Here is a 288,358-nt window from a genome sequence, read left to right on the forward strand (position 1 = left end):
CTACAAAGCCCTTCATGGCCTAGGAACCATTTATCTAAAGGGCCACCTCCACCAATATGCCCCACTGAAACAGCTGTGCTCATCTGAGCACTTTGTTGAAGGTATGTTGAATGGCTTCCTGTACCCAAGCATTCTCTGTTGTGGGTCTAGGCTGGCAACCTCCCGCTTTGGCAGGCAACCTCCCGCCATTGATCTTCTTTCCCCTCTGCCACACAGTATGCAGCATACCATAATGCCGCTTCCAGCTGCATAACTGGAAGTTATAGCACCACATAGTGGAAAAATTCCGGATTCTAGATTTCTAGGATTCTTAATTTCAGGCTGACTCCTAGAATATCCCTCAACACAATGCCAACACTTTCAGTTTCACATCTAGAAGTATGTTCTGTGCCCAGTCTCCCAATCTCCCAGAACCCTACATGGTTCCCACTTTGTGAAATGGCCTGCCTGAGGAGGTTATGGAAGCCCCACCCTTCTATCATTCTGCAGAATGTATAAAACAGAAATGTTCAGGAAGATGTTTGTATAAGGAGAACAGGGCTGTAGTAAAATTGAATGGTTTAGAGGAATGCTTTTCTAAAAGGAAAAGGACTGCAGTTTATGGCACCGTTCCGTGTCTATATTATCTTGTTCTTACTGCATTCTTTTTGTTGCTGTCTAGTGTTTTCCATTTCTTATGATGTGGCATGGCTTATCCTTTTGCATTGTTTTTATATTTCTAGATTAATTTGTCTTGAGTTTCAGCAAGAAAGTTGGACTACAAATACAATAAATAAATAAATAAATAAATAAATAAATAAATAATAGAGAATGCACACTACCTGATTCACTTTCTACATTCTCTACATGTTTAATAGGCTTTGGAACAACTTTCTGCAGCTTTCCAAATTGCTCCCAAACCTACTTCTTTTTCTTTTGCATTTCTGGATCCTCCTGCCACCTTTTCTATAAGGCTTGCAAATGTAAAGCAGCTGTTCTCTGGCAGTATTTGTTATGTGAAATATTGAACTTTAACTGTGGAATGACAGAGAGTACATGTTCTGGCTTTGCATTGAAATGCTCCCCCCTTTCAATGCAAAGCCTTTAAATGTTCATGTCTTGGACAAAACTTTCCACATTATCTGCTCTAACATATTTTCCCCATTATATTAAAGCTATTTATGAGGTTACAAAAATGCACCTTGAACATACATCCTGACCTCTCTGGTTGCAATAATCCACACCAGGCTAACCAGGAATACATTTTAGTCTTTCCCGGCACTGCCACAGCATAGCAAAGCAGCCTGGAAAGGCCGTATCCATGGAAACATGCTCTTGCAAAAACAGACAGGATAGCAAATCAATCGTTGTACTTTGAAAGAGGACCATGCCAGTGTCTTACACTATCTGACACAGCCAACTGGCCCTGCATTTATTTTACTAGAACCAAAACATCTTTTAGCTAATTTAGTGATAATATTGTACATAGCAAAGATGAGTGGGGAAGTCAGGTGGTAACAGTACAGTGACACAAAGAGGAAAGGGTCAATGTTTAATGAAGTGTAAAATTGTTTAATTTAGCATCTCTTTTTCCTTTCTGGGCACATGGGAGATGACACTGAAAACATACTGACAGAGGCAATGGCCTTCCCTGGCTATAAATAGTATCTGACTTTTTTTAGCAGCAGGAGTGAAGTGGCTTAATTTCTTACTAATACTTTCTCTTGTGGGGCGGGAGTGCTCAGAGCAAAAGATACCACTTTGGCCATTTTCTCACTCATGCTCTGAATTGGCAGATATCAGCTTACTTTCATTACTGTCTAGCTATAAGTAGGTACACTGTATCAGAACTAAGCTTGCCATTCCCCCTTGGGGGTATGGGGAGAGAATCTCCCTGCCCCAGCCTCTGCCCCTTAAGGTTGCCAGGTCCCTATACTCTCCCAGCAATGAGCAGGCAACTAGGAAAACTATTTCCCTCCTGCTGCCTCTCACTTGGTCGGCAGGGGGAAGAAAAGTGTGGAAATGTGGTGCTGGGGGCAAAGCGCACTGTTGCTTGCTCCAAGGCACCCCCCGCACATACCTGTGTTGTGCCAGGAATGACATCGTTCCTGGTGTGATGCATGGCGGAGGGGGGATTGAGTAAAATCGGCTCCACATTTAGCATTTGGGGCCAATTTTCACTCAATCAGCCCCTGGCGCAACCAATTACTTCTGTGTCATGCCAGGAATGACATCATTCCTGGCACAACACAGGGCTTCCCAGTTTAGCCCCCGAGGGACTTGGCAACCGTAATCAGAACACTGGCCTAGACTGTCAAGAAACTGGCCTATTCTAATATGTTTCTTGACTTTTTCAGAACGTTGGTTCAAGTTTCTAGGCCTGGTTAGGCTACAAAAGGCTTAACTCTGGAAAAGTACAGTCACTATGAATGCAGTTTTCAGAGATAGGTACCAGATGAAACTGAAGCATGCAGGCATAGATGAGGTCAGAGCTTCCAGGTCAAAATTCAGGTGGAAGTTTTGCACTTCCATCTCATTGGCAAGGAACCCTGAGTGAGAGCTACTTGCACTGAATGTGAATGCATTCTAGCTAAGGTTCTCAGTTGCCTACCAGTGGTGGGCAATCTATCGGGAGTTTGCCCCGTTACCCACCAATCGCTGGTTATTGGTGGGAGGCGGCAAACTGCCGAGTGATTGTCCGCCACCAGCAGGCAACCTAGGCAACCTAGGCAAGTGTGCAGCAGGTGCACTCCCATCGAGGTGTCACTTTTTCAAGTGATGTCATCACACCAGTGGTGGGCATATTCCCGTGCTCTGCAGGGGCCAATTTTGTCCCCCAGTGGGATGGAATAGCCATGCACAAAGGATGAGAGCATGCCCACTTCTGGAAGTGACATCATCACATTGGCACTGGAAGCATGCACACTCAAAGGAGATCACCCCAGTGAGTACCAGGTTCCCACTCCCCACCCCCGACTGGGAGGATAGGGACCTGACAACCCTCGTTCCAGCTGCACATCAGGACGTGGTCACAAGACCTAGCAACACCACTGATTGGTCAGTCAGGATCAGGTCAAACTGAAGCAGCCTGGCATAAAGCACTGATCTTCATTCTAGTTTAGCTCCCGTTTTGTGTGGTTGCTGGTGGATACCTGCTGCTACCAGCCTTTTTGTGTTCTGGACCTGGTTACCAGGATAGGTGTTAGCCTAGGACTCTTGTCACTGGATTTTGGACTTTAAAGTTCTACTGAAACCTTTGTGCTACTAGTCTGACAAGGTAGCATCTGTGTCAGAGGACCAAAGCTTATATATAGTTTTAGAGTATTTATGTAGCTGTTATTTTCTTTCCTTTCTTTCTCAATTTATATATTTGGAATGTTTTACACTTTTCTAATAAACTCTATTAATTATATTTCTGTGATGTTATTTGGGTTTGGGGGCTTCAATCCCAATTCAGTGTCTTGGCCTGTTTTGGCTACAGCTACCGAAGTGGAACTCAACCTGTAAGTATCCTACCTTGAACAGCTGACTTCTGGTTTAATAGCCAATAGGGGTGGAGACTTGTCTCTCAGCCTCAAGGCTGAGGGTTAGTCAGAGAGACTGGTGGTGGCACCTGTTACCCTGGAAGGTGAGGACTCACTCCCCGCCCCCAGCTTTGAGTGCTTTGCTCTTGACTTCTACTCTTGTCTTCCTGTGGGACTGGGGGACCGTGACGTAGGCAACACAGGTACTGCATGCTAGGAGGAGGGCTATTTCATTGGGTCATGGGGCAGAGTGGTTTGCTTGCTTATGAGGAGATGTTGCTGAAGGGACAGAGGGATGCTTTGCTCATGAGGAGACCTTCTGAGGGCTGGATGGATGCCTGCAGGACATCCCTTTGATCTGCAGCTGTAAGCCATTTGGCTCCACCCTGCTTTCTCATCTCTCCACACAGGTACTGCATGCTAGGAGGAGGGCTATTTCACTGAGGCACGGGGCAGAGAGGCATGAGCCTCTTGTCGTGAGCACAAGGGCTCTTGGCCCAGGGCACGCAGCCCAGGAGCAGCCATCAGCTAAATGAGTTAAGGGACAAGAAAGGATAGGAAGAAACTGCTTCTGAGATGATTGCAACAACTGATCAACACTCTTTGTGCAAATACATGAAGATTGTAGCCCTAGACAGTTGTCTGAGTTGAGACCATCAGTATGTTTGATATTCCAATATGTGGTTGTAGGGTGCAATCCTGAGCTTCTTACTTACTACTTACTTGTTTGGTAGAAATGCCGGGCAAATTTACTATTCAAGTGCAGTTGGGAGCTGGTAGATATGGGAGCATGGCTTATGAAAGGTCCCCAGCATTGAGCAGTAATGCTCGCTGCTTATCCAGCCTCTCTAGTATTCCACCTGCTGACAATGGGGCTGCTCCCACCCCCCTGCTACACTAATCCTATGAAATACAAGATCTGTTAGGAACAAGGTTGCATGCATTGCTGGGATATTGCAGGAAGAGAAAATCAATGTGGCTTGCCTAACCGAGGCATGGCTGCAGGAAAATGACAAGGTGTGTCTGTCCCAACTAACTCCCCCTGGCTACATGGTCCTACACCAACCTTGCTATAGTAGCCAAGTAGGAGGGGTTGCTATTATTCTCCATGAGTCCTTCAACTTCTGTACATCTCCAGTACGCTATAGCTGGTATTGACTGCTTGTACTTGTCTCTGGGAATTAAAGACAGATTGGGTATCCTTCTTGTGTACAGACCTCCTAGCTCCCCCATAAGCACCCTTTCTGAGTTGGCGGAGTTGCTAGCAGACATGGTGTTAGAGACACCTAGACTTATTGTTCTGGGAGACTTCAACATCCATGCTGAGTGTTCAAAGTCAGGCCCAGCTCCAGAATTTATAGCTTCCCTGGCAACCCTGGGCCTCTCGCAAATTGTGACAGGCCCTACACATGAAAGAGGCCACTCCTTAGACTTAATATTTTGCACTGAGCCTTTAAGAGGAAACCTTGTTTCAACATTGGAGGTTCAGCCTGAACCATGGTCAGACCATCATCTGCTAAAGGCAAAAGTGAATATAGCCCCAACTCCCCACAAAATGGGGGATCCAGTTAAAATGATTTGCCCACAAAGGCTCATGGATCCATCTAGATTCCAAAATGCCTTGGGGGATTTTAGAATCCCAGACACATGCCCCATGCTGTAGGAGCGTGGAACGCAAAGCTCCTTGAAGCTATTGACACCATTGCTCCTTATCAATTGCTCCAGCCCTTGGGATGGATGCTAGCCCCATGGTTTGCCACGGAGCTGGCTGACTTAAAGAGGGTTGAAAGACATCTAGAAAGGCGCTGGCAAAAAACTCGCACGGAAGCAGATAGAACATGCTACAGAACCCACTGGAGGACCTATGAAGTGGAAATGAAAGAGGCAAAGAAACGTTATTTTTCAGCAACTATTGTGTCGGCTAGTTCATGAGCATCCCAATTGTTTAAGATATCCAGATGCCTCCTAACCCCTAAATCTGAACCGTTACAGTCCCAAGAACAGACAATTAGCTGCAAGGCCTTTGCTAAGTTTTTTGCAGATAAAATAGCACGAATACACTCTGATCTAGATGATAGCTAGCAAGTGAGACAGAAGAAATGATAAATGCACCATCCAGCTTACTTTTGGATTGCTTTGAACCAATCACAATGACAGATCTTAACAGGATCTTGATGTCTATGAAAACCACTACTTGTGCGCTTGATCCTTGCCCATTCTGGCTGTTAAAATCAACTAAGGACCACATAAGTGAACCACTGAGGTCTATTGTAAATCAAACTCAGGGCAACTTTCCCCAGCAGCTCAAACAGGCGGTTATCCATCTGCTACTTAAAAAACCATGCCTAGACAAAAATGATGTGGCCAATTATTGCCCAGTCTCTAATCTGCCCTTTCTGGGCAAAGTGATTGAGAGAGCAGCAGCTGACCAACTCCAGACCTTCTTGGATAATGCTAGCGCTCTGGACACTTTCCAGTCAGATTTCAGACCAGGGCATGGGACAGAGACAGCACTAGTAGCATTAGTGGATGATCTCCGTCTGAACATAGGCAAATGCCACGCCTCCTTATTGCTCCTCCTGGATCTGTCTGCAGCCTTTGATATGGTAGACCATGCCATCCTGTTGAGCCATTTAGAAACAGAAGTGGGCATCAAAGGATGTGTCCTGGACTGGTTTAAATCATTTCTCTTGCAGCAGACTCAAAGGGTGGCCGTTGGAGACCAACTATCTCCAGAATGTGAACTATCTTGTGGGGTTCCGCAGGGCACAATCTTATCTCCCATGTTATTCAACCTCTACTTAAAACCTTTATGAGAACTCATTTGCAGCTGTGGAGTTGGATGTCATCAATATGCAGATGACACCCAATTCTATATCTCGCTATCTAGGTCCCCACAGGATGCAGTAGAAATCTTAGATCACTGCCTGACAGCCATAGTGAAATGGTTGAAAAACAACAAATTGAAATTGAACCCAGACAAGATCAAAGCGATGCTTGTTGGGAAAGCAGAGATCTTGAAGGTCATTGTACTCCCCACTTTCGATGGAGTTCATCTGACCCTTGCAGACTCAGTTAAGAGCCTAGGGGTTACTCTGGATCCAGCATTATTACTAGAAAAACAAGTTAAGGCAGTGGCAAAAAATGCTTACTACAACCTCACTCTAGCCTGGGAGATGGATTCTTATCTTGACACGGCTGACCTGGCCACTTGGATTCATGCTTGTTTATTGTAATGCTCTATACATTGGTCTCCCATCTAAGTTAACTAGGAGGCTCCAATTAGTGCAAAATGCAGCAGCTCGACTGTTATCAGGAGCGAGCAGGAGCATGAACATCACTCCCATCCTACAGGTATCCATCATTGGCTACCCATCAGTTGCTGTGCTCAGTTCAAGGTATTAGTTATTACATACAAAGTTCTTCATGGCTTTGGTCTGGCATACCTATGGGACCGCCTCCCTCCCTATGTTCCTCCACGGCAGCTTCACTCATCTGAACAGGATCTCCTGCAGGTGCCAGGCTGCACACGGGTGAAGTCAGCAGCAGCCCGAACACGGGCTTTCTCTGTGATGGCCCCTATCCTGTGGAATGATCTGCCTGAGGAAGTCAGAAGAGCCCCCACTCTCCTGGCTTTTTGTAAACGATGCAAAACCGAACTATTCAAAAAGGTTTTTTACTCAAATAGGAGGGCTGTATTGTAGGGATGGGGTCTCAGATGCTTTGCTAATGAGTTAGGGACCCTAGACTTCATCACTATATTCCCTTACGTATTATCTGCTGCTTTAAATATGTATTCCTATGTACCTCCAGTGCTCCATATTGTCTAATGTTAGTCATAGAATCAGAATCATAGAATCATAGAGTTGGAAGGGGCCATATAGACCATCTAGTCCAACCCCCTGCCCAATGCAGGATTAGACTAAAGCATCTCTGACAAATATTAATCCAGCCTCTTCTTGAAAACTGTCAGTGAATAGAATTGATTATATTCTGCTTCAGTATTTTTTCTAGTCTGTATTGGATTCTTGCTAATACTATGACTTTTAAACTTGTATCTGTTTACCCTATGGTATTGTTTATTAAATGTCCTTGATACTGTATTGAAATGTACTTGATACTGATTGTACTAATCTCATACTGTGTAATCCGCCTTGAGTCTCCGTGAGAAAGGCGGACTATAAATGACATAAATAAATAAAGATAAACTAACTAAATAAATACCTTTTCCTTCAGATCCCATTTCAGAACAAACTAGTCTGTATTCCTGCAGCTTTGACAGCAGCTTATCTCCATGACAATGAAAGCTGTAGCTACTGCTGTCAGCAGACGACGCTGCTGGGAAAAGCACAGAAGCACCATCACACTGTCCCCGTCCCGTCCCCCCCGCTCCCCGCCCGGCCCAAGTCAATTGGCAACCCTTCATGTTACTTATATGTAAAATCCTAGGGATCACAAATTACATTTCAGAAGAAGAGGAATTGGTGGTCTTGGGGTAGCACGTGGAGAAGTAACATGGGTTTATGGGGAGATGCAGCTTTTAAATACTATCTAAATTATCTAAAATATCAGTCCTCTCTTTTTCTTTCTCTCTCACTCTCTTTCTCAGAGAGAGGGCCCTGTTCCACTGCACCCCATGCTAGAACTAGGATTTAGGCATGTAGTTTGATGAGGAAACCTAAATACCTGGACTGTGAATAAACTTTAGATTATAGGGGCTGTGAATATCTTTCCTGAGAACTTCATTTAGCAACAGAGCTCATCTACACCTTGGGCTTTTTTCTGTGCTATCAGTAGGAGTAGATTTTCAGCCTCACATTTCTCTGTGAGGTATGAGATTATGCTCTGCCTTCCTCCCACCTCCATTATGGTACAGACCTCCAGCATTTACTTTAAAAGAGAATGGAAATGCCAAGCACACCTTCCAGTTTTCTAACTATAGGTCTCAGCTTGAGAAATGCTGTCAGCTACAGCCATGCAGGGGACCAATCATGTACAGGAATCTGATACTGCCATCTCAACAACCTTTTCTTCTTCTGCTAACAGAATTAGAAAGATTGAATAAATAACTGCATTGGCAATCAGGCCATCCAAGCAGTGTTCTTTTCTGTTTTCCAAAAATGTCCTAAAACGGTGTATTTCAGCAAAATGGCTTTATAAACATACAAACCAGGATCTCTTCCTCTGTCACAGTAAGCAAACTCATACAGACAGGGCTGGTTCAAGTATTTGTTGTCTCAAACAAGATATGCTACTTGTTGTTAGCTGGGTCTGCTTGGCTTAGACCTGGCTGCTGCTGGTGGCACAGGTGTAGGTGGAAAGGCTCATTGCCTTTGAAGACGATGGCTGGGAATCATCCAAAATCCTGCAGCAGCACCTTCCTCATTGAGACACCCCAAGCAGTCACTTGGGTGGTTTGGCTAGAGGTCTGGCTCTGCATAGGAGTCATTTCAGATGCTATCTTGTCTACTATCCATGGCAATTTTCTCCAAGCAGCAACAAATGTATTTGATAACATGAAAAGCATCACACTTGTGTGTTCTGCAACAGGTAAATAGGACAGGGAGTCTGTGCATGAATCAACTCCATGATCTGTGAACATGTGGTAGAAAACACATTAACCTTCATACCTTATAAATCAATGTACTGGCTTTCAATTTAATCTCCACAATGGAAACAATACTACAGGAAGTGGCTCTGAACATATTTTAACATGCAAGCTGATGAGGATAAATTTCAGAACATAGCAAAGCAGTTCTAGGCATCAACATCCCGAGTTTCCTTCCCAAAAGACTTCTTACTTAGTCCATCTTTTTCGCTGACACTCAAAATGGGTCACAAAATTCATCAATACATTAAAAACAGTATTATACAGACAATAAACAATGCTTTAAAACTGGATTATAAAATTTTTAGTGAAATGTTAAAAAGTCCATCTGTACACACACTTTAAAAGTCATGGCTTTGGTGTCTGGTCAAGCAATAACTCAGTCTGCATCAGCCCCAAGTCTTTGACACATCCTTTACTGTATACTGTTAAATTCATGTTTAGAGCAATCTTCCCATTCTCTTCCCAGCCAGCAAAAAAATTGGGAATGTTCTTTGGAACATTGACAGTAGTGTAAAAACTGTGACATGTCTCACACTGAATAGGTATCTGCACTGACGGTTAGTGAAGTGCACACACAGTGAGGGATACAGTGTAATAGCAAATGGCCCAAGTCTAACTATGATGTCTGCAGAACATCTCACAAAGCACTACAATAGGATGCACTTTCACTTCTGACAGCTGCATCTGCTTTGTTTCTGCTTCCTGCACCCAGCAGAGTAACACACGGTCCAACTGTTCCCTGTCCCTGTTAATCAGTGACAGTTCTTATGTCCTGCTGCCTGTCCCTGAAAGATTATTTTATCTGTTTTGTCCCTATTTTGGCCTATTGAGGATCCCATCTTATATTAATAAAAGCAGTGAGTTGCTAGAGTTATCCTTCAGTGTTCAGCCCCCTTCCCCAGATCTCTAGATGAGAACTGAAATCTGTGTGCATCTTATCTCCAGTGCACAAGCATGTTGTAGATGCACTATGTGACTGCTAAGGCATTACCTCTTCAACTTAACCATTTCAGCTGCTAAAGAGTATTTCAAACTCTTGTATGACAATGGTTGTTGTGGGTTTTCCAGGCTGTATTGCCGTGGTCTTGGGATTGTAGTTCCTGACGTTTCGCCAGCAGCTGTGGCTGGCATCTTCAGAGGTGTAGCACCAAAAGACAGACATCTCCCAGTGTCACAGTGTGGAAAAGATGTTGGCAGGTCATTTGTATCTACTCAGGAGGGGTGGGGTTGAGCTGAGTCATCCTGTAAGAGTTTCCCAGGGTGTGGAATGCTAATGGCGGGAGACTTCACTGTATCCTGAGGAGGTTCTTTTGCATATGGATTGGGGCTTGATGTGCTAATCTTCTCTGCAGGGCTATTGTCGAGTATAGAGTGTTTTGTTAGCCTGGTGTTTTTCAGAACTGGAAACCATGCTCTGTTCATTCTTAAGGTTTCTTCTTTCCTGTTGAAGTTTTGCTTATGCTTGTGAATTTCAATGGCTTCCCTGTGTAGTCTGACAAAGTAGTTGGAAGTGTTGTCCAGTATTTTGGTGTCCTGGAATAAGATACTGTGCCCTGTTTGAGTTAGGCTATGTTCAGCCACTGCTGATTTTTCAGGTTGTCCAAGTCTGCAGTGTCTTTCATGTTCTTTTATTCTTGTCTGGATGCTACGCTTTGTGGTCCCGATGTAAACTTGTCCACAGCTGCAGGGTATACGGTATACTCCTGCAGAGGTGAGGGGGTCTCTACTGTCTTTTGCTGATCGTAGCATCTGTTGTATTTTTCGGGTGGATCTGAATACTGCTTGAAGGTTATGTTTTTTCATAAGCTTTCCCATCTGATCAGTAATTCCTTTGATATATGGCAAAAACACTTTTCCTGTAGGAGACTGTTTTTCCTTGGTTGTTTGATTCATCCTGGGTTTGATTGCTCTTCGGATTTCATTTCTGGAGTAGCCATTTGCCTGAAGCGCGTGGTTTAGATGATTAATTTCCTCATTGAGAAAGTGCGGCTCACATATCCATCTTGCACGATCCACTAATGTTTTCATTATGCTTCTTTTCTGTCGGGGGTGGTGATTGGAGTTGTTGTGTAAGTACCGATCAGTGTGAGTTGGTTTCCTGTAGACCTTGTGACCTAACAGTTGGGTCATATTTTTTGCAATATATCAAAGGAATTACTGAAAAACACCAGGCTAACAAAACACTCTATACTCGACAATAGCCCTGCAGAGAAGATTAGCACATCAAGCACCAATCCATATGCAAAAGAACCTCCTCAGGATACAGTGAAGTCTCCCGCCATTAGCATTCCACACCCTGGGAAACTCTTACAGGATGACTCAGCTCAACCCCACCCCTCCTAAGTAGATACAAATGACCTGCCAACATCTTTTCCACACTGTGACACTGGGAGATGTCTGTCTTTTGGTGCTACACCTCTGAAGATGCCAGCCACAGCTGCTGGCGAAACGTCAGGAACTACAATGCCAAGACCACGGCAATACAACCCGGAAAACCCACAACAACCATCGTTCTCCGGCCGTGAAAGCCTTCGACAATACATCTTGTATGACAGTTATGTTTTTCTAGTGTCTGTAACTAAAAGTACAACTTCTTAGCTTTTAAAATAGTAGAGGAGAGGCTGGTGCCAAGTAAAAGAACTCAGCATGAAACGGTAGGATTGGGAGTAATAGAGCCTTCAGCACTGTGAAGTGGGTGTGAGAGAGGCCTTGATATCTGAACTAGGTTTTCACCAGTGAAATGTTGGAGGATATGGAGTGAGTAATTCACAGCTAGAAAAGAGGTTTTCTGCTAGGTCCATATAGCTCAGTTTCTCATGGAGGCCAGCAGCAACACAATATCTATTCCTTGAACTGCCAAGTAGCAAGTGGCCAGGTTTGGGGCCTTGTCGCTTCACTCCAGAATTCGTCCTCTAAATAATAGGGACCAGAATTCCATCACCTCTCCAAAAGATGCATGACTGTTGCGTGGATGATACTGTATTATGAATCTCATAATAGCAAGAGAATTGAATACCTGTTCTGACTATTGAAATGTCTTCAGCCAAATTTTGTATTGCAGCTTAATTCACCTCTAGTTGGTGCATTTGCAGCAAGGTACCTAAACCTTTCCTGTCATGGATCTCACCACCACAGTTTCATAAATCTACCTAGAGGCCTGCATGCACACATTCTGTTGGCTTACTGTATTATTGTGCACAAACCACTATTTATTAGTAGCAACCAAATAGCTCCCCCCACCCCAAAGTTGAGCTATATCCTTACCCTTCAGACCTCAAACCACAATCCAATTGTTTAGCAAACAGGCCTAGATCTTGCCTTATTTGGAGAGCAAAAAGACCTTGAGTCGATGGGGGGGGGCGGAACAGTAAACACCATGCATCTGTGTTAGTTTTGTGGGAAGCGTAACTACACTAGAATATTATGGAGCTGAGTGGTGAGTGAGCAAGGAATTTCATCTGAAAAGAGAAGGAAAATGCAGAAGTGGTCATGGTAAAAGGAGTCTTTAGTGTGAGTGCAGGATGACATATATTTATCAGGCTTAAAACCAGGAGCCTTCTGTCTTGGCCTCCATAACCGAGCAAGCACTTCAAAAATTTTCACAGTTTCTGTAGCAGAAACCAGATATACTGCTCTTCAAATTTATCTAAGCAAATATTGCTCTTCCAGATGTAAGTACATGTGTCATATTGCCACAGACTTCTAAACTGCCAGTCAACTTAGTCACCCGAGGGCAAAAGGAATCTCTTTCAGCTAACCAGCCAAGGAAGTATTACAGATGGTCCCCCCCTCCCCCGGGTAGTCCAACAATGCTTAACATAGGAATGTGTGGGCAGTTGGCCTAGTAAAAATGTTTTTAAATGATTTACATTTGAAGACTTATTTACAAAACTGCATTACCAATGGTATTTCTATGTTTCTTTTTCATCAGAGGTGAATTAATTCTGTTCTTGATGAGAAAGTCCATTCTTTGCTTCTTCAAGGACAGGGAATAGAATTGTGAAAGACATGTAACTCCTAAATCAAACAATGAATAAGTGATTCTCCTGATCTTTTTCACTAGGTCAAAATTAGTAAAATATAGTTGTGTGTGTTGTTCATTCTTTTGTACAAAAGATGTTGCTATCATTCTAATTTTTTTTTAAATGCTCTGCTGTGTCAGAGTTAGGAAAGCTCCCACTCTCCCAGCCTTCGATAAATGATGCAAAACTTCACAGCCTTGGTCTGGCACAGGGCCGGATTGAGGGGGGCAGGGGGGGTAGCCTGCTCCCAGCGCCGCCAAAGAGGGGGCACCGGCTGCCAGCTGCCCGGGAGTGCGCCGTGGCTTGCGCCGTGGGAGGCTGAGCGCAGGGTTGGGATACCCTCGACAGCCACCAATGGGGCGGCTGGCTTGCCGTGCATGCAGGACCTCCCAGCCCTATGAGCCAGCTGCCTCAGCACACGCCCTCACTGCCACCACCGCCAGCTCCACGACTCACCATGCGCTGGGGCAGCTGGCTTGCCACACGGGTGGCACAGGGCAGCAGGGCACGTGAACCACATGGAAGGCCTCCTAGCCCTGTGCTCAGCCGGCCACCCCAGCGCACGCACGCGCCGCCACCAGCTCCACAGCTCACTAGGAGCTGGGGCGGCCAGCTTGCTGCATGGGCAGGCATGCCTCCCACCCTGCATGATGACATCATGAAAGTGACATCATCACACAGCACTGGGAGTGCGTGCACGCTGTGCGTGGAGAGCCCGGGCAAGGTTTGCACTGCGTGCCCACGCCCCTAGATCCGGCACTGGTCTGGCATGCCTATTGGACCGCCTTCCCCCTATGTTCCTCCACAGCAGCTTTACTCATCTGAACAGGGTCTCCTATAGGTGCCACCCTACACATGGGTGAAATCAACAGCTGCCCATACACATGCATTCTCTGTGGAGGCCCCTACCCTGTGGAATGGCCTGCCTGAGGAGGCCAAGAGAGACCCTACTCTCCTGGCTTTCTGCAAACGATGCAAAACAGAATTATTCAAAAGGGTTTTTTACTCAGATAAGAGGGCTGTTTTGCAGGGAGGGGGTCTCAGATACTTCACTAACAAGTTAGGGACCATAGACTTCACCACTATGTTGCCTTACGTCCTGTCTGTTGCTTGAAGTATGTGCTCCTATGTGCTACCTGTGCTTCAAGTATTTATTTATTTATTTATATTTATTTACTTCACTTATAGCCTATCTTTCTCACTGAGACTCAAGGCATATTACACAGTATGAGATTAATACAATCAGTATCAAGTGCATTTCCATACAGTATCAAGGGTATTTCCATAAACAATGCCAAAGGGTAAATAGATACAAGTTTTTAAAAGACATAGCATTAGCAAGAATCCAATACAAAGTAGAAGGAATACTGAAAGAGAACACAATCAGTTCCTACAGGATAGATATATGTTGTCTAATGTCAGCCTCAGAACTGCTAATGCTCTGTTTCAGCATTTCTTCAGCTCTGTATTGGATTCTTGCTAATGCTATGTCTTTGTAAACTTGTATTTATTTATTCTATGGCATTGTTTATGGAAATATCCTTGATATTGATCATACTAATCTCACACTATATAATCCACCTTGAGTCTTAACGAGAAAGGTGAGCTATAAATGACATACATACATACATACATACATACATACATACATACATACATACATACATACATACATACATACATACATACATAATTTGCCTTGAGTATCAATGAGAAAGGTGGACTATAAATGACATAAATAAATCTAAACAAGGGCTTTTGAAATACTTCCTAGCAAATGGGTAAGATCATATCCTCATAAATAGCCCCATAAATGTCCATAGACTAGTGTTCTCTGTTGTATCCCCCACTTGGTAGAATAACCCATCTAATGAGGCCCAGAAGGCTTCCCAGACTAGAATGGCTAAACTTGAACTTTTCGGGATGGTAGTTCTATGAAGGAGGTATTGTTGCAATTTTAGATGTTTGCTGAGTGTTTGTAAATGATATCTGTACATTTTTAATCTTTGTAAGCCTCCTTAAGTCATTGTGAGAAAGGTGGACTATAAATATATTCATAAAAACATATAAATAAATACAATTTCAGACTTCCTTCAAGAACTCACCATCTGACAGCAAGTTATTCATGATTCTTCTCATGTATGGCTTTTTCTTTGGTAGCATCCTCTGGAAGTAAAAGAGCAGCCACCTCTGGCAATACTTGACGTTGGAATTTGGAATAATCACATAAAGGTGAGCTGCTTGGTGTAACATCATCTTGGGAATGCTCCTTTATTGAATTGTTCCTTCTGTTCAAAGGTTGTGAAAAGCCACAAGAAGTATCCGAGCAAATGGAACTGAAGAGTGGTAAAAAGGTGGGTCTGAAAAGGTGGGTCATGGCATCCGAATTTGGAATGCTGCCGAGTTCAAGCCTGAAATCTTTGATGTAAGAGAGAGCTTGATTATTCAGCTGAGCATATTCAAAGGTTAGTTTGCTTTTTGCAGCTGCACCCATGCGGTCTAGGATACTTGAGTTTTTCTGATCTTCAGAATCAATTAGGACTTCTTTTTGATTCAGAGAATAAGAAGTGCTGGTACTGACATTTGTCTTAACTTTACCTTGACTTGGACAATAGCTAGGAGGATCTGTGGGGTTTGAAGCAATGCAGACGCATTCATTTTGCAACGGCAGCTGGTTTCTGAATTGAGCCTTCATACCGGCATTTTCACTCACTTCATTCCCAATGCACTTGTCTTCCAAGTGCTTATTTTCATAACTGATGTTTAGGGAAGCCACCTGAGTGACACAACGTTCCAAAATGTGCACAATACTACTACCATCACTGTCCTTTGGTGTCTGACTCATCACGTGGCTTTGGGAATGGCTTAAATTCAGAGGTTCAGTTGATTTATCACATGCAATAGACCAGGGTTGATCCTTTGTTTCACTCTCATCTCCTGTCTCTAGAGAATCTGGGGAGGTTGCAGCGGTCATGTAAGAAGAACATGATTCTGCATCATGGTTATCTACTATTAAAGGATTCTCCTCCATTTGCCCATCTGGATTCAGGATTTCTAGGGATACCACTTGAGTGCTGGGATCTGTACATTCTTCTGAGAAAGACAACTTCTCCATTTCTGACGAGCTCGTCAGTAAGTCATCCCAACTGTCCTCAGATTGATGCAGGTTGCATGATGCACTGTTATCTGTTATGAGCCCCGGACATTCTTGAGAAGTGCTACATGAAAGAGAATCACTTTGGTCATTTTCAGGACTGTCTATGGAATACATCTGGGCTCTATTTTTGCTGTCAGCTGCAGATGCCTCTGGATTGTATTTATTTTCCCTCAGAGCTGCTCCCTTCTTGTTCGGGCACATGTTGGCTCTAGAGGGTATTGGCTCATTATTTTTTTCCTGCTGGATCTGAGGGCTCTTGGGAGAATCTTGCAGGGAAACCAATCCTGGGTTTTTACGCAGCCAGTTAATAATTCCCATGGTCAGAGAAAGCTCCGTGTCACAGAGCTTAAGCAAGCATTCCTTCCCTTTCCATGTGCTGTGAAGAAACCCCTGACTAATGATGTCGACAGCTGTTTGGGAAGCCATGTTTTCTTCTGATCCTACATGAAAGCTGTAAATGGACAATGGTATTTCAGTGGCCTTTTCTGAAATGCTTTCAGACATGCATAAGTCATCATCTGGGACTGGGCTGATTTGAGCTTCATTAGGGTCATAGAATAGCTCATAAAGAGCATCCCCACTATAACTGTCTCTGGGAAATTTACCTGGTACCCCAGGGGATTGATCTTCTCTTATTTCATCATCTTGTCCAGGAGAAAATGAATCATAGTATCCTTCATCACTGGTGGACATAGATTCCTGGTTGTCACTCTTTGGTGTCCCTGTATCTATGGAACTATCTTTGGAAGAGTCAGGGGAAGAAAGCAGGTCAGTGACAGAGGTATCAGTCTCATTTGTTGCTTTTTCCAGCTTACTACTGGGTATTTTTAGTAGCTGCCTATCAAACAACAACTTCTGGTGCATTTGTACTGATTTGTTGATGTTGTCCCAAAGTTTTGCAAAGTCAGTTGCTTCAGTTTGGGCCGGGGATGCAAGCTGTTCCACTCCACCTTGAAAGGATCCTGTGGCAGGGTTCTCTTTCTGTTGAGATTGTCTTAGCAAGATTTCCTTGCTGACCTCCAGTTCCATAGGAGCAGAGTTCTCATCTGCAAAGATCTCGCCACATCCAGTGAGAGAATCAAAGCTCTTTAGGGAAGCAACGTCCTCACACAGAGCACTAGAGTACTCATAGGAGGACTCTGACAGCATCTCAACATCAGACAAGTCTTGTGCCATACAGTCAGCAGAAAAGCTTTCTCCGGCTTTGAAGAAATATTTAGTAAACCTCCCTGCCAATTCTGTCTTTCCCCCTGGAAATGGCAGCCTTTTTTGCTTCTCTGACAATAAGGCAAGACTCTCAGATTTATTTTTTTTAATGTGAAATATGTCCCGGAGACCTTTTTTGGATCGCTTCAGGGAAATCCTCTTCCTCGGGATGCTCTTTGCAACAGCTGGCACAAAGGGCACCTGAGGCACAAAGTTCCTGTAATCAATCATTTGCTGAGTGCCATTCAAGAAATGACTTGAGTTGACCACAGATTCTTTTTTGCCATTTGGACTCTGAGTGTTCCCTAACCCAGAAAAGCTGGCACTGTTGATAAGTCGCCCTTTATTTCTCCCAGGAGCATCAGTGCCCTCCTCAGAGGTTTTTTTGCTGTGGCTACCGTCCTCAGTTTTGTCCACCCCTAGAGCACAGTCATGGGTTTTGCTTTTCCGAACAGGTTTGTAGAAAGTTTCTGGGAGCAACAGGCTGCTCTCACTAGACCCCATCTTTGTGGGCCTGTGGGACATTCTATCTTTTTTATCTGCAGCAAAACTTGCTTTTTGTATTTCAAATTCAGAACGGTTCCCTTCCTTTCTGTCTGTTCCCACATTATCCTTTTCTCTAGGACTCAAGCCCACCAAAGGTAACCTGTCATGAGTCAGATGCATGCTGGATTTTATGAAGGTTTTTCCTCTTTTTAATTCCATGTTGTCTTGTCACATCAGGACCTACAAAACAGCAGAACACAACTTTGTGAGTACTTTCCTAAGGCCTGTAGAAAATTATTCTAGACCAAAAACTGAGTCTAAAACAGTTTTTCAAATTTTATCAGAGCATATCTCACTAACAAGAAGCTATTGGGTGAAACTTCTATGGTGTGACTAGAAAATACATCTTGGTTTTGATCCTGATCCCTGAAGATGATAACAAGTGGAGAGTTACACAGTGGCCCATGCTAATGCGGGAGGAGCTGGTCATATGCTGTTTGATGCTTAATGTCTGTCTTCAATTATCTACAGTAAGATGTTCGTTATGGGCTGGCAAGGTCAGTAAGGGTTTTAGATCTCTCCTAGCACCTGTGTATGAATATTTGCCTCTATTGGAACACTCACCACACAATTAGACAATCAGGATTCTAGAATTATAACACAGCATTGAGGAACTGGCATATATTTTTCCTTGGGAGAGCCGCTGTGGTATAATCAGTACAGTGTTGGACTAGGATCTAGGCTCAAACATCCCACTTTGCCTTGGAAGATTGCTGAGTGACCTTGGGACAGCCTCTCTCTCTCTTTCTCTCTCTCTCTCTCTCTCTCTCTCTCTGTCCACATAACTTACTTGACAGGCATGTCATTGTGAAGATAAGAGGAACAACGTATTCTGTTCCAAGCTCCTTGGAGAAAGTATGCGATAAAACGTACTAAATGAATGACTTTATTTTGAACTGGTACATACATAATTTAAGACTATGTACTAGGGTATTGGCCATCTACAAATTGATTCACACATAGGGCTGTGAGTCCCCCAGCAAGGTAAGTGCCAGGTCCCACCGCCTCCCACCAGGAGGATAAGAGACCTGGCAACCTATTCACACAACTATTATTGACATGATGAAGTCATTCCAAGTTGTTGTGGTTGTTTTAAAGATCTGTATTGGGCCAGAATATGGTAACAAATACTAATCGTTGTAATAATGTACAACACAATTATGTGAATATATCCAAGTCCTTGAAATCAAGGGCATTGAACTGGCTTAAATTCAAGTACCATGACTTGTGAAGCACGTGGATCAGGTTGTTTGTATCAGAATATAAATGAGCAAGTGTTACATTTTGTTTCATTCTGCAAAGAAGCAAAGAGGGCACAAGTGGCAGCAACATCTTTGCCAGGCATAACATCTTGCGGATCATTTACTTTCCTGTCCTTGTTCCAGGTACTGTAAAGCTTGGTTCTGCCTGGCCAGAGCTATCAGCCAAAGGACAAGAGTAAAGCCTACGGCTTGCCCTCAGATTAGCCAGCCATTGAATCCAGGACAGCTTCAAGACATGGTTTATTGTTTGCTTGTTTACTGGTTCAGTTATACCATGTTCTTAGTAGTGCATTCCCAGTCAGAATCACACCCTTCTAAGCTCTTTGACTTCAAAGGATTTAGAAGGGTGCAACTCTGTTTAGAATTGTACTGTTAATACTATAAACCCCTTGTCTCCCTTTGAGGAGAAAAGTGGGCTACAAATATTTAAATAAATACATACATAAGTTAAAAAAAGTTTGAACAATGGTTTCTTGTTGCATGCTATAAGCTACATTACTTTATCTAAATTAAATGACTCTTTTAAGAGCTGCTAAAGGTTGTTCATATTGGAATGCAGGAGACTGGCTACTCTTGTGTCTGAAACCTCACTGCACTATGCATGGCGTAAGGAAAAATTAGTCAACAGCAAGGGGAAGGATTTATAATCTTTTATCTGCCCTTTTTAAAGCCTCATCTCATATTTCAGTGACAGTTTAATAAAAACATTTAATCATTTTTCCGGTCTAAATTTTACTTATATTTTATTAAAGATTTGGTTTGCCTGTCACCTCCTTTCATCTCCTCTCCACATACACACAGAGAGGGGGAAGGGGGAGTGAGAGAGAGAGAGAGAGAGACTCCTAAAATTGCTGACTTTTGCTAAACAGGGGAAGGGGCCATCTTACTGATTATGTTTATGGTAGAAACACTATAAAATAGATTTGTGATATTAATTTGGAATTATTGGGGAATTGTTTAGATAAATATTTGATAATATTTCCCATCCCATCATTTATCACCATCTAGAATGTTTCATGGAATCACACTTTGTACTTTGCAGCTTTTTAGCTGTATTTACTGGAATTAAGGTTTATGGCTGATTTGATAACTTATTCCAGTTCTGTTTCTCTAGTATAGGATGCAGAGATGCTATTAAATAACTACTGATCTTCTCACTGTTCAAAATGAGAGCTCCAATAATAGTCCCTCTGTTCCCATTTTGAAAGGAAAAAAATAGGAAAAGACAACACAAAGGAGTCATACCAGAAAGGAGCATTTCTTTGGTTGTTTACAAAGTATATCCCTGTATCTCAGGGTCCCAGATTTAAAATATCCTTTTTGCTTAAAGCATCATTTCATTCTTTCATCATCCCTGTTTATCACTTGCTTGATTGAAATGGCACTCTAATTTGAATATAATGTTAAATCTGTTTCTGATTTTCTCAAGAACAGGCCCAAATGCAAATTTCTGTTACAATATTTTCAGGGTTAATATACACAGGAAAAATATTGGAAATTTAAGCTGGCTATATTTTTATGATATTGGACACCTCTGTGCCTAGACCTTTAATCTTTTTAGCAAAGAGAATTCTGAGTCTCAAATTAAGGAAAAATAAGAATTCAAAAAAAATAAATGTTGCTACACAGATTGAAAAGGCCTTCTTTGTCACACAGTTCTTTTTTCCAGTTCTGTCTGGAAAAAAGTACACATCAAGTAGACATTTCCCTATCTTTCTCATACATGACAGGTACACTGTAATGATGATCAGCACAACGGATAGCTCCTCATCTCATTCCTATAATGTCTAGAGTTAATTGCTCTAGCATAGCTATTGTGGCAGTGGAAGATTAGGAAAGGGTTGTACACAGGAATGTGGCAAGGATTAATTTGCTTCACAACAAGATTTCTTGCATACCAGAATTTGGCACCAATAGTTTACACAGCTCATCTCCTCACCCCTTCTCCTCATCCCAAGTCTGACCCTGAAAGGGTGTTATAGTTTGAATTCCTCCCCCCCCCCCCGATATATAATCTAAGAACTGCATGGCATTCGGCACAGAAAGCAACCCAGTCATTAGCTTACCTCCCAAAGGAAAAAAGCTCAGCAAAAATCTTTGCAATATACCTGAGCAAAATCAGCATTTCATTGCTGGCTACATTTGGCTGTCTGCTGTGCCTTCCCACAAAGCTTTCCATCCTGCCAGTCTTCCTCATCTTGCTATTCAAAGCTTATAGAAGGAATGAATAAGATTTAACATGAGAAAGGGGCTGCAACAAGCTATTAACCCAAAATACACAATGGTAATACCACACCCTTGCACCAAAACACAGTGACAAGCCAAGACAACAAAAGATTCTACTCACCCCATTTTACCATCTCAGTAGCAGAAATCCTTCATAACATTTTATTGTCACTGATACTGCAGAGGGACTTTACACAGAACCTCCTGTAATGCATTTGAGACTCTGAAGGACTGTATGATTCCTTCTCTTGGCTGCTTTGCTCCTCCTCCTCCCTCCCTCCCTCCCACATCCTCCTCCTTCCCTAGCCTTTCAGTCTTTTTCAGGTATTTGATACCCTGAATAGACTTTAGGTTTTCACAATTAACTATTTTTGGAACAAAGAGGTTTCTCCTAGCCATCTGCTTGGTAAATGGCTCCAGTGGGCAATCCAGCATTTACTGAACTTCTGGGCTAAAGCATCCCTGATTCTAGTGATTCTCTGCAAATAACAGGTTTTGAAACATATCCTGTGTGATTATACCACTGGTTTTCAAAGATAACAGCAACATGAACTGATACCTGCAGTTTCTTAACATACATTTTTATCCAAGGTAGCTAAGGAAACTAAGCAATGCCCCTTTTTGAAGGTGTGATTGAAGGGAGCACAGTGAAGCAACAAGACTGCCATGACCTTCCACTGCTGATCTTGGAGATAAATTTCACACAAGAAAGGAGGGGGGAGAGGGGGAGAAGAAGGCTTGCTCCACAAAGGGTGCGGGGTCGTTTCTGCCTCGGTGTTTTAGTTGCCCTTGAACATTCTTAGTTGTATGCAAATATTTCATTAACTAGATATTGTCAAAAGGTATCTGCAGACTGTTCCATATATCACAGCCTCCCCCAAGAGCAGGCACAGAAACTCTAATGAATACATGCACAATTCAAAACAGAGAACAGTGGAGAACAAGGCACTCCAGACCAATGTGCCCATACAGCAAGGTACCCAGAAAGTGAGCCAAGGAAAATTTAAACAATAAAAAAAACAACGTTACAACGCAAACTATTTTTTTTTAAAAGGTGATGTGCATTCTAAAGCCCCTAAAGCCCGCTACTGAACTGGGGCTTCGAAACAAGTGTGAAACAAACCTCAGGATGCCAATTCGATACTTCCACAGGCAGTGTGAAAGGCACAGGGGCCAAGCCGAAGCTGTTGTGATCGCAGCAACTACTCAGAAATGGTGTGTTAAACCATAAATGTGAAAGGGGCCTTTATCTAGGAGCTTGTGTTGGTTCTTGGCAGCACAGCAGAGCATTACAGCCACACCACTCCGCCCCATGACTCCACATTCCCATCTCAATGCCTCAATGCCACCTCGGGCATTAGTGAAACTGGCTGGTCTTATCAGCATGGAGAGAAAGGGGGTGGTAAGTAGCCAGACCCTATAACTACATCATAACATAGAAGCTTCAATGTGGTGACAGTTCCAGGTGAGGATTATAATGTAGCACCATCTACCACATGAGTCTCTGCATTACAGTTGTTGACCAGACTGTGTGGCATGGTAAGGAATTTATCTCTGTGATGTAAAGGATCCACACAGTAATTATTGCTATGTGCTATGGAGAGCGTGCAGTGCAAATGCTATTTACAGCAGTCTCTGTGAGTTGTGTAACCCATGGACAAAAGAGATGGATGTTTTCCATCTCCTTCATTTCCTGAGCAGCTTCACAAGACCTGCAAAGAGCTGACATTGGCACACTCCGAATAGACAAAATACCATAGAGCGCAGTGAGATACCAAATAATAACACACGCTGACATCTTTACTTTCATGCTGGTGGAGCCTCTTGCATCAATAGGCACTCCACTAGTGGAAAAGAGATGATGGGCATGGTCACTTGATTCCCCTCATCATTGAAGCCTCTGTGGCCTGTGACATTTTGTTGACAAGAATACGATCACTCCCAGCCTCTGCTTTTCAGCAGTCTCAGGGGAATTGGGAAGCAAGAGTGACCCATACATACTGCTATTTCCGGGGGTTTTTTTCTGGGAAAAGAGGTGATGGAACTCAGTGGGTTGCCCTCGGAGGAAATGGTCACATGGCTGGTGGCCCCGCCCCCTGATCTCCAGACAGAGGGGAGTTTAGATTGCCCTCTGCACCGCTCAGCAGTGCAGAGGTCAATCTAAACTCCCCTCTGTCTGGAGATCAGGGGGCGGGGCCACCAGCCATGTGACCATTTTCAAGAGGTTCCGGAACTCCGTTCCACTGCGTTCCTGCTGAAAAAAAGCCCTGCTGCTATGTTTGTAGTTCAGAGGATACAATCCATTCTGTAGCCACTAGAATGCATTCACAAGATCATTTTGAGGTGACGTGGTTAAGTCATCACAAAGGTTTGGTAACAAAAATTCTAAACATATGAAGAAATCAATGATACAAATGGACAAGTCAACATCCTTCTTCCTGGCTTAGTCCTCATTAATAAGATTTTCTGGAAGTTGATTTGTCATAATCATAACACACGGCTGAGATATTTTAGAGCATTTAAGACTCTGCCAAAAAAACCCATCTAATATCGATCATTCCACTTTAACACAGCTATATTCTTCAATTTTTTCCCCACCATATATGCAAGTGTCCTTTCCCTGAAGAGGAAAAAATGCAGACGAAAGCCTTTTCTTTGCAGAAAGACCTTCGGCTTTAAATAATACGTTATTTGATAAACTTAAAATATGCTTTCAATTCCTTATATAACAGCTTCGTTTTTTGAGACACAGCTGCAAAACTGGCTTCTTCTTGGAAGACCAGACCTTGAGTGATGCCAAGAGTCTTTAACGACATCAAGCAAGGTCAGGCAGGAGGTTTTCATCTTTTTTTTCAAGCAAGTGAAACATCCTTGGAATTTCAGCCCTTGTTTTGATCATCTTGAAAGAGGACTCAGGGCTAAACCAGATAAGAGGCTTAGAAAGCCATACAGAAGGCTCCCAAGCCTCTTTTTCTTTTAAACAGGCAGTGCTCGGGATTCCAATGAGGATCAGTACTATGGCATGGGGGGAGGAGCCTTCCCCTTTCCAACCTGAAACAGCTTCGCAGAGTTGTGACACATTCCATCAAGGCAAACATGCAGGTCCTGTATTACCACAAACAGCCCCAGTTAAGCCTCAGTAAAGTATAGGTCATTTTTGTATGGAATGTTTTCTTTGGTTTCCTCCTAAATCAGAAACGACCCAGAATTTACACTTTCTCCAAAAAAAATGTGCCCAGCAGTGAGCAGAGATCAATAATTCCCAGTGTGTCTGTTAAAACAGACTACTACTTTTTAAAAAAATAGACACACTGGGGATTATTGATCTCTGCTCACTGCTGAGCACAATTTGGGCCTGTTTCAATTTAATGTGATTAAAATAATCTCTTACGTGGGCTGCAATAGTTAGAACATGATTTATGTATTCCAAATATTACCCCAGCCCAGGACTGTTTCAAGTTGGGAAAATGGGGTAGGGGGCTTAAGACCCTTCTCCCTGCACACTGTCATCCCTAGCCAAACTAGGCCCCTGTGTGCCTGGCCACTGAGTTCCTATCAACTCCAAGTGCACAACTGATCCAAAAATCCTCACTGGGGCCACAACAGCATGGTGTGAATCACCATTCAGATTAATCAATCTGCAGACAAGTGGTGTGATCTTGTGTGTTCGTGATCATCATGTTGTACTTTCTAGATCCCCATTACAACTACTCATATGACTGTATAGATGTTTATGCAATTGTATTGCCCGCCTCTCTTCTGTATCATTCATTAATGTTTGGTAAAAGATTTGGCTGTGGAGCATCCTACCATACATGGTGTAGTCTCTTGGGCAAAGTCATCTGTTGTCTCTTCCAGCTTTTGGAATTTTATGGGTTTATGAAATCTATCCCTTTCTTTCATAACAGAAGAATTCACAGACAATATAATTTTTACTGTTGATTAAAAGGAAATAGCATCCTACTGTCAATCCTAGAGTGTCAGTCCCTGGCAGTTAGATCCCTAAGTCTCTCACTGCAAGCAAGCAGGTGCATTGGTTGAAGAAACTTTATTTAGAGATCTATTCAGTTCAGTTATGCACTCATAGGTAGAAGTTGGCAGAAGTAATTAGTCAAACAATAGGACTACTGATATAGGGGGATGTTCTCCCACCCCTTTGCATTCAGGCGTGAAAACCTAAAAAGTTACATGAGAACCAAGCAGTTTAGTCTAGACAATGTACAGAGTGGAATAATTCCCTCCTGTGACAAGATACATTACAGTACACAGCTGCAGCTCCAGTCCAAGGCCACTCAGAAGTGAAAGCACATATTTCTTAGAGATAACAAAGAAGCCACTTGCTCCTCTAGAAATTAGTATTAGCAGTCTGAACACCTTCGGGTAACTTATATAACATACATAAAATATAGTATTGAACTTTGCTTTGCTTTGAACTTTGGCATTATATCAGTATGAGTTTAAGATGTAGTGTAAGATGCACCACATAATGATGGCATGGATGCTTATAACACTCTCAGTATATAATGTAGAATACAACAATGGCATGGATGCTTGGATGCTTGCAGAACACAACACAATGGCATCTAACACAACGATGGCATCTAACACAACAATGGCATGGATGCAGAATACAACAATGGCATATAACAACAATGGCATGGATGCTGGCATACATGACACCTACCATTGTGCAGTCTTGGCTGTAAGCTTTAGTTAATTTTGGACCAGCAGTGCTGATGATCCATCCCACCCCCAGCTCACCTCTAGAGCGAAAGCAGCAGGAATGGATTTTGTTATCCTGTGAGGAATTGAGCTAAAAACTATTCATCTCTCTGTGGAATCCATTAATGAAACAGCATAGTGTAGACAAGATAGATGTGAGGTCACTGAGGATGGTAAACATGGAATTACTGTTTTTTTCCTACAATAAGGGCAAATTTATTAATTTTCCCTCAGAACTTACCAGTGACAGTTTAACCCTACTCCCTGAGCAAGTATTAAAGGTGCATAGCCATCCATCCACTAAAGATACACATCTGTCTGTCTAGATCTAGAAGAAAGTGGAGTGAAAATTGGTGGAAGGAACATTAACAATTTGAGATATGTTTATGTTTATGTTATGTTATTTATATTCCGCCTTTCTCACTGAGACTCCAAGCGGATTACATAATGTGAGATTAGTACAATTAGTGGCAAGGATAAGGGCAGGCATTTCCATACAGTGTCAAGAACATTTCCATAAACAATGTCATATGTTAAACGAATACAGTTTCAAGAACATTTCCATAAATGATGTTATGGGGTAAAAGAATATAAGTTTACAAAGATATAGTATTAGCAAGGATCCAGTATGGGGTTGAGGAATTGCTGAAACAGAACATAATCAATTCTAGGACTTACATTGAACAACATAAAGCACAGGTAGGATATAGGAGTACATATTTATAGCAACAGATAATATACAAGCCTGATAGAAAATAGTGAAGACTTGAAATGACTACTGATGAAGGTTAAAGGAACATGCCAAAGCAGGAATACAGCTGAACATCAAGAAGACAAAAGTAATGACTACTGAGGAATTACACAATTTGAAAGTTGACAAAGCTGAAATTCAAATTGTTCAAGATTTTCTATTCTTTGGCTCAATCATCAACCAAAACGGAGACTGCGATGAAGAAATCAGAAGAAGATTGAGAATTGGAAGAGCAGCTGTGAGGGAGCTAGATAAGATCCTTAAAGATAAAGATGTCTCTCTGGGAACCAAGATCAAGATAATCCAAACTATGGTATTCCCCATTGCCATGAATGGATGTGAAAGTTGGATGGTAAAGAAAGCTGACAGAAAGAAAATTGATTCATTTGAAATGAGGTGCTAGAGGAGAGTTTTGCGGATACCATGGACAGCCAAAAAGACAAGTAAGTGGGTACTAGATCAAATCAAGCCTGAATTCTCCCTAGAAGCTAAAATGACCAAACTAAGACTATCATGCTTTGGTCACATCATGAGAAGACAAGACTCTTTAGAAAAGCCAATAATGCTAGGAAAAGGCAGTAAGAAAAGAGGAAGACCTAAAATGAGACCGCTTGACTCGATAAAAGAAGCCACATCCTCCAGTTTACATGATCTGAGCAAGTCTGTTAATGATAGGAAGTTTTGGAGGTCTTTCATTCATAGGGTCACCATACGTCAGAGGCGACTTGACAGCACATAACACACAACACACTGTCTGTCCGTGTCTCTGTCATGACTTAGTACCACTGGAAAAGGAATGCCGGGAATATACAATCAACAAGGTCTTCAAAATTTATAACCAAATTTTTAGTGCAAAGCGTGCAAAAGTGCAATGTGCCAATCAAATAAATATAATTTATACATACAAGTAATAAATATGAACATTCATTAGTCCGTATTATTCATAAGCGAGCAAATATTTTATATTTTTATTTTTTATTAACTACATTAACTAACAATACAAGGGGAAGAAAGGGAACAAGGGGAGGAATGAAAAAAAAAACACAACAACTACAACATGTAACAACTATGCTACACAAAATGTTTTCCCTTCATACTGCCATTGTTCAAAAGTTAAATCTTTATGTTATATTGATGGAGTGGTTGACCTTACTAAATGCAAATTACAATTTAAATTCAAATTAAATTTTCCTTCCCCTCCTGGGTCCCGGACGCAGTTCTCTCTGAGCAACTGCAGCCGCAGTGCTCGTTTCCTCCCCCCCCCCCTCCTCAGACTTCTCCCTTTCTTCTTGCTTGGTGCACTGAAATTCCGGATTTTTATCCTCAAAATCCCTTAGTTGATCTTCTGATAATATCTTGAAAGCTTGATCTTTGTGACTGAACCAGATTCCTTCCGGAAATAACAATTTGTACTTTATTCCACGTTCTCTCAGAAGAGCTGCGAACTTTTTATACTTAAAACGTCTTTTCCGAACTAGAAATGGGACGTCTTTCAATATCTTAACTTTATTACCCAAAAAGTCCAAATCTGCATTGTATGAATTATATAGGATAGTGTCCCGGATCCTCTTAGATGAAAAATCAATGATGATCTCGCGAGGCAGCTGACGCTTCATTGCATATTTTGAAGTAGCCCGACGGACTTCCAAAATGGCGCTTTTTATTTCTTCTTTAGTTGCCCACGCGGGTGTCGCCAGTAGTTCCGACCAGACCCCGTAAATCCTCATTTTCCTCCTCTTTCACATTCTGGAGGCGCAAAATTGTCTGTGTTCGTTCCACTTGTAGCCCGATCAGCTGGTTCTCCACCAGCTTTAGCTCTTTATTCGTAGCCTTCACGAGTGACGCACTTTCCCGAGCAGACTTCTCTGCCCCCCCCGCTGCTTCCTTAATGGTTTTCACTTCGCTCTCAATTAAGCCCACCCTTTGATCTGTTTCGTTCAGCTTGTCAACAAAGGGTTTTATGGCTTCACCAACCGCCCTCCGCACTACTTCCTCCAACGACTCTCCCTTCAGGGCAGCCGAAACTGACTTGCCCAGAGCGGGACTTTGTTTTTTCGTTGCCATTTTAGGGGGGGGGGAACCGCCAACCAGATTCTGAAACTCAGCGAAGGGGAAGAACGAGCCTTCTTAGCTTCAGATCCCACCACTCCTTCGCATGCACTTGTAGTAACAGAAGGGATTCGCTTACTTGCAGGCTTTCGCCTAATTCTGCTCTTTGCCGTTTTCCATGGCCCGGCAGCACTCGAGGCGCCGCGCACGTCTGCCGGCCTCCGTAGGGACAAACGGGCAATTAACCCCCCGCATTGATTCCGGGGGGCTCTTCCCGCAGCATCCCGGACCCAGCCTCCCTCACTGGGAGTTTTGGGGGCTAATCTTCGCAGATCAGCCGCCCGGACAGGGTGCTCAGGCGCTTCCTCTCGGACCTGCAAAGAGGAGCATCCGACATGGCTGAGAAAACGAAACCGAATCCATAAGCGAGCAAATAGATGGGAGCTACAATAATGCTCCCGCTGCAGATAAGCGGAGAGTCTTCAAAGAGAGGGGAAAGTGATCACAGTCCAAGTCAAGATGAAAAACCGACGTGCCGACGGGATTATGCCTGCATATTATACCATTCCCGTTTCGTATTGACAACTTCCTCCTGGGCACAATTATTGGACTGAAATCGATATAAAGTCAGTTATTAGTTATTAATTACATTTTCTTTAAATCAGTAGTAAATGAACATTGCTTAGTAAAAAACTTACAGATCACCATCCTGATAGTCTCCAGCTTAAACAGCTCACCATAAAGTATTCACATTGCTGGCATAAATTACCCTTTATCATGGACATGTGTTACAAAGGGAGAGGGCTCTGGTCTATATACAAACGCTGGCATCATTAACTCATTAAGAACGTCATCCTTTCATTTAAAGAAACATGGACCAGTACATTGATACAAACTGCTTCACATAAAAATACATACACATACATTTACAAGCCTACGCATGCAACGAGAGGTCAAGTTAACCAAAGGAATGAAATATAACCACATGTGAGGAATACGGAAGGCAAACGGCGCTGCTCTAACTTATAGGCCCTACTACCCCCCAAAACACGAATAATCTATCTCATTATTCAGCCCATGCGGTGCCAAACTTCCCAAATGGAATATCCATTTTGTTTCTAGTTGGAGCAACCTCTTAGGGCTATCTAGAGTGTAGGGTTCCTGGATCATGTCCACTACTGTGACTTTAAATTCCTGAATCCTGTGGTGACGTTCCATGTAGTGTTGTACCAATGGTGCCTCAGTAATTCTATTCCTGATCCTTGAGAGATGTTGTTGGATTCTGGTTTTAGGGGGGCGTGTAGTGCTACCCACATATATAAGAGGACAACTACATTGGATTACATAAACCACATGTGATGTTTTACATGTAGAAAAACCATTTGGTCTACCTGGTCCATCCCTAACTATTTCTTCAAATTTTGCCATGAGGCTGCACACATTGCAGTCTCCACATTGGAAATGACCCCTAGGGACTGGTCTATTTGGTCCACTAGTATCACTCTCCTGTTTAAACTCAGATGTAGTCAACATCTCTTTAAGGCACCTCGTGCGGCGAAAGCCGATGGCTGGGCTGCCCTCACATCCCACAATATCATTAAGTAAATGCCAATGGCTGCGCACAATTTTGCAAATCGGAGTTGCTAGTGGTGTATAGACAATTGCCTACTTCATTTGCCTATTGCCCATATTGGTCTTGGGGGAGAGTAATTCCTCACGTGGGGTTCTGATTGCTCTTTCTCTAGCAGCAGATATTGCAGGGAGAGGATAGCCTCTGCTTGAGAGAGCATTTCCAAGTTGAGTACTGCTCTCACAAAAATCCCTAGGGTTAGAGGAGTTACGTTTAAGCCTTAGGAACTGGCTGACCGGAATATTAAATTTTAATCGTTTGGGATGGAACAATGAATAATGAAGGTAGGAACACCTATCCATGGTCTTTTTAAAGGGACGTACACCTAATTTACGCTAATTGATTCTGTATATTGTCACATCCAGGTAGTTGACATTTTCTGTACTCCCTTGCCAGGTGAACTTAATGTCCTCACTAATGGTATTAATCCACTGGCCAAAGTTCTTTGCCACATCTGAAGTTTCCACAATTGTGATAATATCGTCAATATAACGCCGATAATATACAATCTGGTCCCTATATGGATTAAAATCCCTATTTAGGATATAGTCCTTCTCCAACTGTGCCATATAGAGGTTGGCGATACTGGGCGCGGCAGCGCAGCCCATCGCCACCCCTTTAACTTGATAGTAATAGTCTCCATTGAATTTGAAATAGTTATATTCTAATATAGTATCTAAGATGTTAAGAAGAAAAGGGGTGGTAGGGCATTGAGATGTTTTAGATAATAAAGCTGACTGCACCACTGTCCTCGCCCCCTCATGGGGGATCGAGGTGTATAATGACGTTACATCAAGTGTCATCATAAAGACTGAGCGGGAGATGACCAGTGGTTCTAATGTAGAGATCAGATGCATGGTATCTCTTAGGTAAGCATCAGTTTGGACCACCAATGGCTGGAGAAAATAGTCTATGTAATTAGATAGGGGTTCCAGTATGGAATTGGAGCCCGAGATAATAGGCCTCCCAGGTGGTGGGAAACCGGTCTTATGAATTTTTGACAGCAGGTAAAATACTGGGGTCCGTGGGCTCCTATTCTGCAAAGCCTCATACGTTTTTTTATCTATTTCATGGCTCATTAAATCCTCATCCAGAACGATCTTAATTATTCGCTGGATATGGGATAAAGGATTGGCAGCAATTTTCTTATAGTCCGTGGTGACAGATAGCTGTCTGGTGGCCTCCTGAATATAATGAGCAGTATCCAGTATAACAATGCCCCCGCCCTTATCTGCCACTTTAATTACAATATTTTTATCTGTTCTAAGTGAATTCAATGCTTGCCATTCACATTTATTCAGATTATTGGTCCTAAACCTACCTACCCTTTCCAGATGACTTATATCTCGTAATACCACCCTTTCAAAACAATCAATCGAAGGGTCTACAATTGGGGGACAAAAGGTGGATTTGGATCTAATCCCAGCATGTGGTGGTGCCTCTGGTGTATTGCCAAAAAATCTTTTCAATTTTATGAGTCTTATAAGCTTATACACGTCCCCTCTAGTGCTAAATGGGTCATGTCTTGGCACAGGCACAAAGCCCAGCCCCTTATTCAACATGGCTTTTTCTGTGGAAGTAAGGGGTCGGGATGAAAGGTTAAAGACTAGGTCCTCAGTTTGAGTTGTTTCCTGGAGCGTGTATGCGTTCTCCCTAAAAAATTGCCCCTAAGGGGATAAGGTACACTCCGATTTCTCAGGCTCCTGGTACTAGTCCCCTCATCTCCTGAGGTATCGGTTTCTGAGGGCTCAATCATCTCGAACTCTGAACCCGGTGTAAGATTTTTCGCCCAGGTTACCCTCCCTCAGATGTTGACTACATCTGAGCTTAAACAGGAGAGTGATACTAGTGGACCAAATAGACCAGTCATTTCCAATGTGGAGACTGCAATGTGTGCAGCCTCATGGCAAAATTTGAAGAAATAGTTAGGAATGGACCAGGTAGACCAAATGGTTTTTCTACATGTAAAACATCACATGTGGTTTATGTAATCCAATGTAGTTGTCCTTTTATATATGTGGGTAGCACTACACGCCCCCCTAAAACCAGAATCCAAGAACACCTTTCAAGGATCAGGAATAGAATTACTGAGGCACCATTGGTACGACACTACATGGAACGTCACCACAGGATTCAGGAATTTAAAGTCACAGTAGTGGACATGATCCAGGAACCCTACACTCTAGATAGCCCTAAGAGGTTGCTCCAACTAGAAGCAAAATGGATATTCCAATTGGGAAGTTTGGCACCGCACGGGCTGAATAATGAGATAGATTATTCGTGTTTTGGGGGGGTAGTAGGGCATATGAGTTAGAGCAGCGCCGTTTGCCTTCCGTATTCCTCACATGTGGTTATACTTCATTCCTTTGGTTAACTTGACCTCTCGTTGTATGCGTAGGCTTGTAAATGTATGTGTATGTATTTTTATGTGAAGCAGTTTGTATCAATGTACTGGTCCATGTTTCTTTAAATGACAGGATGACGTTCTTAATGAGTTAATGATGCCAGTGTTTGTATATAGACCAGAGCCCTCTCCCTTTGTAACACATGTCCGTGATAAAGGGTAATTTATGCCAGCAATGTGAATACTTTATGGTGAGCTGTTTAAGCTGGAGACTATCAGGATGGTGATCTGTAAGTTTTTTACTAAGCAATGTTCATTTACTACTGATTTAAAGAAAATGTAATTAATAACTAATAACTGACTTTATATCAATTTCAGTCCAATAATTGTGCCCAGGAGGAAGTTGTCAATACGAAACGGGAATGGTATAATATGCAGGCATAATCCCGTCGGCACGTCGGTTTTTCATCTTGACTTGGACTGTGATCACTTTCCCCTCTCTTTGAAGACTCTCCGCTTATCTGCAGCGGGAGCATTATTGCAGCTCCCATCTATTTGCTCGCTTATGAATAATACGGACTAATGAATGTTCATATTTATTATTTGTATGTATAAATTATATTTATTTGATTGGCACATTGCACTTTTGCACGCTTTGCACTAAAAATTTGGTTATAAATTTTGAAGACCTTGTTGATTGTATATTCCCGGCATTCCTTTTCCAGTCTCTGACTACCCGGGGTTTCCCTGCTCTTGTTGTTATGACTTAGTACCACAGCAAGACTTGTACATAGTAGATGATAGATATATTTTGTCATTACATCCCACACCTGGGGATCTCCCATATTTGTTTCATTTTATACAGTTCAACTGGCTATAAGAGGAAGTGAGAGTTGACCTGTTATGTCTACACTGGTATGAAAGGAATATTGGGAGAGTCAACTGCTTAAGCCAGCTGTGCTTATTTATTCCTCAACATACAATCTTTTATCTAATTGGCCCAGGGAATGCAATATGCATGCTGCTTACCTATGTTGCTGTTTAGGTGATGAGGAAGATTAGAAAAACAAGGCTTGGCTAGTGTAGTCACACTTTTATGTATGGAGAGCATGAGGCTAATTTCCATCTGGTTATATCCCACAGGAAAGCAGGATCTGTGCTAAAAATTTCAGCCTGAAAAACTGGAATTTTCAAACTGGATAACAGTTCAAGGGGTAGTTGGATGTTTTCCTGAGGATTCAGGCCATGTCTGAGGAAATTTTACCATAGAAGCTCTGAAGACTAGGTATACACAGGGCTGGCCCACCCATTGAAGCCACCCTGGCAGCCGCCTCGGGTGCTAAGGAGCCAGAGGGGGCACTGGCTCAGGGGGGGGTGCGCCACAGAGCTCAGTTGCTCTGTGCTGCCGCTGCCAGCGCCACCAGCACACAGCTGCGGGACAGGCATGGCAGGCGGCCAGGGCGGCGCGCAGAGCATCTGAGCCGGAGGGCTGGGAGGATGCATGCTGCCGTGCACCACCACGCGCCACCTGCCACACCTGGCCCGCAGCTGCTGCGCCCGGCCAGGAGTGCGTGCTGGTGGCAGCACCGTGGGGCAGCTGAGCGGGCAGCCTCCCATTCAGTTGCTCTGCGGCCAGGGTGGCTGGCTGCGCCTGACCCGCAGAGCAACTGAACGGGAGGGCTGGAAGGCCCCCCATGCACGTGCCAGCCCTGCATGATGACGTCACATGCATGCACAGCAGCAGCCTTAAGCTGCCTCAGGTGCCAGCGATGCTGGAGCTGGCCCTGGGTATACCCTCAGCCTCTCAGATATACATATGTGTTTATTTTATATATATGAGTATTCCTTCCTTCCTTCCATGAGGCAGCTGCCTTTAAATTTCGAGGGCTGGAAAGGAGGAGTATTGCTGGTGGTAAAACCTCTCCCCCTGGTGGCAACAGTTTCTCCCCAGGCATGTGTACAAAACATTTCAAATGACCAAACAGAATTGCCATCATTTCTGGAGAATTGTGACTGTTTCTGTATATCCAAAGATTCTCAGAGGAAAGATGAAGCAACTTGAATGTAACCTACATTTACCTGAATACCATATACTATAAGCACTGCTATCAACTCATTTTAAAATTTAGAATAAAATAAGCAGAGGGCCTGTGTGAAACTCAGGAGGCAGATGAAATCCCACCTCTTATCTGACCCCTGCTTTCTCCGTCTTGTTAAATCTCCTCATACTGCTGCTGCCTTCTTTCTCCCGCCCAACCCTTCCATTGCCCCTGTTGATCCCGCCTTCCCTCACCCGCCCTCCCGCCCTTTTCTTCTTTACTCCTTCCCTCCTCCTGCCCACCTCCCAGCCGAGCCCTTTCTCCCTCATGCAGTGAGCCAACATGATGGCTGACTAGAACAACTGTAGTAACAACAATGTAACAAAATTTAATGCTATATATTATAAAGGACATGCAGACTGTGGATTTTTTCAAAGAATGTTTTTGGAATTTTTCCAGCTAAGACTTGAGCATGTGTATTCTCATTTTGTATTCATTTTTATGTAGAACTATATAGTGCTATATACTACGAGTATAATTTGTAATATATAGGTAATGTATATGCACATCGAAGAGACTTTATAGTATATAGCATTAAATTTTGTTACATTGTTGTTATTATTGTTGTTTTATTCCAATCTAAGAAGAAGAAAATCCACAAAGCACTTTAGGTTTGGGGACTCAAATTCACATTTTAATTCCCTTTGCAAGGCAAATGCACATTGCTGCTTCATATCTTACAACATCTGGGTTATTTTCACATGTACACAAGAGTTAATCTGGGTTAATAACAAATAGCTGCACGATGCTAAAAAACATCTATGAAAAGGATTATGATGCACTTGCATTGTAGGAGTTAAGAGCACCATTCCTATTGATTACACTGAATCAATACATTTCTTATTGCATTTAAACACTCAAAGATATCCTCTGGCTCCATTTATGACTTTATTGTATTGGCACACGTGGAATGTCCCTTTTTATCACATTGCATCTGTTTAATCAAGCTAATATTCCATCTGTTACTTTGCTGTGGTAATGCAATGAGAACAAACCTATGTTCTTAATGATAAGCAACCCATTCGCTTCCCTCCCAGCATGCTTGCTCTGTGGTTTGAAGCCCTATGTAGGCGTTTATCCTTGTGCACGGCATTACATTTTTCAGGAAGAAAATATATATTCCACCTTTTGTTAAACTATATATGGGGGTTTCAGAATTTACTAGTGCCTTATCAGCGGATATTGCTATAAAACTTTTCCATAAAATGTACTATCGCTTTCTGTTGGAAAAGCTCAGCATCAAAGAATTTGTTTTTTCTGTAGCTGCTGATTCTCAACATCTTTAGTAGAAATGAACTTCTCAATATGTTTATCATCAAGGATATTAAATACAACCTTCTCTCTTCATAGAGAATTGAACTTAAATGCCTCTTTCTCTTTGGATAAACCTTCTCTACAGAGCCTACAAGAATGGATCATCTATCCACCACACTCCAAGATGAAGATGTTCCTAATCCCACCAATAATTTTCCTTACTGCAGCCATCCTGATCATTCCTTTCATCTTGTTTGTGATTTTTTCCCAAGTGAACATCCGTCGGGAAACAAGGTACCTGCTGCTGGGAAATGGTTTGCTTTGTGATTTGATTTATCTGATATTCTACACTCTATCTGCAGTTCTCAATGTGTCCGACCTGAACCTCCCCCAAAGTGTCTGTGTAATCCTGTTGTTTTTGCTGGCAATGACTTACTCTGGAGGGTTGCTGACGGCTGCTGCAATGGTGCTGGACACATATATAGCCATTTTGTGGCCTTTACATTATATCTCCATTTTACCATCTTCACGAACAAAAAAGCTAATACTGTTACTATGGATCTCATCTGGAATTTTCCCTGGGATTGTCTTTGTAATACTTCAAATCACTCAGAAACCCAATCTGTGTCAAGTGGAAACCTGCTCTGTTCCAGTAATACTGGTAATGACTCTACATGGAAATGATGCTGTGAAATTCTGCTATGTACTTTCTGTCTCTGCCCTATTTCTCTGTCTGTCCCTTATACTCTGTTGCTATATGATCCTGTATTTTAAAACTAAACATTCAGGTATATGGAAGAGCATCTTCTCTAGAGCCAGCGTGACATTCTTGATGCATCACATTGTCTTATTCTTTCATTTTGCTCCTCTCTTGGCCCTTGTGGTAGAGTCTCTGCTTTACATTCATGGAGTCATTGGATTACAGACGGGAATATGGGTTTCTCTAATAATTTGTAATGTGCTGATGATTTTGCCCAAAGCTTTATCACCATATTTATGTGGGCTTCGATACAGGGAGATCACCTCATCCCTTAAAGTCTTCCTCAGACGGAAGCGTATGACCGTGATATCTCCTGTTTCTTCCACTTGAGCAAAGATATATACATAAAAAAGTGTGACCTTGAGCTGCATTTGACCTCTTCCAATAAGCTGGGAATTTTTTACATCCATTTGTGATGGTGATATGCTGGTTGAATTATTAGCAATTTGTTTTTCTAAACCAAAAGGTTATAAATGTAAAGATCATGCCATGCTGATGTTTTAGCTTAATGTATACATTGTGGAATGTGCAGGTAGAGTACAAGTGTAAGCAGAGGTAGAATGTATCCATTAATGGGTATTTGTTTATAGAAGGAACTAGAAAACCAAATGACCAGTGTAATAACATAGTGTAATAACCAGTATAACAGTCATTGCTATTTTAGGGTCACCAACTATGTTCTATTCTTCAAATGGATCCAGCATATATACTCTTCCTTTGGTCAACCTTTGATCATCATTACCTCCATTCCCTGATGGATCCTTAAAACATGAATAATATCTCCCTGTAAAGATAATAAGGTTAATTTTTAATATGTGGAGGAAAGCTCCATCCACAGATACTGGCTATAATGGACGAATGGACCTCCATGTTTAAAGGTGGAGTGCCTATGAACATAAAATGATTGGAGGCAGCAGCAATGGGAGATATTGGCTGCTGTGCGCCCAGTGAGGGCCTTCCAGAGCATCTGGTCAGAAATTGTGAAAACAGAATTCTGGATCATTGGTTTCATATGTACATTTAAGGGCACCTTCATTATAAAAGTGAGAAAACCAGATCCAAGGGTTATTGGACATGGTCAGTAAGGCCTATTTTTGAAACTGTTGTATATAGTTTGGTCCTCTGTAATGTCTCCCAATTACCATATTATCCATTTATAATTTGCTGCTGAGCAGAAAGACATGTTTATTAAGGCAGAAAAATTATGGAATGTCTGAGTTCTGTACATAAATAGTAGAGGAATAGTGAGTCAGCATGGAGGCATTTTCAATAGGAAACCATAATATTGTTTGTTACATTTTTAGCAGTCTTATCAAATACAAACCTATTTTCCATTTGAGATTCTGTTTTGATCATAGGGGAAATTACTTCTATAGCATTATCTAAGTAGGGCTTGATTTTCCACTCATAGTAGGCTGAATGAATGCAGAATGCAGCTAAGTGAGAACTGAATTCTACTGTGTGTTGCTATGTACTCATCCTACAGATCAACTGGAATCAGGACTTATGTATACTTAGTGAACAAATTATACTAGATGAATTTCTGAAACTAGATTGATAACTCAAGCTATTCACAAGGGTTGACAAACAGTGAACTGTATATGAACTTCAAGTAAAAGGTAACTCGTAGCAAAAAGCATTTAGTTTTCTTCTGTGTATTCTTTAGATATCTATTCAGCTGGAACTTCAGAAAAATTCTATAAAGCCAGTCTTCTGAAATCCAACTTATGAATTCTTTGTTCTGTTATTTATTACTCCAGCTTTCTGTTTTATTTTCTTCTTCAAGAAAAAGCACCTCTACCCATTTCTGTTCAGGAACTTTTGTAGATTTACCTTGGCTTGGAGACTAGCATAATAATCAGTAGGTTCCCAAAGATATCTGCATGGTTCAGAAGAAGAGAATACACCATTGCTAATTCAGAGCAAAGAAAATCAAGTTTTTGAAACTTGAAAAGAAAGAGTTGGTTCACCAAAGTGGATATCTGTTGAGTACTTAATATGAAGCTCTTACCACATTTTACCTTGGGTATACACCAAAAATTAGCTCTCCCTTGCCAAAATGTAACCATTATTCCCTTTTATCATATTTGGCTGGCTCAGTTAATATCTGGGATTTATTTACACAGAGGTTATTGTTTCACTGTTGTTATCCCAGCGTTGCAGTCCAGGAATACAAATCTTCTACTCAGACAAGGAATTCTAGAATGCTCCAAACATACATACTTCCAGAGTATCTTGTATTATTCAAAAGCCATTTGTGTTTCTGTATGGAATTGTAAACTCAATCCTCCAGCAACAGCTCTGCTGTTTCTTATATATTAGTACGTAAGAGAGAAGCCTGAAAAACTCATGGTCTTGATGCTGATTTCCTTTTGGCTCACTTCAGCCTTTGATTCACCCTTTGAACATGTACGTCAGAGGCTGAAATGAGATAAAGGGTTGTTATACTAGGTCCAAAGTTATTGTCAGCATTATGGAATTACTGGAAAAGAACAAATGCAGAAAGGAAATGCGACTGTAAGTCAAGAAGTATTATGTAGGCTGGTGTTTGCAGGTTTCTGGCTGAAGGTAAGAGTTCATGCTTAGATTTTTGACTCTGTCATCTCTGTGGACTTATAATCCCCATAATACCTGGCTGCCTCTGCTAGTCAAGGTTATGAGACGTTAACATAAGCTTTTCCGCCAGTAGATCAGATGGTGGTGAGCAAGAACAGAGGTTGATACAATGTCTGGTGCCTGGTAGAAGGAAGGTGAAAATCAGGCTGAGCCCACCCATTAGCTAGAAGCTGTTTGTGTTTTCTCATCATTATGCAAATGCAGAAAGCAAGCTGCTGGTGCATCTCTTTCAGACTAGAGTACCAGTGTACCTCTCCATGAGTCAACTGTACCGTAGTCTTTGCCCAACTCCATCACTGAAAGTGTACTATGGCAACTGGGTAATGGGCAACATTGAAGACTGACATCTCCCCAGCAAATATGCTGCATCTTCTTACACTAGAAAAGGAGCACTAAAATCTACACAAAATCTAGGTGTACAGAAAATAATGATTTCTCAAAGTATCCTTTTGACGAGTCTGTCAATAGCTTAAGTCAATAAAACAACTATGTGGTCAATGAAGTAAATATTCAGACTTTGTGGCATCACTTTGTTGCCTCAGCAACGTTCAGAATCAGACAGAAACAGATATAGAGAACCCTTCCAGAGAGAAATAAGTCAATAATATTCTGTTGACACAGAAGGGAGGGCTACAGACCAAATTTGCAAATGTAGGTAGGACATAAACCAGATCCAGGTGGGTGCTGCATCAGGAGAAGTCTCTTTCCCCATGAAAACATGTTTGTCACTCTGACAAGATGTTTTCAAGGCATTTGTGACACTGACAGATTGCACTTTTTAAAAGCCTGAAAGTGCTGAACAAACAGCTAAAGGACTGTTAAGGACTGTTAATCCCTCACAGACACAGAGAGCTGTGAGTGACAGGCTACTCCAAGGTCAGCCTATGCTTGGGATCTGACCCCCATGCATTGTCAATTAAATGTAATTTAATAAAGTTGTGGCCATTTTCACTGTGTGAGCATGTGTTTGCCGCTGTGCCCTCCTCCGCCCCTCCACCTTCAGCGCTGGGCTGCAAACTGCCTTTTGGAGACCTTAAGATTCAGTCAAAAACTGAATGAAAGCACTGGCAATTGAAGAGAAGAGGTTTGGGTCACTAGAAAGTGGGTACCAGCATTCTTAAACCCAAAAGAGACTGAGGGCCAAGCTACAAGTGACGAATGACGCTTGAACGGCAAGTGTATTTCTCCCTGTTCACTTGCCCTCCGCTCGATCCACTTGCCATTCAAGTGTCATTCGTCACATGTAGCTTGGCCCTCAGAACACTGAAAGAAAGTGTACTAGAGTGTTTGGGGAAAACATGGGAACAAAAGCCTCTAAACATAAGAATTTAAGTATAACTGTGAAGAGCAAAAGAACTAAAGACTGTACATGTTCTGATTTTACCTCCGAGTTATATATGTTGGATTACCTCAGAAATTTTCAGCCCCTACTTTCACCTGACCTTTCCCCTCTAAAATAAATAAAATATTTATGAATTTTAAAAATGCCTCTGGTGCTATTTCTGCTGTTTATGGACAAAGAAAGGGAAAGAGGAGGAGGGAATGTCATAGCATTATACATTGTGGGAAGGAGGTATCCCATTCCTGCTGCCTTTGTGTATTTCCCTCTCCCTCACCCTTCTCTGTCACTTGGATTCTTGATACTAGAATTCAATAACCAAGCTCAAGTATAGCCTGTGCTGCAGTTATATCACTTCTAAACACAAAATGCTTGTGGAAGGATAGGGCAGCTACTAGCTTATACACATATGCATATACCTCAACCTCACCACATACATCAGTTGCTGTAATGTTGACTTAGTGGAGCAAATTCATGCAATTCTTCTTCTTCAATAAAGGGAGAAGAAACGAGTGAATTATATACCCATAACCCATACCCATTACATGTGTATCCTTGGTGTGGCAAGTGCACCTACTCCTCCACTACATGCACTCAGTCTCCAAATGGTGAATTGCTGAAGTGGCCCTAAGGTATACTACCTATGAATATATTTACATTCATAAATTGAAACATCTAGTATCATGTTATGCGCGTATCCTGTTTCTGTATCAATTTATATCTTCATTTTAATCTAAGACTACTTTATAGTCTTATCCAATTAGATTTTTCTCTATAACAAATTATGGCAGTGTTGACTTGGAGACTGCTAGGAAAAATATTTCCTGGAAAGACTTAGAGGCTAATTGCCAGGAAATGAGAAAAAAGAACATTCATGCCAATAATTTGTTGACCTCACTCTGGGAAGGAAAATGTCAAAACAAAGCAAAGAGATCCAAAAGAGAGTGTTACTGTTTTTCACTGAGAATGCTGGAAACTTGGAACATAAGGATCTTGGTTCATTGTCAAACTTTGGAAGGCTTGGAAAATCTTCTATTAAGTTGGTTTGGGGCTCTACTTCTGGAGCCAATTTATATACAACAGGTAAGGAACTGAAGAAAATACAGTGAAAAGAGTAAGTTATGGTCCAGCTATGTAATGAACTGTGATGAAAGTTCAAAACCTCAAACAAACATTTAAGGTTAATGCACCAACTCTGTAAAGCCCTGTTTCCCTCAGCATAATATAACCAAGTATTGGCTTTCTATATGGTTCACCTGATGCTGCAGGTGAAATGGCATTCTGATGCTCCCATGATGATTCGGTGAGGCAGGCTCCCATACCCCAACCAAGCCTCACAGCCATTCTGATTAGAGATGGGCATTAACAGGAAAAAAAATGAACACCATGTTCATTGTTCGTTGCCATCCATGAACAGGGATTCACGAACATCAACAGACATGACATGTTCACGAACATGTTCGTAGTTGGAGGTTCGTGGGAGCAAGAATGGCCCCCTTGGGACTTAGCTGAACTTGAGCTGGGGAAAGGAGAGTCCATGGGTCTCCCCCTTTCGTGTCATTTTCTCTTCACAGTGGCAAAAACTGGACTGTCTGCTGGAAGCTAATTGAGGAGTTACAAACTGACCTACCCAATGTCCAATACCCACCAAATTTGCAGGGGAAATAGTCCTCACTGTCCTCTGAAGACCCCCCAAGTTTCAGAGAGATTGCACCCCAGGAAAGGCATGATCCATGGGTCTCCCCCTTTCATGTCATTTTCTCTTCACAGTGGCAAAAACTGGACTGTCTGCTGGAAGCTACTTTGAGGGGTTACAAGCCAGAAGGAAAGCCAGAAGGAGTTCAGACAGAGTTCAGACAGTCCATGCCTATGTTGCCAGGGGAATTAATTGAAAGGCACCAGACTGTCTGGCTTTACGAACGGCTGATGAACACCACGAAGAGGGCTTGGAACAAACACATGTTCGCCAGGAACGGGGCCTCACGAACAGCTTGCTCATGAACAGCAGATTGGGCTGTTCGTGGCTTTTTTTGGTTCGTATTGCTGTTCGTGCCCATCTCTAATTCTGATTTCCCCAGCTCAGGTTTCCTTTAGACCATCCCTCCACTGTACTTCCACTGTACTTCCACCAGGCTAACAGTTAAGTTAGCTGCTCAGGTAAGTGGGGGAGGGGTGTGGGGAGCGGGGGAGGGAGATCCCCCGCCCCCACCAGGGGTCTGGGATCCCTACTGCCATACCCTTTTTTTGCAGCTGCCCTGGAGTTACATCATGGTGGTGCCCGTGATTTAGGGTGACTTTGCAGTAGTCTGATTTGCTTGGTGGCACCTGGATTTTTATGCTACTTGGATTAATGTGGCAATAATGTTTTATTATATTTTAACAGTATATTTTGCTGGAAGCTGCCCTGAGCCTGCTTGCGGGAAGTGTGGGGCATAAGCTGAATAAAATAAATAAATAAATAAACCTAGTTTTCCAAATTAGAGTCCTGCTGCTCTTGACCACTACACCAAACTGGCTCTTACCTATACCAAGAGCATGCCATAGTTGGATACTATCTCAATGTTTCTAGAATACTGTTGGTTCCCAGAAGCACTTTCTGTTTCATTTTTTCTCCTTTTCCAGTTAAAATGCCCTCCCTGAGAACCAGAATGGTGTAGCGGTTAAAGTGTTGGACTAGGATCTGAGAGACCCAAGATCAAACCCCACTTCGCCATGGGAACTTTCTGGGTGACCATGGGCCAGTCATACGCTTGTGTGGATAAAATGGAGAAGGGCAGAATAATAGAAGCCACTCTGGGTCCCCACTGAAGAGAAAGGTGGGATATAAATGAAGTAAATAAATAAAATAATAGTATCACAATAGTCTCCATTTAGGTGAACTTTTCTACAACAACTACCCACGAAATGAGAAACCGTACCATTCTTCTGTCCCCAAACACTTCCTTATTTGATACATTAATGAAACTGCTTTTGTATCTTTGATCTCTTGCAAAGCGGTGATGGGGGTGGTAATGTATGTCTAGTTTAATAATTGCCTTTAACTAATAGATATTTCTTCTTTTTTCTGGTCCAACTACTTAAAATGGTTCTTTAAAATTTAACACACTCATCAGGGTGAGGAAAGAGGTGCATGTTAGGCTGGGAGACAACAGAAGCAAGCAACAATCATGGCAAAAATTGAGAGACAGGGGTGGGGGGAGCTGAAATGATGAAGGACCACATTCCCAAGGGAAATTAATAGGTGTCAAAGAGAAAATGATTGCTAAAAGGCATTCCAAGACAAAATTACTGTAATCTGAGCTACGCTAACAGTCTCCATCTCATTCCACTAAGTCATTTGTCAGCCCCTATATTGTGTTTCCTCGTCTGTTTTGTTTCTGTGTAATCCAGACCATAAGTCTTTGGTGTTCTGTACCACAGAATCCACTGGCACTAAACCAATGTTAAACTGCACTAGCAGCAATCCACAGAATACTGTGAGATCAGAAACAATGCTCTTTGCGTTCATCTTTGGTTGCTTCCCCATAGCAGATTTGTTTCACCTTGGATCTCAAACCTGGGGCAGGGCTTTTTGGAGCAACTACACAAAGTTATCCTCAACTGGGTTCCTTCTGCTGCCTTCCATGGTTTCCCAGGATTTGTTCTGATGTTTCCAGAATTTGGATTGTGCCAGTCTTTGTGGAAACATTGGAGTCAAGCCAGATTCCTTCTGCTCCCCATGTGGATGGGAAGGTCCAGATTTCTAAACATCCCTTCCCATACCTAGCACCATTTCCTCTCCCAATTGCTTGCACCCACCATTTTATCCATACAAAGCAGCAGACTTTTTTGCTGACTTTTAAAACATGGTAGTTGGTATACTGCTATTTAAGTTATTTTTATTAATTTAAAATATTTATACACCTGCCTTTCTCCTGAACATATCACTATAATATTTCAATTATATACCTATGTGTCCAAAGGGAGGGAGGGAGGTGCCTCCCTCCCTTTGGACTCCCTTGTGGAACTCTTGACAAGCCATATTGAAATTTAAGGGGGATAATCTATTACCAATGTTTTAAAAAGCCAGCAAAATGCCCTCTGGTGGGGTGGGGCAGGAGGCAGAACTACAACCACAAGGAGATTCAGAGGGAAGATTTTCAAATCACTTGGTGTGGATGCTCTGTTGCCAGTGCCACAGTAACTGTCTCTGGACAACACCAATGAGTCCACAGTGGGGGATTTCCCTAGTGGAAGCGGCCTTTAATGCAGACTAACAGTTCTACCCTACATCCTTCTCAGCCCATTGACTTAGAAGGGTGTATCTCTGCTTAGAATAACAGCAATGGACTATCAGTTTCATGACATGATGTTAGTTTGCCAAGTGTGGTAACAGTTCCAAACACAAAGCACTTCACAATGGGTGCCTTCTTCTCATTTGTGTGTGCATACCTTTGAGATGACTATGGGGGCAACTGAACTATTCCTGGCCATGGCAAGAACTGCACATTTCTCTTAACGTACCATTCCATGACAGCAGCCCAACATGACATTTTACTGTTCAGTGTTACTAGACACAAAGGCTTTAAAAATAGACTTCCATGCAGGAAACCTTGCTTGCCAAATCCCACAGATTTTACAAAAAAAGACAAGTCTCCACAATATTTTTTAAAAAAATTATTGAACAAATGACCCAATATCATTTGAGTATAGGAATCTTATTCTGAATTCATTCAAACTACATAAATCATGCATCAGCCCTATTTGTGCTGTTAGTGTTCCCTTGTGAAAGGTGGATCTCCATGTGTTTGTCCCATGTTTCTCAATAGCATGAATAATAGGCAATAAGAGTGCAACTAAATGAGACACTGAATGTAGATCTGGGGCATAGTAGGGGTGTTTTTACCTTGTGGAGCTAACAGCTGTTTGGGAGGGGGGTTAGATCAGGAGAACATTGCAGGGGGAAAGATTTTTGACTACCACTATCACCCCAGTGCTGTGGCCCAATCCAAATCTCCCCCCAGCTGATTTTTGAAGAAAATTGAAGACATTTGGAGACCTGAGAAGATTTCCAGCATCTTATCTATCTGTGTCCTCAGACCTAGAGTTGTAGATAGACAAATAGACTGTCAGATCATTCCTGCCTTTCCTGGAAATCATATTGCTACAGCAAATATTTCCCCCTTTTTCCAGGGATTGTTTTGTTCCTTTGTTCCCAGAATTTAAAGTTTAATCTAAAAACAGTATAACACCGCCATCTACTGGGCCAAGCAAAAAACACTAATATTCTTTGGAGGGTACCAAATTTATGCCTCCAAGGGGAGGGTCTTAAATCTAGAGGAATATATCCTTCTACCACGTAATGATGGAACATTGCCAGTCTGGTGGTACAGATCTTGAGCCACTACCTGACTGCTGTGTTCAGATGGCTAGAGTGAGTAAGTTGAAACCGAATCCCGACAAAACAGAGGGAATGCCAGCTGGGAAGGCTGAGGCCTTGGTAGGGTTGCCAGCCTCCAGGTGGTGGCTGGAGATCTCCTAGAATTACATTTAATCTTCAGACCATAGAGATCAGTTCCCCTGGAGAAACTAAAAGCAAAAAGCAAAAGGAAGCCCCCCCCCCCCGGACTGAAACTGCAAAAGAAGGAAGGCACCTGCCCCCCCGGAAGGTAACAACTATGAGCAATTATAACGCAATTCAGAATTATCAATCCACTTTTTTTTAAAAAAGTGCTAGAAGTGCTCTATTTTGTAAACAATGACTATAATAAATACAGTTTTATGCATACAATATAGAACAGTAGGATTTCAAGGAAGAGTACAAAAGCAGCTTAACACTGAACACCAATATTCAATAACCACACCATATATAGTATTATAAATCTAAACAGCTTGACACAATAAATACTAGTTCTTGTACATGAATAATCAAATACTAGACATAATTTTTGCAAGTAAGTAACACCTTTTTCAGTCCATGAATATGTTGTTATTGTTTCTTCTTTCTCTATGAGTCCATATAGGAAAAGCTGTGATGCCTGACTTCTTCTGGAAGAATTACTTGTACAGAGTCTTAAAGAAGAAACTGCCAAGATGGAGCCTAATGGGCATTTGCCAGCATTTTATTTTTCCCGTTTCATGATACCCACTTTCTCAAAGGCTCAGCGTTATCTAGACCATCAGAACATCATATTGCCAAACAATTTCAGTGACCAAATGGTGAGGTGCAGCCCTATAATTTCGGGATGATGCAAGGTATTTCTTACGGGATTATCCATCTAGAATACACACCATTTGGTCACTGAAATTGTTACTGGGTTCAATTCAAGGTTTTGACTGCCACATACAAAGCCCTGCATGGCCTTGGACGCCTCTCCTACTGTGCCCCAACATGTCATCTTCACTCATCTGAGCTGGGCCTTCTGCAGGTACTACAAATAGACAAGAACAATAATTGCTTGTACACATGCATTCTCTGTTGTGGCGCCCTCCTTGCCAAATGGCCTGCCTGAGCTGGCCAGGAAAGTTGCCATGTTTCTGTCTTTCTGCAAACCATGACTTGTTCAGGAGGGCATTTTTATTAAGGTAATATGTCTATAATGTAACACAGTGCTTCAGGAAGGCACTTGGATAAATATAGCAGGACTGTGAACTATACCACAGTGTGTGGTATGGTTATCTTTTTACTGTATGTATCATCCTACTCTCACGGCTTTGTTTTTATACTTACATAATACCATTTTCTGCATGGTTTAATCATATTGTGTTTTATATTATTGCATTTAATACTTTATCCCTTGTTCCAGATTGCTGTATTCCTATACTGATTGCATTTGACTCACACTGTGTAATCTGCCTTGAGTCTCAGTAAGAAACTGTATTTTGACTCAGCTAAGCAAGCTATATGTTAACTAAAACAATTTGTAGCTCATAAAGACCCTAACAAACAGTATTTTTTGGCTATGTGTTTACTATAAGCAATTCACAATAGCCTAACTGCTCTGAGAAGCTGTGTTTAGTTACACTAAAATGCTGACAGCATGAGATCATGGCTCTGTCTTAGAGATAACAGTACAAGCAAGCACTGTGTACACTGCACACAAGCAGAAGAATGCATGAGAGATAACAAGCTCAAACAATACCTGATTTTATAGAGTCAAACGTGCATGTTATATTAGAAGCTGATTCTGCACTTTAAAAGTTGCACATGCATGTTAAATTTCTCACTGTGACATAACTGCCAATTAATCATGTTATAATTAATTACACAGATGTTCAGATGTCATAAATGCTATAAAGGTTGTTCTACTCAGAGGAGGGGCAGAGGAAACCATTTTTTGGGCATCAACTTGCCTAGGGTTCGCCTCTCTTTTCATTGCAATAAAAGTTATTTTTAAAAACCTACTCTCTCTACTCCAGCCCTTTGTGTCTAATTGGATAGGACGCAGAGGGTGAGCTGTTTCAGCCATAACACTCTCCTCTGCTTGGGACCTCCAAGGCAGTTCCCCAGGTCCCCCCCATTTCTCCCACACTATAGCCGGGTTGCCCTTTCTCATGGTTGGGAGGGCTGGTCTCCTCTAGTGCTCTCTGCTGCCATCTTCCCATTACTTCCTCTAATGGCATGCCTGTTTGTAAAAATGACATAGTGGGGTTGGGGAAATCCCAACCTAACTCATGTCAGAGGCCATGTGTTTTGGACCTCAGTAACCAGCGGGGAAGCATTTCACCCTCCCTGCACATTCAGGTTGTCGTACTTCAGCAGAAAAGCTTCAAAAGGCAATTCCAGCTAGAAGCTGTTGAACTTCATATGCGTCTGATGAAAAGGGGTCCGTTTCAGGAAAGCTTCTGCCACAAAAATTCATTACTCTTCAAGATGTCACAAGACTTTTCATTATTTTGGCTTCAGCAGCATGACATGCCTCTCCCTGTAGAATTCAGCTTAAGAAGTAATTAATTTAATGATGGGTTGTTTTTCTTCTGAATGGGAGACAGGGTTTGGTAAATAAATTCAAGTTATATACTACTAATGTCAATATTAGATGAAAATATTAAAACTATTAGCAAAGCAGCAGAATGGAGTTTGGGTGTGTGTGTGGAAAGGCTAATGCTTACATGAAAAGGCAGCTAAAGGGAAGCACAGCATGGGAAGTAAAGCATGAACAAAGACACCAGAAGAGCACAGCTGCATCAAAGATATTTATTAATCACACCCTTTTTTCTTGGCAGATGGTTACTTCCTTTGTTTTGAGTGTTTTTGTAGTCATGAACTCTCCACAACAGGAAACAACAGGCATAATACTACAATGTAAGCCAGGTTATCCAATCCTCTTCACAGACAAGTGCACTGGCAAGAGCATTAGGTTAATCACATCATTAAGAAGGTAGAAATGCCTTGGTGGAAGGGAGATATCTTTACTACAATCACTGCTGAAACCAACAGGGTTCTCCTTGTATCACACTATTTGCTAGGGAGTGTAGAAAAAAGCAACAATGGATAGACTAATGAAGTGATTTCTTGATGCATCACAGTTCCAATTTATCTACTAACAGCAGAAGCTGGAAATAGGGGAGGGCAAACAGATGTCCCTAGATCCCTGCATGACTTTTCTTCAGACCTTTCTGTGACCACAGAGCAACTCAGCCAGGGGCTTGACTAGGGTGGGATGTGTGTGAACTGGCCCAACAGCTGGTTATGTGTCCAGCTACCACTCCTTGCCTCCTCATCTCCTTTCCATCCCCCCTTGCATTTCTTTCATTATCATCCTGTTTCTTCCATCTATGCTTCTCTTGTCTCCTGAGACTGTTGCTTCCTCTGTTTGCTATATCTCTTGCACTCTTGTTCCTTACGTCATTTTTTTAATGAAAAAGAATCTATTTATTTAGTCTTTGGTCTCAGTTAACATCATTTGAGGTAATAGATCTTTCTGCTGATGTAAAATGAAAAGGGTACTTTAAAAGACACATTTAATTATATCTAAATTGGCATCTATAACAAAAAAATGCAACTCATAGAGCTCAGTTTTACGGAGCCATTTCATACCTTTGAACTACACACTGAGTGACACTACAGGTCAATAAATACCCTGGTATATCCAGATATTAAGATAATTTAAGACCTGTGCTGTACAGTAGAACTAATATGCAAGTATTTATCTCAAGAAATACCATGCCCAGTGGTTTAATCCCAGTCAGCCTACTCAAAATGTCAGGAGGAACAAAGTGTTTCATTATTACTTTTTCTGTCTTTTTATTTCCTGAGTCTTCCTTCCAAGTCAGACTGAGACTGCCCCAGGTACTATCTTGTGGATGTATGTGTAGGACTTCCGGAGGGTGACGCTTCCATGATGAGAGACTCCACGGGGGAGGACACACTCCTCAGTTAACTTCTGAGTCTCTGCATCCCAACATAGCACCGTGGCAATGACTTCATTCTTCTCATCTCGGCCTCCTGTGATGAACAGCTTGTTGTTGCAAGGGGCAATCCCACAGCTTGCTCGTTCATGGTTCAACTGAGTCACCAGGCACCATGTGTCCATGAGTGGGCTGTAAGAGTACAGTGCCCTCATTGCCCCACCTGGAATGGAAAGAGACCAAATTATTTCTTCCAGATAGCTCCTAAACAAACACAAGGTTATTGTTATGACCAAAGAAGAACACTACATGACCAAAACACGACATGACACCATTATTCTGAACAGGACTGCCAAGACTAAGGTTTTATACTTCTAAACACTATAGCAGAACCTGTTAGTGTATAATGCTCACCACATAAAGTTCACAAGACACTAGGATTCTTGCATAGCATTTCAGCCTTCTACTGTATTGTGTGAGTCCTTTTCTCATGCTAGAGGAGTAGCACTCTTCAAAGGAGGCCAAGTCAGGACATAGAGGAAGCAGTAGTCCACAAGGCATCAGCCCAACCAGATCATAATTTCTGATAATAACAACGGGCCAGTGTTGTTAGCATCTCTGGGGGGTTATATATGTTACAGTCAATGCCTCAAATGTGATGGGTGCTGACATTATAATGTGAACGCTGTTCTTAGAAAAATTCTGTGAACGCTTGAAAATTAAATGCTTTTTTATTTAAAAGGAATTAAATGCTTTTTTATTTAAAAGGAAAATTGAGAGTGCATAGAACCTTATACAAAGTACTGTAAGGTACATCTAAAAGAGTATGTATAATATATAATAATAAATTAAATGATAATAAATTGAATTACATGCAAGATATAATAATCAAAATATATAATAAAAAAATATAAAATACTTTTACTCCTCTCCCTCACTTCCATTATGAGAAAAAGAAAGAAAAAGAGAAAAAATAAGCCAAAATACTACTAAATATATTTGATAACCTATTAGGGGGAACAGCATAAGTAGAACTTTGAACAATTTTGTATTTTATATTTAAGATTATATTCTATCACTATTTGGCATAAATTTCACCATTTAACTTAACTGTTCACCTTTTTAGTACCAATTGTTCATTCTAAAGTTGATAGGTTAACCTATTATATTTATACTAAATTGATCCAATCATACAAAGAGAGCACAAGAGTAATAAAAAATAATCAAAACATAATATGCAAAATTATTATTTAGAAAAAAGAGAAATTAACATTTCTTTAACCAGATATACGAGTCAAATTAATTATAAATAACAGAATATATGAGCCCCTAAACAAATTTTTCCCTCCATCATCAATGAGTTACATCTAAATAAAATAATGAAAAATCTTTTAAATTTAATATTTGTCAGGAGAGACTCCAAACATTTTGCTTTCAGCATTTTACTCAGCCTGATTAAGTTTAGTATCTTATATTACTAATTTAGTTATTTTATTTGCCTCTTGATCTAATTTTAATTTTAAACATATATATCAAATCTTATAAAATTGCCTGCTATGTAATTGAATGACTTATCTAACATACAAAAAGAAAAGAAATTAGGTAACAATTAACAAAGTAACTCAGAATATGCATGAATGGAACTTTAAACATTCTGTAGTCTATATGATATTCATTGTAGATTCTAAATTGATTAATTAGCCTATTGTGTGTATAATAGATTGATCCAATCTTGCAAAAAGAACAGAGAAATAATTAAATAATAAACACATAATAGAAACATATCCTATAACATAATTGTGATAGCGGGTTTCCAACAACTCACATTTATCCTGGTGCGCCTGCACGGGCACACCAGGATAAAAAGTGGGTGGTCAAAAACAGCCTCCAGGGGGCGCCGCTGGTGGCGGATGGCCCAGCGAGCCTGCCCATCCCTCTGCTGGAGCCAGGGCACGCCGCCCTCGGAGGAGCCGGGGTGACAGGGCCGGAGTGAGGTGCCCACAGCCCTGCAAGCCCCGCTGGCCGAGAGCAGCACACCCCGGCTCCAGTGGGGCTCCGAGCATGACGGTGGGTGCCTCACTCTGGCCCCATTGCCCCGGCTCTTCCGAGAGTGGTGCCTGCCACCCTTTGAGCCCAACAGGAGCCGGAGCACGCCATTCTCGGAGGAGCCAGGGTGAGCGGGCCACAGCAAGGTGCCCACCGTCGCTCTTGGATCCAGGGCAACAGAGCCAGAGTGATGCGCCCGCCCCTCTGCAAGCCCCGCTGGCCAAGAGCAGCATGCCCCAGCTCTGGCGGGGCTCCAAGAGTGACAGTGAGTGCGACGGCGGGCACCTCACTCTGGCCCCATCGCCCCAGCTCCCCCAAGAGCAGTGCCCACCACCCTTCGAGCCCAGCCGGAGCTGGGGTGCGCCACTCTCGGAGGAGCTGGGGATGCGGTGGGAAGAGCAAGCCTGCCTGCTTCACCCTCTCTGGCACCGATCCCTGCCCCCCACCTGCCAGCCCTCCCCAGATCCCTCCTGCCTCTCAGCCCTCCCCAAACCCCCTTGTCCCCACTACCTGCCAGCTCTCCCCAGACCCCTCCTGCCTCTCAGGCCTCCCCAAACCTCCCTTGTCCTCCCTACCTGCCAGCCCTCCCCAGATCCCTCCTGCCTCTCAGCCCTCCCCAAACCCCCTTGTCCCCTACCTGCCAGCCCTCCCCAGACCCTCTTGCCCCCTACCTAGCAGCTCTCCCCAGACCCCTCCTGCCTCTCAGCCCTCCCCAAACCCCCCTTGCACTCCCTACCTGCCAGCCCTCCCCAGACTCCTCCTTCCTGCCTGCCAGCCCTTCCCTGACCCCGTGCCTGCCTGCTAGCCCTTCCTGTACCCCTCTGCCTGCCAGCCAGCCCTTCCCAGACCCCCTACCTGCCTGCCAGCCCTTCCCAGACCCCTCCACCAGCCCTCCCAAGCCCCAGCTTTCTAGAGCCCGTTGTATTTATTTGCACCACGGGCTTTGTTTCTAGTAAGAATAATAATATATAAGAAAGAGGGTTGACAATTTCTGTGGGCTAATTATGTAAAAAGAAAAAAAAGGAAATTGAAAGAGAGAATTCCATAGCATATTTAACTGGATATATAAATAACAGAATATAGTTGTAAATAACAGAATAACATAGTTGTAAATAACAGAATATATGTCCTCAAAATATTCCTTTGCTTCTGTGATCCTTAAGATTTCAAAAGAGAATGCCTCCTGGGTCAAAGTCATGAATCTTCACATAGTCTCCATGGGAGCTCAAATTGTTGCTTCGGAATTTCATTTCCAAAATTTGTTTTCCTCCATCTGCCCTTGATAGAAGGTCTGCTTGTAATAGATGTAGTAGTTCTATTTCCTTTTCCAACTCCCTAGATTCCTTCAGCTGTTTTTTAAGTTCTTGAATGACTTGGCTGATTCCTTGAGTTCCCTGGTTTATTTTTTGCAGTCCAAAAGGTGATTCAAATCTGAGCTCCTGGCCATCAAAAAATCTATTCATGTTCTCGTCAGTTTGTTGTAAATAAACTGATGATTCCTTATCTTCCAGATCTGGTTCTTGAATCTCTTGGTCTACTTGGTGCATCTGGGTTAAAGTATTTCCATTCTCTTGCTTTACTTCTACAAACAAATTTGCAGTTTTGCTTGAGAGAAAAGAAATTATTTTTTGAGAAATTATATGTGTAATATCTTCCAGAACTGGTTCAATTTTAGCCTTTTTCATAGCTGCAATCATTTTTCTTCCATTTAGTTCTTCCTTGACCTAAGTACCTCAAAACGTTTGTCTTTTAAATAAGTGAGTTAAAAAACAAAAGTATTGGTCAATTCGTTCTTCAGGCCAGTAGGTGGTGATTGTGTAGCGTAAATGTTTTTCTTAATGAACGTACAAGACCCAAGTCCAATCTACATAGTTAGAAAGCAGTCAGTGTTCGGCCATGTTTTTCTTTCTCTCATAATAAAGTTATAACGCATCTAAGTTAAAAAATCCTTTAAGCCCTTACTTTTAGATAGTTTATAGTCCACGATTGACCCAATAATCAAAACTATTTGAAGTCAGTTGTCTTATTTCTTCTTAGAAGAAAAGTGAAATAAAGCTGCCAGGAAAATTTAAAAAAAGAAAGGAGGCAGAGATAACATTGGCTAGATTCCCAGATGCAATTTTAAAAGTTCCATAATTGTCTATAGCATGCCAAGATGAAACAAGGTCCCAGTTACTTTTTAAGTCTCAAAAACTTAGCGTAGATAAACACCTCTTATTTTGATACATCAGTGCTGAGTTTGTAGACGCGCATCTTTTGTCCTTCGAATGTCCATCATCCCATGCAAAGATATGGGAAAATTCACAATCTCTTTTTGAAGTGAGGGAGAAAAAATGGTCAAAGTAAAAAGAAGAAAATAGAAAGGTCCTAGCAAAATCCAAGAAAAATATTTACAGAAAGTCCCAGGGTTGGCTTATTTGGCATCCAGCCGCGTACAATCTTGCTCCAGTGAGAAATGTTAGTTGCGTCCATAGTCCATAGTTGAGGGGACTTTCAGCTCTTTAATTAAAAAGACCCCAAAACCCCCAGATCCGCCCAGCAGTGCATGCTAGGGTGTCTCTCTTAATCAAAGAGACAGGCTCAAATTGATTTTTTCAACTTTGCCTGGCTTGAAGCCCAGGGAGCAGATCAGCATGAAGGCACAGAGATAAGTCCCCTCAGTCAGCTGCTGTGTTGGGAAGTCCGCTTGAAAATTAAATGTTGACAGTCACCTAAATGTGTTAGTACTGTGTTATTGTCTTGTGTTTGGAAGTATCAGAACCTATGTTCTCTAGAATTCATAAAATTCATTCACAGATTTTGGATATTTATACTATAATGAATTCATAACTGGGCCTTAATTAGTGTCATACTACCAAATGGTTAATTAATAGCATTGGGTTAGATTTGGTGGTTCCCTTCCCCTAAGAGAGCAATCATGTGGTGGAGGGAAGACTTCCCTCCAATGGAAAGTATAGTGAAGAATTACAAGGATGATACAATTAAGAAAGAGTAAATGTTTGGAGAACAGGCCATCTGCCTCATGGTGGAGTCTGGGAAGAAGAAGCCATGTTGTTGTTAAGATGGCTGCTGGGGTTGTTGCAATTAGTCTCTAAGCCCAAGTTATATAATAAGTAAAAAAAACCTGTTGAATTCCTTCACAAGGATAGGATCAGTTCATGGGGGAATCAGGAGGTTCTTCCTAAGTTCCATGATAACAAACTTTCCTTCAATGAAAAATTCCTCACTTAACAGAAGAGAATCATTCAATCCAGCCCATTATATTTCCTACTTCTCTTGGAAAAGTCATCTATAACCACTATCTCTGATTATCATCACCAGTGGTATACTACCAGCAGTAAACATAATATTGTGAGCTAAGTGCAGTTATAACAATTGACCTCATTTAGGTCTCTAGAAGTGTATACTTCAAAATAACAACATTTAAAAATAATATCACCAGTGTTGTCCCCTTACTTCCAAATGAGTTTCATAATCTAGAGGGTTCAGAGGTTGAATATATTTCCTCATTGCCCTTCAATCAAAATCTTTAAAAGGATGTTCCAAGGCAATTAAAATGAACAAAATTCAGCTTTATGATAGGAACACTGATGCTTTACCTACCGACAACATAGATGTGGTCATGGAAACTTGCGGCATTGACACATTTTGCTTCAACAGGCATGGGAGATTTTAACGTCCAATTGTTTGTTGTTGGATCATAACACTGCGTTTTGTCAGTCGCAAGCTTCCCATTGGGTCCTCCACCAATCACATAGAGCTTCTTCTTATAGCTGGCTGCCCCAAATGAGCTCACATTGATCATGAGAGGAGCTGCCTACATTATCATTCCAACCAAAGCAAAATGATTCCAGAGATCACACTCTGATTCATGTATCATGTAGATAATTCTTTTTAAAATGGTAAATGGAGAGAAATGATAGCAAGCAAGAAATATGAGATACACAGCTGAGAGATTAGTACTGAGGTAACACTATGACTAGTTTCCATTGGTGGTATGTGGTATAAGAGGAACACTGACAGATGAAAAGAGCAGCAAGAGCAGAACAAAATCAGAGGTGAACATTATTAACATACAACTAGCATTGATGTCACAAGTGAACTTACATTAAAGAGGAACAAAAAGGAAAGGAAGAAGACTTAAATAGACATTTGGGAAGGAGTTTCTTAAGCAGATGAGAGACATTATCTTACTGAAAAAGAAAAGGAACAAATCCATTTTGCCCCCAAATGAAAAAAAAGTTTCTTGGGAAGTTAAGTAGGGTGCATGGATCTAGTTTGTAGCAGACACATAGTATGTTCTAGGTTTCTTTCAATAGTTTCAGTGTTTCAGTAGTGAAAACTGGCTAGCAGGAGAGGGTACAAGCACACTATGTTGTTTTCATGTTCTTTAGTAAGTTAGTGCTAAAGAGGAAACACATAAAGGAATAGCTTGCAGAGAGTACAATATGGCACTGAGTGATGTTGCCCCTGAACCATGCTTATTTTATTGTGTGTAGTCACTACCATCCAAGCCCATCCTAGGTTTCCTGCATCTGTTGTGGGGTAAGCCTGAAGAACTGTACAGACTATAAAAGGGTTGCCATGTGTATTACAGGGAATGACCATGCTCAACACGCTCAGTGCTAGAACCTGTCTATTTTGTGCCATTAGTACATCATGCTTCAGAGAAAGTGGATTGACTTAGTTGGTGCTGCAAGCTACAACAAGTAAATCTACCATAAGTGAAAAATAAATTACAAAATATTTTTTCATGTAATTTGAACCACACCCTTAAGCATCTATCAGTGCAATCCAATACAGAGGTGTTTTCCGCATAGTCAATTTACGGCAATTCAGATTTCATTCTGCTTCTCATGATCTCCAGAGTTCCACAGGAGAAAGGAAGCATGAGATACGGAATCAAACTTTCCCTGGCTTTCCCCCAACTTTTTTCCCTGCGCGCATAAGGCAAGGAAAACAGCTGCTGTTGAGTCACCACTGATGCATCTTATATGTGAGCAGAAATCTTAGTCCTGTACTGTATCCCTCCCCCAAACTTTCCTTTCCCTGGGCACTGATTGGTTGGCCATCTAATGGAAACCACTCTCTCCCTTCACAGCTCTCCATACACCCCCTCTTTATTATTATTATTTTTTAAAGATGGAAGGGTTGTAATGCTGCATGTCATTTCTCATACAGCTGTATTCTGAAATCAGGACTGCAAATTCATAACCTTGCAAACTGTGCCCACAAATTATATTTTTATCATCTGACTGACTCTTTGGTGTTAGGAGAAGCCTGAAACAAGCTCCAAGCAACTGAGCATATACCCTCTCCTTTTTAATTAGGGGAGAATCTCAACGCTGTGGCGTTTGTGCATTCTACCCCTTTAAGCACAATGTCCATCCCATTCCTGGATGGCAATTCACTTTCCTCACTAAGCAGTTCTTGGGTTTACTTTTTTATTTCCTTTCTTTCCAACCGGGCTTATATTCACAATGATTTGGAGACAGGGGTGGGGGATTCATCTCAATAACCCACCTTCCCCATCCCAGAACATGGTCACATGATTTGAGGAGGCCAATGAGAATGCTGTTTTGTTTGGGCAGCAGCATTTTAATATTTTGCTCTGGCAGAGAGGTGCTGTTTTGCGCCAAGCAGACAATTCAAACCACATCAGAGCAATCTGCTAGTGGAACAAGCGTGAAAAATACATTGTAGATTTGCCCCCAGAACTCCGCTGCCAATTTCTTCTCCAGAATTTTAAAGAAAAAAAAACAGTAGGCACAAGACTGCCCAATCAGCAGGGATTTTTTTCAGCAGGAACGCGGTGGAACGGAGTTCCAGAATCTCTTGAAAATGGTCACATTGCTGGTGGCCCTGCCCCCTGATCTCCAGACAGAGGGGAGTTTAGATTGCCCTCCGCGCCGCAGAGGGCAATCTAAACTCCCCTCTGTCTGGAGATCAGGAGGCGGGACCACCAGCAATGTGACCATTTTCTCCGAGGGCAACCCACTGAGTTCCACCACCTTTTTTCCCAGAAAAAAAGCCCTGCCAATCAGTAAATGCACTGCTAGACAGGGAGAAGGAGGGGAATGGTGGACACACTGGGTTTCAACATTGCAACATTTTGATAGATCCACTGAAATTTTTTTAAAAGGTGATAACAGCTCCAGCCCCCACAAAAGGAAGCTTCAAACACACACACATCAATATGTCTGGAATAAAACAGCAGACACCAAATTGTCTTGACATTGTGCAGTGCAGAATGCCAGGCACCCAAGCTGATTCAGCACTGATCAACATGAATAGTCAGAAATACCAGCTTAAAGTGTGCCAGGATTACTCAAGTCTGCATAGGATTGTACTGTATATTTACTACTTAATGCACATTACAAAGTATATTATATATTTATACGTTTTGTGTATTATATTGATGAGGGAGTTAAATATGTACCCTGCTTTAAGCATTATTTCAATGGGAAGGCTATTAATAAATGAACAAAACTAAATACCTAAACACATTTTTCACATGACACTAAAAGCACTTTTGAGTCTCTCATGTTCTATCTATAGCTATAGCTATATCATCTATATCTATTGCCAGACAGGATGAAAATGCCTTTTTAAAATATTGACTATATCATCTTGCTAATTTTGCATTTTATATTTGTATGATAGATACGGGAAAAGCAAAAGGCACTTTTAATGTCATGTATATAAATACCACATTTATTATCATACAGTGTCCTTATGTTAATCTGTTTCTTTGGCTCCATCATTGAAAGTATATCTGTACTTTACCTCTGACCAGCAGTTGTGAAAAGAATCATACGTTTCTACGTTGTTGATCCTTTGTATACCATCAAAGCCACCAATCACATACACTTTGCCACCCAGTACAGCCATTTTGTGTCTCCATCTTCCAACATTCAAATATTCAATTTGTATCCACTTGTTGATGGAAGAATTATACTTCCATACTTCATGCTGTGTTTCCTTCCCACCTGCAATTAATGCAATACATCAAACTGGAGCCAATCGTGTAGACTGTTTCTAAGGACTTTTCCTTAGAAACAAAATCATCACTTAGTATATGTCTCCTAGAGTGTTTGAGTATAACTAATGAGATCTCATTGAAATCATGAGAATTCTGTCAGTCATTTTTAATAAATACATTTGCTCTTTATTTCTGCCCAGATAAGGAACTAAGAGCTTATTTATGGGAAGCATTGAAGCAAATCAAAATAAGCCAAAATGTACAATCTCTAGAATATGCTCTATTTCTCCTCCCTCATTTATTTCTATAGATATTATCACAATCCTTACCTGATATATAGACTTCATTTTTTAATGTAATACAGGCAAACTCCACCCATTTTTTAATCTCAGTCTCTGTTTCTTGTTCCGTATTGGGCAGTTTTGCCACTTCCAAACGGCTGCGCCTCAAGGGATCAAGGCAAGTAACTTCAGCTACAAATTTTTCATCCTTTGTGCAGCCACCTATGATCATAAACACCTCTGACTGGAATTCGTGCATCCTGGGCTTTGTTCTTTCTGAAATGATCTAAATAAAAGCAAGAATTAAAGATAACCCTTATTCTTCAACATTATCAGTACAAAAAGCTAACTTTTCTCCCAGTACAGTAGCTCTAGTCTACTTCTCCTTCGAACTCTGCACACCTTCAAGCTTTTCAACTTTTTCTAAGGAAGTGTGTTTGCAAAGACATGTACCTAGTTCAACACAAATTTTGTTCCATAGGATGGAAATTCCTAGTTCTATAAACCTCATAGAACAGAAGGATAACCCATCCCCTAAAAACTTTCTGTTCTGGAGACTTCCATGCGTTTGCCTTATGCAAATCAAAGCATTGGTCCTTCTTGTCAGGGACCATGGAGGCTTGAAACCAGAACCTGAGGCCAGCAGCTCCAGAGCCTTACTCTGTATGCCAGCTCAGCTGCCTGCCTTTGGCAATAACTGCTGGTCCAGTCACTCCTGCATTATAACACCCTCAAGCTGAAAAAGTATGCTGGCACGGAGGAATCCAATGCTTTACTTTAGCTCTCTTTTAGAGTTCTTTTTGGTTCCAGGTTTCCACTGTAAGCGGTCGGCCCTGGCCTTCCCCATATTTGACACACCTTTAATACATGCCTGTGATATAAAAGGTCACAGGGCCCCTGGATTAATTAATTTATTTATTTATTCGACTTATAACCCACCCTCCCAGCGAATGGGCTCAGGGCAGGTTACAATAAAATGCTCAATAGGCATTAAAACATATAAATACAGTTAAAACCCCAAAAGGCCATAAATACAAACATTTTGGATGGCAGCCTCCCTCCAATTTCCATATCATTATATAAGACAACAGAACAGAAGGGGTGGGGTGGGGCCACAGTTTATAATAATCCAGTGACTGCACTTATAGTGGGGCAGATGATAATGTTGCCCCCTTGGCAGGAGACCAGTAGGGAGGCTCCTAAACAATCAAAGATTGGCCTCAACCATACGCTTGGCAGAACATCTCTGTCTTACAGGCCTGCCAAAAGGATATCAGATCTTGGCGGGCCCGGGTGTCCTCCAACAGAGAGTTCCACTAGGTTGGGACCAGGACTGAAAATGCCCTGGCCCTGGTCGAGGCCAGCCAGGCCTCCCTGGGGCCAGGGACCACCAGTAGTTTCTTATTTGCCGATCTTAATGCTCTCCAAGGCACATACATGGAGAGACAGTTCCACAGGTATGCTGGTCCCAGGCTGAATCCACATTATCTCCGTGTCCCGGTGTTGCACTAAATGTTCACTAAACACCCAGAAGTATAGCGTCTTTCAAGCGCGATTTCTGAATTGCGTTAGAAAGACGCTATACTTCCAGGTGTTTAGCGAACATTTAGTGCAACACCGGGACGTGAGGAGGTAATGTGGATTCAGCCCCAGTCTGTTTAGGGCTTTAAAGGTTAAAACCAAAACCTTAAACCTAATCCAGAATTCAACAGGGAGCCAGTGCAGCTGCTGCAAGATGGGAGTAATATGTGCCCTGTATGGTGTGCCCAACAGGACATGTGCAGCAGCGTTCTGGACCCTTGGTACACCAGACAGATAGCCAAACTCTCCTCAGTATCCCACATCAGGCCAACACAATCAATGCCAATAATCTTTGGTGCAGGGAGTGGCCTGAAGGAGAAAGACTCTCAAATGAGTATCGTCACACACACACACCCAACCATCTGTCTGGGACTGGTGAGGGACCAAGAACCCCAGGGGGGCAGTTCTTTCAAGGCAACTGTTTCGCCATCCCTCACCCAGGTCTCGGTCACGCATACCAGGTCCACATTCTTTGATGCAATGTAGTCTTGCAGTGTTTTGTAGCATGGTCTGCATCAGGGGAAATTCCAAGCTGGCTAGGCAGAATATTGCTGGACCCAGCCCAAGAGATTCAGGTATGCCTAGAATATGCATGCAAATACAAAGGACTAGGGTGATTGGATTTACTATCTCCTCAGAAACAGGCTTAAGACCACAATAGCGGGCTGTGCTGTGTCACCCCATTAGCACATTCCAATGCCCTCTTCCCATGATTACATTTCCTACCCCAAGCTTGGGAGCAATCAATCAACATCCATAAGTTAATTTCTATCTCAGGGAACTTATATTTTCTCATATCTAAATACATCAACTCAGCTCATTAACAAACTGCCCCTTTTTTGCAGTTCCAGGAGAGACTTTGCATTTCCTTTTATACACCCCAGCAGCAAGTAATCAAACCTTTGTAATTCCGAGACTAACCTTTACAGTCTTTGTCCCAATGGCTGAAGGAACTCCTACAAACTGATCTCCATATCAGAAGGAGCTGTTTGCATCTACTCCTCCCTCCCCTCCCCTCCCCTATATCTGACCAGTTTCTTCTTGCCCTCCATGTATCTGACGAAGAGAACTGTGATTCTCAAAAGCTTATGCTACAGTAAAGTTGGTTAGTCTTAAAGGTGCTACTGGACTCTTTTTGATTTTGCTACTACAGACTAACACGGCTAACTCCTCTGCATCTACAGCCCTAGGGCATGTTTTGCCCTATAAGAACCAGGGCTCTAGCCCTGTTCAAAGTGTGCACGCTGTGCCTCCGGATCTGATCATCGTACCCTTGAGGATACTTCCCTAAGCCTCTCTCTATCTCCCCCTGACTGAGAACGTAGCACATTTGAAGCTACTCTCTTCCTCCGTGGACCATGCTGCTCCTCTGATCAGTAAATATACTTTTTCCCCCTCATTCTATTCCACCTTCTACCTAGCTTCCTAGGATTCTGTGTGTGTGCAATCATTTTATTATTTACTCCTGTGTCTGCATGTGTTTTCCTCTTTTAATAAAAGATTGCTCTTTGAACCCAAAAGCATCAGTCTCATCTGCTATCTTGGAAAAGGGACCTCATAAACACTGGTGGAGATTTCCTGCCATTACCCCTCTTGTATAGCCTTACTCCTTGCCACTAATTCCCCCACAACTCACTTACTTGCAAGGAGACCAATTCAGATAATACCACAGGTCAAACTCTATTGCACTATTTATTGGATGTCCCATCCTGTTGATTGTATTGACTTATCCTGTATAATCCACCTTGAGTCCCAGTGAGAAAGGTGGAATAAAAATAAGGTAAATAGATAAACAAATAAATAAGAGCTGCAAGGATCAGTTGAGTGACTGGTACAACAAAACCTAGCCAGGGGTTATTATAAAGCAGCTGATTTCAGCTTGGGCTGTTCAGGTTGCATAATCCTGACTTTTGAGCTCTGCAATGATTTAACCTTGTTTCTTGCCCTGCCTTGGTCTGCCTTATAGATTCCTCATATGGTTGCCAATTCTGGCTTGGGAAATTCCTGGAGATTTGGGAGTGGTGCCTGAGGAGGGTAAAGTTTGGAGAAGGAGGGGAGATCAGTGGGGATGTGATACCGTTGAGTCTGAAGCTGCCATTTCCTTTAGGGCAACTAATTCCTGTAATGTGGGTATCAGTAGTGATTCCAGGTAAACTCCAGTCTTCACCTGGAGGTTGGCAACCATAATTCCTGGAATGATCTCCTCCACATTTGGACCTAGTCTTGGACTGTCCCCAGGGATCCTAATTTCTAGTCAAAGTGTGTGTAATTTCAATCATTGGGGTACCTGACCACCAGCTGAACTTACATTTTCTCTCCTACCCAACTGTGTTCTTCAGCCCAACAACTCTAACCCTGTATTATCTCCCTGATTAGCAGTGATTGTTCTTTTTTTGTTTTTGTTTTTGAAAAAAAATTTATTAGGTGAGAATATTAATACATACAACTTTCAAATAACATCTCAATATCATTTTCCCCCACCCTTTCCCTCCCCCCTTTTTCAGGACTTCCAACAGCTTTCCAACCCTATATCTTAATCTATTCCTAATCTATCCCCTTTTTCTATAACTCATTATATCGTGTTTACATTCTACTTTGTTAAACTAAGCTCTATCTGTTAGCTTCAGATCTATTATTATTAACTTAAAATCTGTTATCTATTACTATCTGTTAACTTCAGATATATTTACATTTAAGCTAACAATTAAATAAAATATCTACTTTATTAATTTTACCAATATCTATTAACTCCAAATCCACTTAAATTTAAGCTAACAATTAGCTAATACTTCACTCCATATGGTAAAGATTCCATCTCTTCCAATAAAAAGAAACCCATTCTAATAATTTTCGAATTGCCATAGTTCCCCTTTCACGTCCCACTTCTTTTCTAAATATGTTTTCAGTCTTCCCCAATCAGTAAAGAATTCTGCCAGATTCTGATCTCTCAGCTTTCTTGTCATTTTATCCATTTCTGCCATGTACAGCAATTTATATATCCAGTCTTCAATAACTGGTATTTCTTGCACCTTCCATTTCTGCGCATATAAAAGTCTTGCTGCCGTTGTCATGTAGAATAGTAATGTTCTGTATTGCATAGGAACATCTTCCATGCTTAAATTCAGTAGCAATAGCTCTGGGTTCTTCTTTATTTGGGTCTGCAAAATCTTGTTTATTACTTCTAAAATATCTCCCCAGTACTGTCTAGCTACATCACATGTCCACCACATATGATACAATGATCCTTCATGCTTTTTACATTTCCAGCATTTATCTGACATATTTGCATTTCCAAGAACAATTTTCTTAGGTTTTAAATACCATCTATAAATCATCTTATAGACATTTTCTTTAATACTGGTACAAGTTGAAATCTTCAATGTAGTTTTCCATAAATATTCCCATGACTCCATTGTTATTTCTTTCTGACAGTTAATTGCCCACTTCACCATCTGTACTTTGACTATCTCATCCTCTGTATACCACTTTAAAAGTATTTTATAAATTTTAGATATCTTCTTTTTACTTTCTTGTAGTATAGTCTCTTCCAACTCTGAGTTTTTCCATTTGATTCCTCCTTTTGAACAATCCGAGTTGTAAATGTCTCTAATCTGTCTATATTGGAACCATCCATAACAGGAGGATAACTCTTCCTCCGTTTTGATTCTTATCGTTTTTTGTTCCATAATCAATATCACTTTATATGGTAAACATTGTTCTTCATTATAGATAGCTCTCGGATCGATCACTTCAAACAGTACCACCCAAGAGGGGATACCTTCACCCAGATATTTTTTATATTTTTTCCAGACCGTGCAGAGTCTCCTTCTAATATAATGGTGCAAAAACATAGAGTCAGTTTTTATTTTATCCTGCCACAAATAGGCATGCCATCCAAACAACTTCTTATAACCTTCCAATGTTAAGAGTTTGCGATCTTTCAGTGACATCCACTCTTTTAGCCAAACCAAACATATTGCTTCATGATATAATCTAAGATTCGGCAATGCAGTCCACCTCTTTCTTTAGCGTCACACAGAACTTTCATTTTTACTCGAGGTTTCTTGCCTGCCCACACAAAGTCAGAGATCTTCCTCTGCCATTTTTCAAATTGTTTGATATCTCTAATAATTGGAATTGTTTGTAATAGGAACATAATCCATGGTAACACATTCATCTTAACTGCCGCTATTCTTCCCAGCCATGACAAATTTAATTTATTCCATTTAATCAAGTCTCTATCAATCTGTTGCCATAGCTTTTCATAGTTGTTCTTAAATAAATCAATATTTTTCGCAGTTATCTCAATTCCAAGATATTTAACTTCATGTGTTACTTCACAATCAATAAGTTCCATTAACTCTTGTTGCTTTTGTTTAGTCATATTCTTGCATAGTATCTTTGATTTCTTCTTATTAACATAAAATCCAGCCATATCTCCGAACTCTTTTATCTTATCAAGCAACTTCGGCATGTTTTGTATTGGATCTTCCACTATAACCATCACATCATCCGCAAAAGCTCTAACCTTGTAGGTAAATTCTTTAATCTTTATGCCTCTTATAGTATCATCTTCTCGTGTTTGAATCAATAGCAGTTCCAAAATCAAAATGAACAACAATGGAGATAATGGGCACCCCCGTCTTGTACCCTTTCTTATTTCCAATTTTTTTGTTAAATCGTCATTTACTACAATTGCCGCACATTGGTCTCTGTATATTGCTTTTACTGCTTGAATAAAATCTTTTCCCATTTGCAGCCTCTCCATTGTGGCAAACATAAAATTCCAGTTCAAATTGTCAAAAGCTTTTTCTGCATCCACAAAGAAGAAACCAACTTCCTTTTCACAATGTTTATCGTAGTATTCTATAGCATTTACTACAGTTCTCAAATTGTCTCTAATTTGCCTGTTTGGAAGGAACCCTGCCTGCTCTTCTGGAATAAACTCGACTAACCAGTCCTTTAATCTCTCCACCAAAATTTTTGCAAAAATTTTGTAATCATTATTTAACAATGAAATAGGATGATAGTTCTTGACATTGCTTAAATCTTGATTTTCTTTTGGTATCAATGATATGTTGGCCTCATTCCAAGACTCTGGTATCTTTTGTCCTTTTAAAATTTCATTCATTACCACTTTCAAAAAAGGTGCCAGTTCATTTTCCAATAATTTGTAAAACCTAGCCGTAATTCCATCTGGGCCTGGTGCCTTCCCTAACTTAGTTGTCCGAATAGCCTCTTTTATTTCCATCTCCGTTATTTCTGCATTCAGCTTTTCCTTCCATTTTCCTGATAATATTGGTAAATTGATCTCGTTCAAATATTGATCAATAGTGTCCAGATTCACTTCTTTTCTTTGATACAGTTTTGCATAATACTTAAAAAAGCTCTACTAATAGCCAATTGATCTGTTAACGTCTTACCATCTTCTTGAATCTTAGTTATTACTTTTTTCTCCCTTTTCTTTTTCAGCTGCCATGCTAAATATTTCCCAGGTTTATTTGCACCTTCAAATGACTTTTGATTCAGTTTTTTCAGTTCCCACTCTAATTCTTTATTATTCATTACTCTCAGCTGTTCTTGCAAAATTTTTATTTCTTGATACAGCTTCTTCTTCCCTGGTCTTTTCTTTAATTGTAACTCCTTGGCCTTTATCTTTTCCATAATTTCTTGCCTTTTTCTTTTCTCCTCTTGTCTCTTGCATTTAAATCCATTAAAGTTCCTCTAATCACTGCTTTGTAGGTGTCCCAAACTTTGTCAATTGAAACATCTTTATTTAGATTATATTGTATAAAGAATTTGGTCTCTCTTTGTAGTAGCACTATATTATCTTCTAACTGCAGCAAATCTTCATTTATCCTCCATCCTCGTCTTTTGGTGCCTTTCCCAAATTTCCACATTACTGGATTATGATCTGAGCCTACTTTAGGCATTATTTCCACATCTTTAGTCCATACCGCCAAATCTTTGGAGGCCCAGATCATATCAATTCTTGATAATGTCGAGTGTCTCGCAGAATAGAACGTGTATTGATTTGTTTTCGAATTACTTCTTCTCCATACATCTTCCAAATTTTCCTGATTTTTAATTTCAAAAAAGGATTTTGGCAAAAGTCCTCTTTTTTTGTGAGCATCCTTCATTTTTTTATCATCATCCAAATTTGTTACTCCATTAAAGTCACCTGCCAGAATTATTTGAGCATATGTTAGTCCATCCAGTTGGTTCTGTAAATCTTTTAAAAAATTCTCTTTAGCACCATTAGGTGCATAAATCCCAATCAAAAGTATTTTCTTTGTATTCCAAATTATTTCCACTGCTATATATCTAGCTTCCGCATCATTTAAAATCATTTTCGGTTGCAGCTCATCTTTAATATATAAAACAACTCCTCTTTTTTCTGATTTGACGCAGCTGCAAATTCTTTCCTCAGTTTAGCAAATTTTAAGTATTTCACATCTTGTTTCCTAATATGTATCTCCTGCAGACAAATTATATTACAATGTTGTTTAGATAGCCAGTGGAAAGTGGTTTTACGTTTAGAAGGAGAGTTTAGTCCATTTACATTCCAAGATATGATTTTACACTCCATAGTCAAATTTTAGATCTTTTGGGTAAGTCTTTTTCATTATGAACATTTCCATCTCATGTCCAGATCTGAGTGTTCTTTTAATCTCACGAAATTCAAAGCTCAATCCTTCTGGTATTTCCCATCTATATCTAATGTTCAATTCTTTCAACATTTGTACTAGTTCTCTGTATTTCTTCCTCTCCAACAAAACCCCCCTAGGCAGTTCCTTCATTATTCTCACTCTTTTTCCATCAATTTCCAGAGGGTTTTGAAATTGCTTACTCACAATCTCTTCTCTTATTCTCTTTGTTGTAAATTGGACTATTATATCTCTTGGTAAATTTTTTTGTGCTGCTTATTTTGAGTTGATTCCGTATGTCACATCTAGAAAGGCTGCCACCTCATCCACTTCTTTGTTCAAAAGTTCTGCTAGTATTTCTGAAATCTGCTCTTGGGTTGATTTCCCTTCCACTTCCAGGACTCCGTGAAATATAAGTTTTTTTCCGTATGTTTACATTCCACCATGGCCATTCTTCTTTTCAAACCCTTGGTTTCTATCTTGTGTGATACAGCCAATTTGTCAGTTTCATCTTCCACTGTTTTAACTTTCTGCTGTGTCGATTGTAATTCTTTCTTGACCTCATCAATATTTTTGACCAGCTCCACCATCTCTGATTTAAAAGTCTCTTTGAGCTCCTTAATGTCCTTCACAATCTCTTGCATCATATCTTTGATCTCCCTATTCTCCTCTGCAACTTTTTTATCAAGACTGTCCAGCGCCGTTTGCCATTCTTTCTTCAACATCGTGGGGCTTGCTTTGCCTCGCTCCCATGAGTCTGCTCTTTTCCTTAGCTCCGTGGCGTGGCTGAATTACTTTTCTCAATATAAATGTCAAGTTTTAACGAAATCTTTTAAAAATTAGCGATCTTAGCATCCAAAATGTCGGACATCTTTTCTCTATGGTTTTTACTTGAAGTTTATGCCCTTTCCCTTATCCAAAATGTCCTACTTCCGCCCAATTTGAGGTCAAGCCCTTTCCCTTCTCCAAAATGGCGTTCTTCCTCTTCCGGTTCTTCAAAGGCCACTTCCAGCCAGTCTCTCTTTTGCACTGACGCACTTCCGGTTCCTCTTCTCGGCTCAGCGTTTTTCGCGATTTTTCAGCTTTCTCACACTTCGCTATCTCTTTCAAGTCGCAGGTATGTAAACAATAATCTATTTTCTGCATTAGCTCTTCTCTACAAAGTTCTTTTCTCTCAATTACTTTGCCGGAACATTCACAATAAAGTTTTAAATCTTTTGCAATTTTTATCTTCTACTTTAATTCAGTTCTTTTACCAATTTTCTTCTCAGAAAGAGAGATAGCAATCTTTACCTTATTAGTCCTCCTTTACGGGTTGTAATCGCTGTTTCAGTAATTAAAATAATCCAATCTTCCCAATTTGATGCTGAAGCTTGGGTACAGAGGTCTTAAGCCAAAAACTTGACTCCAGAGCTGCTGCAGAGATCTTTGCCACCCGTCTACGAGCGGGACCTCAAGGCTGGGTGGGTTATCGTTGCGTAGATCCCCCCCCCACAGCCAAGATCAACTCACCCTCGGGGTCTTAAGCGTACTTGCCTGTTCTCCACCTGAGAACAGGGGGCTGTGGGCGATCAGCACCCCACTAGCCCTCACAAACAGCAACACGGACAGCTCAGCTCCCTGAGCTGCATCAGCCCTCCATATTCCCCAAGCCAGAAGTCCCGATTGATTAGCAGTGATTGTTTAAGGTGTTGGGCACAGCTCTTTCTCAGCCCCACTACCTGATATCCTTTAGAAGTGGATATGATGGGGACTGAATCTTTGTAGGAAGTATGTATTCTACCACTGAACACCTCTTGACACCTCTTACATTTTTCCACACATGGGAGCAGTACATGAAGGAAAGCGAAAGAGCTACATTGCTTCAGGTAGAAGGACCTGGAGATGGTGCTGATCTTTGTTTTTGAGTGTCATTACAAAATGAACCCTTTTTGAGGCAGCACTTTGATGTGAAATGTCAACACTGTCTTCATACAGTATTGTTTCATGTCATAGTGCGAGCAGTCAGTCTAGCCTCTGCCATTTTAATAGCTTCCCAGCAAGGCAGAATGTTGTCAGTTCCTGCCCGAGAGGCTCAAATGCACGTATCAAGTGAATCAAATGCTGAGTAATTAGACGCAATTGTCTCCTGCCTCCCAAAACCCAAAGCAGGCAGGACAAGAAAGGCACTTGTGAGTCACCTCCCCTTGGACATTCCAATCTCCCTTCTTTCCATTGATTAGATCCTGTTCTTTAACCAATGACCATCACTCAGTTCTGATAAGTTTAAGTTCTTCCTGGGAACACTTAATCAAGACTCTAAATTCATCAGCTAGCTCTGGGGAACATTGAATTAACTATGGTTTCTTTGTAAGACACCAGGAACAGTCAATCTAATTCTTTTGTAACACCCCAGCAGCACCAAGCAAGGTACTTAAACCTTTTGTTCTTCCTAGGAGATGATCATTACAGTCCTTTGTCTCACCAGTTGAAGTTACTCTCCAGCCTCAGGGTCTGTTTTACCCTATAAGAATACTGGCTTTGCCCCAGCTGAATTGTACATGCTTACTTGGATCCAAACATAGTGTCCTTAGAGTCCCTCTAAACCTCTCCTGGTCAAGAATGCTGGCCGTTTGAAGCCCTCTTCCTCCATGGATGACTCTACTCCTCTGATAGGTAATTATCACCCAAAACCCCCTGAAATCTATTCCCACTTTCACCTCTACTTTCCTAGGAATCTTGTGTGCTTGTGAGTTGCATCTTGCTGTGTGTTTGAGTTTTCCCTTTAAATAAAAATACTCTTTATTTTGGAAAACACCAATCTCATCAGTTTCTTTGGGAGAGGACCCTGTAAAAATTGGTGGAGTATCTCGCTAGTTACCACCTCTTGCATATCCATCTTCTTGCTGCTAATTTCCCAACTCGCAAGGAGACCAATTCCAGTAACAATTGCTTATAGAAAAAGTTGATATTGCTTATTTAAAGTTATTTTGTTTAAGATATTGCTTATTTAAAGTTGATATTGCTCATTTAAAGTTGTTTTATTTATGATGAGCATTGCAGTCCATCATTTTAGCTGTCCCTCATTTTAGAATCCAGGAGATTAGAGGTTTTCTGACAAATACACACACACCAGGCCTTTTTGATTCTTTTGTGATAGCATCAAAGCAGAATCTTCTGCCCTGAAAGTTTCACTGAAATAGAACACAGAGAAACTTCTTTCTGAAATGGAAGACAACATTGCCAGTCTCTGGAGATCTTTGAGTGAGGAGTCTTGATTACCCTTCTTTAGGACCACATTGGGGAAGGCAACCAAGACTATTCAGCAGCATTAAAATCCATAGTTGGAAGACAAGCACCATCTTTTGAATTTAATGGGCCTGCCTGTGAATATAAGCTTTTCGGAGCTTCAGAATTCTCTGGAACAACTTATGCAGTCTCTGGGAGCATTCCCAGTCCTGAAGCTTTTGAATCTAGCTGATTATGTGGGAAAGAAACCTGTTCTCTGCTAATAGGTGCCAGTTCCCTGCTGCCTGCTATCACCTGCTTTTCCTTTACATCTACCTGTCTTTGACTTTGCTCAATATCCAGTGAGCTTCTGGCTGGAATGTGTGGGCAGAACAATTATTTGGCAATTAACATGCAACCTGATCAAAGAGTAAATAAATGATTTAATCAGAGACTAACATACTTGACATTAGATTCAAGATATGGAAACTTAACTACCTTGCTAATTGAGGGAGAGTTCTATACTGTTCCAAGAAGAAGCAGGTTGTTGCCCTGAGAGTAGCAATTTGGAAACAGTAGAGGAAAGGCATTTACCAGGAAAGAAGGTACTGACTTCACATTCCTAACTAACTAGGTGCTGCTGCCCCTACAGAATATTCTTCTCTTCTTTTGTACACCAGGCATCATCATCCAGTAGAATCGTCAAGAAATATATTCAATATAATATAATAGAGTCACTAAAACAGGTCACTGTCAAAGATAAATCAAGTGTAAAGTAGTGAGGTAGTCCTCAACAAGTATCAGGATCAGTTCTTATTTCCAGGTAGCAACAGGAAAAATGCATCTGTTGCTGATCTGCACCTCAAACCTACACAGTGTAAGTCACAACTTCAGCAAAGACTGAAGCAGATCATTAAAGAGTGATATCCAGTAAGCGGAGCACATTGGAAGCCATTTGAGGCTGCTGTCCCTAAAGAATCTATCCTTATAATGAGCAAAGAAGTGGCTATGCAAAAACCCTTAATGCAATACAGTAGTGGCAAAGCTATGGATCTACCACACAAACTGTAAAACTAGCATAATAAGGATCAACAGAAAAAAGGGCATAAATAAATGTGGCTTTTCTCTTTCTGTATTTTTTCGCTGAACCAAAATAGATGCAGTTCTCAACAACAGAGCTCCAGTTCTTCATTTTCTTAATACATCTGTAAGTTTTAGGATTTCTGCTACTATTGTAATCTGCTGCACATTTGGGGGGAGTTTATAAATTTAGCTCCATCATTGCCCAGAATAGTTTTTTACTAAATAATGAGAGATGCTCCTCAATGAGGACAAAATGTATGCAAACATATGGGCCTCTCATTTCAAGAAACCTTATATCCAATTTTTAGGAGTCTGAATAGTGTCTAGAAGTTCTACATCCACAATGCACACCTTCCTGTCCACTCAGCATGCAAAAGATGGTTTACTTAGAATCTCCCCCCCCCCCTCGCCCAAATTGTGCCAAACCAGGTTTGGGAAAGATTTCAGTAAATATTGGGCAAACAGATGACAGTTTTGTGTAGATGCTCCCCAAACAAGCACTGCTGTAAAGAAGCCAAGGCAGAACAAAACATCCATGTGGAAACAGTCAGAAATCAGTTGAGATTAATTGAGATCAATCTCAAGCCCTGTTCATATATTACTGTGAATGTACATACATCCTGCATGCAAAAAAGAACCAACACACATTAAGAATAAAACTGAGAACCTATAACTGGATTAACGTGGGGCTTAAATCACACATTCAGCTGTACATGCATTGAATATATATAAGAATTACTCAGTGTATGGATCAAATCAAATGTGCACTGTACACAGATTGTACAAGCATTCATTGTAAGTTGAGAACACCATACCCATGTGTGTTCCCTTTAACATGTGAACTGGACTTCTGCAACAAGCACTGAAGCAAGATGGCTGTAGAACAAATAGTGTCAGATGACTCATACTGCTACGAAAGTTACCAATCTGAAGTTACCAACTCTTTTACTCACCTCATTCCCTGAGAGGTGGTACATTCTGGCTTCTTGAAGCAGTGGAAAGACATCAGGGCACTGCCTGATAAGTGGATCCGCTTCTACAGCCTCTACAAAATACCAAGGATCCAGAAGAGGCAACCGGACACTCTCCAGGACATAGGGCAGAAAAGGAAGCCTTTCCGGTATTTTGTAACGAACCCAGTTAATAACAGTTTCAAACACTTGAGCTTCTTCAGTGACACAGAGGTCATCACTTTTCAGCACATAGTATAGGACATCCAAGGGCAACTCTAAGAATTCATCACATTTCAGTACTTGGGTGAAATTCTGTATAATGTAGTTCTTGACCTGCTGCTTCAAGTTATCCAGTGAATGAACATCAGCCAGTCTTAGAATCCCAATACAGTTTTCTGGGTGTAGAGCTTCATTAAGGAAGTTTGAACAAGCCTCTACCATCCGCAAAAACTACAAGCGCAAAAGGAAACACATTAATTTACTATGAAAGCATTCCTGTGATAATATTCAGCTGCTCCTAGTGGAAACAATGACATTGCCTAGAGTACTTAAAAACAGGATTTGATCATATCTTCACAGGTAGCCAATGTGGTATGCCGAAAAGGCAAGCATGAGTGGCCATAACCTCTTTCCTTGAAAGCTGCAATATCAATTAATAGCGGAGCCTTCTCCCTAATGTCAGCCAGAAAATGCATGCTAGGTGTCTGTTGTGTTTCTTGTTAGGACTATAAGATTGGCTTTAGCAGAGCACTGTTTATGCTGGAATAGTACATGGTAGCGTTTCACAGAACTGACCTTGATGCACATGTTTTTCCTGCTGGAAGAAATAAGAGGCAGATTTGATATGGCAAGGAGCAGCCAGACAAGAAGCCCCCAGAGTATGAAAGGGGGCAAGTGAGAAGCCAGCAGGGCACAGAGGAGGGAAGGGGAGGAGAAGGAGAAGCAGCCAAGCAGAACGAACCTCAGAGGACCTGTTCACACAACCATCTGCGTACATGGGGACTATGGAGAAAGCTTGCACACCTTCATGCCAAGACCTAGTTCATGTGCAGGTTTTATTTTCTTATATATCATTGGAAATATTAATTTTCAAATGTTTGCAGTAGTGATGTCAAATACATAACCTTGCACCTGAATGGATCCTTCCCTGAGCAGTGAGAAGTTCTAGAAGCAGCACTTAACCATGCTGGTTCTCTTTGGAGGAGATAGCACTGAAGACATTCAGACATTTTGAAGTATTTTCTGATTGTTCATGATCACCTAACAAATTGGCTTACATCCTGCTCACCAAATGTGATAAGGGAGCTTGTTCTGTTACAGCAGAATAAAAGCATGTGCCTTTAAAGGACAGGCTGATGGGAGATGTAGTCTCCTAACCATTTTTAAGCAACTACCCCTAAGGAGAGTGGGATATTTGAGATTGTTACTGCCTGTCTTTCTGCCCGAGTGTGCATTTATTACCACTTTTCTGGTCTTTGTCTGTATTATCCTCTACGGGAGGATGGAAGAAGCCAACACTTTTACCACTATCTTCAAATGAACCTCTGCTATGAATAAAAAGGAAGAACTCAGCTCATGGCTCAATGTAAGTTATCTTTGGGTCAATGGAAGTTGGAGATGCATGTAGCCTGGAAATCAGGAAAGAGCTCATTATTCCCAAGCCAATTTGGATGCTTCCAAATGTATTCAGATCCATCTGTTTGCATGATTACATGGCTTTCTCGCAGCTCCCCCCCCCCCCCCCCGTACTGCCTCCAGTGTTTAAAAGGCATACGATTAAAAGAAAATTTGTTTGAGATTTTTTAAGTTACTACTTAAATACATCTGTCTGCCTTGGTTGTTTGTTCATGAACCCAACTAATCCAGCAATCAGTTCTTGTGATCACTTCATGACTAGATGCCACTTAATGTAACAGGCGCAAAAGCATATCCAGTGTTGGCCATTTCAAGGATGCCTCTAACTGCACAGGTGCTAAGAAGAGATGAGCTGCAAGTAATTCTGTGCTTTATAAATAGGTCACTTTAATGAGCTGACCATAACCCTGGGGAATGTGTGCCTCTTCTTAGAGAAATAAAATAGTTTAGTTTGCAGACTGGCTTGAGTAGAAGCAGCTGCAAGCTGCAACTTATTTTTTACTTATTTACCAAGGCATGTCCTTGCCATGCAGCACAAGCACTAATGCAAAGCTGCTCAGCATGGTGCTACATTAAAAATGAATTTTGCCAGGAAACATCACCATGATCTGATCACTTCATGCATAAGTGAGGGGATGTGAACAAATTGAGTTCTAGGTAGCAGGGTATACTGTCATAAATTCCACCCTCCACAGCAGCCATTTTATCCAAGGGGAGTGATCTCTATAATCTGGAGATGAGCTTAATTCCGGGAGATCTCCAGGGCCCACCTGGAGGTTGGCAGTCCTAATGTCAACGGCTCTCATCAGTGGTCTGGTGTGAGAAGTTTGGATTCACTGCATTTTCCAGACATTTTTCAAAGACAGCCCCACATAGATCCTCTGGCTATAGACCACATCTTGACATTGAGACTTACAGGGCTGCCCCACAAAAGCTTACATGTGCTAGGCGCATGCTTGAAGAGTCAGGTCAGACTTGCCTTTTTTTTTAAGTATTCATCTAATCTTTCTAGGCGATAAACATTTTAGCAGTTTAGAAGCTGCACTCTAAATGTTAATGAAACACATAATATTGCATTTGTTGTTGTTTTTTAATGCTCACATCCTCCAAATTTGCTAAGTGTAACATGGGGGAAAATAATTAAACAAAAAGAGAGAAGTGAAAAACCAGAAATGCCATTTTTAAAGGTTATGTACATTTGTTTAAGTATTTAGCAGAATTGTCTGCTCAAAACCATGTCCTGTTGACACATATAAGCTGCTGACCAAAACTGAAAGATTACAGGCTTGGCCTATAAACCAAAGTTCCTGTTTTTAACGGCCAAATGTTTACAGAAATGAAGCTCACCCATCTGTAGTCTATACATAGCTGTAACATCAGATGCATTAATTCCACTGTATGGACTTTCTTCTTTCTGTCCTGTTTTGTAATGACCTGCTCTACCTCCCATGCAACCATGCCACATGAAAGTATGGGTTAATGAAAGTGCTTCTGTTTAATTGTAGCAAGAAGCCTTTACAAACTGTTTGGCTAGCTCATGCTTGGAAAATACCTGGAGGTTTGGGGGGTAGCGCCTGGGGTATGGGAAGGGGAGGGACCTCAGTGGAGTCTTGAAGTGACATCATTGCTTTGTCAGTGACTTACTAGCATTTGGCCAAAATATACTTGCATCGGAAGTGAGGTCATTGCATTGCTGGCAACAGTGGTCACCCCCCACCCCTGTTCATCACTCCCCCAGTTTTCTCCTGCCACCAAGCTGAGGTGTGGAAGGTCTCCCACCAAAGCAGGAAACCTGGCAATCCTCTTCAAATCGTAGATTTTGCTGTTCCAAATTTTCAAAAGTATAGCTTTATAAAAGAATCACAGAGTTGTAAGTTATTCCATATAATAAAAGGAGGAATAAATCTACACAAAAGGGACATTCTGACCCATGTCCAAGTGTGTTTTTAAGCCCTGACTGTTATAGTACTGTGAAACACAATGATTTGTATCATCCCAAACAAAAACAATTTTGTAGGTCCTTTCCTACCCCTAGATACATTGGAATACGGCTTGGGGTAGAAATATACCCCAAAGGTAATATGTGTAACTTTTAGCAGTGTTATTAGAGTTAATAGTACCAGCCAAAATAGCCTGTCAGGAATCTAAGCAGAGTCAATGGGAGAACCACAAAGGAAGACAAGTGTTGTTATACAAACGAAGGCAATGGCAAACCTCCTTGAAAACCTCATAAAGTGGAACTTCATGGGGTCAACATAGATAAGTTGTCACTTTATGGCATTTTATTATTATTATTATTATTAGAGTTAATAAGTAAAGGCTGCACGCTGACTTGGGAATAAGACCCTTTGAAACCATTGGGACTTAACAGCAGTGAACAGGATGTACCATTATGAATTTTTTATATATAGGACAAAATTTTAAACAAAATGTACATTCCAGCCAAATAGATTTTCATTCAAATTATACTAGATGATGATAGAAAGAGTTATCAAGTTGTTGCTGGCTTATGGTGATCCCTGCTGGAGATCAAGAATGATTTGCCATTGCCTACCTCTGCATAGTGACTCTGGTTTTCCTTGGAGATCTCCCATCCAATTGCTAACCAAAGCAGACCCTGCTTAGTTTCCAAGGTTCAATGAGATTGGGTTTGTCTAAGCTATCTAGGTCAGAGATGAATTATACTTGGAGGGATGTGTTTAGGGTTACAAATCTCCACACATTTATACAAAGTGCCACAGTGAGGTCAGCAGGAGTTGTTTTTGAGTAACATGCTTAGGATTCTACTATATGCATCATTTGTGAACTGAACATGTTACCATTTAACCAGATCTGAAGAAAAGATAGAGCCTTGGTAAAGCACAGAATGGATCTTTTCAAGATAAAATGATATTTCAGTTTCTGAAAATCTTGGCCATGAACCATAGTTTAATTTATAGTATCAGGCTGGGATGGCTTTTTGATCCTAATGGTATTTGCATTTTATTTTCCATGCACTTGGAAAATTCTTCACTAACCTGGAAAAGGCTGGCTGCTTCCAAGACTTTCTGGACATTTTCCTTTGTGATCAGCGCTTTGCTTGTGTAAGTGTAATCCAAAAGAATCTGCATTGTCTCTGCATCAACTCCTTTAATTACTATGTTTTCCTCATACTTTTCTTTTAAATCATTGCAAAACATTGCCCTGTGGGGAGAAGGGGGCAGTTTGTTACAGTAAATCAAGAAAGGCCAGTCATTTTGAAACAGAACTACAAAAAATATCTAGTATACTCAAAACACATCACGCAGGCTTACAATAACCCTGTAAGGTAAACCAATATTATGTCTACCCCATATTACAGATAGGGGCAGAGCCACAGTGGCATGCCTAAGGCTTCTTGCAATGCCAGTGTAAACAGAGATACATGGAGTTAGAAAGAAATAACGCTGCTTGGGATGACACCACAAGTGAGTTCACCTAGTGAGATCAGGTTTGAACTTATCGAACTGGCTTATTGTCTTAACCACTAAACTATAATACTTTCAAGCATCTGTGTACTTTAGCAATCCAGCACCTTGGCTTTATTGCCAATCTCGTGACAGCATTTTTCCATATCTGACAGTCAGGTATTCCCGTAACACATGGTGTTAGGTTGTTGGTCAGTTGTCCAGTTGTAGGAAATGTGTAGCTGAATTTATTTTTCCAGTGTAACTTGTTCATTTAAACGAATGAGTTTTCTAAGAGATTGGGATATTTTTCAGGAGTAACCACTACCCTTAGATTTTGGGAAATAATAGAACTTCTTGCATATTCAGCAGCACTGACTCAACATTTGATTATTTAACTGGGTATATTAATGAGTTAAAAACATTTGAATCAATTGAAATGTGCTCACCAATTAATCAAATAGCAAATTGGGAGGATTGTAATTAATTTTTACTACAACTGATTACAAATACTGCTGGATGAAGCAACACAAAGTATGGGGGAAAGCTATAGGTCTGTCTTAGGCTAAGACCTTGGCAGCCCCAATGAAAGAATCTTGGGTAGCAGGAGTTGGAAAAGGTCTTTCTCTCCCTGTGGCCCTGGAGAACTGATGTCAGTCAGAGAAGATGGACAAATAATCTGCATACGGCAGCTTCACATGCTCACATATCACAATAAGTGTGCTCTTTCTTCAAACTATAGCTTTTCATAGGTAAACTTATACAGATTTAACCCAATTACTCAGTTAATCAACTAAACTTAAACAATTAGCAATTCAATCCTAAGAATACTTTCTGGTGTGTTTTACTACTTCCTATGAGTAGACGTATGTGCCTGCCATGTTTCATCAGCTTAACCTGTATAGAAGATGATTAGAATTTAGGTGCATAATCACAGGTACATAAATAAAAATGTCTATTCAGAGAGACAGTGTTGTATATGGGTTATTAGACTTAGATTCCAAATTCCTGCTCAGCCGTTAATTTCACTGGATGTCCATGGGCCAACTGCTGAGTTTCAGCCTAAATTCCCTCATATAAAATGGGGAGGAACCATGTATATAATCTTGAGCTAATTCAAGGAAAGACATAATTTAAAAGTAATAATGGTTTTAAGTGCATAAACTGTCATTTTCAGAAATTTACCATGTATAAACACTGATTTCATTGATTTCAATGGGCTTAGACTGGAATAACTCTTCTTCATAGGATTGCACTGTTTGTTAGTTTGATTGGTCATAATAAATAATAGTGCATGACTTCTGCTTATCCTCTGGTTGACATTAAAATGTCGGAATCTATCTATATGTTGTTTATTTATTTAATTTACTTTATTTATAATCAACCTGTCTTGCTGAGATTTAAAATGGATTACAAAATTTTGAAATGCAGTAAAAGCAGTATGGTATATAAATAAATTGTAAATTGTATAATAAAATTGTATTACAAGATTAGAAAACAATGTAATGAAAACAGTGTAAGATAAGGCATGCAAAAACTGGACTATAGAAATTAGAAAACAATGAAGTAAAAACAAGAAATGCAGAACCAATGAACAGTGCCATAAACTATTATACTTGTCCGATAATGAAACTGTCCTCCTGAACAATTCCAATTTTTCTGTAGCCCTATAGATCCAGAGGAGTTAGCTGTGTTAGTCTGTAAATGCAAAATAGTAGAGTCCAGTAGCACCTTGAAGACTAGCCAACTTTACTGTAGCATAAGCTTTCGAGAACCACAGCTCTCTTTGTCAGATGCCTAAAAATGCTGTTTTAGGCATTCTGCACTATGTTAGAAGTGCGAGGAGCCTTCCTGACCTCCTCAAGCAGGCCATTCCAAAAGTAGGAGTCCCAACAGAGGATGCTTGAGTAAGGCGGCTCCGTCCTGACCCTACCCATCTGCAGGGTTGGCATGTTCCGCAGACTTTGCTCAGATTGGCACAACTGCTCTAATGGAGCTTATCAGGAGAGGTGGCCCTTTAGGTATGTCAGTCCTGGGCCATGAAGGGCTTTGTAAGTGATAGTTAATACTTTGAATTGAACCTGGGAATTAATCAGTAACCAAAAGAGCAACTGCAGAACAGGTGTAATATGCATACTTCACCTGGTTCCCAATAATAATGGAGCAGCAGCATTCTGTACCAGCCGGAGTTCCTGGGTTGTCTTTGAGCACAGGCCCATGTAGAGTACATTACAAAAGTCTATACTCAAGGTTACTGAATCCATGTGGCCAGACGTGCCTGATCAAAGAAGAGGGCAATCTTCCAAGATAAATGAAGATGGTATGTGTTATGTGCTGTCAAGTTGCCTCTGACCTATGGCGACCCTATGAATGAAATACCTTCCAAAACATCCTATCATTAATATGCTGCAGACTGGAGGATGTAGCTTCTTTTATGGAGTCAAGCCATCTCATTTTAGGCCGTCCTCTTTTCCAACTGCCTTCCACTTTTTCTAGCAATATTGACTTTTTCAGAAAATCTTGTCTTCTCATGATGTGACCAAAGTACAATAGCCTATTTTGTCATTTTAATGAAGATGGTAGAAAGCATTTTTGCTCTAAATTAACTTCAGTAACAATAATACTGGGTCCAGTATCATTCCTAGACTCTTAACGGAGTCAGCAAGGGTCAGCTGGACCTGATTGTATATGGGAAGTACAGTGCCCCCAAAGACTTTAGCCTTCCCAACAAAATCACCTCTATCTTATCAAGATTCAGTTTCAGCCTGTTGACCTTTAACCATATAACCACCACGACCAGGCACTGGTTCAGAAAGAAAGAAAGAAAGAAAGAAAGAAAGAAAGAAAGAAAGAAAGAAAGAAAGAAAGAAAGAAAGAAAGAAAGAAAGAAAGAAAGAAAGAAAGAAAGCTTTGCACAAGTGTCACATCTAATCATCAGGTACTGAGAATTTAAGGTCTCAGTCCTAGGAGTTAGCCAGTGTCAAAATACCTTAAACAGCTGAACTGGTCATGAACTAGCTGCAGCAATGGTAGCAGAGGACAAAGGTTTCTTTGCTGCCATCATTGGTGCCTCATAGGCCTTCCAATGAGCTCTAAAGCATAATCTGTCAGATTCACTCAGAATTTCCGGTCAGAGCCTCTCTAGATGTCTCTTTGTCCTCTTCAAGTCACCCAGGTGCACAGTAAACCAAGGGGCTGGAGTTTGCCTCAAGTGAGGAAGAGGACAATGTGGGGGGGAGGGAACCCTATCTATAGCTTCCAGGAGCTGTGCATTCCAGATTTGCACCACAGGTTCCTCAACATGGGATCCTAAATTAGACCATTCCCTGAAGGCTCAGTGTCAAACATTAAGACCAAGGTATATCCTTTTTATGTTATATTGTCAGGATTTTCATTGACTGGGAATGTTCTTTGCTTTCCAGTACAATTAGTGATGTGATAATGGAACATTGATCTTTCTCTGTACATCTGCAGTTCATTTTTTTTCCATGTAGAAAAACATGGCATTTCAAAGGTGCTCCTTTGGGATATGAATGTACATATTTCCATTTCTTAATTTTTTAAAAAAATTAGAACTTTAAAATACAGAAAATTGAACTCACTTCATTTCCATCCTTGATGGTTTACACAGTGCACCGTCTCCCACATTTAAACAGTTTAGAGCAAAAATTGTCACTCAGCTTCCGCACATGAAACCACATTAAAGAAAGGTTATTTAGCATTCTTTATTAATATTCCCATAACCTTGAAATGTGGATGTTCTAATGGTCTAAATTTTGGCTATACATTTCTTATGTTATACCACTGATCTATGGACCTTATTTTATCAATGTTTTGGAGTTTACATTGTCATCTGAGTCACTTAATTTTCAGAGTTTGCCCTTGAAATTCCATGTGAAATAGTAAATTTTAAAGGATTCCTTACCTAAAATAATTGCTTGCTGCTGCAAGGACAACACGGTGGCATGAGAATTTCATGTTGCCCACACACAGGGTAACATCTGTGAGAGAATTTTCCAGCCGGAGGTTCTCCAACCCACTTTGCAGCAACATGGATAAGCCTGTGTCATCAAATTTAACCCTTTCATTTCTGGAGAACTCCACAAGCTCCCCCATGTTTCTGGAACACTCATCTTCCAAAGGCGAAAGAGGCTTGTCCTCCCCCAAGTTTTTCTTCACCATTTCTCCCATGGTTTGATCAGCAGCATGTCATACCATTAAGACTTCAGTCTAAGATGGTTCCTGAGCTTTAGACAAGTCACTCTGCAGAGGTAAGGAGGATTTCCTGCTTGGGCCTCTCCACTTATCTACATCTGTCACACAAACATAACAGGAAGCATTGCACTTTCTCATCCTGTTCCCACAAACTGATGGGTGGTAGCTCTCTTTAAAAGTAAGCACACTTCAAGCAGTTTCGGTGTGTCTAAGGAAGATGGCAATGAATAAGAGAAGACTATAATTAATACCAAAGGTCTCTGAAACTGCTCTAAAATCGAGTTTCTGCAATGTGACATCTAAAGTATATCCAGATATACTAGACCAGCACCGCATCATTGGGATATATCAAGCCTTTTTGATAGCACTGAGAGCTGTTTCTAAAGAATTAGGAGCAAAAATAAATATTTGTGTTTATAGGTGCTTTACCAATATAATATAATAAAGTAATAGGTAATTGCCTGAAAAGCATTGTTGTTAATGAATATTAGCAATATCATTTTCCATCTGTTTGTAGTGACTGAAATAGCTGATGCCATACCTGCATTTTCAAAGTATACAGTTGACAATGTATTGCCATATATCAAAGGAATTACTGATCAGATGGGAAAGCTTATGAAAAAGCATAACTTTCAAGCAGTATTCAGACCCACCCGAAAAATACAACAGATGCTACGATCAGCAAAAGACAGTAGAGACCCCCTCACCTCTGCAGGAGTATACCGTATACCCTGCAGCTGTGGACAAGTTTACATCGGGACCACAAAGCGTAGCATCCAGACAAGAATAAAAGAACATGAAAGACACTGCAGACTTGGACAACCTGAAAAATCAGCAGTGGCTGAACATAGCCTAACGCAAACAGGGCACAGTATCTTATTCCAGGACACCAAAATACTGGACAACACTTCCAACTACTTTGTCAGACTGCACAGGGAAGCCATTGAAATTCACAAGCATAAGCAAAACTTCAACAGGAAAGAAGAAACCTTAAGAATGAACAGAGCATGGTTTCCAGTTCTGAAAAACACCAGGCTAACAAAACATTCTATCCCCGACAATAGCCCTGCAGAGAAGATTAGCACATCAAGTACCAATCAATATGCAAAAGAACCTCCTCAGGATACAGTGAAGCCTCCCGCCATTAGCATTCCACACCCTGGGAAACTCTTACAGGATGACTCAGCTCAACCCCACCCCTCCTGAGTAGATATAAATGACCTGCCAACATCTTTTCCACACTGTGACACTGAGAGATCTCTGTCTTTTGGCGCTACACCTCTGAAGATGCCAGCCACAGCTGCTGGCGAAACGTCAGGAACTACAATGCCAAGACCAATGTAGACCTGATCAAAATTTTGCTATGTTGCAAATTTTGGGCTATACTTTCAAAATCTTCCCCCAAACTGCCCAACTCTCTTCCCACAGTGCAGAAGTTAAGGTTGAGCTTATGGTCAACCTCAACTTTTATGATCCAAAAAGCACAATTCTAAGAGGAGAAGATGTGTGTGAAAGAATTCAGGGAACCAGCTAGCCTTTATATCTTCCACTTATGTTGACATAAGCCAGAGTTACAAAGGTACAGCTCTCTAGTGACACCCTACCAGCCACCAGCAGGGCTTGTGTGAAAACCCCTGCACAGGCATGGGATAACAACAACAGTTTGCTTATATACTGCCCTTCTGGACAAATTTATGCCACACTTTGGCACACGGGACAGTAACCACACTTTGTTAAGAGAGCTGAACAAAGTCAATTTTATTATTATCGCCACAATACAGCTGGGGAGCTGGGGCTGAGAGGAGTGGCTTACCCAAGGCCGCCTGCAACATTCATGGCAGTAGTGGGAGTTAAACTAACAGAGTGCTGATTCATATCCCAACCACTTAGCCAGTATGCTACAACAGTAGTGGTTGTGCCAGGGAGTATGGCAGGAGTTAGTCAGCTCCCTAAGCTGCTCCAGTCTAGGAATGCCCCCAAATAGCAGTGGAAAGCTATGCAATCAAAAAAAATATGGCATAGCCCATAGGCCCCCATGCAAGGGGGAAAGTCAGCTGCCACCTGCCCCCCCCTGCACTCATGCAGCCCTGTCCAAATGGCCCAGAGGATCACAGGATGCTGACTACAGCCACAACCAATCCTCTCCTGCCTCTGCAGCAGCCAAAGCCCTTCCCCAGCATCCAATCATGCCCCCCCACCCTACTGGACACCCTACAACTCATTAGGTAGGGTGTATGGCATGGGACTCTGTCTCAGAGGTCCCTGCCATGTAGACTTAGAGCATGTGGCTTTTTGGTGGTGGGAAATGTACAGAGCTTGCACTTAACAATACTGGGCGAGCACTTAGCACTTACACCTATGGTTCCCGTTCCCCCGGCAGAGGTGGGGGATCCCCCTCTCCCACCCTCCACCCCCTACCACCACCACACACATGACCGGTGTGGGGGGGAGGCAGGGGGAAAGCCTTCCCAGGCACACTCCTGGGTGGTGCGATGACATCACTCCAGAGAGTGCTCCTGTGCTTCGCCCGGGACTAATTTGGGCCCGAAACAGGTACAAATCGCATGCAAGGGGAAAAAAGAGGTGAGTGCCAGGTCCCCTCCCTCCTGCTGAGACGGCAAGGGGACCTGTCAATACACCCCAGGGGAGACCAGACTGTGTGGCTAATTTCTCTTATTGCAGACCCCTAAGAGGTACCCCCTCTCCTGAGGCTCTGCTCAAAGGGGTGAGGATACACTGACAGATAAGCAAGAGCTGGGAGTCTGGCTCCCCAGCCTGGACGTCCATATCCACCTCCCCCACAACCGTCTTAACCGTCAAGAAAAATCCACAAGGGCAAAGAGTGGATTTTGCATGACAGTTAAGACATGTGAAAACGGCCCTTATTGTCTTAGAATCTTTGCACATCTCCAGGAGTGTGGGGCTGAAAGCTAGTCTCGCCTCATCATGACTCACATGTCAATAATTTTCCAACTCCCGGTCAGGAGTTGGCAGCCATTTCTCGCCTTGCCAGGCAGCATTTTTGTGCTTTTAAAACGTGTGAGAGGGGCTTATGATATAGCCATATTAATAAGCTTTCCTATTAACATGATGGCAGGTTCAACTGCTAATAGTAAAACTGAACCTCTTTATTTATTCTCCTTGAAACTGAGGGTGTTGTTAGAGAGAAAATAATGTTCTATGCAAATCTGGTGTCATTATCTTTATAAACAGCTACTCTAGATCCTCACATTGGTTCCCCCATTGAAAATAATGGTCTTGAAATTTCAAAACCTGAAAAAGCAACGTCATGGTTTTGAATTGTGAACCAGTACTGTTCTACCTGAAAATCAGGAATGAACAGTTAAGGTGTCCTCCCCAATTATAACAATTTTTTCCTGGAGCATATCCATAACAACCCCAGCCATATCACAGTCATTGTAAAAAGAGACATTATATTCTAATATTGATCAACAGCCATGGGGTGGGGGTGGGGGTGGGGTGGGGACTAGATCTAGATTCTGTGTTGGAATGAGCTGAGTCATCTTTTTATGTCTTAAGGGCTGGAGATTTCCATGTAGCAAAACTCTCCTCAGCCTAGGTGTAACAGCCAAGTCAGTTTGCCACATAGATCCTCAGGACAGTTTGGAGAATTTCCATAATTCTGTCAGATGCCTCCAGAAATATATGGAACTAGGATAGAAACTTTCCACATGATTGGAAGAATTCATAACGTACTGTAAAGATAAACACCATGCAGTAGCTTCCCATCACAAACATAAAATATGTGAAGTTCATATTTATACATGGGAAAGCTCAGCCCATTTGCTTCGTGACATGGCATTGGATCCAGACTAAAGTTTCTAATGACAGAATGGAACTTTGCTTCTTCCCCACTCCTACTGCAGCCTACTGATCTCCACAAAATGCTACTTCTGGAGTATAGGTGATGACCAAGAAATGATATCAGAGTGATATTGGAGGAGAGGGGTTGCAGTAGGAAAGGGAAATTGGTGCAAATTACAGATTTAGTATGGCTCAAACTCATGATGAGGAAGTTTGGAGAACCATATTGAGTTGAATAGCCAAGACTGGAAAATGGAGTAAGTTTATGAGCATGTCTTCCATAAAGGTCATGATGTAATAAGATGACATAAGGATAGAGCTCCCATTTACCTTGCCAAAGTTTGGAATGACCAGCACTCCTGCCCCTGAGGAACTGAGGAGAAGAGATGGGCACAGAACAACAACAAAAAAACCCAGGAGGTTCATGGTCCATGGGTTTCACGAACCACAGATCACGGAACTGGACCAGTTACGAACCAGTTCATGGTTTGTGGGGTTTAAATGCCCCTTTCCGGCCTTAACAGCAGCAGGGAAAGGGGCTTTTAACAGTTTAAAGGGCCCTTTCCTGCCTTGCAAGCAGCAGGTCCCTTTAAACTATCAGCTGGCAGGCGGAAGGGGAGGATCCCCCCTCACTGCCTGCCAGCTGATAGTTTAAAGGGACCTGCCAGTCGCAGGGCCCTTTAAACTGCCCAAAGCCCAGCCCCCTCTCCTCCCACTCCCCAGCCCCAGCCTCAGCCCCACACTTACCTTCCCCTGCAGCATGGCGTCGTTCCTCTCCTCCTGGGAGGGGTAGGAAAGCTGGGCAGGGAGGCCGTTTTTGGCCTCTTCTGCCACCCTGCAGGCCCCCAGGGTGGCGAAAGAGGCCAAAAACAGCCTTCCCACCCCTGCCAGGAGGAGAGGAAGGATGCCGCACCACAGGGGAAGGTAAGGGTGGGGCTGGGGCTGGGGGTAGGGGGTAGGGGGGCTGGGCTTTGGGCAGTTTAAAGGGACCTGCCCTTGCAAGTCCCTTAAAGGGGCAGTTTAAATGGCCATTTCCATGGGGAAATGGCCATTTAAACTGCCCCTGTAAATACAACCCAACGAACCAGTATACAGTTTGTGGAAGTTCTGTGAAAAGGAGCTTCCACGAACGCTGGTTCATGAACCCCGAATTGGCTTGGTTCGTGGGGGTTTGGGGGTCATATTTAGGTTCGTGCCCATCTCTACTGAGCAGTGGGTAAAAAAATGGCTTCCACATAGTGGAACATTGCCTGGAAGTTACATCACATCCCTCCCAAAATTCATCCTTTCCAGGATCCAACCCCCAAACCTGGCTGGCATCTGCCAAGGAGGTGTTGAGAACCCTACCCAAGGGGGTATAATAAAGCACGGTGAAGATGAATGTTGACTAGACAATTTGGTCTAACCACAAACTGAAGGGGTCACAGAAAAGATTACTGAGTATGTTGTGATACATTCCTATCCATGTTCTAAACCTGATGATATTTGGCTTTTGGAATCATCTTGGAGTTATTGCCATGAGGGCAAAATCTCACACCTGGCAGATGCAAAATAAGTATGTGTGTAGAGTTGATTAAACCAACCAGGTTTCCTGGAACAAAATCTAATTTACTTTGTGGGTTGCTTTTCTGTTTCTTAAATTTTCACTTGTTTTGTTAGGAGTAACTTCAGAATGCATGTTATTACAGGAATAGTGAGATTACTGTAAAATGACTTAATCCCCTTCCCATTAACTTTGGCTATAAAATTTTATAGACAACTGACAGACTAATCTGGGGCGGGAGAGGCAAATGTGTTCAGGGAGCCAACTAGCCCTTACGCCAATGTATCTCACACTTAATTGATACAAGCCTTAGTTACTCCAGTGCAGCTCCTTGGCAGTGCCCTGCCAGGGTGGGGCACCTGGAGTGCCCCACCACAGCCAGCCACCAGCAGGCCTCAGATGTAAACCCTTGTGCTGTGTGGAAGTGGGAAGGCAGAGAGGTGGGTGGGGAGTTTGTCAGCTTTTTAGGCCACTCCAAGCTGAGTAATGCCCCCAAACAGCTGCAAATAGTTATGCCATGAAGAAGACAGTGTAGCCCATTGATGCCCATGCAAATAGAAAAGTCAATTGCCAGGTCCCCTTACCCTCTTGGTAGTGGTGGTGGTGGGGATTTGGCACTCACTTGTAGGAACTCCTGCGCATGCGCACACTCCCGAGGCCTGCACAATGATTTCAGTCTTATGAGTGACATTGTCGTGCTGTGCTACGAGCACACTCTGGGAGGCCCCATGCCGTTTCCTCCACCAGCCAGGAGAGGGGGGGGTGAAAGCTGGGAGCAGGCAATACCCAGCCCCCCCCCCGGGGGACTGGCAACCCTACAACTTCCCCCAACCTGCATGGCATTGGCCAAATGGCCTAGAGGAGCATAGGATGTTAACTACAGCCACAACCAATCCTCTTGCTTCCTGGAGACAGCCAAGCCCCCTCCTCAGCCCCCTCCCCCCCACATAAGTGTCATCCAGGTTGGCCCTGAACTTTGTAAGCAGGGTGCATGGCATAAGATTTTGTCTCAGAGCTCTCTGCCGTACAGAGCAAGAATCTTTAGTGGAGGGAAAAGCACAGCATGGGCTTTTTGTAAAATTGGGCATCCACAGAGCACTTACACAATCTGGGAAGAAAGCACAGATGGGACTGTCTGTGAAGACATTTCAGAAACATTCATTGGTGCACCTCTTATCTGGGCTGGGATCAGCCACTTGCAGCATATAATGTCAGTGCTGTATTGGTTGCCTATTTGCATCTAAGCCCAATTCAAAGTGCTTTTAATCACCTTTAATGCCCTTCATGATCTAGAGCCCCCATAGTTCCTGAACCAGTTCCCCCAGAATTAGGATTGCCAGCCCTCTGCTGGCAACCCTCAGGAGCATTTGGGGGCATAGCCTGGGGAGGGGATGATTGCATGGATGCTATGATGACACTTCCAGAAAGGCATCCGAAAGTGATTTCACACAATAGCTGCAACATTCTAGGAATTCCTCCATTCTCTATGGTGAAAATCATATAGATATGGGGAAGTTCCTAGAGCATCACAGATGCCATAATTTCTCTGCCCATTTTACTCCTGCTGTTTCATCAAGCAAGTGTGGAGATGGTAGCATGAGGGCGATGATGTTGCCACCATGGGTGGGCAGCTAGCAAGCCTACTTGGTATACTCCTGTGCCCTGTTTATTCTCTTCAGGTATGCTCCTCCCGGTGGTACCATCATCTAGAACTGCCTGTTTGGCAACACTTAGGTCACAAACATTCTCTGTGGTGGGTCCATTCCTTTTCCACATTCAAAAAGGAGTGTAAAACTGTTTTGTTCCAGAGGGCATTTTGTAAAGTACAAGCTGCTTTTGGCTGTGTTTCTTAACTGTGTATATTGGTTTTTAACCGTATGGTTTAATTTTGTATTTCTTCAATTTACTGCAACTGCTTCAATTAAAAACACACCACTATATTGGCATTCCCAGGACGGTCTGATGCTGTGACGCTGTGACAGCATTTGAAGAAATTGAAGAAATGCCTATGAAGAAGTGAATATACGAAACGGGACTGGACAACATATGCCGGCAAGCCCTGTAGGCTTGGCACTTGGCAGCTTCACAGCTTCATAAACATCTACAGGCAGCTAATGAGCATTTAGCTATGATTGATGGACTTTTGTCTATGAATTGACTTTCATTGTGCACTAGACTAATGAACTATTTTTGTATTGAATTATCGCCTTACATTGTAGAAACTGATTTGAATACTGGATGTGCACTTTGAATGAATGAATGAATGTTCTTTGTCTCTGTATTGGCAAAGTTATAACTTTTGTAGCAGTAATTTCCCCACCAGTTGGATGTTAGAACGTTCAGTTATTATTGTTATGTATATTGTATCATATTTATTGTAGACCTTTCCAGTATTAAGCACTGTAGCACTTTATATATAAACTGTCTTTCCATGTCCATACACTTTTGATTGAGTACTCCAGAAAATAGACATTTGTACTTGGCAGTTTCTGGAGTAGCCCCTGTTTGTATTCTCATTTAGCACAACATAGCAGAAACGCACCAGGTTTCACCAGAAGTGATATCATAGCCAGCATCAGGGAAAAAGTAAGTAACTGGCACCCCCTATCCCTAAGGTTACCAAGTGGTTGAGCACTCTGTGAAACAGGATGCTGGGGTACTAGTCTGATCCTGCAAGGCTCTTCTTACGTTATTATGTTCAAAACTGTATACGGGTTTACCAAATCTTTTCATTCTTTATCATTTTTCAGTGATTTTGCAGTAGTCAACCTCTGCTGTTGCTGCTGCTGCTCTTTGTGTCATAATATGTGTCTCTGCTTCAAAAAGCTTTTAATTAGGTTGTAAATGTAGTTGGTAGGTACCTTCCTGCTAGCTACCTAGTCATTCTTGCTTTAATTGTTGTCCCCTAGGTAAGTATCCTTATGTAGGGTTGCCAGGCAGGAGGCCTCCTGCTGATTACCTCTGTTGCCCACTGCTGCTCTAAGCAGCAGCAGGAGAAAAATAAACCAAAAAATACTAGTGTCCTTCATGTTGGTATGTCACTTACGACTCGAGTACAACCTAGAAATGGCAGTGGGTAACTCTAAGACCGTAGAGTTGGTACTGACATCATACACACACACACACACACACACACACACATCATGCTCCTGCCTCTCAACCCTCCCGCTGGTTGCTAGTCTCTGCTTGGCAACCCTAATTCTTTTTTTAAAAAAAATTTTATTGGTGAGTACATACAATGTTATTCAATACACAAATTCCCTGTCTTATCTAAATTATATCAGCCCCCACCTTTTCCCCCCCTCCTTACTGACTTCCAACAGCTTTCCAACCCCGAACCCCTCTTATTACTCAAATTACTCTTAACCATAATTTTTCTAAATCCTATATATGTTATATCACTTATTCTAAGCATGTTCAAATTCTTCTATATCTCCAGTTTTCTAATATATCAATCTACATTTCACTGTTTAAACTATCTATTTTTAATACAATCTCCTTATTACTAATATTAGCTTAGATTAATTAATAGCTAAGTTTCCCCATTAATGGTAAAGTTACTTCTCTCTCCCCTTTATAAAGTCACATATTAATAATTCTCAAACTGCCACAATCCTCGTTTCACATCCCGTTTTTTTTCTAGATATTGTTTCAATTTCTCCCAGTCTGCAATATATTCTCCTGGATCAAGATCTTTAAGTTTTCTTGTCATTTTGTCCATCTCAGCCATGTACAGCAATTTGTAAATCCAATCCTCTATAGTTGGTATTTCTTGCACTTTCCATTTCTGCGCATACAAAAGTCTTGCTGCTGTAGTCATGTAAAATAGCAATGTTCTGTACTGCCTTGGAACTTCTTCCATTCCCAAGTTCAGTAGCAACAACTCTGGGTTCTTATTTATTTGGGTTTGCAAAACCTCATTAATTATTTCTATTATATCTCCCCAGTATTGCTTAGCTACCTCACAAGTCCACCACATATGATAAAATGATCCTTCATGCTTTTTACATTTCCAGCATTTATCTGACATATTTGCATTTCCATTCGCAATCTTCTTAGGCGTTAAATACCACCTATACATCATTTTGTATACATTCTCTTTAATGTTGGTACAAGTTGAAATCTTCAAAGTATTTTTCCACAAGTATTCCCATGATTACATTGTTATTTCTTTATGAAGGTTTATTGCCCATTTCACCATCTGGACTTTGACTGTCTCGTCTTCCGTATACCATTTTAAAAGTATTTTGTATACTTTCAAAATATCTTTTTTGCCTTCTTGTAGAATCACTTCTTCTAACTCCGAGTTTTTTAGTCTTATTCCTCCCTTTAGACAGTCCGAGTTGTAAAGATCCCTAATTTGCCTATATTGAAACCATCCATATTGAGGAGATAACTCTTCTTGTGTCTTTATTTTTGGTATTCTATGTTCTATCGACATTATCTCTTTATAAGTTAAACATTGTTGTTCATTATAAACAGTTCTCGGATCTATTACTTCATATGGTACCACCCATGAAGGGATACCACTTTCCATGTAATTCTTATATTTCTTCCAGATTGTGAAAAGGCTTCTTCTGATATAGTGATGCAAAAACATAGAGTCCGCTTTAACTTTATCACACCACAAATAGGCATGCCATCCAAACAACTTTTTGTGTCCCTCCAAAGTCAGCAGTTTACGATCTTTTAATGTTATCCAATCTTTTAACCATGTCAGACAAATTGCTTCGTAATATAATCTTATGTTTGGCAGTTGCAGCCCCCCTCTTTCTTTCGAGTCTTGTAATACCTTCATTTTCACTCGGGGTTTCCTGCCTGCCCACACAAAGTCTGAAATTTTTCTTTGTCATTTGTCAAATTGTTTGAGGTCTCGGATAATTGGAATAGTTTGCAGCAAAAACATCACACGTGGTAACACATTCATCTTCACTGCTGCTATTCTTCCCAACCATGACAAATTTAATTTATTCCATTTTATCAAATCTCTTTCTATTTGTTGCCACAGTTTCTCATAATTATTTTTAAATAAATCTATATTTTTTGCAGTCAACTCAATTCCTAAATATTTCACTTTATTAGCTACCTCACAGTCCGTTATATCCGTTAGTTCTTGCTGTTTTTGCTTCATCATGTTCTTACACAATATCTTCGACTTCTTTTTGTTCACATAAAATCCCGCCAAATCACCAAATTCCTTTATTTTATCCATTATTTTTGGCATATTGTCTATTGGATCTTCCACTATCAACATTACATCATCTGCAAATGTCCTGACTTTGTAGGAAAATTCCTTTATTTTTATGCCACGGATTGTATCGTCCTCTTGAATTTGAATCAACAAAATGTCCAAAATCAAAATGAACAACAATGGAGATAATGGGCAACCTTGTCTTGTTCCTTTACCTATTTTCAATTTTTTAGTCAAATCATCATTAACTACAATCGCTGCACACTGGTCTTTGTAAATTCCTTTAACTGCTTGTGTGAACTTTTCTCCCATTTGCAGCTTTTCCATAGTGGAAAACATAAAATCCCAGTTCAAATTGTCAAATGCTTTTTCCGCATCTACAAAAAAGAAACCAACTTCCCTATCACAGTGCTTATCGTAATATTCAATAGTGTTTATTACTGTCCTTAAATTGTCCTTAATTTGTCTATTGGGTAGGAATCCAGCTTGTTCTTCTGCAATAAATTCCGACATCTATCCCTTTAATCTTTCCGCCATAATTTTCGCAAATATTTTATAGTCATTATTCAGCAACGAAATTGGCCGATAATTCTTAACGTTGGTCAAATCCTGTCCATCTTTCGGGATCAATGATATATTAGCTTCATTCCATGAATCAGGAATCTTTTGGCCTTGTAGTATTCCATTAATTACCTCACTTAGAAACGGTGTCAGCTCATTGGCCATCATTCTATAGAACTTTGCTGTTATTCCATCTGGTCCCGGTGCTTTCCCTAATTTTGTTGATTGTATAGTTTCTTTTATTTCTTCCTCTGTCACTTCCCTATTTAACTTCTCTTTCTGTTCCTCTGAAATTACTGGAAGCTTCACTTTCTCCAAATATTCCGCTATTGCATCTCTGTTCACCTCTTTCTTTTGGTACAGCTTTGCATAAAATTTAAAAAAGGCTCTACTAATGGCTGATTGATCTGTCAATGTTTTATCTTCCTCTTGAATCTTAGTTATGATTTTCTTCTCCCTTTTTTTTTAATTGCCTCTCTAAATATTTCGCAGGCTTATTTGCACCTTCAAATGACTTCTGTTTCGTTTTTTTTAAATTCCACTCCAATTCTCTATTGTTCATTGCCGTCAATTGTTCCTGCAGGATTTTCATATCCTGAAATATTTTCTTTTTTCCTGGTCTTTTTTTAAGTTGTATCTCTTTGGCTTTAATTTTTTCCATAATTTCAAGTCTCTTTTCTTCCCTACTCCTCCTAGCTCTTGCATTCAGATCCATTAGCGTTCCTCTAATAACAGCTTTATATGTGTCCCATACCTTGTTAGTTGGTACATCCTTATTCAAATTGCACTGTATAAAAAATTTGGTCTCTCTTCGTAACAACGCCATATTTTCTTCCGTTTGCAGCAAGTCTTCATTTATCCTCCATCCTCTTTTCTTTTTATTTTTCCCAAATCTCCACATAACTGTGAATTGTGATCTGAGCCTACCTTGGGCATTATCTCCACATCTCTAGTCCATACCACCAGTTCTTTGGAGGCCCAGATCATGTCAATTCTTGATCGTGTAAAATGTCTTGCAGAGTAAAATGTATATTGTCTATTTTTCGGATTTTGTCTCCTCCACACATCTTTCAGACTTTCTTGTTCCTTAATCGCAAAACACGATTTTGGCAAAAGTCCTCTCTTTTTCTGTGCACTTTTAGATTTCTTGTCTTCTTCCAAATTTGTAACTCCATTGAAGTCACCTGCCAAAATTATTTGATCATAAGTCAATTCATCTAATTGTTCCTGTAAGTCTTTGAAAAAATTTTCTTTTGCCCCATTGGGCGCATAAATTCCAATCACCAAAATCTTCTTAGAGTTCCAAATTATTTCCATTGCAATATATCTAGCATCTGTATCACTTAAAACCAGTTTTGGCTGTAGCTCCTCCTTTATACATAATACAACTCCTCTCTTTTTCTTTTTGGAAGCTGCTACAAATTCATTTCCAAGTTTTGCAAGTTTCAAATATTTCACATCCTGTTTTTTAATATATGTCTCTTGCAAACACACTATATTACATTTTTGTTTTAAAAGCCAGTGGAAAATAGTCTTACGTTTAAAAGGTGAATTTAGTCCATTTACATTCCAAGATATGATTTTACACTCCATGATCAAATTTTAGCTCCTTTTGGTAAGTCTTTTTCATTGTCCCTGATAAACCTTTCCATCTCCTGGCCATATCTGATGATTTTCCTTACACCACCAAATTCAAAAGCCAGTCCTTCAGGTATTTCCCATCTGTATCTAATTTTCATGTCTTTTAACATCTGGACCAGCTCTCTATACTTCTTCCTCTCCAACAACACCGATTTGGGCAGTTCTTTCATGATTCTCACCACTTTCCCATCAACCTCTAATGGGTCCTGAAATTGTTTACTCACAATTGACTCTCTTGTCTTTCTAGTTGTAAATTGCACAATCATATCTCTTGGTAACTTCCTTTGAGCTGCAAATTTTGAGTTAATTCTGTATGCCACGTCCAGAAGCGCTGCAATCTCCTCTTCTTCTTTTCCCAGGTATGCCGCCAAAATTTCTGTAATCTGCTCTTGGGCTGTTTTTTCCAAAACTTCTGGGATTCCACGAAATCTCACTTGTCTTTCCATTTGTTTACATTCAGCTACGGCCATTCTTCTCTTCACGCCTCTCAGCTCCATTCTCTGCACATCTGCCAAGGTATCAGCCGCCTTTTCTACTGTGTTAACTCTCTGCTGTGTAACTTGCATTTCTTTTTGAACCTGATCCATATTCTTCTCTAATTCTGCCATCTTCGATTTAAGTGTCTCTTTAAAGTCTTTCAAATTTTTCGCCATCTCTTGCATCATATCTTTAAGCTCTTTATTCCCTTCCGAAACTTTTTTGTCTAGGTTTTCCAGTGCCATTTGCCATTCCTTCTTCGACATCGTGGGGCTAGCTCTACTTCGCTCCCACGAGTCTGCTCTTTTCCTTAGCTCTGTGGCACGATTTTATTATTTTCCTTTATTTTTAAAAGTCAAAGTTTAGGTTATTTTTGTAAAAACGGATATTTACGCGGTCCAAAATGTCGGGCGTCTTTTCTCTATGGTTTTATTCTGAGGCAACCGCCCTTACCCTTGTCTAAGATGGCCTACTTCCATTTTTCTTGAAGCCGCAGCTTTGCCCTCTTCAAAAATGGCGATATCCCACTTCCGCTGCTTACAAGCCGCTTCTCGCCAAGCTCTTTATGGTTCTGACGCACTTCCTGTTCCTCTCCGTTTCACAGCAGTTCTCGCGATGTTGAAAGTTTCTCACAGTCCACTATCTCTCTCTAGCCGCAGGTATGTAAACAATAATCGTTTTTCCGCTCTAACTTTTCTTTACAATGTCACTTTTTAATAATTTATTTGCCGGAGTTTTCTCAGTTATATATCAAGTCTTTTGCAGTTTTCTAGATCTCTTTGTCACTTTATTTCTTATTGTAATCAGTCCTGTAATGAGAGATAGCAATCTTTACCTTCTTAGATGTTTCTCTTGGGTTGTAATCACTGCTTCGATTATCCAATCGATTCAGGTTCCCTTCTTAGTTTGCTGAAGCTTGGGCATGTAGGTCTTATGCCAAAATTTGACTCCAAAGTCACCGCAGAGATCTCAGCAACCTCTCTTCGGGTGGGACCTCAAGGGTGGATGGGGGCTCGTTACGTAGAACCCCCCTCACACCCGAGATCAACGCGCCCTCAAGGTCTTGAGCGTACTTGCCTGTTCTCCGCCTGAGAACAGGGGGCTGCGGGCAGTTTGCACCCCTCCAGCCCTACAAACAGCGACTCGGACAGCCCAGCTCCCTGAGCGTTAGACCTCCATGGATCCCAAGCCGGAAGTCGCAACCCTAATTCTTATGGCATCTCTATGATGGTTTTATAATAATTTGGTGACCAACTAGGATTTTCTAAAAGCATTACTTATACAAATGATGTTTGACCTCAAAGTTTTCAAGGCAATGAATACTTTGTATTGTGCTCCAGCTGCACAGGTAAGATTAATGGGTGCTCCTCACAAAGTTTTCCAGTTAGGCATGCGACAAAGCAGGGATGCCCCATATCACCCACCCTGTTTGCTAAGGCAATTGAGCCACTTGGTAGGGTAATCAGGGGGAACACGTCTGTCCCTGTGAAGGCTGTCTCTGTCTCTCATAAGTATAGTTTATTTGCAGATGTTGCTGCTGTTTATATTTTAGATCCTGAAACCACTCTTCCATATATAACAGAAGAAATCTGTAGATTTAGCACTGTCCATACTGTCAACTTTCAAAAATCTAAGCTGGTGAACATTATAGAACCTTCATACATGCAGATATTTCTGTGTCAAACATACACTTGGTTAGATAAGCCACTCCCAACATATGAGAGTCTTGATTTTCCCTAATCCTGTTTACTAAACTATACACTGCTGGGCAGGTGGAACAAAAACTTGTTTCATGGAGTGGCAAAACTGCTGTTATTTTTCTAATTGATTTATAGATTTATGTTTTTATAGTCTGCCTTTCTCACTGGAACTCAAGGCGGATTACACAGAATAAGTCAATACAATCAACAGGATGAGATATCCAATGACCAATGCAATAGTATATGTATTGTAAAAATTTGGAATCAACCAGAAAACTGAAAGTACAACTGAATGAAAACCTAAGTAGTAATATGATGTATTAAATGATGCAAAAATTACATAGTATGTCTTACTTACAACAACAGGCAGTATGAGCTATACACAGTAGTATAGACCACAGTCATAAAACTTTGTCTTTTTCTTTCTTGTAAAACAAAAAAAAATAAATTAAATTAAGTTTAACAAAAATAAATTGCTATAAACCAACTCATTATATCAGTAGACCTTTAAGTTCATAGGCACTCAACTATACATAGACCTTCAAGCTCTTATCATTGTTTATATTATTTTGTGTTTTAGCTTTGAATACTTTGTTTTAATGTTGTTGAGAATTACTTCAAGAATTTTTATGCATAGCCAATTCATTTAAACAAACAAACAACTGATACACACCTAAGTAAACACATGCACATCAGTGCCACTGCCAAAGTCTATCTCAAGTATTTTCTCTCTTCATTATATTAACATCCTGAAGACATAACCATTGCTATGGTCAATGAACCATAGCGGTAAAATAGCATTACATTCATTTCTCTTCTGATGAAGAGAGATTTCACTTTCAAAAGTGCATACTCTTTGAGGTGCTACTGAACCTGAATGTTGCTCTTCCACTGCAGACCAACAAAGCTACCCACCTGAAACTATATTTGTTTTCCTGCCATTTCTCCAGCATGGATCTGCATGTATGATGGAAAAGATTCTGGGAGACAAACAGCCAAGAAACTGATTGACAGCTTTGAAGAACGTGGTTAAATGGCCTCAACAAATGCTATAGTGTGTAAATAGCAAGATTCCATAATATGCATTTAATACTTATACCAGGGGGTAACTTGACTTGGTAGACTCCAGTTCCACTGAATTTTTGAAGAACAAAAACTCTGTTGGCACCATTTTTTGTGATCTTACTTCTCCTAGATGTCCCTGATCCATTTCTATGTGGTCAGGAGACATGGTCAGTTATCTGTCTTTCTGTATCTTATTGGTAACAGGTCATCATCATTTGTGGCTGAAACTGCAGCTCTTTGAGAACAACTGCCATAATCCGTCAGTATTGCCTGCCTAAAAATGATTGGATTAGACATGAATTGTTATATTGTATATACAAGTTTATCTTTCCCCCTTGTCCTCACGCGCCTCCTTTAGTTCCTTTAAAACTGTATACGCTTTCTGTCTAAAATGACGCGCCGATTGCATGGACGCAGCGAACTACATCTCCCAAGAAGTTGTGCAGCCGGCCCCCCTCTGATTGGCTGGCAGATACGTGACCTCATGTGTTTTGGCTCTGGAAGGTCACATGTTTCAGGGTCTTCTTTGTTTTGTTTTGAGCTCGAACTTGAAACGGACAAAAAGAGAGAGTGCGAGAGTGGAGAAGAGACACCGTTGCCTGGCTTCTTCCCATCTTCGAGAAACAGCGACTCGCAGGTAATGGCTCGTCTAAACGCAACCCTGAGTCGCCTGAGGATAAAAGCGTAATTGGGGACGGGTGACCGACGCGAGGCTTTGCCACATTTGAAATGGGCACACAAAAGCCTCGATAAAAACGACAATGTCCTTAATTGTCACATATTCGAATTAAACTTTAATTTTCATGGTGGCGCTTTGTATAGTCAAAGTGACAAGAGGGAAAGCATTTCTTCCCCCCTCCCCCATGCCTTTCCAGAAATCCGTTCTTGTCAAATTGCAATGGGGTTTCAAGGGGATCTGAATTCTGCTCCGAGTTTCTGGTGGTGTGAAATCCGTAACAGAGAAAATCCCCAGCGAAAAACGTAATAGCTGGCGATCGTTCTGTAGCAGGCAGGGCAAAAATAATTATACATACGTCGTGGCGCAATTTCCTCCTTGGCAGTATTAAAACAAAACACCGTTAGCATTGTCGAGAGCATTGTTCGTGCATGGAGAAAGCCGGGGGGAGGGTATCTGAAGGTCGTAAACAAGGAGCCTGGCCGAGGTGGTGGCGGGGGGGGGAGAGGGAGCGTGTTTCTAGATCGGTACTTTAAGGACACGTAAATATTGGATTTGCACCACTGGCAGTGGCGAGGGAAGGAAAGCGGGGGAGGGGGGACGGGCGGCGACTACAAGAGACTTCTGTAATCCTGAAGTTGTTGGACTTTCTGTGATCTCGAGGGGGTTTCGACTTTCGATGCCCAAGAGATCTATTTAAAGAGGATCTCTCCCCCCCCCCTTTGTCTCTTCTAAATATCCCCACTTTGAGGAGGGCACGTCCCTCATACGCACACCAGGAACTCATGTCTGGGCCGGCATTGAAAGCTGGCGAGAAAACTGCTGACAGACTTGGACCAGTCCTGCAAACATCTGGAAAGGCTCTCATAGACGACTTAACACAGAGAGGATATCCTTCCAGCGGCTCTTAATTTTTAAAAATCCTTGTAACTAGTGTTGGTGACGTGTTATGATTACGAGTAGAAGGGAGCCAGATGGGCAGCTTGGAGCGCCGGTCGCCTTCTCTATTGCATCTAGGAGGACGGGATTTGAGCCCAGTTGCACCGTAGACACCAACCAGAATTGGTGTTCCTTCGCGAGTCAGAGCTCCTTCGTAAAATATAAGATATAACTTGGGGGGAAATCCCAGGGGCTTAAACTCCCCTCCCTCCTTCCCAATTGAGTTATATGGCGAAGCGTCTGCTAGGTTGGCTGCCAGTTCTTCTGGACTAAACCACTTGGGGGGGGGGTTACAAGGAGTCGTTAAAATGTGTAAGCCTTTGTGAGGGGAAAAAGTGGAAATGAGTGTTCCAACGCTTTGGACAGCGCGAGCCACAGCGAAGTACGAAGAGCTGGAAGAAGAAAGCAGGAAGCGATTTTTCTTTTCTCTCTCCCCCCGCCCCTTTCAGCCTTTAACTGTTCTCGTCCCCCCTCCCTTTCGCGAAAGAGCGGGTGGGAAAGGTACTGGGCTGGGAGGGCCAAGCCGGGCGGAGGGGCGGGGGAGCGTATCTGGAGGAGTTATGCTCTCTAATTGGTCATAAAATCCGAGGGGGCGGGGCCTGTTGCCGGGGCGGTTGAGGGTGAAGGTGAACTGGAGGGTGTGCTGGGCCGCCTGGCGCCGCTCTGTTGCTTGAGTTCGAGTCCGGGACTGTTGCGTAAAGGGCTCGCTGCGCTCAGATTTGAGGCGGCGCAAGACAGCGGATGTTTTGCCTTGAGGGTTTCATTGGGGCTTCTAAAATGGTCTTTGGGTCCAATTGGCGGGAAGTAAAGGAGTCGTTTAAAGAGTTTTAACGCAGGATTAATTGTTAGGACCAGAGCCTGCTTCGTCACGTATACGTGGTGAATTCTCGGTCAGCAGAAGGGGAGGGAAATGTGAATAGTTGGTTGAAAGACCATGGAATGCCCATTGGGCAGTGTAAGGGGCTGGTCGAAACGATAGCCCCCTCCCCTTTAACAGTACAATCCTAAATCAATGGGTTTAACTCTCTTTAGGGTTGCACCGTCAGGGACTTGGTTGCAGCTGGCTCTTCTAAACAAACGGGCGGCAGGTTTTTCGTCATCAGTATGGGGAATACTGAAACCTGAGAAGGCAGTGTCAACAAATGACGTTTCTTTAACAATGCCACAAGAAAACTTTCCGAAAAGCAGACTGTGCATGACCTCCAAGTGATCTGTAAAGAGACAGCAGAAATTGCCTCGAGGCACAGTTTGTGTGTTAAGCTGGGCAAGGACTCAACTTCATCCTGAGCCAGCTTTCTTCAGGGAACTTTTTGCGGGATTATTTAAAATACCTGTTAAAAAAGATTTTCCAATACTTTTGCAAGTAGGGCTGCTTCTGGAACTGACTCAAGTGACAATGAGGCGAAGTCAGGAGTTGCATATCAGCTTGTTTTTTCAGCCTGAATTTTCAAAATTCATTTGTTTTGTAACAGCATCAAATCAAAATCAGCTCCTATTTATTTGTTAGTGTCTGCTTAGGTGACCTTAGGTAAGCCATCGTCCTCCCTTCCCCACAACGGGAGGACCTACCTTACAGATTGTTTTAAGGATTAGCGAAACTACACATATGAAGCACTTTTGTTCTAAATTGCTATTTAATTTATAAGTAATACTACTACTATTTGTAACTCCAGATGGTTTCTAAAATCATATGCAGCAATGCACAGCATAGAAAGCAAGCTCTTTTATCTAGTGTTAATTATTGGTGTAATCTAGCTAGAAATAAGCTGTTTTTATTTTTTACTGCATTTATACCCTACTTTTCTCTGTATTGGGGACCCCAAGTAGCTTACAACATTCTCCCTTAACAACCCTGTAAGGTATGTTAAGATGACTGTATGTTACTGGCCAAGGTCATCGTGCAAGCTTCTATGGCACTTTGTCTGTTCAAAACTGAATATCCAAGATCCTAGTCTGACGCTCCCCCCCAAAGAACTTAAATTTGATTATTATTCTCTGTTCATTTAATATGGTGGTAGAGAATGCCCTCAAGTCATAGCTGACTTATGGTGACCCCTGGCAGGGTTTTCATGGCAAGAGACTAACAGAGGTGGTTTGCCATTGCCTGCCTCTGTTCATTTAATGTAGGCATGACTAAAATGAAAGAATGGCAATTTGTTCAATATCTGTGTATGGTTTTGGGGCTTTTCTTAGTCTCTAGTAAAACGCATCATGCTCTTTGGAGACTGGATACATACCCAGAAAACAATCTGTTGACTGTGAGATCACCTATATACATCTTTAATATATTCATATTGTATCTGTTTCACATGACCTGCCAGAGCAGTCCTAAATGGAGTTATATCCTTTTAAGCCCATTAACTTCTATGGACTTAGAAAGGTTTAACTCTGCTTAGGATTGCACTGTTAGTCATACTCATATTACACTTCAAGAGTTTATTGCACCAGGAATGAATATTAAATAAGCACACAAGCGGAGACCTGTGGTGATTTGCATTGGATGGAACTGGAAGAGCAGAGGGAAAGGTGACTTTATCCTTCCATTTGCTTTCACCTTCCACGCACCCATCTTGCAAGTCTGTGCTGGTGGATAGCTGCTAGCAATTGCTGCTGCAGAACAAACTGACAAATTTAAATCTCATGAATTGTGTTGATTCTGGCGCCATTCCTATTTATTTTCCCTTATTTTATGGTGTTTTAAAAGCTTCATAAGCAAAATTAATCTGATTAATCTTCATATCAACTTCAGCAGTGAATTCTTATAGTTTATGACAAAAAATAACTCACATGAATCCTTGTTGAAGTTCTTTTACACTGAGATTTTTTAAAAAAAAAATAGTACTTGAATAACTCAAAACTAACTCAGTCTACATTGGTTATAGTAGTGAGCATCGGCCAGCAAGGGCCATGCACAGTGGTTAGTCTGTATCTACTTTTGAGTTTTTTATGTTGGGAGAGATGTTTAGATTGAATCATGTCTTTAGCTAGGGATAAACTCTTCCTGTCCCTTCATTCCAAATATCCAAATGATGTTACCAATGGTTTTATATACCTGATAATTGAGAGCTGTTGTTTAGAGCACTGAAACTACTTACCCTCATAACACAACAATGGCATTACAGTCTGAATTAATTTTAAAAATTCTTTTCTTCAGCATCACAACGAAGACACTTAAAATCTTTTCTACATGATACTATAAACGGTGTAACAATGGTGCTAATATTAGGACGCAGACTGAACAGAGGGGATAGCCGGGCCCAGGAGTCCCCAGTATCGAAGCGTAAAGTTTTTGAAATGGACCCAAAGTCCTTATCAGGCCATGAGTTTTTTGACTTTTCTTCTGGATCATCTCATGCTGAAAGCATTCTACAGATCTTCAATGAATTTCGTGACAGCCGTTTGTTTACAGATGTAATAATCTGTGTGGAAGGCAGAGAATTTCCCTGCCATCGAGCCGTTCTTTCAGCCTGCAGTAGCTATTTCAGAGCTATGTTTTGCAATGATCATAGAGAAAGCCGAGAGATGTTGGTAGAAATCAACGGAATTTTTGCTGAAGCTATGGATTGCTTTCTACAGTATGTGTACACAGGCAAAGTAAAAATCACAACAGAGAATGTGCAATACCTCTTTGAAACATCAAGTCTCTTTCAGATAAGCATTTTGCGTGATGCTTGTGCTAAGTTCCTGGAGGAGCAACTGGATCCTTGCAACTGTCTAGGAATCCAGCGTTTTGCTGATACGCATTCTCTGAAAACACTTTTTACAAAATGTAGAAATTTTGCACTGCAAAATTTTGAGGATGTATCACAGCATGAAGAATTTCTTGAGCTTGGGAAAGACGAACTTATTGATTACATTTGCAGTGACGAATTGGTAATCAGTAAAGAGGAGATGGTTTTTGAAGCAGTCATGCGCTGGATTTACCGGGCTGTTGATCTTAGACGCTCAGTTCTACAGGAACTTCTGACCCATGTGAGGCTGCCTTTGTTACACCCCAACTACTTTGTTCAGACTGTGGAAGTAGACCAGCTGATCCAGAACTCACCTGAGTGTTATCAGCTGCTGCATGAAGCAAGAAGGTATCATGTTCTTGGAAATGAAATGATGTCCCCAAGAACTAGGCCACGAAGGTGGGTGGGCTTAGTTGCTTTTCTATCATGTTGCCAAAGAAATTCTTCAGTATGGTGATGAAGATCTGTTAAGCAGTTAAAATCTTGTAGCCAATTAGCTAGATGAATTGAGCATTTTGTATCACCTCAGTAAATGTGGGTGTGATCTGATGGAGATTATATTGTATGTTGAAAAGACCAATAGGAGGGAGAATTGGTAGGAGTACTAAACATGCGGAGCTCTCTCTAAAAAAGGAAAAGTTCATTTAAGTCCTATTGATTTCAATGGAATTTTGTGTTCGTACAGGAAGAATTTTTCCTCCTTACATATCTTTGCCTCATCATAGTATTCCATAAATTTAGGAGTAGGGTTGGATCCAGCTAGATTTTCCACTCGTCCTGCCCAGTTCCTGTTCTTATTACAGCCCCCATTCTATATGGCCTTTGCAAGTCCTGTGATTCCCAAGATAAGACTTTTTTAGTGGTCAAAGGAGATTCTTCCTGTTTTCTACATCAGAAAAGCTTGTTAGATCCAACCCACAATCTTTTCCAAAATAAGAATTGTATTAATGTTTTTGGAATACAAAGCTTTTTCTTGTTACTTTCAATAAATTGAGGTAGGCAAACTTGAACAGATGCTTTGACTTGCACTTTTCTTATTAACTTTCACATATTGAGACTCTCATTGTTTTGTTTCTTTTTTCTTATTTAAATATTTCACAAAGCTCATCTTTGTTTTTCTGTTTCTAGATCAACTGGCTATTCTGAGGTCATAGTTGTAGTAGGCGGCTGTGAAAGAGTTGGGGGCTTTAATTTGCCTTACACTGAATGCTATGACCCTATGACAGGGGAATGGAAATCACTGGCAAAGTTACCAGAATTTACAAAGTCTGAATACGCAGTTTGTGCCTTGAGGAATGATATCCTTGTTTCAGGTAAACATTTTGTAATATACATGAGGACAGAGTCATTAAAAAACCCTACCAGTTCATGAAAACGTATCTTTTGAGGAATGGAGCAGTGTGTACTTAGTGCTAATGTGAACATTGCACAGTAGCAATGAAGGATAAATGCACAATGACTCATGCAGACATTTCTGTGAAACATCTGAAGGGGAATTTATGCAGGACCCCTACTTTAATATGTACAAGATCCAAATGCATGAGACTGTTCCAAAGGCCAGATGCTTAAGCTTCATCCCCTTGGGATGCTTCAGTGGATATAAGGCAAGTGGATGCACTAACCAAAAACACAAAAAATTTCTTTGGTCGAAATGGTAGAAAGTAGTAGGGTTTCCTCAATACCATGAATTCTTGAACGTATGGTATTCCATGTATATTTTGTGTTGTGAATTTTATCTTTAGCAGTGTATGCCTGTATCACAGATTGACATTTTCCTTGATTGGACACAAAGGGCCATATGTACCTCTTTTTTAACAGCCAAATCTCTTATCTTTAAAAAAAAAATAAGGTGGAAGAATCAACAGCCGTGATGTGTGGATTTATAATTCTCAACTTAACATCTGGATCAGAGTTGCCTCTCTAAATAAAGGGCGTTGGCGTCATAAGATGGCTGTCCTTCTTGGTAAAGTAAGAGACTCTTGTTATTCAAAATTCTTAATTTTCTAAGAAAGTCAAAATGCAACTATATATTTGGAAATCAGACTGTATTATCTCAGTTCTGCCATTTTCACATATTGGTTTGCTTTTATGTGACCCCTCGTTAAAAATACCCTCCACGGCATCACAAACTCATTGCCAGAGAGAAGTCCATGCAAACATTTTTATTTAGTATACATCAAGTACAGCTGCTTGTAGTTTCTTTCACTTCCCACTTTCTATCTCAGCCCTTCTGGACTCCCTTGTTCAGTGCCGTACTCCTGCTGCTTTCTCCACTGCTTCCATTTTCACTCCCATTGTCTTCCTGTTTCCCCTCATTCCAGCTCTGTTCCCTCTTGAGAGAAGATGCACATTTAGCACATTTCTTAATAAATAGGGGAGCTACTGTGAGATTCCGAAAGACACAAACAGGGAAAATTCCCATCTTACAGAGGAGGCTGTTCCCTCTTTTTACTGTTCCACCCATTAGTTGTCTCCTCCCACCTGGACTTTATAGCCTGCTGCTGCTCTGGCTCACAGCTCTGTTCTCTCGCTGCTTTCTTAGGACCTATTAAGGTCCTCCAAGCATTGCAGAATCACACTTCTCAGGATGGGCCTGAGCTGCAGCCTGCAAATGGAGAGTTCTGATGGAATTCCGAGGGAGGTTAATCAAGCTTTTAAACATATATACACAATTGGATTTTCTTAATTTTATTTATACAGGACAGAATGATGCACCTGAAACTCTGTTGACACGATGTATAATGTATTTCTATCTTAGTAGCCTCAACAATTAATCATGCCTGCTTCTGTCTACATAGCCCTGACCTGGGGTTTGTTTTTCGGTCATGTAACAGTGGGATAAAAATTGGGGAAGTGGCTCTGTTGTTAAGATGGTATAGATTGTTAAAAATTTACTATTATAGAATCTGCAGATTCTATTTGTTACAAAATCAATATGACTTGTCCTATCACTATTACATCTAATATGGAGAATCTCCTCACTGAGGTATAGAAGTTGTCCAAATTTCAGGGGGAAAGATGAAATACAGCTTTAGTTAGTTTTAAAACTGTTGTTGAAGGACTGAAGCTTGTTCTGTTATTTTTGCAAGTCAAAAACATACCTTAAAGTTATTTCAGAGGTCGAAATATTTTCAAAAACTCAAGTTTACTGTTGATATGCCACTTGATGAAATCTGTTTACTTTGAAGCACAGATAAATGTTCACATTTATCTGAATCAAGAGAGGTGTGAGACATTATTCAGCAAGGATCATTTATAGCTACGGGAACTAGAATGGGGTGGGGAAACAGCTAGCAAATGTTTGTGGTTCCTCATAGTCTGATGAAGAAGCTGATGGCAGGTGCAGCAGCTGTTTTAAATGACTTGACATTTACGCTTGCTTAAATAAACTGGGAGATAAACATATACTGTAGTAAAATTTTCTTTCTTTTCAAAGGTGTATGTGGTTGGTGGATATGATGGGCAAAGTCGCCTCAGCAGTGTAGAATGTTATGATTCTTTTTCCAATCGATGGACAGAGGTAGCATCTCTTAAAGAAGCAGTGAGTTCACCAGCAGTCACCAGCTGTGTAGGCAAACTGTTTGTAATTGGAGGGGGTCCAGATGACAACACATGTTCTGACAAGGTTGGATAATTTTATTAACTTATCTGCATACTAGTAATTTTAAAAGTGTAAGTCAGAGAGTTAACTGTTGTGTTATTCATTTTTCTCCCATATAGTCCATGACATAAATCAGTCTTTATAGAATTGTTAATGAAAAAGTGTTTTAATAACTTGTAATACAAAATTAATAGCTTTTGACCTATGCAGCCATTTTTAGTTTTTACCCAATCAATATAAAATTCAAACTGCAGCCACTATATACATTTGACTAGAGCAGCTTTTAAAACTTAAATGAGTCTCCTTCTTTTCAGGTTCAGTCATATGATCCTGATACTAATTCTTGGCTGCTCCGTGCAACAATCCCCATTGCGAAGAGATGTATAACAGCTGTATCATTAAACAATCTCATCTATGTTGCTGGAGGACTCACAAAGGCAATATATTGCTATGATCCGCTTGAAGATTACTGGATGCACGTACAGAATACATTCAGCAGACAGGTAACAAAGACTAACATTTCTGGAGTATGTTTATTTCATAGTTCAGAGCAGTCAATAACTGCAAGATTACATCTAATGCAAGCTAGCTTATGCTAGGAATCTCATTCTTTTTAACTGCTAGCTTACTGAAACTGAAGTTTGGTATAGTATTTCAAAGTAGCCAAATATAAGGATTTCTAGTGCATTTGATAAAGATTCTTTTTATCTTGCTCACAGGTTATATATACTAAAGTATCTTCTTAAGAAACTTACTTACACAAATTGTACTAAAATACTGAACCATCACATAACAAAACGTTTAACATTGCAATTCTAAACACATTGCATTTAGGATATATATTTAAAACTATGGTCTAAAATGTGTACTACAAATTATTTTGTGGCTAAGGGGGTTTACACCAAAACTCTATATGGAACAGTAAAAGAAAAATCCCCACTGCCGTAAAGCTACTCCTTTGGGGCTGCAGTCCTCCACTTATTCTGTATGCTTAAGTCTCCAAACATTAGCCATATAATAGTTTTTAATAAAAATGGCAGAAACCAGCACACAACCTTTTAAGTTATTGAGAACTTTTCATTAGGCTGGATGTAAAAAAAAATCCCTCTAAAAAGGTAGCCATGGCCTTGAAACCCTTTACTTTGTCTTGAATGCCCTGCAGAACTCTATGTATTATCTTTTGAGTTCACAGGGCATTCTAACAGGATACAGACAACACATGAATAAGCACCTGAAAGTCATGATTATAATTGTTAACTGGCTTAGCCAAACTACAGAAATGGCAGATTACTGCTATTGTGAATGGTTTCTATAGTTTCTTGATTATATTTGAATGTTATGCAATTACACTTTACCCTTTATTTCTTGTTTTTCATAGCTCTGTATAAACTTTACATAAAAGTCTGCCTAATGAGGCCCCCCAATATGCTGCATCTGATGAAGTGGTCTGTAGTCCCCCAAAGTTTATGCTGAAATAAAATCTTGTTAGTTTTTAAGATGCCAGTAAGAGTCCTATGTATTTTGTTGCAACAGCCTAGCCCTTCATTTACAAAAACTATATAGTAAAATAAAACTTCGTTTGCCTCTATAGTTTTTCTACCATTTTTACATTCTGCAAAAGAAATCTTAAGACTAATGATATTAGATTTCTGATTCTTTGTATCCAATCTTTTACTAATTGATGGCTGTTGTGGGTTTTCTGGGCTGTATTGCCGTGGTCTTGGCATTGTAGTTCCTGTCGTTTCGCCAGCAGCTGTGGCTGGCATCTTCAGAGGTACACCTCTGAAGATGCCAGCCACAGCTGCTGGCGAAACGTCAGGAACTACAATGCCAAGACCACGGCAATACAGCCCGGAAAACCCACAACAGCCATCGTTCTCCGGCCGTGAAAGCCTTCGACAATACATCTTTTACTAATTTTCCCTTTACCTATCTTAAATGGTCCTTGATTTGTGTATTAATATTTTGTCTCTTCTTTCAGTGATCTGTTTTGAAAAACTAGTTTGTAGTTAATGTTCTTTCCATAGATTCTAATCTAATATTCAAGAAGCATCTCAGTTCTTCTGGTGCTATTCCCTTTCCTGTGCTCTGGCACCTCTCATTTACTGCTACTTGGTTTTCTTAATCTTTTCTCTCAGTTTGTTCTTTTCATTCTTTCGTACAGTGCTTCCATTCTGTTTAATACTTAACTAGACTTTTCCGACAGATTGCAGAGTCAACCATGCCAACTCTGCTAGGACTGGAATACCTAAATACTGCAGAATTGTTCTGCTGTGTCACTCCATGGAGTTGGCAGAAGAGCACGATTTCTTCAAAGGCTAATTGTTGACTGTTTACACCAGAAATTACTAGAACTTACACACATCCATACATTCCAGGGGTAAATATGGTTGATAGGAGAGTCAAAGTGTTAGAAAATTTAATGGTAGGCTGCTATGTCTGTTTAATAAATATCAGAAGTAAATCTAATTTCCAGAAACACCTATATACTTACTTTGTTTTAATGCTCACATCTTTGTATATTTGATGAACAGGAAAATTGTGGCATGTCTGTATGTAATGGCAAGATCTATATCCTTGGTGGGAGGCGTGAAAATGGAGAAGCCACAGATACCATTCTTTGTTACGACCCTGCAACCAGCATTATCACAGGAGTAGCCGCCATGCCCAGGCCAGTCTCATATCATGGCTGCGTGACTATTCACAGATACAATGAAAAGTCCTTTAAACTCTAAAAGAAGAAGAGTTGTATATAATAAATCAGTGGCATAGCACAAACAAGATTTGAAAAAGACATATTAAGAAACAGAAGGCTGTATTTTCCAAAGTGTGATCAGCAAAGAAATATCATCAAGCATTTTAAATTTTAAAAATGCATTGAAATGTAATTGTTGAATGTTTTCAGTACTACAATTCAGTGGTTGCTGGCATGTTGTGGTTTCAAAACAATAACAGTTTATATCAGTAATTAGACTATGTTCGCTTCTGATTATCTGTAATCAAACCTCATGATTTTGGATGTAGAGCGTGCCTTTGCAAATATTAATGCTTATTTTACACTGAGCATTGTCTCCACATTTTTGAACTTCTTTTTGGTAAGTACTGTTAAATACATCAAAAATATATAAAAGTTTGAGTTCATATAATTTACTGAATTGCACAGTGGTCTGAGAAAACACACTCCTTGTTTTGCAAAATAGGTTTTTTCCATTTCTTTCACATGTAAGGAATTACTATTAAAATATTTAAAGAACATTTTCTTTTTGAAGATCTAAACAATTTCAAAATACTATTATTTTAATGTCATTAATAATATGGACTCACTGTCAATAAGGATACATACACACATGCACATCACCATATGTTTTTGGAGAGTCAGTCAAGAAAACAAGTTTTGCATTATTTGAATATAACCACTGGACTGCTTTGAACCTCACTAAGCCATAGCTTAAAACTTGCTGGTTATCTTGAGTGTTCAGAATTCTTATTTGAAGTATATCTGAATGCTCCAAATATCAAGTTGAAATTACTTATTAAAAATCTTCTGAGGAACCCATGAAATTTCATCTGGCTACTATTAAAGAGGCTGTTTTTCCTACCAAAGGGTGCTGTAGTTCAGTATCATCATCAAATGATCAGCAATACCAACTTCAAGTAAATGAAAAGCGGAAGTGGGGGTGGGTTTCAGGATAACAATCCCCAAACAATCTTTTGGACCAATAATCAATTAAACAAGCAGCTGATTGGTTGTTGTGAGTTTTCCGGGCTGTACTGCCGTGGTCTTGGCATTGTAGTTCCTGTAGTTCAGGAACTACAATGCCAAGACCACGGCAATACAGCCCGGAAAACCCACAACAACCATCGTTCTCCGGCCGTGAAAGCCTTCGACAAAGCAGCTGATCGATAATAGTGTCTCAGCAGATGCTTTTTTTTTTAACTGGATAGGCAATGTGTATAGTTCTGAGAGACTGCCAAGTGGACTTATTTCTGTATGAATCAACATCTGTGAAGCTACTAGAGTACAGCATGAATAAACGGCTTCAGTGTACAATATTTAAGTATTGTTTCTTTATAAGAGTTAATATGCATACACCTAATTTCATTCCAGTTACACTTAATTATCAGGACAGCTGATTAGAAGCAAATTAAACAAAGGCTGCTGCACACCATATTCAAAATTAGGTGTACCAAGATGTCTGAGATAAGTGTCCATTACATCATATTAAACCTTTTTTGTACTTTAATGTCAGTCACGTGAGCCTTACTTTGATCCTTTGATTCACGACAAGTTTTTAATCTATTGTACAATATATAACAATTATGTTGCTCTTTAATATTTCTTTTTTGTGGGATGCTGGTTATGATGATCATGTAAAACAGTGCGTACCCACCAATTTTTATGCAGAAAAGTCATGGATATTGGTCCAGTTCAATTTTTCAGTCATTGGCTGAACAGTCTATATTGGACTGTGGATTTTATTCTTCCAAAAAACAAACACTTCAGTTTTATGTAGAATAGATTGTCAAGCAGTGATTGGAACAATGATCCTTAATGCACTTGCAGTGCAACACTATGCAGAGTTAATCCACTCTACGCCCACTGAAACCAATGGGTTTAGACTGAAGTAAACTCTGGATGGGATTGTAATCTTAATCTGGTATAAATCAGTGTACATTGAGTTATTTTGTAGCAAGTAATTTGATGCTTGTAGCCTTGGTATCCCATATGTAATAAACAGACTGTTCATCCAACTTTTGTTGTTACTTAGGTGTAATTTTTCATGTTTTGAATAGATGCAACGACTCAGATGTAGCATTTTTTGTTCTTCTGCTATTGACAAGGCATACTACTGTTCACTGAAATGATTTTTTTATACAGTGAACATTCAATATTAGTTATAAACTTGCAACAGACTTTTAACCAAGTTCCACTTCTGAGCTCAATCATTTTTCTTCAAAAATGTTACACATTTGATTACACAGAAGAAGTATGTTACTTGGCATGTCTCACAGAATTCTGGAGTTGGAAAAGAGTATTAAACCATCTGATCTGCTATATTCCTGACAGATGGCTGTCCAGCTCTGCTTGAAGACTTTTAGGGAGAGCTTACTACAGCTACCACCACCATTCAGACCTGGTAACTGGTTCCATTGTTGAACTGTTCTTTAACATTAGATTCTCCTAATGTTTAATCATTCAATGTCTTTTCAGATTAAAAAAATGAATGATTAACTGAGTACTGATAGTTTTACTCCTAACAGAAAATCACAAGTAGCAAATTTAGGGGATGGTACTCTGTGGCATCCATTTTTTCATTAACTCCATATTGGAACATACATCCACACTGAATTTAGTGTCATTTGAAATACGGTTTGTTCAATATTTGGGGGATGCTTAGCTTATGATACATGTGCCTTTCTTTCCCAGTTTTCTTTTAACATAATGCTTCCTTTAATTTTTTTTTTTTGCAACATGCCCTGTGGGGGACATTTTTATAATCCTGGTTAACTGTGAGAAACAGTAATTCATACTTGTGAATGGCTGAAGCTGCTGTTAATCATTTGAAACTGATACTCATATAATAGACAGCACTTGTTTACACAGATCAAGATGGGTAGCCATGTCTGTCTGTCTGTAGCCGTATAAAAGAGCAAGAGTCCAGATGCGAAGAATCCGAAGAAGTATCTGAAAAAGTGAGCTGTCGCTCACAAAAGCTCACACCCTACCACAAATTCTGTTAGTGTTATAGGTGCTACTGGACTCTTGTTCTTACGCAGTTCAGCATCTGTATTATCTGTAGGAACGATAGTTATCTGTAGGAGAGTTAGTTTTTCATGTATGTCTTCGGTCGTGTCTTTAAAGAATGTTCCAATGAATAAGGACCATAGCCAGGAAATACAGAATATACAAATTCACTGCATGGTAACTAATACAATGGCTGTCAGGAAGAACAGCAGTTAACTCTTTGACCACCCTGGTTCTCCAAAAGCCAGGTGCTTTATGATGCTATAATGTTTTAGTTAATTCTGAAATACATGTGTGAAGCAACATCCAGTCTATACTTATCCTTTTAGCTATCTTTGCTGGTACATTAATCTGCTTCAGGTTTTTTATATATCAGTAATCAGAAAGGATGGAGTGTTTTGTGCACAGATTTGTATACTGAATATAGTGAAAACTGCAATACACACACTATTTTTTGCAAACACGTATTTAATTGTAGTTATTTCCCATTCTAAGAAAAAAGTTACAATAGCATGTTATTGTAAGAATCATTTTCCACAAAGAATAACCACCTACACAATATATTTCTTGGTCCCATGTTAAAGGCATTTCATTTGAGAAGAATTCCAATGCTGACTTTTTCAAAGAACCATCACAATGCAAACCATTTTGCCATTCTTTATTGTCCACACAGAATGACATCCATTAATATTTGAGTGGCTCAAGATACATTCGTAATGGTTTCAAAATGTAAATAATTATTAATATTCAGCCACTTCTAGAGGTTCTAGTTGCATTTTTTTATTCTTCCTACATGATGTAAATTTACATTTCTGATTGCCACTTCTTCACATGCAGGACTACACTGAGAAAAACAATTTGTTACAGATTTTGTTTTGCAAGAAGCCAGATTTCTATCTATCCTTCTCTTCCCCCTTCTTAAATTGTTGATATCAGTGAGTCCTTCCTGGAAGAAATGTTGATTGTAGTGTGATTCAGTTTGAACAGTGTACCCCAAAATCTCTGTAAGTCTAGAGCACTGTTTTACAGTTACAGTGACGAGACCATGGAAACTATTTAGGAGTTTGACTTTGGCATATAAATAAGGAATCTATTTAGTAGGTTTTAAATTCAGATGAAACTCTGATCTGGGCCTTGTCCTTATAGCTTTTTATATGACTATCATACAAAATCCTTGGTTGTTTTGTTACCATTTAAACTCTCTAAAGTAGTCAAAGCAACATTCCTTCTCTATTCAGTTTAAAGAGTTTTATGACTATTAAAATTGTCAGTACTATAGAGTAAATGGCAGCTAACCACATAAGAAACCCTGCAGGTGAGATCTTCCAGTTACAATTCATATACTGGAACTAGTAACAGATATTTCGATAACTATTATGTCAACTCAATGTATTTTATGAACATGTTACTCTACAGAACACTTTTCAGAACTGTAACATTTCTAATTCTTATAGTCCAGTACAACAGTCAATATTTTAATATTATTTTATGTACATGTATTTATAAATCTCTGTGATTTTGTGGTGATCATTTTATGTCGGTAAAGAAGATGATCGCATATAAGTCATGCTTATAGCTACTGTGTATGGTATGTAGCTGTATTTAAGTGAGGGTGAAAAGCATGTGATCGCAGCTTATTTTGTATAATTAATCCAAAGAATAGAACCTGTATGTTTGTAAACAAATCTATTCTTAGTATAATCTCTGCCAAAAGCTGACAAAAAATCAGAATAAACATTAATAATTTGTATAACTATGCTTTGCATTGTTTTACCTTTTTACCTAAATGGCAGAGGGCATGGTTTGAAACCTCAGAGAAGTTAAAACCATTCTAATGTTACCAGAATTGGTCTCCTTGCAAGTAAGAGAATTTGTGGGAGAATTAGCAAGCAAGGAAGACAGCTATGCAGGAGGCTGGTAACTATGGGATCTTGTGCCCCAATGTCTACCACGATCCATTCCTCTAGAGAACCCTTTCAATAAGCAGGCAGATAGTCAATCAAAAAGGGGTTTTATTTAAAATATTAAGATCAATTGCACACAAAACACACAGCACACACACAAAGCTAACTAGAAAAAGAACAGGGAGGAAAGTTGGAGAGAGTTGCAGAGTTGGCTTTATAGCTACCAGTTCCAGAAGCTTGGGGGTATCCAAGGGACAGCAGCTTCAGTGAACAGTACTCCAAGGCAAGGAGAGGGAGAAAGGGCTCAGACATGCCATCTGAGGGCGTGTGGAAGGACCAGAGTACACACATACTGAGCACATGGCAGGACAGTCATATATACTGTGAAACTGTATATACTGAGGCAGGACAGAGAGTCTCTGCCCTAAAACAATGCCTTAATGGTTCTTCCCAGGGTGGGAAAGACTGGGAAACTAAACTGGGAAACTGGGACTGGGAAACTGTCTTCAGGGTGAGACAATAAGGCTGGTGAACTGTCTCCAAGTTGGGCCAATGAACTAGGAAGGTTTGATTAGGTCTTCCTGGTAGGAACTATAGATGTAAAAAGATTATTTGATGACCCATGATGGCTGGATGGATGAAGCTACAATAAGAGAGTGGGTAAAGAGTAGAATTGGAAGGGTACCTCTGGAGACCTCCATTGATCTATGGTTATGCACAAACTCCGGGGTGTGGGGTTAAGTTAGTCTTACTTCTCTTCTCACATTCTAGTACTTTGCCATCTCCTGCCTAGCCAGGCAGCTTGTCTGTTTTTTAAACACATGAGCAGAGGGGCTTATGATAATGTCATATTCATAAGCCTTAATATCGTGAAGGCAAGTATGACCACTTACACTAAGACTGGGGAAAGTGATTTTGGTCAAATAAGAGGCTGTGTTGTGGTCCCTCTTGAACAACTTGAACTAGGGAAAAAATCTGGAGCAGAGAGTTGTTCTTCTGTGCAACGCAACATCAATCTTAAAGATCCAATCTCGTATACTGAGACCCAGCAAGGGGACATTCTGAAAGTCATCCACCAGAAAATAACGATGGCAGGTGTTATCGAAGCCAGCAGTGTAAATGCCATCTGAATGCAGCAGTCCTCTGCTTTATCTTAAGAGTAGACTAGTGGAAAGATTCATTTGCTTTCTCCAGAATCCAAATGAGACCAAGTGCAAACAGGCGCTGATAGAAAGTAACCCAAGTTCAGCCCATACTAAAACCACTGGAATGCTGCAAGGCAAAGCTAAAATTCTCTTTAAAACGAGATTTTGGATTGGTTCCAGGGCCAAGATCAGATGATCATTGCAACCCCAGATCTCTGCACCATACAGAAGCTGTGGGATGGCCTTAAACTAGAATAGTTTCAAGGCTGGCTCAACTAAAAATCCTTCGAGAGGAGGATTTTTTAAAGATGGCCCCAGTATTTCTCAAAACAGACTTTTGTTATTGTTATGTGGGTTTTCCATGAGATCGTTTCACTAAACATCACAGAAAAGGACCAACCACCACCCTAGTAAGGCGCCACCTCTGAGAGGCGATGCAGATCCCAGTCCTGGCTCAAGATCTGGGGCAGTAAAGGACGTATATGGCTGTGTGGTCCTATCCATACATTTCTTCCCTCATTTTCACACCTAAAAGAGCACAGCTTTCTCAAGCCTTGCAGTAATAAATTAGTATTTTCCCACAGTTTACTACTACTAGGATAAATGCAATTATCAGATAAATCCTATATTTGCTGACAAGATAGTCACACTTACAGTCTTCTACCTATCTGCATTAAAGAATCAGTTATTTAAAATTTAGATAAACATCACCATGAATATTAGGAAAGTAATTAGTGTTACAGATTTAGTAAATAAAAAAAAACTGAAAGAATTAATTCTATTTGTACTTGCTGAAAAAGTGTTTGAAAGGGTTGAGTGTAAGTTTCTGTTGAAAAGACTTGAGGCATTTGCATTTGTGGAAGTTTTCTTGGAATGGGCAAAGATAATATAATCCTGCTCAACCATAAAGCTTAGAGTAAAATAATTTTCTAATCCTTTATCAACCCTGCTGTTTAACCTTTCATTAGAACTTTTGGCAATAGCAATTAAGAGATACACAAGAAATTAAAGGTATTGAAACTGGATCTTGGACTCTTAAAATAAATTTGTATTCACAAAATCAACATTGAAAAAACCTGAAGCACTATTAATGAACTTGAATTGTGATGAGCTTCTGTTGCAAAGTTGGATAAGGAAACAGAGTTAAAAAATAAGCAGATTACCTACTTGGGAATCAAAATTGAATGTAACATCACAAGGTTAACAGAAATTAACTTTAAAGAATTAATCAACAATATGAAAGTTACACTAGACCTATCAGAATCCTTTAGATTATTGTTACTTGGCATAATTAATGCAAATGATTATCCCAAGATTTAACTATCTAGTTACTAATCTTCCCATCATAATTCTGCAAGTTAGATTGAAATCTTGGCAAATCATATTTAACCATTTTATCTGGGAGAGGAAAAAACTGAGGATTAGATGGGATATTGCTTAGAGAAAATGTTATGGAGTTTAGGCATTCCCAATTTAGAAATTTATCATGATGCCACTAAACTGGCATGGCCAGGTAATTCTGAAATAGCTATCAAACAAGCCTATGTGAGGATACTCCTTAAAACTTTTATTTGACTCAGTAAAGGTGAAACACAAATGGTTTATAATTCAGATAAGTAGGTTATCACCTAATCTATCACCATTTCCATCTGGATCAAGAGAGCTAAATAAGATTCAGCATTACCAGGTAAATTCTCTTTTTAAATGGGAAAAAACTAGATAAGGATACTTATAGATCTTTACTTAATGGTAATAAAGTGGTATATTTTGATCAGGCCTGAAAATAAAGCAATTGTCAGGTTAGTGCTTTTTAGTATCTGCAGATTAACAACTTCTTGTTAAGTAAATTACATGATAGTTTATTTTTAAGAGAACTGAGAGTTTGAACAGCTCATGTTTAAAGGTGGTAAACACGTTTTCCTCATTTATAAGATCAATTTGTAAAACAGCAAAGTGGAATGCAGTATTAGGAGTTGAGCTGCTCAAAGAGGTATAAAATTATATTTTGTCTTATAGTCTACCTTTATTTATTTACAACTAAAAGAAAATGTATTCAAAACAATAGAGCAATAGAATTTAACTCCAAAAAGCTGGCAAAAAAATTATAGAAACTGTGCAAATAAAACTTGGCATTATAAACATCCAGAAGTGGACTTTTTCCAGATGTGGTGGGACTGTCCTCGGGCTGCTGAATAATGGCAGGGCATAGTTTGAACATTGAATTTAGCTCTTAATTTGAACATCCCAGTACTACCCGACACGATCCTGCTAAATAACCTTACAACCATCCCAAGGAAATATCATGATATTCTTCTATATTCCACAAAAACTGAAAGAATAAACTTTTCAAGATAATGAAAGAAAGTTTATTCACCTCATATTTATGGCTGGGAAAGATTTAAAAAATTATATTATGTTAAAATTAACTTATTTGCAGAGAGCCCCCCCCCCCCAATCACAATTTATTGTGGTCAACCCTTTTTATCTATATTGAAAAAAGTTAGGTAGAAGATTCCTGGTCTAAATATATGTTGAAACTACAATTTAATAAATGCAAGTTCGTGTGGCTTTGCAATTCTATCCATATTAATGAGGCTTGTGATGGTTATTTGTACAGCTATTGTACTTACTGTATCTATGTTAAACAATATTGGAAAATAAATGGTTAAATTATTTTAATTATCCAAACTCACTGACTTCCCCCTCAAATAATTAGTCTACATTTGCCAGAAAACATTCTAACAAACAGTAAGAATTTAACTACATCCTGAATAAAATTATAGTGTTGTGAGACTGTTTCGCGTATGCAGTCCTCACTTGTAGTACAATCCATTCGGAATACTTCTGTGCGGAACCCATTAGTATTAAGGAGAATGTGCAAAAGACATTGATGGGTCACACTGTCGGCAGGTGGGATTCCAGCTTTAAATGCGCCCCCCCCCCCGCCCTGCTCTCCATACAAATATTAAGCAGGGAGAAAGATTCTGCCTCCTCCTCGTTTGCTGTGCCAATTCATTTGCAGGGAAGTTTCCTTTACAGAGAATTCCAAACTGTGATCCTTTCCTTGCAGCCACTCTGAAGCCCATGTTCTCACGCCTAGTTCTCCTATACAGGTGAACTAGGCCTCGGACAAGGCAAACAGAGCATGTCTAGTCTTACAGACCAGTTAAATGATACAGTGGGTCACAGCAGATAGCAATTTCTAACCACGATTCTAGCAAAACAACACTCAATTTTTATTTCCTCTATTCCAGGGCAGCTGACACCAGTCAAGGAGGGAAACTACCCGCTTCAAAACAAGGGTCAGTGTGTGCAGACAGCACGCACCAGAAAAGAACAATCGACCAGCTCCACCACGGGTGACACACCTGGGAAACTTGCGCCTGTTGAATTTCTGCAGCAGTGGAAAACTCTGCACCAGGAAAACTCTCCCCATAGAGAGCCCTGGAGGCGCCTTCCTCTCCAGCTTCAGGGCAAAGCGGCGGCTGCCGAAGCCAAGCAGGCGGCCTCGCCAACCACAGCGGCCTCTCCCATTGCCCGCCCCTTCCCCGCTCTCCGCCTGCGCAGCTCCGCCCCTTCGTCGCCGTGACGGGCAGGCGAAGGAACGGGGAGCGCTCGGGTTCGATGGCGGCTGCGCGCTGCAAGCGGCGACCTCGCTGAGCGTGGGGTTGGTTGATGCAAAGCACTGACCTTCCGGGGTCTCTTTAGGCAGCCGGTGAGTTGCGCGGGTCGAGCTGGGGCGTCCCTGCCGCCTGGGCCGGGGAAGGGCCGGGGGGTGAGTGAGCGCCCTCTCTGGTGAGGGCTTTGCTTTGGGCATCTTTGCAGGGGGGGTTCGGGGCAAGTGCCTTCCAGAGCCTTACTTGCGGTGGGCACGGGAAGCGAAGGAATGCTCCTGTTTATGCCCGTGTTATGCGCAGGTCCTGCCCATGTTTACTTGGAAGTAAGCCTATTGATCAGTTTGGGCAACTTAATTCTAGGTATCAGTATGCAGTTTGAAACTGCAGCCTTGTAGACCAGACCTATCTGTGTTTATTTGGGAAGTGTCCCTGTAGATTTCAGCAGGACTTGTTTGAATACGTTACACGTGCATGGTGATCCTATGCAGAGTTAGGAGCGCTCTCGTTTCCTAGTGGGTTTTCCCAATTCACACAGGAAAATCCAGGGGTAAAGTACATTGAAAGTAGTTTGAAAGTGCATTATTTAGCGTGTGTGAAATCAGCCTTAAAGTTGATTGAAATGAGTGGGTTTAGGTATGCTTAACTGATTAGGATAGGATTGGAGTCATGCAGCCTGCCTGGTCCTCTGTATGCTTGCAGAGTTCAATATAAATTGTTCCCAAATATGTAAGCATGGGAACACAGCCTTGATGTTTTGGCCCAATCCCAACATCCACCCTGTTAAGCCAAGAGAGTGTCAGCATGGAATACAGTGCTGGACAAAAATGTGTGAGGTTTTTGTTGGGTTTCATAAAATCCACAAACATTATGTTGTACATTATTTTAAATTAAATGAAGCACCCCGCAACTACATAAACTTTAAACATTCTCTATCTTGATGTACACCTTTCTGTGCTTAAGCTTGTCCAGAAAATTCTTACAAAGTTGACACAGAGTTGAAAAGGACTCCCACTGGGTGAGAATGGGGAGTTGAGTGTTACTTCTTTTGCATGTTTTAAATCATGATTTAAATCACTAGTCAGTAAGATTTGATTTAAATCATGGTTTTCTGCATAAAGACTCATTCTTTCTGGTATAATCTTAATATCTACAACCAGATAAAGGTTTCATTTTTAGAATAACAACTTTTCAGATTAGTTTTACAGTTATATCAAAAATTACTGATTTGGTTTTACAGGAAAAGAATAATATGATAAACCCAGGCTATACACACAAAGATCCAAAGACTTGTGGAGTATTCTGCTCAGAAGGTTTCTCTTTCATTTTTACTGCTTGCTCCTCCCTCCTCACACTTAGCTTCTTGTGCAGATATATTCCACTCCCAACAATCTTCTACTCATTGAATTTTTTGAAACTTAGCACTTAAGAGGTAAGGGGTTGATTTTGTGTGCATAGATTTGCAAAAGAACAATGAGATTAAGGTCTTTTTCTCAAATCTGTATGTTTTTTGCTGTGAGGAAGAAGCATGTGATCTCTGTAGACACAAATTCAGTTTTGAGAACTGTAAAACCAAGCATCTGTGATAATAGCTTCTAGTTAGAAAAACTGCCCAATAATCTTATAGAAACCTCTGCAAGAGCATGGCACTGTGAATGGATTAATGGAATTCATTTACCAAAAAAAGTTAAACGTATGAATATACCGCCTCATTGTACATAATTAAAAACTAATCCTTATTTCATGATGAAACCTTTGGACTATAATGTATCTTAAATAGAAAACTATCTTTAGATACATTTTTCCTCAAAAAAACATTGTATTAAAAATCCAATTTAAATTTTAAAAAATCTGATCTAAATTTTAAAAATCCAATTAAAAAAAAATTAAAAATCATTGATTTTTATCCACTCTGCTTCTTTGCAATCAGTGGTGCCAGACATGTGTTGTGATCTTGAACATCAGTATTAATATCTCTGCAGCACCATCATAAGAGACATGTTTTGTAGTCATGCCTTAGGGCAGCACCTCATTCTAAATAGGTGTTGATTAAAAGAGTAGCTTGAGATGTCAGTGTTAAATTTTACTTTGGGTCTCCAGTACTTTTGATATCCTAAAGATCTGTTGCGAAAGGACAAATGTGTAAGATTGCTATACCGAGATAAACTTATGCAACAGAACATGTTGGAAAATTAAATTGGAAAAAATGTTTCTGTCTCAGTTTGATACAGGTTTTATTTAATGTAACTGGGAAAGCTAAAGCAATTGTGAAACCTTGAACAAAGGTTGAAATTTCCTGGTGGGGGTAGAAAAAGAAATCAAACTTCACATCTCTGTCACATCCAAGGTAAGATGTTACATAGTGCTTTTATTCCATTTAAAATGCTCTTCCAGAGTTTCTCTGTACAGGATGTATTGACAGCGAGCATGTATGTATTTCCATACCCGTTTGCTAATGAAAATGAATGGGAAAGGGATTGATTGTGGTTGTGTTAGGGCTGAGGACTATTACTGTCCTCTCAGTCGTTTAACAGGATTATTTTAACACTTCCAGCTGTGCACTGGAATAACCAATCAAAATCTATAGAAGCATGATTAGTATTCTTGCGATAGATACATGCATGTTTTGTGAGGCTGTTGCAGGGGGATTTTTAAGGTGCTTACAATGAGTAATAGAATACTTCCTCTTCCCTATGACCAGCGTGTTTTTTGAAGGTGTTAGCTATTTAATGGCTTTGCAAGTTACTTCAAAGCAGCACAAATCAGAATTAGGTCTGAAAGATCTGAAGCATTTGACAAACCTTGGTAGAGCAGCGTTTCACAACCATGGCTCCACAGAACTCCACAGAACATTGTCGGGAGTTCCACAAGAAATCGTGGAATAAAAAATTTAAAATACCATGCAAAATTCCAAATATCCCTCAAAATATCACAGTTATTAAGGTTATGCAAGCTGATATATATATAAGGTAGATATAGCAGCTCTGTATAAATAACATTTCTTGACAATAATTTAGCAGTAATTGAATTACACTCCCCAACATCAACTTTTTTCTAGCCAGTAAACATTTTCATAGGTAGAGGTTCCCCAGGATTTGAAAAATTATTTCAGGGGTTCTTCCTTGGAAAAAACATTGAGAAACAATGCATTAGAGGAAAGTATTTGGACACAGCCTTCACTTGTTCCCAGTTAGAGGGGTGACCTATATCGATACCTTTCAGATGGGAAGTCTTTCTGAGATGGTTGCACCTAACGTTTGGATTTTTCCCCCTTCTCTCCAGTGAAGAGGCCAAACATGTCAGGCATCAAGAGAGCTATAGAAGAGAAGGACCCGGACTATGAAGAGATCTCAGTTGTACATACAAACAAACGTCATAAAGCAGTTGAACAGTCAGGTAGAAATTTGGTTTTAACATTGAGATGTGGGGTGGAGACCAGGGACATAGTCGGACATAGAGGTATACTTTGTAGAAAAGCTCCAGAATTTTCAGGGTACTGTTGGTTTTCTTGCTCACAAACAGAAACAAACAGATACATCTATTTGTGTGATGGATCAGGAGACACCTCTTATCTCATTTTAGTAATTATCTTAGCAGGTTTCTTGAAAGGAAGTCACATGCTGTTCAATAGGGCTTATTCCCAAGAAAGTTTTTTCAGGATTGCAGCAAGGTGGCTCCCAGCCACACTCAGTCTGAAATAATTATACTTATTACTTTATTTAGCACTTCTCTCACTTTTTCAGAGTTTCATCTTGTTTATTTTTTTTTTTGGATATTTATATCCTGCTTTTCTTACAAAGGAACTTAAAACAATGTTCTGTTCTTTCCCATTTTATATTCATTTTATCTCTCCTTCCTCATTTTATCCTCACAACAATCCTCTGAGGTATAGGTTGGCTGAGCAGGTATGACTGGCTTAAGGTCACCTGATGAGCTTTCATGGCAGAGTTGGGAATTGAACCTGGGTCTTCCAGATTCTAGCCCAGCACTCAAACCACAACACTACAGTGGCTCATAGATGTTGATAGATGGGGCTGGTAATAGGGTGGCCAGACCCCTGCTTGGGACAGGAGATCCCCTCCACTAGACAGCACCTTCCACTGCCGCTCAGCTGGCCAGGGGAGGAAGAAATGGCAGGAAAGGGAGCCATAATGAGAAATGCAAGCCCTTGCTGGTGACATCGTCAGATCACCGGTAATTTGCTGATGTTGCTTCCTGTGTATCCAGGGCTTTTTTTCAGCGGGAACGTGGTGGAACGGAGTTCCGGAACCTCTTGAAAATGGTCACATGGTTGTTGGCCCCGCCCCCTGATCTCCAGACAGAGGCAAGTTTAGATTGCCCTCCGTGCTGCTCGGCGGTGCAGAGGGCAATCTAAACTCCCCTCTGTCTGGAGATCAGGGGGCGGGGCCAACGGCCATGTGACCATTTTCTCTGAGGGCAACCCACTGAGTTCCACCACCTCTTTTCCCAGAAAAAAAGCCCTGTGTATACCCATGTATTAAATAAATACACTAGGCAGCTGTTGTTAACTGTTGTAACTATTGTTATTCCAAGGAGCAGTAGAGGTGGAGAGGTTTGCTTAGGGCTACATGCTAAGCTTATATCAGAGCTGAGATTTGAACTGGGGAACTTCCATGTCCCGACTTGTAATTTTAACCACTGTGCTCCACAAGCAGAGAATCCCTTCGGAGATTCTTTAGCACTACTCAGTGACCCTTTTATAGGTGGATCAAAGAAAATTCGAACATGCCTTTTCTTTGGTTAAAATTGTGTGTTTGTTTAATGCCTGGAGCCTTAATGAAGACGGTCATCAAGGAACAGGGTTTATATGTGTAGGTGTCTGTGAGTGGGAAAGCTTACAGAGCCTTGAGAATTGCTGTGGTTTTCTTCAAGGAGCCCTGCCAGTCCAGCTGACTGCTACTGTGACTCTCAGATTTTCAGTCACAGAAACTTATATATGTGAATCTGAAGAATGTTTCTTGAAGATCTCTGTTACAGATCTTGGGTTTTAAAAAACATTTAATCACAGAATACAACTCTCTAAAAAGTAATTTCATACAGCCAGCCCTGGAAAGCTGCAGATTCCTACTGTTCTTGTATGCTATGTACATTACTGAAGTCTGTGTCCACACTTGTTCTTCATAAAGATGTCCTGAAACAGGCTGTAGGTTATGGGTGCTCTGCCAGCAGTTAAAGAGTTCTGAGCCATCACCCAGATACTTTGTATTTGGATACATGGTGCTGGCCAGACCGTTGATCCATCTAATTCAATATTGGCTCTTCTACTTGATGAAGTTCTCCAGAGTCTCATGTCAAAAAAGGGTCTTCTGACACCTGCTACCTGAGATCTTTTAACTGCTGATACAAGTGGTTGACCCATGGACGTTCTGCATGCATTTCGAGCCCTTTCCCCAGTTGTAGTTCTTCAGCTGTTAATACTGTGCTTATTTGAAATATGTATGTTGCATACTTGTATTGTTAGAAAGCATACATTATCCAAATGGACTTGCTTTCCCTGCTGGTTCATTTTGTCCCCCCCCCCCCCCCCCCCGCTTTCTTGGTCTGATCATTCTGATGGTAAAAAGATGCGTTTTTGTCTGTGTTATTCTGGCTCCTTCCTACTAATACTTTCAAGGCATGAATAAAGGGATGTGATGTTGCAGGTGGCTTAAGTTCTTGTATTTGTGGTCTCCTTTGAGCAGCTCGGAATGCTGCGGTGCAGAAAATTGAGGACATTATTAAAGATCAGTTTTCAGTAGAAATGAAGAACAAAGAACATGAGATTGAAGTCATAGATCAGGTATGTACAGATCTCTTGCTTGCCATTGATTGTTTGGGGAAGAGAGGTAGTGATCCACTGCAGTCACTGTGCTTCATAATAATAGTTTCCTCTTCCATTGTTTTAGCGACTGATTGAAGCAAGAAGAATGATGGATAAACTGCGAGCATGCATTGTTGCAAACTATTATGCTTCTGCTGGTCTCCTTAAAGTGGGAGAGGTAAATACTACATTATATATTATTGTTTTATTTTACTTCATTTATACCCCACTTTCTCCCCAATGGGGACCCAGAGCAGCTTACGTCATTCTCCTCTTCTCCATTAAAGGAAAGATCGTGTGTGTCTTTGCAAAGCAAGGCTTATCAAAAATGATGGCAGAGCTGCTTTATTCCCCACTGCTTGTTGGTCAGATTTCAAAACATCCTTCAGAAGTTGCAGACAAAATGGGTGTTTCAAATAGACTGGCTGCACAAAATCTGCTTTAGATCCACTGTGTCTTTCAACCAGTTAGATTTCTTTTGCCCATTAATGACAGCATCTGATCTCTTTATGAAAAAGCCAGTTCCCAGTATTCCATGTCCTTGTAGTGTGACCAGGAAACAAATCCAGGATGGGGATATGCTGATAAGAGCCAGTTTGATTTTGAATATTTACCCTCTGAAACAAAGCTGAGAGGAGAGGCAGGCACCCAATGCTTTCCCCAGGCTTTGCAGTTACCAGTGGCAAGGAGCAGGTTTACAAGTCCCCGTGTCCTGCAGAGGATGCTCCATCTCTGTGGGCATAGCTCATGCAGGTGCATCATGCAGCCCCTTAGAGCATATAAGCTGACTGAACTGCTTGTGGCTTCTATGCCTTACATTCTGCCATAGCTGTCATCTTGAGCCAATATGAAATGCTTGGCCTGTTGTGTTGTTTCAGGGAACCAAGACATGTGACCCCCTGGTATTTAATCATCCGTCCATCAAGAAATTTGTGGATTCTCCATCCAGATCATCATCTCCGGCTAATCAGGGTTCAGAAACCCTGTCAGTTAACCATTCAGAAAGTGAGTCATCTCAACATGTGGACTACTTGATGGGAAAAGACAATTCTAATCTGGATGCAGAAGAGAGATTGTCCAGCAAGCTGGACCAGAGACCTAGGAAGAATTCTGGGCAGGTAAAATGTCATCATTTTTACACCTCAAAGTGGAAGAGTTTTTGTTTTTATTCTGAAGGGCAAATATCAGAAATAAGTTTCTGGCTTTTGCCCTGCTCTCTTAGCCCCACAAAGCATATTTCATCATGCCTCATTAGAAGAAAGTTTTATTGGAAATACTGTAAAAAATGATGTGCTCTTTGCTACTTATTTCCTGCAGACACAGCATTATTTGCAGGCATAATTTCAAAATTACAGTTTCCTGGTTGTGGCTTCATCATCTGTAAACATCATACAGCTCCCAACTAGAGATGGGCACAAACCGGAATACGAACCAAAAAACCCCAGGTTCGTGGAAGCTCGTTTCCATGAACTTCCACGAACTAGTCTACTGGTTCATTTGGTTCGTTTTAAACAGCAATACCCCTTTCCGTGCCGCTGCAAAGTGGCAGGGAAAGGGGCATTTAAACCTGTGGATCAGCTGCCTGTCAGAGAGATCCCCGACAAGCAGCTGATCATTTAAACAGCGGTGCTTGGCTGCCCAGCCAGGAGTCCCCTGCTGGCTAGCCAAGCCCTGCCCGCAGTTTAAATGGCTGTTTCCCCCGCCGCTTGGAGCAGCGGGGAAATGGCCATTTAAACTGCGGGTGGGGCTTGGCTGGCCGACCAGGAGTTCCAGGCCGGCTAGCCAAGCCCCACCTGCAGTTTAAATGGCCATTTCCCTGCTCCTGGGAGTGGCCATTTAAACAGCTCTGCTGTTTAAATGATCAGCTGCTTATCGGGGATCTCCTCGACAAGCAGCTGATCCGGGGGTTTAAATGCCCCTTTCCCTGCCGCTGCTAAGCCGCCGGAAAGGGGCATTTAAACCCCACGAACCACAAACTGGTTCGTGAACTTGCTCCAGTTTGTGGTTCCTGGTTCGTGAAAATGCCATGAACCGCATGGTTCGTTTTTTTCACAGTTCGTGCCCATGTCTACTTCTAACTTGCACAGTTTCTGCACCTTAAGAACAGATTAAGGGAGGGAAACCGTTTCCTTCCACTAAAAATACCCAAGTTTTCAGTGTGGTGAGAGAATTATTCCATATCCTGAGAGGAATGGGAACAAAGTTAATCCTCCAGTATTAGCAGACCTGGGCCTCCTTTTGTTTAGGTGCAAAAATTCTTTTGCAGAAGGGTGCCTTGTTTCAGGGCAATATTGAGAGTGCCCTGTTTAAGAAAGAATGTGGCTGTAGCTGAAATGAGTTTTTACTTTCACTTTAATTTTGTACTCTGCTAATCTTTTTGACAACATCTGCAGGTTGCAAGGAAGATACGTTAATATAGTAGCAGGCTATGAAATGGCAGTTTTGCTGTGCACTGTTAGCTTTCTCTGACAAAGATGCTACCCAGTTGCAGTCTAGACTAAGGGTCTGAATAGCATAGATAATCCCCATGAAACCATCACTTGTCTTAAGTGATGAGAGATTGTCTAACAATTACCTTTTGTGTTTGTTTTAGTATAAGATAACTGGTTAAGTAAACTTTAAATGGATGTTTGCATTTTACTTCTGTTGGTTAAAGTTGCATACCCCGAATCAAATTTGGCCAGTGTGTAGACACTGAGATCGTTTTAAAGGCCTTGGGTAGAGTCTTTCTACAGAGATAGTCAGCTGGAGGATGGGTTTGGAAGCACTCCCCCCTCCAATTAGTCTATCTCCTGCTTCATTCTGAACCAACTTCATCGTGGGGTTTTTGTGCCCACTTTCTGATGATCAGAGAAATCTTACCTTAAATATTTGGTTCTACCAGAAGTTCTCCATGGATAGGAAAGCTCTGATAGATCCAAGTTATTATGTGTGATTCTTTTTAATTGCCTTAAGCAAGAGGCCTTTTTAAAATGGGTGTTATTGGTAGTTTTCTAAGGGTACTTAGGGGTGTTTAGGAGTTGTTGGGTTTATATCTTTTAAAGTTGTAGCTGGTTTTTCTAGCACAAGGAGAAAATGTTTTGAGTAAACATGTACTTAAATGGATTCTTTAAAAAAATTTATCCTCAGGGCACTTCTGTTGCAAGTGATCGCAAAGCAGGGCTAAGAAGTGCTAGTCTGTCAAATGATGAGAATTCACGGCTGTTTGTAAAGAAAACCATAGTGGTTGGCAACGTCTCCAAGTTAGTATCCAACTTTCATGTATTTTCTATATATATTTTTAAACTTTGAAGACAAAATATAAATTGTATCTGATATCCATGAACCTGCCAAGGTCTCTGTAAGAGAAAAGTCTCAGTTATCATGGGTAGTAAATGAACTCTCCTATTGAAAACAAATTCCATCTACCCTGGTTTGGTTGTTAATATACTAGGTGCTTCCTAATTTAGCAATTAGATGTGTTCAGGAACCTGCACATCTCACCAAATTGTGGCAGATTTGAGAAAATAGAAGCCAGGCAGCTTGGAAGAGGTGGCAGGGCAGTAATGAATGGAACTGGCATTGTTTGAAACTCGTTAGACGTCCTTAAAAAGCAAGGGTTCCACCAACTTATTTTAATCTGTTTTTGTGATGAGAGCAAATGCATATTCACTTTCAACTTTTCTAGAATGGTAATTTAAATGTAAATCTGTAGCTAAGTTCTGACAGTTCAAAACTGCTTCTATATAAAGATGTTTACCCCCTATGTTTATTCTATATTGAGAACAATTAAGCAATTTTGAGGGATTTTTAAAAACCAGTTAAGAGACAAAAAAATTTATCAAGGCCTGTGCATTAAATATCTTAAAATGTTACTTACATACTAAAATATGATTGGCTGTGTTTTTCATAGTTAATAAACTCTGGCATTACTACTGCAAAAATATTGAGAAGGGTCTGAGGAAGACTCTTATATCAATTAATATATCTGAAATGTTAATTTTTTTTTAACTTATCATGGTTAGATATTATTGGTTGGGAAAACATTTTGGTTGGGAAAAATATAAATGAAATCAGAGGCTGCTAGATAAAAGGAGAAAGTAATGTGTTCACACAAGTATTTGGGAATAAAATTAAAGAAATTTAGGATTTTTATATCTGGAGGAAAAGGTTTTAAAATAGAAAATAAGATCAAGGTAATTTTAACAGTGTTTTAGCACCAATTTGGTATTTTCTTTTAGTTTTTTAATCACCTTTAGCAAAAAGAATGGAATTAATTTTGATGGTGTCTTTCTACCTGCCAGGTACATTCCTCCTGATAAAAGAGAAGAGAATGACCAATCCACTCACAAATGGATGGTGTATGTACGTGGGTCCAGAAGAGAACCCAGCATCAATCATTTTGTTAAGAAAGTTTGGTTCTTCCTTCATCCCAGCTATAAACCTAATGATCTTGTTGAAGTCAGGTAACAGAACTGTCATTGAAATTTTGAGCTTTTACCATTTTTAATTGAACAATTTTTAGAAGCTTGAAGACTTCCTATAATTTCTCTGTTGTGCCTTTTCCCTAACATTTTTCCTGAATGGGGCATTTATAGGTGTCTGCCATTGTGTATTAATTTTCTCTAGCAGCATGAGAGAAAATAAAAAACTGTTCCTAAAGCAGGACAGTCCAGGGGAGAACAAGGAGATTATTGGGTTGAAAATATAGGTCACAGTTCTATTAGCAATTTCACATATATCTCTCAGACAAGAAATACTCAATAATCACAAAGTGAGATATAGTTTTAGTCAAGTAGTGCCAGTTACCTTGCCTTAGGAGAAAGCTTACATTAGAAAATACCTAGCACAGATAGGATAATACTTCCCTTCATCACCTTCCTGTAGATTTTTTTTTTGTCATCTGAGCTGTCATAGGCCCAGTTTAGGAGCTTTACCCCTGAAACCTCTTTCTTTTAAACAAAAACCCTTAAGCCTCGTCTATCACTATTGCTGTGGTTTGCCACCATGTGATTACTATTCATCCTTGTTTTGTCCTGTACTGAAAGAATTATCCGAAGCTGTGCCCACCACCAGGTAAATGACAATTTCTTGAGCTTCATTATCAGTTGCAATAGCAATCAGTTGCTATTGTCTTTCCGCATCTGAAATCCCTCCACTCTCCCAAGATGTAAGGACAGATGGACTCACATTCTAGCTGTGTCTGAAGAAGGGAGCTGTGACTCACAAAAGCTCATACCCTACCACAAATATTGTTAGTGTTATAGATGTCTGGCAGTGTCAGAGTGCACCAGCAGATCGGCTTCCAGAACCATTTCTTCCTAACCGTATTGGAATTGCCATAGTAACTAACCCAGTTGCCATTTTAACCAACCTTTTGAGTGGGACTGTATAGTGAGAGGGAGAGGGGAACCCCACAATAACCCATGAGAGTTCCTGCTCTCTTGTCACTTGTCTGGCCACAGGATAGAAATATAATTCAGTATTTAGTTCAAAGGAATTCACGACGGAGAGAAGAGAAAAATCTTTAAACATGTTCTGCATAGCATTTTTTTTACTTAATGGTAAACATGACTGATTATAGCACATTATCTGGTGCTGGTTAATTAAGACAATAGTGTAATTCCCCAGGAAGAACAAGTTTCTAGTTTTTCAATTCCACTTCGTTCAGTGCCGCCAGCCTGTCTGAAAGATCAGGCAAATTGCTGTTTTCAGTGTAAGCTTCACTACAGGATAACTGAGTCTTTTGAACAAAAAAGCTACGGGCGCTGCACAGACTAACAAATCTACTGTAGCACAGCATAACATTTTGTGGACTTGAGCTAAGTTTTAAAGTAATTTCACAAAATGTTCAAATATTTTTGGCCTTTTGGGGGGGGCATTTTCCTTTGTGGGAACGAAGTAAATGCAAATATGTAAATACAGGTAATAGAACCTCAAATTAAACATGAGATGGTTTTATAGTTTGAGGAGGGGTAGGGGTGGGAGGTGACAGGAAGCTGATTTACCCTTTCCCTGCCCATTGTTTTTTCTGCCCAAAATAGCCCCCAGAGCAGTTTTATGTATTCTTATGTCAGTCTGGAACAATGCAGGAGGAAAAGCAGTGTGTATATGTGTGATTTTTAAGCAGAGAAAGAACCAGTCCACCCTTCCATTTAAAATGGCAGTCTCCTAAAATTACCTTTCATTTTTTAAAAAAGCAGCAGTGGCAGCATCCAGGGCTTCATTACTTGCATTTGTGTCTTACGTGCAGGTTACCCTTGGTAATATATTTAAGATATGTGGCATTTCAGGTTTGTAGTTCAATAGTTTGAAACTATCTGAGACCTGGAAAGTGCTTTCTAGAATCAAATAGTTTGTCAGATTGCAAAGGGAGGAAAGTTTGGAAAGTTTTTGCAAAATTTATTCAGAACAAATGGAAGCGTTTAGATTCTCTGGCATCAACTCAGTTTTGGAAGTACTTTATTATCAACTTTGCTGCTGCTTCTCACTCAGTCTGGTTAGTTTTTTCTTCATCCCTTCCCCTACCATGAAAGTATGAAATTCTTTGCATGTGAATTAAGTATTTATTTTCTACTGTATTCCATGTATTAGAAAACTTGTTTGGAAAACTAATGGAAGCATATGCAGCATGCAATTTCTTTATTTCTAGAGAGCCTCCTTTCCACCTCACCAGGCGGGGCTGGGGGGAATTTCCTGTGAGGGTTCAGATCCACTTTAAGGATATTCGGAACAAGAGGATTGATATCATACACCATCTAAAGGTAACCTCGCCACTATGACAGTGATTTATGAATCGCAAAGCCCTATTTTCTATTTGCCCAGGGATTAAACTAGTAGACTTTAGTTTGGCTCCAGACTAACACTTATGCTGGTGCAAGGACTGCGGAATGTAGTTTTCCTGTTTCCTCCTTCCTGCAGCAGGCCAAAATGCTCCCCCTGGTCCTGTTCCTGGGGAAGAGAGAACCCCCAGGCACAGGATTTGGGAGAAGACATTTTGAGCTGCCACAGGAGTAGGAAGGGAGGAAGAGGTCCTTACGCTTGTGGAAATTTAGTCTGAATCCAAACCTTTGTTTGTTGTGTGCTGTCTGCTGTCTTCAGAGCAGGTGTGATCTCTCATGAAGAATTCACCTGGCAGCTCTGGTGTACACATGGAGGCCTGTGAAGTTTCACATAGGATTGCACTGCTCCTTTCTCAAAAACTTCTTCAGGATAAATCCAAGGTGGTTTATGCTGAGTGAAGAAATCTATATCCTCAGAACATAGAAATGCTGGCAAGATTATAAGAACATGAAGGGGTCATCCTAGGAATCAATTCAGCTTACATGCGAGTTGGTGACATGACCCTGTTTTATCAAGCTAGTTTTTTCATTGCCCCCAACAGAGCATGTTTTAAAATATTATTGTAGTATAACTGTTTTATATTTCTCAGTAAGGACAGACAAAAGAGTGATAGTTTGCAGTAGGAGCACCCCATCTTTAGAGTTACACAAAATGGAAAGATAGCATTTCTATGTTTCCTGTTCTTCCCTTAGGAAATGGTGGGTAACAGTTTCTGCATAAATAGTCAAAAACTGAGGAATTGTTTGCATTCACTGTTAAATCATCTGTATTTCCTAATCTGTGTGGCAAAAACAATTATATTTTTCTTTACCTAATTTTTCACACAGTTGGATAGAACATACACTGGTCTACAGACTCTAGGAGCTGAAACGGTAGGGTTTTTTAAAAAAAAACTTTTCTCGGTCTTTTTGTACGTGTGTAAAACTGTAAAATAGGATTCGTGGTACTTCCTTGCAAAAATGTTGTGAGCACTGTAGTGAAAGTGCCATTTAAAATGTGTACTGCACTTGGTGAGGGCTTGAGTGGGGCATCAATTAGTTTATTTAAAATTTCTGCATTGCTTTTCTGTGATACATTTAAAGTGGCTTTGTGTCAAGCTCGGTGAGGGACAGTCAGAATGATGATTATGTATGTGCTTTCAACGTTGGTCAAGGGTGAGATTTTCCTGACTCCTTCAGACAGGCAAGAGAGAGAGGCTTCATGATTTGAGCTGATTTTGTGGAGTAGTGAGGGGAGGGAGTTGAATGGAAAGGGGCATGTGGCTCTGAAGAGGATCCTGAGAATCCCTGCTGTAAAGGGTTGTATGGAGGGAGCACGTGTTTTCTTCTCATGTTCTTCCAAGTATGCTACATGGTAGTTAAAGCAACTGAAAGTTCTCTGTTGTGATTCCAAGTGCACGAACTGAGTCAGAATCCTAAAATTAAGATATTTAAATTGAAGCAAAAAGGCAGGTTGTGGGAAGGGTTGGATGTCAGAGATGAGAATCAAATCCTTACTTGCTCCATCCAGTGATTTTTGATAAAGCACATGTAGTGCTACCCATGTGGGTGACTGCGAATGGAGCAGCAAGGTGCAATTCAAGTAAGATTTTGTGTCAGTGCAATTGCCAAAAAATCCACTAGCCTGTTAAGGTGGAGAGGAGAGGCTGTGGCTCAGTGGTAGACCACATGCCACACATACAAAATGCCCCCATTTCAGTCTCTATCATCTTCTGTCAAAGGATGGGCGCGATAGATGATCAGAAATTATAAGACTTTTGAGCTAGATGGGCCACTAGGTTGACTCAGCTTTATATGTTCATACAAATGCAGATGGCTGGGAAACTCTTGTTTGTAGTAAGAAGGTATGTAATGAAATCCCTGCTATCTTATGTAGCATTTGATCATATTACTTTGTCTTGTTGAAAGGTAGTGGATGTTGAGTTGCATCGGCATTCCCTTCGAGAAGAATATCTATTCTCCCAGTCTTCAGATTCTGATCTTTCTGATGCCCCTACTTCACTGCATTTGCCACTAAATATGCCAGCCCCAGTTAAGGCATCTTCACCCATAAAACAAATGCATGAATCCATTACAGATGCTTCGACTGAAAAAGGTAAATACATGCATGGTGAGTGTAGCCATACACACAGACACTAAGGCAATTAGGTCATGCACAGTAACTCCTAATAAATTTTGTTATTGGAACTTGTTTGGAGAAATATCCTAGATGAAGTGTGGTTTTAATGACTGTGGAAGGAGAGAACGTGTCTTATGAAATAAATCCACTAAGTCTTTCTCTCTGTAGAATAGGAAGGTGCCAAATATGAGGATAAAATTATTTCTAACTCTTCTGTGCAGTCTTTGATTTGCCTGTTCATTTTTAATGTCATCCACCAGGGTTCAGTGCTGAAGCTGAAAGGCATACGACTTTTTACTCCTTGCCATCATCTTTAGAACGGACTCCCACAAAGCTGGCAACCCAGAAAGTTACTTTTGGCTCCCACGGCAACTCAGCTTTTCAGCCTATTGCAGCTAGTTGCAAAATAGTGCCTCAAGGCCAAATCCCAAGCCCTGCTGAATCTCCTGGCAAGTCTTTTCAGCCAATTACAATGAGCTGCAAGATTGTATCAGGTATGACTCTGTTTACACATCTAATTGTATCATACAAGAAGATAAGAGTAAACTTGTTGGCCCTGTCTGGAGTACATTCTTTCCATCCTTCTGTACGTTGATGGAAAAGTCACATACCAGAGCTGGCCAACGTTCCCAGGAGCGTCATATTGAACTGGGCCTTAAAACACTTATTCACTATCCTCTACCCCTCCTCCACCATGCCTCTAGATGTCAGTCTCTTCGTATAGACTGATTGTTACAGAGCTGTGCTAAGATGTGGATAAAAAGAAGCCTAATACATGTAAAGGTTCTGTATGGATGGCTGAAGGAACCAGAACGAAAAGAATGTAACCCCTTTTGGAGTTCTGATTACTTGCACAGCTACCAATTTCTGGGAGAAACATGGCCACTGCTTGGCTTTCCTAGGGCTACTTCTCCCCATAGAGTTAGGTGACTCAGCTCTGTCTTTTAACTGCATCTTATTACTCTGCAAACTGCTGTTTTTGACCCTTTGGGCATTTGTCTATTTAATAGGGAATTATATTTCTATTTTCTTTAGGGTCTCCTATATCAACCCCAAGTCCTTCTCCTCTACCTCGTACTCCAACCTCTACTCCAGTGCACATGAAGCAAGGAACTGCCACTCCTGTAGTCAATAACCCTTATGTTATTGTGGATAAGCCTGGCCAACCAATTGGAGCAGTGGCCACCAGCACAAGTATGTATATATGGAGTCTCTGTACATCATGAGAGAGAGAGAGAGAGAGAGAGAGAGAGAGAGAGAGTGTGTGTGTGTGAGAGAGAGGGAGAGAGAGAGAGAGTGAGAGAACGCTCCCTTGTCATTACATTTGAATTTTACATCATTACTAGGGCTGTGCACGGGTGGGGAGATTTGGTATTCAGAATATCCCCAAATCGATTCAGGGTTCAGGAATCGCTTCGGTATGCTCTGTGAAGATTCGGAGCATACTGAAGCGAGGGGGGGAAACTCCCACCACCAGCCCACCCTCCCTGGGGCAACCCCTCTACCCCCCACCCAACCCTGGGGAGACCACTCCCCCCCCACCCACTTACCTGGCAGTGGGAGGGTCATCAGCTGGGCGGCGGGCTGCTGCCACTGCTGTGGCGGCAGCAGCACAAGGCAGCGTGGCCTAGAGCCAGCCGGCTCCTCTGCCGCTGCCACACCGCCGCCCGAGCCTGCAGGGTGGTGGGGAAGGCTGGAGCCACCTCCTCCGGCCCTTCCTGCCCCTCAAATGGCTGCTACGCCGCCGCTGCACCACGGCCATTTGAAGGGCAGGAAGGGCCGGAGGAGGCGGCTCCGGCCTTCCCCACCACCCCGCAGGCTCAGGCAGCGCCGCGGTGGCAGCAGAGGAGCCAGCCCAGAGCCACCGCAAGGTAGGTGGGGGGGTTAATATTTAAAGGCCCCCGCTGCTGCTTGCAAGCAGCATTGGGGCCCTTTAAACAAGCCCCGAAGCTTTCGGAAGCATTTCCAAATGCTTCGGAAAGCTTTGCTTCGGTATTCTGAAGCGGGAAAACTGAAAGCTTGCTGAATCGGGTCTGCTTTGGGTATCTTTACCCGAAGCGAAACCCAAATAGCACAGCTTTAATCATTACATCTCGCCTTTATACTTCCTGCATTTCATGGCTCTTTGACCTTGCTAATTATATTTTTTCTTCATAACTATGAACATAGCATAACATAACCATTAACATAACATTCATAACATTTTCCTTCATAATTATATAGTCCTCAAAAGCTTACACTAGAATAAAAGTATATCAATATTTAAAGTGCCACAGAATTCCTATGTATTTTTGAACCCTCTGGCTAACAGGGCTAAATTATACATCATCTGATTGATGTGGAACCAGAAAATCAAGCTGCCTCTTTCCCAATCATATTAGCAAAAGAGGTTTGTTTTCTTCATCCTTGTGTTGAATGTCATTGTTGGGAGCCTTCTCATGCTTCCCTGCAAATCACTCCCCCTCAGATCTTCAAACATATAGTGTGCCTGCTCTTGATCCATAGGAGCAAATGAGGATCACTTCTTGGGACTGGTGCATGGGATAGAAGTAAGAGTGCCCTCCTGCCTGAAGACTCAGGCATCTCTTCTGGGAATGCACTGCACAGCATGGCATGGTCTAGCAAGAAAAGGGCATTTTCATTCTAGGAGCTGTAACATACCGTTTGCTGAAATAAAAATACATGTAGCTCAGAGAGTGGCTGAATGTGTTTGTGATGATGTCTACTGTATTTTCCACTGTGTAGGCAGCCCTGCAAGTAAGGCTACCAGTGTTTCTCAAGCCTCTCATGGGACTGGCTCTCCAATCTCAAAAAGCCATGGAAGCAATTCTGTAACCTCTGCTATCAAGGTAACATTTATTTGGTTGGGTTTTTTCTATTCCTTTGAAAACCTTCCCGTAGAGCAGTACACAATGTCTTGTTTTCATAGGAGTTTGCATATATATCTGTAGCACAATCCTGTATTTATTCATCATTAATTCTCATTGAGTTCAAGAAAGTTTGTTCCAAGTTCTCTGTGTAAAGGATTGGTCGGAACAACACTGTTTAGTTCTGTGATAATTTTAAAAATTGTTTTCCAAATGGAACTGCTGGAGCTGCTTTTTGAAGGGGAGGGGCTTTATAACTCGTTTCTCCGCTGCCATTTTCCCATTGAAGGATACTACCCATGGGCCTGTTTTTATCCCCTGCTGTAGAAAAGCAGCTTAGGCGTGCCATCTTTCAACAGGAAAATAGAGGAGGAAAGGTTTAAAAAACTCTTCTTTCCCAATGAAAAAAACAGTTCCAGCAGCAGGATTGGAAAAAGAAAAACAATTTTTTAAAATGACCACAGAATTAAACATGCAGGCTTTGCCATCTTCAATCCTGAGAGATCCAGCTTAGATGCATTCTTTTAAATAAAGAACTTAATAATAACAACAACAACAACATTTGGTTTACATACCTGTCCCTTCAGGACAACTTAACACCCACTCAGAGTGGTTTACAAAGAATGTTGTTGTTATCCCCACAACAACAAACACCCTGTGAGGTGGATGGGGCTGAGAGAGCTCCTAAAAGCTGTGACTGACCCAAGATCACCCAGCTGGCTTCACATGGAGGAGTGGGGAATCAAACCCGGCTCTCCAGATTAGAGTCCTGCGCTCTTAACCACTACACCAAACTTGTTGGAAGAAGTTCATTTCAGCAATCACAGCAGATGAAAAATGTTCTCCAGCAGGCTGAGCTTTTGAGTGCATTTCTGGTTAACTGTGATACCTTTTTCAGCAAATGTATTGTTGTTTATAATGCTATAGAAGTATTCAGAGCAAGCAGACAAGTAGCACTTGACTGCTTTATAGCTTCCAGGATAATGTTTATGTAATCATGTGGGAAGGAGGGAAGGGATTCCAAGGCCCTGGTGATGTTTGGAAAAATCCTCAGCAGAACAGTACTGGGAGCAATTCATTTACTTTCTTAGCAGCCACAGAGCTGCATTGCTCCAGATAATTATGGTAATTCACAGGGTGATGGATTTCTAGCTGAATCTGGCACTTTAAGTACTTCTTCTGTAAATTCTTAGTAGGGCACAGAGAGCAGTTAGATAGGAGAAGCAATCTTTAATATTACACTCTCACCAAAATCACTGTGGCTGTCTCTTGGTCTGTACTGTTATTCAACTAAAAAAAGGTCTATTTAAATTAAATATGACATTTTTACCAGTAACCTCATAATTTAATATAAACATGAGTAATGGTGCAGTCCTAAGCAGGGTTGTACCTTTCTGTCCATTGAAATCAATGACTTAGAAGGACGTAATTCTGTTTAGGATTATACTAAATATATATTATGCACAAATAAAACATTAGCACAGTATGTAACATTCCACTGGTATTCAGGACTGGAATGAAAGCAAGACCATTTGCAGACTTGCTTTACATTTCTGGTCTGAGATGAGTTCATCTCTTGAATTAACAGGGTTTTTTAAAAAAAAATACAGAATTTTTTTTCACTTAGTTTCTTGAACTTGCCTGTTCATCCCAGCAGGAGGATTCACTGTTTGCAACTATGCCACCTCTTTGTCCAATTGGGAGTCACTCCAAGGTACAAAGCCCTAAATCTGTGACAGGAGGAATTGGAACATTTACAAAGGTATGGAGGGAGCCCCTTATTCCTTTTGCAATCTGTAGCAACGGGGTAGCTCCCATCTCACAATAGGAATTGCTATAAAGCATTCTAAATGTATACTTGGAACAAATGTTTCTTTAGTCCAACTCTGTGAGGCTCTGGCAGTGCCCGTAAATACACTATTACACTGCCTTCCTTTTCAGACAATTGCTTTCCTTTTCACTACTTTCTCTCCCCCTTTCCAATAGCTTCAGAATCTTAAAATGTTTACTGTATATTTGCTGCTTGGGGTTTACATAAAGATAATTTGTAATTTTTTAAAGCCATTGTTGCAACCTTTGATTGCTGTGTCTGGGGAAATGTTCAGTTAGTTTCTGAATCTCACACATGACAAATTCTCAAGGTTGTGTAAAGTTGCTGGTTAATTGTTACTAGATTCTCTTGATACTTAGTTGGCCTTTTTAATGAAAGACCCTATTTTAATATATTGTTCCTTCTATACCATGCATGGAAAGAATGATCCTTAAAAGTTTGCTTTGACTACTTTTGACAAATCATTATTAATCTACATTATATAGTTAATATTATTTTGTAGGAGATACTTGGCTGGCAATCTGGCCAGAGCTCAGAAGTACTTTTATTAGAAACATGTACTACTTCAGTGCAAAATAAGCCTGCTTTTATTTGATGTGTTGATCTGGAATGTCTTCATACATACGACCTGATTCTGGTGGCTTCTCTCTAAAACTTGCCAAACTGTTGTTAAGAATATGGAAGAAAAGATTATGTGGATTTTTGAGGAACAAGTGTTCCTGTCATCCATTGACTGGATGCTCAGTCTGGCAGCCTCGCCCTTTCTTGTAAGAGATGGATGCCCTTTTTTGGTGGAACTGAACATTCTTAACGTGCTTTGATTATTTAAAGGTGATAATAAAGCAAGAGCCTGGCGAACTGCCCCAGCAGTCTTCAGCACCGCCAGCTGGGACAGCTTCTCAGACCTCTGTGCCACAGTATGTCACTGTAAAAGGAAGTCACATGATTGCTTTGTCACCTCAGAAGCAGGTAGTGAGCACAGGAGAAGGATCGGCACCATCCAAGGTAGATTTTTCTTGCACGGTTTTTGTTTTGTAGCTATTCCACACTGCTGTGTTCCAGTGTAGACCAAATAATGGTGTAGTCCCAGATAGCTCCAGCAATGTGCTTGATTGTTCTGTTAAGGAAGAGAACTCACGGCCTAACAGTGAAATAAACTATGAGTCTAACTGGCATAGGACACTCTAGCTAGCTGTGGGGAAAGTAGCAGCTCTCAAAGGTATTTTGAGATGTTGGCTTCTAGAGCAGTGGCCTTCAGTCTTCACACCAGAGGACCCCCCCCCCCCTTTATCTCCAGCTTGCAAGGTGGAAATTGTTTTTATTTTTATGCTGTTTTATCTTTTACTAACTAATCTACATCTAATTTTTCATTCACATTGTTATGCTGCAGTGCGTGTGTGTGTTTCTCCTTGACTCATATAGCCCACCTGAGATTGTTGCAATATATGTGTGGGTCCCAACCAATGAATTGAAGACAGGACCAGGATGCATTGAAGATGCTATTTTCACTCCATACCTGTCTGCACTGCAGGAGTGTTTGGGGCAGAATCAGTACAGGGCTACCTTTCAGCAGTTTATTCCTCTCCAGATAGGTGTTATTTATCAAGATGGTATGTCCTGTTCCCAGATAACTACCTCTTTATGCCCGGCCTGTGTAGCTGCTAGTTCAGATTCAGTAAGCACATAACTACAGTGATATAAACAGCGTATATATTTTATTGCAGGTTGTTGGTGTTCCAGTTGGTTCTGCTTTACCTGCAACAGTCAAGCAAGCTGTGGCTATTGGTGGTGGGCAGATATTAGTGGCAAAATCCAACCCAGCAATAGCTAAGACAGTTGGCACAAAACAAGTCGTAACACAAGGAGTAGCCAAAGCAATTGTGAGTGGTGGTGGAGGAACCATTCTTGCCCAGCCTGTGCAGACTTTAACAAAGGCGCAGGTTACATCAACGGGAGTTCCAAAAAGTGGATCCCAAGGATCAGGTAAAATTATTTTTGCATCTTCAGAAATAATTGTATGGGACTAACTAGGTTAAGTATTAACCAGTTCTGGAATTTTGCAGTGATGGTTCTTTTAAGTACACTTATAGGGAGAGGCTCTGCATAATTTGCTAAGTGGGACTATGAAAGAGCCTGTTTGCCTAAGCCAAAGCCTAAGCTGTTGTAATTATTGCCTAGGGACAGTAGATGAAGTGAATTGGACACAGGGTCACACCCATGTAGTAGCATGTTTCTCTATCTTTCCCCAGTAAAAATGTAAGAGGCCTGAATTCCATGTCCAGATTTTTTTTTCTTATCAAATCTTCCAGTGCTTTGACTGTCTTTCATCCAATACAAACCCGGTGTGTTACCTTTGAACTTTTTGTGGTTGCCCTACTACTAAAGATTTCTGCTCCTTAAACCCATTTTATCATTTTCTGCCTCTGTTCTTCTAATTTTGGACAAGGAGCTTCTCTGGTATGTGTCTTCTGTTCTCCGGATCTGATCTCCTGTCCTGTCCTGCCACAAGATCTTTTTCTATAGAATCTTCAATTATTGCAAGTGACATGTGGTACACATGCTTACAGTACAGTCCTATTCAGTTACTCCTGTGTAAGCTCATTGACTTCAATAAGTTTAGACTAGAAGTAGTCTGCATAAGATTGAACTGTTAGAGTTTTATAAAGCAAAAATTTACTTCTCCCCATGTCTAACTGGACATTCTAACTCTCCAAATAGGGGTCTCTCTTTCCTTACTGTGTGAGGTGAAATTCATATTAATTCCAACTGTAAAAAATTACATTGTCATAGTGGTAGTCATCCTGGCATGATTGTCAGATAAAACTTGGAAATACTGTATAAATATAATAAATACAGAATCACTGACATTGGCCATTTCTGCACAGGTTGTCTGCCCTATGTTAGGAAATGAAGGTTTTTCCTGCTTCCCCCACAGCGTGCACCTCCTGAAGTTTCTCTGCCTTTCCCTCAATATTTTCCAAAGCTGTTTTCCTGCAAAAGTTTGAGAAAGATCTTGGCTGCCAAATGGGTGGGAAAGCTCAGATTCCCTGCCCCTGTCCTCCTAGCAGCCATTTCTTCCCCTTGCTGCTACTGGTCAGCTTTTTTGTTTGTTTTTTAAAGCTGAGTATCACTATATTGATATATTATAACAATAAGCATAACAGGTTCTTTGAATTCCCAGCTTTCATTTTTAAAATTGTAAGCCTCTAGCCCCTTTCAGAGATATAAGGGGAAAGGAATATACCTGTAACGAAAAGGGCTTTCTTTACATATATACATATATATATATATATGTATATGTATATGTATAGAACTGCGTATATATATATATAGAACTGCGAATTCCCAACACGCTTTGCCAACACACTTTATCAGCAGCTGCACAGTAACTGTATTTTGCAAAGGGCTGGTTTCTAGAAACCTGAAAAGTATTTTCTTTTTCTTCTTTTCCTTCTAGTGATGGCAACACTGCAGTTACCAGCCACTAACTTGGCAAACTTGGCAAATCTACCACCTGGCACAAAACTCTACCTTACCACAAACAGCAAGAACCCATCTGGGAAAGGAAAACTGCTGCTTATACCTCAAGGAGCCATTCTGCGAGCCACCAGTAATGCCAGTTAGTCTTATGCAAGGGAAAATAATGAGCTATGAATGTGGAAATGCCTTGTCATATTAATAGAATTTGGGGGTCCAGTCTGGCTGAACAGGGACACAATCATCTAAGGGCTAAGCTACATATTGTGCGGGAGATCCATTATCAGATTTTTCCAATATTTTCATTAACATTAAAAAGCAGCTGTGCAGGGAGAGTGGATTTGGGGCAGAATTGGGAAGGGAAGTAACAATTTCCATGAGAGAAATCATCCTCCCTTCATGAGCTATTGGTCAATCGCTGTTAGGGGGAAAGTACAGGTAACTATATTCTATTTATATTTTCCCCTTCTGTGGGTAATTGCAGCTCTGGGTGACAGTTTTGTATTTAGGAAACGGTGGTTAGGAGAGGTTAAACTGCCTCCTCCTGTAGTTTCAATCTAAATTTCTCCTTGCAGCTCCTTTTTAATAAAAAGAAAATGCTTGGAGATTCCATTGCGGCTCTCCCATGTGAGGTGGTAATCTTGCACTAAAAATAAACCTTTTCACACTGTAGCTTTGTTGAAAGGGACTAAACTACTGTGTGACTGTTTTGTTCTTTTTTCCAGATCTCCAGTCAGGTTCTTCCACAAGTGGAGGTGGAGGAACGCAAAGCACAAGCACTGGAGTATCTCAACATCTAACCTACACATCTTACATCCTCAAACAAACGCCTCAGGTCAGTCACAATGAAGGTCTCTTGTTCTCATTGCTGGTTACTGGGAAAAATCAAGGGCCTCTGATCATGGAGAGAATAATACTTCCCACCCAGGTCTTTCTTATTTTGCAGACATCTCAAACTGGTTAAGGTCAACACTTTGTGTTGCTTTAACTTTCTTGATTATTGTCACTGTTTTCCACCTTGACCTGTAACTTTAGCCTCCAGACATTTTACTGTTACAAAGGGAGACTAATAAAGTGGGATGAGCAACTCAAACAGTGTTGGCAACCAAAATCAACAGTACTTGCCCTTTACTCACAGAAGGAACTTGGAGAAGACTTCCTCCTTGGTCTGAGTACAGACCGAGTTCACTCTCTCTGTGCACCACATGATATGGCAGGGAGTGTATGGGATCTGATCTGTATTTTGCCTTTTTAAAGAAATGAAGCCTCAACCTGTTGCTATGTGATAATAGAAGAACAAAAGGCTTTAGCGGTCCCTAATTTATCACAAATCCACTTTTGCACATTTTCATGTCTATGGAGATGGGAATTTGGGCAATTAACTGTAGCTTCTTCTTCTTTTTGGTCCAGGGCACATTTTTAGTTGGCCAGCCATCTCAGCCTAGTTCTGCCAAACAAGTGGCAACAGGGACAGTAGTCCTAAGTAATACAAGTGCTGGAACGTCATCTGCTCAAGGACACCAGGCATTGAAAGTAATAACTGGACACAAAACTGCTACTTTATTTGCACAGGTAATTGCCAAGATCAGTGTACTGATCTTGTATTGCCATTTTTAATTTATTGAAGAATTTTTATTCTACCTTGCAAGTCCTATTGCCACTCACCTTGCCAGTGAAGGCCAGGGCATCTAGAACGGGGCTTCGAAATTGCTTCTTAAACTTCTTGTAGATTCATTTGAGAGCTGGCTGTTAACATAAGCAGAGCTCTGCTTGATGAACCAGTGGTTGCATCCAGTTTCATGCTGTGGCCAACCAGATCCTTGGGTGGAGGGGATGTTTTGGAATGCAGCAGCAGCAAGGAAGAGGCTAGGAACGTATGCTCTGTGGGCAGAAATCCTTCCACCCACATAAAATCTGTATTGAATCCAAGATACAGCCTTCCAGTTATGTGAGTTGTAAGCATAGGCATCTGTATCCTTTGTTTAAACCATTGTGTCTTTTTATATCAGTATAACAGGAGAGAGGCAGTAAATCAATAGAGACTGCAAAATTAAATTTATTAAAAGAACAGGAGCCAAATGCATTTTGAGCTGTACTCATCATCAGGGAAAATCCTTAAATGTGAGACAGTATATAGGACTGAAGACAATTAGTCAGCCACTTTCCTGAAAAATGATATTCCACTTTCTCGGGTCCATTCCAAGCATTTTAAAATCAGCCAAGAGGAAGGGCAAGGGGAACACCATTGAATTTTGATCACCTTTAGAACCTTCTTGTTCATCCGTAAGCTGTATATGATTTGCATATGTGATCAGTTCTGTTTCAGTTATTTTTAATTTCACAGGCAACTTCTGGTGGACAAGCATCTCTGATGAAAATATCAGACAATGCGCTGAAATCTGTGCCAGCATCATCACAACTCTCAAAACCAGGCACTACTGTGCTACGGGTGTCTGGTGGCATGATTACTGCAGCAGCAACATCAGCTGTGACACTTCCATCAAATGGAGTTGTGCAGGTAAGCTGCAGTGTTGGTCAAATATGTGTCTGTTAAGCATCACTTGCAGGCACAATTACTCAGAAAAGCAAGCATTGTGCAGGAAAGTACACCCAGATCAGAGTCTTCTGTTTCAAGTTTGCATCCTTGAAGTCAAAGCTTAAGCACGCATTCCTCCTTCCCACAGTCTTTTCTTAATGTGTACTCCTCCCACCCCTGAGTTAATAGCAGCTTTGGGGTGGAGGATGATTTAAATGAAGAAACAGTGAGCGAGAATGAGTTAACCCCTCATCCTAGGCCAGTACTCCAGTTAAATTCAGAACTACTGCACGCACCTCTGGTAAAACTAACCGTGTTGGGAGATATGCAGTGCAGTCCTAAGAAGAGTTTAAACCCTTTTGTCCACTGAAATCAATGAGCTTTGATGGTGTGACTCTGTTTAAGAGTACACTGTTAATCTTGACTCTCCTACATAATAAGTAGTTTGGTCTTAAGTAATTAATGTGTGTTTTTGTTTGTTTGTTTGTTTGTTTGTTTGTTTGTTAAAACATTTATATCCTGTCTGTCCATGTGGTTCAAGTTGTTTACAGTAATAGTTAAAACATTTCCAGTTTAAACCAAAATAAAATAAAAACCCTTGTCTCTCTCTTCCTCCCGACCTTGAATGAATGAATGTTTTGATTGATTGATTAAATTTATAGTCCATCCTCCCCATGAACGTGCTCAGGGCGGATAACATCAATAGTAAATTTACAATAAAATCTGCATTAAACCATAATTAGACAGTTCAATAATAAACAGCTCAAGATGGTGACCCATATTTCCAATCCCTGACCAGACATTCTATGGGGTGGGCAATGGAGGAGCGGCAGTGGTCTATCTGGTTGAAAAAATCAGGGTGGGGGTTACGCACACGCACACACACACACACACCCATAGGAGACAAGTTGGAAGGCTCACTCTCAGCATCAACCATACACCTGGCGGAACATCTCCGACTTGCAAGCCTGGCGAAAAGATAATAGATCTTGTTGGACCCGGATTTCAGCAGACTAGAGTTCCACCGGGCTTGTGCGAGGCCCGAGAAGGCCCTGACTCTGATGCCAGGCGAGCCTCCCTGGGGCCAGGGGCCACCAGCAGATCAGTTTATGAGCTGATTGGAGCACCATCCAGGGCACACATGAGGATGTCTGCCATTCATGCCCCCTCAAAAGCCCTAATGAACAAACAAACCTTGTAGGTCTTCCTGAACATCTCCAAGGAGAGGGCTCCCCTCATCATTTCAGGAAGCCCGTTACACAGAGCAGGAGCCATGATGAAAAATGCCAGAGCTCTGGTTAATGGCAAGTGGACCACCTTAAGTGGTGGGATAATCGGCAAATGGCTGCCTAAGAACTGTAGTTGGTGCACAGGGACATATGGAAGGAAGTGGTCATTCAAATATATGGGTTCCAGGTCATGTAAAGCATTAAAGATCATAACTAGCACCTTGAATTTAACTCTGAAATAAACTGGCAGCCGTAGTTTCAAAACAGGTTTCATATGTTCCCACCACCTAATGCTTAATAATAGTTGGGCTGCTGCATTCTGGACCGGTTGTAGTTTCTGGGTTGTTTTCAGGGGCAACATCAGACGTAGCTGATAGATGAAAGGGTCCACAAGTGCTCCCAAGCTGTTAACCTGCTCTGAGAAAGCCCACTTCATCTAGGCCAAGTGGATTCAATCCCCCTAGAATATTGTTGTACCAATTGGCCTTCTCTGTGTTCTTTGTATGTGTGCGGGTTAATACGTTAAAATGAAAAGGTTTTGACTGCACTCCATCCTCTTTTTAACCCAGCAAGGAGACAGTGCAAGTTCCAGTTCATCTCCAGCTGCAAGCTCTGTAGTGAAGGCACCTGGACAACAGCAGCAAGTTCCTCTCAACCAAGCTCAAGCAGCCCCTGCTGTACCAAATAAAACAAGTGCATCTTCAGTTGTTAGCATTGCTTCTTGGGTGACAACCCCAGCTCCTGTGTCTGGCAAAACTGCAGTATCAGGTATAAACCCTCTTCCTTTGCTCTGACTACCAGCATTTAGCATTGACTCTAATATTTGATTTTTGGATGTGCACTTGGTTATAATAAGTATGCCATGCTATATTTGCAGCCTGCCTCATTTCAAAAAGGTTCTGGATAGGCTGCAGGAGTTTATTCATTGCATGCTAAAACCAACTGTTTTGAAAAGGCAGCGCTACCAATGATTTGAACTCCTCTTCTGTAACTTATCCTTGGCCATTAAAAGGTAGTTAAAATCTTAAAATCGTATACTGTTTCTCAAAGGTGCTCCTGCGTGCTTTGGTTATATCACCAAGGGAAGGAAATCCCAAGTTGACTGGCAGTTGCTGAGAATTCCTCTGTGTGTGCCTTTGCAATCCTAAAAGGATGGCTACATGTAAGACAGAGTGGGCCCTCTTAGTTTTATCGTGGAAAAAGCAAGAAAAGAGGCAGTTTTCCCGTTTTGTCAGAACTTAGCCACTTATGAATACACGAGTCTCTACCAGCACTCTGAATTGTGTCTGTACTTCCAAATAATTATCTATCTCCAAGGAAAAGAGCCACAAATATTCTCCTAGATCAGTCTATGCGCTTAAAAGTCCAGGATAAAGAGATCACAAAACTTTTTTTTCCTACCAACTCTACCTAAGAAGGATCTTCGCTTTCTTACTAAGTTGATGGAAAGAATTTTTGCCTCTTCTGTATCTTTAACTTCTGGGCACATAATTTGACTGAGGAGCATGCCAAGCTTATGAATATGTCTGACCAGCAGAATTTATTTAAATAATACATTCTGAAGATCTCAGTTGTCTTTTGGTTCTTTGGACTTTTCATTTGTTGTAAAAGATTTCAGCTGTCTTGCTTATATTAAGCAGCTTATTTTAAATATAGGCACTCTCGTCTGAAATTTCTTTAGGTCCTCAATGCTTGTTGTCCGTAATTGTTTTTTTTTCCCATGCTTACTCAGTAGTGAAATTGTTAATATATTTTAGGTGCTTTTACAGATACTAAACCGTTATCATTTGGGTTTGGTCCCAAACCATGGTGGGTCTCCAAGTAATTGCCAATTGATTTTAGGATACATACTCCACAACAAAAGAGAATTGTATGTAATCAGGTTAACAGTGACACCAAATTCCATCTCCACATAATCTGCTTACTTCATATACTCAATGCAATCCAATCCTATGCAGAGTTACTCCAGTCTAAGCATTAGGAAAAGAACAGAGTTTCCATGGCAGAGTGGGGACTTGACCCAAGGTCTCCTAGCCCATCACTGTGCCTCACTGGATCTCTTATCCATAGGCACTTTCATTCAGTAAATTAAAAATAAGTTTGTTGTTACAACTCAGATCACATAGAATTCAAAACATTACAGGAAAGGAAGTATATCTACATCTGGATAAAAAGCAGACTTTCTTTGTCCCTTAAGGGGACAAAGCATGTTCATATTTTAGTTACCCAGTTTCCAAAAGCCATTGTTCACGCTGCTTAAAAACTATGGCAGCCATGTGATTGCCAAACCGTGTCCATGTTGGAGCAGCTCCAGCCACATGTCTGTTCTCAGCAGCAGAACGACAGAAAAATGGACCCCCAAAAGAGAGCTCCTATCCCCAAATGTTGAGAAGAGAGAAAAACTCATTAGGAGTAGGCAAAAAAGACATGCACACCCTTGTACTTGGACCAATCATCTTGTCAGATGCAAGGCTTTGAGAAACTAGTTGGAAATAACCAAGCGCCAGGGAAACCCATCTGGTAACAAGTTTAGTAGAATTTCACTTGGGAATTCCAGGAGAGCAGGATTTTGGTTGCCTGTGTAACATACTCATCCATATTCCACAAAGGCTGCTTTCCAGCTGTCTCCTGAAATGGGGTTTGGGTATTTAAGTCGTTTCCATTTTAAATGTCAAACTGGTGAAATCTTAACAGCTAGTGCCAATATGGGCGCAATTAATCACAGGAGGCTGGGAGAATATGGTTTGCCAAAGGCCTCTTGGACTGTTCAGGCAAGATTAAACCTGGGGATTTCCCCATTCATAGCTCAGTCTCTTACCTGTTGTGCTATACCAGCTCTTTGCCAGCATCAGATGCCACAGAATAATCTGATAGCTTCCGATATGTACAGTTGCCCCGCTCAAATTCACAGGACTGATGAGCAGATAGCAGTTTTCATAACCTTAAACACGTTTAAAAATACCTCTTCCATTTTAGGCTTGTTAAAGATCCACTCCAGTCAGAACAGCCCACAGCAGGCTGTTCTGACAGTGCCCAGCCAGCTCAAACAATTAGGTGTGACTGCTGCTTCCGGAGGAGTTCAAACTATACTGATGCCTATGAACAAAGGTAAAATATAATATGACATGTTTGTGAATGCTTTTGTCTTGATGTTATGTAGTATATATTACACTCCAATAATACTGAGTCTTTATTTTTAAACTTGAAATTTGTTTACTTTAAAAATTAAAACAGACCTCATGTAAAATAGAAATAAAAATGTGACATCAATAATGGAGGAAAGTCTTTTGGCTGCAGAAAGGACACAGAGGTTCCCTTGTCATTGGCCGTTGGTTAGCCTTCAAGAAACAGGCTAATTAATATTCTCAAACAAAATTAATATGAGTAATAACTTCTTCCCCAAAAGATGAAATAACTGGACACCCCAAAGTATATGTTTAAGAGGTGCTTAAACGGTGTTGTGGTATCCATTATATCCTAAACATAATTTTTTGCTGAATAAGTTGCAGCTTAAGATCAATAAAAACAACAGGTATAATGTTTAAGGCCCTGTTCCATTGCTTTGGTGAAACTGGGTGAACTAGCCCCTTATTCCATTCATTCCTGCACATCATATTTATTAATTGACATCAAATATTTATAAACGAATATTGTAGGTTTCATTTTCTACATTGATTCAGTGAAAATTTCCAGGAGAAAGGAGACTCTGAATCAATACTGCATTGTTATATTTAGATACTACCAGATGTTAGAAATATTGCCATTCAAAAGAAGTTGATAAATCATATCTAGCCCTCAGCTGAGAAAGGGACAAAAACTCATTGTCATAGTTTATCAGTTGGCCCAAAGTAAAAATCCCGCTATCTGTCCAAGCTTCCAAAAAAAATTTTCCCCAATTTTTAGAGGTGTATTGGCCTGTAATGTTAATTTAGAATGTGCAGTGGGTTGTATTGCTATTGTTGTAACATTATGCGCCATAATTATCTAACTGCAGAAATTGCAGGAAGAACAGAATCCATCTTGGCATAGACAGACCCTTGTGCATTCCATTTACAGACGGGTCTCAGACAAGAGGTCTCCAAAAGTGGCTGAGAGGAGCAATCCTAATAAGAGCAGGATAACCATATTCTTCTTCATTAAACAGGAATTTTAAGAAAAATCTGAGGCAGTAAAGAACTCCATATACATTTCAGAAATAAAATATTAATTTTATGAATATAGATGTACGGTATATGAAAAGGAACTGCATGCATGTGCTTAATATCTGTAGGAATCAATATGCCAAGATAAAATATTCATCCACAAATAATACTTTATTTATATACCACCTTTCAAGATAATTTAATGCCACACTCAGCACAGTTTACAAAGTGTGTTGTTATTATCCTCACAACAATCACCATGTGAGGTGGTTGGGGCTGAGAGAGCTGTGACTGACCGAAGGTCACTCAGCTGGCTTCAAGTGGAGGAGTGGGGAATCAAACTGGGTTCTCCAGATTAGAGTCTCACCGCTCTTAACCACTACACCAAACTGGCTGTCATGATTAGGGGTGTGCAGGGTCAGAAAAATTCGGTTTTCCTGCTTCAGAATTTCCAGAGCAGGAAAAAGAATCAGAAATAAGCTTATTGCCCTGCTTCAGTATGCTCCATGAAGATTTGGAGCACGCCAAAATTTCCCGCCCTACCACTTATTTCACCCGATGGGAGGGGGAAGAGGGGGTTCCCTCCTCCCCCTCCCATCATGTGAAATAAGTAGCAGCGGAACTTACCGCACTTCAGCTAGCCGGCGACAGGGGATCACCCTCCCCATTGGCCAGCTGAAGTTTAAAGGGCCCTTACCCTGCTACTTGCAAGAGGCATGGAAAGGGACCTTTAAACTTCAGCTGGCTGACAGGGTGTATCTCCCCCCCACCCCCGCTGCACAGGAAGGGCCCTTTTCCTGCCACTTGCAAACCACTGTTTGAGGTGCCTCTGTCTGAGTCCTGCTCAGGCTACACTTCCCCTTGCAAGGGCTGTCTTCCAATGCACTGGCTTCTTCCTGGGGGAGAAGGAGGGGGAGAATAAAGGGGATTCCCCCCCACTGGCCAGCTGAAGTGCAGGAAGGGCCCTTTTCTTGTTGCTTGCAAGTGGCACAGAAAGGGCCATTCCTGCATTTAAGCTGGTTGGCGGGGGGAATCCCCCTCCACCAGTCAGCTGGAGCCAGCCATGGGGTTTGAAAGCGCCTCCCCTGCCGGCCAGCTAAAGCACAGGAAGGGCCCTTCCTGCACATTAGCTGGCTGGCGGGGGGGGGGGAATCCTCCTCCACCAGTCAGCTGGAGCCAGCCATGGGGTTTGAAAGCGCCTCAAAGCTTCCCAAAGCAACCAGAATTGCCTCTGGAAGCTTTGATTCGGCATCTCCAAATCGGGACCAGCATCCTGGGTCTGGTTCGGAAATTCTGGATCTTTACAAATTCGGTCCAATTTGGGTATTTATCCTGAATCGGAAATCCAAATCGCACACCCCTATTCTTGATATATTGCCTTCAGATTTTGTCCAGTTAATCAAATAGCCAGACAAATCACCAGAAATATTGATTACATTCATTAATACAGTAATGGAAGGCTGAGATTGTGAGATAAACAATAAAAAATCATCTGCATAAAGAATCATTCCAAAGAGCTATGTACAAATCCATTAATATTATTATTTTGTCTGATGACCTAAGTCAAAGTTTCCAGACATAGATCAAGAGTAAGAGGGGAAAGAGGTCAGCTTTGTCTAGCACCCCTCTCAGTAGGGACTGACACAGAAAAGATGCCATCAGTCAGTACCCTAGATCTGGAAGACGAATAAAGAATTCTGTTCCATTTAAAAAAATACTGAGTGAACCCAAATTTTAAAAATGCCACAGAGTGGCACAGTTGCTTGGCTTGTTTTACAGTAATTGTCAAACAGATTAATAGTCCTGATGTTGAAAAGTACTTATCTAGCCCTGTTTACAGTTTTCCTCTTTTTCCTCCCCAGTGATACAGTCGCTTTCTTCCAGTAAAGTGTCTACTGTCACACCTGTAACTTCCAGTTCTGCAGTAGTTCCCAGCCCTACTGTGGTGCCAGTTGCTAAAGGTAAAAATGTTGTTACAATCAAACCTCTTGGAGGGTTTGGAGGAAGAGAGAGTTTTGGAAAGTCTGCTGTAATAAAGTGATCCATTACTGGTCACCAACTATGACTGAACGTGGCTCAAGTCCGTGGTAAAGTTTCCATTACGGAAAAACAAACTATCACGTTCCTGACAATCATACGTATAGAAATGAGCCATTCTATCAGAAGGGCCTGAGTAACAAATTCTTTAGAGCTGCGTGTTTACAAGAGTTAATATCTCTGTGATCGTGTTGCTCTATTTGAATTTACTAAAGATGAATACTGCTTACAATACAAGATGATTGAGGAGGGTGCATTTTTCTGTGTATGCATTGCCCTAAAGCTGATTCAGCACAGAGTGGTTTCCAGCAGCTCTAATTACAGTTGCACCTTTGCTTGGGAGCCCAGACCTACTGCTAATGAGATTTTAATGTATGTCTTTCTACAGAAATTGCTGACTTCAGCGGAAGCATTTTCTAAAAGAATACGACAGAAATGTGCTTGTGTGAGATTGTTCCCTGTGTCCCAAAGAGTCTAGATAGTGCCGTTCATCACACATACACACCGTTATTTTCGATGTTCTTTGTATGATTTGGGCTGTATCTACACAAACGTGCCCCTGCTATGGCAGCAGCAGGAAATGGGGTAGGAGTAGGCAAGAATGGATCCAGCCAAGCTCATTCTTGCTCTGCTTGCTGTTCAGTCTCCACTCCCTCCCCACTCATCTGTCATACCTGTGTGAAAACACAGTGCGAGAGTGATTGCACTGGGCCCCAAACCTCTCATTTTCCCTTTAAAGGAAGGGTTAAAGAGGGGGTGACGTGGGCCCACACTATTTTGAACACAACATATCTCTGTTGCCACTCCACCCGCTATGGTGGCTACCACCCCATGGTTGTACTTTGAACTGGAGCAAAAAGGTTTATTTTTGGAATGCCTGCCTTCTAGGGGTATCCTGCTTTCCATGTGAGGGAAATAATCCCCATGTGGAAGCAGCCTTGGATGGAGGCTTTACAAGAAAGGTCAGAAGTCTTTTTTAACTACTTCAGTCATTTGTCCAATTTTACACCTGTTTTCAGGACAAGATCAGGTGGTGCTGGTTGCTTACTAAAACAGACCCTGGAGAAAGTAATTTTTAAAGCATCTAGTACCAAGTCCCGTTCAGAGCCATCCTGTAAAACTGCACATTTTACCTCACCTCAATTTAAATCCTTTCCTAATCAGCTGAAGCAGTAGGCTAGACCAAACTTGCTCTTCTTTACAATGGTCTTTTACAATTACTGGTAAACTTTTAAAACTTTTTTATTGTCCTCTGAAGTTAAGCTGGAGCCTGATTCTGCAGGGCAGAGTTGCAGTTCTGTGGTCCCCCAAGAGAGTCAGGTGACAGTGAAATCTGAGGAAAGCTCTGAACTTGGAAATTACATCATCAGGTAATTTGTTCTTGCTAACTATGTTGCTGTAGGAGGGGCTGAGGTCATAAATGTTAGGCAACTGTTTCTTAGGCCACTTGGATTTCATCAGTTGGTTAGTGGCTGGAGCCTCCTTATTCCAACACTTGTTGCTAATACAGTAAGCCCTTCTGGCATGAAATGAAGTTTTCTTCCAAGTGAAATAACTGCACTTTAACCCTAAATATCAAAGACCACAGAATGAATCTTTAGGTCCTTTAGTCAGTAGATAATGCTATCAGACATCCCACCCTTTATAGTAGAAGAAAAATCTAGGGAGGCTCACTGATGATATTCTATTTGATTTTGCAGCCTTGGTGTCAGCTATTTGAGGGGTATAGTGCTGAAAGTTTATTTTGTGCATTTATGAAACAGGATTGTCAGGCTCTGTGGCAGGGAGGGCGGAGCCTGGGGGGGTGCTCTCCAGACTGGGGTTTACAGCACCCTCTCTCCCCTGCTGTGGCAATGGCTGTCCTTGAGCTCTCGCTTGCTTCCTATCACTTTCTGTCCACTCCAGCCTCCACAGCTTCCTCCTCCCTGGCTCTCCCTGTGGGCCTTCTTTTATAGGGGCCGCCCTGGCAGAATGCCCACCCCACCCCCAGGCTTCAGCCCATCGGGTGCCCGCACCCCACCTATGGGGGCTTCTGGCCCAACTGGGGGTTTCCTGTCATCCCGATGCCTTCTCTCGCCAGCCCCTTGCCCAATGGTGGTCTGTCTGGAGGGTGGGGCTGGCAGGTCTGTTCCAGGCCTGCTGGGGCCCAGGCCACTTGGCCTCCACAGTCCCCACCCCTCCCTTGCCTGACAAGTGCAGCAGCACATTGGCGTTTCCCTGGCCATGAAGGCTCCCACCAGCCTCGCCTGTTGAGCTGGGCTTGTCGGGGGCCAGGGCAGTTGTGGCGCCTGTCAGCTTGTTGCCCCCGGCCTGCCTGCTGTGGACAGGGAATCTGCGGCTGTTGCACCACACAGCTGATGCATCGCACAACTCAGCTGTTGCTCCAATGGCGCGGGACTGCTGCTGCCGCTGCTGCCCACCTCTGTGGCAGCCTTGCTGCCTGCCTCCTCCTCCTTTGACTCTTCCCCTGGCCCATGTAGGTCTGGGGTGGGAGACCCCAGCACTCCCGGACAAGGACATTAAATCAAATAATCCCGTTTACCTGAAGCATATGTTTGGTGAATTTGGCACAGAGGGATGGGATTCCCCATTGCTGGTGCAGCTGCAGATAAAGCACAGCGGCAGTGGTGCTTCCACATAGCAGGTTTTTGCACAGTTTCCCTGTCCTAAGCCCCCAGAAGTGGCCACCACCACTCCTCCCCTGGGCCACCAGGGCTTTTGCCATTTTTAAAAAAACCCTCAGCACTAGCAGGATCTCCGAATTATATCTCCACTAGGGAAGGGACTAGAGACTTTTAAAAAAAATATTATAGAGCTGGAAGGAACCCTAAGGGTTATGTAGTCCAACCCCCTGCACAATGCAGGAAAATGAAAGCTGAGAATTCAGAGAATCTGCTGCACCTGTAGTTGCAATGGTATATTGATATAACAATATTCTAGTGCCAATTTTTAAAAAACTAAAAACCATGTAGTGGCAGAGGAAGGAAATGGCTACAACAGGGTCAGGGAAAATGGCTGCCATATGGGCTAGAAAATCCAAATTTTCCCACCAATAAAGCAGCCATCCGGTTTTACTGACATCTTTACCAGAATTTCAGAGCAAAGCAGGTTTGAGAAAGATCAAAGAAAAACTGTGGAAAATATAATAATGCACCTCAGTGCTGTGGGCAAACAGGAAAAAACCACTTCCCAAAAGCATTGAACTTAGGGTAGATAACCCATGCAGAAATGGCCTTTGTCTCATAGTGATCTGCGTGACGGAGGTGTGTTACAGTTGTCCTTCATGCATTTAAATTTTACTAGCCAGTCATGGATCTATAAAGGCCTCTTGCTGGCAGTGTGTATGTGTGCATGCTTGCTGCTTGTAGATGCATATGTTGTATCACTCGATTAAAGAGCCAATTCTTTATTCATTACAGGACAGAATATTTAGATAATCTCCAGCAACTCTTGAGAGCAATAGTGAAGAAAGTTCCATTAATTGCTGAGAAAAGTAAGAAACTGAAGAATTACAATAAAGCAGTAAATTATGGGTAGAATTGAATTTAAACTTGGACGTTTTAAAGTTAGAAATAGTAGGCAACATAGATCAGGATACCTCAAGGGATATTCTTTGCAAAGTACATAGAAATATAAATCATCTCAATATTCCCTGTTACTCAACATTCACTGCCTTTGAGCATTAGGGAGACTAGCCTGTGGTGATGATATTAAGAATAATTAGTGTTGTAGTGTTCAAAGCACTTCATATAAGTAATCTGAATAGATAGTACACTAGGACTTCTGTTTCAGGAGCTTCCAGTGTTTGTGTGTGTTTTTTTAAAGTCTCTAACTAGGTGCATGAGGGTCCAGTTGAGATTGGGACAGCAGGGTAAGCAGAGGGAATTTTAAGTCTTTCTTTCCCCGTGCCCTTTATCCAGCTAAAATGGCCCTGGCAGCACTATTTGCCCAGTAGTGAAAACTTACAGTTACCATTACCACTGCATATACGTTTTCACAATGGAACAAATAACATCCCGATGTATTGTCGAAGGCTTTCACGGCCAGAGAACGATGGTTGTTGTGGGTTTTCCGGGCTGTATTGCCATGGTCTTGGCATTGTAGTTCCTGACGTTTCGCCAGCAGCTGTGGCTGGCATCTTCAGAGGTGTAGCACCAAAAGACAGAGAGCTCTCAGTGTCACAGTGTGGAAAAGATGTTGGCAGGTCATTTATATCTACTCAGGAGGGGAAAGCTTATGAAAAAGCATAACCTTCAAGCAGTATTCAGACCCACCCGAAAAATACAACAGATGCTACGATCAGCAAAAGACAGTAGAGACCCCCTCACCTCTGCAGGAGTATACCGTATACCCTGCAGCTGTGGACAAGTTTACATCGGGACCACAAAGCGTAGCATCCAGACAAGAATAAAAGAACATGAAAGACACTGCAGACTTGGACAACCTGAAAAATCAGCAGTGGCTGAACATAGCCTAACTCAAACAGGGCACAGTATCTTATTCCAGGACACCAAAATACTGGACAACACTTCCAACTACTTGGTCAGACTGCACAGGGAAGCCATTGAAATTCACAAGCATAAGCAAAACTTCAACAGGAAAGAAGAAACCTTAAGAATGAACAGAGCATGGTTTCCAGTTCTGAAAAACACCAGGCTAACAAAACACTCTATACCCGAAAATAGCTCTGCAGAGAAGATTAGCATATCAAGCACCAATCCATATGCAAAAGAACTTCCTCAGGATACAGTGAAGCCTCCCTCCATTAGCATTCCACACCCTGGGAAACTCTTACAGGATGACTCAACTCAACCCCACCCCTCCTGAGTAGATATAAATGACCTGCCAACATCTTTTCCACACTGTGACACTGAGAGATCTCTGTCTTTTGGTGCCACACCTCTGAAGATGCCAGCCACAGCTGCTGGCGAAACGTCAGGAACTACAATGCCAAGACCACGGCAATACAGCCCGGAAAACCCACAACAACCAAATAACATCCCCTTTCCCCAGATTCATTTTAGATCAGGTGAATGTTGGGAGGGATTTTTAAAAAACCTCCCATCACACCACAAGTCCTGATCCAAATCAAGCAAGCCCCTGCACACCTGGTAAGAAACTTTTACAAAACCTTTAGGAGCTCCTGACATGGGAACTTTTAGGGAAGTGCTGGGAACTTCCCAGTATGTTGGGTCCTCAGTAATCCTTTCAAACAACAGTTGAGAGACTAAGATCTCTCTTACCAATGCTGGCAGTTTTCAGACAAGCATAATCTGTCACTGATTAGCTAGGATACATGATGGTTGCCTGCTTGTACGCTACTCACTTTGTAATTGCCAAGGCTGTTAATATTTCCCTGGTAAATTGTGTATAAGGATCAAGGGAAACATCTGAAAAAACACAAGAACAAATATTTACAGTCCAGGGAATATGAGGGAAATATGTTCCTACAGAATGCCGTTAAATACATGTAATGCCTCTTTTAAAAATCCAATGTAATTGCCTTCGGCCCTTTGCTTGGAAGAAGTACCGCTGTCTTTACTTGTGACTATAAACAAGCCTCTGTTATAACTTCTGTTTTATGGAATTATTCTCTTTTATTACGTTTACGCATCCTTGTATCTACCAAACAGCAGTTTGGAAAGGGATAATTCTATGGGCAGAGTTCCATATTTTTCTCCAGTGTGTTAAAGATCGTTGGTGTAAAGTGTTTTTTCTTTGCCTAACTTTATGAATAAAGGCAGTGACTTATTCTGGCACTGCCAATTAGTTTCCATTTTTTGAGCCATGAGGGCACTTGGTTCCCTTTTGCCTATGGCAAAGTGCCTACATTTTCAAAGTTGGCAATTATAGCTGTTAGCATCATCTGTATATATATGATACCCCTAAGAGTCTATCCTTTTTTATGCATCCACTCTTTGAGGAAAGAAAATGGAGAAGCTCTGTTGGCTGTCCAAGTAGTAAGTGTTGCAATTGTCGCTGTCAGTGCTGAGGCAAAAGAGAAGGCATTGTATAAATATATATGTGCACTTAAATCTCAATACTGCTTTAGTTAATCTCCTGTTTCCCACAATGTTGATTCTAGAAATGTTTGCCAGCTGCATCTCTCTCTTTCTAGTCATCGTTTACCTTTACAGGCAGCCATCTGCTGATAGTATGTCTAAATGCACAGAAGTCTTTTTCTGTCCACTAAAAATGTCCACAAAATGTCCAGCTCCCATCAGTGTCACACAATTGTCACACAAGATTCCCATCATTTGATGGATTTTTCAGCTATAAAGAATTCCCTTGTTTATTTAGTCCTGAGTAATCTTCATGGTAAAAATTGCTAATCTTCATTTTAAAGCAACCAAAATTAAGAGGTGAGGCCACTTTGAGATCTCTATAAGAATCTCATTTTTTTTACCTTTAAAATGCATATATAACTCTAATGGGGGAGGGGTTCTTTCCCGAGAAGGGGTTCAAAAATAACTACTTGCAAAATTTTCTTTCAAAGCCTTTAAAAACAGTATTTGAAGTGTATGTGTGTTCTTTCCTCTGCTGTTTAGTCGAAGATGCTAATTCGTTCTGTGCCAGTTCATTGGAACAATATTATAGTTGGAATATTGGGAAACGGAGGGCTGCTGAGGTAATAATTTTCATTTGCTCTACCAACAGAATTGACTGGATAAAAATTTGACATATATATATGATGGGATGGTTTTGATTTCTAAAATATCCTCCAAAAGCTTTTGTTAGTATTGTTTTTAATATATATCTGTTTCTTTTATAGGATTTTAGTGTGATAAAATGTAAATAAATCTGAATTTAATTTCCAGTTGTATTTAATACTGTAAAATGTAAATGATTGTTTAAATGGTAGTGCTGTTCTTTTAGAGTTCCAGCACATTGAAATAAAGGCCTGGGTCCAGCCAACTATCAGTGGAAGGCGCTAGTGGATATGGCTTTTCAATGTCCCCTCTACTACCTCACTTTGACCACCAGAAAGCTGAATATCAGGACTTCCGTGGCCAAAAAGCAACTTCGGCATTTCAGTGAGGAATAGGAATGGGGGAAATTCCCTCTCCATTCTCTTTAATCAGCAAAATTGCACTTGCAAATGAGAGAGGAGTGGGACAATCTGGCCGCCTTCCCCTCCTCTTTGTAGCTGACCCTCTTTCTGGGGAATGAAAGAGATGCTTGGGGAGGAAGAGAATATGAGGAAAATCCAGACACCTTCTGGAGATATTTTTTGGTTCCAAGCCAATATATGCAAAGTGCTTTGACCATTTAAAAGCCCTATGCAAACATAAGCGATGCTACTGTTATCTTCATCATTTAGTGGTATCAGTTTTGTCTCCGTAAGCTTAACCATGCTGGGGGAACAATCAACTTAAACAACTCTCCCACTCAGTCTCTCTAAAATACAATATGTAATGCTCTGTCTACGCAATATTTAACGGGTCCTGCACAGGTAGCACCACAAGAGCTCCCTTAAAGTACAAAGAAGGTTTGTAGCAGTGCCATAAAAAGAATGAAACCACGATGGTTGTAGTGGATTTTCCAGGCTGTATAGCCGTGGTCTTGACACTGTAGTTCCTGACGTTTCGCCAGCAGCTGTGGCTGGCATCTTCAGAGGTGTAGCACCAAAAGACAGAGATAACTCAGTGTCACAGTGTGGAAAAGATGTTGGCAGGTAATTTATATCTACTCAGGAGGGTTGGGGTTGGGCTGAGTCATCCTGTAAGAGTTTCCCAGGGTGTGGAATGCTAATGGAGGGAGGCTTGTGAAGCCTTTTGGTCTACACCTTTTGGTGCTACACCTCTGAAGATGCCAGCCACAGCTGCTGGTGAAACATCAGGAACTACAATGCCAAGATCACGACTATACAGCCCGGAAAATCCATTACAACCATCGTTCTCCAGCTGTGAAAGCCTTCGACAATATATAGAATGAAACCACCTTCACTTTATTGGTCCCACTCTGATTATTACTGTTTCATCACATGATAAAGAGACTGTACTCCTCTATTTGCTTGGCTATTCTTTGGGGCATAGAATTGCTATTCATTTGTTTTTCTTTACTGGTAGTGCTATTGTGTGTGGAATGTGCAGTGACAGGGAGGGCACTCAGACAAGACTTGCATTGTTATCAGATGTCATGAGCTAAATCAGTAAATGAGGGTGGGGGGATTCCTTCTCAGAGCAGTTATAAACTTGTGAGCCTTTAACAAGTTAAATATCAGACCTTATCAGAATGTGGTTACACTTACCTGCAAGGATGCTTCAGATATAATGGGTTTTGGGTAACCTGTGCCCAGGCACCTGAAATTTATGCATTTAGAGTCAGATCAGCTGGAATGTTGGTGTATAGCTAGCAACCATGGATGGTGCCAATACATCAAAAGGGTTCATCCTTCCTTGCCTTTCTCTGTCTCAAGAACATGTATACCCATTTTCTGGCTCTGTTTCCCTCTGGAACAAGTACTCTGTGTGTGTGTGTGTCTGTGTGTGTGTGTGTGTGTGTGTGTGTGTGTGTGTGTGTGTGTGTGTGTGTGTGTGTGTGTGTGTGTGTGTGAGAGAGAGAGAGAGAGAGAGAGAAAGATTTGAAGTTCACAAAACAGTGTGGGTGAAGAGTTAAACACACACTGAATTTCAGTCTTTTAACAGTATCTGCTGTTTATACTTTAAAAAGAGCAACAGGGAGATCCATTCATGTTACTTATAATATGGTTTGGGGGGGTTCTGATTCAAAGTCAGTGGCTACAAGCTAGCTTGGACAAACAAGTTGCATTGCTACCAGCATGCCAAAACAGTGATCGGGAAGGGGAGCTTTAAATTCCCACAACAGAAGTAATGTCTTCTATTTTAAATGGTCTGAAATACAGTGAGAGAGACAGGCACGAAGCCTGGTTTACAGATTAGAAGGCTAAAGTTAAAATGTTTTGTGAAGAATGTGACTCCACATAACAAGCCTGCCACAGAACTCATAACTCATGCTTGGCTTGGCCCTCTGAGGGAGAACATTCAGGTTCCTGTTTTCCTAAATGATCACAATTAGTGGTATCATTATCACTTTCAGCTTGTGAAACATGAGTATAGAAATCCTTAATATTAAATCAAGCCCTTGTTTTGTGTTATTCCCCTCTGCAGTGGCAACGAGCACTGACAGTAAGGAAAATCCTCCAAGAAATCATAGAGAAGCAACCAAAATTCCATAGTATAAGCCCCTTGAAAACTAAGCAGGTTGTACATTGGTGTCGTTCCCGTGGCTATACACCACCTGATCCAGAAACCCTGAGGAGTGAAGACTCCATAGAAGATGTACTCACTCAAATAGACAGTGAACCAGGTAAGAGAAAGTAACTCCAGAACCATAAAAGTTCTCTGTTGGATGGGAGCTGGCTTTCCCAGAGTTGCTCAGGGGGTAGTCTTCTGGTACCAATATAGTTTTGTCCCATACACAGCAGCTTTTTTTTTTTTACTGTGGGTAGAGTAAAATGTTGTTCAGGTAGATTATTTTTACTGTTGTTTTGAATTGGGTTCAAACAGCTTAGGTTAGGAGCTGGCTGAATTATTAATAAGAATCATTTTTATATTGTTGGCTGTAAATAAGTGTACTGTCCACCCTTACACTCTTCTCCTTCCATTGCAGTAGTTCAGAAGCAACCTATTATTCTCTGGAAACATTTTTTTTTTAACATTCTTGCCCTAATCTATTGAACTAGAGGTTTGCTTTCTTGGAAAGGATAGGTTTCAAATGGTGTTGAGGTTACACAAAGCCTGTGAGCAAGCCTGAAGTGGGCCAGTAGAAAAGGTAGCAGAATTCTGAAGAATTTTTTCTGTTCCTCTGAGCATGATTCGTCCTGCTCTGGACTCCTGGGGTGTGTTTCTGGTACCTCTCTGTAGAGTGTGGCATCATAACACTTTAAACTATCATAATAAGCCTCAAAGGTAGCATTCTCTTTGGCTCTCATTCCCAAAAGACACCCTGTTAGAGAGGATATTTCAGGTCATGCTTCCTTTATGCTTTCCTGCTTTGTGCTCTGTGTATCTGAAGAAGTGAGCTGTGGCTCACGAAAGCTCATATCCTACCACAAGTTTTGTTAGTGTTATAGGTGCTACTGGACTCTTGCTCTTTTCTACTGCTTTGTGTTTGCGTGTAGATAGATAATTCCCCTGTTGGTCAATGCTGGGGAAAGCCTGTGCAAAGTTGCACAGAGTTGCATGGTGCATCTGGGAGGACACCATGGCTCGAAGGAAGTCTGACATAAAATAAGCCTTTGTTTCTGTCTTACAAAGTTACTTCTTGGCTCTTAATTAATAAATAAACATAAGTTGTGTTGAAATGTGTTTATAGGGTTGGATTATTGGCTCTACAAAAGGAACATTTCTTGCCAAAAATAAGGCTGGACACATGTAACATTTCCAGAGTGGTAGGATGCTTTGATAGTGCCATGGCTATCGACGATACAATCATACTTTCCTTTGGTTTGCCTGCAGAGACCTCTGATCAAACGAAAAAATGTGTTCTTGTTATCAATAGAGATCATGTTTTAGTATGGAGTAGTAGTGGTTATGTTTTTTTGTAGAACGCATGAACTCTGAATGTCTCCTAACTGCATACATCTGTCACTTGGTATAGATTTGTTTGTAAATCCTCTTTCTGACTTGTTGATTGCTTCTTGGGAAAGAACGCTCATCTTCTTATACCACTGCGGAAGAGCTGTGTCGAAAACTTGAAGAGCTGGAGCGTTTCCTCAAGCAAGAGCCAGAAAATGATGAGGAAGTGGACATTCTCAACATTACTGAGCCTGTGAAAATAAACATTAAAAAGGAGCATGAGGAGAAGCAAGAGGAGGCAAAATTCTATCTAGCTTCCCAGCCTGCATCGGAGTTTGTGAGCAAGACAGCTCAACAGGTAGTGAAAGACTTTAGAGGATAAAAGAATGAAAAAAGATAAGCAGTGTATTGTTTTTTTATTGACACAGCAGGACAGAATTTGCTATTATTACAAAAGTGCTCCTCTTTTAAGTTTGCTGTCAAACTGGTATTTATTGTTTATTTAAATATAATCTCATCTATGTTTCCACAAAGACTGGCCTCTGAAAACTGGCCTATAATTAATTTTAAACAATATTAAAATATGCATTAGACAACCAGCTTAAAAACAATATAACATAAAATGCAAATTATAGAGAGCAGCAGTTAAATAATAAGCAGATCTATGCTGTTTGCCATTGAGACTTCGGGGGAAGGGTAAAGGTTCCTAAGGATGGAATTTTGCTGTTCCTTCAGGAGCGCCCCCCCCCCCCCGGTGAGGCCAAAAAAGGTAGTGCCAGAAGTTGGAGGACTTGTGGGAACAGAAAGCCGTGCAACATGACAGCGGCAGTGAGGAGGAGGAAGCCATTTCTGCTACCACACTCCTCACTGTAGCTAGCTGTATTGTTTGGTACTTTGCCCATATGGATTCCCTGATCCCTAGGACTGCCTTTTCAGCACTCACAGGGTGTATTTCTGGGGAAACTAGGAGAGATCCACTATTGCCATCCTCTGTCAGAGCTTAGGGTTAGCCCCATTCTATAGGAACAGAAATGAAACCTTTCTAAGGTGCAAATCCTGTGTACACGTCCTAGGGAGTGGTAGGGCAATCATAATCATGTATTCTCAGAAGTAAATCCCATTAGGATCAGTAGGACCCCTGATAATTGTGTTTAGGACTGCAGTTTAAGTCCTGTGGAACTCATTAGTAGTTAGGGCTGACTAAACTTGCTTACAATTGTGCTATAATTGGAATAAATGCAAAAGCTTTTCTGTAGCCATTTTTAAATTATTCTGGAAAATATTTGCTTAGCTTTTAAAGCAAATACATAGTGAAGTGGCTCAGTAACCCAAAATAATAGTATTTTATTCCTTCTTCCTTGTCTGTTAGATTGGAATTTCCTTTCAGCCTGTAGAGCTGCACAAGAACATCTATGCCTCAGTAATAGAAGATATGATTTTAAAGGTAAGGGATACTCTCTTTTATTTAGCAGCGCAAAACTTTGATACTCAAAAGCATAAACTGTTGAGAGAAGAGCAGAAAACTTAAATGACACCAAGGGTTATATAGGGCTACATGCCCAAAGTCCTAACTATGTAGGATTAAGACGACTTTTACTAAAAATGAAGTTGTAGAGTATTCAAATATATGTAAATTCCTGACTGATGAAATAAATCCAAAACCTAATACTGTTGTTCTGTGGTCAGTGAACTTGTGCACATCATTCTAGGATATTTTTTTTATATAAAACCTAAGTGCTATTAAGCATATTCCTTTGGTGCTTATATTCTTTTTCTTTGAAACTTCCTCTGCAACAGGCCACAGAACAATTGGCAAGTGATATATTAAGGGAAGCCATGGCTGTTGGCTACCAAACAGCTCCTCACAACAGGTAAACTCTACTTGCTGTCTCACACACTTTTCAAATGCTCAGCATGTAGCCATAGTATATCACAATTCTGTATTATTTTAGAGACTTCAACAAAAATACTGATTTTAAAATAATATGATGCTGTTGAACTCCCAGTCAGTCCTGAACTTTCACAAGTTATGATTCCGTATTTTCTGCTCACTTCTGCCAGGGGCCTGGAGATTCTTTGTATCTGAATATCTCAAATATCTCACCACAACCACCAGAGCCACATAGCAAGCTAATTTTTAAGCTGAAGAAACTTTCAAGAATAACTTGTTTTCTGACACAGTGGGGGGTCTGCTGTTCAAAGAAGTAAAAAAAAAATCCAGATTTGCTTGCCTAGTTCTTTGAAACCTGGCTGTAGATAAAAAGGGTCATTTTATAAATACATATATATAGCCTTTTGTCTGTTAAGTATCGCTTAATTTTTAAGAAAAAATAAAATTAAAATATTTGCTCTTATTTTCGTTTCATAAAACTGAAGAAGTTTGTAAATTACGTTGTAGTGCACTATACACCATGTTCATACAGGATTGCCAGCCTCAAGGTGTAGCCTGGAGTTCTCCCAAAGTTACAACTGATCTCCAGATTACAGAGATCTGTTCTCCTGGAGGAAATGGCAGCTTTGGGGGACAGACAACATGATATACCATAGAGTTTAGGAGAAATTGAAGTCTTAGTGTGACCATATCACCATTGAGCTTGCTTCCCAAACTCCACCCTCCCCTAGCCGCCGCCCCCCCCCCCAATCTCCAGGAATTTCCCAAACTGGAGCCAGAAACCCTATGTTTATGGCAATATTTTATTTGGTACTTTTATCCTGAATGGATTTTGTTACCATTTGCTTACCAGAGTACTACAAAGATGCTTGATTTCTTATATTCCTTTGGTTTGTTTTTCTTTGCAGGACTCCAAGAGAGATCACTGTGATGAATATCCACCAAGCCATCTGTAATATTCCTTTTCTGGACTTCCTCACAAATAAGCATATGGGAATATTGAGTGAAGAACAGTGAACTGGGCTGAAAAGCAACATGAACACTAGAGAAGGACCTTGGCACAATTCCTCTGTGTCTGAATATGTACTTTAATTCTGAGGAGCTAGGTTACCTTGCAGTAACAAGATACTTGAATTCTACAAAGTAATGTTCCAATTTCGGGCAGAGGGAGTTTGTTTTTTTAAAAAAACTTCTTTAAAAAAGCAACAAATACTGCTATCAGGTTTATTTGGTAACTGTTCCCAAGTCAGCTGGCAGTGAAAGTTCTAATTAATCAGATCCTGGCCTAGGTTATTGGGGGGGGGGGTGTTTTTAGCATGGAAGTTATTCATTATGTGTGGCCCCTATAAATATAATCTACAGATGATTATAATTTTCCTGGCCTTCAGGAGGTTAAGAGTCCCTGGCATGGAGATGAAAATCATAGTCATAGACAGTGGCTTTACATTGCAGGTATCCCCTTAGAAGAGTATAACTCTGCTTAGGATGGCACTGTCAGACAGGTGTATTTAAAAGCTGTGAAAAGTGATGTGATTGTAGTGCAAAGTGTCAAGGCATATTCTCAGAACAGATCTTTTTTGCTTCATCAATGGAAGCAAAAATGTTAACTCTTCTCAGAGTTAGGTTTGGAGTCCTCTGGAAGATTGTCCAAAATGACTGAAAACCTGAAATCACCTATCACACAACCTGATATCACACGGCTGGGCAATAAATGCTGCCATTCATTCTCTATGTGGTAATATTTGTTCTGTAGGCTGCCATTGGCTGAGATTCTTTGCTTAAATAGTTGGAGAGCCGCCTGTTGTTTTTGCTCATTGTGACCAAATCTTACTCTGCTTGATGATTGAAAATATTGACTAGGGAAGAGCCCCTTCATTTGAATTCCTGATCATAGGAATGATTTAACCCACATTAAACTAGACAGTTAGGACAAAATATAGTGGAAGAGAATCTGCTTCATTCAAGCCCTTTGCTGGATTCATATTTGTGGTCCTTAGCATATTTAAGGATTAGGAAACTGAACACTCCACATGCTAACAACAAATTCTGAAAAACACGAAACCATGTGCTAATCTCAGTTCTGTCCCTGTATGGCCTCTTCTAGGTCATGGAACTCACAGGCCAGTTAATTAGCATTTAGCTAGCCCTAATGCGTCATTTTACTGATTGTCTTTCACTTGATTTTTGTTGTAGGAAAGTTAATTTATCATATATTAATATTCATGTCAATATTGATCTTCAGTCTAATTGCATAGATTGCTTTTTAAAAATGTGGCTAGTCTTGACCCTTGTGAGAATGAAACTGCTATTTCTCATTGGAATTAAGAATATCTGTTCTGTCAAAACTTAGCATGCATCAGATTTAATTTTTTTTTAAGTTTTTAAATATCCTTTTCAGTGGAAAATGGAAATATTTTCTAGCAGTACCAAGACTTACTTTCAGTAAAGGTTGAACTAGATTAACGGGACTTCCACATACACAGATTGCTTTTGCTCAATCAGAGCAATATTCCAGTCAGTTGAAGACTACCTTACAAAACATTGTCCAAATTGGTTCATTGCTTAAATCTTCTGCATTGTCTGTACTATAATGTATAATTGTGTAAAATACATTTTACAATAAATTTTCTTGGTTAAATATTAAGGGGCTAGGCTTTTTTCCTGCTCTGAACCTGTGCGCTTTCTTGCAGTGGAGAGAGGATTGACAGGTGCCATGTTAATGCTAAACTTTACCATACTATATCATTCCCGTGTCCAGATGGACCCCACCACTCATCACTCCCATTTCAATGCTAAGTCATTGTTTTACACAGAGGGACAGAGTCAGATAGTGTTGCTTATTCTCCCAAAGACAGAAATTCACTTTTTCACAGAGCTGTTGGTGCCAGAAAAGTGGAACAACAGAAATGGATGAGAGTTTGCCTTAGACCAAATCCATGGGTGACAACTGATGTACTTTGCCATTGCAGTTAAGAAAAATAGGCAATTTTAAATCCACTTTTGTCAGGTTTCACAATCAATTGGCCATGAATCACATTACATTCCAAACTTCCTGTGCTTCCAGGTGATTATGGCCTTTGTTTCTCTTCCCAAAAAGGCAGAGTCCTTTGTTGTGTTGGCTCAGGAAATTCCAAAACAAAACCCAAAATCCACATAACTTTTTTATTAGAGCTAACCAACATGACAAAAAAATCATAAAAACCATTGCCCTGTCATGACATCCCTTGGAGAGGAAGAGCTAGTTTTAGCAAACCCTCCAGCATATTCTTCAATATTTTGGGAAAGAAAATGGGAACCCTCTTGAGTGTTCTTGTAGTACTGCTATATTCTGACGCAGAGATCACTGCCTGAGCGCCCTTCTGTGGTTGGGAAACTTATTTCTGGTTATATTTTGAGTCCACAGAAACCAAAAACTGGCCCCCACATTTCCATGAAGGTGGACCACTGAATCCCCATCCCCATCAGTGACAGCCTGAGAGCTGCCTCTGTTACCCATTGAATGACAGCATGTGTCCTTATGAATGGATAAAGCCTGATTTAAATACAACAGTGTGGCAGAAGAACTTACATATGGGATTTGGTAGTCATACAGTGCCATGTTTAAACTAGATATCCACCCATCTGAAGCAGCAACACATGCTTAGTGGGGTAGAGACTGGTAACCCAAGCAAGTGTTACGCTGGCATGCTAGCCAAGCAAGAACAAGTTTTCAGATTGGAGATACAGCTGAAACCATGGCACAGGTCTCAGCTATGGAACACAGCACCTTTGCCCTACTTTGGTTGCACCAGCTGTGGAAGAAAATTCTATTAGTTCAGGAATAGATTTTAAGGTATTTGCATTATAGTTTTGGAGTTTTTTATTCATATAGGCATTGTTTTTATGCAATTCTTTTATCTTTTCGCATTTCCTGAAATAAAATTTGGTCAGGGTTATCTGATCCCTTCTAGATTACGGGCATCATAATGTTCCATACAGATGGCTGTCTTCAAATAATGGAGGCTTCAAATGTTTCAAATTGCTGTGTTAAGATGGCTGACAGTCTTTAACAATTGAGAATACATTTCTCAGTTGCTCATTCACAGTCAGACATAATTCAAAGCTGCTTCCTTAGAATTCTAGTCTAGCTCTTTCAGGTTCTGGAAAACAACTTCTATGGGCTGTCAATTCTCTCTTTCAAAGCAATGGCCATACAAACTACCATTTGTTAACTACAACAAGGAACTTAAATTTCAATGTTTTCTGCACATTAAAACCTAAATAAGTATCTAAAGTCAAGTCAAGGAATCCTTAAATTCCAAGAGTCTCAGACCAAGGTGAAGTATCTAAAAAGACTTCTCATGTCCCCATATTAGCCTTCTGAGCAATTTTGATCCCTCTCAGAGGTTCTGCTCACTGTGCCCTTGCCTTCTGAAGTAAGATGGGTGGCCTCAGCAGTAGCATCCCAACTCAGGAAAGCACTTCATTTGTCTGATATCTACAATCTCTAGTTTTAGCTACCAAGCAAAAGGCATTATTTACCTATTTTCCCCTAGTCTCTGTGTGTGTATATGTAAGTTATTGCTGCAATGCTAGGTTCTGTGTAATATTTTTAGACAATTTTATTTTTACATACTATTTTTAACTTATCTGTTAGCCTCTTGGGAAATCTTAGAGTTGCAAAGATGATACAAACTTTTAAATAAAATATATGCAAAAATATCTCAGAATTTAGAGTTTATAATGTGGACGTTTTGTACTCCTTTCACTAAATTCGCTGTAACGGTTGAGCTTGCTGTACAAGTTTTAAAGATTCTTAAATCTGTTGCATATTAGGACACAACGTGCAGTACCCTCTCTCTTCAATGGAGACAGCTCCTTATGAAGACAGGTCCTACAGATCCTTTGGCTAGGACAAATAGAAGTAGGGAAACACCATTTAACATCCCTCTGTGTCTCAAACTGAGGTAAAAAAACCCTCTGTTTACCAAGTACCCTTTCAGCTACTGTTCCCATCCAAAGTTTATACTCCTGCCAAAGTCCTGACAAGGTATGTTTTAAAATTTATGCTGTCTCCAATTCCGTATGGCTCAGCCTATCAAGTATTGGTTTCTTATATTCTACAAGCTGCTGCACTCCAGTTGTCAGTAAGCTCTGTAGCCTTAAATATAAAAAGGTCCACCTTTCCCTAATGTGTATGTATGTACCATCAAGTTACAATTGACTTATGGCTACCCCAGCAAGGGGCTTTCAAGGCAAATGAAAAGTAGAAGTGGTTTGCCAGCGCCTTCCTCTGCAGTCTTCCTTAGTGATGTCCAAGGTGGTGCCATGCATAGCTTCTGAGATGTGATGAGGTTGGGCTATACCATGCTGCCTTCTTTTTAACACATAGCTTTTCTAAAATGTCCATCTTATAAGTAAGCCAATAGTAGAAAGAGGTCAGTTTTTATGCTGCAGTAAAACAAGGCTTGGCGAATATGTTGCTATAGCAACCAATTGCCATCAGAAAAGAGCTTAAAAATAGACTCAATGAGTTGTGAGAAGAGTTGAACTGATTCACATGTTGACAATAATGTCAACCAGGACATCATGACAGCTTTTTTACAGTTTATACACCTCTTAGGGAGTTATGATCAGCTGCATCTTTCCATGGTATAGGGCACAGTCCAATACACAGCATAGGGCTACCAGCCTCCAGGTGGGGCTTGGAAATCTCCTGGAATTAAGACTGATCTCCAAACTACTGTGATCAGTTCCCTTGGAAGAAATGGCTACTTTGGAGGATGAACTCTGGCAATACTTTGCTGACACTCGTCCCCTTCCCAAACACTGCCCTCTCCGTGCTCCACCTCCAAATATCCAGGAGGAGTTGAGTCCAGAGGCACAAGATTTCCAGGGCATAAGCTTTCAAGAGTCAGAGTTCCCTTCTTCAGATAAGGTGCTACTGGGCTCAAGTCCTGCTGTTTTACTGCAGACCAAAACGGCTACCAACCTGAAAAAATCTCCAGGAATTTCTCAACCTGAAGTTGGCAACCCATGCTTCTTAATACACTAAAGTACTTTCCATTTATTAAATGGCCTTTTAAATTTTGAAGGGTCCCCCCCCCCTCATAAATTAAATGCTTATACATACTCCTGATTTACTATGACAGGAAGTACACCTGGGATGAACACTATTGTTACTCCTCCGGTCTAGTCCTGTTTCTGAAAAAATTTCTTGAAGCCAGTCTTTGGAAAGACTTCCAACTCTTCCAAGAACACTTCCCACCTTAATTTTTTATACCCAAGCATTGTGCTGAAAAAAAGTGAGCATATCCTTGTGTGTGCCACACTAGCGCCAAATGTTGTTCACACCGAGTATCTTCAATGGGAATCTGATAACAGGTATCTACTCACTGATGAGCATGCAGCGGTGTACCACCATGCTCACACTACAGGATGCAGAGTTTTCTCAACTCTTGAGGACAAAGACTTTTCATGGAATGCAAAACTGCAGGTGCTTTAAGCTTTGCAAGGTGTGCAGACATCAGAGCTGACTCATCATTTGGGTTGTGGGGTCTCAGTGGGAAAGACTATAAATACAATAATAATAATAAATAAATGACATGCTTTGATGTGACTAGAGCTGTATCTGGAAAACATATATGCCATGAATAGAATTCCAGCGTTTGCCTCTCATACCCCGGTGGGTTCTTCCCATAGTCTTCTAGCTGTTGTGTCTGTTATTATTTAAAGTAGTATGTACATTAAGACTAGGGTTGCCAACCTGCAAGCAGGACCTGAAAATCTCCCAGAATTACAACTGATCTCCATACTACAGAGATCGGTTCCCTTGGAGAAAATGACTGTTTTAGAGGGAGGGCTCTGTGGCATTATACTCCTGCTGAGGTCTCTCCCCTCCCCAAATCTTACCCTCCCCAGGCTCCACCCCCAAATTTCCAGGAATTTCTCAGGGTGGAACTGACAACCTGTCAAAAGAAATATGGATTAGAGCATATTATACTTAGTGATACGAATGTATTCTTATGAACTTTCTAGCATGTTGTATGACTACACAGGTACTCCATCTTTGACAGCCAATTAAAAATAGTGGACAGTATCAGATAAATGATGATCTGCTCACTTAACTTTTCCTGTCATTTTTATTGATTTATGTTTCTTATCTTGCAGCTGGACATACTACTTTTTGGCTAGGTACAATGTCAAATGATTAAAAATATGAATAATTAATTAAATCTCAAACTAATCATATTTTATGTATGCTATCACATGAAAAAGATCTTAGATTTATGCATAAGACAACATATAAAAGTGGTAATCCAGAGAGTAGATCAAGAGTTTTGGCTGAAATCTCTTGAAGATCTAGATGAGAAACTTACATTTGTAATGTGTGTTATGGGAACTTCAATGCATTTCATAGTAAATCTAATTGATTTAAACTTAGATTTAATTGAGAAATGTTAGGAGACTTAATTCTTGCTGCCTTTATCTGGTCCATCTTTGTAGGTTTTATCTTAATAAACATTTATATTTTGATATCGTACTTTATTGAAAAGACTAGTTTATTTTAATAAATTATTAAACTCTTTAAGAGGTGTCTCTGTGTCTTGGTGAGGAAAGTATTGCAAGAAGAACCCTATAAATTATTTCGTACTGACAAACAGTTTCTCTCAAAGAAGCAAAATCTGTTTTCAGATCTCACTTCAAGGTCTAAACACTGCTCAGAATATAAAATGAAATCTTTAATCTGAACAGTTAGAAGCTTTAATGAGTCGTGGATAACCATTCCTATGCAAACCTATGTTGGATAGGAAGAGGAATATTATTATTTATCAAGTGGTATACACCTTGACAGATAATAATCTCCCCCCACCGCAACATTTCTATCCCGGGGCCATGCTTCAAACCAACTATATGATATTAAATACCATGTAAAGAGCATTGCCCTGATTTAGTGCAAGGTATGTATTGTGAGAAATAGGTTTCCAGTGTACAACTGACCTCCCAGGAACATAAAACTTTCTGAGGGTTGGACGAGTGCACTGGAGATCAGTACTATCAGATCCAGGACAAGTTCAGAATCACATACCTCCTATCCCAAAAGCTGATCACATTTCACAGGGAAAGGGAAAGAGGAACTCTACCAGTGCAATTAATTAGTTAAATAACTCATTTTACCCTGTTTTTCTCACTGAGAACTCTTAGTTAAACTATTGGTTCCCTGCACCAGGGCACATCTGTAAAGATTATAAACATCATTACTCCTAGTCCATTGAAAAATTTAAACACTCCAACGGTTTCCATTAGAATAATGAGAAAAGAACTTGTAGCCAAAATACGTTTTTATTAAATTATTTTTACTCCATAAAATACAAACTTTGTGAGTAGCTGTGCTGCTGTCATCTTTTTTAAAAGAAATATATTAAGTTAACTTAAACCAAAGGTGGGCGGTTATTTATTTAGTAAAAGTCAAGATTGCAAGTAACTAAACTAGTTAAAAGCTTTTAAAAGACATCAGAAATAGATCAATCAAGCTGTATTAACAGGTTTGTTTACTCAGAAACATTCAACATGCAAATAAGAATATTTTAACCAACCTTCTGAAAAAAAATCACCATTCCTCCCCCACTCCATGAGAAAATGATCCTGCTATGAAAATTGAAAGAAACAATGTTGTCTTTCATCCATTTACAAAAAAGATGAGGTCTGGGCTCCAAAGAAAAACATCCCAGGGGAGTTTAGACACATGTCACTCCAAAAGCAGACCTACCTTCATTCCTGGGCTGCCTGGAAAACTGCTTTTAAAATGGGAGCCTTTGGAAAGCAGTTTGTGAAACAGCATGTGGGTCTGATGGTCAATGAAACAAAAATTAAAAATCCAGTTCAGAGAGCCTGAAGTTCTTGGGCATATCTAAAGAAGTTCTTGGAATCCTGGCTGATGGATTCAGTCAAGTTTGGCACATCTAAATCCCACTGAAAACAATAAAACATATACATGCACCTATACACACTTTAGCCTTATCAATAAATGGGATCTGGGTATGTCCAAATTTATCTGAATTACAGCTAACAAAGAAAGACAGTATCATGGTGAACAATATTTCCCTCATTCTAATGGGCCAATGTTAGATCCGAGAGTTCCGGCACAAAGTTCCACAGGACTCCAAGACATATGTAGAGCTCCTGCCACTTGTGCATCCGTCCCTGTTCTGCAGTCCAGTGAAACTCCTCTATGAGTACAAGATCCATACGCATATCAGAGAGTTCATATTTGCACACTGGAGTCTCTGAGATCCAAATGACAAAAGTTAAAATAATGTTAAATTGGCATGTAATATATTATAAATCCTTTAGATAAAAATGTACAATCTATGAGGAATGTAACTATCACTAAGAAATGGTTTCTCAAAAGAGCCTAGGCAAAAGTTAACTGTGTTGACACTAAACAAAAATCATTAGTAGAAAGATGAAATTTAAAAATGATCCCTGTAGGTAATAATATTTTCTGTGGTACTAGTATTACTGAGCACAAGCAATAATCATAAGATTTTCAAGTCTATACATTTTCTACCTTGCATACTCAAAGGGTTAAATAAAATAACAAGCATACTGTTTTTTAATGAAAAAGGCCATCATTTTTCTTTATATACAGTATTTACATTCACATTAAAATGCACTATGACAACTTAGGTTGGCCATTGCTTTTGAGTGCTCCATTGCAATTATCTGAGTTAAACCAGTAAGTGTTACTATTTCCCAATAAATGATGGTACTTTATCACAAATGTTGCATTTTCCTTTCTGTTACTGCTGTCATGGTTTTTTGGAAAATGTAATGACTCTCCATAGAGACTCATACACAGCCAAGATTAAAGTTAGAGCAAAGCCTTCAGAATACTAGTTCCAAGGTTTTGGAAACAATTTTAGAAAAAGTACATGAATGCTCCCCCTGCCAGTTAATTTAAACTTTTTGTAGACTTTTCAGGATTATATCAGGCCTAGCAGAGTCTGCTGAATGTCAGCCATTTACATTAGGAAATATTTATTGCTGCTGTGAACGAATGACTGTATATTGTGCTTTTAGTTATTTTTGTATGATTTAGGATACTTATTTTATTGGGATGTTTTAATGTAAGACTCCATGGGGCTCAGTAATACAAAATAAATGGTCACCCCATTTCTAAACTTCCCACTTTAATTCAATTAGGGGGAATGTCCTTTAGTTTACTGAAACATTATGATCAAGATAATTCATTCTGGATGAAGTCTAGATTTTTCACATCCAAAATCACAACTAGTTCCTTCTTGTTGGGGGTACTTTGATGTGCAAGAAAAGTTTCAACAATCCAACATTTTTTTTTCCAACAGAAAATGATTTAGACATGAGCTACATTCCCTACTAAAGGATATTATGGAATAAGATGAGTCAGGATAAAAGAGGGAGCAAAGGAAGCATTTAGTCTGGGCCAGTCTTGAAAAGACAGAGCTTTGCTTCTACTTTTTTCAGATGTCCTCAAAATCTATTCAGCATTGTGAGAAGAAACAATGCTCTGAGACAAATGGGCAAAGAGTCATACTATCGGCCTTGAAACACCATAGTTCCTGCAACAACAGTAAAGAAAATCTGAGATAGATTCCCTGGTGTAAAGAAAACTTCAAAAAGCCATTCAGTGTCTCTTTCTTACTGACCTTCTGTCGATACAGTCATAAAATAACACAAGGTCTGGTTTTGACTATGAACCCATGTATTTAGGCAGGTGCATGTTGCCTCAAATATTGCTTTTGCTGCCAAAATTCAGTGTCTTAAACATGACGCCAACTTAACCAGTAATGAACCTATTTCTATGAAACTAGGTCATTCTCCACAGTGTGTTATGCTGCCTCCAGCTCAAGTTCTTTTTATGATTTACATGTTCATTCTGATAATTACTGTCGCTGCTTTGAATTCTACTTCCTCTTATTTCAACACGACTCCTGAAAGTTGCATAGTTGCACATTTTTACAACTTGAACATTCAAACTGCATGGACAGGAAATGTGTGCAATCCAGATTCATACACTGAGGATGCGGGACGGAGCCTGGAATACTGCAGAAGGATTGGGAGAGAACTTGGCCTTCACTTCAGGTATCTAGGGCAGAAAAAGAAAAGCCATGGATTAGCTTATTTTTATGTACAAAACCAATGTGGACTCCAGCTACCTTTCAAGTTAAGACCACAAAAAGATCTCCTGTACTGTGATGTATTCCAAGGGTTTCTTACCATGGAGAAGTTAGTCAAAGTCTGTAGCTGGACTTACAGCCAGTGTTTATACTGAGCTGTACACAGAGCTCCTCTCTATTACAGGAGCACAGTATGCATGCTTTGAGGTAACATAGCTCATGTCTACTGTGTGGATTTAGAGGCTGCATTTCCCTTCAAGTTTAGATTAGATTGAGAAATAATCTTATCCAAGGTCACCCAATGAAATTCCCCCCACACAAACACAACAACTACCTGGTTCAGGATGAATATACTACTAACATGTTCAAAGGCAAAATGAGGTGCCTTTGAACCAAATCCTCATCTGTGTATGGTTGCTGCTGAAAACCATGCTGCAATCCATGTGTAAGGACTCTTCTTTCCCAGTGCACTTGTCCAAGTATACACAATGTTAGCATGTAAGCATTAGTGGTCTTCATGGATATGCAATCATAATGGATCACTATGTTAGGCAAGTACATTGAGGAGTACTCAAAAGTTAGCCCCTGCAGGTGGATCGACATAACGGACAATGTCTTTTCAACAGCAACCAAGAGATGAGCACCTTTGAACAGGCCCTGACTTTTATTGGCTACATGCAAGTGGTGAAAAAGGGGAGGCAAACATTGCTACATAAGGTAAAACTAGAAGTCACAATTCTCCAAACCCAGGAAGCCTACCCACAAATGTTTCATATCCTAGCTGTTTATATATGGTGACAGTTACACTTTATGCACACCATGATGTCCACGTTACAGCTAAGTGTTCAAATGCATGACAAACTTAAAACAGCTAGAATTTAACCTGATGTGCAGAAGACATTTAAACTGACAAAAGACAGACATACGAATTCATTTTGACACTGAATTCAACTACGTACAAGCTGCAGTGCTGCTCTATAAAATAAATTCTCCAACTTCCTTATATTTGCACTATTTAAAATGGTGGCTTAAATATGACATCATGTTATTCCTGAAGATCTGCTACCAGGTTATGTTAATTTTTTTTTAAAATAAAAAATGACCCACTTTTAAATCCCACAAATCATTTGTGTTTAAGTGTCCCAATCTGTGCTGGATTGTGCACAAAAAGTCAGTGCAGTCCTAAATCCATTGAAATCAATGGGCTTGGAAGAAGGTAACGTTGATTAGGGTTACACTGCAAGACTTGTAGTCTCTGTTAGACATCGGCACAAACCACAAAAAAAACGAACCATGGGGTTTGTGGTTCATGGTGTTTTCATGAACCAGGAACCACGAACCCCTACGAACTGGGACAAGTTCACAAACCAGTTTGTGGTTTGTGGGGTTTAAATGCCCCTTTCCGGCCGCTTAGCAGCGGCAGGGGAAAAGGCATTTGATAGCTTAAAGGGCCCTTTCCTGCCGCATGCAAGCGGCAGGGCCTTTTAAACGGCCCAAAGCCTACAAAGCCGCCGTGGCCATTTGAGGGGCGGGAAGGGTGTTTTCGGCCTCCTCCACTGCCCTGCAGGCCCACACAGCAGCAAAAGAGGCCAAAAGACCCCTTAAAGATGCCATCTTTGGCTTGTACATTAACTTGATTGAATGTGTACAAAAGCTTAGGCTGTAAAAAAACCCTCAGATAATCTTTAAGATGCCAAATTCTGACCTCAATTCAGTTCTAGCAGCATGCTACCATAAGAGGTCTCATGTGGAGATTTGTATCACCATCAGCATTTATTTAGGTAGGCAGCCAAGTTGGTCTGCAGTAGAATAGTAGGATTTGAGTCCAGTGGCACCCTAGAGACCAACAAGATTTTCAGGGTGCACGCTTTTAAGAGTCAAAGCTACCTTCTTCAGATACAGGGTCTAAGACTCAGGGATCTCCACTCTTCCTTTTTTTTCTGAAAATTTTTTTTATTAGGTGAGTACAGGTTACAAATAGAGTTTTTATTTAAGAACCTAAATATCAATTTTCCCCCACCCTTTCCCTCCCCCCTTTTTCTCGGACTTCCAACAGCTTTCCAACCCATATCTTATTCTATTACTTACTTATCTATTCCCTCTATATATTATTATCCCATGTTTCCTTAACAAACTAAATAATATCCATTAAAATCAAATCTATTCAAACCTTAAACTTAACAATAATTAAAACTTCACTTTAAATGGTAAAGATCCCTATCTCTAGTAATTAATAACTTTCAAATTGCCATAATTAGGGATCTCCACTCTTCCCTGTAGGAAGCTTTGACGCTTGAAAGCTCAAACACTGAAAATCTTGTTGGTCTCTAGGGTGCCACTGGCTCAAATTCTGCTACTCATCTGCATTTAAACACAAAAACAGCCAGCCAGCTCAGCTGAGGCCTAGATAAATATAATAATGCAGATGGAGAGTACAATTGTTTGTACATCTATTTGCCATCACATGAACTAAAAATATTTCTGTGAGAAGCCAGGTCTTTGTCTGGGAGAAGTTAGGAAACCTGGTCTTACCAGTTCTTTCAGCCCAACAGTCCTCTAGAGTTAAGCTGAAACAGACAGAGAAAGGTAACCCAACACTGGACTAAAGGCAGAGTGGGAACCAGCCCACTCTGCATGGGATATATCCTCTTCAATGATCTCAGTGGATAAACTGTCTACATATTTCTGAGATGTGTTGCGCCAGACAAAAGACTATTCTGAGATGCATTTTTAAAATAATATTGTCACCTACCATGAGTTCTTTCAAATAAAGAAGTGAGCTAAAAATATCCTCAAGAAATAAATACATAATCTGTCTTGCAGCATCAGGGTGTCTGCCTTACTGCTCCAAATGCCCAATATAGCAACTCTTTTGGATGTATTGTCGAAGGCTTTCACGGCCGGAGAACGATGGCTGTTGCGGGTTTTCCGGGCTGTATTGCCGTGGTCTTGGCATTGTAGTTCCTGACGTTTCGCCTGCAGCTGTGGCTGGCATCTTCAGCGGTGTAGCACCAAAAGTCTTTTGGTGCTACACCTCTGAAGATGCCAGCCACAGCTGCTGGCGAAACGTCAGGAACTACAATGCCAAGATCACGGCAATACAGCCCGGAAAACCCACAACAGCCAACTCTTTTGGAATTTAAAGATCAGTCACCATGCACCACTGGTTTTATGAACTGCATCCTACTTACATTATTAAACTTCTATGTTTCAAAGATTTTGCAAAGTACATTTACCTTAAAGTCCGCCTTGTGGCTACTAGTTTCTCGCACAAAGTGATCCTCTGGGATAATAAACCCTCGTTTCGTCTTTGAGGCTCTGGATCGTTTTGCTCCAGTCCATGGGCGATACTCTTGCCTAAAATGAGTTTGTAGATCAAATCAATATGAACTGTGGACAGTGACACTTTGAAGCAGAGAAAGTGATTGCTTACAATTTTGGAAACAGTAAACTGCAACAATATACTAAATGCATTTTATCTACTTCTCTGCCACCTAAAGAGTAGTATGTAATATAAGTAGCTATCAATACTCTGAAAGCAATGCAAAAAGGGACACGAGTACCACTGCAAATCAGATATATGGGATACAGCTTTTCAACTGATGAAAAAGGAAAGCAGGATCCACTTTAACCACCCCAAAAGTCTGATCATGGAACCTGCATGTGCACAAAAGCCATGTGAGGCCATGTGGGTTGGGTTAAAAAGCTGATGGACTCAACCCATATCTGGCCACTTCCTAGGCACTATAAGCCCAAAAGATATTCCTTGTTCTCCGGCAAAGGGCCTTTAGGTACACACATCCTTCTCCTGTCCTTGGTACCAACCAGAGATTAGACCATTGCTCACTCAATAGTCCTTTGTGCTTATGTGCCATATGCCTCCTTACTTCTCTTGGATGGCACACAAAACCATGCTGTGCACATGACAGCTGCCCTGTCCTGGAACAAGCTGAGTCAAGATTAAAAACAAATTAAAATGAGATTTCCTTTTTTAGAGCCAGATTTCCACAGGGATGAGTAATCTAAGATATTGTTATGGAAGGAAGAGGGCATCAAACAAGCCACTCTGCACTTTTTTAAAACAGCAGGATCAAGCCAGGACACTTTTTGAAATCCTCAGCTGACAATCTCAGTTGAAGAAGAAAGATCTGGATTGCAGAATTTCTTGGCTATTGTTAGGGGGGGGTCGTTGCAGGGGGACCCCTAGAACTTCAGACAGAGTCTGCATCCACTTGACTAATATAGAGCTTCCATGTATTACCCCCCCCCCCAACCAGGGGATATGAGAATGAGCTTATATGAAAGAACAGAAAGATACATTCTGCTATTTACCTTCTATATATAGTATAATATACTAAATACATTACTGATCTGTGCCCTTCTTACTGGGTCAAGCAGAAGGGAATAAGCATAATCTTTGGGAATTAGTTTCCTGGAACATTCCTTTTTAATAACTACTCGTTTTAAAAAAGTCAACAGCTGTGACTCTTTTTTGGAGGGGAAGTACATTTGAGTTTTGCTTTCTTAAGGGAAGCACTGGGAGGAGATCAGTGTTAACAGAGGTGTGGGAACTCTCAAGAGGGAAACCTTCCAGTGCTACTAGGAAGACACAAAGAGCAATTGCTTGATTTCTATGCCTTACCCCTGATCCAATATGCATAGGTGACAGATTGTGGTTTGCCTGGTTTACTTCATATTACACTTTTCCTAAGAGAAAGCACGTTGTGTATAAGGAACGCCTCCACCCACCCACCTGCCCACCCACAATAAAAGGGAAGCCTATATGTAGACTGCCCTGTGCACATTTTATTTCATTGCATTCATGTGCGAGGGTGCTGCATTCAGTCCTGTGATGCAGACTCCGCCTGTGGTAAAACAGACAGCTTTCACACTTTTCTGCACAGAAAAATGTGAGGCGGTCTTCAGCAATAAAGAAGCAAATGCACTCTGAACACGTTCAGAGGCACCTTTCTTTATCCTTATTTCTGTCATACCCAAACCCTATTCGGTTATACTGTTCCCCTGGGAGAGGCAGCCATTCAGTTAAGGTCCTACCTGTACGAGGTGGTCTTGGGGACGCAGGGCGGCGAGGTGGAGGGCCACATCTGCTTAAAGCCGCTGTACTTTCCGCCTAGCTCCTGCTCAGCTGCCGGCAGCACGTACACATGAGGAGCTCCGGGGGCCGTGGCTTGGGAAGCGGCGGCGACTGCAGCGGGGGGCGCCCCCGGCGGCTCCCCCCTCCTGCACTCCCCGACCCAAGGCAGGGCGCCTTGTTTTTGCACCGGCCACGCTCGGAAATCCTGCCGGTACTGGGTCTCCGCCGCGAAGGGCTCCTTCCGGCGGCCTCCGCCGCCTCTCCCTTTCTTCGACGCCCTCTTGGCACCCACCAGGCTGTCCTGCAGCGAGGGGGCGGACGCCGACACGGGCAGAGCAGAGGCGGCCCGCGGGTGGCCCCGGGGGCGGCCAGCGCCGCCACCTGTTGGGATCCGGGGCGGCTGCGGGGCGCCCCCGCTGCCCGCGTCTGCCCCTTCTTCCGGCGGCTCCTCGATGTCGGAGTAATTGTGGATGGTGAGCGGCACCGCCAGGTCCGACTTGTCCAGCTGGTTCCAGAAGCGCGCCAAGCAGCAGACGCGAGTGATGCAGGGCCAGGCCATGGCGGCGGCAGCGTGCGAGGAGGAAGGGAGGAATGGATTGCTGGCTGGTTGGAGGGATGGAGCCAGCAGGAGGGGGAGGTAGTCTGCAGCAGGAGGGGAGGGTTCCCCTGGGCGTAGTTGCACTTCCAGTGCCCCCCTGGCCTGTTAACAGCAGCACCTCCTCCTCACCCCCATTCCTTTGGTCAATATCAGCCCCTGGGTAGGGATGCCAGGCACGTGATGCCCCTTGTGCACCATCACCCCCCCCCCCCAACAGATAGAGATTAACGCAGCAGCATCTGCCAGGGATACAAAAAGAATGGTGGGGGACACAAAGCACCAGTCACTGCACTTTCTGCCACCCCATCCTACTTTTTCTACACAATGTCTAGGAAATCTTTCACATTGCTTGCTGTCTTAATCAAGGCAGCCCAGATCAATATACATACATTCCAAAGTTTTAAAATAGTACTGTCCAATCAAATTGCTTTTAATATTTTGCAATCCATCTTGCCTCTCAGGGAGAAAGGTATGCTATAAATAATGACCTATGATAGGAGCATCAATAAGGAAGTGTCCCTTCCTCCTGCTTCAGCAGATTTTTTTGGACAATTCACAAGAGAACCGGGCCTGATAGGCACAGACTGCAGGAATTACACATGCACTTCCTTAAAGCACAAACATCAGCATTCTTTTCCATCTTCATTAACCTTAGTTGGCTGTATTCAAGTACAATTACAGAAAATGTATTTTGCAAGCAGTATAGTAAAACAATACACACAAAAGGTATAGGACTAGCTATTTAATGGTTTTTAGATAAGAATTTATATGGTTTACTGTTTACCATACAGTTTTTAGTACTAACATAGAGGAACATCTGTGATGCTACCACTCATAAGAAAAACATGGAAATGAGACTTGAACTTTGCAGTTTAGTGTCTTGCTTAACAGATGGCCAAAAACTGTAATGCCCTGGTATTTTTTTAGAGTCAGCTGCAGATTATTGAATAATTAAAATTCCCTTATTCCTTAAGAAAGCTAATTCCTTAATAAGGCTACTTCCAATCACATTATGAAAAAAAACCTGCAGAATGTCATTAATAAAATAGATTCCTGGTTTTAAAACCCCCGTTAAACTGCCCTTTGATGTTACCAAAGAAAGCTACTGTGATAAAAAAAGAGCAGACACAGTTAGGATTTTCCTTCTATATGAGAAGCTGCATACAGATTGCAAGGACAAAGGAAAATTATAGAAAGTTACATCTGTCCCATTCCCTCTGTCATGTTGGTAAACACATAGGATGATGTTTCTTCCTGAACTCTAATGTTTAAAAAGGAGGGCTTACATCTTGCAAAGGAGTAGGGGTTTTTTGTAGTTTGATGTCTCTGTTGGACAACTTTAATGAGCTACCTCTAGCAACAATTCCAATACCCAAATAAAACAAGGCTAGAATGTGTTCCATATTTTACAGATCATTTTATCTGGTTTGATTGATATATGTGCCTGTGGCAGCCATTGGAAGCATACAGCATACTTTCTGTTTAATGTATATATTGGATTAATGGCTATTTAGAAACTATTTTTATTGTGTTGTGCTTCTTACTGTTGAATATATTTCATTGTTATTAAAGTTACTTTGGTTTCTCCATTTATACACGTTTGGAGCTTGCTCACTTTGCCTTTTTTTGTTATTTGACATGTCAACTGTTGCCAAATCATCAAATACTTAAGGTACTAATTTATTAGGACAGTACTAACATATTGCCAGTTACAAAAACAAAGTATATTTTAGAATACATCAGTGTCTCATTCCTCCCAGAAAGTTTGCAGAGCACTATGCTAGATAACTGGGAGGCTGGCTTGCCTGAAAAAGGCCATTGGTAAGATAGCAGGCTGTCTGTCATTCTACTGAGAGGAAAATCAGAGTCTATTCTGGGCAAACTGACTCAGTTCCACAGCTTCTAGAAGGCAAAGACTCATGTGCAGTCTTGCTGATTGCACCTGGCAAGGTAGTATCACCTCTGTGATTTGCTTAGGAAGAGGTAGGAGTTGTATAGTTCAGCAGTGTGCATTTGCTACACTATAAATACAGCTACCGCCACTCTATGATGCCATAGTGGACCATGACATCACATACACAGTCAGCTAGAATCTGCTCTCTGCCTTTGCCTTCTCCAGTTTTAGCAACCAAGACAGTAAAATCCTAACCATGACAGCAAAATTCTAACTGTATGTGTAGTGTGCTTCCTCCTGCATACTAAGTTCTAGGTCCTGTTCAGATTTGCCATCAGTTATACTGCATGGCTTACTTTCTAAGGAAAATAATGGGAAAACTCTTTGGAAAAAGTTATACCGCAACAATTGCCTTCTTCCAAAATGAGATTTTGTAAAATTTTGATTCCTGTACAGCTTTCGTGAGTCACTTAATGAACACCCCAATCCAAAAGACTATGATACAAACAAATGAAGTGAAAACAGACTCCAAAGTGTGTAGAAGGTAGAAGACACTGCTCTTGCTAGAACAGCGAAACAGTAATTGCAGGGACAATCAAAATTAAGTAATAAGAGTCTATTCAGCCATAAATTATAAATCTCTTTATTTATTTTTCTAGTGATTGAAGGATCTGTTTATATTTACCTTCTGTTGCAGTATATTGCAATGTTTTACCAACAATGGCCAAAAGCCGAAGAACAGTTCCATATGCAAGTCGGCTCTGGAATTTCTGTTTGTTAAACAGCAACCCTCCCTGTCACACTGAAAACAACTTTGAAAAAATGAGAGTCCTTTCAAAAGTCATTTGTGTCCCCGTTGTTCACAGAAAGTAAAACATGCTATTGAGAATGCAAGTAGGTAGCCGTGTTAGTCTGCAGAACAGCAGGATTTGAGGCCAGTGGCGCCTTAAAGATGAACAAGATTTTCAGGGCATAAGCCTTTGAGAGTCAAAGTTCCCATCTTCAAAAGGGAAAAGAAGACGGGAGCACTTTGACTCTCAAAAGCTTCTACCCTGAAAATTCTGTTGGTCTCTAAGGTGCCACTGGACTCAAATCCTACTACTGAGGATGCAGAAACCTTTGGGAATGCTTCAAGTAGATCCCATTCAATATTTTACACACTGTACATAACTATCTTGTGGGATCAAAACTGATCACCATCAGACTGTTTTCAGTCTGTTTTCAATTCTGTTATAACCTATCATTGTCCTAACTCCTGATGTATAATCCCACTAAGCCAAACAAAACATAATGAGTAAAAAATACCTCCCTTTGCCACAATCTTTTTTTTAAAAAAGCAGCCTCCTCAGGATGAAAATATTTCTTAACCCCTTCCTCTCCACTTTTCTATCCAAGGCTGCTTTTGTTTTTTAAAAAGTGAAAAATACCCATTACATGTTTAGTTTGCCATTAAAGCTACATGCCATCATCACATACATTGTAATGCAGGCTGCAGCTCAACACTGACATTCTTTGATTCTCTCAGCCATCATTAGGTCTGTATAAATGTGTGGCTATGGGCTGCAGTACACAGATCTCTACTCAAGTCAAACACACAGCTTGCAAAATCCTGAACAGAGTTACTCCAGACTAAACCCATTGATTTCAATGGGCTTATTCTGGAGTAACTCTGCTTAGAATTTCACTGTAAGATGAGGTCAAAGATAACAACAGAAGTTATCTGAACTAAAATTCTATCATATCAAAGTAGATGTATTTTTAAAAATCCTTAGCACTGTATGCTAAGGCATAATTCAATATACCCATTTGCAATAATGAGTTGCCATGTTCTGTAACGTTACAATTGTTCTGCAGGTTTGGGACTAATATACTTATTAATTACAACTGCTTTATCTTTTGATTAAAAGTAAAATTAAACAAAAACAGTCCAGAACATGATAATAGACTAATTTCATAAAGCAATAAGATAAATCTTTATTGTTTCAGTTCTGCCACACTATCAGAAAATGCAATTATTTTTAAGTGTGGGTTGCCAAATTAGATACTGAAGATCCCAGTACCCAATACTGTGTGTGACAACACAGTAACTAGCCCATTTTCAGATCTTGGGGTAGCACGCCATGACTGTACAAGCATCTTCTAAAATTCAACATCCATGACTCACTTCTTTGAACTCCGAGTTCGAATTTTATGCCAAGCCTTCACCAGTGGTTCTCTGTTCTTCCAAATAAGTTCATTCCCAAATGTTACATACCACCTTAAAGCAACACAAACACAACTGAAATTCCATCATGTGATGCATTATAATGTAACAAATGTTTACAAGATAAATAACATGAGACTAGTAACTGACCATCTCAGCAATAATGATGTTGGTGACTTAAGAACTGTATTTCTCAGCATTGTTTTCAATATAAAGTAGTATCACACTACCATAGTAGCATAGTATATACAAAACTTACATGCCAAACAGAGCTCCCCCAAGGTGCGCAGCATGGTCAAAAAACTTCCATCCCAAAACAAGTCCTGCACTGTCCATTGCAATAATAGCTTTTAAAGCCTAAAAGTAAGTATACAAGTATGGTATTGGTAATACTCCAACAGATAACATCAACATTAAGTTTGTGTTTCAGCAGAACAAAAACAGGACAATTACGGAATCTTTCTCAAAAAACATCTCTACTGCACACCGCTGAATTCTCTTCCACTATGCATATTCAACAACCTTTAAGAACATAGGAGCCCTGCTGGACCAGACCACTGGTCCATCTAGTCCAGCATCCTGCTTTACACAGCAGCCAACTAGTTGCCCAGGATGGCCAAGTCAAGGAGCAGAGGCCAAGGCTTTTCCCTGCTGTTGCCTCCTATCACGGGTATTCAAAGGTTTACTGCCTCTGAATATGGAGGTTCCCTTTAGTTACCATGACTAGTAGCCATTGATGGACTGATCCTCCATGCCTCTCTTTTAGTGCCATTTATGCTCATGGCCATCGCCACATCTACTGGCAGCAAAACCCCACAATTTAATTACTCATTGAGTAAATAAGTATTTCCTTTCATTTGTCCCGCACTTACTGCCCATCAACTTCGTTGGGTGTCCCAAGTTCTTCTATTATGGGAAAAGAAGAAAAAAATTCCTTCTGTCCACTTTGTCCATTCCATGTATAATTTTATAAAAAGCAAGTGTAAGAGCCACACTTAGATTTGGACTGGAGTCTAGAGTTACTATAGCCTTGGCTTCTATCTTGGACTCAGTCGGCCAAGCAAATAATTTGCTCCAAGCCTTAGGTCATCAAAGGTAAAGCAGGAGAATTCCAGAAGGGAGGGAGAGGCTAACCAGCAACAAGCTGTATCACAACAAGTAAGGCAGGGGGACAAGAGATCAAAGACCCTCAGACTAACAAAGTGCTAGATGTATGGCAAAATAAAGGTCAATTTTAGCAGATTAAAGAGTTTTTTTATTTAGGAAAGTGCAGCATTAAGTCAGCCAAATTGTGCCAGAAAACTTACAAAAGACTGCTAGAATATTAAAGCTGTGCCTAAGCTGCCATTAGTTAACTTTTGAAAGACCCTCTCCATCTTAAATTTTTTTCCTTCAAGGGCTCTTTTTTTAAAAAAACAGTATTTTAAAACATTAAATGCCTGCTACTAGGATATGGATACTGAGGTGGGGGAGAAATGAGGGAAATAATTTCTAAGCAGTTTATAATAAGGCAAGAGGGTCTGCTGTGCAGAGTCACACCCCATGAAGATTATTGCTTTTTACTCCGATAGGAAGGCAGTATTGTAGGGAGGGGGTCTCAGATGCTTAGCTAATGAGTTAGGGACCACAGACTTCACCACTATGTTGCCTTACCTATTATCTGTTGCTTTAAATATGTACACCTATGTACTACCTGTGCTTCATGTTGTCTAATATCAGTCCTAGGACTAATTATGTTCTCTTTCAGCATTTCTTCAACTCTTGCTAATGCTATGTCCTTGTAAACTTGTATTTATTTACCCTATGGCATCATTTATGGAAATGTCATTGATACTGACTGTACTAATCTCACACTGTGTAATCTGCCTTGAGTTTCAGTGAGAAAGGCAGACTAGAAATGATATCAATCAATCAATCCAAAGTAGGATTTGAAACCAAGCCTAAACTTTTAGCAATATATTTTTATCAATTTTAGTTCATGTGCTGCTGCAACTGAATCCAGACAAGACTGGGATTAATTGTAGTTGGGAAGGCTGATATTCTAGATGAAGTGAAGATGGCTTTCTTAGAGCAGGTCAAGAGCTTAGGGGTGGTCATGGTCTCTGCCTTGCCCTTTGAGCCTTCTATCAGCTGCATCTGGTGTGTCAACTCTCTCGTTACCCAGATTCAGCTGATCTGGCCACAATGATCCATGCTTCTGCAACCTTACGGATGGATTACTGCAGTGTGCTCTATGTGAGGCTACCCCTGAGGACACCCCAGAAACTACAACTGGTCCATAATGCAGCAGGCCAACAACTGTCAGGGGCTTACTAACAACATATGTTGCCAATTTTTAAACAGCTACATTGGCTGACAGTCTGCTTCCAAGTTCAGTTTAAGGTGCTGGTTGAGACCTTTAAAAGTCCTTCATGACCTAGGACCCATGTATTTGAAGGACCATCTCCTTCCCTATGTCCCTGGTGCTTACTACACTCCTCAGGCAGCCACTTATTGGCTATCCCACCACTTAGGATGCTTGTCTGGCATCGACCAGAGCCTAGGCCTTCTCCATCATGGCTCCTCATCTGTGGAATGGGCTCCCTGAAGAGGTGATGGGGCCTCTTCCTTGGAGATCTTCAAAAGGCGCTCCAAGGCTTGCTTGTTTGACAGGGCTTTTGAGGGGGTGTGAATGGCAAGCATCTTTTAAGGGGGGGAGGGAGAGACTTGGGGTGTGTTATTTTGTTTTGGTTCCAACTTGAAATGGTTTTTAAGCCAACTTGAAAGATGGGGTATAAATGTTTTAACAAATAAATGCATACATATATAATAAAAAGGCAACAGTGTGGTGCAAATATACACAGTTTGTTAGCATAACAGAATACAACACAACAGAGAATATGTCTCCTGAACTGAAATTTAAAATTGAATGCATCTTTGAAATACTGATAAAACAGGTGTACTCAGGTAACTGACAGGCAGAAACAGGAAAGGTGGACTCCCACAGTTACTTACATTTCCAGCAGTAAATGTGAACATTGGAAGAAATATTATGGCTAGCTTGGCTTCTGGCACCTTTGTACATACTGCTGCAAGGACAGTCATTATAGCACCTGACTAGAATTACATTAAAATACCAGTTAAATTAACATTAACACATGACCTATCTTATTACTTTACAACATCACAAATGTATATTCATTTCATTTTAGAATAGAAATATACTCATTCCTATTCCAAGTCCAAGCATACATAATATGGGGATTGAGAAAGGATGTTACAGAAACCCAGCTATACCAGGTTCAAAGTCCCCAACACCATATCGTTCCTCAGCAGTTTGAAAGGAATTATTTCAATTAAAGGCTTTGAGACAAATCATTTAAGAGACCACAGCATCTTTGCTCAGATAAAGATCTATCCAGTCATTTTGGATCTTTGATCTAAAATGACTGGATAGAAATACATGCAATGTCAAAACACTGTCATGAAAGATGGTTGTTGTGGGTTTTCCGGGCTGTATTGCCGTGGTCTTGGCATTGTAGTTCCTGACGTTTCACCAGCAGCTGTGGCTGGCATCTTCAGAGGTGTAGCACCAAAAGACAGAGATCTCTCAGTGTCACTGTGACACTGTTGTTTGGTCACTGTGTCACTTGGTCACTAGTGTCACTGTGACACTGAGAGATCTCTGTCTTTCGGTGCTACACCTCTGAAGATGCCAGCCACAGCTGCTGGCGAAACGTCAGGAACTACAATGCCAAGACCACGGCAATACAGCCCGGAAAACCCACAACAACCATCGTTCTCCGGCCGTGAAAGCCTTCGACAATACACTGTCATGAAAAATCAAAAAGCTGTATAAAAACAGTTACAACATATCCAAGTTAGCTGTAATACTGTCAAGATCAACTAAGTTTACCATTCTATGCCAGTTTGTAGCCTGATCCTATGCAAGTTTACTTAGTAAATCCCACCAAGTTCAGTCCAGCCTTAGGCACACATAGTATTGCAGCCTTGTTTTGGAGTAAATCTTTTTGAAGTTGGAGGGGCAATTCAAACTAAGCATACACAAGATCAGTCAAGCAGTGAAACTGTAACCCTATGTAACACTAAGAACATATTTAATTAAAGCCAGTGGATCTTGCTTCCAGATAAGCATTTACCGTGAAAGTCTAAGTCATCAATGCAGCTGGCCAAACCAGTTCTTCTTCTACTTATGCAAGCTCAAAACCCAAAGAACCAAGAACCCTAAGTTTTAAATTACTAGCAACGTTCCTTTAGCAAATGGCTTAAAAGATGTATATTGGAATGAAATTACATCCAATAAAATTACTTTCAAAGTGAAAGTTTATCTAACCAATTTTTTTCTTTGATGAGTAAGTTCAGCTTAAAGAAAAGCTCCCAGATTTCATTAATGTCTCTTGTATCCCCCTCTCCCCCAGCACCAGGTATCTTTATTTCCGCTTAACACACTATGCTCAGAATAGCTTCTGAAAAGCAGGTAGATTAGCTTGAATTCAGGACTCACAGCTCCAAGTGATGGTCCAAATCTTCCTGTGGCTACTTTGCAGACATAACTTGCGAATGTGGAAATAACGCCTAGAAAATTAAAATTTAGTTAGCAAAGCCCAGCATCACTGAGTAGCTTGAGGCTGTTGAATATTTCTCTTTTCTATACTAGCCATCCCACTCAATTATCTAACTAAAGCTTTTCTAAGGAGAAACAAGCAATTTTTAAGATAGGCACAAACTTCTCCAGGTGATTTGGAAAGCTTATATGCGACCTCTCCAGAGACATGCCTGACAAGAATGAATGTGCAAGGTATGAAGCATATTCTATTCTCAAACTTGCCTCAATTTACTGCATCAAGACTAATGCTATCCTTTCCCTTAGCTCCTCACTGTAGGACTTTAAAGCATGTTCTGAGCTTTTAAGGCTCCTCTTTTTCCTTGCTTCTTCTATATGCAAGAGCCCCATGGCGCAGAGTGGTAAGCTGCAGTACTGCAGCCCAAGCTCTGCTCACGACCTGAGTTCGATCCTGGCGGAAGCCGGGTTCAAGTAACCAACTCAGCCTTCCATCCTTCCAAGGTTGGTAAAATGAGTACCCAGTTTCCTGGGGGTAAAGTGTAGATGACTGGGAAGGCAATGGCAAACCACCCCGTAATAAAGTCTGCCAAGAAAACATTGGGATGCGACGTCCCCCCATGGGTCAGTAATGACTCAGTGCTTGCACAGGGGGCTACCTTTACCTTACCTTACATCTATATGCAGTCTTCAGTGTTTCAGATACAAAACCCACTTTGCAATGCAAGATCCACTTTTAATGTTATTGCAATAATGTGTCTGCCTTCTTTATTGTTATATAAATGAGGTAATTTTGGCAAGTACCATTGTCACACAGATGTTAGGAAACTGGCACCTCCTAAAGATTTTACCTTCTGCACAACCATCAAAGGTTAACAAGTCCTATCCTCCTATCCTGACTTTTTAAGACTGGGCCTTGATAATCCCCTGATGCCCCAATGATTCATAGAGCCAGCTGTGTGAGCTTCTTATTTCAAGATAATTTTTAAAAGGCCATTGTGTCAATTTTTTTCAGTAAGACTTTAAAAAAAAATTCATAAGATGAACACATGAGCCTACTGTCTATCAAGATCAGTACTGTAAACTTTGACTGGCAGTGGCTCTCCAGGTTCTCAGGCAGAGGTCTTTCACATCACCTACTGCCTGGCAACATTACCTGGAGATGCCAGGGAAGGAACCCAGCACTCCCTGCATGCAAAACAGACGCTCTACCACTCAGTCACAACCTCTCCCCCAAGATACAATGCAAAGTACTTGGCAAAAATTAGCCACATTTAACAAGATTTTAGTAGTGTAGAATTAAACATCTAAATATAACAAAGCTTCTGAGTTTATTACCAGCAGAGAAGTATACTGCCATGAACTGCTCAGGTCCCAGAAGAGAAACTATACTGGTTGAGAAGCTCCACAGAACATACATGTTGGCTGCCATGTGCAGAAATGAGAAATGACTAAAGGTAGACAGCACCATGGGAAAGCACAAAACTCCTGGGTAAAAAGAGGGGAAGCTGTTAGAATGTTTCATTACTATATTCACTCTTCATTTACAAATTGAGCTGTTAAGAGAAAATTTGACAAGCGAACGCGTAGATATGTCATAGCTGGGTTTCCAAAACCATTAAGTATTGCACCTCTAAAATGAAAAACGACTAGCATTCTAACTGCTATATGACACTGTGGGTGGAGGGGAAGAGACATCTCTACGATCATTATGTGTGTCAGTTTTTAAATCATATATTTAATACCAGCAGGTAGCCCACTTGTGCAGATCCAAAAACCCGGGAACAATGAGAATCCTAGGGTAAAAGGTGACTGTGTGCATGGATACAGAAAAACCTCAGTTTCAGAAGCTTCAAAGTAACTCACAGTCCATGGCACCGCATACTCTTCAGAAAGAGCAGCGATCAGATGTGTCACTAAAGCTCTGATAGATTAGTTTCTTTTTATCACTTTCAAAAGCCTCACATAAAATAAAAAGACATTGTCTATGCTACAGAAGCAGAAACAAGAAATGAGTATTCCTTTCCCTTCTGTACAAGCACTTGTCATCACATGGCCCATCCATCTCCTTCAGAAAATCTATCCTACTGCTTGTGACTGATATCTTGTTACTTTTTAAAAAATAAGAACTAGAATCTCTTTCACAATATTTTCCTCAGGGCTGAACCCACAGTTGTGTCAGAAGTCTCAACCGTAAAATGAGTGGATAACTAGTATTCCATGGACATGGAATCTATCCAGTTTTGAGGTCATGGGTCTCCCTCCCATCTGTCTTTTCAAAGAAAGAATTGTTCATTCAAGAAATGAAGAGTTCCATACTTTCAAGGGCAAAAAGAATACCTAACGTTCTTACGTACAATTCTAACCCAGCCAATCCACCACAAGCCAAGAAGAAAGTTTCAAATGTATAAGATATTCATTCTGGGCTTTAATATTGTGGCAGTAATTATAGCAATATCTTTGTGCAGGTATTAATTTGTTTCTGAATTCTGAAGCAGTGTGTATTGCTGAATCCCTTTCCTTGAGCCAAAACAAGCGTCAATTAAAAAAAATGTAAAAACACAATTTACACCAATTTTGTGTTATAATTACAGCACACTTACGAGAAGCTGGATTTGATGTAAAATATGTTACCATTGTCCGCTGCATAGCAGGTACCCGCCATAAGCAGAATACTAAGACATTTGCTGCTATAATGCCTACAAATTTAAAAAGAGTGTTTAGTAATAAAGAAGCCAACCAGACAAATGATTCAGTTTACAATGTATACATCCCAAGAGTTGTTCTTGCAAATACACCACCATAAAATGGCTTTTAAAAAGGTGCACTGAATACAAGAAGAATTTTTAGACTTTGATTTTGTTCTATTATGGCTTTCGCATTCAATTGCACAAATGCAGAAATATATTTATGTCTCTTACAAACCCTTATGCATAGTTTATTAATAAGAACACCTTCTGATTATATTCAGTTTTATATGACAGTTTTAAGAAATTAATCACTCAATTAGAGATTTGAGTAATGATTATGATAAAGTCTTGAAATTTCCTCCTGATGATTGAGAAAATACAGGAGGAAAGTAAAATTAGTTGTTTAAAGAAATAGGAAGGGAATATCCTGAATTAGATAAGTAATCATTATTTTCTTCTTGGAATGTTGATTTTTTTCAGTCGCTGACTTTTTAAATACACACCTAATAACTGTGCATAAAAGCAAATTCTTTGTGATATCCTAGTATACAACAGACTCCAGTACTAACAACTATACAAGTGCATTAGAAGACAGAATTATTCCATCTGAACAGGTAAGTAATAACCCCTTAGGAGTAATCTGACTGCAATATGCCACCACATCACACAGAAATTACCAGGAGCAATAAAAGATGTACATAATATTAGCTCAAAGAGTACTGGAGGAGGGAATGTTCGGGAATATTCCTGCTACTAACATTCCTGCTAATAACATTCATGCAAAGCTTCTGTTCACCATGAGACTGAAGGTACTAAAAGCCTGGCCATGGTCAGAGATGCGAGCCTTTAGGCAAGAGCTAAAGGGCTCTTGGCCCTTGGTTCTGAGTCCAAGGCTTGCAGATTGTGGCTGTGAGTTAACTGCCCAGCAGATCTAGGACCAGTTAGGAACCCACGCTGTATATTTTTGTTTTCTCTTTTTTATTTGTTGAAATTATATTTTGAGATTTTTTTTAAGCTGCTTTCGGTTCACAGTGGAGAAAAAAGCAGCATATAAAAGCTTAAATAAATATTTACAAAAGCAAAGTAAGCATACAAGTGGGCAAGACTGCCCTAGGTTTAACAGCCATCTAGTGACATACTGTACCTGTTTGCCACATCTCTCTTCCCGAGAATGTCTAATACTTGTAAGCTAACACAAACCTGAGACAGCACGCTGCCCTTCACTCAGTGTTTTCCACCACAGGTGAATCTGAAAGAGAATGGGCAAAAGTATCCTGTTAAAGGAAAATTTCAGATCCTCATGTGAGTTTCCAATCAGACTAGTATTTCAGTTGTTTGAGGTAAACCTATGAATAGCAACCCCACATGTTCCCTTGTCTCTTAAACTGCAGATCCCACTAACCTCCTGATCTAGTTTTGCTCTTGAGAAAAGCATGGGTAAACACTGGCATGAGCACATAGACAGGTAAAGAAGATGCTTCCTTTGATCCTTCCCCACCTTTGAGGTAGTTGCCTTAAGCGGACACAGAGCAACTCGTAGACAGTGTAATTATTAATCTATATTTATTTATGGCCCATCTCTCTCACTGAAGCTCAAGTCAGATTACACACCGTAAAACAACGCAATCAAACAGCCAGAAACATCCAACAATGTGTGATTTGCATAATAAGCACATTAGGCAATCCAGATTTGGGGGACTGGAATATAGCAACCCCATGCTTTTGGAGATTGATTTGCTAAGGCATTTTTTTCTGCTGTGGAATAAATTCTCGTTTCCTGCTTCTTTGTTCTTTAAAGTCACATGTGTTTGAAGGCAATTCAGTCTGCTTAGCTGCCTCTTACGTCCTTGTATATGGTTTTTGAAATGGACTTTTAGAAGCCCCTAACAAATTTAAGTATAGAGTCCACCCCAGAGAGTAAAGAACTTGATAGAAATAACTTTTTTTCAGTTGAGATCCACACGATCTTATTTCTTATCAAGCCAAACTTTATCAAACGTACCAATCTGTCCCAAGATCTGAACTTTCTGTCCTACCCTATGTGTTATGCTGTGATATATTTGGGGTTTGTAGGAGAATAATAAATAATGTCCTAGGAGAAACTGAAGCATCTCAAAGTGCCTAAAAAGGGCAGAAAGAAAAAGTTATTAAGGGCCCATATGGAGTGGAAGCAACGGAACACTACTTTCTTTTCCGATTTTTTAAAAACAGGAACATTCCGAGGGTATAAGGTTAAGCGGATGGTTTAAAAAACCACTAGTCCTGGATTCTATGCATCTTTTCAGTAATAGGGACTCTTTTGAAGGCACTCAAAGTTTTATTCTGTTTTTATGCCCTGGCTGGGTTTCAAATTGTTAACTACTTGTATTGCATTATTATGTTTTATTTTGTAAGCCAACTTAAGCAGCTACCATGGAGAGGTGCACAGACATTTTCTAAATAAATAAATTGCACAATGTGAACTACCAAAGCAGGTAATATGCTCATGGAATGCACAAGCACCCTATTACAGTTCCACAGCCATTATGGAGATTGCTAATAATCAAAATACCATAAACACGATGCAGTAAAAGTGAAATAAGTGTGCTGTCTGTGACTGTACAATCCATGCAGTTTTTAGACTCCTTTATACAATACAATATTCCAGACAAAGCTGGAATTATTTTCTTTGAGATTCACTAGCAAAGTTAAGGTAACTAGTGAAGTTCCCTAGATATTAAGACACAACAGGGAAAATGTCCATGAACTTGTCTAGAACAATGAACAGTTGATTTACCAGTTGGCACACAGCATTTGTTTTTTAATGCATGGTTTCTCAAGAACAAAATTTGTGTTAACGTACAGAGCAATTTCCTCATACCTCCCTTCTGATGTTCAGCCCTGAGCGTATTTTCATCCTATCCATCCACTTTGATCGAGTTTTTTCAAAATACTTCTGGAATCTTGCTTTGAGAGATTCATATTGCCAAATAGCAGCTGACCCGAAAGCACAGCCTGAAAACTATAAATATATTTATAATCATGGTATGCAATTCAACAAGATGAGGGGGAGATAGTAGGTACAGAACTGAGCACTCCAAACATTCAAGGTGGCACAACAGGATTGCAGAACCTGCATGGTCACAACTACACAGGATCCGTATTACAAATGATCCATATTACAAAAAACATTAAAATTTCCTTATTTAATGAACTGTTGTGGCCTTTAAATGTGAACTACAATCTTCATAATTGCCAGACTCTGTTTGGTACAAGCATCCAGTGCCTGGCACAGGCTGGAGAATTTTGATGAACACCATAGTGCTGTAATGGTTCTGCCTGCAGAAATCCAACCTCTAGTCTAGACAACACTGTTCTGTGACAAACTATATCTTTCCTTTTAATAAATCAGTTTGTATCAGTGACAAAAGATAGCTGTTAATGTGCTGTAACATACTGAAAGCATTTTTACCCCAACTGTGAAGAAGAATGGCTTCACAAGCTTCTTCACTGAACGAGGAGGTGTTGAAAAGACTGCATCCTCTACTGGAGGAGACAAACCTCTTCTCTGTGGCTTGGTACTGGTTCCTGAGTTAGGCCTTTGGAAGTTGCTCTTCTGTGCTGGTCTTCTGAAACCATTTCTTTGTTGTGTATACAAGGTAGACCTGACCAAGATAATACATACCAAACACAAAAGGAACTCATTTTAAATGTCTCCTGCATGTGAAGAAATACTAGATTATCAGACAAAAAAAGTATCTTCTCAAGCACTCTGGAGTGTTAGGATTTCTTTAAGATTTCGCTTTCTCTACCTCTTCAACTTTGAGCGAGAGTGCTTGTCAGGTTTTTTAGAAGCACATCTTGAGCTACCAAGGAAATGTATCTTCTGGTCTCAGCTGATTCAGCATTCTACCTATTTATCTTTCAAGGCACTATTTGTTACCATAATCTATACATTTGTTATCCGGCTTTCCAATTGATGGTTCTCAAGAGGTGGTGCAACTGGAAATCTCCATGTTTATAAGTAAAACATACTTCAACATCCTGAAAATCATAACAACAAAATAGTTTCCATTGACTAGCCATGTTGGTGTGGAGTAAAAGAGCAAGATTCAGGTCCAACAGCACCTTAAATTTCCAAGGTATGAGCTTTCAAGAATCAAATCTCCCTTCATCAGATCTGATGAAGGAAGCTTTTACTCATAGCTTGGTCTTTAAGGTGCTATTGGACCTGGATCGTGACAACAAAAATTAACCCACCATTCTCAAAGGGCATTTAGTAGTGCATTCCAGATAGTAGAAGAGTTTTAGAAGAGCCTCCCCCCAGGGTAAATAATTCCTTCTTTTGCCAGCCCCACCGCTCACACTCCTGTGGGTATCAAGCTTCCATGATATCAGTGCACACAGGCAAATGTTTTATGCTAGTACTACAGACTGTATTTAAAAGTTTCTTAAGAAAAAAGCATCTAACAAGTAAGAGGAGTTAAAATGCTAAATCAAATTAAAATAAGAGTATCAGGAAAGTGGATTGGTCATTTTGCTTCTTCACTGAAAACTCCTTGTTAAATAAAAACAACATTAAGTTTATTTCCCTCCTCCTATCCTTTGGAATATATATAATCGCCACCCCACTCCAAAAAACAATGGCATATCTCACATCATTCCCCAACACTATCAAGTTTGGAATATTTTTCACTCACTTTTTATCAAATATAAACTATGGTTCCAAGGATACACAAGCTTTAACCTGTTTTGAGTTCCAAACTTCATGCAACTTTGCCTAGTCATTTTTTTCATTCAGAAAATTTTTTAAAGCCTAGGTGTTATTTATAACATTCTAATAGTTACTTATAACAGCTAGATTTGCATGTTCAAAGTCCAAGAATGGATGATGATGAAGGCAAAAGAGCATCTGAACCACTCCCCCCCACCACCAGTCATTTGGTTCACCAGACTTCTGTACACATTTCTCTTCTTGGGAATCACCTAAGTTTATGATTAAAACAAAAAATCATTCCTGCATGAACCATGGATGAGTCAAGTAACAGCAGAAAACACTGACTGATCCCTTCTCCTGATATGTAGCTCTCTCCTTGAAAATACATTACAGATTAAGAACCCTGTAGCTCAGATCATCTAGTCCAGCCAGATGTTTTGGAGAAGCTTATGAACAAGACACAACAGCAATAGCCTTCCTCTGTTTTCTGCACTAGCACCTAATGTTTAGAGATATGCTGTATGTGGAGGTTCTACTAAGACATCATGGTTAACAGCCAGGGCTTTTTTTGAGGGGAAACACTCTGGAACAGTGTTCCAGCAGCTCTAGAATCTGCCCACGTGATTCCTTTCTCCTTCGACCACGCAGGCTCTGCAGAGGAGGCTCAGCTGCTTTGAGTTCATTCTGCTTTCTTTTCATTCCTCTCTGAGTGAGAGAGAGAGGGAGGGAGGGGGAGGAGAGTTGGATTTTTAGAGGCCCCATCCCCCTCTTTCATTCCAAAGACATGAAATGTTTGGGAAAGGGAATAGAAGATTTCACTTTTTGTAGAGGATACAGAAAGGAAAAAAACTCTTTCTCATATTAGTGTGATTTTCCAAGCTTACTAACATTTATCTCGCCATAATGCATTGCACTGGGTTCTGGGAAGCGGCATCACTTCCAGGAAGCGGCATCACTTCCAGAAGTGACATCGTCACGCATTTCCGGGAGCATGCACACACAAAGAGCACATGTGATAATAGAGAGTTCCACCACCTCTTTTCCCAGAAAAAAAGCCTTGTTAACAGCTATTGATTGTCCTGTTTTCTGTGAGCACATCTAATATTCTTTAACAAATTATCTAAACTAAGTTTTGATAGTCTCCAGGGTAGGAGACTACCACTGGATTTGCATGAAACCTTAAAGAACAAACTCAGGAACTTCAAAGAACAAACACAGGAACCCTTCATGGCAGCAATGAAAGTGAAACCAGTATCTGGCAGAAGCTATTAAGTTCAAGGTTTGCATACATGATGATGCTTATGAGATTCACAACTGAAAATTTGTGGAAATGAAAGCTGGAGAAAGCTGAAGCTTGAAAAATGTGCTAATTCTCATCAAATCGGAAATTCATTACTTCCTATTAGCAATGACTACATCAACTGTTTGTTCTTCATAATGTGTAATCTTTGGAGAAACAGGCAAAAGTATACTGATATAACAAGGGCAGCAACTTGCATCTGTGCAAATAACGTTTTTGTACAGCTTGAGTTTTTCCATGACCTCAAAGAGTTACTTAAGGAAGCTTCAAATGAAATGCATATTTATTTTCATATTAAACTGTTATAGCGCATAGTGTATGAAACTGTATACAGGACCCCATCTTATATTTTATTTCTAAAACAACAGAGACACAAACCAGATATCTCCTCATTGTGAGGCACTGGGAACACAGATTCATGGATAGGTTTCTGGGATGCAGGAGAAAAATGAAGGAAATTTTTTGTAGCACAGAAGTTTCCCTTCTCCCCCACTTCACTGCCACTGATTCCCAGATCTGTGGTTCACTCAGCTCCCTTCTACTGACCGACACACAAAGCCTGAGATTGAGATGGAAGAAGCGCTCCGGACTAGCCAGTTTCTTGCCAGCATTCTCCCTTCAGCACATATAGGCATACCTTCACTCGCAGTTTTTCTTCTACCTCACCCGCTCCTATACATGGAGTGTATGCGGAACCTAAATCCTGACCATAGGCTCGTTCGTTTAAAACCGTGATGTCTAAAAACTCTAGCTAGATCCAGAAGAGCCAATCCTACTCCAACGACTCATTCACACTCAGGACATTTACTTTCGCTGTTCTTCTTAAAGCATCTACCGTCCAGTGTTTCCCATCCAAGTCAACTTTCCCGGAACTCTACCACCCTCCTCCAGAAGAAAGCGTATTACCGTACCTATGTGCCCGATTCCCACTGTTCCATAACTCTTGTCTAACCCAGACGCGAGAACAGCAGGTCCACGCCATTTTCCTCAACCTCCCAAAATAATCCTTCCGGGTCGCCAGACCTTTCCGGCCACCATCTTGGAAGCGGCAGCACCGGCGCAGCATAAAGACGTCACGGCAAAGCGAACGAAGAAAAAGCTTTGCTTTCAGCCCCCGAAAAGGCTTCGGGCCATTTAGTCCAATTGGTTCCTGTGCTGATGGGAATGTGGTAGCGTTATATTAAACAAGATTGTATCAGGAGCTGTCAACTGCACGGCGGGCTCGGTCTCTCTGACGCCACTTTCAAGTGATTGTGATTCGTTGTGTCGTCCCCCCATCTTATCAAAAGCCCTTTCGCACACCTACAAAGCTGAATTGCCCGTTGTGGTTGCCCCTTCAAAACAGGGCCTTCCGTTGCGCATTTGGGGCATATTTAAGCTATATCATATGTTGTGTGGTGAAGATGGCCACGTACTGGCTTTGATTGAAGAATGTCACGTTCACATCTCCATCCGTGAAGTTCACTTTGGATTGGTTGCTGAAGGACACCACAGAACCTGCTTCACAGATTTCAGGGGTCAGCAGGTGGAAGTATATTTTTGTAATGGGGGCACGTGAAACTTCAGGAATTCAAGGACCCCGGACCTTGGCTAAGGAATTAACAACTCGAAGACTGAAGCTGAGAAAAAGGAGGCCTGTGTATCGATAAAAGGGTTTGCTTATTTGTGGTTAAGAACTGGACGTAGCCAGTTGCTGAAAGACTCTCTGGTAAATATCTGAAAGCAAGAGAAAAAAGAAGATACTTGTGGTTAAACCAGCCAAGGTATCTAGGAGGGTCTCTTGCATAAATGGCTGGGAAATTGGGGGTTTTTTAAAGCAGTTTTAGAATAGGAATTGCTGCCTGAAGCAGCTTGCAAGAATAATCTGAAGGAAGGTAAGACAGGAATGAATAGAGATTGTTAAAGTTATGCTAAAGCTTTTGCTTCACATGTTTGCCTTGAACACCATGTGGTCAGAATAGGGCACAGAAGGAACAGTTGCAAGGAAGTGGAGTAACTGAAACATTGAAAACAATAGAAACATTTTGCTTTAAAATAGACCATCTTGCCCAGGGAAGCTCAGAGCAATCCAGGGAGAGAGAAGAGCAGACAGAAAGACAAAGCTTGTTTCTACACTCTGAAACCACAGCAGGAACAAAGCTAATCAGAACCATGGGTGCTGGCTTCCCATTACAATCCCTGAGAAGACCAGACGGACTCTCTGTCTCTGAAGTGACCAACTGGTCACTCTGTAGCTTGAGTTAATGTCCTTAATTCCTGTGGGTGAGGTAATAGGACATGTTTTGTATGCTTTCGATTGGTTGGTGTTGCTAGTGTTCTGTGCTATTTTAACTAATAAACTGGTTTGATTTGTAAATCTAACCTGGATGTGTGCGTTGTTTTTCTTGCTCTTGCTAGAATTCTCAAAAGAACCTGCACTGCAGCACAATGTAAAGTTGAACTAAATGTAACAATATCATCCTTTAGCCTCTATGCATCCTTAGGCAGTCAGCTGGTTATCAGATTTAAGATGAGAGTCTTGAGATACATGTGTGCAGGAATACTTAGTATAGTCTTAGTTTACATCCCTATAGCAGTTTTGGGCCAAAGAAGGTACAATGAAACAGGGTTCTGACAACATTGCCATTTTTGAACAAATATGTGGTACCTATGCACACTTTGGGATTCTGGTAGGCTGGGTGAAAAGCTGCATGCTACAGTGTTACATAGATATGTAAGATCCAGAGGAGTTAACCGTGTTAGTCTGCAGTAGCAAAATAGTAGAGTCCAGTAGCACCTTTAATACTAGACAACTTTACTGTAGCATGAGCTTTCAAAGAACCACAGTTCTCTTCGTCAGATGCATCTGACGAAGTTGAGGGAGACAAGTGATATGAAATTATGAATGTGACAAATGGAGTGCATAAATACAATTTTTACCAACTCATAAAACTAGATTGGTGCCCAGCTGGGCTCCAAAATGTTAAATAAATCCAGATTCTGAGGGAAATGGGGGCATATTTACAGGTAAGAATCAGCAGTCCAAGGAGGAAAAGCACCCTGACTATTAATCATGCAAGTGCTGGAGTGCAAAGAAGACCACACCACTGGCACAAGGTAAGTGCCCCCCCTCCGCCCACTGGGAGGGTATAGGGATCTGGCAATCCTTGTGCAGAGTGACGGGAACTGGTCATCCTCCAACATCTCTTCCCTGTTGATCTGCCATGTGCACAGATACCAAACAGAAATATCTGCAGTGATGAAAAACAGCACAGAAGCTGTGCCCAAAACAGCCATGCCTGGCAGGAAATTTTCCCCTCACACACGGGGCTATCCTGCCCCCACCCCCACCCCGGCAGCATTCCTGCCCCCACAGGGTTATCCCGGGTATGCTTTCCTGGGAGTATGCCCTGTCACGTGACACAAAGTGTGCTGCTGGGTGGGCCTGGTTCAGGATGCCCCAAATATACACACACTGCTAGCCTCAGGTGTGGGGGCTTGTGTTGAGTCAGCTACTGGACTGTGTGCAATGAGGTGGTGGCAGCAAGGGCAGACGCTTGGCCCAGGGCTCCTGGGTTCCTGCCCCTGCTCACATGTCTGTGTGATTGCCCCTTCAGTTTATCTCTGGAAATAGGGTATCTGCAAGGGACATGAGATGAAACAAGTCAGCCATGCAGCATGGAGTTTGCTGTCCCCCTTGGGTGTTAGTGCTAAGTGCACCCTCAGTGATGTTAAGTGCCCTCTCTGTGCTTTTGCTACCACCACCAAAGTGGGAGTGACGTCACCAGGCTGGGAGCATGTCCCAGGAGGTCTGCCCTCCACTTTTCCCTCTGCCAGCCAGGTGAGTGGTGACAGGGTGGTAGAGGCTGGGACTGAGGGAGTCTCTGCCCCCACTGGGGAACTGGCAACTCTAGTTTCTCCCCACCCCATGCCTCCCCTACCCCACTGGCCAGATGAGCAGGGCTGGGACAGCAGATGGGGGTAGGAGTTCCCTCACCCCAGGCAAGGCAAGGCAAGGCAATGGCAAGCATATGAACATCAGAGGCCTCAGAGGGAGAGCCCCATGCTGCATCCCTTACCATCTAAACTATGGAGCATCCTAGCTCAGGTTTATGTAATTGGGAGCAGAGCAATGGGCTGGTAGCTCCTGGGAAGTTATGTGATTGGTTGTGGCCTTAGCATTCTGGGCTATGTCAGGGCTTCCTGGTGCGACTACAGTTGGGAGGGGGCATTTTGCCTTTTCCATTGTATGGGTGTCTATGGGTTGTACCATAGGTGTTGCTGGCATAACTTTCTGCCATTTCTAAGGGACATTCCCAAGCTGAAGAGGCTAAGCTTAGGGAGTTGACATAGTGTCAAACTAGACATGCAGGTTTTTAAAGAGTTGGGTCCTCGAAAATACACACACACTTGCTCACTTCTTCCTCATGTGCACGCTACGTGTGCGTCCTTCTGGCCTGCGTGATGACATCACTTCTGGGAAGTGACATCATTGCGCGGGCCACAGCCGCCCCAGAGAGTGCTACCACGCTCCATGGTGGCCCAATCTGGCCTGATTCGGGCTCGAATCAGGCCACTGTGGAGTGCAGGACTGTTTCCGCACTCTGCAGTGGCCCAATTTGGGTCAGATCGGGCCTGCAGGAGTGCGCCCCTCGGAGGCACATTCCTCCCCCGCCGGCCAGATAAGCGGGGGCAGGGGGTGGAGGGTGGGAGCGGGGAATCCCCCAGCCTTCAGTGGGGGACTGACAACCCTACACTGCCCTGCACTGTTGCCATGCCACTGCCTGGCTATGGCACTACACCAATGAGGTGTTACTCTGGCATATATCTAAGGTATCCCAGTGTAGTGGCTAGTCAGCTCCCTGAGCACCGCCCCCCTACTTCAGGAAAGTGCTGAAAGTGTGTTACATTATGTAATCTGAATAGTATATTGGAACCTGTAAAGACAAATGATTACTTTTTGTAGTGAGCTATCTGAAGTTCCTACTGAGTCCAAGTCTAATAGTAGCACCTCCACACATGAATTCCTATTCAGCAACTTCTTGCTGGAGCCTTCTTTAGAAAATTTTCAGCTGAAGTACTGCAGTCTTTATTACTCACTGTCTAGGGTGATTGACCTTGGTTACTGTCTAAGGTGGTTGACCAATGAAGTCAATGATCTGCCTGGGAAACCTTGATTTTTAGCAGAAGGGGGAAAGGTCCTAAAGCATTACAAAACAATTTTCTATTTGCCAGAACTGACCCTCATGGCCTGCTGATGCAACTCTGCACTAGAACATGTACCAGGGAACAAAAGGTTTACAGCTGTAAGTACAACATTCTGGTTGTCGGAAATTTTAATCTATATAAAATATTTCAGCAAAGTTGGTGAATTATTCCGATCTTTTAATTGGAGTATTGGTTCAAAATATATTAGAAATGTACAAAATAATTGTACATAAATGCACGAAAAACCTACCTAATGCATACTGCATGTGGAATGCTAAAAGAACATTTTGATGTAGGAAAGAACCTTTAATTATATATATATATCACATAAGAATAACTATTGTTTTCATTGTTGTACATTTATTTTCTTGCATAGCTCTGAATAATATAATTAATGTTTATATTATTTGATCTCTATTGCCAGAAAATTGACATTTAGAATAGGCACCTGGTATCAGCATCTGTGAGTCAAGAAGATTCCTCAAGAACTAACTTTTCATTGAAGAATGGCATCAACATCTTTTCAGATCTCTGCATTACTTCTGGCTGTTTCGGGTTTTATTATTTTACTTGTTGCCACTGTGTCCAACAGCTGGAAAAGTTCCAGTTCAGCAAACTCTATTATTACTGCAAGTTGGATTTATGAAGGTCTCTGGATGAACTGTGCAGCTACTACTTTGGGCTCGGTTCAGTGTAAAAAATTCTATTCCTTCCTAAGTTTAGACAGTAAGTGATTTTTTTTCTTTCATGCAATACTTGATTGCATTTTTTCTTAAGTAGACTGAATGCGCAACATAGATTCTCATATTTTAACTTTTAAAATTTTAATCAGTAAAATGTACAAACATACAAGAATTGATATAACCAAATGCCAACATGGACAAACATCATACTCTACATGAAACTGTAGATGATTACATGTTGTTCAGTGTAACATAGTTTAAAATGTTTAGTCATACCATACGGAATATTAACTGATTAACTTTCAAAAGAAAAAACCCATAAACCTCAGACTCTTGCAATACTCAGGATCAATAATCTTATTTGACATGGTTGTTGTGGGTTTTCCAGGCTGTATTGCCGTGGTCTTGGCATTGTAGTTCCTGACGTTTCGCCAGCAGCTGTGGCTGGCATCTTCAGAGGTGTAGCAGAGGTGCTACACCTCTGAAGATGCCAGCCACAGCTGCTGGCGAAACGTCACGAACTACAATGCCAAGACCACGGCAATACAGCCCGGAAAACCCACAACAACCATCGTTCTCCAGCCGTGAAAGCCTTTGACAATACATTATTTGACATGCTTTCTATTAAAGGGTACCATTTCTCATACAGTTTGGACTCTGCGCCAGGATTGACTACTGAATTAATTGTATCAGAGATTTTGTCAAAGATTAAATATTCCCATATCCTATTGTACCACTGATGTAAAGAGGGGAGACTAGGACTTTTCCATTTGGATGCTAACACTGTCGTAGTGACCGAAAGAAGGCTAGGTATCAGTTCTTGTCTGACCAGGGTTATGTTGGAATCAGACCAGTAATTTTATAAAACTGTCACAGGGTTTCCTGGGAACTTGTATCCTGTGATAACATGGATCTGATGGAATATCTTTTGCCAAAACAGTTTTACTTTTGGGCAGGACCACCAGCAGTACATAAACAACCCTAGTTCTCCACAAGATTTCCAAAATAAAGGCAACAGTTCAGGATTTGCATAATACAATTGAACTGGAGTTAAGTACCATCTAAATAGAACTTTATATGCTTGCATTTGGATGTTGAGTGATTTAGATGTAAAAATCTCAGAGCTCCACACCTTGTTCTGTTGCCTTTCTGATATTTCTGTCTGACAGTCTTTAGTCCACATTTTTGATACCTATACATTAAGGGTTTACTGGATGAAATTAAGATTTTATATATTTGTGAGATTTTTCCTGACCTTTAGTTTCATTTAGCAGCATTTTTTCAAATTCTGTTAGAGACCTAGTTATTTGGGTCTGTATCTCAGGTTTTCCCACTAAGTGATTAATTTGAAAATACTCAAACCAGGGGAGATTCAAACCAATCTTTTCCTCCAGTTTTGATTTAGTTAGCAATCAACCCTTGTTGAGTAGGTCAAAGAATCTGGTTATTTTTATTGACTTCTAGACCTAAAAAGAAGCTTTTGAAACACCTAGTGAAAACCAATTTTGGCCCACGAAGCTGGTTAGTGGAGAGAGACTAGGAGCTGGATCTCTCCATCTCCTGTCCCAGACCCTTAATGTGTTATCTAACAACATGTTCAGTGTGACAGTGTCTGGGCGTTCCTTTGGTTTTCTCCACATTAATATTCTAAGTGATGCCTTTCTCAGATAGCATTCCTCTATTTCCTTCCAAGCAGCCCCATACTTTGAACTGTATTGCTTGGCCAAGTTAGACAAAATGATCTCCTCAGCGTAATGTCTTAGGTTTGGGCGTGCAGCCCCCCCCCCCAATTTGACCAGCATAAACATAGCGTGCTGATTCATTCTAGGTTTCTTATAATTCCATTAAAAATTCATCAGATTTTTTTTGTCATGCCTTCCAAAGTTTTTTTGGAACTGAGATTGTAATTGCCCTGAAGTAGAACAGGAATTTCAGAAGTACAAAGGACTTAATTACATGGATTCTTTCCAACCATGTTAAGTTTTTGTCATTCCATATGTGTAGCACATCCCTTATTATTTTATTTAGCTCCTTATGGTTAACTTTAAGCAAATCTCTCAAGTCTAAAGGAACCTGGATCCCCAGATACCACCATGTTTTTTCAGCCAGCCAAATGTAGATTCCCCAGTATTTAATGGATATGCACATATACAAGGCATCTCTGGCTTGGATAGCCCAGGTAAGCCTGATCTTATCAGATCTCAGAAGTTAAGCAGGGTTGGTCTTGGTTAGTAATTGGATGGGAGACCTCCAACAAAGACCAGGATCACAGTGGCAGGCAATGGCAAACCATTTCTGTTACTCTCTTGCCATGAAAACCCCACCAGAGGTCGCCATAAGTCAGCTATGACTTGAGGGCACTCTCCACCACACATATACACAAGACACAATTTTATGTTTAGAGCTGTAAGACAGTGATAGTACATTCTGTGTCAAAATGCCCAAGAGGTGTGAATTACTCATTAGGCCATCAGTGGCATGCGCCAGTGGAGGGTTTTAATGTGGACACTAGTGATGTCACTATTGGCCTAAATCTTGGCAGAGGGTGTCACTTATTCCTCCTCCATGGAATGGGCCATTGGACATCAACTAGTAGCATCAGAATGCCCTTGGTGTTGGGTTCTTAGGGTGGGTTTAGCTTTTTTCCCAGCCAGGACTTTTTTCCAGCCAGAACACCATTCTGGCACCTCTTAAAAATACCCACATGACTGGGTATTTTTAAGAATTTTTCAGCCATTTTTGGCCGTTTTGGCCCAATTCGGGCCTGAAATGGCCAGGATCGAGCCACTGCTGGGTGGGGGGAGGGTTCCCCTGTATGGCAGCGGCCCGTTCCAGGGTGATTCGGGCCTGATCCAGCCATTTTGTGCCCATTCCAGGCCAATTCAGGCCCAAAACAGCCAGGATTGGGCTGCTGCCGGGTGAGGGAGCGCTCTCCCGTGTGGCAGCAGTATGTTCCAGGCTGATTTGGGCCCCCTGTGGAGCTTGGGAGTGCTCCTGAGGTGGCCATGGCCTGTGTGATAATGTCATTTCCCAGAAGTGACGTCATCGTGTGGTCCTGGGAGCACGTGTGCTTCACACACACACGCATATGGTACCCAGTGAGTTCCACCACCTCTTTTCCCAGAAAAAAAGGCCCTGGACCCATACTGCTACACTTTATGCTATTTTAGCACATGGATCTTACTTTTGTCATCTGAGGGGTAGGAAAAATGAAAGTTAAAACTAGCTCAAATTTTGGAGTAAAGAAAAGGAAGAATGATCTGCACAGCAACAGTCTCATACAGTAATAAAAGTTCTAGCCACACATTTTAATATCAAGCTTTTGTCAAGTTAAGCTTTGGTCTTAATAAAACATATTGTACTGCTTTTGGTTTGACATTTTGCTTTGGACCAACATGTTTACCTGCAACATTTCCCCAAAATATAGAAAGTATGATAGCAGATAAAATAATTTCTTAGTTGAGAGAAATGGAGAATCCTTCATATACTTTCAGATTTCAAGAAAAGTAGATTCCTTTTCTCTATTATATTCTGATATTCTGAATCAGGAATTGGTTTTGATAAGAATAATGCACATCAACACTCTAAATACACACTTATAATTTTATATAACCACAATTTATCAAAAAGAAGTTGGTTTACATTGTTTGTACCAAAGCAATGAATGCTGTAACTGTTCTACTTTCCTATTTGAGTAGTTTTTCTTCTGTTATTTGTGGCTGTAAAGTATTTGTACAATGTAACCTTCACTGAACCTGTATTTTAAAGAAAAATAGAAAAACAAGAAGTTTAAAAAAATAAGATTGGTCCTGATCTTGAGGAAGCTTTTATTCAGAGTTGAGTACTTTTCCCCTCTAAATGCAACTCTGTCCCTTCCTTTTCTTTATATCTCAACATATCTCTCCCTCATACCAGGAAATCAGAATTTCCAGTTTCCAAATAATAGGTAATGCAGAATTTGTTTTAAAAAACAGATATTTAAGGTACAGTACTAAATGGAGATGAATAAGGGAAGGAAGCCTGTGCGATTTAGATTTCTTCATTCCACAAGCTTGTTTTGAAATCAGAACTTTGTCATTTTAACTCTTTCACTCCTGACTTAACCCAGTGATTTGAATCTGTTTTAATTCACATTTTCTATGGGAGAATTCAAATTGGTAAAGAGAATATTTGGATTCACCATATTCCCATTAAGATTTTGTAAAGAACTGTTCACCAATTTTTCACTAAAAATGCCTCCTTACTTCATAAATAAGCACTTTTCAGAAAATTTGTCTCAGACTATTATAAAATGTAGCTTGCTGTTGTATTGCACATTTGTACCTTATATTATGTATGTAGATTTTCCACACCAGAATTTTTTCTGAAGAATGGGCTATGATAACAAACAATAGGTGTTCTCGTTCAAACTACCATTCCATTACATCAAAATCACATCTTTTTATGCCTCATCATAACGTCACCTAATTAAAATAGATTAGCTTAGATAACAAGAACAGCAGCAGCAGCAATATTGTTAACCTTTCAAAACACACGCTCAATCTGGCAAAAGAATCAGTTCTTTCAGATTATCCTTCTGCCCCACCAAATCCACACAGATGATACAGTTCTGTGGTGACTCAGAGGCCTTTTTTCTCCATTTGCATTTGAAAGAGTACTTTCATACAGCCTTAGAACAGAACTTGGATGGACAGACAGCATCTTCACAACCTTTCACAATCTGCTGCTGAACAACTGCCATATCTCCAACCCATCCAATGCTACAAGGAAAAACACTCTATGTGGTCCCCACCTGATGGTCACAATGCCACACTAGATGCCTACGCAGAATGCTTTCACGGCTGAACCCAAACTGATGTGATCAAGAAACATCATCTTTCACAATACAACCTCATCCATGCCAAAAGAAATGCAATAAACAGCCTCAGAAACGATCCAGGCATCATAATTAAAGAAGCTGACAAAGTGGGAAACTGTTGTCCTCATGGAAAAATCTGACTACATTTAGGAGGCTGAAAGACAACTCTCCAACACTACTTTCTACAAATGACTACCCTCAGACCCCACTCAGAAATGTCAAAAAGAACTAAACAAGATCATAAAGTAATTACACACTCATCAAGAATAAATCTATATGGACACACCAGAGGAATCGTGACCAGGCACTTTCTATCTTCTGCCTAAAATACACAAGCTTGGCAACTAGGATGTCCTATTGTCTCTGGCATAGGTACCATGACTGTAGGGTGTCTGGATACATTAATTCCGTTCTCAGACCCTATGGCATTAATGCCCCTAGTTATGAGTACAACATCACAGACTTTAAGAAAAATATAATCTATTGACAATTTTCCTGATAACACTATTTTGGCCACCATGGACATTGAATCTCTATACAGCAATATCCCCACAAAGATGAAACACAAGCCATTAGGAACACCATCTCCTACAATACCACAGCTGACCTTACTACCAAGTTCTGACGTTTTGTCCTCACCCACAACTACTTCAGATTTGGTGATGATTTATTTCTTCAGATCATGAGCACCTGTATGGCACCACAATCAAAAAGAGTCCAGTAGCACCTTTAAGACTAACCAATTTTATTGTAGCATAAGCTTTCGAGAATCAAGTTCTCTTCGTCAGATGCCTGATACAGAGACTGGTCAAATACAGAGGAGGAGGAGAGAGAAGAGGCAATTAGGGGGAGGAAGGGGGAGGGAGCAATCAAAACATTCCTTTGCTAGTATATGTAAACATCTCCTTTTAGTGTGTGTATCAGTTGGCTTCAAAGGAGTTTGCCCTGTTAGTTTGTAGAAGCCAAACAGCTAGACCATCCAATTCCAATGCAGTATGGGCCTTCGATAACCACTGCTCTCCCTGCCAGATGCATCTGACAAAGAGATCTGTGGTTCCCGAAAGCCCACGCCAGGTGCCACTGAGCTCCCCCAGACCCCACCTCCCCCTTCCTCCCCCTAATTGCCTCTTCTCTCTCCTCCTCCTCTGTATTTGACCAGTCTCTGTATCAGGCATCTGACGAAGAGAACTTGATTCTCGAAAGCTTATGCTACAATAAAACTGGTTAGTCTTAAAGGTGCTACTGGACTCTTTTTGATTTTGCTACCACAGACTAACACGGCTAACTCCTCTGCATGTATGGCACCACAATATGCCAAGTTTTTCATGGATGACTTGGAGCAGCACTTCCTCAGCTCCTACCTGCTAACATCCCTCTTGTATCTGAGATTAATTGATGACATTTTTATCATCTGGAGTCTGGACACATGGGAAAGAAGCGCTGGAGAAATTTCACAAGGCTTTCAGTAACTTCCACCCCACCATCAACCTGACAATCAATCAATCCATACAAGAAGTACGTTTTCTAGATAACACTGTATTACACACGGAAGCATAAGAACCACCATATACTGAAAACCATGCCAAACATACAAAACAACCCATTGTTTACAGCCCAGGTATATGTTACAGCTGTGTCTGATCCAATCCCTCTGACAGAGATTCTCACCTGCATGATCCACAACAAAGATTTCTGGAATTACAATACCCACTGGATGTAGTAACAAAACATATCAAAACCAGAATGATACCAAGGGAATTTTTTGCTACAAAATAAGCCCAAGCAGAAGAACAATAGAACACCACTGGTAGTCACAGACAATTCCCAGCTCAAACCAGTTCAACATATCATTAATGACCTACCACCTATGCTGGACAGTTTCTTGCTCAAGGACAGTCCCCCAACTTTAAAAAACTCCTCACTCACAACAGTGCACTTACCAGCATGGACACAAACTCTGGGACCAGGGCATGCAATAAACTAAGATGTCAGCTCTGTCCTCATATTCATTTCAACAACACAATCACTGGATCTAACAACACCAGCTATATCATATCAGGCTCATTTGTAAGCAGTCAGCCTGGCCTCCGCCATTTTAATAGCAGTTTTATATATGGCTGCTTGTAATATTAAAAATGTTCAGGCCTCTGGAGTTAAAATGGCTGCTGTTTGGCCACCAGAAGACCTCCAGCAGTTGCTGAATCCCGCCTGGGAGAACACGGCATGAGTGGAATGCCGCACAGGAATGCAGAGTGATTGAGAAGCGATTGGATTTACTATCTCTCCGGCCCCACCGGTGCCCAGTGCAACAAAGGTCTCGCAGAGTCATCCCACTTAACACATTCCTGTCCCTGCTTCTGTAATGAAATCTCCTGTCCTTGACTGAGGAGCTAATCAAATGACATTCATAAATATATACAGTTGTTCCTGGGAGAGAACAGTCCCTCCCTAAAAGTACTTAACTTAGCTCTGGTGGACTTCATCAGCAAACTATCCTTTTTGTGCAGCGCTAGAACTAGTTTTACATTTGTATTCACACACCCCAGCAGCTACCAATCAAGGTACTCAAGCCTTTTGTCTAACCCAGGAACTAACCGTTGGAGCCTTTGTTCTAACAGCTAGGTGGGCTCTTCCACCTCAGGGCACATTTTACCTATAAAGGTAGAGCTCTGGCCCCATTCGAATTGTTCACGCTTCCAGATCCATAAGCATTGTTCCCTTGAGGTTTGCCCAAGCCTCTTGCTCCCTTGGCCAAGGATGCTGGCATTCGAAGCTACCCTCTTCTCCACAGACTGGACCCCCCCTCTCCAGAATATGTAGATATATTTGCTCCTTTTCTCTCTATGCCCAATTTCTGGCTAAACTTCCTAGGTCTCTGTGTGCGTGTGTATGATTATTTTTACCCTGTAATTGCGAGTGTATGTGCACACCATCTTGTTCTTTAATAAAAGTTATTGTTTGACCTTAAGAACCAACCTCGTTTGCTATTTCGGAAGGGACCTGGTATATGCCGGCGATAGATCCCAGTTACCGCCTCTCGTATAGCTGTCTTCCTTGCTTGCTAATTCCCCCACAAATCATATTTATTGCAAGGAGACCACTTCCGGTAACACATTCACTTGTTTATCTTCCAATATTATATATGACACCAAGGGTCAGCAATGCCCTTCAACTCTTTATACTGGACAAACACATCAGTCCCTTCTCAAAAGAATGAATGGGCATAAATCTGATATAAAAAATCACAAGATTCAAAAACCAGTAGGAAAATATCTTAATCTGTCAGGGCATTCCACTGCTGCACTAAGAGTAGCAGTTCTCAAGTAGGGAAACTTCAAAGGAAAATTACAACCTGAGATTGCTGAAACTGAATTTATTTGCAAATTTGGAAGAATGGATTCTCCCAGGGATGAATCAAGACACTGGATTTTTCTCACACTACAAATGTTAATTTTCTGCAATTTGCATCCATGCTCTATCAAGCTGTTTACAACATGTATTATAACTAACTTCCTGACACTCAAATTTACAATACCCATCCCACCCTCTGCCTCCTACCTTTATCCATTCCATGTATCTGACAAAGAGAGCTTTGACTCTAGAAAGCTCATACCCTGGAAATCTAGTTGGTTTTTAAGGTGCCAGCAGGGCCGGTGCCAGAGGTTTTGGCGCCCGCGGCGGCGTGCATGTGCGCGCCCGCCACGGCCTGCGTGATTACGTCATCGCAGACGTCATCACGTGCCGCAGCGGGGCTGGGCGGCGCACGGAGGACTGCCGAGTGCAGAAGCTGCGAGCTGCTGCTGGAGCAGCGCGCGGAGGCTGCTCTGTGCGCCGCCCCAGCAGCAGCTCACGGCTTCTGCGCTCGGCTGGGGTGGAGGAGCGCGCAGCGGAGCTGGCGTGGCTGGCTGCAGCTGCTGCTGCAGCCAGCCAGCCCCGTCCTTCCGCCGCCACCGCGCACCCCAGCCGGGTGCACAAGCTGCGAGCCGCTGCTGGGGCGGTGCGCAGAGGCTGCGCCCGGCTGGGGCGTGTGGCGGCGGCAGCGCGCCGGCCCTGTGCAGAAGCCCCGAGCTGCTGCTGGGGCGGGTGCCGCATGGAGGCTGCTTGGCGCGATGCCCCAGCAGCGGCTCGCGGCTTCTGCGACTGGCTGGGGCGTGTGGGGGCAGAGGAGCGCACTGCAGAGCTGCCGTGGCTGGCTGCAGCTGCTGCTGCAGCCATCCAGCCAGCTCCATGCCACCACCGCCGCCGTGCGCCCCAGCTGGGCGCAGAAGCCGCGAGCCGCTGCTCGAGCGGCGCACGGAGGCTGCGCCCAGCTGAGGTGAGTGGCGGCGGCGGCGGCAGCAACGGGCTGGCTGCAGCAGTAGCTGCAGCCCAGTCATGCCAGCTTTGCTGCGCGTGCCTCCGCCCCCAACACCCCCTCCAGCGCCCCTCCAGTGGCCGCGCGCCCGAGGCCACCACCTACCTGGCCTCCATGGGCGCGCCGGCCCTGGGTGCCAGTGGACCCAAATCTTCCTCAACAATTTATTAGTAACACAATGTTTATTCCATTGTGCAATCCCTACATTTCTTTTATATACTACCAACACTCCAACTTTTACTATTTTTTGCTACATAATTCAGTCTGAACTTAATACTCCTTGAGCATGTCCAGAAATTAGGTTTGCTTTTTGTGAGTGTGGTTGAAATTATTGAGCATTTAGACAAGATGCCAATTAGCAACATAGTTACTGATAGTATTTTTCATGATCAAGTTGTATCCATCACCTTAACTCTTACAATAAATCAAGAAAACAATTCCAGTATATACTAATAATCTGAGTAAGTCATTATTTCTATCTCTAACTATTTTCTTATTATACCTTAATCTTTGAGACTTTGTCTCCTCCTCTGATCCTTGTGCTTTATTAAATAAGCATATTAATCAAATTCTGTCAGGATTTTATTGTCCCTTGAAAATCCGTTGAAAATGCGTGACAATACATCATCTTAGCAGGAAATTAATTATTAGTAAATTATTAATATTTACAAATTAAATGTTCTGTAAAACAATATCAAGGATATGATTCAGTATAGAGTTAGTTGAAGGAGATGTCTCAACACAAGAGATGTGCTAAACAAATGTTCTACTGAAAGAAGATGCTATTCCAATAAGCTGCATTAGCCTCTTATGATGGGCAGCTGGCTAGGTAAAGAACATCTGTATAGCAAGCAATTATATACAGCTTGCTAGGTGGGGAAAGCTGCCAGAGTGAATAATTTAATACAGCATTCAGATGGCGGAAATTTTGTATGCACCAGATCTACCTGCATTTTTATGTAGCATAGTTTCCTCTGGTGATCTGTCTATGAAGCCTTTTTCATAGGAAATAGCTCCCCTATGGATGTTCCTTGAAGTTGAATCCATGTGGTTACTGCTTTATACAAGGTACATTGTGTATAGCAGACCTCACTCCATAAATTGGCCACTATCACATGGTCTGTCAAAAAATTAAGGTATTCATCTGTTATTTGGCATCTACAGACAAGGATTCAGTCCTTTATTTCAAGTCAGTGTCACAGACAACAAACCACTTTGATTTTCTGTCTTGCTTCCTGTGCTTTGTACCCTTCTGCCAAGTGGTACTCAGGTCCTCTTATCCTTGGACCTGGTGTATATTTGGAGCTCTTCAACATCTATGGGATTTAATTGCTTGGATCTATGGAATGATCTATAGATTACCATATTCATATCCAAACCATGAAGGGATTGCAAACAGTTTGGGGGCAAAATGTGATGTCAAAGATCCATGATCAGATCCCTGACATAATTTAGATTAAAAAGTAGCTATGGATGGCAGAGCAGGAGGGATCTGGATTGGAGCCACAATGTTGAGAAAAGTTTAACTGGTCTCCTCAATGGGTGATCAGCCTCCCTGATCACCCATGGCTGCTTTTAGCCCCTGTTGGGAAGAAGACAGAGGCATTATGGCAGAAGAGGGGTGGTGAGCAATGTCAATACTAGCTTGAGGTTTCTTCTCCCATTTTCCCCATTTCACTGTTTTTCTTTTCACTGCCACGACTCCAGTATTAAAGGCTACTCTTTTGGGGGGGATCTACAACCTGTAAAAATGATGTTTACCAGCCTTAGTGCAGGAAATGTGGATGTATGGACATATCAACCCCTTAGATGTATCAGACTGCATGATAAATAACGGGTTGGATCCAGGCTAAGTGGTCCAATGGCAGAATGCAGCATTCCTGTCTCATCCCCACCCCATACTGCAACCCACTGATCTCATCAAAATACTCCAGCTGGGGGACAGGGAACCCTGAGGAATGGCATGAGGGGAATCTGTAATGGGAAGAGGGGATAAATGGAAATTATCATAGTAGTCTGGATCCGACTCAATATTTGTTCATTTATGAATATACTGCTATTAATAGGTGTTTCTTAAACCACTCCCCCCAGTTATTAAAGCACTGTGATACAAATCTTATCATTTACTTGGCTGAGCAAAGAGCAAAGGTAGCTTCATTTTGGAGTGAAACTAGAGCTAAGACAGCAAGGAGAAATATATGTTTCATATTAATATAGATATATATTTGTGAATATTTTCAGCTATGTCTGCTATTTTGGAAATAGCTGGCTTTTTATGCTGCCTGAGTGGATGGGTGATGGTTGGAGCAATTTTGTCAAATAGTTACTGGAAAGTCTCCTCTATACATGGGAGTGTGATTACAACCTCCACCCTATATGAAAACCTGTGGCACAGTTGTGCAGAAGACAGTACCGGTGTCTCCAATTGCAGAGAGTTTGACACACTTCTAGCACTTCCTGGTATGTTTTCTTTGATGTACCTGTACACATCTTTATCTAGTGAGATAATTTGTTGGATGACTATATATTAACTTTTCAATAGAAAACAATATTAACAAGGCTTTTCCCCTAAAAATAATTTTGCACATTATGCAAAAGAGGCCATACAGAAATGCTACCTTACTGAAGAGAGATGGTTTTATAAAAAAGAAGCACCATTCTTGAGACTTTGGCAGCTACTCTTTTAAACAAAATGTATCATCTCAGCCCTTTGGAAGATGGCAGTACATTCTATCATTTGTAATTTTAGAATCAATCTTTTGTAATAATTCTGTCTTGAGGTTTGGCAGCTTACTGCACTGGCAGCTATAGTAGATAAACATTTGCTAAATGGTTAACTGCATATTAACTGTTCATTTCTGGTAAATCAAAATGAGCAGCTGAATACTTGAAATAAATTAGTATCAAATTGGCTTTAATGGTAAATGTGAGAAATCAGAGGGTTGGAACCTGAGATCCATCAAAGGGGCAGATTCCCCCCCCCCCAATTCTTCCCCACTGCAGCCTCCTGATGACTCATGTGGCTGTTAGACAATATGGGTCCCAGGGCTCTGGGAGTAAATTTTCCTGGGGTTAAAAAGGGCTTGTGGGGGGAAGGGGTGTGTGGGGAAGATCTGCAATACTTGTTTCCACTTAACATGAGATCCAGCCCATAATTTCTCTGCAACTAAACTGAATACATAAGTGGAAAAATTATAATGTATGCTGTTGCTAAATATCCACCCTGCATATGTATAACATATGCGCCAAGTAATTGATTTTACAAACAAACATACTGAATACTTTGTCCTGGAGGAGGTTTAAGTTATTTCCAGACAATCAAGGAGGAGGGGGGCTTGCACCAGTGAGATTGCCTTGCTCTGTTAAGGGGGAGTTGAACCTCAGTGGATTGATCCAGCATTTAAAAAAAAAGAGAAAAAATGGTAATGGATTTTTGATGGCACTGATTGTGAGCAAGGTGGAGCTTTTCTGGTATTTGCAATGGGTCAATGGAGAAGCAATCATCCTTCAAAGATGTTTTAAAAATTAAATTTAACAATACTTACAGAACCGTGGTCTGTATCAAATAGGTGCTCATGAGGTTCTGTAATTTCATCTCTCATGGCAGTTACAATTGCAATAAGCAATCTAGATGAGGGGAAAATTGTATTTTCCGAGCAACAGAATATTGTGGTTTATGTACTAGGATGATGCAGTTTCTGTTCAACTATCTCATTTCCTGGAAGAAAGATACTCCTACCATAAATGAATAACAATTGGGCATTTATTGAGCTACAGAACAATCATCTGGAAAGGCACTTAGCTACAATTGTTTATTATTATTAGTTGTATTTTATCCCACCCTTCCTTCAAAAGAGGTCAGGACAGCATAAATGGTTCCGCTCATTTTATCATCACAACAGCTTTGTTAGATAGGTAGGCAGGGATGAGATATAAGGTGACAGGGACTGATGCCCAGATCTCTATAGATCAGAAAAAACCCCACCCCCACCCATCCTTTCTATATCACATGGCAACAATTTCCCATGTTCCTTCTATTTGCAGTGAAAGTAGAATGTGCCTACAGTAGTTTGTGCCTCTCTTCTGTACTTCAGGCCCCTGTGCCCACCATTTCCCCCCATACTACATGACAGTTTTTCCTAGATTTTTTAAAATTTGTCATTGAGATATCACTATAGCTTAAAATCCATAACTGACATATTACTATACCATAATACTATGGTGATATGTCAATTCTTGATTATGTTTAAAAAGTCAGGAAAAGCCCTCTGGTGGTGCAGGATGGTGGAATGGTGACAGCAGGGAACTGACACTAGGGAAATGCCACTAGTGTGCACAAGACCTGCAAAAATGCACACCTTCCCATACGCGCTTCATGCAAATGCATGTTGACTGCAATCTTTCCCAAAAGACTGCACTAAACCAGATTTGGGAAAGATTGCAGCAGAGTGGGGGAAAACATGAAAGATAGGTGATATGGGGAAATGTTGTATGAATGCTCCAAGAAGCCCACTCCTAAAGCAAAACTTTCATGTGAAAGCAGCCATTGATGAACTGTTATCTGAGCATCTTAAAACTCCATTAATGTGTCTCAAACTATATTAATCTTTTTGTTTGTTTAAAATATATATAAAATATGCAGGGGCCCTGCAAGGCATCTCATTTTTCCTTCCCTTCCCTGAAACCCCTCATAGCCTCTCCATTTTCCTTCTTCCTTCCCACCCATCAGCCAACCTACCTTTATCTGCTTGTGTCTTCAGCTTTCTCTTCTTCCCTCTCACTGGCAAGCTCTCCATGGGCCAGCTGCTGGGCCATGTCCAGTTGCACAATGGGAACCCTAAAAGGACTTGCAGGAACACCTCAATTTCCACTGTAAACACCTCCCCACACTATTTCCTCTTTTCCTTCTGCAAGCAACCTCCATAGTCTCACCTTTCCCTATTTCCTTCTCTCCTTCCCACCCACTAACTGACCTATGTTTTATCTTCCCCTCATCTCAGTTATATTTATTTCATTTATATCCCATCTTTCTTCACAATGGCGACCCAAAGCAGCTTACATCATTCTCCTCCATTTTCTCTCACAAGAACCCTGTGAGGTAGGTTAGACTAAGAATGCGTAACTGGCCCATGGACACCCAGTGAGCTTCCACAGAAGAGTGGGGATTCAAACCCGAGTCTCCCAGAACCTAGTCAGAATCTCTAATCACTACACCACATTGGCTTGGCTTTCATGGAGTGACTGATATTAAATAGTAGCAAGCAGCCAGTCCTGAATGTCATGCAAGTTGGGGGAGGGGATAGCAAGTTGCCTGGTGGTTGCTGACAGGCCTGACCCTGATTAGTTCTACCTCCAATGCCAAAACAGCCCTGAAAAAGGCCTCCCTCCCCTCCCAGCCTTTTACTGACAGAAACCAAGGCTTGAAGGCTGGCAATACTTTTGTGATTGCCTAGTAACAGCTACTGGAAGGACATTTGTTTCTTAAAGCTACAGGCGCTGCTTCTATTATTAGGGTGGGGCTTTTTACTCCCCAATGTACTTTAAAAATATATATTTCAAATTTCTCTAAACCTGGGGCTTTTTTCAGGTTTGTAGAAAGATCTGTCTTGGCCCCAGTCTCCTAATTTAAGTATCCACAGTAGGGTCATGTTGCGAATTAGATATATTGATTACATTTTCTTACACTGATTACATTCTTTTCATTAATGTCTTTATATTACATTTATATAAATGGTACTTAGTATATTGCCTAACCTGAATGGCCTAGGTAAGCCTGTTCTCTTCAAATCTCAGAAGTTAAGCAGGTCTGATTAATACTTGGATGAGAAACAGCCAAGGAAGAACAAAGTCACTATATGCAAGCAATGGAAAACTACTTTTGTTCATCTCTTGCCTGGAAAACACTATGGGGTTTCCCATAAGTTGACTGCAACTTGACCACTACCATTTAGTATACATTTTATAAAATCTGCAATAACAGAGATACATCAGTTATTTTCCCCCTTCATTTCCTCCCTTATTCAATATAAGACTAGTTGAGAAATTTACTTCAATTATATAATACAAATTATTTCAAATTTATTTCAGATATAATACAAAGGCTTTTAAGGCAATGCATTAAGTTCAGGGAGCTAGCATTGTCAAATACGAAATACATGATCTTTAAGACCAGGTAGGCCTCCATTCCTAAAGCCTGGACTATGACTGTGTTCACATGGAAGTGCAAAACACACTACAGCAGCAGCAAGAGGAGTGGGAACAGCTGGGAATGGCATCCACACACACCTGTTCCTGCACTGCTCACTGCTGCTGCTCCCCCACCTATTTCTCCCCTTTTCCCCTGTCATATCTGCACTTGTGTCAGGACTCCATTGTGGCCCTAAAACTCCCCTTTCCTCTCACTTTCTTTCTCCCTACCAAGCCATATTGTAACTCTGTGGTGCAGATGAAGTCAGAAGTGGCAAAAAGTCCTTTAAAGTACTTAAGGAGGGGGTGGTTAATCTCCTGCAGTTTTTCATAGGACTCCAACTTGTTCTCTCTAAAAGTGCCTATCAAGTGAGCAAGGAAACTGGGCCAAACATAGGCAATGTACACATTTTTCTGCATGGATGGGGAGTCCCTGGAAATGTAGGAATCCCCATCATGTCTGTTTTGCTGTTTAAGTGATTTGTATAATCCACTCATTACTATTCGATGCTGTGATAAATGATGAGCAGGTGATTCTGGAGCACTCCATTCAGTTCCTGTTCATACCATTCCAGCACAAGATCCTGAAGTTATATCTTAGTATCCTCTGAGATGTTGGTTTGGATCCTATGGTTCACTTCTTGGATCACATGCTGCATTTTCAGGGTAATTACCATACTCTCAACTTCCTTGAGTCCAGGAGCAGTATTACAGGGGATAGTTTCCTTCGGATGAGAGGACACGGTGGAGGCTTATGGTGTCTTTGAAATATTTACTTACACACAGCATGTAAGTGGAAGCAAAGAGGCATTTCTAAGCAAGCAGCACAGCTATGCATTCTAAACAGACAACATATTAAATCCCCCAAAGCACACTTTTTCCTGATGGTCCAGAGTGCACTAGCTAACTTGTGAGTATTTTTTCTAGTCCAAAATGTACAAAGAATACGGCTGGGAAACCCCTACCTTCTGCATGTAGAATGTCATTTATTTAAGGATATGGATCTTGCTCTTCTACTGCAGACCAACATAGCTACCCACCTGAAATTATTCATTTAAAATATTTATATCCCACCCTTCTTCTTAGTCTCAAGGTGAATAACATTGAAATACCAGGTTTCAAGGACACAAAACTTAAAAGTCCAATTAACAATGTTAAAAATGGCCAGATTAAAAGCACATAATCTAAATCACACAAATTACAGATTGAAGTCAGTGGGTTTAGAAGGGTAAAATTCTGTTTAGGATAGCACTGCAAACATCTGAGAACGACAAAAAAAGGTTGGGTCACAGTGTTAGGCTTAGGATTTCTTTAGAATTATCAGCAATTGCTGCTCATTCAGGAACTGAGGGCTGTCTGGCCTTGAAGATCACACATTTGACACTTGGTAGTCAGTTAGCTGCTGACTTCATTTGTTTAATTGCTTCAAAAGTAGCTTTATTATACTTGAAGGAAATTACTCAGCTCGGCATATGTCTGATAAGAGAGAAAATCAAAGTTCTGTCATTGCACAGAAAACAGTAGCACCCTGTACTCAGAGATATGTTAGCTGTAGGAGTGATGTCGGCTTGCTATGCACCACATGGTAATCTATCTGAGGTGAGGGGGCCAAGTCCGGCCAGGGCCAGCTCAACCACACAAACATCTCATGCGGTCATTTGGGACAGTGTGTGGCCAGACTGAGTCTCCATTAGGGAGAAAAGCAGGATATAAATAAGAACTGCAGGATACCTTGTAACATCTCAGAAGCTGCTCAGATGCAACCTGTGGATTGCACATCGGCATGGCATGAGAAGCTGCAGTGAGCAGAAACCGAGACAAGTGCTCCAGCATCATTTGTGATGTCACACAGCTTTGGGAGGGAGGGTACATGTCTCAGATCTCAACCTTCTTGGGACAGCAAAAAATTATTGAACTCTCCTGAAACTGTCTTGCTATCTGTCCATTGCAATTCCATTAGAAATTTTTACTACTGTACAGCAAATTGCACTAACACAGTTGATTCCCTGAAATCTGAAAGAACTATATTATGGTGTACAATAGAGTTGAGGCCATTGGTATTCCTTGGTGCCCCCTTCGTAGGCCTTTCTACTTATTTTTATGCTGCACAGTGTCGCTCATATGCCACAGTTGTTGCTGGATGCTAGCACAGTAACAAGACTGAAATCACATGTACCCTGTACATAATGCAGGAAGGTTGATATGCAATTTTAAGTCCATTTTCCTGCATAGTTGTCAAGCAATTCAGGCATAAACTGCCTTTCTAATTTTCCACACATGCACACCAAAATTTTCCCCACTTTAAATGGCATGTGTGAATTCAACAATAGGCTTCTGTGGTAGCACAACATTTTGTGTTTGTTTGCATCACTGATGCAATGTCATAATTGTGAGACTCAATGGGCAGGAGGCAGGGCTGCTGAAAGCCACCATGGACCACAGACAAAGATTCCTTCTTGGCCATTCCTTACACCACCCTGACCAGACCAAATACCATATGAAACTTGCTCAGCTATATGGAGTGACTCAGACCCCAGAATGTTGTTCTTATTCCTCCCTTCAGCTGTTTTGACATGAGTGGACACTTACCCCTTTCCCCACCCATCAATTCTTCTCCCAGTTCCTTTTTCCCACCCAGTTTTCTCCCCATTTTCCTTAGTCTGCTACAAAACTCCAAGCAAACCTGGAAATGTGGGTGGAGGGTAATGGAGAAGAATGGGCATGCAGGAGAAATCATTCCCACCCACACCCATTCAAATGCTGCCTGCCCTCTTGTTACCATTAATCCATAAACACATGCTTCCTAAGGTAATATGCAGTTCAAATCCAATAAGGGAACAGATTACAGTTACTAATATAATGTATTACAAAATTTGGTCAAGGTTTCATACTTAGCAATAAGAAATTAAAGAAAAACAATACCTCTCTAGTTCTGGCTGATGCTTTATCTGACATTAAGGACAGGAACAGCATATATTGCCATGAGAGTTCTGGACCAAAGCATGGGAAATGACTTTGCTCTCTCTCTCTCTAGCCCCACTGCTGTCACAGATGCTTTCCTTAGACTGAGGAACTGATGCCACATTCATCCCTTGAGTCCAAGGGTCTCCAGCCCCCCATAACAGGTCACACTAAAATGCACTGAGCTCCCCATTCTCCCCACTCCCTTGATCCTTGACTCCATAGCAGGGGCTTTTTGCTAAGATGAAGCAAGTTGCCTGCTTCCTAATTGGGGAGATAAACCAACACCCTTAGCCAGTTGTAGATTTCCCTGCTTCACTACTAGTCTGAGAAAACAAATCAAAGCATTTAAGCTTGGTGATCATAGAAGAAAAAAAGGTCATTTAGTAATAAGCCTTGATGCAGTCAATTTTGATAACTGAATGCATACAGGAAAACATCAGCACTTGTATTTTATATCTTTCAATCAGCATAGAAAAAATTGTATACAGTTTATAAGTTCTCATACAATTCTGTAAACTAACAGCCACTTCTTACAAGGAATCAAGTCGAGGTACATAATATTCTGAACAGTGTAGATTGACCAGTCATAGCCAGGAATTAAAGGAACAACATTCTTGGATGGCATCATTCATTTTAAAACATAACTGGGAAAGGATTTCCGAGGCTGAAGCTGAATATCTCCGGATATAAACAATATTTAACCTTCAGCGTACATGGAAGCAAACTTTCTGTGCCCTTTTTTCATGGCCTCTAAGTTCTAATGTTCTAAAAACATTTGCAGGATCAGAAATGCAAAACATAGGGTGTAAGAAGAATTTTCTCACAGGCTTTGGGCAGCCCAGATCAATGAATTTTGAATTGAAAGTCAAGGGGCTACCCCAAAATTCCCTAACCCTTTCAGCCACCTGCACTTGAGTCCCTGGTGGCTGAGGGTTGCATACTAGTCTCTGCTACCGGGCATGTACCACCCTTGCTCTGGCACCATGGGGGGAGTTTTGTGGAGCTCCTGCTAATTATTTATTTGCCAAACATAGGTGGTCTCAATCATGGGTGGAGCTCCTCACTAGCTCACCACCCTTGTTGTCATTCATGTCCACATCCTCAGAAAATAAAATAATTGAACTTTTAGTGAACAAAATTTTCCAACCTGTGATCCAGATTGAAGTAGGAACTCAATCTAAAGAATCCAGAGAGCATATACTTTAAAAAAAGAAACAGGGAATATTGTGCTCTAAGCTTCTGTTCCCACTCTGATGAAGGGAACTCTGACTCCTGAAAGCTCATACCGTGGAAATCTAGTCAGTCTTTAAGGTGCTATTGGACCCAAATCTTGCTCTTCTACTACAGTCCAGCACAGCAACCCATCTGTTCCCACTCTGTGTCTGTTACATTCCAGATCAAATGGTTAGAGGACACTCAAAAAGCAGAATGCTAATTTTATTTCCATGAGAGAGGTAAGCTTGTGCTCTCTCCAGTTGAAACCAGCAGAATATAAAATGCTAAATGTTTTCAGTGTTGTGCTGCCTGTAGGCTAACATTCAATTTTTGAATGCTGGAAACTATCTAGCCAAGTCAAGAATCATAGGCTCATTAAAGTGGATGCTAGATAATAGCTCATAATTCAGCCACATAATACAATGTTATATAAACATAAAAATCATGCGGCTTACATTGATTTCCTCATCACCTGTCCTTGCCACTTGATTCATTAGTCATTTGCTGAAATTACTATGGATTGGTAAGTTGGTTTAATAAATAACTTGGTGAACCAATACACGCTGGGAGAAAGTGTTCTCAAGCATTTCTCTGTTCCCCCTTTAAGCCAACTGATGGCTTAAAGGTAACAAAAGTTCTATTTAGCCAGTGAAAACAGTGACATTGTTGTACTATAGAGAAAGGGACATTGGGAGGTTGCATGAAAGATTTGAGGACCTCCACTTTTCTCTCTCAGCCTTCATCTCCCATCCAGCAAACAAGTTCAGGAAGACAGAGAGAAACTCAGTCTCTCTCTACACAAGATGAATTACAGGAGGATGCTCAAGTGAAGGGAGACACAATGTTAGCTGAGAAGCCAAGTTTTAAAAGACTGTTGGAAAGCTCTGTCAGTTTCACCTTTCTAGAGCTGGCAAAGATCTCTCCTCAAAGGGTTTGTTTATTTTCTCTTGGCCTCCACAAAGGAACGATGAAATTGACAGACACACTGAAACACAAGGAAATTGTCAGAAGAGGTGTAAAATATTCCTAAGTAGTATTTCAGCAGTTTTGGATGAGAGATTGGGCCAGCTACTTTGTACTTCCAACAACTGGATCCTAGATGCTGCTTTATCTTAATCAGATATCCAGATAATTTGCAGCTAATAATTCATTGCTTCTGATCATTTATTTGATCAATGCATAATTATGAAGTACAATATTGCTTGGCTTTTGTTACAGAAACTGACTTTGGTCAATTTTCCTTCTGTTACAGCTTATATTCAAGCATGCCGAGCCCTGATGGTCACTTCCCTTGTTTTGGGTCTTCTTGGCACTCTGGTGACAGTGTTTGGTTTAAAGTGCACTCAACTTGGGACCACTAATAACTACACAAAAGCAAAGATTGCCACAGTAGGAGGAATGGTCTTCATTTTATCAGGTGAGATATCAGTAGGCCCTTTAACAAGTGTGAAGATAATGGAATCCTGTGGATGAAACGGACTGAAGAGCCATCCAGTCCCAACCCCTGCTGTGAGGCAGAATGACACCCCTCTACCAGCCCCTCACGAATCAACTGATTCGGTCCAAGCAGTTCCACAGAGGATGTCTGCAGAGCGAAGAGCTCTAGGTGACTTGGACTAGAGTGGTTCCTCATTGGGCAACTGTAGCATGAGTACCATTGTCTAGTCACACACTTATTATGGAGGTTCCACACAATGTCATAAACTATCCAGTGTTTCCCCGTTTTTTTAAGAGTTGCATTCCTACTTTCTCTTTTAGCTCATTTTTGCAGTATAGTTCTAGTTGTACAGGATAGAAGTTCAGTCTGAATCATCTGGATATTCTTTGTGGTGTTAATATGCTGAGATGGCTACTCTGACACAGCTCTGGTGGTATCAAAGCAGAAAGTCCTCCCATCTTCTGGTTGATAGTTATTTCCTTCCTGTCACGTGGGACTTTCTCCTTCAGCCTTCAAGCTGTACAGCAAGTGCTACCAGCATCTGCATTTTTTTTGTTTAATTGGCACCCTACCAAACTAGCACCATAGCACTATAATGACAAGTATTACTACTAACACATACAACATTTTGTAACGTCTTGTGGAGGGGGGGATCAATGAGAGGGGCAATGTTTTATCATGCAGTGACATTATAGTGTATATCAGCTCTAAAAACAAAAGGCTTTAGAAATCTACACCTGCAGGTGTCTGCAAAAAGGTGCAGACTACAGAGTCATGATCCTCTCTCACTGTGTGGATGGGAATATCTGGCATAAAAGTATGGAAATTATATGAAATCTAAAGTTGTGTGACTCCTCCATGGTAATGCTGAAACAGTGCCACTGCCAATGAAGCATCAGGGAATATTCTGAGTGTGGAACAAACGAAAAAGCCCTGGAGAAAATTCTTTCTTCATCCTTATAAAGATGACCTTCTGTGTGGTCAGAAGACCCTGGTTTTGGAAATCTGAACTACGACTGGGGATCAGAGAACCTCATGGGATAATTCTCCCGGTGGTCCCCACTTTCACTTCCAACTTTTTACTCCCACCAATTTATATATTGCCCTTCAGGACAATTTTTAATGCCACACTCAGAGCGGTTTACTCAGTGTGTTATTATTATGCTCACAATGTAATTGTAATCACCCTGTGAGATAGGTGGTGCTGAGAGAGAGCTGTGACTGACCCAAGGTCACCCAGCTGGCATCAAGTGGAGGAGTGGGCAATCAAACGCAGTTCTCCCGATTAGAGTCCTGCCACTAGTCTTAACCACTACACCAAACTGGCTTCCTCCCCATTCTGGTAGCTGCTTGGCAACCATCACTATCTTTAATTCCCCCAACTGTGGCAATTCATGGTGGCACAGATTCATCACTACTATCTTATATTTTCTTGTAAACCCCCACTTACCTATTTTTAAAGTATTAATATTTTTCTACAGACTTGGCAAATGTCCTGTGCTCTGCAGGCAGTCTGGGTCTAGGCTCTTCTGAATAAGGCCTCAGGTTTTCCTGGTTAGACTTGGGACTGTAGCCTGAGGCTTAACGTGCAGGGACTGCTAATGGACTGGTTGATCTAGCAATGCAGCCTTCCCAAATCCCACCCTAAATAGGCTGGGAGTTAATCTGGCTCAGCTGCACTTGCTGGCAGGTGTGGAGGCTCCTGAGACTAGGTGGCACCTTGGTCAGCCTACTGCACAGATAGGGTGGCCAGCCTCCTCCTAGGGGTAGGCACCCCCTGCTCACCTGGCTGGTGTGTGTGGGGAGAAGAGTAGGGAGGCAGGCTAGGAACCACCAGAGCATGATGCAGTGAAATGGAGCATGCATGTGCTCTGAAGGTCCTCCTGATAATGTACTTCTGTGAAAATACCATGTTTGTGGGCAATTTTGATCCACGAAGACCCCTGTAGCTTCTGGTTTTAAGCCAGAAGGGACATCATTGGGGCCTCCAGAGCATGGGTGTGCAAGGCAGCAGAATCAGGCCCCTCTGCCCGCCAAGAGACCCCTGTTCCCTGCTTTTAAGGTGGGGGAATGGCAACCCTATGCAAAGAAGTCTTACTCTCAGAGCCCTGTTCTGGATCTAGGATTCCCAGATCCTCCGCTCCCCCCCCTCTCCCCCCACCACCACTCACCTGGCCAGCAGGGAAGAAAGGTGGGAGAACAGGCCTCCCAGGTGCGCTCCAGTGCTTTGCAGCGAGTCATTTTAGGCCCCAGACAGGCTGAATTGAGCCCATTTGGGGGTTAAATCGGCCTGCTGCAAAGTGCACATGGGCTCTCAGGCCTGTACAATTACATCACTTCCTGGAAATGACATCATCATACCAACCTGGGACTACGTTTGTACACGAAGCAGGAAGTAAAGGTGAGTGCCAGGTTCCCACCCCACCCTTCGCCAGGAGGGTAAGGGGACCTGGCAACCCTATCCTGGCTGGGAGTGCACACTGCCAGTCTGGCAGTTTGCCTCCTTTGCATTATCTCTGCCTGGACCTCCCATCAACACCTCTCTTGCAAAGCGGGCCTGAAGGGCTACAGGCCTGGGGGGGTGTCCTGCCTGGAAGAGGCCTAGAGGCTGGCTCAGAGGCCAGTGGCAAGGTCTCCCTCGCATGCTCTGTAAGGTGTGACTCACAATTATTATATGCTTGTCTCATTCAGACTGACACAAATTTCCAAGGACAGACAGGGTGAGGTTGCCTTTGCTAGGAATCAGACAGAAAAGTGTTTTTCTTGTAGGTAAATCTCTGGATGCTTTATATCTTTAAAAGACAGTTATACTTCTCTAAGAAGGGACAAGTTCCTAGCTCAGGTTCTTTCCTTTGGAGAGGAGAGCACTGAGGACTTAATGGTCTTTTTAAATTACTGGCTTTATTCGCAGATATACAGGGAAGGCACAGAGATACTCCTACAGGATAATAGATCTGCTACCCCACATATGAGAGAACGCACGTGCACTCCATAGTGCTTCAGCCCACTCCAGCAGTGTCTGCCCCCCACCCCCCAGTATTGTGTTTTCTTTTGACAAATTGCCTCCTTTCAGCTGTAGGAAGGTATCTCTTCCAACCCTGATGGGGTTTAGAATAAACCATTTTCTTGCATTTAAGAACCACTGGATAAACTTCTTCTGCAGTGAGACATTTAAACATCCTCCTAGCCATGTGTGATATTTACACTGCGATCCTAAACTGGATTACACCCTTCTAAATCGATTGAATAGTCTTAGAAGCATGTAACTACTTAGGACTGCACTGTAAACCTCTGTCTCATGTAGAGATATGATTGAAGGTTAATCTTGTTATATTATTTCATGTTTATGGAAGTTAATAGCTGAAACTGTCAGAGTTCCAGATAATATTCAGGCCCCGTAGCACCTTGAAGACCAACTAGGTTCCTAGGACATGAGCTTTCAAGAATCAAAGCGTATGTTATTTTCTTTTATGTTCCAGTTTCCTAATTAAACCCTTTTTTATAATTTTATTTGCTTTGTTTACCAGACCTCCCTCCGTATTGAAGCCATGTCAAAAACATTACTTTTGATATAATATAGAAGAAAGTTAGTCTGCAGTCTGCAAACTCTTTGAATATACAAAGCTAACTCAGGGCTTTTTTTCTGGGTAAAGGGGTAGTGGAACTCAGTGGGTTGCCCTTGGAGAAAATGGTCACATGGCTGGTGGCCCCACCCCCTGATCTCCAGACGGAGGGGAGTTTAGATTGCCCTCACTCCCCCGTCTGGAGATCAGGGGGTGGGGCCACCAGCCATGTGACCATTTTCAAGAGGTTCCGGAACTCCGTTCCACCGCGTTCCAGCTGAAAAAAAGCCCTGAGCTAACTTATATTGATTCTGAATCAGTACTATCTATTCTACTTGCAACGGCTCTCTGGGGTCTGAGGCCAACCCAAACATCTGAGACACAAATGCCTTTAACCTGGAAATGTCGGGGACTGAATCTGGGGCCTTCTGTATGCAATGTTTGTGCTCTACCATTGAGCCACAACCCTGTGCTCAAACAGATGTGCAGAGAAACATCAGCTTTATTGTTGCTTTGGGTCAGGAGCACCCAGAATCCTGACCATTAAATGAACTGTATTCTTTCTCCAGGTCTCTCATCAATGGTGGCTATTTCTTGGTATGCTTCGCAGATCACAGCTCAGTTTTTTGATTCATTCTATGCTGGAACCAAGTAAGTTAATGGAACTCTTAGTACTGTTAGCTCAACTCGGTCACTATATTACATAGACATTTTTAAGTGATTCCAAAATGTGTAGGGACTAAATGTGTGATTAGAAGACAGTAATTAACATTAGCATATCATCAATTGCATAGCAACTGTCAGAAACTAATATTTGGCTCCATATTTTCTATATTGCAATTCTCTTAACTAAGATTAACACAATGCAGGTTGACATTAGCATGCATTATTGCTTGAATAACATTTTACCCCATTTTTCCATTCCTGGATTCTGTCTGATGGTCACACTCCAGTTGTTTGACTTCACATGTAAAAGAGATATTGTGTGTGTGTGTGTGTGTGTGAAACTCCCCCTTCCCTCCCTAGCTGAGAATCACATTGAGCGGATGGTTTTTTAAACTACAATTCCCAGGGATCATTGCAGGATCCAACACTTGCCTACGTGTGTTTTGACCCCTAGACTCCTACTTTGACCCCACCTCCCCTCTCTGCATCACAGTCTATTATGCAAACCTCTTCCATAGGCTAAGCATGCATACACACACAACTCTGTGGCAATAGCCTTTCCTGGCCTTCCCCAAACCCTTTCTTCACTCTGCTCATGTCATAGTGACAGCCATATACCAGAGATATCATTATCTTTGATTTCATTGGGTACTGCGTCTATAGAATCTTGTTTGTTTGTTTCCAGATATGAACTAGGCCACGCTCTGTACATAGGCTGGGCTGGCTCCCTGCTTTCAATGCTTGGTGGGATTCTCCTGATATGCTCATGCAAAGGAAGCAAAAGAGAGAAACAAAGGTATTTGAAATGTTTCTATTGAAGAGCAAAAGGAGTGAATGAAATGAACAGAGTTTATATTGGTCCAGATAGAATTTTAAGGGACTGTATGTTTTCTCTTAAACCTCTGATATACTGCCAGCAATGAATCCCATGTATTTCCTTTGCATTACTTTTGGAAGTTTAATTTAATACATTTAATTTAATACATCAAATGAATTAATATACATGAAATACTGAAATGCATGGGATTTTCTTCTGAGAAAACATGGTTATTGGGCTGTAAAAGGCGCAAACTTGTACCTCAGACAAGAGTGACTTCCACTGAATAGCCAGCTTAGATTGGGCTCATCAGGTCTTGGATGCCAAGCAGAACTGGCCATAGTTATAACATAATCATAACAACATTTGATTTATATACCACCCTTCAGAACAACTTAATGCCACGGAGTGGTTTACAAAGTGTGTTATTGTTATCCCCGCAATAATCACCCTGTGAGGTGAGTGGGGCTGAGAGAACTCTGAGAGAGCTGTGCCTGACCCAAGGTCACCCAGCTGGCTTCGAGCAGAGGAGTGGGGACTCAAACCCGGTTCTTCAGGTTAGAGTCTGCCACTGTTAACTACTACACCAAACTGGCCCAAGTTAGTACTTGGAAGAGAGACCAGCACGGAAGACAGGGATTGCTGTGCAGAGGAAGGCAATGGCAAATCACCTCAGACTGTCTCTTGCCTGAAACATCCCATGAATGGGGATGCCATGAGTTGGTTGTGACTCAACGGCATGTTCTTTCAGACATTACCCCTGCCCCTGTGTAGTTTCACTCATAGAAACCAGCTCCCTGGGCTGCAGTAAGACAGTCGCCACCACCCTTCCATAGCTAATAACAACATGATGGTTGGTGTGTGTCAATTTCAGTTGGTGAGACCACATGGAAGGTAGAGAACCCCACAACACTGCTCCAATTTCCCTTTGAATATATGTTCACGGATGTCTCAGCGTCTCCTTTAGTTGGCCCCAATTGTATAAATAGCCCTGTTTCACTGAAGAACAGTTGTATGGTAGGTGTTTTCAAACACCTGTTTGTCACACTTTAGAGTGTACACTTAAAGGTTAGGTGTACACCTAAAACTGTACACGTGTGCAAGAAACATGTGGAACTGCATGGTGCGGATCACTTTCAAAAAAGGTTACACTCTGCCTGTCTGTAGATTGGCAGGGAAAGGTGATTGGGAGGGGTGGGGACTACATCCAGTTCTCCTCCCGAGGGGTGATATTTTAACTTTTGTTGGAACAGATCCAGTGAGCAGAATGAGGGCTGATTCACATGCTACAACGACCTCCCCTACAGATACTGTTGAGACATGCTGTAGGTGTTCCATGCTCAAACTTAATTCCCAGGTCCATGGGGAGCTTCTCTTTGCCCCATGGAGGGAACTTATGTGTAGCCTGTCAGTACACATGTCGCCTATCAGTAGATGTAAGTTTTCCCAGGGGACAAAGAGCGGTTTCAGGACTGGATAATCATGTGAAGGGAAGGCTTAAGCTCCCTTTTCTTGCATGTTGTGATTCTGAACTGAATAGAGCCCATGAACACATGGAAATTGTTCTGAGCACACATCAGTGGAACCTGTGGCAGACATGTGGGAGACACAAGCTGTTGGATGAATACAGGAAACCAAATGTATGAGGCCTCTGTGTGTGTATCATCTGCCTGAGGAACACATGCAGAGACCTGTTTATACACAGTGGCTCTAGCTAGATCAGGATACTAGTGTTCTTGGTGGCAATCACTGAAATCAACTTTGAGCTCCCATTGTCTAAAAGGAAGTCTGCTCATTATTTTCTTATTGATCTAGCTTTAAAAAGTCTTACACTGTATTTGTATTTTCTCAGAGTCATAAGATCAGTTATATTTGTCACAAATATTAGAGGGAATGATACCAAACATGTACACCTCTTTTCAATTACAGAAACTACAATTACGATTCTGCTACTACCCAGAGAGCTAATGAACCATTTATTTACAAGAAAGCATCAGAGACAGTCACGTCTGCCAAAGATTATGTTTAGATTTTTAATCTTTTTTTATGTATTCTAAAAGTTTCATTTTAGGCAGACAGTTTTCTTATTGGTACTGAATGTTATGTACGTATGAAGAATTTATTTCTGAGAATTGTTTAAAGCTCAGTGTCTTAGGAACTGGCTATATGAGAATGTATTTCAGGGTAAAATGAAGTTATAATATTGTACATACCCCAAACACAAAAAGTTTTTTTAGATAAATATGTTGCCATACAGCAGCAGTGTAAGTTTATAATTATTGCTGGAATAAAACTGCTTTTGACTATGCGTTAATAAGCACAATCTGACTATAAATGCTAACTAGTTATGGACATTTACCAGTGTTAAACTCGTTGCATTTATGCCATTCTTTAGAGGGCTCAAAGCACATCACACAGAGAGTAGTATTCCATCAGCCATCACAACTAAAAGAGGTAGGTCCCTGATGGGAACAACACAGCTTATTGCTGAGCTTGTGTCCTTCTCTCCTCTCTGCAAGGCATGCAATTGAAGGGTTCTGGGTTTGGAAAACCTTAGCTCAAGGTCCAGTTCATCATGAATTGGAATGCAGACACCTAGAAAATTCAGAATTAGGGGGAATGGCCAAACTAGTTTGTCAAGATGGCTGCATTTGGATACAAGCACATTGTTGCTTGATTCAAGGCTTCCTAGGTCAAAAGCTTTCAGTTGTCCTTTGTGCACAAGTGGAAAGAAGAGAAGGAAATGTACAAGCTGTGTTCTTGCTCAGATTGGACAGATCCTTTTTTTTGTGATTTCTGCTTGCAACAACACACCTGTCAGTTAGGCCAGTATTATCCCTATATTGCAAATGGGGAGCTATGGCCAAGAGAGTAACAGCGTAATCCTAAACAGAGTTACATCCTCCTGAATCCACTGAATCGGTGGGATTGGGTGTAATTCTTCTTGGGATTGCACTGCAAATTGCTTGATTCTCTGTGATGAGTTTGTAGCAGAGGAGAAATTTGAACCAGGGCCTTTCAGGCTCTACATGGCTTAATCGGCAATGATGTTAAGAGGCATGTTGTGCAGAATCTTTGTTACACGTTGTGATGTTTCTGTCTGCTGCTTATTAATTTATGCTCTTCAGTGTGGAAATGTATGAATACATGTACATAGATGCATGCATACAGCGAGGTGGGAATTTCACTCCTTCACCATACTTTCTCATCCATGCTCATCTGTTTTACTACTGAACATCCAGGCCCAACACATCCCCAAGTTCTTAGGGATAAATTATATGTTACATCCAGAGTTCTGGGAGGAAGCCCTAATAGTTGTTTTTTTAAAAAATGAAAAGCAGCTCTGGGAGAGGGGTTTTACACGTGGAAACAATGGGGAGGGCAGAGAATTTGAAGCAGAAAAACGGTCAGTAGAGGAAGAGATTAGGGGAAGTCAGCATCTAAGACTGAAAAGAGACTTGCAAAATCTGTGGTCACTACTATGATCTAAAAGGAGGGCAGCCACCAAAACTATATGAACATAATCATCTGTCTCTAGTGAAAAGCAATGCAGTCAAAGAGAGAGTATTTTCAGGTGATTATTGCAACATACCTTCTGTTCAGAGAAGTCCCTTGCTGTTATTGGTACAGATATAAACTGCAAAACGGATATAGTGTTGTTTTAGACAAGGAGCACATATTAACTCTACTTTTTATATTCTAGCAACTAAAGGTTTCACACCACCTTAAGATATTCTGTATTCTGCAGTGCATCATTATCTAGATCTTTAGAACATGCTTTTTTATATTACATGATTCATCTGAGAGCAGATACATAGACTGATTATCATTTTAATATCTCTATGTTTGTAACATGCTCATAATGTATAGTGTTGTTATTGAAATAAAATACATAGCAGTATTTCATTAGAACATGCATTTAAAAAATTTCAGCCTTCTATCCCACAATTTATTAAAGCCCCGTCACATCTGCCTGCAAAGATGGAAGACTAGCTATCCACAGACCATTTTCGGTTTGTTCAAGGAAAACAACGTTATTATGTTTCATTTCATACCTGAAACATTTGCCTTGTAACTTCATATTTCCCTGCTAAAAACAAACACTTTTCAACACCAGGCTAACCTGCCAGAAGAACATTTCCTGGGTGAGGTAAATTATACGGCCTTCTGGTGGTTTTTCCAGCCTTTTCCAGGATCTTTTAAAGCACATACTATTTTAAAGAATGTTCCCATATGCATTAAAATTATATTTATTACAAAGTTCCTTTTAAAGAAGGAGCCACCTGATCCTGCATATGTAAATGTTCTTCATATTTTTCTAACTGAGACCAAAATCCTGCATTGGGCTCTGCCACGGGCCTGGCAGTCTTCACAGTCTGTAAGGGAAAAAAGAAACACATGGCATCATACAGAAGGCAGTCATGGATTTATTAGTTCAAGTCTTCTGCTCCCAATGCCTTTTTAGACTGCATCTGAAGAACGCATTCTAGCCCATGGAAGTTGATATTGGATTAAAATGTTGTTATTCTTTAAAGTGCCACTAGACTCCTGTTTGTTTCTACATTGGAAGCTGGTATATAGCAGTATATGTGAATACAAATTATAAAAGGAAAACAGATAAAGATGTGAAATCAAATGGAACAAAATATACTAAAAGAGTTTCCCAAGGAGAGAATAGGAAAAACTGATATGGATAATGTCTTATGATAAGACAATTGATTTTCATGGACAGGGGGATTATGGTGATTGGATACAGAGAAGGAAGTGGTTCTTATACCTTTACTAATGTCACTACTTAGCATTTTTGCAGTGAGACTCAGGTGCTATATAACTTCATAGACATTATCTCAGGAATTCTTACATTTGCTCCATAAGGTAAATCAGTTTTGTTATCCCCCATTACTACCGATTTGGGGCTGAGGAAATATTATCTTGATTAAGGCTGCTTGGAGAATTCGTGCCAGTTCCCAGGTACTTGCAGGTACAGGAATAAGAAATGCTTCAACTGATGAAATTCTCTCTTCTACGTAACTCGTAAGGAGAAGCCCTCTCCTCCATTCCAGCAGATTAACAATGCAGTCCTAAATAGGTTTACACTCTTGTAAGCCCATTGAATTCAATTGATATAAAAGGGGATGAGTCTGCATAGGATTGCCCTGATAGAATCAAAATCTATGCTACGCCAGTTGCCTGCAAGCCACCAAAAAGGTGATGCCAAGGGCGGGGGCACCCCTCGGGATTAAAACCCACCCCAAATGGGCAGCTGCTATAAAAAGGAAGCAGCAGCTGAAACTGCTAATCCTCAGCAGGTGGTGTATACGCACACAGATTTCTTTTGCCTCCTCTTGCCTCTGATCTCACAGATTTTTGAATTTCCAAAAGCTGTTTAGCAGAGGGGAAAGTCAGGAAGTCCATGCTTCCTAGCTTTTTTCAAACTCATTTTAAATGGTCTTTCTGAAAAACTATCTTCTGCCTCCAGTCTCTTGTCCATCATCCATCTAACCATCTTACCCATCCTTTATCCATGGAGCTCAGGGCATATGCATGGCTCTCCTTTTAACCTGTTTTATCCCCACAACAGCCCTGTGAGGTAGATTAGGCTGAGAGAGAGTGAATGGGCCAAGGCAACCTAGTGAATAACCATGGCCTCCCTGGTCCTGTTCAAACACAGTAACCCCTACACCACACTAGCTCTCAGTCTATAATGATTAACTCTTTTTTTAAAAAAGTGGTGACAGTATTATTCAGAAAATATTCTGAATAAAAGCAGACAAAAACAGCAGGCTTCATTTCTGTCTGGGATAAAAACATGCACTTGGGACAAGCAGCAAACATCCCTGTGTAAAGTTGCCTGATTTCAGTTTACACAAGGTTTTAACTTCAGGGCCCGTTAATATTGAATGTACTTGCCATGCAAGTGCTAATTCAAAGGGATGTCATTAGAAAGGAGGAACACCAATTAAAGTTGACTTCATTTGCCTGAAATCAAGCAGACTGGGTAATTGTGGGGGGGAAAGCAAACAGGCCGTGAAATCTAATAAATGTTTCTATTGTAAATCAATCAAATTTAAAGCAATATTCCAGTCAACTTAAACAAAAGAAACAATATATACAGACATACAGGGTGGGTGATTACAAAGGGCAAAGCATCATATAAAGTAATTCAAATATAATTGAATTACTAGGTACATAGCACTTTAATATTGTACAGGAATTCTTGTTGAATTATATTTCAAATATAATTGAATTACTAGGCACATAGCACTTTAATATTGCACAGGAATTCTTGTTGAATTATATTTGAATTACTTTATATGATGCTTTGCCCTTTGTAATCACCCACCCTGTATGTCTGTATATATTGTTTCTTTTGTTTAAGTTGACTGGAATATTGCTTTAAATTTGATTGATTTACAATAGAAACATTTATTAGTTAGATTTCACGGCCTGTTTGCTTTTTTCCTGTATATTACCATGATACTCTCTACTTGCTTACTGGGTAATTGTGGGCGCAATCATTGGCAGGCCTACTCAAAAGTAAGTCCCATTTTATTCAATTGTTATTCCCAGAAAAGAGCCTTTAGGATTGGTATGAAAGCAATCCTAACCCTAACCCTTATTTATTAATTAAGCATCTTACATCGTGCCCCTCTCCTCCACTTATCCTCACAACAACTCTGAGAGGTAGGTTAGGCCGCGAGTGTGGGAATTCGAACCTGAGTCATCCAGACACTACACCAGTCTGCTCATTCTTCAGTGGTGCTTACTCCCAAGAAAGTGACTTTAGTACTGCAGCTTAATTGACTCGGGGCTATTGAGAGAGCCCTTTTATATCCAGAGCTCCCCTCATCTCTGAAATGTTCTCTGGCCTCACTTAACAAGGCCAGAGAGTCGGATATGTTCCTGCCGATCCACAGTACCTCAAAGGCATCCTTCAGGCTAAGCTTGTGGTGCTTCATCAGGTAAGCCGTGCAAACGGCTGCAGACCGGCTCCGACCATTTTTGCAGTACACCAAGCACTTCCCGCCGCTTTGGAGCGCGCTCTCGATGGCCTCGTTGCAGCGCTCAAAATATTTATAGAGGTCCTCCGAAGGGTCGTCAAAGACCGGCACCCGCAGAGTGCGCACTCGCTGCAAGCTGGGGAACGGCTGCTGCCTGGAGACGTTGATGCAGAACGTGACTCCCTCTCGGGCGAGGAGACTCTCCGTGCAGGCTGACCGAGAATTGCTAATAAACAGCGCGTCCGTGACCTTGCAAAGGCTCGACATCGGGCAGCTGCTGTGGCCGCCAGAGGGGTGGCGCGGAGCAGAGCCGCCTGGGCGTTTGCGGAGACGTCGGGTTGCTTTGGAAATTGGACGGCTTCTTCTTCATCATCCATCTGTGCTGCTGAGCTATATTTATTCGCCTGCGAGGATTGTGTTACAGGCTGTCCCAGCCCCTTCCGTAGAAACAGCAACGCTGCTTACGTTGTTGAGTCAGTAACACTGAGCAATGCAACAACTGCTGTACAAAACTCCCCCTTACCCCTTTTTAAAAACTTTTCAAAAATACTTTAAAAAATTGTACCGGCTACTTGGAAAACTTGCGGTAGGGGTAGCTAACAAAGCAAAAACAGAAAAACAGATGAGGGTGCAGGTAGGGGAAACTATTTCAATAAGGTGAGAGCTGGTATTGGCTCCAGAAAAAAAATGGGGCTATAGCTGACAGGAATAATGATATACCCACGTGATTTTGGATTTAGTAAGGCATTTCTGACAGGATTTTCTGCTTTAGGAAAGTGAGAAACCCAACAAAATACTATAATAAGTATCTTATTGTGACAGATACCAGACTAATATGCAGCAAAGTGTTTGATGAATGTTGCTACTATCTTCATTTATTGTGTAAATGTAATAGGTGATTACTCATTTATGCCTTGGTTTCCCTGTGCTTAATGTAAAACAGAATTGATTGTACTTGATGAAAGATTTACAAATTAACCTTTTATTATATTGAGGAGAAAGGCTGAAGGAAGCTACCATTTTCAACAATCTTCAAAGCATTTCTGTACTGGGCAACACAAATCTTTAGTAGCAAAGGAACGGTAGGCCTTAGGAAGCTTGTTCACTTTTGCTCTGATTCAAGCCCTCTCCAAGGTTAGAGACACTCAGGCTACTTCCAGTTTTTGATGCTCCAGCCATAATAAAATGAAAAATGAGGACACATGAAGGCATAAAGCACCCCCCCCCCAAAAAAACACCAGAACAAGTGAGACATAATTTGAATATTTCTTTCCTAAATTTGGGGCCCTCTTTTTGAAGCCCAGGTCAAATGGCCCTATTCATCCTCTCTGATTGTGTATTATTTAATGGACAGAAGGTACTTCAGTGTCATGGCTTGAGACGTTTGTACAGTCCAAGCGTAAGCCAGCAGCGGTCATCTGACTGATCCACCATAGATCAACAGATACACGAGAAATCTCCTGTGGGTCTGTCTTGGCACACCCGAGTCCATAAAGGTATCTTAAGTGATTTGGGTCCACCTGTAAAGAAAAAACAAAGACAAGTCAGAACTACATCTTTACATACTTACCTGTTGGATTTACATGCACTTTCCCAGAGCACTTTGTGTCCACGTACCTAGAGGAGAAGAGAGGAAAGCATCACTCTGAGACGCGCAGTTGGATTTATGTCCTTTTGACTTACGGACTTTCAGGCCATTGCTTTAACTTTGTAATAGACAGATTTGTATATGGATATTAACTCTATTTAAGGATATTTATTATTGTATGTGGATATTCTGTGGGATTTATTGACTGTATTTGATAAGACTGTATTTATTCTTGTATCATAGCACTTGACTACTTTGCACTTTACTCAATTTCTATTTATAAATATTTATTCAGTATTTAGTGTATATAGTCTTTTCCAGTATCTCTCCTGACTTCTGGGTATCCGCTTTTGGCATACCTTATTGTTTGGGTAGGCTTCTTTTTCGAAGCCCCTACTGATGGCAGGGGATCCCCCACCATCAGCAGTTACTTCCCACTGCCACTCAGCTGGTCAGTGGTGGTGGCAGGAAACAGTGGAGGAGGGGGGAGAATGCTGATGACATTCTGATGCCCTGACATAATTCCCCATGCACTTGGAAGTGACGCCAGGATGTCACCAGGGGACGCCAGGGACACTTTGCTATTTGAGCAAAACTCAGACGTTAAGTTTTGTCCAAATACCAGAATGTCCCCAGCATCCCCTGGATGTCACTTCTGGGCACATGGGGAGTGATGTCAGTGTGTCACAGGTGACATCATGATGCTGCTGGAAAGTGCCCTCCCCTCCCCTTGCTGTCACGCTCTTTGCCTTCTCTCTCCTGCTGCAGGCCAGACTGACTTAGGGGAGATGATCTTGCAGTTGGGTAATCCTGGAGCAATTTTACGAACTGCTCATGCTCTGTGACCCTTTGCTCCCAGGGTCCAAAGTGATTGGAGCCATTTTGCTAAAATCTAAATGTTTTAACAGAAATAAAATAACATCTTAAAAGGAAAATGACATGGGGTGCTGAAGCATAAGGTCCACAGATGGTTGAGGTAGCCTTTCTTCCAAACTACACCTTTTTTTGGCCCAGTAGCAGGCAGTATTTTTATATTTATTTATTAAAATATTCATATCCTGACTTTCCTGATGGCACAAGGTAGCCTAGCATAACTAAAAGCGTTAGAATTTAAAAGCAACAAACACTTCTGAATCAATAAAAGGCTTCTACACACCATTCAGGATACTATTGTTAACTTGCAAAATCCTGATTGTCTGGGAATCTATGTTTCTCTTTGCTGATATTCAAATTCCACCAACAGCATCCTTTTGCATTTTTATCTTTGGTTCTAGTCCATCAGAAGCTTCAGCTTTTGAAGGATGTATAGTCCTGATTAGCACAGACAGAAAGCAATCTTTAGTCTGTATCTTTCAGAAGCTACAATAATACTACCTCCAGAAACATTTAAAGATTAAAAGAAATCTAACTGCCGTTTCAGTATGGTTGACTTCAATATAGACAAATAAAAGACTTATATGATACAGATTGTAGAAAGGTAGGATTTAGGACTAAAAACTCGGAACTAGAAGAATGTTTACTTCAAGAGGGAAAAAAGATGATATCTAAAGTATATAAGATTCTGTTAAAATGGTTCACAGAAGATGAGATAGTCAAAGTACAGATGGTGAAATGGGCAATAAATTGTAATAAAGATATACCAATGGAAGCTTGGGAAAGGTTGTGGAAAAATACTATAAAAATTTCAACATGTACCACTATAAGAGAAAATGTGTATAAAGTGATGTATAGATGGTATTTAACGCCAAAAAAGTTAGCAAATGGTAATAGTCAAATGTCAGATAAGTGTTGGAAGTATAAGAAACATGAAGGTTCTTTTTATCATATGTGGTGGACTTGTGAAAAAGCTAAACAATTCTGGGGGGAAATTGTAGAGGTTATGTCAGATATTTTACAGAAAAATGTGATTAAGAACCCAGAATTGTTGTTATTAAGTATGAACCTAGAAACATTTGATAGAATGGACAGAACCATGGTGTTTTATATGATTACTGTGGCTAGGATGTCTTATGCACAGTTGTGGAAGACTCAAGAGATACCATCAGTGGAAGACTGGATTCTGAAATTACTGAATATGGCAGAAATGGACAAGCTAACAAGGAAGTTGAAAGAACAAGATACTGTGGAATATGTTACGAGTTGGGAGAAATTTAAGAATTATGTGGGAAAAAAGTGGGACATGAAAGGCAAAATGTGGTCTTGGGATAATTGTTAAGAGGGGAGAATAGATCTTTATAGTAGTTAGAGGTGAAAATATGGATAGTGTATAAGTAAGAATGATATAGTATATTTTATATTATAGTCTTGAAAGTAATATTAGAGACTTATTTTAAACATGGTCGATATAGACATGGTATACTATATATTATAATGTAGAAATTAATATTATAGGAGATAGTGATGTGATGTAGATGAAGGGAATGGGAAACTGTTGGAAGTCAACTGAAAAGGAGGGGGGAATGGGTGGGAGTGATATAATGTGATGGATATTGATATTGAATATTATTATTTGTGTATACTTACCCATCCAATAATTTTTTTTTAAAAAAAAGATTAAAAGAAATCTAATTGATGAAGCAGTAGCAAAGGGGCCACCATGTGGCCAGAGTTGTATGTACCACCAGTGATGCTGTAAATAAATACGGACCCTTATATTATTGGCCTTCAGATCCTATCATTGAGTGAAAGACAGGGAGTATTAATGTGTCTGCTGTAAGCATTTTAATGTGAACTTACAAAGTTTTTCACTCATACACTGAAAACCCTGAAGTAATTACCCTTTGTGGTCATAAAAATAAGAGCTAAGAAAAGCTGTGTGTTTTTCATCTTCGAACTTGCTATAAGTGGGTGCTCAGATCTCCAGAAAAGCTTCTTATCTCTTTTCCTACATAGTGAGTCCAATGTTGAGCTTTCTGCATGCAGCCATTTTACAATATAGAGGTGTGAGCTGTCATGAATACAAGACTTTGAGCTGTCAAGCAAAAGCAGCCGATGGGCAACCAGACAAGAGTAATCTTATTCTTCGACTGCAGACCAACATGGCTACCCACCCAAAACCATATCCATGTGACACCAAACTTTCTGTAATAGTGCTAAGCTGAGGTTTATAGGCAACTCTTGCCAGCTGAGGAAAAACTCAAGCTGTAGAGTTGGATCTTTCTAAGGCCAAATCAGGTGGTAGAATCAGCTGGAACATCTCAAACTGCAGGTCAGGCGGTTTACATTTCTCATGCCCACTCATGTAAAAATTTCCTGTAGATAAAACGTTAGCACATTAGGGGGAAGCTTCTAGCCTAATTCTTTGCAGGCTGTGTAAGGTTCCTTTTTTATAGGGAAAAATTGATATATAGGAACATTGAAAAATGCAATCATTCATCTGGAGCCTGAAGTGGTGAGAGTCATCACAGAATTCTGCTGCCTCATTCTGTTATGTGTATAGGCATCATGTTTACACAATATTTCAAGGGGAAAGTGTGGGGAAAATGTGTGCAAGCGTTGCAGGTGTGTGGGTGTCGGTGGGGGAGACAGAATATAAGAAAATGTACCTATAATTGGTGTCAAAAGGAGCAACAAGTGTTTCAGAACCAGCCCATGTACTTGCCATTCACCCCTCTTCTTCATCTGATAGAGTACATACATACTTCCCTCCACGGCTTTTTTTCAGCAGGAAAGCGGTGGAACGGAGTTCCGGCACCTCTTGAAAATGGTCACATGGTCGGTGGCCCCACCCCCTGATCTCCAGACAGGGGAGTTTAGATTGTCTTCCGCGCTGCCAACTTTTAAAAAACAACCCCCTTGTTCCAGCTGACCCAAAGTGACATCATTGTGCAGTCTTGAGTTCCACCACCGAGTTCCACCACCTCTTTTCCCAGAAAAAAAGCCCTGCTTCCCTCCATCATCCAGCAGGTGCAGAATGCCATAGCTCATGTGCTGTTGGGAGCTAGGCAAAGTATACACATTACACCTATTCTGGTTACCTGAGTTCAGTTTGAGGTGCTGGCCCTTCCTGGGCCTGCTCAACCCTTCTTGGACCCACTTAGCAACAAGACCACATCTCTTGTTATGTTCCCCTGGGATAGCTTTGCTCAAGGTACTGCCCTGCAAAAGGGTAAACACAACAGTGGCCTGTATTCAAGCTTTTGTGGTTATGCCCCCCACCATCTAGTGAAATGGCCTGTGTGACATGCTAAGGAAGGCTGCCCTACTTCAACTGTTTTACAGCAGAATGTGTAAAATGGAACGATTAGAGGGCATTTGCATAGAGGGAATGTGTGCGCGCATATGTACAATTGACTTATGGAGACCCCTGCTGGGGCTTTCAAGGCAAGCAAGAAGCAGAGGCGCTTTGCCATTGCCTTACAGAGGGAATAAGGATGTGGGAAAATGGAATTCTCTAGAATGCCAATACATAGATTTGGAGAGATGTCCTACACCCTAGAATTCACTCCAATAATTCAACCAGTGGTTTGCACTGTATCCAAGTCATAGAAGCCCCTCTGCAAACCTGTAGATGGCAGAGAGGTCAAGTACCAGCAAGGATGCATCCATCCACCATGCACAGGGCACTCAAGTCCTTACTTAGGCAAATAGCAGGCCAAGGGTTTGCCATCTCATACCTTGTTAGAATGTCAGGGCCAGAGTTATGGATAGCCAAATGACTAGATAGATTTCCTCTTGAGGCAGGAAAATCAGAATTATGGGGAGGCAGACTCTGCAAGGGGAGACTATAAACTCCTGAGACACAGGAAAGGGTCTCTTCTTTCTTGCTCTTTCCAAGCCAAGTCTTCACCTAGGGACTCCACCTTGCCCACCTGGTGAGGTGCAATGGAGAAAAGTCCCAATACTGAGAACTAAGATAATGATGTACTTTTATCTACTACAACTTTAAGAAATACTAGCCTATCCCAATTAAACATAATTTAGGATAAGTATTGAATGCAGGGTGAGAAGATTGTTTTCATCATTTCTTTGTAACCTTGTTTAGCCTGGTACTTGAACAGACCATGTATACTCTTTATTTTTGTCTAATAAATGTTTATATTTTGAATGCTGGAAGCCTGATCTCTGTGAACACACCAGACATATTAGGTCTTACTATCTGAAGTCCAGCAATAGGAAGGGGCAGCAGGTAAGTCTGCCATCCCTTGTGAGCAATAGCTTGAAACTGTGAAAGGATGATCAATCGCTCCTGCACTACCTTGCAGGAATGAAACACAACAACTAGGTGGCGCTTTTAGACAGCAATGCAGATGTAGAATGCTGAATATGGATGTGTCCAGCAGGAGATAGTCTTTGATTTGCCATTACTATTCAGTTTGTTTTTGGTACCCACCCAGGAATGAGGGAAAGGGGTGCCATCACCAAGCAGAGACTTTCTGAGCTGAGCATTTGGGGGGACATTCTGGGCTGCCAGGGGCAGGGGAAATCACACTCTGAGAGCAGAACTCTTTTTACCCATGGAAGTGTCAGTCTGGAGCCAATTATTTATGCATACAACTGCTGTTAATGCTGTTATCCGCCCTGAGCCTGCTCGCAGGGAGGGCAGAATACAAATACGATAAAATAAAAATAAATAAATAAATGTACATTGGCTACATTTGTGTATTCTTTCAACTGATAAAAGCCTGTGCAATTGTCTACATTTATATAGTTGTAACACATTGAAGCCCTCAAATCACAAGAATCTTATGTTTGTGTGTGTGTGATGTGAGGAGGAGCACCAGTCTTGGATTTAGTAAGCTTTGGTTCACAATTCAACTTGGAAGTTACTATCAGGAGTATTTCAGCCTCTGCATCCAATCTTTAAAACAGGAGTAATTGACCCTTATTAGGATGCTGTCTGTCTGAAAAAATGAATAAAGGACTGTTAAACACTCTGTACATTAGAAGTGCTACTTAAGTAACAACCATCAAGGACATGAGGATGTATTTATGATGGGACATACAACTTGTATCACCGCTGAACAAAGCTGTAGAATTCAGAATCATACTGCAAGGGAGTTTTATTCTGAAAAACCATGAAGTTTGAAAAATAGTTTTCAATCTATCTGGGGAAATCAAATCCCATATAAAATGCACAAACAAAAATATTTGGTACAAATATTCATAAAAGGATAATGAAAGCCTCAACTGTGCTATACAACTGTGATTGTTTCTCATCAGTCAACAAAAAGAGACTGAGTATGAAAACCATTACTTTGCTGAAGACCATTCATTAAGTACCTGGAATATTTATTAAACGGATTCAGTGTTTTTAAATAAGACAAACTGGTACAGTATTTCCATAGCAATCTCCAAAGGAAGCAGAAATTTCTATCTAATGTTTTCTCAAAGCAAGACAGCTTCAAGGGGAAAAAAGTGTTTAGAGGTGTTTGGAATGAAAAGAGAAGCATAATAAATAGATCCACTACCAACCCCCCAAAGATCCCCACCTTGGAGAATGGTGAAGGAAGACCAGAGTTCCCTGTCTTTTACTGCAGGAGCCAAGGCTCCTTGTTAGGTGATGGTATGTGCAGCATCTCTACCTGCATAGCACAATGGGATTAGGAGAAAGAACTCTGGAACAGAACATGGCCTGGTGTGTCCCCACTTTAACAGCACAACAGAGTGTCCTGGAAGCCCAGAGTGCAGACACAGGGCACGCCTGACAGTGAAGGTCCATCTCCTTTCTCAGACCAGTCCTGAAATGGTAACAGCCTCCATAAACATCACTCTCTCCATCTGTGTTCTCAGTTGGTGTTCCTCTGAGGGAGAGGGAGATTTTCATGAAGGTACTTCATACTTCCTTGCTCAGAGAAGTCAGAAACAATGTGATTCTCTCCTCTCAGCAGCCACTTTGTCGTTAATAGCCCCTCAATGCCCACTGGCCCACGGGCATGGATTCGCGAAGTACTGATGCCAACTTCAGCGCCTACATGAGTTGAAAGGTAGAGTTAGACAAGAGGACCAGAATCCAGGTGTCTCACAAGAGATACTTCATTTCCCAGCTCTTGTTCTCCCGCATACTTCCAATTTGTTTCCTACTTCTTAAAGCAGGAAATCTTAAAAAACAGGCTGTGCCCTCCTTTTTAATGCAGCACCATAATACATGTTGAAAGTAAAACAGCTAATGACTCAGAGCCAATGAGATGTCAGACTAGGAATGGGGAGATTCTGGTTCAAATCCCTATTTGGTGACCTTAGGCCACTCTTTCTCAGTTTATCCTACATCACAGGGTTGTTGTAAAATGAAAGAACACAGAACTACACATGCCACCCTGAGCTTGCTGGGAAAAAGGTGGGTTCAAAATATAGATAAACAGTGATAAATGGCATCTCTTGCCCTCACAACTGCCATCCTTAACTTCTACACTGTCATCTTGTTCTTGCATACCATCCACCCATCACCCGCATGCTCCCTCCCTCTCTACAAGTACATCAAGACTTGTCTAAAAACCAAATGCTTTTTAAGAGAACAAAAAGGAAAGCTATTTACATATTCTTAAAACAATGGTAAGCCTTAATCAAAATGAAGGCCAGTTCCCTCCTTCTGCAGCTATACACCTTCAGCCTCTAACCAGTTCTCATTTGTCCTCAAACTGTGTGAGGCACCCAGCATGCTCTCTTACCTAGCCCAAAGCGATAGCCATCCGAGAAGCGAGTGCTGGCATTCCAGAACACACAAGCACTGTCCAGATGCTGTAGGAACATTTCTGCTGTTTTCTCTGAAAAAGGCAAAAACAAAGACTCAGTTTTTTAACAATAGAACCCCGCCATATGTACAACTGGGCTGCAGAATGCTTCTAAACATATGCAGTCTTATAAAGGGGAAAATATCAAAAAGTAGCATCATCTGTATTAGGGATCCTTCTGACAGCCAAGTGTGCCTGCTATTGTGACATGCTCCCCCGACATTGCACTGATTAAAATCAGAAGATCTTGTCAAATGGGAAGTACCCATGCTACACTACCTATGTCACACTGCCTCCTCACACCAGCAGTGCTCCTCTCAAATACTCTGAGTAATGCAGGCAAGGGAAGGAATTGTGATACAGGCCATTGCTTAGAACTTCTGATGCAACTATAACAGAAAGAGAGGAGAGCACAAACTGGAGAGGGCTCTCATACCCTAAATTTAAAAAGCAAAGCACTGAACACAAGCCTGGAGCCTCTAACAGGAACAGAATCCCTTATAGGCTAGCCACAGGTAGAATTGTCTATTCCGACACTAACCATTCTCTGTGATGATGACATCTGTGTGGGAACTCCCATATTTGTGGATATGTTCAATAGCATCCTGAACACTGTCCACCACTTCAATACAACACTCCAGGTCTCCATATTCTGTGCGGAGGGATTTCACCTCTGATGGGCTGAATGTCAGGTATGAAGCAAATTTGGGACCAGCATGAATCTTTACCTGGTGGGAGACAAAATCCTTCATAGCACACTTCTTTTCCAAATATCTCCCATATGAATATCTCACAGTTAAATGTTTTTTTCTCCCATGAACAACTCTCCTCCACATCTGAAACAAATGTGCTCAGACATCTTTTCTAGTACTTCCTTTATAAAAGCCTATTGGAACTGTTCTGTCCTGGTAACATGCTTTTCTATTTAAAAAGAACCAAAGGTGGCTAACACAATAATTTGAAACTATACAACAGGAATATACCTAAAACACAAAAGCCCAAAAGAACAGGAGCTTATGGCCAAAGCATTACTGACTACACCCATATTATCCCCACAACAACAATCACCCTGTGAGGTGTGTAGGGCTGAGAGAGCTCCTAGAAGCTGTGACTGACCCAAGGTAACCCAGCTGGCTTCCAGAGGAGGAGTGGGGAATCAAACTCAGTTCTCCAGATTAGAGTCCCATGCTCTTGACCACTAAACCAAACTGGCGAGGAGCCAGCAAGGAGCTATCTTATACCAACAGATTCTATCCATTCCTGCTGTTGAAGATCAGCAAGAAGCTATCTGATCCCCAGGAACCTCATACTCAGATGATGATGGTGATGATGATGATAACAACAACAACATTCGATTTATATATCGCCCTTCAGAACAACTTAATGCCCACTCAGAGCGGTTTACAAAGTATGTCATTATTATCCCCACAACAAAACACCCTGTGAGGTTGGTGGGGCTGAGAGAGCTCGAGAGAGCCGTGACTAGCCCAAGGTCACCCAGCTGGCTTCAATTGGAGGAGTGGGGAATCAAACCTGGCTCTCCAGATTAGGGTCCTGCACTCTTAACCACTACACCAAACTGGCTCTCAACAGTGTTTTGCTTTCCAAACAAGCATCTTCTACGGCTCTTCAGCTCTGCAAAGCCACTGCTAGTGAATCTGCCTCTGTATAAGACAAGCCATGCTCTATTCTTGGACTGCAAAAAAATTATATTTTTCCTAGTGAGATGGGGAAATCTTCAGGGCTTGCATCTACAATATCCCCATTTAGTCATCACCTCACTATGTGACCACTCTCTCTCGCATTCAAGCCACAGCAAACAGCCCTCACCTGTTCCACGCGCAACATGTCAATGATCTGGTCAAACACAGGGGTTCTCAGCAAGTCCCGATGAATGAGGAGTGTCTCCAGCGCATTACAAGCTGCAGGATATTCACATTTTGAGTCCCTCACTGGATGAAAAAAGGCACATGATTACATGCAATTGCAGGTTACAAAACTGCTGCAAAGCACCTGAAAAAAGCAGATTGGTGGAGGATTGAAGCTCTTTTTGGACATTATAACCATACATACTGGGAGCCTACCGACAGGAGCACAGATCTGCTCCTGATATGTGTAGTTGCCATTTTGTGTGACTAGAGCAATACACAGATTTTCTATGCACATACACTATTGCTTAGCACAAATGTGAAGCTGCATACACATGGAAAAATCAAAACATGTTGGTCTTTCCTGTCATGCAAAATGGTAATGACATATCAGGAGCCTTGGGAGCAGCATGTGCTCACAGCAGTAGACTCCTGGCATGCAGAGTTGTAATGTCTGAAAAGGGCTTGTATTCACGCTCTCCACTCAACCCAGCTTCTTTAGAAACAAATTCTTCCTACGCTCACCTATTCAATTCAATTTTATTGTTACAATCATCGACTAGCACACTCTCACCTATTCTAGTGACCTTCTCAACACTGGCCTCCAAATCCACGTACACATGACAAATCCCTTCACTGTGACCCATTACAGGGATCCCTTTAGCAGCTTTCTGAATATCCCGAACCAACTGAGATGAGCCACGGGGGATGATCAAATCTATCAGCTTGTCCAAACGGCACAGGTCTTCTACTTCCTCCCTGGTATTGACCTGTAAAGACCAAGAAGATCTTACAAAATTTACCCTACAACAAAAGTAAGGCATGTGAATAAAACAATGAGATGGAAGTGTGAAAATAAGTTGGGGAAATATACAGAATATATCTGCAACAAGAAGGTGCAGAATTATTTTAGGGCAAGGAGTCTTGAACATGTCCAGCCAGCATAAGTAGTTTGTTAAATATCTGGCTTCTATAGGAACGAGGCACCAAAATAGCGGGCAAATATTCAGATTCATGTGTTCTGACAAGCCCTAAAGAGATCACAGACTCAAAACATGGACAAGTCTAGGATTGTTGCCTTGCCCAGAAGAACCATCTTTATGGAATGAACCTGGGAGAAAAAAATCTGGATTTGTTTCTAACCGTTAGGAGAAGAGGGATTTGTCCAGGGTCTGAGTCCCAGCCCCCAGACTTGCCAGGAGGGAGCAGTGGGAGGCAACCGGGAGGCAGTGGCCCTACCACCCCAGCCAGCAACCAGGTCCAGAACCTGCCCACTCCAGGGGGAAGGGGTGAAAGGCCAAAGCCTCAGAGGGCTGGAAGGAGCAGGGAGAGCCCAGCCAGTCCCACCCTCCAGGGGGAAAAGAGGGGGCTAAGCAGGACAGAGGAAAAAGGCCAAGGCAGGGGGAATAGGGACCCAGCAGCAGCCCAAACAGAGCCCTTACCAGCCAAGGAGGAGAAGCAGCCACTACAGCCCAGAGCCACACCCCGGCTAGAGGACAGCAGCCTGGCTCAGGAGTTGCTAGGAGCCAAGCCCCTCCAGGTGGAGCTGCCACAGGCATTCTGGGGGAGGAGATGGGCAGCCCCACCCAGCATCAATGAGCAGGCAGCCCAGAAGCTGGCCAGGGCAATTCCTCGTGAGCAAGGCCAGGCAAGCTCAGCAGTTCAAAGGCCTACTGGGGCAGCTCCTCGTGAGCAAGGCCAAGGAGACCTCAGCTGGGGATGGCTCGCATTCAACCCCACCCTGCCAGCAAGGCAAGGAAGCCAAGAAGGGATTAGTGGTAGGAGGGAAACACCTGAGGGAAGGCACAGCTGGGCCAAGTCAGGAGAGGGAACAAGCCTAGAAGGAGGGCGGGGCGGGGAAGGGAAACCCTATATAAGGTGGCTAGGAAGAGCTCTGAGGTGGTGGGTGTGAGTAAGGAGTGATGGTGTGGAGTGAGAGGAGAGCAAAGGCAAGGAGGAGAGTGGATGAAGGAGGAGGAGATGGCAGAGGCCAAAGAGGGTGAGTGGCACAGGTTGAGCAGGCCAGCTAGTGGATTGAGAGGGAGTCTGGGTGATATATACTGCCCCTTCTTCCACGGAGCAAGGTCCTGCAGAATCCCTGCCCCCCCTTTGATGTCAGGAGCAGACCGCCCAGTGCCCCGCCCAGCAGCGGCCTCTGCAAGCCCTGACAGGACTCTCAAGCTGGTGTTAAGAAGCACAACACTTTTCAGTAATTAAAAAGCAAACCCATCTTCACAAGCAATGAATAATGTCCTTTTCCGACAGAGTAAAACAGATTTTTCTCCTCTCCTTGGACATCACAGCCCCAAGAAACATGGTAAATCAAAACATGTTGGTCTTTCCATTTTTCTTCAAGAACTTTAAGCTCGAGGCTTGCTTCTCTTCCTGGGTTGTTTGACCAGGGCTTCCTCTCCCACATGTTGGCTTCTACGTACTCACCAACTGCACTGCATCCTTAACACCATGGATGGAAAGGGCCTCCTGGGTCAGATGGTGAAGAATTTGGTTGCTGTGTGATGCCTCTTTCCCTCCTTTAAGCAATAAGCCATTTCCACTAGCAATAGCCAAAGCAGATACCTGTAAGGAAAGAGACAGACTTGAATCAGATCTCCTTCAGCCAAAGCCAACCCTGTCGACAGTGCATGGACCTGGGTTGCCAATACTTTAGTATCATTTATTTTCCTTCCACATTGATAGGGGAGAAATGCCCACAATAATAAATCCTTCTACACCACTGTAAACTCAATTAATATTACTCACATACCTGGGGAAGACAGTCAGGCCGGGACTCAAAGATCACCAGTAAGACCCCAATAGGCACAGTCACTTGTTCCAATTCCAAATCCTTTGCTATTCGTGTTTTTCTAAGGACACGGCCAACACTATCCTGTGAAGATGCTGCAATCTGACGCAGCCCAATGGCCAAACTATTCAGTTTGGAAGTGGACAGACTGAGTCTCTTCAACAAAGGTAGGGCCAGTCTCCCTGAAATTGAAGCAGGAAGCCAGGAATTCAGGCTACATGTAGGTCAGCCGGCCTCCCGTTCCACCCAAACCAAAATAGTTTGTTATCCATGCAAGGCAAACTGTGGCCTCAAAAGGTCAAAAAACACAAACAAGTTTGCAGACCAGTTAAAAGTACAGGAAAGAACATTTCTCTCTCTGTCCCGCAATTTTAAAGCAGCACATAAACATAAATAAGCAGATGAACAAGGTCTCTTATTTAATCTGGGCAGCCAGTATGTACAAAAAATAATGAACTATATAGGTACACCAATTAGATGGAAGCCACAGAACTGAAAGCCTCTCACCTGACTTTTTTACCAACAGATGACAATGGTCAAGCTTGAGATCTAATTATAATATAATGTGGCAATTTCCAGAATAAGTACTGTAAAATGCACCTATCCTTACATTCTAGTTTTTGACCATCTAACCAGCTACGTTAAGGCTTTATGCAGAGGAAACTCCCTTGATTTTGAAAACACAGACATAGTGGATACAATACTGGGTTTTTCCTAGAGCAGGAAAAGTAACCTTGCTGAAAGCACTTCCGCTCTTCACCTAGCACTATCAAACAACTGTGCAGCTGAGTGCCAGCTGACCTTGGCTTGCTGCCTTTCTTCTGTTTTTAAGATGAAGCATGACCAAAAAGCCTTGATCGGTGGTTAAGGACAAAGTTACTTCTCTTCAACTGGTGGGCAAAGTAGGAGAAATAATAAACTGATCTATGAAAATCCTTTCCTCGAGTGGCATCATGCCAACAGAAACTAAGCACATCCAGACTTTTAGGGGGAGATGCTTTCAAAGGGAAAAGATGGCTTATAAAATGATGCTAAACTTAAGCAATGAATCAAGAGGCCCCACAATTCAAGAAAACATTGTCCAAAGATCTCTGGATTCTTCCAGAATTTCATCACCCAGTCTCTGAATGGCAGCCCTAGACATGTCCTACATCATCCCTCAGCCTGACAGTAAATTGTTCCCATCTCACATTCATCAGCATAGTGTATATTTCAACATCCTTATTTTTGCCACAGTACCTTTACTCTCTGCTTCCTCCAAATCCTTTTTGTTGGCCTGAAGAATCTCCTCTCGCTGGTCTGTCAGAAGGTCAGCAAGATGATAGATGATTTCTGCTCTCTGCAGGAAAATACACAATAAATGTCAAACATTTTAATCCTGTAAAGCTACCTGGTCAAGACAGCAGCACAGGCAGCACTTCTAGCTCTCTCTGCCGCACTCTCTGTTCCATTCTCTAGCTGCATTGGCAGAGCCATTATTTTTCTTATCTTGCCTCCAAGGTTCCTCATCTAGTCCTCTGCTGCACTGCTAATGGGCAACCCAACCAGCCTGATTTGCAACCCAAATTAGTCCCTAGAAGTCAACTTTGCCTCCCCAGCAGCCACCTGCCAATAGCTTTTCATGCCAATCCAGTCAACAGCTTCTTTCTGTTGAAGTGGATGTGGCAGGCCATAAAAGCATAAAGACAAAAGTAGTGATTTGTGCTTCAAGAGGCCTGCAGAGTTCAAGGCCTGGATTCTCCTTCTGGAGTTGTTCTCTCAGCTACTGAAACCCCAAACACACTCTGTTTCTGGCTTACACAACTGGTGACCCAGCAGGCCAAAATCAGGTAATGTGTTTTGACCTGCTGAGTATGTGACAGCTCTCTGCTCTTTGTAGGCAGAAAAACAGGAGGCTAATTAAGGCCCTGACAGTGGCCGTGCCTGTCCAGATGCCAGCATTCAGGATGCTGGATCATAAACGTTGCACGCCTGATCTATATCACACCATAGATAGCATTAGATATTGATCATTATGATTTTGAATGAAAAAAGTGAACCCAATTCAAAATTATGCTAAGTTGTATGCTTACACCAGCCAAGTGAAACATCATTAGCTTACATCTCTTATACTACAGAAAAAGGCCCATTTCAAAATCTTTTCTTGAAAATAATTCGTGTTAGTCCATTACAACAAAAATGAGAGTCTAGCGGTACCTTAGAGACTGACTAAGCTTTATTCCACCATAAAGTTTCCTAGACTAGCGCCCACTTTGACAGATCCAGTGTAGTGCTTCCAGATGCAGTGGCCACTACACTGTATCTGGAAAAGTAAGGACTCATCCCTGAGAAATGATGGTAGAATTAAATTTTAGTCTTTAAGATATCTCTAGATTTCTGTTTGCTATTGCAACTATTACAAATATTGAATCCAGAGTTTCTTCTCAAAATGTCTATTTACTCTGCTATAAATGGGAAACCCATCTCTTTAATGTTTCTTGAAGTTGACATATTTGTCTGGGACTACTGCCCATATTTTGCATGTACTATAAACCAGGCAATGCATCATAAAGCCTTCAAAAGCACAAAGCAATCCAGTGGGCTGGTACCTGTTCGGGCTGCAGTGCTGCTAGACTCCTGCCTCCTGTTCGGGCCATTTCAGCCTGCTGCTCCACCGTAGGGCCTTTATAAAGAAAAAAACAAGGGAGGAAATATAACACCACCATCACTATGATCATTCCAGCCACCACTTGCTCCAAAGTTTTAACACCTTCTCAAACCCACTGACAGAAGATGCATGTTCAAGGAACAGTCATTTCCCCTTTCGCATTTCAATACCAGTGTGGTGTACTGGGTAGAGCATCTCACTGACGCTGGGTTTAGATCCTCACTCAGGTATGGAAGGACGGTGCTGGCTTACCCTTTGCCCAGCTGCTCTCTTTCAGATGAACCCACAGGGCTATGGTGGGGACAAAGTGGCATACAGCAGAGCCATATACACTGCCCTAAGCACCTCAGAGGAAGGGGAGAACATTTTTATTTTTTTACTTCATTTATACCACACCTTTCTCTCCAGTGGGGACCCAAAGCAGCTTACATCATTCTCCTCTCCTCCATTTTATCCTCACAACCACAACCCTGTGAGACAGGTTAGACTGAGTGTGTGTGACAGGCCCAAGGTCACCCAGCGAGCTTCCATGACACAATCCCAGATCCTAGTTCGACATTTAACCACTATCAAGGGCCCTTAGATCTTTTTTGACAGAACTCAAAGGCTCACAAATACAGAAGCACTTTTTTCCAATCTCCTGTTATTCTTTCATGTCTCTTTGGTTAAAATATCCTACCGCTGCATGGTCTATAGCCTCCTGAAAAAAATCTCTCCTGTGATCAAGAACCACTCTTTCTTCCTCCACAAACTGCAGTCCCGAGAACTACAACTTACCAGCAGGCTTCACCTCTGAAAAAAATGTGCCAACTTTTTTCCCTTCTACGATGTCTGTGATGACATGGCCAGAGATTTTGGGATGGGTTCCATTGGCAATTACTACCGAGGTACCTCCTTGGAGAGCCCACAGGGCAGCTTTCACCTACAGAGGAGAGTATAAAAATTCACATTGTCACCAATACACATTGTGATTGCTAGCCTCTCTTGAGTCCTTTATTGAAGAATGGTAGGCTAGAAATACTTTAAAATTAAAATAATTATAATTTCTGGTAGGATCTAGGAACTCATCACGGATCAAGATTCCTGCTGCAGACCATTAAGACAGAGGCAACCTTGCTCCAGCCATCTTACAACCTCAGTCCCTCTTGTGGACACAGCACAGCAAACGAAAGCATGGTTACATTCCCAGAAATAAAGGGATCAACAGAACTTTCTGTTGCAAACATCTGCCTTCCTCCTCCAACACAAAGCAAAGCAGGAGAGAGAAGCTGGACCCACCTTGGCCTCCATGCCTCCCATCCCCACCCGTGATTTGGTTCCAAAAGTCACAGACTGCTGGTCTCCAGGATAAAATATGTCAATCAGCTTTGCATCATCTGATCCTGGGGGGCTATCAAAGAGTCCTGAAATGGGAGGAAGAATATTAGGTATAATTATGCTTCTTTGCACTGTTCTGAAGAAAAGTAGCGAGAAAGCTTGGTGCTTTGCATAGTAGGGACTGCACTGTCAGTATCAAGACAACAGCCGTTTCCCACACGTCATGGCATTAAGACACAAAGAGCATGAGTCTGAATTTAGAACCAAAAGGAGGGATATGATGCTCTGAGACAAATTCATGCCTGCTTGTTTTGAGGTCACGAGCACTGGGGAGATTTCCACCTTAATTCAAAGCAAGTAATAATAATCTACAGTTATGTTTCTTACTGGCAAAAATAAGATGACAAGTACTTCCCCCCCCCCTCCTTTGCAAATGTCTTTTTTATCAACATTGCCTTGGGCTTGAGCACATGGTAACCATAGATATTCTAAATGCCTACAGATAATTCCCAGGATAGTTTCTTCCCAGTCCAGAATTTCTCAGTAAGCATGCTGGCATTGCTGGTTTAGTCAGATCATGGAACAACTTGCATACCTTCAACATCCGAAAGAATAATCAGTAGATCAGTTTTCATTTCCACAGCCAGCCGTGCTGCTAAGCTGTCATTGTCCTTCACACTAATCACCTGGAAGACACACAGAAGTCAGCAAAACTAGTCAGGTGAGAAATGCGACATACTCAAACCAATTTGTAGAAAAGCAAGGCATAACGCCAGCAGCACTTCGTGTTTGCACAGTATGGAACCATGCTATCTGCATCAAGTTGACACCCAACTTGCCAAGCAATACCAAAAACCATTAACAATCCCACCCAATGCACTGCTTCCGCAAGTAGCAAGGCAAGCACGCAAGCACCACTGGAAGCCACTCACCACCATGCCGTAATGGTCACCTTGGAAGAATCCGGGGTATTACGATGTTAGCATGCACTACAGTCTGATGTTAGTGCATTAGCAGATCCACAAGCGAGTAAGCACCAACCACCCACTGCAATTGTTACCCACGTTTACCCCCTGCAGATCACTGTTTGGCTCTGGGGGAGGAACCACGGCATCATTCGTGTTGATGATGGGGACAATGTTCATCCGCAGTAGCTCATGCAATGTCCCATTTAAATTTCGACGCTTCTGCTCATCATGGAAATCTAAGTTGGTGACTAAAATCTGGAAAGAAGAGAAGAACTGCTCTGACAAAAGTTATCCACCACCAATGTCGACAGAGCAAGGAGCCACTAAGGATGTAAATTATAAACTGAGGATGCAAATACATAACTATGCGCTGAGATGTTCATTTGTGCTAATCTTCTTTGAGCCTTTAAGCAGCCATTGTTATGCTCGTGGTTTTAATGCCATACCCACAATAGTGACATATTAAATTGGACTGGCTGATGCTTTTGCATTTGTGTGAGTGTGTGTTAAAGGCAGAGAAAGATGGAAGCACTAGCTGCAATGGAATCGGAGTGGAAAGAAGATCCAGAATGCATTCCCCCCTTTCCAAAATGGAAGTGGGGTGGGAGAAGGTCACACATTTCAAATAAAAGCAGAACACTCAGAGTATTCTCCCACCTATTTCAGATGCAAGAGTGTAAAAAACAGATCAGCAGCATTTCTGTTAACCAAGTATGAAATCTTTGAAGGCTGAGAAAGAGTGGAGATACCTGCACTGCAGTCTCACAGACTGAGGACGCTGAAGTGCATCTCATCCTAAACATTCAAAGAACACACATTAAGGATTGCACACCTCTAACACACTTGCTTGATCCGTAAGAAAAACGCATTTGCTGAGGTACATACACAATCACCAATGCATTTGGCAAGTACTGATAAAGGCATCCTGGTGCAGTTACGTATTTGTGCTCAGACCTATCACAGTCTCCAGATTCTTGTGGCGAGGAAAGGAGTCCCGTAAGTCAAATTCTGAGCCATCATGTGCAATCCACTCATCTGGTGCGATTCCAGGCTTGTCAAGATGTTTGAATGTCATGATGGGCGCTGAATGGGCAGGGGAGTGGAATGAGGAACGGAGGAGAAGCACTGCCAGGTAACAGACAGGGAAAGAAGTACAGAGCTGGCAGGAAGGGTAGTTCCTTCTAAATAATGCAAAGAAGCATCCATTCTGGAGATCAAGAATCCAGAGACAGGCACTAGGAGGCTGAGAGAGAGACTGCGAAACACGTACGAAGCTTCTTACCTGTGCAGCACAGATGCTGTACTGTGTGAACATGGCTTCGTATAGAGCCATCAGCCCACTCTGGCCAGCAGCAGCACAGGCCCGAGCCTCCAGTACGGGAATAGCCTGCCCAGGTCAAAAGACAGAGAACAGGTCAGCTAGCCATGCCAGCACCTGCACCACCACCGATGCAGAAGGGCGGCCCCCCTCTCGGTTACTCACCATGTCCTTGAGCTGGTTCTGCCCAGAGTGGAGAGCCTGCCTCACGCTCTGAGAAAGGAGGATCTCATGGCGGAGCCGTTGCTTCCCAAATGCCACCGCCCCACTGGTGACAATCATCATCTCCCGGCCCTGATTCTGCAGCATTGACACCTGCAGGCCAAAAAGAAGACCAGAGTAAGACCGGCCTCAGAGCCCTCCCCCTTTCATATTTTTAAAGGATACCACATCCAGTTCCTGTAGACCCCGGAAAAGCTATTCCACAGATTGACTACAACGAAGTGCTAAGAATATCAGTTTTTCCATCTTCAGACAGAAGCATTTGGGGCTGCCTGGTACATAAGACGGGCATTTTAAAAAAACATGACTCAGTGAATTCAGGATAATCCCCAACACCATTCTCTAGGATAAGCCAACCTTCCCCACCTTATAGCTCCCATCAGTTGCATAATGGTGACTGCTACGTCAAGATAACAATACTCCCTGACTATCGCTGGTACCACAGGCAAGTTTACTCATAGCATTTGTCTTGATGGAAGTCTTAGAAGCATTGCCTTTGAGTGCTTCTCTTTACCAATACCTGCTCCTCTATACACTGTCTTCTCTCTATGTTCTGCCCTTATACCTATCACTGAACTCTCCCATCAAGATTTGGTTTATGGGAACAAGTGACCAACCAACCACAAAACAGTCTCACCTGTTCAACAATGGATGCCAGTCGCCCCAATGCCAAGCCGCATTCATCACCTCGCGTCACAACAGCACTCCCTAGCTTCACTACAATCCTCTTGGCGTGCTTTAGCTCACTGCGGTGAGCAAATGACTTGCCGTGCGTTCGACTGAGAGGTACAGTAATAAATGGGATATTACTCCAGCCTCGGGCACACTTATTCCTTAACACCAGGTTAGGAGCCAGTAAGCCTATATGATTGGAACACAGCAAAATTATCAGGTAAACATACCCAACTGTAGACCCTTCTTCTCTTTTCCAGTTCCCTGCTTGCTAAAAATATCTATCACCTACTTCCTTCATCTCATCAGTATTTGGTTTCTAAAAGTTTCAGACAACATGAGCACAAGTAACTTCTGGGACTGAAGTCAGCTTCTTTGACAAGGGAAATACTCCCTTACTAATGCAGATCACAATATTCTGAGGAAAATTCAAGGACATCGGGTTGGTTTTTATATATTACACATAGGCACCCTACTGTGTGGAGGGTGGGATTAGCTATCTGTCTGTCTATCTATCTAATCTAGCTAGCTATGCTCATATGGCTATTGCCTTAAGTAGAAATTAAAATGAGAAGAACCTTACTTAATGTAATTTCTCTGATGTTTAATTATTTCCACTATATATTTTGCCACAGGAAGAGTAACGGAATCATTTTTATCTGATAATAACCATGTCCCCTGCTCTCTCATGTTCTGTTAGCATATGGTACTTTCTTGTACCTAATCTCCAAAACTGCTGAGGGAAGTGCATTCATTCTTGCCAAAATAAAAGCTCTTCTGAGCTTTGATACTGTCAAATGATAGGGTGAGACTAGAATCTGGGGACATCACAACTCAAAGAAGAACCAACAAATATTTAAGGATGTGAGCCACCTTGTCACATCTCTGTGAACTGTAGTGCCACAACTCGCTTCCATCAAAGAAAACCAAAATGGATTTCTTCTACTTACAGTGAGTTACACCTGTCACATTCTCAACTACTTCAACGCCAGCAGAAGAACCTATATACGTGCTTGCAGGTACAAGACAAAGCGCAGCAAGTCCCTCACTTCCCCCCATGCACATTTTTGACCAGTATGCCTGTTTGTGCACTGTGAGGGCAATATCGCATACTGAGGGGCAATAAGGTAGTGGAAATAAACTTGACAGTTTTCAGCTTTAGACAAGGGATGTACTTTCCCCTCAGACCAAACATCAGCCAAGACAGAACTGTATAGACTTAGTTCTTCATTCTGGGTCAATACTTCAGCAGGACTCTAGGGGGCAGAGTACACACAAGCCACCGCTGAGGACACATCTCTCCCATTTTGGTCAGAAGTCCACTACCTGGAACCAAGGTACCAGATCAGGAATCTTGCACAAACTTTATAACGGGTGAGCATATCCCAACTCTTCAACATAACAGAAGGATCCCTAGAGTCCCCTCCTGATACATACAAGGATGGGAGCCAGCTACATCAGACTGCTGCCAGAATCGTCCTGTGGATCTCAAGGAAGGGAGGAGAGCAGCTCGGCACAGCATGGTGAACAGTCTGAGGGAATTGATAGTGTCTGCAAGAGAAAAGTGGAGTCTTTATTAATTCCTCTGAACACTGACTCTCAGATAGTTTCCATATCCTGGTGACATATGCCACATGGAAAGTCCACAGTGACGACACGTCCCTCCATGGCAATCCAGATGTTGGTATATCCTCAAACTCAGAATTTCATTGCACTGGAAAGAGAGAAAGTAGTAGGACAAGATATCCAAACCCTATTTCTATTCCTTTTCAAGGTAACACTAACAGTGTAATCTGAAGCAGACCTATACCCTTCCAAGTCCATTCACTCCAATGAACTTAGAATGGTGTGATTCGTCTTAGAATTACACTGTAAGTAATTTTGGGGTCTGTTATTTTCACCTAGATTTTATTTTTTGCTCAGTTTGTTTCTTGCCCTTCCATCAAGGCACTCAGAATGGTGCTTTAGCCCCACAACCAACCTGTGACATGGGCTTACCTTTGACTTGCCCAAAGGTCACACACTACGTCCTGCCAGTGTGTGTGAGTGGGGTAGAAGGATGAAGGGTGGATTTAGGGCTCCCCACAACCAAAGACAACACACTGCCCACTACAAATATAATAGTAATGAAGCTAGCTCAGCTAGAGATACAGATGAATCCTAAATTCAGATGATGGATGTAGAGTAGAGGGCACAAGAAATCCCACCAAGAACAGGAGAGCAGCACACGAGGGTCCTAGTTCTGTCTTCAGTTTCCTAGTAGCAGATTCCCAGAGAAGACATGCAATCCAGTGCTGTATCCAAGAACTGTTTCTTAAAGCAGTGCTGCACCCAGGTTCAGAAGCACCAATAGCTACAGAGCCTCTACCTGCTCTTCACAAAGAAATACTGGAAAGAACTGAAAGGCGGTTTCAGAGAGAAGCAGTTGCAGGACAGAAAGAGTTAATCCCTGAACCCTTGACTGAAGCAAAACGTGACTCCTCTGCAGTCACCAATCCAGAAGCGAAGCTGCAGCCAGGATGAGCCACATCAGCTCTACGCAAAAAAGCAGAGCGCTGCCTGCTAGCTGATGCAACCTCTCTCTGAGCAGCTCAGGCATCACTTTCACACACCCCGCCATACAGCAGCTGATGTAAAAGCTCCACGTTGCAGCACAAAATCCAAGTGGAGGGCTGAAATGTCAACAGACCCTGGAAAGCAGCAGGCTCCAGCGCAGACCAGATCTGTTAACCAGCCCGTCAGTATTCCAGTTCTATCTTCCACCCCCTCCCTAATATAGCTACTGTTGATACACACCCCTTCTATAAACTTATTACTGTATGCACCCCAAAGGAAGACTAGCAATCCCCATGTGCCATCAAGAAAAAGAGGGGCCATTTTAAATTCACATACAAGTTACAGTTATGCACAGCAGTCAGAAGTGTGTGTAACACTTTGGGGGGGGGGGTTGTCATCTTTCAAATTTCTGCAATCCATACCCTATTATATTGTTCAATGAATGCCTCAGCCATTGATCATATTGACTTACACTGTGTAATCTGCCTTGAGTCTCAGTGAGAAAGGTGGATTACAAATAACATAAATAAACAACATAAACAACATAAATAAATCTTATTTGAGGGTAAGTAGGTGTAACAGTGCCCTGACAGCTTCCTCTTGGAATATTTGGTGATCAGGTAAAGAACATTCAAGTACAAAATAATGTGTGCTGTACTGATGACAAGAAAAGCATGCAAAAGAAATCTGAATCTTTCCTTTGAAAAATTCTTTACAGACAAATATCAAATACACACAAACCAAATTGGTTTTCTCTTTACCCCAGTGCAAAGTATCTCAAGAAAAGTGCCCCTACGGAGATCTGGTCATACTGCACACCTTGTTAAGCAGGTTTACCCTAGCAGCAACAGCTAGTAATCAGAACAATGCCTTTTGAACTGGTGACTGGTCAAGACATCAGGGAAACCAGTCAGAGAAAGACCTCTCACAGGTACTACTGTAATCTAGATGGAAAGCTATACCAGATACAATTATTTTACTTCACTTACACTCCTCCAATGAGGACCATGGGTGGCTTACATAATCAGGGATCCCAGGTCCCCCCAGTGGGGGCAGGGGATCCCTGCTTCCACACTCTGCCCCTGCCACCACTCATCTGTCTGGTAGGGGGAAATGCAGAGGAACAGGGCTCCTGAGAGCACTCCTGGGGCACTCCAAACCAGCCCACTGCAAAGTGTGGGAGCACTCCCAGGCCCTGTGCAATGACATCATTTCCTGGAAGTGACATCATGGTGCTGCGCTGGGAGTGCCTGTGCGAAGACAGCAACAAAGGTTTGTGCCAGGTGTCAGGATCTGTCATGCTAAGTGAACTTAACCTAAGTCACACCATGTTAATTTGGGTAGCTGTTTAGTCTTTCTCTCCCTCCAGGTCTAGCAAGCCATGACCGCACTTTCCATGGGAGAGGATACTGCGTCTTATCTGTTTTTCTCCAAAGTCGACCTTGACGAACCAGCTTTCCCACAGAAGAGCACCCAGCAATGTGAACTCTGGGGGAGGCTGGGAACAGAGGGTTTGATCTGTAACAACTTTCATTTTGTAACTCATTCCTAACAAAGTTTGTGCTCAGCCAGGATCTCTCTGGTCCTGGAATGTGGACATCTGGGCCTGTATGCTGTCTTTCAAATAAACCTTTTGAAATCAAGAGACCTTGGCTTCTTGCAGAAGGGAGGAAGACAGACTCTGGCTAACTGGGATGCCATAGTCTGACACCAGGTCCCCCCACTCCCGTTGGGAGGATAAGGGGACCTGGCAACCCTATACATAATTCTGTCTTCAATTTTATCATCACAACAACCTTGAGAGGGAGGTGAGGCTGAGACAGTGTGACTGGACCAAAGTCACCCAGTGACCTTTCATGGCAGAGTAGAGATCTCCCAGATCCTAGTCTGGCACTCTAACCACTACACTATACTGGCTCTATTTAATATCCCCGCAAATCTTAGGACTCACATCATATAGTTTTGAATGGTTAGGATGTCTGTTTTATGTTTGCCTTGGCTGCAAAACATTATCAATCCAAAGCAACACTGAAATAGATCTTAAGGATTAGGCAAATAAAATGCCTGAAGCAACACTGCAGGAACACAAGGCCCAGTCTCTTCTACACTTCCTTGTCAATGGCATCTTCAAATTCCTGCTTCCCCTAGAATTCAGCGGCATTTGCAGTGGGACCATACACAGACCAATGTACGTGAAGTCAGAGGACAGAAGAGCACTGGTAAACACTTCAGCCTCACTTATTTTCTCTGGGACACCCTCTCTATTATTCATGAATCATGAATTTATGGAGCAGATCGTGGCATTTCCTGCGTGTCCTCTGTAATGGGAGTCCAAGGCCTTAATTAATCTTTTCAACAAACAGTACTATAAACACTTCAGACAGGAGTAGTGAATACCACAAGCGCCTCACACTTCTGTTAGTCTGTGCATTGGCAATTTTGAAATACAATTGTTGCTTTACCCAAGATGTGCACAGTGTCCCCACATGAGGCGCTTGCACATTTTTCTGTCAGACAGAGACTGGCACATTATATTTCAAACACGACCGTGCTGCAGAGGAAGTCAGGGGCTCTTCTGCTTCCTGTTCTCTCCTCCACATAATCAGAAATCAGTCACTTGTCTTTTTAAAGTAACATTTCCAGCTATCATTCATAAGCATGCAAATATCTGATGGAAGATCAGAAGAGTTTCAAATAAATAAAAATAAGCTTTCTTCACATTTTTATTGCTTTGATAGTTCTTGATTTTGAGATTGTGTTTTTATAGCGCTTGACCAGTTGTCAGCTAAGTCAGCCCTCAGTAGGTCTATGCAGAACTGCCTTTCTTTAGCAACTCGCAGAATCTCCATCCCTGAACCCTCAGCCCCAATCAGCTCTACATATGTCCATGCCCTTGCATCCTCCTTCCTCAACGTCACCCACCTAGTCTCCAAAGAAGGATCATCCTGAACGATGATGATATCTGTCTGGCAACTGAGAAGTGAATGCCCAGGAAAAGGTAAGGAATATTAGGGGGGGGGAATCTTTTTCTTCTCCCCTGCCCTGGGACTTTTTTCAATTTTTCTGACAAAAACTTTGAAAAAAAGTCCTACGAAATATTTACTCATTTAAAATGAGTGAAAGTCTTCTTAAGGCAAAGTTTTTCACACTTAAAATGGCATAGCATGAAAGAGTCAAGATTCTATTCCAATGGAAAAACTGGAAAATTTGTGGGAACACAGAAAAAAAATGCTATGATTTTTTCCTTTCAAATGAGTGAAATGAAATACAAGGATTTACTCAAAACAAATAGTAGGAAAATGTTTGTTAGACAAGCTCCAGCATTAGATAACAATCATTCTTATACTGAAGATATATACCTCATTTTCAAGAACATTTTTGTTTAAATATAAATAATTTTGGCAACAATATGCTATAATACTTTTAATACATTGTTAAAGAGTTCAGTGTTTTCGATTTCCAAATATGCTGGTACTCCTGCCTATTGTGACTGCATGAGTCTTTCTGTCTACTTTCTTTTGTCTTCTACAAAACTTGGTTTCCAGCTTCAATGTTTATTTTTCCTTTCAGATAGCAGAATTTAAGGTACATGTACTAAGGAAGCATACAGTCCAGTGGTTTGCAATTCTTTCTTAAGTATTAGGTAAACTTTTTTCTTACAGAAAACAAAGACATTTGTCCTTTTAAATTCCATAAATACACAAAAACAATACAATTTTATACGCTGTTATAAATGATACATTGTATGTTATTTTTAAATAACTTTTATTTATAACCTTTTCAGCAATAATATTAAAAAGTTCTTAAACCAAACTTACAAACTATATAATTATCAGTAACAATAACTTTAACAATAACACTTTGTGAAGAAGAATACATATCCTAATAATTGTTAATAAAATGAGAAGTCAATATATTTCTTAGGCAAGGGACTTTCTTCAGTTGCATAACTGGTAATATAATCAAAAAATGGAAACTTTTATGTTATTAAATCAGTAAAATAAATTTAGATTTGATAGGAAAGTATTGAATACATTTCAGTTTCCTCAGAATTTTCCATGTTCTTCCCTCAAAAATGGGGGGGGAGGTCTCCCGCCCCCTTGTGGCTTCAAAATTTCCAGATATTTTGTGTTTCTATTTGGCACAGATTGACCATGATTCTAAATAATTAGTTGAAAAAAAATCATTGTCTAAAAATGTCTTAAAATGTCTTTTGCTCCCTTGTCTATTCCTTCGAAAGAAGCTCCCAGGTGGTCATACTTGCAATGCTCTGTGATATGAAGGACAGTTCCAGAGCACTCCTCAGGATACTGTTCAATATAAACCTGACCACGTGGGGCTGCCACATGAGAACCTTTTCCTGGTCCCAAACTACTGCTTAAGTTTTCTCAAATAAGATGGAGGTGTTCGAGAGAAGATTGCATTCATATTTTTCTGTCTTGCCTTTTGCACATTCTTCTTCTGCTTTTCATATACAACAATTTTAAAAACAACATTTACCCATACTTTTATACATATCATCCAAATAAATATGAAGCCCATGTAATTAAAGTATCCACGGACTACCACTACTATAACTTACTCTCACTATCTAAACAAATGTGTGGAAGACTGAAATATCAACAGTTGTTGCTAACAAATATGAGAATGTTGGAAGAAACTTTTTTCCATTCCCTACCCCCTAACCCCAGGACTCTGCCCCATTTTTCAATGGAAAATTTGGAAATCTAGGGGGGACACTGAAAAAATATCCTATGAAATATGTTCTTTTTTGTAATGAGTTGAAATACTTTTTAAGATAAAGTTTTACTCCTTCAGAATATGTAGTATCAAGATTTTTATGTAGGGTAATCTATAGTATTCGTAAATGATAATCCTCTATGTATACTGTGACTGTAGATATACAACATATCTTCAAGAATACGTTAATATGTGAATAATTTTGCAACAATATTCTATAATAATACACTATTGAATAGTTCAATGATTTCAGTTTTGAAAAGTTGAACTCAATAGCCACACATGCTGCTAGTCTTATGCCTGCATAAGACTGTTGCTGTTCAAACCCAATACTTTTTCTTTTTTATACAACTTGTGCTTTATATTTTCAGTTTTTGGTATCCTGCTTCTTATGATAAATGTGCTAAAACTGCAAAGACTGTAGCAGTTTGCAGCTCTCCCTGGGGGTAAGCTGCATTAACCAACATGAGGCTTACTTCTGAGAAGACCCATTTAGGATAGCTTCCAAAGCATTTATAGGTCTGCTTTTCATAAATATGCTAAATAGAGCAATGTATATGCAACTAAGATATAATTGGTGCATTTTATGTTGTTAAAGAAGTGTAGGATTGAAAACAAGTATTTCACATGTTTCCAGTTTTCTTCAAATTTCTGTTTTTTTCCAACCTCCCCTCAAGGTTTTCCCCATAGGCACAGCATTTCTGCTCTCTCTCTCTCTCTCTCTCTCTCTCTCACACACACACACACACACACACACACACACACAATATTGTGGCCTGGTAAGGTATGCAATAGGAAAAGCTCAATAGCGAGGATATTCCGAAGGCTTCACGCCTGAAAAAAATGTCTCCGATCACCATCTACCTCACCTCTGCAAGTAGGGCTCACAGAGAAGGGCTGGAAAAGAGGGATGTAACTGCATGGCTGAACAACATGCTTCACTACACTTTCTTTAAAAGTGGGAAGGTGGAGCTGGCATCACTGACTAGCAGGGAGGGAAGGAGCATCACCAACTAGCAGACTCCACAGCTCCTGTTCAAGATCACAGATGCAGTATCTTGGAAAGGGATATTCCCCATAGGGAACTCAGTAAGTCTCCCGAGGAAGCTTCCTCTCAGTATTAGTCAAATCCCCCTAGATACATTTCTGGCAGCTGTAGAGGAGCTGATTGGCCATGACAAGTGGCAGGCATGACGTGGCATTATTCTTTTTTAAGGCAGGGGTCAGAAGAGTTCCGTTATTTTCTGCTACTGTGCTGTCCAACCACAGGAAGAACGTTATTGGATACAACCACGGCAGCTTACCAGCTAGACTTGAGTCTTTCCAGATTTTAACTCCTGTTCTTTATGATCAGCTGTGTTGCAGGAGTAACAATGCAATCCTATGCAGAGTTACTCCAGTTAATGGTCTTAAACAGGAGTAATTACGCATAGGCCACAGATCACATACATTGCTTTTCATTCAATGGTTCACCCCATTAGGACTGCTAACTCTGGGTTGGGAAATTCCCAGAGATTTGGTAGCTGGGGAGGATGGACTCCTTAGGGAGCTTGGGGAGAGGAGGAACCAGCCTGGTATAATACTATAGATTCCATTCTCCGAAGCAGCCATTTTTTCCAGGGGAACTTTTCTATGTAGTTTGGAGATCAGTTTAATTCCAGGAGATCTCCAGGCCCCACTAGGAGGGTTGGCAAACCTAAGTTTCATTCAGATTATTTTTTTTGGTGTGTGTGGGGGGGTGTCATCTGTTTAGGAGCAACTTCCTGACTCCAGCCCTAAATTTATTACCATTATTCTACCTCAGCCCTTCCTTATCTCAGGCTTTCTAGTTTTGCTTCACTGGGCTTGAGTAAAATTTGCGGATGGCAGATTTACAGTGAGGGCCAAAAACAGTTAAATTATTTGGTGTTATCTGGACTATGGGGTAAATTTTACCTCAACTTTCTGCATACACACAGGAAGTTTTCACTAACTAACGTTATGCAACCTTTATAAGTGTATTAAAATTATATTCATATATTAATTCACAGACAGAATTCTGGGCAGGCTACACGAACCAGTAAACCTTGTTCTCATCTCTAACTACTCAGCAGTCCAAGAGAAACATCACTGTCTTTAAATGGGCAGGTGAGAAAGATGCCACACTGCTACAAACACTAAGGAGAGAGACATAGGCAAGAAGTTGCTGCCTCCCAACTCCAAATATAAAGCGCTACAAAATAGATTTTGACATCCTTCTTCCAGAAGGAAACTTGTTCCAAGAAGCAGGAGAAAGGAAACAAGCAACTGAGAAACATGCACACTCCTGGCTCATGAAGTGGAAGACAGCATTGGGGCACAAATATATAGCTGACTGGAGGACAAAGGACACGTCTTTTGGTAGCATGCCAGATGTCTTGTAGCAATGCCTGACCCTAGGTTAAAATATCTGAAAGGAACACTTCAACATATCCAGTCCCCTCAAGAAATACCAAAAACCTTTTACCAGAGGGGTATCCATGTGAATCTGCTGCAGGAAAAGCAAGTGGGGGTCTTGTAGCATGTTAAAGATTAAGATTTGTGCAGCTTTACAAAAGCTATCAGCATGCAAAGTGCTTTATAGTCCTATATGGCACGGGGCCAGCAGCATACCTCAAGGAACACCTACCCCCATATGAGCGTACCCAACTACTACTGTCACTTTTAGAGCTCTGCCTGGAGTGCCCCACTATCTGAGGCTAGTTAGGTAGCAACCTGAGGAAGGAATTTCTCAGTTATGGCATTAAAGTTAGGGAAAGCCCTCCGGAGTGAGATTTGACTGTCTCCTTCTATTATCATCTTCTGTCAGAACCTGAAGACTTCTCTGTCTGAAATTCCCTCACTGATTCCCACTGAGCCTCCATCCTGTCCATGTGTCTACATATATTTTAACTGTTTTCAGGGCTTTTTTTCTGGGAAAAGAGGTGGTGGAACTCAGTGGGTTGCCCTTGGAGAAAATGGTCACATGGCTGGTGGCCCCGCCCCCTGATCTCCAGACAGAGGGGAGTTTAGATTGCCCTCCGCGCCACTCAGCAACGGAGAGGGCAATCTAAACTCCCCTCTGTCTGGAGATCAGGGGGCAGAGCCACCAGCCATGTGACCATTTTCAAGAGGTTCCAGAACTCCGTTCCACCATGTTCCAGCTGAATAAAAAGCCCTGATTGTTTTATATATAACAATGTGTTTTAACTTGTTTTAATGTTTTTTATTGTCTGCTGCATAAATAAAATAAATAACAATTTTTTATCCTAGCTTAAGCTTTCATGCATCAGGCTCTACCGATCCAGTACACAGAACCTGATGCTAGAATAAAAATGTGTTAACCTTTATGATGCCAGCAGACACCTGCTTTTTTTCTTAGACCCATTTTGCAAGGGATGTACAAGCATGCTGATGGCTTCTGTAAAGCTACAAAGCAATAAATACCCAGAAAGAGGCCATTTGTGCCAGGCCATTGAAAGACTTGGAAATAAACTTTTGTCTTACTTCAGCCCTGGACACTTTCTACTTTGTGCACAGCAATGCTCTATATACACATAGGTGTCGCTCATCCCACTGTAGCATTACAGAGATATTACTGTAATTTGTCACATTAGTTGAAAGAAGCAACCACCCTAACATGCAGTAAACAGGCCATGGCAAGCAACACTACTTGTTTTGGACCAAAAGTTATTGCTCTCTCCACCCCACAAGCTTTTCTCTCCACCCTCCTTTTCCACACCTTCAAAATACACATTAATTTTACAGGAAAGAAAGAAATTCCAATTTCTGCAACCAACCTGATAAAACATGAAATATGAACATGCATAAGCCAATAAGAATTAATTCCAGGAGCAGTTTTTCTGCTTCATAATTTGGTGCAGATATGTATGGCTATCTCCATAGTCTAATTGTAGTGCAAGAATAAACCCATCTGATGGCCTTCAGGCATTTTCAGTAAAATTCAGATACTTAGTGAAGGCACCAGGAGAAAAAAAATAACATTCTAGTCTTATAAAACATACCTGTATGTCCCTGGTTAGAATTCACTCTGCTCTTCAGTTCCAAAGGCTTCCTTTGGGAAAATCCTAGCTTAGAGTAAAACAAGCTACAGCAAATCCAGCTTGTCTAGTCTGGTCTGGCAATTTGCGGTAGCCTGAGCCTAACATTTCAGAGGAAAATTACTACCACCCCCTAATTGTATGCAACTCCAATCAAACAGCACTAAACAAGGGAAAATTCCGGTTCAAAGGCTGGAGGTAACAAAGGCATCAAAATAAGATCTAATCTGTGCCTTTGGAAAAACTGGCTGTGTATAGAAGATGCTAGAAGGAAAGACTTGTTATGAAAATTCTATGGACCTTTGAACAGCAGTTATTACAGGACAGCTCAGCTACACGAGGCTCAGTATCCACTGGGCAGCACCAACTTTTGACCTTGGAAGTGAACCCCTTTTGTCCCCAGCACTTCACAGTTTTTACTCACTGAATGCTACCTAAAAACAGGCAGCAGGAAGTAGTCAAAGGCTATTTCCACATAAATAAATTATTATTTATTTACTTATAAAATATTGTTATAATAACCTATGTATCAGATTCTCTAAATACTCTGCTTTCATTGTTAAAAGCAAGCATCTAACCCCTTTTGTTATGGAGATATAAGGGGAAATACATATCTCCACAGTAAAAGGAATAATAGACTTTTTTAAAAAATGAAAGCTGGGAATTCAGAGAACCTGATAAACAAATTATTATACAGTTATAATGATATTCAACTGCTATTTTAAAAACTGGAAAAGTCCTGGTTGCAGGGGGCATAGTACGAGACAATGGCTGCTGCTGGAGAACTGAGGCAGGTAAACTTGCCATGTGGAAGCCCCATCGTCACTGTACTGTATTAGAAGTTGCAGCAGCAACAAGACTACACAATCCTGTCCCCATGTGGAAAGCAGCATAGCCATCTAGTTAGGAACAGTTCACACAGAGACAGATTTTTAAAAACAAAAATACTCCCCCCCCCCGCCCCTATAAATAAACAAATGTTCCTCATAATCATTTTTAAATTCTTTTGTCCTCTCTACTATTCTTATTTTATCATGCTTAAATTTCAGGTAAATCTCTTCAGGTATCTCTATCCAATGTAGCAACTTCTGCTGAACCTTCACTGCTACACACTATAAGGATGCAATTAAAACTGCCTAAAGGACTTCCAAAAATGGTTTGTTTTATTTTCTAAGGCATCTGCACTTATAGATTGATACATAGTACAAATTTTCACATACAGATAAATTTGCAAACATTTATAATAGCTATTAACAAGGCATTCACATCTATAATAAGCAGGATCCATTTCAACAGATTTCTCAAATTCCACAGTTTGGTCTACACAACCTACAAACACACCCTCTCTAACAGTTAGGAAAACAAGGGAAAAATTTTCCCTGCCACTGTTAAATAATGACCTCTTGCCCCCATAATCCAAGATATAAGTAAAAGGCAACATGATCTGTAAGAGAGGGCCATGGGAGCTAATGCTGGGTTACCACAGAGGCAGGTCTGTGTATACAAGTTTTATAGCAGTCTTCTAAACAAGCAGCAAAGCCGAGTTTGTGTCATTTATCAAAAGTCAAACAACAGAGAAAGAACAATGCAAAATTTTAAAAACTGAGTGCCAACCCTATCCAGAGTTTGGAAAGCAACATGCTCAAGCAAAGTTACAGTTTTAGAGAAAGGAAAAGAAGTTGTTACCCTTGTTATATTCCTTTATTAGGTGACAACTTAGCCTCATCCAAAGGGAGATGGTAGCTGCAATGAAACAGCACCCTCATATATACCTGAGTAAGGGAGCATTCAAGTTAAACACAAAGTATTTATGGCAACAAGGTTTAATAAACATTTTTTTCATCCAGCATCAGACTTTGCCCCACACTCCACAGGAATTTTGAAGACTGCCCTCTCACAAGAAACTTATCTCAGCTTCCCAAAAATACAGTGCAAGCTTTATCAAGAAGGAAAAAGATAAAAGCGTGGGGCGTGATTGGATACAATCTCTTCTTGCAGAAACAAAGCAGCGTTGCTTGCTCCTCTTCTGAAAGGAACATCGTTTTGTACATTTGTTCCTTTCTTTAGCATTAAAGAGTCCTTGTTCATAGCACTACCCAGACCGCGGCTATCTTCAGCATAATACCAACTTATCTCCTAGGCATACTGAAACAGATGACCCAAGGAACAAGAAAGAAACTCCAATTAAGTGGCGGGGATGGCGCACCAGGCCATGCGCTTGCAATTCAGGCTCTTAGCTAAATAGAAAGATTAGCTTTTGGGCATCACAACAAATGAATGGCCACTGGGTCTGATTTCCCTGGCGATGTACAGCCTTTGGGCAAGGCTACCCTGCCCTGTGGCGTCACGTTCAACATATGACATCCTTTTTAAGGCGCGTGTGTACCAAGGAATTCAGGAACGCCCTGGCTCATAGCATGGATTAGAGCCCCCTACCACTATAAACCGGAGCTGGGGGAATGGGGAGCTGTTCCTTTAGTAGCCCGAGAGTTTGCACATAGCAAAATTAAACGTACTGGGCGGGAGAGGGGGAGGACGCACCAAGCTGCCTTAAGAGACCTCCCCCCCCTCCCCTGCTGAAGAAACGGCCCAGCGGATCACCTCTCGAATGAGAAACCAGCTGTCAGGGCCATCTCGAAGCCACTCTGCCCAGACCGCGTCCCGCCCCCTGCACAAAATGGGTTTTCCCCCGAAGACATCACTTACAAACGCCCTGGACTAGGGCCCAGCCACGCGGCGCACCCCCGCAGAACGAATCCGGCCGGCAGCCGCGACGGCAGTGGAGGGACTTCCGGCAAAGAGCCACACCCCTCATGCCTCACCCATCTTCCTCCCCCTCGCTCGCTTCGTGCCTCTTGCTTGTCCCTTGCTTTATTTTTCCTCAAACCCCCCCCCCGCCCACTTGACTGCGAGTGGGAATGGCCAGGTTGAACTGGGCTCAGAAGGCAGTGGAAGTGGTCGCTTGTTCCTATTAAAACGTGCAGCTGCTTCACTGTTCTCTTTTTTTCTTGGTCGTGAACGGACACGATGGTTCCCATTTTACAGAAGGCATAACTGAGGCGAAGAAAAAGTTATTGGTTCACAGACTCTAGATGAAGCCAGTGCTGGAAGGGTTGTCAATAGGCTGGAGTTAAATGTTTTGTTCGTTTAACAGAAGAATGGAAATGGGCAGCTGAAGATTTTCATGGCATAGAGGTGACATCCCTTTAAGCCTGGATATGAGACATTTTTTTCCTCCAGGCAGTTGGCAACCAAGACAAGATAACGATTTGAAGCATTACACTACACACTACACACATTTAACACTACACACTGTAGAAGATGCATGTTCATATAAAGTCAGCAATACACTACCTTCTCTGGGTTGGGAAACACCATAACCCTCAGTATCATTTAGTAAAACTACAGGCCAGGCAAATTAACAAAAAATACCAAAATTACAACTAAACAGAGCAGTCAATCTGCTGAGATCTTTTCACGAAGGCTGGAAGAATGTCCTTGATTTATGCTTGATTTGGTCAAAGACCATGGCTCAGCGGCAGAGCATCTGGTTGGGGTGAAGAAAATCCCAGGTTCAGTCCCTGGCAACTCCAGTTTAACGGATCTGGTAGATGATGTGAATGACTTCCTCCTGAGACCCTGGAGAACCACTGCCAGTCTGAGTGGATAATACTGACCTTGATAGGCCATAGCTGAAATGATTACTCAGCCCAAGCTTTAAGACTGCAAGCTGTAGAGCAATCTCATAGAAGTATCCCAGAATAAATAACATAAACAGCATCTATGGGAGCCTATTTTTCCTGGACATAATTATGACAATGGTTAAAGCTGAAGCGCACAGTGCATTGTAAACAAAATCCCTTCAACTTTCCAGTACTTTCCCCCATTAATGTTCATTTAATTCCTTCCCCCAGCATATACGAACAATATGCAAATAGTATGTGTGTTGCTGTGAGGGTTAATAACAAAAATCCAATATTTAGTTTCCTAATGTGGTACACTGCTGTAGGCAACAACTTGGGCTAGCATCTCTAAAATCCAAGTTAAAATCTGTGCTCTGTTATAAATTTCACTAAGCAGGCTACTCTTCCAGTACAAGGAAGAAAACAGGGTTGACATACCTGTAACTTTTGTTCATCGAGTTCTTCTGTGCTGACTGACACACATGGGACTGCGCAGGCGCAGGCCAGCTGCCAGAAGATTCTTTACCGCTTTTTTGCTCCGAAGGGGCCGTTGGTCGCGAGCGCACAGCAACTGTTTCCCACTTGGCCTCGTAAGACTGCCTCATGGAGGGTTTCCTTGCATTTAATAAAATGTCCTCCACTCACTTAGAATAGTCTACAGGCGGGGTCGTATCCGCCAAACAGTCAGGTGCAATTTCTTGGGCTCGTGGTGAAACAGATTCCCGTTCACCAGGATATCCTGCCGGGGAGGCAGACTCACATATATCTGTTTGGACAGCTGCAACAGCTTTGGAAACCACACCTGCCTGGGCCAGAAGGGTGCCACCAGAATGCAATCTGTATTGTCGTTCTCTATTTTGCATAACACCCTTGGTATCAGTGGGAATGGTGGAAACATATAGTGCAACCTGTGGGTCCACATAAATTGGAATGCATCCCCAATAGAGAGGGGGTCGCTCCCTGCCCTTGAACAAAATATCTGGGCTTTGGTGTTTGCTGACGTTGCAAACACATCTATGCTCGGTTGGCCCCGCATCTGGAAGATCGGCCCAATGTACTTTACGTTTAGTTCCCACTCGTGGTCCAACATGAGTACTCTGCTGAGGGCATCTGCCCGAGCATTGTCTGATCCCGCCACGTGTATAGCCCGAAGCATCACACCATTCTGAATCGCCCATTGCCAAATGAGAGTGGCCTCCCTGCAGAGAATCATAGATGCTGTGCCCCCTTGCTGGTTTAGGTAATACATGGCAGTCGTGTTGTCTGTCTGTACCAACACCTGACGATTCTGCAGAAGTGCTGCAAGGGACACAAGTGCAAAACGTATAGCTCTTAATTCAAGGACATTAATATGTAGGTTCCTTTCTCTCTCTGACCACACATCTTGTACACATACCGAACCACAATAGGCCCCCCATCCCTGCAAGGATGCATCTGTGGTCGCTGTAACCTCAGGATGCAAAAAGCCAAACAGGGTTCCTTTAAACAAATTGTCATCCGACAGCCACCAGTCAAGGGAGGACAGGATGACCCTAGGATCCGAAGAGTATTACTACTTCGAGGCCGGAGGCTGGGAAGAAGTCGGCGGCCAAGAGGGCTTCGGATCCGAGAGCCAGTTTGGAACCTCCGTCAAAGAAGCCGAAGAAGTCTAAACATCGACATCCTCAGTCCCCACGGCGCCGATCGGCTGATGACGTGGTGTTAGTTTCTCCACGCAAGCCCTCACCTCACTTGAATTCCCCGGACCGTTCTGGCCTTGATGAGGAGGTGCCGGATCCGGGTGTATTTGTCGTAGTCTCCAGCGAGCATCGTTCCCCGTCATCAGAACTGAGCCCAACTACCCATCATCGGATCCGACGACACTCTGCCAGAAAGCCATCTCCCGCATCTCCGGCATTGTCCACTCGGAGCCGACACCGATTGACCGAGGAAGAGAGTGCAGGCTCGGAGTGTTCCCTGGCTTCGCAACACCATCAGGCCTGTTATATTCCGGCCCCATATCGTTGCCAGTGGAAAGGTGCGCCGACGGGGTATGATTCCTTGGATCCGAGACCATCAACTTCCAAGCAGCATGGATGGCTACCTCCACCGTTCCCAATGGACATTCCTTCTGCCCCTGTTTCTGATGTAGAGGAGGTTGATGTCGAGTGCTCTGAGTATGGATCCGAATAATTGTCGGAACCGTCCCCAGATGACAACGTGGGTCCGAGTACAAGTTCCCCTTTTGAGGACCTCCGTATCTACGCTGACCAGATGGCCCGCATGGCGAAGGCATTGGAGATTGACATATCCTTCGCAGTGCCTAGGACAAAGGACAAGCTGCTGTGCCGCATCTACGGAGAGAACCCAGCAACAGTGGGCTTCCCAATGCTGGAAGGCCTGGAAGAGATAGTGGAGAAAGTGTGGAAAGTGCCTTCAGATCTGCCAGCAACATCTAAGCATATTGAGCAGATGTACAAGATCAAGCAAGGCACGTGGCAATCACTTGTCAAGCATCCTCCACCATCATCCCTGATAGCTGATGAAATCCAGCACAGGAGATCTGTTTTTTTTTTTAAAAAAAAATTATTGGATGGGTCATTATACAAATATAAAAACATACACAGTTAACTTTCCATCATATTGTAATACCCCCCACCCTTTCCCCACCCTTTTCTGTTGACTTCCGACAGTTTACCATTCCCTTTATTACCTCTTAAATAAAACCTTAACCAAGCTAAAATATATATAATAATACCTATCTAATGATAAATACCATTATCTAACATTCCATATCCTTTAGTACTATCTATCCATAATATCCAATAACCTACAATATAATATGTCCCCTATATTAATAGCTATATACTACATTCTAAGAATGGGTCATAGTAATATATTTTATACCATTGCATATCTTTAGATAGCACTATTACATATATCTATCATATCTATAATGTTCAAAATTATTAATATCCTTTATATTTTTATCCAATTCATGACGTTATAACCTAGTAAATTATAACATATTGTACCTACATATATCAATAAAATGGTATATTATCACAAACTAGATTTTTTACCTCTAATATAATATAATGATTACTACCTCTATATTAATTCAAAGTAACAGAACACTATCCTCCCCTCAGAAAGTATCCAAAGACCACACCTTCCCTTTAATGTCCCACTTTTTTTCTATGTAATTCTTGAATTTCTCCCAACTTGTTACATACTCTTCCATATCTTCCTCTCGAAGTTTCCTCGTTAGTTTATCCATTTCAGCCAAGCTCAATGTTTTTAAAATTCAATCTTCCACCGATGGTACCTCTTTTGTCTTCCACAGCTGTGCATAAATTATCCTAGCCGCCGTAGTCATATAAAATACCATTATTCTGTCCATTTTGTCAAAGTCTCCTAGGTTCATACATAACAATAACAATTCTGGGTTTCTATTTGGATGGCATGCATATTTGTGGTATGATAAAGTAAAAGCAGACTCTATGTTTTTACACCACTATATTCGGAGAAGCCTCTTCACAATTTGGAAGAAGTATAAAAATTACCTACAAGACGGAATTCCTTCCTGGGTGGTTCCGTATGAAGTAATAGATCCGAGAACTGTCGATAATGAGCAGCAGTGTTTAACTTACAAGGAGATAACACGAGTAGAATTTTCAAAATTGAGAATAAAAACAGAGGAGGAGTTGTCTCCATGTTATGGATGGTTTCAATATAGACAGATCAGAGATCTTTATAATTCGGATTGTTTGAAAGGAGGAATAAGAATGGAGAACTCAGAATTAGAAGATGTAATTTTTCAAGAAGGTAAAAAGGAAATTTCAAGGATTTATAAAGTACTTTTAAAATGGTTTACAGAGGATGAGACAGTAAAAGTCCAGATGGTGAAGTGGGCTATAAATTTTCACAAAGAAATAACAATGGAAGCGTGGGAATACCTGTGGAAAACGACTTTGACGATTACGACATGTACAAGTATTAAAGAGAATGTTTACAAAATGATTTATCGTTGGTACTTGACACCAAAGAAAATTGCGCTAGGAAATATTAACATGTCGAATAAATGCTGGAAATGTAAAAAACATGAAGGATCATTATACCACATGTGGTGGACTTGTGAGGTAGCGAAGCAATACTGGGGAGATATAATTGAAGTAATTAATGAGGTTTTGCAAACCCAAATAAATAAGAACCCAGAATTGCTGCTACTGAACTTGGGAATGGAAGATGTTCCAATGCAGTATAGAACATTGTTATTTTACATGATTACAGCAGCAAGACTTTTATATGCGCAGAAATGGAAAGTACAAGAAATACCAACTACAGAAGATTGGATTTACAAATTGCTGTACATGGCTGAGATGGACAAGATGACAAGAAAACTTAAAGATCTTGATCCAGGACAATTCAATGCAGATTGGGAGAAATTGAAACAATATCTAGAAAAAAAATGGGACGTGAAAGGGGAACTGTGGCAGTTCGAGAATTACTGAAATGTAATAGAAGAAGAGAGAAGTGACTTTACCGGGAAAGGGGGAATTTAATTATTAAAATCTAAGCTACCATTGGGGTTATGATAAAATTAAAAATTATAGAGTATGAAATAATAGATGTTTTACTATGGATATATAAGATTAAGCTAGTTAGATATTATTTACAATATATAGCTTAAGTAAAGAGTACATAATGGATATTTGAGTATAACAGTTACCTTATAGACTTAAAGTATGCTTAGAATAAGAAATAGTAAAAGATGGGTGTGTAATAGAATATTAGAGTCTAAGCTAATATCAGAATCAGGATGATTGTGGAAAGTAAAGAGTTAAAGTAAACGGAAAGTAAACGGATACAATGTTATATTTTTAATATCTTGATTGCTAATATATATTATTATGCTAGCATTATCTTATGTAGAATATATGGTTTAAATGAGGTATTTTTTTTAATAAACTTTTTATTAACTTTGAAAAACAACATACAATGCGTAAACAGGAAAACAAATTACACAATATTAAAGTCAACTATAATACAAGAAAAAACAGATAGCTTATAATATACTACCAGTTTTCAAATATAATATTAACAAAGGAAAAAGAAAATTTGCTTAGAGAATTGCAATATACCTAAGCAGAGAAGGAGGTTCTTTACAGTTTGTATGGAACCTAACATATTGCTCAGAAACACCATGAGACAAACAATAAATGCTTTGGAGGGTGTATATCATTGGTTAATAAGTAGTCAAAGAAAGGGAGCCATTTTGTCATAAAATCAGTTTCTTTTGGAAAATGCTGAGATATATAAATAGAATCATAAACTTTCTCCTGGATATAATAATTCCAGACTCTGGAAAACCAACTGTCGATAGATGGGATCTTGGGGGACTTCCAGTTAGCTGCCAAAAGGGATTTTCCGGCCATTAGGAGGTCATTAATTAATTCTTTCCTAATGCTTGGGATATCCATGTTGTCCCATTGATTTAGAAAAATTAGCTTAATATCAAAGGGTATTTCATAACCTGTTATTTCTTTTATATTCTTTAAAATCTCTATCCAATAGTTTTTAACTAGGGGACAATTCCACCAGCAATGATCGAAAGAACCTATCAAATTACATCTTTTCCAACAATAAGGTGACTGAGTTTGTGAAAATAATGAGAGTCTCTTTGGTGTTAAATAACATCTGTGGATAATTTTATAAGCTTGAATTCTGTTGTTTATTATGCGAGAATCTCTTATATTAGAAGACCAAATTTTTTCCCATTGGTCTGGGGGAATTACAGATCCACAATCGGTTTGCCAGTCTAGCTGATATTTCTGAGGTTTTAATTCAAAGGTATTAAGAAGCAAATTATAAAGTTTGGATATCAAACCTTTTTGCGTCCAATCTGTTTGATTTAAGAGCTGTTCAAATTCTGTCATAGGGTTACTAAGGATTTGTTTAATTCCAATTTGATACATCATGTGAGAAAGTTGAAGATAAGTAAACCATTGCATTTTTTGTTGTAATTTATGTTCTAAGTCTTGTTTACTTAAAAAACCTGTACTTGTGGATATATCAATTAAACGAGTTAAATTCTGTTGTTGCCAGAAAGACATAAAAGAATTAGATTGGCCTGGGGGAAACCATGTTTGTCCTAAAAAGGATGAAAACCGGGATAATTTTGGCAAAATCTTTTTTTTGTATTGAGACCATATGCTCAGTATATCCACTAAAAAAGGATTATTTATCAATTTGCATAAATGATCATTTTTAACATTCCATATTAAATTCTGTATTACAAGAGGTGCATAATTAGGATGTATCGTTGTAACCCAATTCAAAGAAGTTGGGGTTCGTAAAATCTGGACTACATTCAATAACCTGGTAGCTACTTGGTATGTGTTAAGGTCTGGGTAATTAAAACCCCCTTTCCCATATTTCAGTCGGAGTGTGGTAAAAGCAATTCTCTGTTTTTTATAGTTCCATAAAAATTTATTTAACAAACTTTGCCAATTTTTCATCGTTTTCTGCGGGATCTTGAGTGGAATTGCTCTCATAAGAAATAAAAGTTTTGGCAGAATAAATGTTTTAATTATATGATACCTTTCAAACCAAGAGAGGTTTAATTTGTTCCATTTGCCTAAGTTCAATTTTATTTGTTCTATAACTGCATTATGAATTAGTTTAAACAGTTGCTTCAAATCTGTAGAGATATTAATGCCCAAATATTTTATGTATTTAGAAACCCAGTGATAATTACAGATTTTTTTTAGATGGGTAATTGAATCTTTTTGAATATAGACCGGGAGCAATTGAGATTTCATTTGGTTAATTGTTAACCCTGAAATATTACTGAATTTTGTTAGTGTCTCTTGTAGGGGAATAATCGATTTAATTGGATTTACCAAATAGAGCAATAGGTCATCAGCAAAAAGGCTTAATTTAAAGTTGTAAATTTTGGTGGTAATCCCTTGTATTTGGGTGTCATTCCTAACAGTCTCTGCTAAGGGTTCCATAGCCAAAATAAATAAAATGGGGGAAAGTGGGCAACCTTGTCTCGTACCTCTCTGAATGGCAATTTTATTTGAAAAGAAACCATTGATTTTAATTTGAGCTGTATTTTGTGAGTAAATCGTGTCTATCATTCTTAGAAATTTATCACCAAAACACATATGTTTTAACACTGATTTAAGATATTGGATCTCAATGGAATCGAAAGCTTTTTCAATGTCGAGAGAAATAAAAGCAGACTCTATATTATTTGTTTGGCAGTATGAGATTAAGTTTAGAGTTTTGTAAATATTGTTAGTCAGATCTCTAGATGGAATAAAACCAGATTGGTCCTGGTGAATATAGTGGGAAATGAATGAATTTATCCTTTTAGTTAAAACCATAGTGAAGATTTTATAATCTTGGTTTAAAAGGGATATGGGTCTATAAGACCCCGGGTTGGTGACATCTCTGCCCTGTTTTGGTATTACAGTAATTGAAGCATTTGTCCAAGAAGGAGGCATCTTACCACATTCTAAGACTTCATTACAAACTTCAGTTAAAGGTTTGCTTATAAGCATGATAAATTTTTTGTAATATTCTGATGGAAATCCATCAGGACCCGGCGATTTATTATTTGGCAATGATTTTATTGCGTCTGATATTTACTGTTGAGTAATTGGGCTATCTAAAAGAGACTGATGCTTAGTGTCCAGTTTTTTTAAATTTGCTAGTGACTGTAAAAATTGCAAAATAGACTTCTGATTTGGTTTTTTGGATGTATATTTAAATGAGGTATTTAAAGGGAAACTTCTATTATAGAGATATTCCTAGTAGAGATTTAACAAGCTTAGAGAAAAGAGTATTGTGTTTAATAGAATATATGAGATACTAAGTAATTAAGTAATAAGATAGACTAAGGGTTGGAAAACTGTTGGAAGTCAACTAAAAGGGGGGAGGAAAGGGAGGGGGTTAGAAATAGACTTATAAGGGGGTAATGTATGTGTTGAATGATATTATAATCTAATCCAATAAAAAAAATTACAAAAAAAAAAGTTCTGGGTTTCTAACAACTTTTTTCTTCAATATCTCTGACATAGCGTCTACTATTTCCCCCCAGAAATGCTTAGCTTTTTCACATGTCCACCACATATGATAAAAAGAACCCTCATGCTTTCCACATTTCCAACATTTATCTGACATCTGACTATTTCCATTGGCTAGCTTTTTTGGCATGAGATACCATCTATAAATCATTTTATACGCCTTTCAAAGCAGCAAATGAACGCAGGGAGCCATGCCGCAGATACTGCTGCCCGGGGTATGTCAGCTGCAGTGCTCTTGAGAAGGCACTCTTGGCTGCGGTCAACGGCTCTCCCCATGGAGGTGAGAACCAAGATTGAGAATTGCCATTTGAGGGAGATTCCCTGTTTTGCAGCACGACGGACAAGGCACTGAAAAAGAAGGAGGATAGGCAGACGGCTTGGTTGTTGGGAGTGACCTCGGCTGAGAGGTCTGCATTTAAGCCACGGTATTCGACCAGATACAATCCATACCAGTATCATGGAAGATACCAGCACCGTCCCTACTTCCAACACAACCCCGCATCCCAACACCAGTTCACTGCTGCACAGCAACCAAGGAGGTGTAGGCCATTCAAGCCCCATCCATCTCAAGCTCCTGCCCAGCAAAAAAATCTGCAGGGAGCAGGGAGGCAGTTCTGACATAACAAAGCAACCACAGCCCTGAATTTCTCGGACAGGCTGAAGCCTTTCCTGTTTGAATGGGAGTCAATAACATCTGACTCATGGGTCTTAACAATTGTTAATAAAAGCTATGGGTTGGAATTCAGTGAACTGCCATGTGTATTCCACCATCAAGGGCTGTGAATAATACCTTGGTGGAACTAGAGGATGAGATCATGTCTCTGTTGGCCAACGGGGCTGTGGAGGAAGTGGCATATGAGGAGTCTGAGAAAGGCTTCTCGCTTCTTCCTGGTTCCCAAAAAAGATAGGGATTTACGTCCCATTCTAGATTTAAGGGGACTTAATGCCTTTCTTAAAGTTACAAAGTTTAAGATGGTCACATTGTCTGCAGTAATTTTCTTGTTAAAGAAAGGGGCTTGGTTTGCTGTCCTTGACCTGAAGGACGCCTATTTCCATGTTGGAATACTAGAGGAACACAGAAAATTTCTGGGGTTCGTTTACAAGCGAAGGGTGTTCCGTTACAGGGTGCTTCCCTTCGGCCTATCTACGGCACCACGAGTATTTACTAAGTGTGTGGCGCCTGTGGTGTCTTTCCTTCGGGAGAATGGCTGTACCATCTTTCCATATCTCAATGATTGGCTTATCGTGGCAGACTCAGAGACTAAGCTGTTGCAAGATGTGGACTTAGTAGTCAGGACTTGCAAACGTTTAGGTCTGCTTGTAAATTTTGAAAAATCAAAACTGGTACCAAGCCGTAAAGTGTCTTACATTGGTGCCGTATTGGACTTAGTAAAGGGTAAAGCACTACTGCCTCAGGAAAGAGCTACGTCTCTGAGGGGTTTAATTTCCATGTTTAAAAGAAATCGTTTCCAATCTGTGCGCACAATTCAATGTTAACTGGGTCATATGGCAGCTGCTACATCAGTCGTACCTTTTGCGAGACTACATTTGCATCCGCTTCAAAATTGGTTTGTGCGAAGGTACAATGCTCTGCAGCACCCTCCATCTCTCAAGTTCTCAATACCTAGGGTCATCCTGTCCTCCCTTGACTGGTGGCTGTCGGATGACAATTTGTTTAAAGGAACCCTGTTTGGCTTTTTGCATCCTGAGGTTACAGCGACCACAGATGCATCCTTGCAGGGATGGGGGGCCTATTGTGGTTTGGTATGTGTACAAGATGTGTGGTCAGAGAGAGAAAGGAACCTACATATTAATGTCCTTGAATTAAGAGCTATACGTTTTGCACTTGTGTCCCTTGCAGCACTTCTGCAGAATCGTCAGGTGTTGGTAGATGGACAACACGACTGCCATGTATTACCTAAACCAACAAGGGGGCACAGCATCTATGATTTTCTGCAGGGAGGCCACTCTCATTTGGCAATGGGCGATTCAGAATGGTGTGATGCTTCGGACTATACACATAGCGGGATCAGACAATGCTCGGACGGATGCCCTCAGCAGAGTACTCATGTTGGACCACGAGTGAGAATTAAACGTAAAGTACATTGGCCCGATCTTCCAGATGTGGGGCCAACCGAGCATAGATGTGTTTGCAATGTCAGCAAACACCAAAGCCCAGATATTTTGTTCAAGGGCAGGGAGCGACCCCCTCTCTATTGGGGATGCATTCCAATTTATGTGGACCCACAAGTTGCACTATATGTTTCCACCATTCCCACTGATACCAAGGGTGTTATGCAAAATAGAGAACGACAATACAGATTGCATTCTGGTGGCACCCTTCTGGCCCAGGCAGGTGTGGTTTCCAAAGCTGTTGCAGCTGTCCAAACAGATATATGTGAGTCTGCCTCCCCGGCAGGATATCCTGGTGAACGGGAATCTGTTTCACCACGAGCCCAAGAAATTGCACCTGACTGTTTGGCGGATACGACCCCGCCTGTAGACTATTCTAAGCGAGTGGAGGAAGTTTTATTAAATGCAAGGAAACCCTCCACGAGGCAGTCTTACGAGGCCAAGTGGCTTAGGTTTGAGACTTGGGCAGTCTCAAAGAATGTAGTGCCTTCTAGTTGCCCTTTAGGGTTGATTTTTGACTACTTATGTCATCTGAAGGACCAAGGGCTTAGGGTTACCTCCCTAAAAGTGCACCTTGCGGTTGTTTCCGCATTTCATGATCAGCTTGACGGCCATACAGTGTTCTCGCATTACAAGTCTCGTCAGTTTCTAAAAGGAATGTTTAATCTATACCCACCTGTGTCACCACCAGTGCCTCAATGGTCTCTATCCCTGGTGCTCTCAAGGTTGATGCTACCGCCCTTTGAACCGCTAGCTACGTGCCCCTTGGACTTATTGTCTTATAAAGTGGCATTTCTGGTGGCTGTTACGTCTGCTAGGGGGGTCGGCGAGTTAACAGCGCTTAGGGCTGACCATTTCTACGCTTTCATACTAATAGGGTGGTTTTGCGACCATGCCTTAAGTTCCTGCCCAAAGTGGTGTTTGCTTTCCACCTATCACAAGAAATCACATTGCCTGTGTTCTTTCCAAAGGCATCTACTAAAGGAGAAAAGACCCTTCACACATTAGATTTGAGGAGGGCTTTAGCCTTTTATTTAGACAGGACAAAAGATTTCCATAACAGTCCCTATCTTTTTGTCTGTTTTGGGATTAAAGACAAAGGGCACAAAGCATCGTCACAGACAGTGTCACGATGGATAGTGTCGGCCATTAGTAAGGCCTATGCTCTGGCCAGGGTAGATTGTCCATTGGTGATCAAGGCCTATTCCACACGATCTCAAGCGTCTTCATCAGCCTTTATCAGGGGTGTGCCGTTGACTAACATTTGTAAAGTGGCTACGTGGTCATCTGCTGAAACTTTTGTAAAACATTATGCTATGGATGTCAATGCAGAGCAAGATGTTGCAGTAGCAAGGGCTGTTCTTCACTCCTTGTTCTCATAAGACACTGGAAAGTTTTACTCCAATGATGGAGAATCACATTTTGTGAGAGTATGTTTTATTGAACATGGTTACTTATCTTCTTGTTCCTGTTACAGATGGTTATTGTGCATAATAAAATAGAGTTGGACTTCACCCCGCCTCCTTATTGTCTGAAGCTTGGTATTCTCCCATGTGTGGAGGCACAGAAGAACGACGATGAAAACAGGGTTGACATACCTGTAACTTTTGTTCGAGTTCTTCTGTGCTGACACACATCCCTCCCTCCTGCCCCGCTGTGAATTCCAGAAATATTACCTTCATGTACTGGGTAGCGGCGGCAAGGAAGAACTGAGGGAAGGGGCCATTGCTCACCGTTGGGAACGTGACCGTTTGGGCGGGAAACGGTCGCTGTGTGCTCGCGACCAACGGCCCCTTCGGAGCAGGCCAGCCGCCGGAAGATTCTTTCCCACTTTTTTGCTCTGTAGGTCTGGGTCATTTTCATTTGGCACTGGGCACAGCGCTTGAATAAGGCCTTAGAAGCCATAAGGGGTTGAGATTTCACATCATCAAAACAAGCCAAATCAATACACACCGAGACCTCCAAATCAGTCAGAAGATGCATTGTCCAAGTCCAAAATCCAAGTCAGTACCGAAATATCCAATAAGAAAAAACACTCGATCACGGAGCTGTGAAGCGGGCGTTCACTTCTAGCGGCGGCAAGAAGAGAACTGAGGGAAGGGGCTGTTGCTCACCGTTGGGAACATGACCGTTTGGGCGGGAAACGGTCGCTGTGCGCTCGCGACCAACGGCCCCTTCGGAGCAAAAAAGTGGTAAAGAATCTTCCGGCAGCTGGCCTGCGCCTGCGCAGTCCCATGTGTGGAGGCACAGAAGAACGACGACGAACTAGTATTTTTTAACATCGGGTGTACTTTTTATTTGAAAGCTCAGTAAAAATGGAAATAGAAAAACATAAAATATATTGTAATGCATCTTTCACACCTGGAATAGGACAGAAAAGGAATGAAATAAATCCACAGAGTACCCAAAAATGAAATGTACCTGCAAAACAAGACAGGCCTCTTTGAATTTCATTAGTCGCTACACTGGCACTTAGAGACCCTTGCCAGGTGGAATAGGCAAAACAGGGCTTAAGAACTTTGATCCGCTTCTCCCTTTGCTCAGCAAAGAATTTTGCAGTTAAATACTTAGTTAACAAGGACATATGCGCAGCCCCAGCCTAGTTCCCTCCCTCCACAAAACTGGGACTTTGTACTCATATCTGAGAACAGTTATTTCAAAACAAATGGAGGGAAAACCCCTCCTCTGGAGAAGCTTTCAAGAGGGACCTGGACAATACCTGTCTCAATACACAGCAGCTTTCCCACTGATCAAGAAGATGAGTGACAATCTGGACCTATACACCAGGTTTGTACAAGTAGGATCATGGCATGACATTGTTCTACCTAAATGATTTTTTCCAGGTAGAAGGAACAAAAGAATTCCAGCACTTAAGCTTCTTTTGAGGCACACAGGGCAGGTCAGGAAACAGCCTGTTCCTTGGAATTATCCCCCCAGGGAGTTGGCCTCATGCTTAAACAGATAAAGTCAACAAAGCTGGACTTTGTTATTACATGCTTTGTGCAGTCAAAGCCCAGACAGGCAAAATGCACTATATGAGTGGAAGCCATACAGGAATCATGTGCTCCTTCAGCCACTGCTCATGTGCCATGCAGTGAGATCCAGAAACATGAACTGTGAAGTAACACATTAAACCAGGACTTATTTCTGACTTGGCATGATCTGTACACTAAACGCTTAAATGCTCTTTAAAAGCTGCTCCAGAAGTACAGTTATAGGTGGATAGCCATGTTGGTCTGCAGTAGAACAGCAGGATTCGAGTCCAGTGGCACCTTAGAGACCAACAAGATTTTCAGGGTATAAGCTTTTGAGAGTCAAAGCTCCTTTCTTTAGATACAGGGAAAAGTGGAGATTGCTGAGCCTTAGGCCTGATATCTGAAGAAGGGAGCTCTGACTCTTAAAAGCATACACCCTGAAAATCTTGTTGGTCTCTTAAGGTGCCACTGGACTCAAATCCTGCTGTTCCAGAATGGACCTTTGGACACTTACCGTGAAGGGTCCTTCTCCTCTGAGGAAAGGAGGACATCTTGGGTGATTCCCACCATCCAATCAGGAAGGCAGGAACTAACTTTCTTCCTCTTCCTGTCTAGCCTGTGGGACCACCCTCTCTTCAGTTCAGGTGACTCCACAAAGCAGTAACATTGAATTTATCATTCAGCAACTGTCAATACTGAGAGAAAAAACACCTGTTCCATTAACATGTACTGTAAATAAAGCATAACCCGGAGAAGGAAGAAGAATGAGGCAGCAGGATAGAGAAGGACGGAGACCCGGGGAGGG

General features: G+C 41.3%; 8 protein-coding genes and 1 long non-coding RNA gene across 17 annotated transcripts; 3 read left to right on the plus strand and 6 right to left on the minus strand.

Moving 5' to 3' along the window:
* Positions 1-49,281: 49,281 nt before the first annotated feature.
* Positions 49,282-82,458, minus strand: KLHL6 (kelch like family member 6). Its single transcript, XM_054983442.1, has 7 exons — positions 82,193-82,458; positions 77,860-78,025; positions 73,208-73,657; positions 59,785-60,022; positions 59,260-59,462; positions 56,077-56,290; positions 49,282-50,650 (listed from the first exon to the last, which is right to left on the minus strand). The coding sequence occupies exons 1-7, from the start codon at positions 82,456-82,458 to the stop codon at positions 50,349-50,351; spliced, it is 1,839 nt and encodes a 612-aa protein (XP_054839417.1). The 3' UTR covers positions 49,282-50,348.
* A 16,574-nt stretch (positions 82,459-99,032) lies between these two features.
* Positions 99,033-110,495, plus strand: KLHL24 (kelch like family member 24). Of its 2 annotated transcripts, none has more exons than XM_054982847.1 (7): positions 99,033-99,122; positions 103,255-104,230; positions 104,960-105,144; positions 105,681-105,799; positions 107,268-107,456; positions 107,747-107,935; positions 109,967-110,495. In XM_054982847.1, exons 2-7 carry the CDS (start codon positions 103,311-103,313, stop codon positions 110,165-110,167), a joined length of 1,803 nt encoding a protein of 600 aa, XP_054838822.1. In that variant the 5' UTR covers positions 99,033-99,122; positions 103,255-103,310; the 3' UTR covers positions 110,168-110,495. The 2 variants fall into 2 exon arrangements, with proteins under 2 accessions (XP_054838822.1, XP_054838823.1); XM_054982848.1 differs by having other exon boundaries at positions 103,255-104,179.
* On the minus strand, positions 105,985-119,751 carry LOC129332064 (uncharacterized). Its single transcript, XR_008597310.1, has 3 exons — positions 119,596-119,751; positions 109,927-110,163; positions 105,985-106,163 (listed from the first exon to the last, which is right to left on the minus strand). It is a non-coding gene; the product is annotated as an uncharacterized LOC129332064 (long non-coding RNA).
* Positions 119,752-119,858: 107 nt separating this feature from the next.
* On the plus strand, positions 119,859-167,797 carry YEATS2 (YEATS domain containing 2). Of its 3 annotated transcripts, none has more exons than XM_054983739.1 (32): positions 119,859-119,942; positions 122,063-122,188; positions 123,124-123,237; positions 125,544-125,641; positions 125,748-125,840; positions 126,541-126,780; positions 128,792-128,904; positions 129,946-130,107; positions 132,294-132,405; positions 133,312-133,356; positions 134,392-134,578; positions 134,863-135,096; positions 135,638-135,796; positions 137,348-137,451; positions 139,124-139,231; positions 140,132-140,305; positions 141,025-141,283; positions 142,758-142,919; positions 143,503-143,612; positions 144,188-144,349; positions 145,122-145,295; positions 147,112-147,310; positions 149,519-149,650; positions 152,547-152,645; positions 153,980-154,091; positions 156,141-156,214; positions 159,270-159,349; positions 161,853-162,051; positions 163,394-163,620; positions 164,632-164,706; positions 165,060-165,133; positions 166,062-167,797. In XM_054983739.1, the coding sequence occupies exons 3-32, from the start codon at positions 123,138-123,140 to the stop codon at positions 166,168-166,170; spliced, it is 4,176 nt and encodes a 1,391-aa protein (XP_054839714.1). In that variant the 5' UTR covers positions 119,859-119,942; positions 122,063-122,188; positions 123,124-123,137; the 3' UTR covers positions 166,171-167,797. The 3 variants fall into 3 exon arrangements, with proteins under 3 accessions (XP_054839714.1, XP_054839717.1, XP_054839715.1); XM_054983742.1 differs by having other exon boundaries at positions 139,127-139,231; XM_054983740.1 differs by lacking the exons at positions 119,859-119,942; positions 122,063-122,188 and having other exon boundaries at positions 122,820-123,237.
* A 5,675-nt stretch (positions 167,798-173,472) lies between these two features.
* Positions 173,473-181,963, minus strand: MAP6D1 (MAP6 domain containing 1). Its single transcript, XM_054983437.1, has 3 exons — positions 181,347-181,963; positions 179,528-179,648; positions 173,473-176,260 (listed from the first exon to the last, which is right to left on the minus strand). The coding sequence occupies exons 1-3, from the start codon at positions 181,943-181,945 to the stop codon at positions 176,183-176,185; spliced, it is 798 nt and encodes a 265-aa protein (XP_054839412.1). The 5' UTR covers positions 181,946-181,963; the 3' UTR covers positions 173,473-176,182.
* A 2,542-nt stretch (positions 181,964-184,505) lies between these two features.
* Positions 184,506-200,516, minus strand: PARL (presenilin associated rhomboid like). The gene is made up of 10 exons (XM_054983531.1): positions 200,240-200,516; positions 196,784-196,976; positions 196,193-196,333; positions 194,533-194,581; positions 193,246-193,341; positions 191,981-192,130; positions 190,586-190,656; positions 189,076-189,177; positions 186,341-186,438; positions 184,506-186,135 (listed from the first exon to the last, which is right to left on the minus strand). Exons 1-10 carry the CDS (start codon positions 200,392-200,394, stop codon positions 186,039-186,041), a joined length of 1,152 nt encoding a protein of 383 aa, XP_054839506.1. The 5' UTR covers positions 200,395-200,516; the 3' UTR covers positions 184,506-186,038.
* A 3,998-nt stretch (positions 200,517-204,514) lies between these two features.
* On the plus strand, positions 204,515-233,567 carry LOC129332929 (claudin-19-like). The gene is made up of 6 exons (XM_054984248.1): positions 204,515-204,613; positions 204,940-205,241; positions 226,028-226,192; positions 230,346-230,427; positions 231,128-231,238; positions 233,189-233,567. Exons 2-6 carry the CDS (start codon positions 205,022-205,024, stop codon positions 233,286-233,288), a joined length of 678 nt encoding a protein of 225 aa, XP_054840223.1. The 5' UTR covers positions 204,515-204,613; positions 204,940-205,021; the 3' UTR covers positions 233,289-233,567.
* Positions 233,568-235,074: 1,507 nt separating this feature from the next.
* Positions 235,075-238,619, minus strand: DUSP28 (dual specificity phosphatase 28). Its single transcript, XM_054984249.1, has 2 exons — positions 238,180-238,619; positions 235,075-235,635 (listed from the first exon to the last, which is right to left on the minus strand). The coding sequence occupies exons 1-2, from the start codon at positions 238,525-238,527 to the stop codon at positions 235,513-235,515; spliced, it is 471 nt and encodes a 156-aa protein (XP_054840224.1). The 5' UTR covers positions 238,528-238,619; the 3' UTR covers positions 235,075-235,512.
* Positions 238,620-245,835: 7,216 nt separating this feature from the next.
* ALDH18A1 (aldehyde dehydrogenase 18 family member A1) lies at positions 245,836-273,454 on the minus strand. 6 transcript variants are annotated; one of them, XM_054983284.1, is made up of 18 exons: positions 273,394-273,454; positions 260,771-260,884; positions 259,299-259,522; positions 258,605-258,754; positions 258,404-258,508; positions 257,218-257,376; positions 256,749-256,839; positions 256,115-256,239; positions 255,614-255,758; positions 254,778-254,851; positions 253,429-253,528; positions 252,151-252,371; positions 251,826-251,963; positions 249,961-250,156; positions 249,349-249,470; positions 248,060-248,246; positions 247,456-247,551; positions 245,836-246,758 (listed from the first exon to the last, which is right to left on the minus strand). In XM_054983284.1, exons 2-18 carry the CDS (start codon positions 260,853-260,855, stop codon positions 246,577-246,579), a joined length of 2,400 nt encoding a protein of 799 aa, XP_054839259.1. In that variant the 5' UTR covers positions 260,856-260,884; positions 273,394-273,454; the 3' UTR covers positions 245,836-246,576. The 6 variants fall into 6 exon arrangements, with proteins under 6 accessions (XP_054839259.1, XP_054839260.1, XP_054839257.1 ...); XM_054983285.1 differs by lacking the exon at positions 273,394-273,454 and adding an exon at positions 273,289-273,347; XM_054983282.1 differs by lacking the exon at positions 273,394-273,454 and adding an exon at positions 272,374-272,410 and having other exon boundaries at positions 257,224-257,376.
* Between the last annotated feature and the right edge of the window lie 14,904 nt (positions 273,455-288,358).

The sequence above is a fragment of the Eublepharis macularius genome, chromosome 6, assembly GCF_028583425.1.
Source record: "Eublepharis macularius isolate TG4126 chromosome 6, MPM_Emac_v1.0, whole genome shotgun sequence".
Classification (NCBI taxonomy): domain Eukaryota; kingdom Metazoa; phylum Chordata; class Lepidosauria; order Squamata; family Eublepharidae; genus Eublepharis; species Eublepharis macularius.

What these genes read in the sequence shown, in the direction of transcription:
- PARL (XM_054983531.1), bottom strand. Translation starts at nt 200,394, where the DNA reads ATGCTGCGCCGGTGCTGCCGCTTCCAAGATGGTGGCCGGAAAGGTCTG. An exon ending in AGTGGGAATCGGGCACATAG is followed by an intron (nt 196,977 to 200,239) that starts GTACGGTAATAC and finishes TATCTTGGTCAG; the next exon opens with GTCTACCTTGTATACACAAC. An exon ending in TCACATTTACTGCTGGAAAT is followed by an intron (nt 186,439 to 189,075) that starts GTAAGTAACTGT and finishes ACTTACTTTTAG; the next exon opens with GCTTTAAAAGCTATTATTGC.
- KLHL24 (XM_054982847.1), top strand. Translation starts at nt 103,311, where the DNA reads ATGGTGCTAATATTAGGACGCAGACTGAACAGAGGGGATAGCCGGGCC. An exon ending in TGGCTGTCCTTCTTGGTAAA is followed by an intron (nt 105,800 to 107,267) that starts GTAAGAGACTCT and finishes TTCTTTTCAAAG; the next exon opens with GTGTATGTGGTTGGTGGATA. An exon ending in AGAATACATTCAGCAGACAG is followed by an intron (nt 107,936 to 109,966) that starts GTAACAAAGACT and finishes TTTGATGAACAG; the next exon opens with GAAAATTGTGGCATGTCTGT.
- MAP6D1 (XM_054983437.1), bottom strand. Translation starts at nt 181,945, where the DNA reads ATGGCCTGGCCCTGCATCACTCGCGTCTGCTGCTTGGCGCGCTTCTGG. An exon ending in CCCAAGACCACCTCGTACAG is followed by an intron (nt 179,649 to 181,346) that starts GTAGGACCTTAA and finishes AACTCATTTTAG; the next exon opens with GCAAGAGTATCGCCCATGGA. An exon ending in GCCACAAGGCGGACTTTAAG is followed by an intron (nt 176,261 to 179,527) that starts GTAAATGTACTT and finishes TTTCTGCCCTAG; the next exon opens with ATACCTGAAGTGAAGGCCAA.
- DUSP28 (XM_054984249.1), bottom strand. Translation starts at nt 238,527, where the DNA reads ATGTCGAGCCTTTGCAAGGTCACGGACGCGCTGTTTATTAGCAATTCT. An exon ending in GCCTGAAGGATGCCTTTGAG is followed by an intron (nt 235,636 to 238,179) that starts GTACTGTGGATC and finishes TTTCCCTTACAG; the next exon opens with ACTGTGAAGACTGCCAGGCC.
- LOC129332929 (XM_054984248.1), top strand. Translation starts at nt 205,022, where the DNA reads ATGGCATCAACATCTTTTCAGATCTCTGCATTACTTCTGGCTGTTTCG. An exon ending in AATGGTCTTCATTTTATCAG is followed by an intron (nt 226,193 to 230,345) that starts GTGAGATATCAG and finishes TTCTTTCTCCAG; the next exon opens with GTCTCTCATCAATGGTGGCT. An exon ending in TCATTCTATGCTGGAACCAA is followed by an intron (nt 230,428 to 231,127) that starts GTAAGTTAATGG and finishes GTTTGTTTCCAG; the next exon opens with ATATGAACTAGGCCACGCTC.
- KLHL6 (XM_054983442.1), bottom strand. Translation starts at nt 82,458, where the DNA reads ATGGGAGAAATGGTGAAGAAAAACTTGGGGGAGGACAAGCCTCTTTCG. An exon ending in AAATGAAGTCTATATATCAG is followed by an intron (nt 59,463 to 59,784) that starts GTAAGGATTGTG and finishes CATTAATTGCAG; the next exon opens with GTGGGAAGGAAACACAGCAT. An exon ending in TTCACAACTGCTGGTCAGAG is followed by an intron (nt 56,291 to 59,259) that starts GTAAAGTACAGA and finishes ATGATAATGTAG; the next exon opens with GCAGCTCCTCTCATGATCAA.
- ALDH18A1 (XM_054983284.1), bottom strand. Translation starts at nt 260,855, where the DNA reads ATGCTGTGCCGAGCTGCTCTCCTCCCTTCCTTGAGATCCACAGGACGA. An exon ending in ACAGCATCTGTGCTGCACAG is followed by an intron (nt 257,377 to 258,403) that starts GTAAGAAGCTTC and finishes TCTTCTTTCCAG; the next exon opens with ATTTTAGTCACCAACTTAGA. An exon ending in ACATGTTGCGCGTGGAACAG is followed by an intron (nt 248,247 to 249,348) that starts GTGAGGGCTGTT and finishes GTCTCCCACCAG; the next exon opens with GTAAAGATTCATGCTGGTCC.
- YEATS2 (XM_054983739.1), top strand. Translation starts at nt 123,138, where the DNA reads ATGTCAGGCATCAAGAGAGCTATAGAAGAGAAGGACCCGGACTATGAA. An exon ending in CTGCTACTTTATTTGCACAG is followed by an intron (nt 144,350 to 145,121) that starts GTAATTGCCAAG and finishes TTAATTTCACAG; the next exon opens with GCAACTTCTGGTGGACAAGC. An exon ending in CATCAAATGGAGTTGTGCAG is followed by an intron (nt 145,296 to 147,111) that starts GTAAGCTGCAGT and finishes TTTTTAACCCAG; the next exon opens with CAAGGAGACAGTGCAAGTTC.